The sequence below is a fragment of the Gossypium hirsutum genome, chromosome A03 (genome assembly GCF_007990345.1).
Source record: "Gossypium hirsutum isolate 1008001.06 chromosome A03, Gossypium_hirsutum_v2.1, whole genome shotgun sequence".
In the NCBI taxonomy this organism is placed as follows: domain Eukaryota; kingdom Viridiplantae; phylum Streptophyta; class Magnoliopsida; order Malvales; family Malvaceae; genus Gossypium; species Gossypium hirsutum.
In genome coordinates this window covers 109,844,183-110,090,239 of record NC_053426.1, presented here as the reverse complement: position 1 = coordinate 110,090,239, position 246,057 = coordinate 109,844,183, and the positions used below count along the sequence as shown (strand labels likewise).

Sequence of the window (246,057 nt, the reverse complement as noted above, 5' to 3'; positions counted from 1 at the left end):
TATGCGGCATTAATATATTAGTCAATATGAAATTTACATGTTTTGTACATTAATGCAAATTAAAAACAAGCATTCAGTTATATATATAAATATATAAGTACTTTAGCACATTTAACTAAAGCATTAAGGCTAATCATATCTATGATTTAGTGTACAACCAAAAATAATAGAGAAGCTAACATATTTTACCAAGTTCAAGCATATTTCACCATATTATCTTTAACCATTTTCGGACACAAATAGCAACTCATTACCAAATCATGTGCAATTCATTATAGCCACATTCAAACTTTTAAACACAACTAACATATCGTTGTATACCTAATTTGCATATATAATAACAAGTCTAAACTTCATGATTCAACATATTAACTAATCCTTTAATTCAGTTATCAATTATTGTAACACCCTTCGCCCGTATCCCTCGCCGGAACAGGGTTCAAGGTGTTACCAGATTTAAACTCATCCATTTATATAAAACCAGACCGTAAAAATTTTTGATCAATTTTAAACTTTTCATACACACGTATATTATCCTTTAATCGGGCTTACAAGGCCCAAAATATTCATGAGGCATTATTAAATATTTACCAATATCTTAGTCTTGTATCACTTACTTACTCAACTTTACAACCCTATACATGCCATAGACTCGAAACACTAAGATTTACTTACGCCAATAGCGTAGACTTGACAATGTGATAATATCTCTGACGGCCTCCAACCCGAGCTAACCTGGCAACCCTAGGGAATATGGGAAAGAAAAGGGGAGTAAGCTTTACGCTTAGTAAGTTCATAAGAAAACGATAAGCAACTCATTAACAAGTTTTATCAATGTTTACAACATAATCACAAATTCACTACAAGTTGTCTTCCTGAGCAATAGTCACTAAATTATTTATAACTGGAGATACAAAACTCCAAATCAATTGCCGTTAATTTTCCCTGAAAATAGACTCATATGTATTCCATCCATAAAATTTTCAGAATTTTAGGTTTGGCCAATCAATACCAGATTTTTCTTAAAGTTTCCCCTGTTTGACTAATCTGACCACTCTTCACTACGAATCAAATTTCTCATTGTATAGAATTCAAAATATGTTCTATTTGATTTCATTTGAAAATATACTCATTAAGGAGTCTAAGCATATAAATTTTATCTTATAACAATTTTTTTACAAATTATAATGATTTTCTAAAACAGAATAGGGGACCCCGAAGTCATTTGACTCTATCCCACGCCACTTCAAATATCTCATTATCAGCAATTCTTTTTCTTAAACGGTTTCTTTTATAAGAAACTAGACTCATTAAGCTTTAATTACATGATTTATTCAGCTTCTAACTCAACTCCAACAATTTATGGTGATTTTCTAAAATCACGTTACTGCTTCTGTCCCAAGCAGATTTATTACAAATTTACTCTTTCACACATTCTTTGCATTCACATTATTTAAACATGTATATCACCAATCAATTTCATCACATATCTATAATTTCACTCAAGCATAATCTTAATACAATACATCATGCTCAATGATTCGCACACAACCGTTCAAATTAGCAATTATAAGATGATTCCGCACATAGTCCACCATTATCGATAATTTACGATGGTTTTGCCCTTACTCACATGTATGACATAGGCATTTTCACCTATGCTTCTCATTTCACACTCATGATTCAATTCCAATCGATCTAACATGCATAAGAATATATCACATACTTGGCCAACTTAATGCATTGAACAAATTCAATTGCCGATTTAACACAAGGTCTCATAGTCTTAGACTTTTATCAAATCACCGGCATTTAGCATGCTAGGTTTTAAACCCGATAATATTATTCACCAGCTTAAAGCTTGCTAGGCTCAAAGCCCAAATATCACCATTATAAAGTCGTCTCATAAACAATTCATATAATATAGCATGTATACCTGTTCACTTTGCTCTATTTAATCATTCAATTACAATTTATAATTTCCCTTTGAATCATTCGATATTTTGCACACTAAGTGTCATTCTCAATATCTCGCACACTAAGTGACATTCTCAATATTTCGTACACCAAGTGTCATTCTCAATATTTCGTACACTAAGTATCATATTTGATTGCCCCGCACACTAAGTGCCACATTTTGCCGATATGTCGTCAGACATTAAAATATTCACGTATATACAATTTATACGATATTAAAGCTTTAGAAACATAAATTTAACAATGCTTATTGCATACGAACTTACCTCGTTCGCGGTAACGATAAATTAGATCGACGAATCCGATACTTTGTTTTTCCCTCGATATAGACTCGTACGAGGCTTAACTTGATCTAATCAATCAAATTCAACTATTACAATTCATGTTCTATTCATTTTAACTCAATTTCATTTTTGGTAAAATTACTATTTTACCCCTAAAGTTTTACTTTTATTCAATTTAGTCACTGAGCTAAAAAAATGCAAATTAACTATTTTTAACCATATTTAAGCTTAACCGAATATTCATGGTATTAAAACAGCCCATAAATTGCTTTATGGAAAAATTACATTTTTACCCCTGATATTTCAACTTCTTTACAATTTAGTCCCTAAGCTCGAAAAATTAAATTCATTCAATTTTGGCCAAACCCATGCCTAGACGAATTTACTACTACTTCATAACAGCCCATATTTTCATTTATTCACACTTTCAACCACATAATTTCAATAATTCACAATTTAATCCAAAATTGATATTTTTACCAAAATTCACTTTACAAAACATGTATATCCAACAACAATAATTTATTTTCCATCATCAACTATCAAAATACTCATGCACTCAACAATGGCAACATTCAAATACTTTAACAGTTTTGAAATCAGAGATACGGGCTAGCTAGAATACGAAGCAACGATCTCAAAAACATAAAAATTATCAAAAACCGAACACAAAACATACCTAAATCACTTCATGCAAATGCCGAAACTAAGGAAGCTTCAATGGCTTTCTTTTCTCCTCCATATTCGGCCAAGAGATAAAATTTGCATGGCCATTTTATGTTTTATTTTTATTTAATACATTTTAATATTCCATTTACCTTTTTATCCTTTATAATAATACATAATTTCATATATGCCAAACCACCAATCTCCACTATCATAAAGTAATGGTTTAATTGATAAATAGGGACTTATACTTTAGTAAAACATGGAAAATAAACACTTAAACAATTAGAATGTAACTTTTTTATTTTACGCGATTTAGTCCTTTTTGCTTAATTAACTATCGAAACGATAAAATTTTTCAACGAAACTTTAATACCATCTTTTTGCCACTCCATAAATATTTATAAAAATATTTACGACTTGGTTTATATAAATGAGATCCCGATACCTCATTTCCTAAACCCACTTGACCTTAGGGTCATACCACTTGAACTTAATAAATCACTTATAAAACAAATATCACAATATCAAAACATTTTTAAAATCACAATTAACTCGTAAATATTAAATATAATATTTACAAACCTACTCGTCGGATTTGGTGGCCCCGAAACCACTGTTCCGATTAACCCTAAAAATGGGCTGTTACAACTCTTCCCCCCTTAGGGATTTTCGTCCCCGAAAATCTTACCAAAGAATAAATTAGTGATTTTCTTTCACCAACCTCTACAATTTTTCACCTAGCCTCAGATTTCTCAACTTTTCAATCTCATGAGCTAATATTATGATCTGCTCTTTGCTATACATCATAACAAGCTGAGTTTCTACTTCTGTAAGAGATACTATAGATAAAGGATCTTATTTGTATCATCACATCATATATATAAGAAACACATTACGGTTCTTCTCAAGTTCTGATAATAATCTCATTCAGTCCGATGAATTGCGAACTCAACTTCTTTTTATAGCTAAATCGAGAAATTCTATTCCCACTATAATACTTTCACAAATACTCAATTTTCTAATTGAAAATTCAATGTTTTTACGCATCAAGCCCACATATATTTTCTGCAAATCTGAAACTATTTTTAGACGCTCATGAATTACTTTCATTTCCCTTCAGTCTTTCCAATCACATCGACCCCGAAATTCTTTTTATAAAAATTCAATTCAATACAACGAAGTTCAGTAATTGCAACCATACCACGCTCATACAATGCTATCTTAACATTCATCTCATAACTATTATTATTATATGCAAACTTAACCAACAATAAACGTCTTTCTCGGTTGCTTTCAAGTTCTAGAACACAGTGTTACAAAGTAATTCCATACCTAAAGCTCATAGTAGTTTATTTTAGTAACACGATATAATCCTCGTGTCTCCATTTGAACAATGAAAACTAGCACTCTTTTAGTACTCCCTGTACGGACAGATAATTACCACTATGCTAGATGTCACAATTGTTGTAAAATCTCTGGATTTCTTAATACACGAACTCTATCTCGACATAACGAACAATTGTAGGTTCCAATCTGAAATTCTAAATCAGAAATCAATTTACGTTGTACCCTTTTTAACTTGTAATTCACTGACACACCTCTTAACCTCGCAAATTTGCTAATTAAACATCAATTTAGTTTCTAGCTCAACCAATAACTACTCATCATTTGATAAGATTAATCACATGATTATCGGCCGTAAAACACATAAAGATTCTCGCTCAGAACCCCAAAGACTATAATCATTTGTCCAGATTGATAATCAATCACTGACTCATAATCTTTCAACAGTTCAAACCATCTTTAATTCTTGTGTCGAATAACTCTTCACCTGAGAACTGACGCTTCAATTAACAATTTCTTCAACTGTTTACCACTTTATTGATAATTATCACATCATTCAGACTTCCCAATCGCAATCTATAAGAACATTTCTCAATAAAATCGTTCTGATGGATATAATTCTGTATCATATCTTCTAGAATATGAATCATGCATTCAGAATATTCATCTATTTATCCGTGAACATTCAAACTTTATTTCCACCCTGTGGATAGATTCAGATACAAGTAACTCGATTAATCCTTCAAGCAATTAATCTAATCAAACTAGACAACTGAATCGATCTCGACTGTCAAGTAATAACTTTTCAATTATTAATCAACGAAGCTTTGAACCATATTGAAGCCACAACCATCAGATAATTTAAAATCATAGTGCCATAATAAGGCTGACATCTCAACCGTATAGATATATAATGTCCCAATTATTAATAATGCATTTTGAACATAAGAGAAATTGAAATATAGTTACAGTCATTCAATAGATATTTTTCACAGATAACCATATAGAATCATAAGAAACCAGAGATACTGTAATTCTCGAATATATCACTATACTAATCTTTTTTAAGAAAGTACCCATATCAGATGACAGATATCTCAATGATGTTTCAGAGGAAATCCAGAAGTAAAGCATCACTCATATGCACCGGAATCAACAGTAACAGAAACAATATAATCTTCATGTATACTAAGCAGATCAACAACCAGTAGGAGCAGAATACCAACATCACACAGATTTAATCGTCGATCTTTTCTTTCAATAAAATGAAATAGAATACCAGAGAAAGATATAATAATGCTGATTGTAACTCGAACAGCCCAACAATGCTTTCATATATCAATATATATAGATAACGTTCTCATATGATAAGAATTTCATCTGAAAATATACAGCTTCACATACCTCTGAGGATAATTGAACACATAGAATACCCAGAAGAGTTCTCGTAAACCATTCGACTATAATTGCTGTGCTCAAATATCTTTATAATTCAAATATGATTCTACTGTCTATCTCTGACATCACTAATTTCTCATTATCCCAACACTAACGGAGGCCAATTCGGAAGAACTTCCAGTTAATATATTCTTTAGATATCATACCTGAATATTTGGTTTCATCTAATTCAACTTTTCTTTTAACAGTGACTTTGCATATTACAAATGGCCTTCAACACGATCCAATATCTTTTCTGTTACTGTCTTCACTTGCGGACTCATTCTCTCATCTAATCACAATACTAATCCTTCAATCATGAGACTCTGTCATTCCGCACTTGTAAGCTTATTTAAGCCATATAGTACGGATCTCATTATAATGCTTTACCAATGAGGGGGTGAGGGTTGTAAAGCCAACAATTTTAACTCTTACGTAAGCATGCACATAACACATACTATTATGAACGAACAGTTCATTACTAATTCCGCATTCTCAAACATCTAGCAATCATTTACTTATGATCACTTGGTACTTAACACATATCTCATATGCTAAATCAAATCATAAATTCCAAATCAAAATATTCACACAACAATCATATTGTAATATCCTAATTTTGAGCCTAGTCGGAATAGTGGTTTCGTGACCACAAAATCGGAGATAGAAATAATTATTTTATAATTATTTTAAGGTCTATGATATGATTGCATGATTGTGTGAAAATTTCGTGAAGAAATTTTATGCATAAAGTGCTTAAATTGAAATTAGGGACTAAATTGAATAATTTGCAAAACTTGTATTCTAGAAGTTTCTAGTATGAAATTGTTTTGAAATATTAATTAGGAGGTCTTAAATAGAAATTTTACCAATTTCTAAGTCTATGGACAAAAATTGGACATGGATGGAATTTTTGGAAAGTTTAGTAGTAAGGGCATTTTGGTTATTTAGGGGTAAATGAATTAAAATACAAAATTAAAAGCCAATTTTGCTCATCTTCAACCCCATGGCCGAATATAGCAAGGAGAAACCATGGCTAGGGTTTTTCAAGCTTCCAAGCTCGATTGTAAGTCCGTTCTAGCCTCGTTTTTAATGATTTTTACGTTTTTGGAGCCCCGGTAGCTCGATTTAGCTTATGCTAGCAATAATTTAACCTAGGGTTTATATTTGGAAAAATACCCATAGGTGAAATTTGTGTATTTTGGTGTTTTATGATAGAATATGAGGTTTTAAATTATATTAGACAATTTGTGCTACTCGGTTTTAAGTGAAAACGAGCAAAATGGCTTAATCGGTAAAAATACCTAATAGTCATAAGTACATGTTAGAGTGAGAATTTGATGTTGCCATAGAAGGGAAAAATGATCAGAATGTCATAAAACATAAGAAAATAGGCTGAAGTTTAATTTACGAGCTTTGGGGAAAAAGTGTAAATATGCAAAATTTTAGGGGCAAAATTGTAATTTTTCCAAAATATGATTTTGGGTTAATTTGAATAATGTGAGTCCTAATTAGACTATATTTTAAATGATAGAGCAAGGAAAACTGAAATTCGGGCTAAAATGGGGAAAATACCAAGTTGTGGACGAAATGGTAAAAGTAGCCATTTTCGCATACGAGGTAAGTTCATGTGTAAATGTAGTAACATGATTGTCATTTTAAGCAATTTAATGTTGTTTATATGATATGATGCTGATTATTATCATGAAATATTATGCTTTGTGGTTATTTTCGAATAAAATGCAAATTATGTGTATTAATTGTTAAATATAAAGTACTACCGAGTATTGGTTTCGGTATTTTACGGAAGATGGCAAGGAGATATGTTCGAGGAAAATCCCGTTTGAACCTTAGGAATAGATTAGAATACAAGTGACATGTCACTAGGATGGTTGAGCATCCGAACTCGTTGAGTTGAGTCCGAGTTCACTTATGGATGCGAATGTCCGAACTCGTTGAGTTGAGTCCGAGTTCGAGAGATGTAACTAGGCATCCGAGCTCGTTGAGTTGATTCCGAGTTCACTTATGGATGCGAACGCCCGAGCTTGTTGAGTTGAGTCCGAGTTCGCTTATGGGCGGGTTACATGGTAGCTTGGCTACATATGTGGCACTTATGTGCAAACTTTCCATGTATCCGAATTATATTCCGATGTGTTCAACGGGTAAAGTTCTACTGAAATGGAGGAATACTCAAGATGAAAGGAACGTATTGTTAAGTGTTGTGAAATGGGTACTTTGAACAGGTATGTACTTAACCCTCGGGTTGAAAAATCGATATAACAACAATATGGTAAAATGATAAATGAAAATGTGATATGAATGTCTTGGTGATGATTATGCAAATGATGTTTTATGTTTGCTTATATGGTTATGTTACTTGCTATTTGCATGTGAACTTATTAAGCATTTATGCTTACTCCCTCCTTTTCATTCCTTGTAGTTTTGACAAGCCAGCTCGAAAATTGGGAACGGTCGAAGGCTCGCTCACACTATCCGTATACCATCTTGGCATAATGGCTTGTATATTTTGAGTATGGCATGTATAACATTATAATCATTTTGTATATATGGTCTTATAATATGGTTATTGAGTGGTATGGAAATGCTTGGTATGAGTAGCCATTGGAATGGCTAATCATGATCATATTTGGTGTTATGTATGTCAAATTACTAGCTAATCCATGGAAACCATGAAATAGGTAAAATTTACCATAAAATAGATTCAGACAGCAGTAGTGACGTGAATTTGAAAAATCACTAAAAATATTAGAAATGGAATTAAATAATGAATAAGTTATGGCATCGAAGCTTGATGAGTCTATTTTCATATGGAAGAAGCGAAACAGGTATATGAGCTATATTTTATGAGATGTTTAAATTTTTGTGAAACAGAACCAGAGCGATTTCTGGATCCCCTATTCTGACTTTAGAAATTCACCATAAATTTTACAAAGATAATTAGAAGTCATGCTTTATATGTACAGATTCATTATTGAGTCTAGTTTTATTAGAGACAAACGAAATAGTCATTGAAGCTCTGTAAAGGGAGATATCTGATTCGTAATACACAGAGGTCAGAGTAGTTGAACCCTGAAATAGGGGAGTCTTCAACTAATAAACTGTACTAATTGGCCCGACCAAAAATTCTAGAAAAAAATTAGTAGATAGATATATGAGTCTAGTTTCAATAAAAATTTACGGAATTGTATTTCGAGTTTCAGAACTCGAGATATGATTTTTTAAGCGACTATGATGCAGTTAGCCAGCTTGTCTGGAAATTTTAAAATGAATTGTATGAGCTGTTTAAGTAATGAATTAAGTCCATTAACACCTCGTGTTCGACTCCGGCAACGGTCTCGGGTACATATACCCAACATCACAACTCATATACTCATATAATTATAACATTTATCAATAGCAGAATATCATGCATTCTAATTCATACCTTTTTATGAGTTTCAACTCATCACCAACACATTTTCACTCAAACGTTTGAGTATAACATTCTGTACTATCAGAATTAGCTCGGTTGGAAAGCATATCTGTCTTATGAAAAACACACAGAATAAGCTTTGAAAGCTTAGTAAGCCTTAAGCAAATAAATCATTTCAATGATTATGAAAATTCCATATCACTAATACGAATTGAAAAATAATCTCAATTGCATATACATTCATAGTACTCTTAAGTTCATATAACCTTATTAAATAGCTTCACTTATTTATATTTACTAATAACTTATGACTATGATTTTAAATTCGTGTGATAACTGTCAATTCATTCGTATGAACAAAACTTGCACATATCCAATACATACCAACCAAAACATGTCATATTTTTCCCTGTTTAATTCATGGAACCACAAGGTTACATGTCAAGCACATATAGCATATATTTATCTGTTATTTATCACGTCTCATTTTCACATGGACTACATACATCTGACCAAGTTTATTCAATATCGATACCACTGTCCCGGACAGAGTCTTACACGAATCATAAGTGATGCCAGTGTCCCAGACACGTTCTTATACACTACTTCAAATCAATGCCTTCGTCTCGGACGAGGTCTTACATGATCTCATTTCACACACTTAGTGCCCCAACAACCGATCTTGACACACAGTGCTTGGTTACGGAACTCGCACACACAGTGCCTCAACAACCGATCTCGCACACACAGTGCTCGGTTACGGAACTCGCACACACAGTGCCTCAACAACCGATCTCGCACACACAGTGCTCGGTTACGGAACTCGCACACACAGTGCCTCAACAACAGATCTCGCACACACAGTGCTCGGTAACGGAACTCACACACACAGTGCCTATGTTCACTTGTTGTTGCACATTGAAGTGACTTAACCAAGTCTATAGAACATCACATATGTGCACTTTGAACATATCATTTCATTTAACTTTGGATTCATATATTCATGACCACTTTAACATTTCAGAGCCAACTTTAATTTAATCAAATTAGTATAGAACACAATTCCATTCAAACATCTGAGTACATATTCTATACTATTAAAATTAGCTTGATTGAAAGACTTATCTGTCCTATTCAAATAATTTTCGTCAGAGTCAGGAGATATCACACTATCGCAGGTCAAATATGGCATGTACAGCTAGACTCACATACGCCATGGTAGTCCTAAAACGACTAAACCATGGCTCTGATACCAATAAAATGTAACACCCTTCGCCCGTATCCCTCGCCGGAACAGGGTTCGAGGTGCTACCAGATTTAAACTCATCCATTTATATAAAATCAGACCGTAAAAATTTTTGATCAATTTTAAACTTTTCATACACATGTATATTATCCTTTAATCGGGCTTACAAGGCCCAAAATATTCATGAGGCATTATTAAATATTTACCAATATCTTAGTCTTGTATCATTTACTTACTCAACTTTACAACCCTATACATGCCATAGACTCGAAACACTAAGATTTACTTACGCCGACAGTATAGACTTGACAATGTGATAATATCTCTGACGGCCTCCAACCCGAGCTAACATGGCAACCTTAGGGAATATGGGAAAGAAAAGGGGAGTAAGCTTTACGCTTAGTAAGTTCATAAGAAAACAATAAGCAACTCATTAACAAGTTTTATCAATGTTTACAACATAATCACAAATTCACTACAAGTTGTCTGCCTGAGCAATAGTCACTAAATTATTTATAACTGGAGCTAAAAAACTCCAAATCAATTGCTGTTAATTTTCCCTGAAAATAGACTCATATATCTTCCATCCATAAAATTTTCAGAATTTTAGGTTTGGCCAATCAATACCAGATTTTTCTTAAAGTTTCCCCTGTTTCACTGTTTGACTAATCTAACCACTTTTCACTACGAATCAAATTTCTCATTGTATAGAATTCAAAATATGTTCTATTTGATTTCATTTGAAACTAGATTCATTAAGGAGTCTAAGCATATAAATTTTATCTTATAACCATTTTTGTACAAATTATAATAATTTTCTAAAAACAGAAAAGGGGACACCGAAGTCATTTGACTCTATCCCACGCCACTTCAAATATCTCATTATCAACAATTCTTTTGCTTACACGATTTCTTTTATAAGAAACTAGACTCATTAATATTTAATTACATGATTTATTCAGCTTCTAACTCAACTCCAACAATTTATGGTGATTTTCTAAAATCACGTTACTGCTTCTGTCCCAAGCAGATTTATTACAAATTTACTCTTTCACACATTCTTTGCATTCACATTATTTAAACATGTATATCACCAATCAATTTCATCACATATCTATAATTTCACTCAAGCATAATCTTAATACAATACATCATGCTCAATGATTCGCACACAACCGTTCAAATTAGCAATTATAAGATGATTCCGCACATAGTCCACCCTTATCGATAATTTACGATGGTTTTGCCCTTACTCACATGTATGACATAGGCATTTTCACCTATGCTTCTCATTTCACACTCATGATTCAATTCCAATCGATCTAACATGCATAAGAATATATCACATACCTGGCCAACTTAATGCATTGAACAAATTCAATTGCCGATTTAACACAAGGTCTCATAGTCTTAGACTTTTATCAAATCACCGGCATTTAGCCTGCTAGGTTTTAAACCCGATAATATTATTCACCAGCTTAAAGCTTGCTAGGCTCAAAGCCCAAATATCACCATTATAAAGTTGTCTCATAAACAATTCATATAATATAGCATGTATACCTGTTCACTTTGCTCTATTTAATCATTCAATCACAATTTATAATTTCCCTTTGAATCATTCGATATTTTGCACACTAAGTGCCATTCTCAATATCTCGCACACTAAGTGCCATTCTCAATATTTCGTACACTAAGTGCCATTCTCAATATTTCGTACACTAAGTACCATATTTGATTGCCCCGCACACTAAGTGCCACATTTTGTCGATATGTCGTCAGACATTAAAATATTCACGTATATACAATTTATACGATATTAAAGCATTAGAAACATAAATTTAACAATGCTTATTGCATACGAACTTACCTCGTTCGCGGTAACGATAAATTAGATCGACGAATCCGATACTTTGTTTTTCCCTCGATATAGACTCGTACGAGGCTTAACTTGATCTAATCAATCAAATTTAACTATTACAATTCATATTCTATTCATTTTAACTCAATTTCATATTTTGGTAAAATTACTATTTTACCCTTAAAGTTTTACTTTTATTCAATTTAGTCACTGAGCTAAAAAAATGCAAATTAACTGTTTTTAACCATATTTAAGCTTAACCGAATATTCATGATATTAAAACAGCCCATAAATTACTTTATGGAAAAATTACATTTTTGCCCCTGATATTTCAACTTCTTTACAATTTAGTCCCTAAGCTCGAAAAATTAAATTCATTCAATTTTGGCCAAACCCATGCCTAGATGAATTTACTACTACTTCATAACAGCCCATAGTTTCATTTATTCACACTTTCAACCACATAATTTCAATAATTCACAATTTAATCCAAAATTGACATTTTTACCAAAATTTACTTTACAAAACATGTATATCCAACAACAATAATTTATTTTCCATCATCAACTATCAAAATACTCATGCACTCAACAATGGCAACATTCAAATACTTTAACAGTTTTGAAATCAGAGATACGGGCTAGCTAGAATACGAAGCAACGATCTCAAAAACATAAAAATTATCAAAAACCGAACACAAAACATACCTAAATCACTTCATGCAAATGCCGAAACTAAGGAAGCTTCAATGGCTTTCTTTTCTCCTCCATATTCGGCCAAGAGATAAAATTTGCATGGCCATTTTATGTTTTATTTTTATTTAATACATTTTAATATTCCATTTACCTTTTTGTCCTTTATAATAATACATAATTTCATATATGCCAAACCACCAATCTCCACTATCATAAAGTAATGGTTTAATTGATAAATAGGGACTTATACTTTAGTAAAACATGGAAAATAAACACTTAAACAATTAGAATGTAACTTTTTCATTTTACGCGATTTAGTCCTTTTTGCTTAATTAACTATCGAAACGATAAAATTTTCAACGAAACTTTAATACCATCTTTTTGCCACTCCGTAAATATTTATAAAAATATTTACGACTCGGTTTATATAAATGAGGTCCCGATACCTCATTTCCTAAACCCACTTGACCTTAGGGTCATACCACTTGAACTTAATAAATCACTTATAAAACAAATATCACAATATCAAAAACATTTTTAAAATCACAATTAACTCGTAAATATTAAATATAATATTTACAAACCTACTCGTCGAATTTGGTGGCCCCGAAACCACTATTCCGATTAACCTTAAAAATGGGCTGTTACAATTATAACCTTAATCGGTCACACCATTATCAAGTCACATGCTTATTAAATGAACCACATACCAAGGCCGAATTGCTACCACGTATATATATAGTACATATAATAATCAATCATTTCACTAGCAACTTGACCTTTAAATACCAAACCACAAACAACATGTCATAAGCATATGGATATATTTTACCCATCACTAGCCGATTATAAAGGCACATCTTTTGCTATCTCCAAACCAATTCACAAGAAAAATTACACATCCTAAATAAGTCAATATGATAACCAAATTCACATATACTTCCATCCATGCATAACCTTAGCTGAACCAACCACATGTACATCCAAAATCATCAACCATTATCAAAGCATATAATACCTACCACAATTACTATGCATTCATAGCATATAACATTATAATCAAAATGAACATAAACCATAATCAACATAACCAAATTCAAACAAAAAAGTTAAGCCATTTTCACATGGCTTAGATTACACATAACCAAAATCCAACATTTCAAAACATAATCCAGCCTATACATGCCATAGATTCAAAAGTTCACTTATAAAGATACCGAAGACAGTCGATAGTGTGATAGACTTTGCTGACGATCCCTGAGCTCGTAACTTGACTCCAAAATCTATAAAATAGAGGCACACATAAACATATACAGTAAGCTATCATAGCTTAGTAAGTAATAAGCAAATAAACAATTCAGTTAAACTAAACCAAATTATAATATCATTATCACATTTAATCTCAAACTTACAATTTCATGAATAATATATACTTTTATGCATAAATGTTACCTTGGCCGAATGCTCATATAGTTATATTAACAAAATATCAATCAACTTTTAAAGCCATAATATCATTATATAACCAAGTATACATACATCCGTATACACAAGCTCATGAATCAAAATATAACATCATATTCATACACTTATCATATGGCCGAATCTACATAATCTTTTATACACATATTCAAGAATCATTTCAATAATATTCATATTATTTATTCACAAAGCCAAATACACTTACCATATTCACATACATTCTTCCTTTACTTCATACATGATTTACAACAAATATCAAGTAACTTACCTTATTTCAAGTAGGTAGTAAACTAATTCATACCTGATCACTCTAGCTCATTTTACACATTCGATCACAACTTATCGTTGCCCAATGAACAATTCGGAATTGGATAGGACACTTGGATAATCACATATATCGCACAATGCCAACGTCCCAGACGTGGTCTTACATGTGATCACATATCGATGCTACTGTCCCAAACAGGGTCTTACTCGCACACATATATCGAAGTCACATATCGATGCCAACGTATAAAATGTGGTCTTACTCGCACACATATATCGATGCCATGGTCTTACTCGCACATTACATATCGGAATCCTATGTCATGAAATATGTATCCTAGATATTCCTAAGGTTCATTCGGGACTTTCGGACATAGTAACTCGGTCGAATCAGATTCATAAACATAGGTGCCAAACTTGTGCACATTCGGCTATTGTGTATATATATTCACATATTTCATTTCAGCATATATAGTTTTCATTTAATTAAAATTAAAAACGCCTATTTACTTATAAACTTATCACGAACGATATAAAACGGAACGGGACAACTAGTCGACAACTTTAATTATCCCCCGATCAAAATCCAATTTCTTTGGTTCTTGATCTAAACATACTCAAATTAAACTTATTCAAACATATTTTCACTCAATTAGTCCAAAAACACATAAATGGACAAATTATCATTTTACCCCTAACATTTTACACTTTTTACAATTTAGTCCAAATTGCACAAAACACAAAACATGCAAAATTTGCACACACCATGCTTAGGCCGAATATTCCTAGTGTTCATACAAGTATATACATTTCATTTATTTCATATTTTAGTCCCTCAATTTATTATTTTTGCGATTTAGTCATAATTACTCAAAATCATAAAAAATTTCAATACAAAACATGTTAATCTATCACATGTCTTTTATTTTCTACCATCAAACAACAAAAATCACAAGATTTCAACAATGACATAACTCAAAACATTTACCAAAATAAAAAATTCAAGCATGGGTCTTGTAGATAACTTAGCAACGATCTCAAAAACGTAAAAATCATCAAAAACCAAGTTAGTTACATACCTTAATCAAACCCAACAATGGCCGAATGCCCTAGCTTTCTTTTCTTTTCTTTCTTTACGTTATTCGGTCATGAGAAATAAGAATAAAACTTTGGCTTTCTAATTATGTTATAATATAACATATATTAACATTATTATTTATTTTACTTAATTAACCTTTATCATAAAATATAAAACCATTATATGTTAAGGTCATGACCGTCCATACATAAAATCAATCGTATAATTGCAACATAAATGCTTCATATTACAAAGACAACAAAAATTAGGCCTTTTCATATTTAACCATCAAATTTTCATTTTACGCGATTAAGTCATTTTATTTAATCGGACACTCAAACGAAAAAATTAAATCACGAAAATTTCACACATACAAATTTGCACATAATAAGCACAAAAAATAATTTTTAAATATTTTTTGACTCGGATTCGTGGTCCCGAAACCACAGTTCCAACTAGGGTCTAAATCAAGCTGTTACAACTATGGCAATTTTTTCTATTATTATCTTGAATATAGTTTTCTCAACATTAGGGGGAAAGATAATAAATTAGATAAATGAATTGATTAAAATGAATTATCATTATCTAGATTCTCATACAAAGCAATATGAACCGGAAGTTCAGAAAATGTTTATTTTATTATAAATCAACTGCCATATACATTTGTTGATCTAATGAGAGTATCTGAGTCTCATGTCTCATTTGAAAATGCTCTAAATTTGAATCAAAGTTTCAATAAGGAAATTTATTCTTTGTTTGGTCCAGATAAAAACTATTATAAATGGAAAAAAGTAAATAATCAAGATGATCATGTTCTTGAATAGACCCAAGATCACGATCGAAGTTAGAAATCTTTTTGGGGGTCTAAATCAAATTATAAAATTTAAGAGATCAAAATATAATTTTATCATATATTAATATATAATTCCATTATTTTTTAAAGGACTAAACAGAACTTTTTTCCTACTTGGGGAGATTAGAGTGCAATTTTACCACAGAAATTTTATCACAGATTAACTTGTAATTTTAATATTTCTAAATAGACTAAATTAATTTTCTTTTGAATTTTTAGGGTAGATAAAAGTCACTGTCAGTTTACCCAATTAATTTTCTTTTTAATTTTTAGGGTAGATAAAAGTCACTGTCAGTTTACCCAATACATAACTAATCATAAAGAAGATGACAAAGTAATTGGTAGAAAGAGGGGACCGATGTCTCATTTCTAAAACTAACATACGATTGAATTAAGAAAAAGAAAAAAGGAAATATTAATATTAAATGTTGATCCATAAAAGGCTTAATAACTCAAAGCTAACAATTTCATATTCGGTATTGACATAAAATTAAAACGTTCAAGAATTTTACTTTGGAGCAGTTATACATATAAAATTTTGATTGTAATTCGAATATATATATGAAATTTTATTTTTGATTAAATTATACACATTTAAAGAAATAAATTTATCAATTTATTTTTATATTAGATAAATATAATTATTTCTGTATGTAATATATAAACATAAAATGATGCTACATTAATAATTGTGTTTAATAATTTGTGAGAACTGAATCAAATTATAAAAAATAAAATTCATATATACAATTACATATTAAACTAAAATTTATGTATAAATTTAAGATTTATTACTCATACAAATCTGTTGACTTTATTAGTGAATCATCCATCAACAATTTTAATAACTATGTTAATATTTTACTTTTATTTAGATGCCATTGCATTTAAAAATATTTTGCATTAGTACTTTTAATTTTCCATTGGTAAAAACTAATTTTTAAAAAAGATAAATGATTTGAATCAAAAGTAATTAATTTTAATAATAAAATATAAATATTTTTATTACATTTTTATCACTTGTAAGGTATATATAAATATAATTTCTTATTAATTTTAGTAAATATTAATTTACTATCTCAATTCATTTCCAGTAAATATATAATCACAATACTAATTAAATTTAAAATAATCTTATTTATAAAAATATCAATAACACATGTATTAAAATCTCTATTCCGTTCATGAAGTAAAAAGTTTTCATTGACTATATATCAAATAATTACTCTTTTATTAAATAAAATTAATTTTTTTATCTCATGCATAGTGGTGGAGCATAGTGGAGACCTAGGGGCCATGGCCCCCTAAATTGGTAAAATTTTAATTTAGGCTCTTTGTAATTTATAAAATTTTAAATTTGATTTAATCATTTAAATTATATAAATTCAATTTAATCATTTAAAAATTATAAAAAAATAGGCTATTAAAATGAAAAAATTGTATTTTTATTATCGTAAAAATATACAATTTAATTCTGACCCCTCAAAAATTTTAGGCTCCATACTGCCCATGCATCATTTTTAAGAAATTATTATTCTTAATTTTAAGGAATATAACTGTGAAAATCTGCAATTAGTTGGTAGAAGTTAAAAAATATTAAGTTTAAAACTGAACACGTTTTAAAGCAGTGATGATTAATATTTTTTTGAAATTATAACTTTGAAATAAGAAATGAAATTAAAAATTGAAAAAAAAATGATAGGGGATAAATCTACCTTGAAAGCTGGTGAGTTAATGTGCGAGTCATAAACGAACTTGATTTTTTTTAAAGAAATCCTCAAATTTTCTTTTCCAAATATTTTGACTAGATTTTAGGGTTTAATAGAATTTATTGTTAAGTTAGTAGAGTTGGGTTTTAAGATAACTTTCTATTTTGATTTTGTTATGGACTATTTTTTTTACTGTTAATTACGTTGTTTGCATGGTTGTTATGTTAGTTGTTCCTTTTAATTCTATTTTATTTGTAATAACAAAACGCTGTGTTTAAGGGGGGCTGGGATCTTTTAATGAAACGATGTGTTTGGCTTGGATTGTTAGCACAAAACACTTCATTTTAGTTAACCGTTGCCAGGCTATTAAGGATTGTTTTTCCCTCTTTTATCACGAGTGAAGGACACATGAGGTAGTTATGAAAAATAGAGGAATCAGTTGCTCTCTTCTTCTTCATTCTCTCCTGCAATTTCTTTGTTCTTACTCTCTCAATTTCTTCCAAAAGTTTTGACACGTTACAAGGGTACCAGAGCTTCAGCATGATCTATGGCTAATAACAGAATCACTACCCAACTACAGAAAAAGATGAGTCAGCTTCGGCAGGAATTGTCCCAACTCAGGGTTGACATTGATGCTAAAATGGATTCACAATTCAAGGAGTTTCAAAAAGGATTTAAGGAGGACAAAAGGGATTGAGCTATATTCATTGCTCGAGTAGTTCTTAGGTCAACCTCAAACCTTGGAGTGGGAAGCTTAGGTTACGGCAAAGGGAAAGGACTTTTAAGAGAACCACCTTCTAGATTTCCTCCTCGAAAGTCTTTAATTCTGTCCCTAAAATCATAGATGGGACCCACAGATTTGCTTCATCGATTCCATACTGTCAAGCCAAGGATCAAGCAGATCAAATAGGATTGTCCTTATTTTGACGGTGAGGATTTTTGAGGTTGGTGGTCAAAATTAGAGCAGCTCTTTGGAGCGGAGGGGGTTAAAGATCATGCTAAGGTCTGGATGGTCATGTTGCATTTAGAGGGCAAAGGGTTGGACTAGCATCATTTTTTTTCTTTGAGCAGAGGCTAGGGGGTTGCACTAGTTGTATTAGGAAGGTTATGCTTGAGGCCTGCAAGCTCGTTTTGGTTCTGACATCTATCAGGATCCTATGGAAGACTTAGTCTTTTTGAAACAACAAGGGTCTGTGGATTAATTTCATGACCACTTTGTAAGTCTCCTAGGTCAGATTCAACTTTCTGAAATGCACGTTTTATGAGTTTTTATCAGTAATTTGCAACTGGAGGTTAGTTAGTACCTTAAGCTATTTAAGCTACAGATTTTGGTTGATGGCTATTTAGTAGCACGAAAAGTAGAGACCATTTTGAAAGGCAATCCTCGAAAGAGCATAGTGATCGAGTAAAGGGGTAGGGTATACAAAATCTAAGTTTCCTAACTTTTATGGTGCAAGCATAGGCTATTCTAAACCAAGTTTCTAGGGTCCTAAACCTCTTAGTTCCAATGTTGGGCTACAAACGATAGGGGGTTAGTTGTTAGCTCTAAACTACCATTTAAGTCTTTCTTTTAGGAAAAAATAGATGATATAAGGAAAAAATAGCTCTGTTTATGGTGTTCAGCTAAGTACACTTCAGGCCACAGGTGTAATAAAGCACAGCTCTATAAACTAGTAATTGATCTCTTAAAAGACACTACGGAAGTGAGGAATTCTTGGGTTGCCTTGAACAGTTGCATGTGGACAATTTTGAGGCACCTCATTCTTCTCCAATTCTTTCCCTGCATGCACTGCAAGGCATTCAAGGCCATCACACCATGGGATTAGCAGCTCAAATTGATCAAGTTGAAGTGATTCTTTTGGTGGATACAGGAAGTACACACAAGTTCATTGATTTTAAACTGGCTAAATGATTGAAATCGTCATTGGAACCCACAGATAAATTGAGGGTGTTTGCTGCTAGTGGAGGAAACTTGTTCACTCAAAGTTTATGTAGATCAATCACATGAAAGGCCCAAAAGTACCAATTCACTAAAAACTTTCTGGCCCTACCTATCAAAACTTAGTGCTTGGTGTTCAATGGTTATCATTATTAGGCTCCATTAGGTGGAATTTTGGCTTTTTGACCATGTCGTTTCAACACTTAGACAACAATGTATGCTCAAGAGTATTCTACTAGGGGTCTTTAGTTGATATCTGGTGATCAGTTATCCAAGAGCCTTAGTCTGATGATCATTGGTCCTTGTGCAATGGTATTATCTACTTGTGCTCAAGTGGCATTATCTATACCACAGACCACCTCAAGTCCAAACATACACAATTTTCTGCTGGAATTAGATGTCATTTTTCAGTCTCTTGATGGCCTTCCCTCACATAGGTTACATGATCATCGAATACCTTTGCAAGATGATAGCAAATTAGTAAGGGTGAAACCTTATATATATCTTGCTATACAAAAAACTGAAATTGAGAATCTGATTCAGGAAATGTTGTATACAGGTGCGATTAGGGACATCAATAGCGCATCTCCTATTACCATGGTCAAGAAGAAATATGGAAGCTGGAGAATGTGTGTTGACTATAAGTAACACAACCAACTCACCATCAAAGATAAGTTCCCTATCCCAATGATTAGAAAGCTTTTGGATGAGTTAAGATGAGCAAATTTCTTCTCTAAATTGGGCCTAAGGTTCGGTTATCACTAAATTCGGATATGAGAGTAGGAAATTTATAAAACTACTTTTCGAACCCATGAAGGACACTATGAATTATTGGTCATGCCCTTTAACTTGACCAATACCCCTTCTATTTTTCAAGCTTTGATGAATCAAATCTTTAAGCAGTTCTTCAGGAAATTTGTACCATTTGATTCATTTAAGGGAAGTTCTTCAACTGTTGCGAGTTAATCAGTTATTTGCCAAGTAGTTAAAGTGTAGTTTTGTTACTACACAGGTAGAGTACTTAAGTCATGTTATTGTTACTAGTACTATTAGTATGGACAAGTCCAAGGTTGAAGGGGTACTCACATGTCCTGTTCCTCACTCACTAAGAGATTTGCGAGGTTTTATCGGGTTATCTGGCTATTATAGGCATTTTATCAAAGGCTATAGAGCTATAGCTGCTCCTATTACTAGACTCATTAGGAATAGAGTTCCTTAGAAGTGGATAGATGCTGCTCATTCAACTTTCTAGAAACTTAAGGAGGTCATTTTTCAAGCACCTGTATTGGTTCTTCCTAATTTTACAAAGGAAATTTGTGTGGAAACTGATACCTGGGAACAAGGGGTGGAAGCTATTCTACAACAAGAAAGTAGATCTATAGCCTTCTTTAGTAAGGCCCTTGGTGTCAACCATAAAGTTTTGTCCATATATGACAAGGAAATAATGGTTGTAATTATGGTAGTTAAGAAATGGCATCCCTACCTTGTTGCTCACCATTTTTTGTTATTAAAACTGACTATCAAAGCCTTAAGTTCTTTACTGATCAACAAGCCATTACTCCTTATCAACAAAAGTGGGTTACTAAAATAATGGGTTATGATTTCTCCATTGCCTATAGGAAGGGGGTCCATAATACAGTTGCTGATGCTTTGTTTCGCAAACTCCATATACAATAAGGCCAACTATTCCAGTGCACCGATCAGTCTCAACTACTTAGTCAGATATATAGACTTAAATTTTGGAGTCTTATGCTTAAGACTCTAAAGTTCAACAGATTTGTTAGGATATTGCAAAACAATCTCATTCACACTTTAAATACACATGAGATGGTACATTTCTTCAAAGAAAAGGGAAAGTCGTAGTTGGTAGCAATATCACTTTTCGTATAACCTTATTTGATCTATTCCATGGGGTTACCATTGGTGGCCATTGGGGAGTGTAGGCTACTCGACACAGGCTATCTAGCATTATTTATTGGAAGGGTTTTTCCAAGGATGTACGCAGATGGACAAGTGAATGTGTGGTTTTTCATACATACAATAGAGACAATTCAGCCTATCTGGGTTGTTACTGTAACACCCCTAATCCGTATCCGACGTAGGAACAGTGTTATGAAGCATTACTAAACTTATAATCAAACAAATAGACATTTCATGTTCACCTTACATTCAAATAAAAAACCATTCATAATCAATCATAAAGTCCCTTATATGGGTCATCGAGACCCAAAATAAAGATTAGAATCAAGTCGGGATTAAACCAAAAGCTTGGAGAATTATTTGCAAAATTACAAAATTGCTCCTAAGTGCAGAAGACACATTCCCGTGTGGCTCGACCATGTGGCTCACACATGTGGCTCACACAGCCAAGTGGCACGTCCATGTCTTAAGCCGTGTGACATTTGATGTGAGGCATACGGCCGTGTCCCAGCCCGTGCCCATACTCGTGTAACTCTCTAACATGGGTCACACTGCTAAGCCACACGCCCGTGTACTAGACCGTGTGAACAATTGAATTTGCATTAATTAGTTGCAGGGGTCAAAAAGTCAAGACACACGCCCATGTGCTAGGCCGTGTGTCATACACGGCTGAGACACACACCTGTGCTTCTGCCCGTGTGGACGAAAATATGTCATTTTCTAAGTCATATTTCTCACCCAACTTGGTACCAACCTAAACTCTTCAATGTGCATATAAACATGACGTATTTAGACATTCAACACCAATCAATAACAAGATTATAACATCTTATAAGATCGCACACAACCATGATACTAATAGGCACCGTAATTGGCTACTTTAAACATTCCAATTTAAACTTCCAAAATCTATCTAACTGGTCAAACACATAAATGAGTGTAACGGCCTAATTTTCAGTGGTGTCAGAAATGGTGATTTTGAGATCACTAATTCCGACAAGTAAGATTGAACAATATAGTAATTAAATATTTATGAGTCAAGTAAGAATTTGTGAATTGGTGAATTTGGTGAATTAAAAGAATTTATTAGGTTAAATGGGTCAAAACAAGGTATCGAGACCTCGAATTTGAAAATAGAGCTATAAATATTTTTATAAATATTTATGAAGTGTCATTTATCTAGTATTAAAGTTTGGTTGAGAAATGTTAACGCTTGGGTAGTCAATTAAATAAAAAGGACTAAATTGTAACAAATGTAAAATTTGCTAAAAGGATTAAATAGCTCAAGTGTTAAAATAAAGAGGATTTAAAGGGAAATTAAGCCTAAAAGTGAATAGGCTGGACGGCAAGAAAATCAGCAGAAAAATAAGGGAAATAAGGGCAAAATTGAAAATTTTATAATTTTAACATATAAAATAAGGACAAAATTGAAAATTCTAGAGATCTCTTCATATTTTCTCAGCCAAAACGCCATAGAAGGTCTGGAGAAATCTGGTTTTTCATATTTTTACATCATGTGAGTTTAATTCTTGCTTTTTCTTGATAATTTTTATGTTTTAATGACTTTTACAATTAGGTCCACTTATAGAATTCATTAGTTTTTGATTTTATGGGTAAAATTGGAAGTTACCCTAGATGGGTAAGGGAATTTTATGATGAATTATTATGAAATTTAAGTTCTAATTTCATATTAAGGTGGTTTTATTAAGTGATTTTGATAGAAAATGGTATTTAGGACCTAATTGTGAAAAAGTTATGAATTGAAGGTTGGTTTTGAAATTCAGAATTTCAAAGGTTTTGAAATAGTTTATAATGATAAAATAAAGTGTTAATTTAGAAAAATTGGTTCAATTGATGGGTGAATTGAGCAGAGACTAAATTGTAAAAACTAAAAATTTTGGGGTAAAAGTGAAATTTTGAAAGTTGAAGAAGATAAATTGTGAAGTGAAATAGAAATCAAGTAAATGTTAATGAGTGGAAATATTTTATATTATAGATCAAGAATCCAAAGGAGAACGAGGAAAAGAAAAAGTTACGGAATAGTCCCTAAATTTCAATGTTTTCTACAAATTAGCCGGGTAAGTTCATATGGTTGAATCTAGATGTTTATTTGCGAATGATTGAATGATATAATGTGTGATTATATATGAATTTGTTGTAGGATTATGAAAATTTTGTTAATGAAAGAATAAATGTGGAAATGCAAATTAGGAAAAACGCAGGATTGGGTACGTTCGTATCGTGACATGTGATGAATTAATGGATAAGACCATGGTTGTTCCATGGTAAATTGTGAAATGTAGGTATGGTATCATCCATACTGAGTTGTGAAATGTAGGTATGGTATTATCAAATCCATACTGAGTTAAGAAATGTAGGTATGGCATTTCCCATACCGAGTTGTAAAATGTAGGTATAGTATTTTAATTAGAAAAACCATACTGAGTTATGAATCGTGGCACTGAACAACGACGTACTCAATTTCGTAAGCCATTTCCTAACTTGATAATAAGAAATACAAGAGAAGTGAACCAAATGAAAGAGATTGAGTAGTTGTTAATGTTGAGCTCAACTATGTGAAGTATTATAACAGTGGTTGTGAATGGCAGGAAACTTTAGTAAATGTTTTGATATTGTTTGGAAATATTATGTTTGATAAGCATTACTTTTAAACCTATGAACTTACTAAGCTTCAATAAGCTTACTTGTGAGTGTTTGATATTTTTATGTAGATTGAATTGAAGTGAAGTTGTTAGATCGGATTAACACAACAAAGCACACTATCCAGATCAATTCCGGTAGCTTTTGTTTTATGTTTAAAGATTTTTATGGCATGTATAGAGTTTAAATGAATTGAAGTAAAGATGTTATAAACTAATTAACAATATTTTGTACTAAAACAGATTTTGGTTAGTAGCAGTAGTTTGACTTTGAAAATTCACCATAAATTATGAAAACCTAATTAGAGGTTAAATAAAATATGAAATTAAAGCTTATTGAATCTAGTTTCACATAGAAGAAACGATGTAAGAAAAAGACTTTCATATCAGGAGATATATGAATTTTTGTGAGATAAGGTCAGAGTGATTTTGAGCTCCTATGTTTTGATTTGTAAAAATCATTAAAAATTGTACAAAAATAATTAGGAGTCATACTATATATGTATGGATTTCTTATTGAGTATATTTTTAATAGAAACAAATAGCATAGTTATTTGAATTCTGTACAGGGAGAAATTTGATTTGTAGTGCACAGGGGTCAGAGTAGCCGAACCATGAAGTAGGTGAGACTTTAACTAATAAACTGTACTAATTGGCCTGACCAAAAATTCTAGAAAAAAATTAGTAAATAGATATATGAGTCTAGGTTAGTGGAAAATTTATGGATTTGGATTTTTATTTTTTAACTCGAGATATGATTTTTTTTAGCGACTATGACGCAGTTGGACAACTTGTTTAGAAAGTATGATATAAATTGTCTGAATTTGTTTAAGTGCTCAAATAAGTTTAGTAATGCCTCGCGCTCGACTCCGGAGACGGTTTCGGGTAATGGGGCATTACAAGGAGACTTTGTGCCTAAAAATAACATGCATCCCATATCTCAATTTCAACCATTTGGTACACAAAATACCAATTCATAAACAAAACATTCACTTGACAACCATACACTACATATCATAAAGCCATTTACGCATGTTTAGATGACAAAACATATACCATTTTCAAGCCAAATCGAATGGCTAAAATGCAACAAGACATATAGACTACCATTAGCCAAAATGACCTCTACATGCCATTATAATCAGAATTATAAAACCATAATACCAAAATGGCCGATAGATAGTGTGATGAAATCTCCGCCAACTTCCAACCCGAACGAGCTTTCGATATCTAAATACACAAGAAATTAACACGAAGTAAGCGTGTATTGCTTAGTAAGTTCATAATTCAAAAATAAAGCTTACCACTTCAATTTATAATCATAAGCCACTTTAGTGAATCCAACATATCTTGGCCTTAGCCTAAACAATATTGGCCTCTCAATTTTAATTATCACATAAACTAACAAACCATCTCAAAACATCATAGCATAAATACACACTACTTAAATGCATTCACATTTTTAAGCATGTGATCATCTAATAATTCATACCTTTCCGTGCTTTCATAGCAATTCTAATTGAAGCATTTGACGATCTTTCCTTCTTTTCATACCCGTTTAACCACAATTTAAGTAAGTAAAATAAGGCATATCGTAACTCAGTTTGGCCCAAAAGCCTAGCACATAATCATCAATCAAGTTAGCCATGCCATGAATTCATATGTCATAAGTGTATATCATTTCCACGTATTTCGTGTACATATTTGTACTAATTCATATTGAACTTATATAACCTTGTAACACTATGTGCCAACATGTAAATCAATTTACCATTAATAGGTTCCATTTATTAGCTAAACACAAAAACAATCAATATTAGTATGAAATTTTAACTTAACCAATTAAGATTTCAGTTCTTTCGATAATTCAAGTAACCATACCACAAGATCTATTAGCTACATGGCACCCGGTGCCTAGCGGTAACCCGCAGAGGAGTTTGTGCCCAACGTTATTCGGATTAACCGACGATATTGAATGTGAGCCCAACTCTAGTTGGATAAACCAGCAATATTTGCACCCAGTACTAGTCGGATATACCGATGATAATAATTGTGAGCCCAGCCTAGTTGGATAAACCAACGATATTTGCACCTAGTGCTAGTTGAATATATCGACGATAATAATTGTAGGCCCAGCTCTAGTTGGATAAACTAACGATAATTGCGCTTAGCGCTAGTTGGATAAACCAACGATAATTGCGCCCAGTGCTAGTCGGATAAACCAACAATTGTGTACCCAGCACTAGTCAGATAAGCTGACAAAGATTGCGCTCAACGCTAGTTGAATATATCAACGATTGTACAATTAATTACTTCGATAAATTCCTCATTCATTTTTCCTTAGCATTAATTCCATAATATGCATACATTTTATAACAAGAGCTAATTTAGTATTAAATAATTTAAATCGTAATTGAAATAAAATTAAGTTCGAGTCCAGAACTTACCTCAAATTCGCACAGAGATAACGGTCGCTTAATTCAATACTTTATCTTTTCCCCGGTTTAAATTCGTACGTTACTTCTCTTGATCTATATAATCAAATTTAACTAATTCAAACCTCATTTTATTCAACTGAATCCACAAATTATGTTTTGGAAAAATTACCCTTTTGCACCATACTTTTGACTTATTTACAATTTAGTCCATATGTTTGTAAAAATGAAATTTATGGAATTTCATCACACTCAAGCCTAGCCGAACATCTTATAAGCCTAAAATAGCCTATAAATTTCATAATTTCACATATTTAACATATAATTTTCATATTTCTCAATTAAATCCCTATTTGACAATTTCATTAAAAATCGTTTAACAAAAGTTGTTTAATCAACAACAAAGATTTATTTTCTTCCATTAAACTTCAAAAACAACCAAAATGCTCTCATGGAAAAATCCTAGACTTTCCATCATATTGCAAATTAACCACCTAATTAGCTAGCTTAAGCTATAAGGGTTTCAAAAACATAAAAATCAACAAAAGCGGGTCAAAGAATTACATGCAAGGGAACTAAGTGGCTGAAAATTTCAGCTTCAAAAACCCTTATTTTGCTGCAATTTTCAGTGGAGAAGAAGATGAACACTATTCTCCTTTTTTTGTTTTATTTTTTTATCAAACAAATCATTTAATACCCACCAACTTTGACAATTTCATGATTTTTTTACTCTATGTACATCCACTAACTCTTTTAGTGGTCTAATACTCAATAAGGACCTCTACTTTTAAGTTCTATAGTTATTTGACACTTTTAGCTAATAGAGCATAACTTTCGCACTTTATTCGATTTAGTCCTATTTCACAAATTGAGCATACAAACGGTAAAATTTCTTAACGAAATTTTTATACCATAATTCTAACATGCTATAGACCATAAAATAATATTAAAATAAATTTTATCACCTTGGATTTGTGGTCCTGAAACCACTGTTTCTATTTTATAGAAAACGATTCGTTGCAGTTGCAACATTTACCACTTTCTGAGAAGGCTTGGTCTGATATTAGTGTGGAATTTGTGGAGGGGTTACCACTCTCCAAGGGAAAAACTACTATATTGGTAGTGGTGGATCGATTGACCAAATATGGTCATTTTATTGCCTCAAGTCATCCATTCATCGCTGCTTTTATGGCCTTGAGTATTTGTAGTAAATATATAAGCTTCATGGTCCTCCTGAGTCGATTGTTTCCGATCAGGACAAGGTATTCTTAAGTCACTTTTGGCAAGAACTGTTCCAACACATTGGCACTTAGTTGTGCCTTTCTATAAACTATCACCTTCAAACGGATGGATAGACTGAGGCCTTGAATAAATGCTTGAAGGGCTATTTACAATGTATGTTTGTGGAGAAACCCTCTAAGTGGGCCATTTGGTTTTCCTTAACTGTGCATAACACCACCTATCAGACAACCATTCATATGACTCCATATGAAGCCTTATATGGGCAGCAACTACCCATCCTTTTACCCTATCTAGTTGGGGCATCTTAAGTAGTTGCAGTGGATATGTATCTTCTAAATAGAAAAGGAGTTTGTGAGTTCTAGCGATTTCATTTAAAGCGAACACATGACCGAATGAAGTAGATTGTTAAATGAAGCGATCTGATAGAATTTGCCATTGGTGACTTGGTGTATATGAAGTTGTAGCCTTAAAGTCAACACTCATTGAAACGGTTTAGGAACTAGAAATTGGAACCTCGATATTTTAGACCTTTTTCCTATGAAAACTCGAGTGGGCACAGTTTCTTACAAGTTGACCTTACCTATCACTGCTCGAATACACTCTACTTTCTACGTCTCCTAGCTCAAGAAACACATTGGCACTGCTGTTGTCTTGTCTCTACTTCCAATTACTCATGCAAATGGTTCCCACCTCAAGGAACTAGTTAGGGTTTTGGATAAACGGGTAGTCAAAAAAGGGAATGTTGCAGTTACTGAAGTTCTCGTAAAATGGGCAGACACTTTTCCGGAGGATTCGACCTGGGAGAATTAGAGTGATCTTCTCCATCGTTACCCGCAGTTTGATCCTTGAAGACAATGATATTTTTCGAGAGGGGATACTTGTTATGGATTGTTTTCTTACTGTTAATTGTGTTGTTTGCATGGTTGTTATGTTAGTTGTTCCTTTTAATTCTATTTTATTTGTAACACCCCTAATCCATATCCGTTACCGGAACAGTGTTTCAGGGCATTAATAGGATTTACATATCATTTAACAAAAACTTCAATTAAATACTTACCGATTCAATGCATCATATAAATAAACATATTACCGTTCAATCAATAGCTTGGCACTTGTCTAAGTATCAAACAACAATATTGTTAATATACTTGTACATATTTCATATAATTTCAACATTGATATACCTATTTTCTTGACATATCACACTTGAGTTTAATAATAGTCTCAACTTACATAATTTCCTTGTATCAACATATCAAAGATAATCATATATGTACATGTCACGAAACATATTATTCTCTTACCATTTCTTTATAAGCATATATCATTCATTTCGTTATATCAATTTTTCATGCACCATCATTTCCTTATTTCTTATGTATATTTATTTCAGTAATAGTTCATATTAAACTTAACATAAATTAAATTTAAATTCCATGTACCCATACTTATTTCATTTATCTATCTTCTTAATTATTTCATACAACTATTTTGTACATAGATTTCCATATGACCAATTCCTGTAAACATTTCACACAACCATTTTGTATAACCAATTCATATAACCATTTGCCATCTGGTACATATTACTTGAATATTAGTTGTTCAACAGATATCTTGGCATCTCTCATCCACGATCTTATTTATCTTCGACATGATGCCATAGTGTCTTTCAACTATGGTCTTACTCATTTTCTATCATGTTTCCATGATATCTTTCAACCATGGTCTTATTCATTTCCCCGTCATGTTGCCATGGTATCTTTCAACCATGGTCTTATTCATTTCATGTCACGTTTCCATGGTATCTTTCAACCATGGTCTCACACATTTCATATCATGTTGCCATGGTATCTTTCAACCATGGTCTTACATATTTCATATCATGTTGCCATGGTATCTTTCAACCATGGTCTTACACATTTCATATCATGTTGTAATGGTATCTTTTAACGATGGTCTTACACATTTCATTTCAAAAAGCACATTCTCGCGAACCTCATCCTTACAGCGGGATTACCAGTCCAGGCTAAATCCCCTGTAATATAAACTCGTAGAGTATTTTCGGGATTACCAGTCTAAGCTAAATCCCCTGCAACGACAATTACTCTAATGAGCTTGAATCTAAATTGCCAGTCCAGGCTAAATTCAGACCCTAATTCAAATTACCCGTCTGGGCTAAATCCATTTTTCACATATTCTTCGAGAGGGATGTATCAGAATAGGATCACCCGTCCAGGCTAGATCCTTTTTACTGTCAATTCCTTTTCAGAGATCCATCGAATTTTCCTTTCATTCAACCGAGATTTCTTCCCCTTTTTATCAAATATATCAATGTTTCATCAATTTTCATACAATGAGCATTCAAATCATATTCACATCAATAACATACATTTCAAGCATTTAAGAATATAATTCAAGTTACACGAACTTACCTGGCGAAATTTCAGAAATATCAAGATTCAGGGGCATTTTGGTAAATTTTTCATTTTCCCCGATTTTCACCCAATCTTGATCCAAATTAATAATTTCATTCAATATATTAATTTAATCAATAAAACAACTTATTTCTTTCATTTTGGTTATTTTGGAATTTTTACTAAATTGCTCATATAGTTCTTCTTTTATTCAATTTAGTCCCTGAGTCTAAAATATACAAATTATACATTTTAAATGTAAACCTATTAAGGGTGGCAACAAACAGCAGTATGTATGTTACCCGGATGAAATACTTCTCTCAATTTTTCATCCCTTTTGCTTCTGTTTGATTGGTTGCAACTCCCAAGTCCTTGAATCTCAAACTTACTTCATACTTCATCCGAAATTATTACTTTGTTGCTCTAGCTTCAACAAGAGCTTTATATTTCATCTGGATAACTTGGTTCTGTTTTTCTTCCTATGTGAAAAACCCAACAAAACCCTTGCTAGTTGAAAATTCATATATTTATTTCCCTCTCCCTCCTCTCCATTCCACATCCTTAATTTATATAACATGCTACAAGTAACATTATCAATAATTTCACTATTTACTTATATGTATATTCAAAACTGTCCATTTGTGTCATAGTCACTAAATTATTTATATCTTGAGCTACAGAACTCGAAATTAAGATCTGCTATTTTTTCATGAAACTAGACTTATATATCTTCTTACCATAAAATTTTCAGAATTTTTTATTTAGCCAATAAGTACAGTTTATTCTTTAAAGTCACCCATGTTCTGCTGTCTGATAGTTCCGACCCTTCTTCACTAAAAGTTAATTATCTCCTCAAACATGATCAAATGATGTTACCGTTTATTTCTCTTGAAGATTGACTCATTCAGAATTCTAATCATATAAATTTAAGCCCTAATTATTTTTCTCCAATTTTTGATGATTTACCAAATTCAGAGCAGGGGAACCTGAAATCATTCTGACCTTATCTAACTAAATTTGTTATATCTCACCATTTACAATTTCATTGCTTATACCGTTTATTCTATCAAAAACTAGACTCAATAAAATTTAATTTCATATTTTATTCAACTTATAATTCAATTTCCAAAATTTTTGGTGATTTTTCAAAGTTAGACCACTGCTGCTGTCCAAAACTATTTTAGTGCAGGATATTAATTACCATGTTTATAACACCCTTATTTTCTTTCTCTACACTATTTCTCATCACTTTCTCTTGTTTTCTCTTCACTAACATATCAAGAACATAGGACTATATGTAAGGAAACTCTACATTAACATTAATCCCATGCTTTTTAAATAATATCAAACTTAAAAATATATTGAAATCATGATATTCTTACCTTGTTCTATTGATTTCAATCTTCATCTTGATTTTCTCTCTCCTTCAGCTTCTATTTCTTAAATCCAACTTGATATTCTAACTTCCTATAGTCTTCTTAACATTTTTCTCTATTGGTAGCTATGAAAATTCTTTTGATTTTTGGATGACAATGGTGAATTTTTGGTAGAAGGACCTAATTGTAAAGAAAGCAAAACTTTCTTTCTTTCTCTCTTTCTCTCACATTAGTGCATGGGAAAGATGATGATAATTCTTCATCTTTCCTTCCTTTTATACTAAATAAATAATAATAAAATAATAAAATATCTCATTAAAATAATATTTATCTAATTAAATAATTATAAAACATCATCAACATCATCATTATTTTCTAGATTTCTCTCTCTTCCAATTGACCATTTTGCCTTTATTATCTTTTAAAATTCCATCGTTGAGCCATTATTTAATTTGGTAAAATTGCAATTTAGTCCCTCATAGTTCTTCACCTATTCAATTTGGTCCTAATTCATCCATTTTCCTTAGTTTCTAGACCATTCCACCCTTAAAATATTTACACTATTGATCCTTCAAAAATTTTATATTTACACTTTTACAATTTAGTCCTTTCTTGAATTAATATATCATAATATACTTCCCAATATTGACATAACTCAAAATTTCCCTTTTTGTCACTTTATTTCCTTATTTTACTATATCAAGGATAGTATATTATTGTAAAAATTTTCGGGGTATTACAAATGTAATAACAAAACGTTGCATTTAAGGGGGCCTAGGATCGTTTAATAAAACGATGCATTTGGCTTAGATTATTAGCACAAAATGCTCCATTTTAGTTAACTGTTGTCTGACTGTTAAGGGTTATTTCACCCCTCTTTAATCACGAGTGAATGACACCTAAGGTAGTTATGAAAATAGAGGAATCAGTTGCTCTCTTCTTCCCCATTCTCTCCTGCAATTTCTCTTTTCTTACTCTCTGAATTTCTTCCCAAAAATTCAACATGTTACAGATTTTGACATTAGATTTTAGGATTTTAAATATTAGGTTAAATTAGATTTATATTTAGATTTCTTAGATTTTATATTTTAGGATTTTTCAATATCAAATTGAAAATTAAATTCTAGCTTAAGAGCTATTTTAGTTTATTTTAGAGTTTAAATTTTAAATTTTAAATTCTAAAGTTTAATTTTATTTTATTTTATTTTATTTTTAGATCTTTGATGCTAGATTTTTAGTGTATCGTTAGGTTTAAACCAAATTTTAAAATGCTAGATTTTTTGAATTTATTTTTAAGTTTTATAAATTAGATTTCAGGTGTTAATATGTTAGAATTTAAATTTATTAGATTTCAAGTTTTTAATTTTAATTTAGATTTTAGGTTTTAAATCTAATTATTATTCGTTTTTGTCTTTCATATTAAACTTTAGGCTTAATTGACTTTTAGATTCCTTCTTTATTTGATTTTGGATTGTACATTTCACTTTTGGGTTAGTTCTGGATTCTTTCAAAATTTCAATATAAAACCCCGTAATCATGGAAACATGTAGGATTGTTTTCAGACAAATGTTGAAAAGGTGCTATGACCTTTCATGTAATTGTACTCACGAATCCAAAATATGGTAACAAAATAGAATATAGCTTTTAAGATTTTTACACGGGGACAGTTTTAAAACCTTAGACAATAGATGGTTAACTGATTTAGCTCTAATTGGTTAGTGGTGTCTAGCGTTATACCCTAGGTGATAGTTACGACAATAAGAATAGAAGCACCTTATAAGAAAAAAAAAAGAGACAAAAGTTCAAGTTTTGTTGGATTAGACATTAAGGGTATAAAAGTCTTAGGGACAATAAAGAGCTCAAAGTCAACCCGAAAATAATCCAAACAATTAAAACCATATAAATGCAAATTATGATTTTCTAAAATCAATTTTTTTATTTAGGCTTAAATACTTATTTAGCGTTTGAATTTGACACATTATCCCAACTTAGTACTTATGTGTTTTTTTTGTCCTAACTTGGTATTTGAATTTTTTTTCTGTCCAACATACCCAACCTGATCGTCAAGTTCAAACTATAGGATACCACATTCTTTTTCGAGGCTACTACAATCAATTACATTCAATTTATACCATTAAACATTTAATCACGAGTGATATAAGATATGATACTATAACAATAATTTTTGGGTCTTAAACAAACTTATGAAAACTTTATTGCTAACTCAACGTCGCAACATGGCCGTTTGTTTGCAAATGGTCCAAATTGGTACATATTCCAGTCACTCATTTATACAAGGCAACCTTTCTATAGTTTTGATCAAGCCAAAATATCACAATTTAATATCCTTTCCTAAGCATCTAACACAACTTATACATATATATTATTGCCATTTCACCATTTCTTTCAAATACATAAGTAAATATTATGTTGTAATCCATTTAACCCTTTTCGACATACTTTCATGCACATATGATCACGATTTTTGCATCATTCATGTATTTCAACTATACCAAACTCATCTATTCAAACATTCCTTTTGCCATTACCAAATTACCAATTCTAGCTTCTAAAGTTAACAAGTTCATACAATATGTAAAAACTGACCTAACCTAGGTACATGTCATATAATGAACAAAAAAAGACTATACAAACATTGTTGAGTAGGGGACCACAAGCTAGATGCTGGATCACTCCACAAAACTTTTGGATTTATTTAAATCTACGCTCAGAGAAAACAAATCATACCCTGAACGATAAAGCTTAGCGGTATTTCCATGATTGAAATCACAAAATGAACATATTCAATATAAGCATATAATCCAAATATGCCACAATTCAATCATGTCAATTTGCATAATCAATAATCAAATTCCATAATTATACACCATTTCAGCTAATAATCAAACTAAACATACTATACCATACATTCTATTAACTAAGATATAGTAATTTCCATTTCAAATTCATATACTCATGAATGCATCATTATGATATTCAATCTTATCTCATCCGATGTTATTTAATCATTCATTTTATAATTAAATTTTCTTTCTCGAGTCTACTAACTCGTTCGAGTTCGATTTGGCCTCTGGGCTTGTAAAAATCGATTCGCATGGTATTTCACGGGTTTTCGTATATCATATTTCATATTTAATCAAATATACCAAATCCAATCACATTTCATATCAATTACCACATAGCCAATCCAATTTTATTTTATAATATCAGTTTGTATTATCAATTAAATTCCAATATCATTCATCCGAATCATATTTTATATTCCCTATTAATAGAACTTGGACTCAAGATGGATACATGGATTAACCAACCAACACATCAATCTGGCACCGCAGTGCATAATCAGATAAATCGAAGGAAATATATTAGCATACATCATGCATCATTGGACAAGTAGAATCAATTATACTAGCACATGAGGTGCATTATCGGACAAACCGAAGCAAATATACTGGCACATAAGTGCATTATAGGCTAAACCAAATTATAAAACCATTCACAATCTAATCCTATGGTATGCCAACTATAGTCGATTCTGCCCGAATAGTTAATAGGGTAACAAATTTTCCAATTTCATCATATAGTTCAATTCATATTCTATCATTCTTAATTCATCATCATTTCACCATTTCGACATATCATGTAACATGTTTCAACTCAATTTCATACTAAATATCATATATAAATTAAATTATACTACTTTCTATTGTATTCAACTTTGTCCTTTATCTCGATATATCATATCAATCACCATAATTTAATTCATACAACCATCATATATAATTTAGTTCTCATTTCTAAATCATGCAATTTAACATGAATATGCAATAATTAGATTGATCTCGAATTATAGAATACAAACAGAAAGCTCGCGTCACTCATCGTCAGCTCTCATCCTTTCTTTCCCTCTAAACGACCCAAAGTCGTCTTTAGCTACGAATAATGATTCAAAAATTACCCAATATCAAATCCCATCTAATTCATATTCAAATACAAAACCAAACCTATTTGCAATTTATTCAATTTAATTCCTAAACCCAAGGCAAGTATAACTTTTGGTATAAAGCTTCAAATTAAAATCTGATTTCACATTTACTCATTAAGGGCCATCTACTTTCTCTTCTTACCACAAATCCATAATAGGTTTGCATTTTATTCATTTGGTCCCTAATATAACAAAGCTAACAATCAAGCTTGTTAAGCTTTACTATTTAGTCATTTTTACAATCTAAGCTTAATTTTTATCAATTTTACACCTAGCTCATCCAATTCTCAAGAATGGAAACTTTCTAAAACTTTAACAGTTTATCAAATTGGTACATAGGCTAGTTAAACCAAACTTCCATGACGTCAAATCTATAAAAATTACGAGAAAATGATTAAATCTCCATACCTAATTGATAGCAGAAAGTTTTAAGGGTTTAAAAGCTTTCTTTCCCTATTTTTCTTCTTCTTTGGACGAAAATGGTGGAATGAAGAAAATAACATCTTTTCTCAACTAGCTTTATATATATATGCTAATTTGGGACTAATTAATCTAACTGAATTTGGTTTAATTATATTAATTTAACTATTACTTTAACTTAATGAACATCATCAACCACTAACCTATGACATAAAATGATTTATTTACCATTTTGGAACTTTGGCTAATTGCTATTTAGGTTCCCAAGTCTTTTGTTAATTAAAACTCTTTAGTGATTAGGCATTACAATTTAGTCCTTTAGCCTTAATTAACTATTGATTCAACAAAACTACTTGATCAATCTTTAATTATTTTGTATATTAACTCTGTAAATATATATATTTAATATTTATTAACTCATTTTACAAAAATGAGATCCCAAAATTGCAATTTTCGATAGTATTAGAGATTGAGTCATTATACGTGTTAATGACGTCATTATAAAAAATATTTAAAAAATCTAAAAATATAAAATAATATAAATTAAACATAGATAACATAAGTTTTAAAAGAACTCTCAAAATTCAAAAAGGTATTTGAAAATCAAGCCAATGGAACCGTAAAACATAAAAATTTGTGAATAGCATTAGCTTTGAAAATGCCTTGATTTTGCTTCGATTTTGTTTTGGTTCTTTAAAAAACCCCCGGTTTTGCTTTGTTTTTACAACAAGAGCCAATGGCCTTAGCTTTGAAAGCAATTTCTGCTACAATAATAGATAAGAAATAACTTTTTTCTTCATATAAGAAGAAGCTAAGCCCACCCATATGAATATCGACATCCACTCTCTTCTCGGAGCCATCGGTGCCTTGGATGATCCTAATCGATGTCTTGATTTTGTTGGCGATGTAGGGTTATGGGTTTTTAATTAGGGTTCTAGGTTTGACCCTTTTTCTTTAAAATTGTCCTTCTTGGGTTAAAATGTTTATGGGTATTGATTAGTTTATCTTTATTATAGTTTTTTATTTCCAAGTGGGGTGAGAAAGAAATTAAAATAATGGATCAAAAGGGTGTCAAAAAGTCTTCACAATTCTTCATAAACCTAAAACAACATTACAAACACCAAAAAAAATTGATGGTTTTCTCAGGTAAAAATAGTAATTTTTTAAGTTTTGATTTTGGGGTTTAAGGCTTTGAAAATTATTGGATTAGTCCTTTAAAAATTAGTTTAAATGGGAGATTGGGAAAGGGATCTTAAAATCACTAAAGGTTCAAAAATAATATTTTACTTCTACTTTAAAATGTCTTTACTAAAAAAATTGTTTTAGGAATTGATTTTTTGAAAATAAGTAAGGAAAAAAATTGTGAAAAAAAATTGTAAAAATTAAATGAAAAACCAATCAATGAAACCCAAATGGAATCATAAAAAAATTGATTTAGAATAATTGTAGAAATTTGATCTTAGAAATCATGTTTTCAATTTAATTTTTTATTTTATTAATTTATTAATTTAATGGATTTTTTAACGATTTATTAAATGATGATGTCATTAGTGACATGTGTTGCAATTGTAGAGTGACATATGTTCAAACTTAACGGTGTTACAAAAAAAAGTACCAAATGGTAGACAAAAACATTCAAGTACCAAGTTGGGACAAAAAAAAGCATAAGTAACAAATTGGGAAAATGTGTCAAATTCAAGGGCTAAATGACTATTTAAGCCTTTTATTTTTTATGTTTAATGCATTTTTTTAAAAATTTAAAAAATAAAATAATACACGGTTCAAAAAAATAAAAAAATACTTTGCTTTCATTTATATGTATCATGTTAGCTTGTTCTATATTAATATTTTCCTTATTATGTGTTTTTTTTTTGTATGTCAAGGAAAATGGTTTTTTTTTTTGGCTAGATTGAGAGTTATTTCTAGCACTTGACATATTGCTTACAATTAAGAGTCCCTGCAAAACGTGTGAGTCTTCTAACAAATGTTGCAGGCTTGGCTTTGATCACATCTTTCTCGCTAAAGCTCAAATTAGGAGGTGAGGGTGGCCCAGAAGTTCTGAAGAAGGCTCCATTCATGTACAAGTCTCCTTCTGATCTCCATACCCAATTCTTCCATTCTGATTCTGGTGCATAGTTCCTATTGGTTATCTACAGAATTGCAATGAACAAAAATAAATTAATGGTACAACTACAAATACATTTTTGATTACATCATGTGTATTGAGGTAAGAAAATTAAATAAAGCTATTTCTATTTACCTCTTTGGTATTGGGGTCATTTGGGGCAATATACCTGTTGCCTTCGCTAATAATAGTAGGATGCGTGCTTCCACCAATGGCATACATTTTCCAATGAGTGTAGTCATTGTTAACAACATGAAAGAATCCCCATCGGCATCTAGGCATTCTTTGTATCAATTCTTTTCCAAAATGGTTGAACGCAATTGTGACTTGCATGTATTGATCATTAGAATAAGTGTCACTTCCACCTAACAAGATCACCTGAAAAATATAATTTGAGAGTGTGTTACTAAAACTAGATGACAAAATGTGTAGCTCGTTGAGCATTTTAAGGTAAAGCTTACATGATCATGATGTGTGAAATGGCAATTTGAGATGGTGATGGCAGTGGAACCTTGTATTACATCAATAAGTCCATCTTGGCACTCAGACATGGAAATATGATCAAGCCAAATATTTGATGATCCAAAGATAGAAATCCCATCTCCATCACCGACTGTTCGATAACCATAGTGATCTTCAGAGTCCCTAATTAAGCCACCTCGACTTTCAATAATGTGATGAATATGAACATTATGAATGATGACATTGTGCACAAATTGAAGTGTAATTCCACATCCATGTGCTATATGAACGTTTGCTCCACGGCCATCAATGGTCTTATTGCTTTGAACAATTAGCTCCTTTGATAATTTGATGTGCATATCCTTAGCAAAAATAATCCATAATGGCTTATTCTGGATCACAGCATAACGTAAAGTTCCTGGTTTAGGGTTTAAAACATCATCATCAGAATTATCTGTCACTAAATAGTAATTTCCTTCATCTCCACCAGTAGCTTTACGACCAAAACCAAGCCCACATAGCGCCAATCTTTTGCGATTCTCAGCCCAGTTCTCCCTGCATCGCCAACACCTATCAATCGGATTAGTCACCATGCATGGACCAGTGTACTTCTTGTGTTTACCCCTCAAGTATCTTCTTGTGTCATTAGTAATAACACCCTTAAATTCTATGATTTTGTTGGAACTTCTTTTATTAAGAGCCCTACAACAAATCGTCCAAGATGATATACTTAATGTCTACTTTAACATAAAAGTGAAGAAAAATGTAGGATCATGTAAATGGTTAAGGGAATTTAATTTGGAACATTTCTCCCTCATCCACGTGAGTTATGAGAACTTGATCATTAAATTAATTATCTATGGTTATTGTAACTTATAAATATTACAGGTGATAATGTAATAGAATACAAATATAAGAAAAAAAGAAAAGAAAAAGAGAGATAAAGGAGAAAATTATAATAAGATTTACTTGTTAACTTTGTAGTTCAGGTGATTAGTAACATTTTCTGGGTTCGGTTCATAAGATGCTAGGGCAAGCTTCCAAGCTTCTTCTTCACGTTGCTTCCAAAAGTCATCAAATTCAACAATATTTGCCCATAGCCTTGGAATTGCGGTAAAAAAAGCAAAGAGAAAAACAAGCCTTAGCTTAGTTATCTCCATTGTTATTTCTCACTATGTAAAGCTTTTTTAAAGGGATATTTTTTGTAATCCAATTAGCTTGGTACGCTCTAGGTTTTTAAAACTTAAACAACACAAAATATGGTAAAACCCAAAAATAGCTAGTGCTTGAAGTTGCCAACTTTGGTTGGCTAAAGCTTTGGGTTATTTTGATGAACCATGAGTTTTTCAATTGCCTTTAAATAAACCTTTCATGAATGGTATAAATTTCCAAATAAAGCATATTGAGTTGTCTTTACAAAATTAAAAACCAAACAATTTTCCTTAAAATATCATAAATGATGTGACCCACATATCCATGCGTGAAAATCTGATGTTTGCACACTTAATTTAAATTCTCATTTGAACTAATGTTTCCAGCCAAACAACATAGCACATATGATTTTAACTATTTTTCAAATATAAAATCTAATTGTTCTCTAAACTAAACATTTTTATCTTGTTTTTATGGTAAGGGTTGCCAACAATTGAGCATAAAATTAAACCTCCTATCAATAAATTACTCCATTGTTAGTTATATTGTTTTCATTATTCCTCTCCAAACCACTTTTTATTTAAGCCTTAAATAAAAGCTTTGTGGAAGAAAAAGAACCAAAGGATTTAGTTAGTGATTGTAACTTAATTTTATGATTAAAATTCTTTAATTTGCTCTAGTTTTTCAGGACTTATGTCAACTCGAAATTTGTGTTTACATTCTAATTCAAAAATCAAAATTGTTATTGTTCTAGTCATTTCTTTTAATACAACAAATCTAAAATTTAATTTCCTAAAGGTTTGGACATATAATTTAAATTGAATAAGTAAAGCTTTAATCTAAAAAAATCCTTTATGTAAAACTTAATTGGTGAACTCATTCTATTTGGTTTTCTTATTTATATAAAATTTCATAAAATCCAATTCAAAATGAAGGAAAGGATAAAAATATATATTAATTTGATATATTGTTATGTATTTGATCACTTTTAAAATGTAATCAACTTAGTAAATGTTTTTGTTATAAGTATTCAAAATAATATTTTATTTTTTTATATATCATTTTCAAATATTTTATACAAATAATATTAACTTTACTTCGTCAAAAGTTGACAAATTATTAAAAAAGTATTATATTTGATTATTTGAACCTTTGTGACAAAAATTAAACCAAATTGAAAAAACTGAAGAGGTTAATAATAAAAGGGCCATGAGTGATAACCCTAAGGTAATGATGATTCCTGCACCTCCAATATTGGTATTGGAAGGGTGACCAAAAAAGTTAAGAGGGACAATAACGGTAAAAGTGTTGTTGGGCTGAGGGTTGAAGATGTTATGATGTTGGAAATTGAGTTCTAAGGTAAGATATCGTTTATAGATAAACTATTGGGTAAAGGGAATGCATGTGGACGAGTAATGGTAATGGGTTGAGGTTGACTCAGTCAATGGTGGAAGAGGAAGATATTAATCCCTTAAATGGAGATGTGCTCACTGAAGTAGTTGATGGCTTACCCTTGATCCAATTTTTAGAAACAGTGCATGCGTTGATACATAAGAGAATGGCCAAGACTATAGTGATCAAGCTCTTAGGTAGTCAAATAGGATTCAGTGTCCCGCTGAACAAGATTAATGCGTTATGGTTGTAAGAGGCCTATTTTGCCCGGTCCATTAGAAACCCAAAAAACAAAACAAAAAATAAAAGTCCAATATTAAACTTAACCAAAATTACAACCCAATAGACCCAAACAAAAATTTAACCCAAATACAAGCCCAAGATTACAAGGCCTAATTGGCTCAAAACCTAAAAACTATCAACTAGCAAGAAACCCTAGCTTCTCCATGTGCGCCGCAGCCTTTCATACGCCCTCCTTGGTCACCCCGCCAGCACCTCGTCCCGAGGCCTTGCACCTTTTGTAACGCCCCCTACCCGTATCCGTCGCCGGAACAGAGTACGAGGCATTACCTAGGAGTACAAAACACTTACAGATAATTTAAATATATTTTCATAACAACTTGTCTCGATTTCATACTATTTCATATTTAAGCTTTACTCACCAAAGTATTTAAAATATCATCTTTATGCAAATAGCACACATGAGGTACATAATTCCATAGTTAAGAATGAAGACATTTATCAAACATATTCCACATTCATATATCAATGTCTTACATTTCCATATATCAATAACCGTCATTTTTCTTGTTTTTCAGATAATTATGTGTAACCATTGATAAGCATGTAATTCACTGTTTCATCCTGTCAATCACAATTTCAAATGACAAATTCGTGTGAATCAGCTCAACCTCATTAGGTGTTTAAATTCTGTCACTTTGATTCACATACTCATAATTTACTAACATATCCTGTCAAACACAACCTCTGAATGATAAAATCACATAATTGAGCTCAATAATAATAATGATAACATTACTTACATTTCTTTTTCCACATGTTACATTTACGACTTACCAACTTGTCCATCCAAGGAACGGCTTACGGATTTGAGTACATCGTGATCTGAAGCCCGAAATCTAGCTGAAGCACATAAGTGCTAGACGGAAGCTCGAAGGCTAACTGAAGCACATAAGTGCTAAACGGAGCCCAGAGGCTAACTGAAGCATATAAGTGCTAAACGGAAGCCCGAAGGCTAACTGAAGCTCATCAAAGCTGAACTGAAACCCCAAAAGGGTTAACTAAAACTCATATGAGTTAACGGAAGCTCGTAAGAGCCAAACGAAAAGCAAACACGAGAATTTGCAACAAATGCTGAATCTCGGTTTACTTGGGTAATTTACCGTCAATTCATCTTTTTCACTGAAAGATTGTACTCATTTCTTGCGTTCCGTTCCTCCGAAATTCTCAGTTTAATTTCATAACTTTGGTATATAATTTACTTATTTTCAACAATTAACATGCATTAAATATTAATCACCATTCATAAAATAATATTTAAATTTAATAATATTAACAAATGGTCACTAAATTTAGTTATATAAACTCACAAGTTCGATTTTTGTATTATAGCGATAATCATAATTTCATAATAAATATTCCAAATAAAACATTATATCGTTTCTAATTCAACACTTATCGATTATAATCGGGCATGTGATCAGTTTATACACGAGTCATTCATATATTTTTGTATATTTTCCTCCTCCTCCTCTCCATCCACATCCTTAGTATAAACAACACACTTGTAGGTAACATTATCTATAATTTTCACTATCTACTTATGTGAATATTCAAGCTTTCCATCTGTGTCATAGTCACTAAATTATTTTTATCTTGAGCTACAGAACTCAAAATTAAGATCCATAAATTTTCCTAGAAACTAGATTCACATATCTTCTTACCATAAAATCTTCATAATTTTTGGTTGGGCCAATTAATACAGTTTATTCATTGAAGTCTCCCTTGTTCTGCTGTCTAACAGCTCCGACCCTTCTTCACTAAAAATTAATTAACTCCTCGTACAGGATTCGAATAATGTTTCCGTTTGTTTCTCTTGCAAATAGACTCATTCAGGATTCTAAAAATATAAATTTAAGACCCTAATTATTTTTATCCAGTTTTTTATGATTTTACAAAGTCAGAACAGGGGAACCCGAAATCATTCTGATCTTGTCTCACAAAATTTATGATATCTCATGACTTACAATTCCATTGCTTACATTATTTCTTCTATAAGAAACTAGACTCAATAATATTTAATTTCATATTTTATTCATCCTCTAATTCCATTTCTACAATTTTTGGTGATTTTTCAAAGTTAGACTACTGCTGCTGTCCAAAACAGTTTTAGTGCAAAATGTTGATTTCCATTTTGCCCCAAATTTCACAATTCATACAATTCAGTCCTTGCTCAATTAACCCCTCAATTAAGATAATTTTTTCAATTAATACTTTTCCTAAACATTATAAGTTATTTCATAACTATTGAATTTCAGAATTTCTACATAAAACTCTAACTTCAAACTCTTTTACAATTAGGTCCCAAACATTCACTTTCTATTCAATTCTTACAATAAAATCAACATATAAACAATTTAAAGCTCTAACTCCATGCCAAATCATCATATACTTCCAGCACATATGTATAGAAACTTTCAATTTCTTTCATAGAATCAAAAACTAATGACTTCAACAATAGGACCTAGTTGTAAAAGTCACAAAAACACAAAAATTTCAAGAAATAATCAAGAATTGAACTTACTTGAAGTAAAAATATGAAAAACCAGCTTAATAGAACTCTTCCATGGCGTTTTTCTGATGAGAATGCAGAAAAATAAAGAGAACTCTAGATAATTCCACTTTAGTCCTAGCTTTATTAAGTAAATTTTCTAATTTTCCAATTTTGCCCTTAATTCTCCTTATTTTCTTGCTGATTTCATGCCCTTGCCTTCCAGCCCAAATAGACTTTGGGTCTATTTTCCTTTTAAACCCTATTTCTTTTATCAATTAAGCTATTTAATTATTTCCCACAATTTTGCATTTGATACAATTTAGTCTTTTTTGTTCAATTAACTATCAGAACTTTAAAATTTCTTGATGAAACTTTAATACTAACATATTAACACTCCATAAATATTTATAAAAATATTTATGGCTCGATTTAAAATTATCGAGGTCTCGATACCTCGTTTTCGATTCTAATTATTTTAATATTTATTTTTAGTACACTGTTCACTATTTCAAATTTTTTCCTAACTTCACATTTAATTTATACTCACTAAATTAATAATATTTCCTACTCATTTGTCGGATTTAGTGATCTTGAATCACTGTTCCGACACCACTGAAAATTAAGCTGTTACACCTTTTGTCGTTTTGTACCAAAAATGGCCAAAACCCGCCTTCGTTGCCCTCGCAAACCTGCAAAATAAAGCAAAAAGAAGAACAAATGCAAAAACAGCAGCAGACGACGCAGAGCAGAAAAACAGAGACAAATGCAAACATATTTTTTCTAATATTTGTAATCGGCTATAAAGCCGAAAAGAAACATCAACGTAATTGGGGGATTTTGGAAATAAAAAAACAATAGTTTTTCAAGACCAAAACAGAGAGAAAATTTCACTAAAGTCGTCCATCATTTGAAAAAGAGTAAGTTCGCACCATTCTTTTAAAAAAAACCATACATTTAATAAAGTAAAAATCGATTCTTTTTTACCTTTGTGTGTTTCTGGCCCTTTGTTTGGAAAGATCGAAGAACTCTTGGAGTTCTGTTGAAAGATCGAAATGGATACAAGTGGAAACGAAGGGTTTCTTTGAGTATATTTCGATTTTTGAGTTTTCTTTTGGTAGATTTTGGCCCTAAATCCAGGTTTAGTTTGAAAAACAAGCAAAACGAGGCTTAAAACCTAGTTTTCATGTAGCTCTGGCCATCGCCCAAGGCGAAGCCATGGTGGAGTCTTGGCGAAACCACGGCGGAGGCTTGCCGGAGACCCGATCAGAGCTAGGTTCGGCTTGAAGGGTGAGAGAGAGAATTGAGAGGGTTTTTTTTTGCAGTTTTTTTTTAAAAGGAATGGACTGAAATGAAATTTAAAAAAAAAGGGAGGCTTATATAAGGCATCAAAACAGCGGCGTTTTGAGATGGCTTAAAATGCCCCAAAACGACGCTGTATAGGCTCTCTCAACCCGAACCCGACCTGCTTCGCAATAGGATCCGCGTGTTTCTTTATTTTTGGGATATTTACGCAACAAGTCCCTCCGTTTTCTCAGCGCATATCGATTAGGTCCTATGCTGATTTTCTTTTCTTTTAATTTGGCCTCAAACTTTGGTTTTTAATGCATTTTGGTCCTCTGACCAGCTTCGAAGCAGGGGTGCGTGAAACAACGCAGTTTGAAACTTGGGATTGTTTTCCATTTGGCTCTCGTGATTTTGCAAAAGTTTCATTTAGGCCATGATCTTCTCTTTTAAAATTTGACCCTCTAATTCTTTCTTGATTTCAATCTAATCCATGATTCTTTTACCTAAAACTGTTTTATTTTTATTTATTTCAATTTTTTATTTTTCTTTTTTCCTGTTTTACATATTAATTTTTTTAAATATATACATATATATTATCTATTTTAGTTTCTCGTTTTATAAACTATTTGTTTTTTTATTTCTTTTTTTTTGCATATTTATTTCAAGCTTTTCACATGATATTTTAAATTGTTTTTTAAAGTTATTTATTTTGAGTACTTTATATATTATTTTATTTTATGTTAAAAATATTATATATGTTCATTATTATAACTATTATTATTATTATTACTATTATTATCTCTATTTTGTTATTATTAGTGTACAACCCACTTTTGCCCGGCCCATTGTACAAAACACCAAACCCACTTAAACCCATTACATTAGCCCAATCCCTGAAAAAGGCCCTAGCCCAAATAGCCCCAAATAGACCCAACTAACCAGTTTAGGGTTTCAAAAAAGCTGAAACCCTAAATCACCTAATCCCACTGCCTCAATCACATCGCCAGTGCAAGTGGCACCTGCCTCCACCGCCGTTTGCCTGCAATATTAAAAGAAGAAAGGACAGTGTGCAAAAAAAGGGGGGATATCTTTGTAAAAAAGGGGCTATATAAGCCACAAGAGAATCGTGTGTACTTCTTCTTGATTTTTTCTTTCTTTTTTTCAGAAGATAAAAGGTGAATAACATCAAAAGGCTTCAACAAAAACTCAAACTTGCAGCAAGGAATATCAAAGACCGATTTAAAGGTCTATTTACCGTTCTTATTTTATCTTTCTTTTTTTTGCTTTTTTTCGGATTTATTGACACATATCATTTCTATTTTATTAAAACAACACACATATATTAAATAAATATATAAAATAAAAAAAGAGGAAAAAATCACCTCTAGGCGATTTTCGGCCACCGTGTACGTTGGCCGACGTGGCGAACTACATGGCGAACGGCGACTGGTCCGGTCACGAAGGTTTCCTGTAGAGAAAGGAAAGAGAGAGAGGCTCCAGCCTTTTTTTCTGAAAAGAATAAGAAAAAATGAAATTTCAAAAAAAAACTTGACTTTTAAAGGCCATTGGTACGGCAGCGTTTTGGGGTGCCCTCCCCAGACCCAAAACGATGTCGTTTTGGGGAGGGAACCCGTGACCCAACCCGCCTGGGAAGAGATCCGCGTGTTTTTTTTGCGGAAGAGCTATTTGCGCATTTAACCCTTCCGCTTTTTCATGTATCTACAATCAAGTTTTTTTACTTTAAATTCAGCCCTGGAATTTGTCCCGCTTTTCCATTTGACCCTCGGCCATGCGCTGCATTGTAAGATGGGGGGAATATTGCATTTTTAGTACTTCTAAGTTGCGCGCATGTTGCAATTTGGTTGTTTTCTTTTTAATTCTTTTGAAATTCGCCCCAAAATTCATTTTTGTTTCAATTTTCGTCCCTCTTTTACTTTTTCTCATTATTTTATCTTAATTTTAATATTATTCATACTATTATATTTTATTACTGTTGTTATTTTTATGTTTTTTTTATTTATTAGCATTTCATTATTATTATTTTTTACTTAATACTTATATATATATATATGACATGGTATTAATAGTTTTTAATATTATTGTTTTGTTAATGTGTTTGTATGTCACATATGTATTCTTTAATATATACATATACATTATACTCCATATTACGCATATATATACTAACATTATATTATATATTTTTTAATATTATATATATTATGTATATATTTTCAATATATTATGTATATATTATGTACATACTTTTAATATCTGTCATGTATTCATTTTTAATATATATGTATATATCTGTGTAATATTATTAATAGTTGTTTTTTTAACATTATCATTATTTCTAACATGTATATATTATGTAAATGTTTTAATATTATATTATGTATACCTTTTTAATATATTACGTATATATCTTTCAATATTGTATCTTTATTATTATGTATATACCCTTTTTTATATACTACGTATACATTTTTATTACGTATATATTTTAATACATATATGTATATATTTATGTATCGTTATTATTAGTTACTTTTTATATATTATTACTATTTTCAATAAATATCGTATATATTTTTTTTAATCTAGTATTACATATTCTGCATATATATGTTCCCTGTTATTTCATATTTACATTATTGCTATTATTACCATGTTTAATACCATATGTATTATTATCGTTTTATTCTATTATTTTATATTATTATTATTATTATTATTGTTAGTTATCATTGTCAGTTCTATTTTGCCATGCTTTATTTATTTTTATTTATTTACTTATGTATTCGACCATTGCATTTTCCTCATGTATTTGTTTATATTACTAAGCCTTGCTATTATTTCATCTTTTACAATTGCTCATATTATTGTTTTTGACACTGTCGCACCTATTATGTTATTATACGTATTAATACCTTAATTCGCTTTTATGTTTTACCATAAATCACGTTATATTTTTACTCAACACATTAAAATAATTCTTCCATAAAAGTAATATTTCGTATTTCGTAATTCGAAAAAATCGTGCCCTAACTTACTAGGTTTCGATTCTTCTCATTTTACCTAAATAACGGAATATTCTTTTAAATTACAATACGAGTTTAAAAAAATGCTTCTTTTCGGAGATACGAAGTGTGGTGCCCTAACTTACCGGGTATGACATTTTGTTACCCCGAAATAAGATTTTTTGCAAATAAAGGCAATGTTCGGTGTTCGGAAATTCGAGGAAACGTGCCCTAACTTACTGAGTTTCGATTTTCCTCATTCACCCTAAGTAACTGAATATCCTTTTTAAAAGAAGTTAAAATACCTTAATTTTAAATAAAAGGCAAGCTCAGTCTCAAAGTTTGAGATGTCGTGCCCTAACTTACTGGGCATGATATTTTATTACTTCGAGATGAGAGAATCCTTAACATCCGTTTTAATTTATTCAATCACTTCTTAAATTAGCATTAATACAAAGAGGGATCGTATTTTAAATCCTTTCAAGTTTTCAAATTTTCGACACTAAGACACTAATTAATCAACTAGGTACCAATTTTGGGCGTATCGATGGTGCTAACCCTTCCTCGTGCGTAACCGACTCCCGAACTCATTTTCTAATTTTCGTAGGCCAAAAATTATCGTTTTAGTAAATCTTAACCTTTATTAAAATGATTAATTTAAGGTGGTCCGATCACACCTCATCAAAAAAGGATTGGTGGCGACTCCAGTTTATCGTTTTCGTTTTTCAAAATCCAAGTATATTCCTGTTTCTCGTTTTTCAAAAAAAATGGTTACGACAATTAGTATATTACTATTGTATTACCACTATTATTATTATTATATTGTTTTCCCTTTTTTGTATTTACACATAAGTTATTATTATTATCATATTATTAAATCAATTAAATTTGCATTATTATTACTATTACTATTATATTTCTTTTATATTTATTTATCTATTCCTTTTTTACATACATTTATTTTACTTTATTTTACCATTTATTTATATCCTTTTTTATAATTTTAGAACTTTAGATCTTATTATTATATTATTATTTTTCCCTATCTTTACATTATTATTATTATTATTATTATTATTATTGTTATTATTTTTATTATTGTTGTTGTTCGTTGATGATTATCGTTATTGTTTCTATTATTATTATTATTATTATTATTATTATTATTATGTTAGTTTATTGATATCAATGTTATATATTGTATTGTATTATGTATTGTAAACACTAAATTTTTGTCCGACTAGAGTTTGTTGTTTAATTTTCAAAATTTTAAAAAAATAAAAATAAAAAGTTTTCAAAAAAATATTTACATTTTGACCCCTAAACTTTTCCTAAATTTCATTTTGATTCTTAAACTTTCTTTAAATTTCACTTAAACCCCTAAACTTTCCTTAAATTGTATTTTAACCCTAAATTTTCTAAAAATTACATTTAGCCCCAGAAGTTTTGCTGCATTTGTGATTTGGTCCTTCAGACAGATTACGTGTTTTGGGGTACCCACTTCCCAGATTTTCAGGCCACAAACATGGGTGGCTGCTCCTTCTTCACCCACTACCTACAAATAGCATAAAAACAAGCAAAATGGGAGAAATAAAAAAAACCACACAAAAAAGAAGAGGATTCTCCCATTTGAGAAAAAAGAGCAAAAAAAAATTTAGCAAAAAAAATTCCAGCAAAAAAAAAACAAAAAAGGAACATTCAGCAATCTAAGCAAGAAAAAACTCCAATATCCGGCAAGCAACCAAGGACTAACCACCATTAACACCACAACCAAGCTCCCAAACTGAAACCCACTCTAAATACCCGAGCCAATCGAATCAGCCACCCCAAAACCCAAACCTCAACTACCCGTAGCCTGATTTCATGTGGTGCATACGGTGGCTGCTGGTGACGTGCACGGTGGAAGGAGAGGGAGAATAGACAGCTTGAAGTTTGGATTTTCTTTGTTTGCTGCTGGAACTTGTTTGTTTTGGGGGGGTTTAGTATTAAAAAAAAAGAAATATTTTAGTTAATGGGTTGGTTTATGTAAGGTTTGATGGATTAAATTTAGTTTGGGTTAATTAGTGGGTTGGGTGATATGTTAAGTTAGTGGGTTGAGTTGATTGTGTTGTATCTTTTATGTAGATTTTATTTGTAATTGGGCTAAACAAAAATTGGTCTAAAAAAACTATAATAATAAAAAATATTAAATTTTAAAATGGTCGGGTCAACCTGACTTTATTTGCGGCAATCTGATCCGGTGAAGATTACCAACAAAGGCCCATTTCAACAGCCCGAGAAGAAAAGAGATTAATTTCAGTAATCCATAGCATTGGGGCTTCGGTATATTCTTACCCTTTTATTATTATTTACCTATTCCGAATTTAATATATATTTTTATAACTATATTATGTACATATATATATATTTTGTACATATCATTATTTTATATTATTGTTGTAAAAAAAATTTATGTATATATTTTTATGTACGTTTCCTAATATTTTCTTTTATTGTAGATATTATTATTATTACATATATTTATTATATGCATATATATATATATGTATTTTTATGTACATATTATTATTTTATATTATTATTACCAAATATATCATTTTTTCCTATTTTATTATTAGTACATGATTTGTTTTAATTTTTTTTTGTAAATATCGTTATTATTGTTATTCTAATATTCTAGTATTCCATGTTAATATTTTTCATTAATGATATCTTTTTTTTGTATCGTTTATCTATTTTTAATTTCTCACTTTAAGAATAGTTTTTTCTCATGTTTTAATTAATTTCAAAAATAAGGCAATGTACCGGTTTAACATTAAGCCATCGATTTCATCGCTATGTTGGGTGAAATTCATCGGCTCGTGTTAAAAATGGGAAACCCTTTCTAAAGAATCGAAAACTAAAAATTCTCATTTTTCAATTGGATCACGAGTAAATGTCAGATTGAATTTGTACTTTTGAAAATCAAGACAACACAAGTTTAATAAGATACCAATTTTGGACGTCGCGAGGGTGCTAATACCTTCCTCGTGCATAACCGACTCCCGAACCCTATTTTTTTCTCTGGCTTTAAATGTAGACCTAAACTCAGCCTTCTTTTTGTTTAAAAAATAAATTTTCTTTTGAAAAAGAGGATTTATTAGGTGTCCGATCACACCTAGGAAAAAGGATCGGTGGCGACTCCCTTTTTTAATAAAATCAAAAGTCGATTTTTAAATTTCCAATAAATCGCCTCAATTAGTGACCAAAAGAAGAAATTTTTACGTTGCTACAGCTGGCAACTCTACTGGGGATGTCAGTTTTTGAGAGTCGAGTCACTTAAACGCGTGTTATCAAAATTTTCAAAATTCCTTGTTCGAATTAATAGTTAGTCGTGATCCCAAAATTGGTTTTTTGAAGTGTTGTATATATTTTCCCAACTTGTTTTATCCGATTGTTATTCAGCTTTAAATTTTTATGGTTTTAGTTTTGGTCTAGTTTTTTAAATAAAACGTAAAGGTTTGTGAGTTTCTCCCACACACCGTGCACTTGCATTTTCCATAACATGAGCTCTCTACCCGGGCCTCGTCCGTTGAAGTGAAAGTAAACGCTATGCCTTCGTGAGTTAACTCGTCCTTCCATACAGGCTAGTGAATACTTTCGAGTTACATATGACTTATGCTTTCGTGAGTTAACTTGTCCCTCCGCATAGGCATAAGTAAATGTAACCCCTCGAATTAAACTCGTGAGCCTGTGATGGGCTATGACCGAAGCGTCGTACTAATCTTAGCAGATGACAGTACGGACAATTCGAGCACCTATCTAGAACCAAAACAGCATATAGTGAACCGTACGAGCCATTTAACTAGAGCAATGCCAAACCTTCGTCCGTTTAGTAGTCACCAAAATAAGTGCACGGGAGGAACGCCTCTTATCTTTTGTATCTTCACTTTCTATACAAGGGGACTGGGTCTGTTTAATAAATTAGATTTGGGTAGTTCGATTTGTTAAATTTTCCATGTTTTTCTGCCTATACTTAATTACTAATCAAGGTTGTTTGTCTTTGCCTTATTTTTTTTCCATCATGCATTATAGGCATTATATTAGGAAGGTGTTGACTAGAGATCGGTTGCCAAAAAACGGGTTTCTAATGGAAGAGTCAATTATACAAACAACCGAGAGGAATGCCGCGGTTTGAGACTGGTCTCTAAAGACTCAAAAAGAAAGAGGGGATAATCTAGTGGAGGGATGTATTGCCAATTTGCCTGAGCACGTAACTGTGAATGTTCGCCAGAATAACCTTGAAAATTTGGTTCGGGTTTGGAATCAGTGGGACTTGGACACTAGGGGTATCTTCACTGAAAGATATGGGGACATAGCCAACTTGATTACTGTCAATATAGACGAACGATTGATCCAAGCCATGGTCAAATTTTGGGATTCGGCCTACCAATGTTTTACTTTCAATCAGGAAGACATGACCCCGACTATAGAAGAGTATAATGCTTTGCTTCGTGTCGAAAACGTACAACCTTATAAGATATATGTGAAAGAATCTAAGCCAATGACCTTCAAGAAAAAGTTAGTGAGATTGACAGACATGACTGACGCGTGGGCCGAAAAACATATAAAGAAGAAGAATGAAACCATTTGCATTCCATGGTCTTCCCTTCAAGACTTGGTTCTGAACCATCCTGACATGTTGAAAAGGGTAAATCTATTCGCTCTGGCCATTTACGGTTTGATCATCTTCCCGAAGGTCCTTGGACACATAGAAGTTGCGGTGGTAGATTTCTTCGAAAGGTTAAAACAAAGAATTAACCCCGTCCCAACTATCCTGGCTGAAACCTTCAGATCAATAAGTAGTTGTAGGAAGAAAAGGGAAGGTCGTTTTATCGGATGCGCGCAGTTACTCAATGTTTGGATTCTGAGCCACTTTTGGAAAGTAGAGCACACACCGTTCCATATGTTTCCTAAAACATTCGCCCCGTTAAAAGCTTATCTTAAGAAAGAATGGCCGAAAAAGGTCACTGAACAACACTGGGTCTCAGTCTTTCAGAATCTTCGCGCCGATGACGTAACTTGGAGAGCCCCGTGGATACGCCCGTCAATTCTGCTATACAAGGTCGGAGATCAAGATTGGGTGCCACTACTCAGGTTCTGAGGAGGAGTTGGATATGCTCCGTTAATGGTCCAAAGGCAATTTTCTTCGCGATAATTCATACCTGCCACTGGAGGATTAGCACAGTCTGAGTTTGCTTTTGCGGGCGAGGGATATAGGAAGAGGGTTTGAGCTATCGCAAAGTCTTGGAAAAGAATTCATCTCATGGAATTAACTTTATACGCTGACACTCTCACCCAAGATTACGACATATGGAGAAAGCAACGGGTGAACAGTCAGCAAATCTCGTCAATGAACTACACCGTCCAGAATCCTTTCTCGGAGGAAATGCCATCTGAGCTAGAAATGGCAAGACAAGAATTTGAACGAGAAAAGGCCAAGATGTCTCAGGACCTTAGTGCTCTTCAAGAGGAAAACTACCAATTGAAGATCGACGTTCAGATTGAAAGATCCAGAACCGAGAAAGTGCAAAAAAAAGTTGAAGTCGCGAGAAATGACTTAAGGGACCTCCATCTGGAAAATAAAAAGTTAAGAGGCACAATAAAAAATAGTGGGCTGGGCAAGTCATCTGCAGAATGGAAAGAAGAGATAAGCAACATTAAAGGCGGGATGGAATTTTGGAAAGGAAAAAAGAGGAAGAAAAGGCTGCGCGGGCTATGATAGAATTGAGGAAGAAGAACGCCGAATATGAAGCTGTGTCTGCCGAGGTAATGACTAGTCGATCTAAACGTCAAGAACTAAAAGAAAGGATAAGAGAGTTAGAAGGTATGCTGCAAGATCGTCAACAACAGCTAGATACTCTCTTGAAGGCTTTGGAAGAAAAAGATAGTCAGTATGATAGAGACGTTCGTGCTTACGAAGAGGGCCTCCAAGAAAAAGAAATGCAACTTAGCTATTTAATCAATGAAGTTCGTGGGGTAGCCATGCACGTGGTGCAATTATCGGAAGAAGCTGAAATTCTCATTTGCCAATTCCCTCCAAGTCAAAGATCAAATATATCAGAGTTCTTAGCACGAGTAAAGAAATATGGCGATATAGCTAGGAAGTTTGTGTAATAGCTGAATCGAAAACAGCAAAATATTTTGTAATGAACTCTTTTGATGAATGGAATGCCTAAAATAGGGGCTATCTTGAAATCAACACCAACTTATTGCATTTCTTTCATGATTAACATTTATTTGACATTTATGCATTCATTCATTCATTCATTCATTCATTCATTGCATATCCCATAATCGTTCGCTAAGGTTAAAACATACAATTCGCAGTTGTAATACCACGATACTGAAACCACGTCATTCGTATAGAACGCGTCGACAAGCTAGGGCAATGGAGGCTGAATTCAATGAAAGAATTGAAAGGATGGAAAGACTTCAGAGGGAATTACAAGAGCAGTTGGCCAAGTCGCAGCAAGAGACAAGAGATTTAATGGTGAGATCTCGAGAAGAATCACTCGAAAAAGGGGACCAAATGGCCAAAATGATGGAAATGATGTCAGCTTTAGTTAAAGGAAAGGGACCCATGCAGAGCCCTGACGTCGAGGAACCTCGGTCAAGAGTTAATCACAGTCAAGATCTGCTCTATCCCCCAGGATTCACTCCGCCGCATGCCCACGCAACACAAAGAGGGTACACCCAAGGGGAACCCACAAACCTGGAGCAACGAGCGGTGCCACCTGCTCACATAGGGCAAGGAGTATTCGTATCAAACCCAGGAGCTAGTCCTGCTGATCCACTCGTTCCAGATTTGGACGATCCAGCAGAGATAGTTAGGTTGAAAATGAATGATCATGATGTTCAGGACAAATATAGGAGCTTGGAAGAAAGGCTCAAGACGATAGAAGGTACTGAAGCCTTCTCTGCATTGAGCGCCAAAGAACTCAGCTTGGTGCCCGATCTGGTTCTGCCTCCGAAGTTCAAGGTGCATGATTTTGAAAAGTACGATTGGACAAGATGTCCAAAAGCGCATCTTGTAATGTTTTGCCGAAAAATGACGGGTTACGTGAATGAAGATAAACTACTCATACATTGCTTTCAAGATAGTCTAGTAGGATCGGCTCTTCGGTGGTATAACCAGCTTAGTAGGGAAAAAATCTGATCCTAGAAGGACTTGGCATCAGCATTCTGTGAGCAATACAAGCATATATCGAATATGGTGCCAGACCGGATGACTTTGCAAATGATGGAGAAAAAACCGTTAGAAACTTTTAGACAGTATGCACAGAGATGGAGGGACGTCTCAGCCCAAGTGGAAACCCCACTAACAAAAACGGAGATAACCGTTCTCTTCATCAATACTTTGAAAGCACCATTTTATGACAAATTAGTGGGAAGTGCCACGAAGGACTTTGCGGATATTGTAATATCCGGTGAGCTTATAGAGAATGCCGTCAAGAGTGGTAGAATGGAAGGTCAAGAAAGTTCAAGAAGGGTAGCGCCCATGAAGAAGAAAGAACCAGAAGCCCATATGGTGGGAATGAGAAGCCGTTATACCCCTAATCCATATCCAAACCAACCCCGACCTCGAAATTATCCTCCTCCAAATTTCTATTATCCCCCTCAAACCCATTACTACCAAGCACCACCTCCTTCCTACCCCGTATACGCCACGAACAACCAAAAACCCGTCACCACATTCCTACAAAATACGGTACCCGCTCAAAGCCAGCCCAGAAATGAACCAAGACCAGCAAGGCTTAATTCCGAGAGACCGCAATTTACTCTCATCCCTGTCTCGTATGAGGAATTATACCCAAAACTTTTGGAGAAACAGCTAATTTCTCCCCATTACATGGCACCCCTTAAACCTCCATACCCAAAGTGGTACGATCCAAACACTAGTTGTGCATACCACGCGGGGAACCAGTGGCATTCCACGGAGAACTGCCTAGCCTTTAAGAGGAGAGTTCAAGGACTCATTGACGCGGGTATCCTACGATTCGATAATGCCAGTAAATTTTTGTCCGACTAGAGTTTGTTGTTTAATTTTTAAAATTTTAAAAAAATAAAATAAAAAATTTTCAAAAAATAAAAATTACATTTTGACCCCTAAACTTTTCCTAACTTTTATTTTGACTCTTAAACTTTCTTTAAATTTCACTTAGACCCTTAAACTTTCCTTAAATTGTATTTTAACCCTAAATTTTCTAAAAATTACATTTAGCCCCAGAAGTTTTACTGCATTTGTGATTTGGTCCTTTAGACAGATTACGTGATTTGGGGTACCCACTTTCCAGATTTTCTGGCCACAAACATGGGTGGCTGCTCCTTCTTCACCCACTACCTGCAAATAGCATAAAAACAAGTAAAATGGGAGAAATAAAAAAAACCACACAAAAAAGAGGAGGATTCTCCCATTTGAGAAAAAAGAGCAAAAAAAATTCAGCAAAAAAATTTTCCAGCAAAAAAAAAACAACAAAAAAAGAACATTCAGCAATCTAAGCAAGAAAAAACTCCAATATCCGGCAAGCAACCAAGGACTAACCACCATTAACACCACAACCAAGCTCCCAAACCGAAACCCACTCTAAATACCCGAGCCAATCGAATCAGCCACCCCAAAACCCAAACCTCAACTACCCGTAGCCTGATTTCATGTGGTGCATACGGTGGCTGCTGGTGACGCGCACGGTGGAAGGAGAGGGAGAATAGGCAGCTTGAAGTTTGGATTTTCTTTGTTTGCTGCTGGAACTTGTTTGTTTTGGGGGGGTTTAGTATTAAAAAAAAGAAATATTTTAGTTAATGGGTTGGTTTATGTAAGGTTTGATGGGTTAAATTTAGTTTGGGTTAATTAGTGGGTTGAGTGATATGTTAAGTTAGTGGGTTGGGTTGGTTGTGTTGGATTATTAAGTTAGTGGGCTGAGGTTGGTTTGTGTTGGGTTGAAGTAATTTGAATTTTGTATCTTTTATGTAGATTTTATTTGTAATTGGGCTAAACAAAAATTGGTCTAAAAAACTAGATTTTATTTGTAATTGGGCTAAACAAAAATTGGTCTAAAAAAACTACAATAATAAAAAATATTAAATTTTAAAATGGTTGGGTCAACCTGACTCTATTTGCGGCAATCTGATCCGGTGAAGATCACCAACAAAGGCTCATTTCAACAGCTCGAGAAGAAAAGAGATTAATTTCAGTAATCCATAACATTGGGGCTTCGGTATATTCTTACCCTTTTTATTATTATTTACCTATTCCGAATTTAATATATATATTTTTATAACTATATTATGTACATATATATTGTACATATCATTATTTTATATTATTGTTGTAAAAAAAAATTTATGTATATATTTTTATGTACGTTTCCTAATATTTTCTTTTATTGTAGATATTATTATTACATATATTTATTATATGCATATATATGTATTTTTATGTAAATATTATTATTTTATATTATTATTACCAAATATATCATTTTTCCTATTTTATTATTAGTACATGATTTGTTCTTTTTTTTGTAAATATCGTTATTATTGTTATTCTAATATTCTAGTATTCCATGTTAATAATTTTCATTAATGATATCTTTTTTTGTATCGTTTATCTATTTTTAATTTCTCACTTTAGGAATATTTTTTCTCATGTTTTAATTAATTTCAAAAATAAGGCAATGTACCGATTTAACATTAAGCCATCGATTTCATCGCTATGTTGGGTGAAATTCATCGGCTCGTGTTAAAAACGGGACACCCTTTCTAAAAAATCGAAAACTAAAAATTCTCATTTTTCAATTGGATCACGAGTAAATGTCAGATTGAATTTGTACTTTTGAAAATCAAGACAACACAAGTTTAATAAGATACCAATTTTGGACGTCAAGAGGGTGCTAATACCTTCCTCGTGCGTAACCGACTCCCGAACTCTATTTTTTTCTCTGGCTTTAAACGTAGACCTAAACTCGGTCTTCTTTTTGTTTAAAAAATAAATTTTCTTTTGAAAAAAAAGATTTATTAGGTGTCCGATCACACCTAGGAAAAAGGATCGGTGACGACTCCCTTTTTTAATAAAATCGAAAGTCAGTTTTTAAATTTTCAATAAATCGCCTCAATTAGTGACCAAAAGAAGAAATTTTTACGTCGCTACATGTATGTTACGTTATTATTACGTCAAATTTGTCACATTACCATTATTCGTCAAGTATAACCCCATTCATGTTTCAAATGATTTTTCTTTAAAACATAATCAATTAAATGCATATCATTTTTAAATATTTCATTTTATCTAAATTCGTACGAAATTTTTTTTGAAAATTTCCCAAAACAAGGTTGATGTTTGATGTTTGGAAATTTGAGAAATCGTACCCTAACATGTTGGGTTTCGATTTTCTATTTGTCCAAATAATCAAACATCCCTTTAAAGATTTCACTCATGTATTTAAAAATGTCAAGAAATCGTTTTTTTTTAATTTCGAGAAATCATGCCCTACGTGCTGGGTTTCGATTTACCGTTTGACCAAACAACCGAATATCCTTTTTAAAATTAAGGTGCATGAGTTTTGAAAATCCAAAGACCGGCTTACTCTCGTGGGCTTAAAGTGTTGTGTCCTAACATGTTGGATGTGACATTTTATTACTTTGGGACGGGAAGGTCTTTAACATCTGCTTCGATTTATCTAAACATCTTTGCAAAATTAACATTAATAAAAAGAGGGATCGTATTCTAAATTCTTTTCGAGTTTTTAAATTTCGACATTAAGACATTAGTTAATCAATTAGGTACCAATCTTGGGCGTTATGAGGGTGCTAATCCTTCATCGTACGTAATCGACTCCCGAACCCGTTTTCTCGAATTTCGTAGACCAAAATCGTTGTTTTAATAAAATAAAATATTTTATTAAAACAATCAAAATATTGGGTGATCCATTCACACCTAAACAAAAAGGATTGGTGGTGACTCTCTTTTTTTGTTTTCATTTTCAAAACCAAAGTCGATCCATGTTTTTTTAAAAAAAATGATTTCGACAATGGTAGCTATAAAGTTTGATTCAATTGATGGAGTTGGAAAATGACTACTATTTATTGAACTTCCAAGATGATAATGACTATTCGAAATTGATGGTCAAGGGACTTAGGATGGTTTTTACCAGTTTCTAACGGTGCAACCATGGACACCATCCTTTTCTACACTTCATGATCATCTATGTAATGTGGTTGTTTGGATTAGACTACCAGGTTTATTGAGTGCAATGTACAAGAAGAGTTTGCTCAATGCAATTGGTAGTACTATTTGTTAAGTTATTAAGACTAATTATAACATAGATAATGGAACAAGAGACAAGTTTGCAAGGATGATTGTTGTCTATGTTTATTTACGGTTACCATTAGTCTCGAAGATTAAAATTGGGAATGATGTTCATGTTAGGATCTAGTGCCCTAAGGTTAGTTTATTCGTTATTTTAATTTTAATTTTTTGAACAAATTTGTTTAATAAAATTGCATTATTCACATTAATATTGTTTGTATTTATCCTCACCGGTCTTTGCACACAAAGAAAAATGTAAGTAAATATTGGCTCATTGATTTCCTAATGTATATATAACCTCCTTAATTCAGCCTAGACATTATAATGGCTAAGCTAACCTACTAATACTTTTAACAATCCTAAACTGACTTATTTTAGGAAAATCGTTTTGTTACTTTGAGTTAAGTTAAACATTCATTTATTAGATCGTGTGTATTTTAAGCTTTATTTTATTGTTATTAGTGAAGTTTTTAGAAAATCATTTGGTTTGTCGCTTTACTTTGCAATAACTCAATGTAATCTAATGCATCAGAAAATCATTGATTGAGTCAGATTTTACTTAGGTCGAATAACATACAATTACTGGTTATTAAATCCGAACCATTCGAATGAATAATGCATGATAGAAGTCCCAAAACAAAAAAATCAAACCACAAATTAGAAACTTAAAATTACAATCCAAAACCAATAAAAATTTTATTAAAAATACTTATTTAAAAATAATCTAGTGTTCGAGGTGATACTCCGTATGTCGGGTCCAGTCCTAGTTTCGAGGTTTCCCTGAAAATTTAAACAGTGTAAGGGGTGAGCTTATGAAAGCTCAGTGTGAGTCTAAGAGCTATTTAAATAAACATATAACAATACAGTAAGACACGTAAGGAAATCAACACAACGACTATAATAAATAGAGCAATTTATCAATCAATGCATATATACATTAACCAAAAGACCATAAAGCCATCTTATGGAGTTCATATCAATAAGAGTTCATATTAAACCATAACATTTAACATGTATGATGCAAATGATGCAATGCAAAAGGTTCCTACCCAACCATCCGCTATACACCACAAGTTCCCTAGAACCCGTCTACCAAACTCCAAATAGTAAGAACTTAAGTCCGTTGTGGTTAAAACCACCAATAACAGTATGCAAATAAAGCTGCTGATAAAAATGTAGACAAGCTTCCAGTAAATATGCAATAAATCGTCCAATATCCTCAAGTCTCTAGTGCAGTGCACTGACAACAGTATTGTGGACTTTAAATGTTGTCGGATTTCCACGGAACTCCTCCGTCAACCACAAATATCCACCTCGTGTGAATGAAAAATGGCATTCAATCAATGAGCAATTCATGCTACCAAAATCAATCTCGGTACAATGACATGCTTAACATGCGTATCAATAATTAGTGTCGATGTATGCCTTGCATACTTGCATATATCCAGTCAATCAAACCAATAGTTTCACTGGTATGTAACATACGATACAATCTAGCCATACTTAGTATGCAATTTGAACAGTGGCATAGCATGTCGAACATTATACATGCACCCAATAATCAATAAACACAGTATAACATAATTTCAAAGCTTGTCACAACCAGCATACAACAATCCATAGCATTGGCAATTAATTAGACAATCAAATATAATAATTTCACGTACAAACAATCCCAGCAAGGGCTCAATCACCTAGTTAATAATTTTAAAGTCATGTACCTTGCTCAGAAACTTTTAATTTGTTTATTAGGCCATTCAATCATGCCCAATCAACAAGTATTTTATATCAAACTATAATTTTTATTAAGAATTTACAACCAATTACGCAAAGTTAGGATCTACACCTTAATTTGCAATTTGCAGTCATAACCAGTAAAAATTTGCACTTCCGCACTTAAGCCTTAAACAAACCTAAATCCAAAAAAATAGCACCTAATACGTTAAATTATCGATAAAATCCAACCTTGAAACACCCCAAGGGTTCGGCCAAGGCAGTGCCACATCACCAAATTTTCAGATCCGAAACCATAAGTGAACTTAGATTATTTTAACCCAAAACGATAGTGCGGCTAAGATCTGACTTCACTGCTGAACCGGGGTGTTAAAATCAATAACTAATACCAAAATATTATTAAAAATCAGTACGTAAAAATCAATCTAAGGCCCTAGAACAATCAACCCAAAACAACAAATTTTAAACGGAATAATTCGCATTTACAGATATCATTTCCTAGATTTGAATCAACAACCTAAAAGAGATCGAATGCACACTCAATTGAAAATTTTGGGGCTGTTATAAACAAGGAATAAATGATGGAATAAGATATCAGATAGTGCAGTAAAAGAAGGAAAAATGGCAACCCCAAAAGTGGTGATCAAAGGGCAGAACACCACTACAGGTGATGACAAAAGAGATCTGATTAGGGCAGAACAAAAGAGGAACTTTTGGCAACAAAAGGAATGATTTTGGAGGCCAGAAATAACAATGAATTTACTGCAAAAACAGCAACAAAAGGAGAGGAGAAAGGGAAGCAAAACGGCACCACACAAAGAAGAGGAGAGGGTGACAGACATGGGAAAAAACCTAGGAGTTTAGGCGACACAAGGAGGAGAAAAAAGGAAAAATAAGAGAGAAAGAAGAGAGGAAGTGGAACGGTTAGGGAAGAAAATAAAAGAAGATGGAGAAAAAAATTAAAGGAAATTCGATTTTGTTTGTTTGATTATATTTTAAAAAACTGAAAACCTTTTTTCTGATAATTTAGATACCAATTATACTGTTTTCTTATTTTCTCTTAAGTCAATAACCTAATATTGTCATAATTTTACAAACTTTAATTAAAATTCATTAATTCAAATTCAATTAGGATAAAGTCAACCTTAAATAAAGAAAATCATTTCGTAGTTAAAATGGAAGGGAATATCAATCCTAACAAAGGGGATTTAAGTAGCAAGGCTAGGAAGGGAAAATGGTTTTACCTAATCATTGTGACTCAATGGGAAATAGAATGAGGCTTCGGTTCTTACCTAATAGCAAATGAACAGGTCAAAAAGGCCAATGTAGATTGGGAGTAGTGGGTTGCAATGACGGATTCCATAGAGGTTGTATACTAAATGGGCCTATTGAGTCTGTCTCTGGTATTGAATACAATTATATATGTTATCTAGATATTTAATTAATTTGTATAATTTATCTAACACAATAATTGTTTTTATGTTGTCTATTAAGTCTAATTAGAGAGACACATTGTCTTAGAATATAGAAATATAAATGTGATTGTCTAAATTAACAATGCATCAAATAGTGCTCAAGTTGAATTAATCTTAGATCCATTTATAGATTAATTCACTTGTGACGTTCATAGTATAATTTATTTTAATCTTGAGTAAGTGATTAACTATATATGTGTAACTTATATACTTGATGTATTAAAAGTCTGAGTTCAAATAATTAAAGAACAGAAAGTTTGTACATTGGGTATGCGACTTTTACTTGACATAATGTTGTTTACAACAGTAGAATTCATAGCTCAATAAAGGGTTAATGTCACTTTTTCATTGGCATTACATGATAGATAGAAAAGTAACGTAACCATGAGTCATCATATTGGGTGAACAGATTTAATCCAAATTGATAAAAAATATCCTGTGAGGGTAACACACTTATGACAAGGTTATTGGACAAAATCTATAAAGTTACTTTCGTAATGTTATATCATAAATAAGAGTTCAATTATTGTAGTCTAGTGGAATGACTTCATGATTAACTAATATTATTAGAGTGATGACTAATATTATTGATTTTAAATGACAACTAATATTATTTATTTTAATTGAGGAAAGACTAATATATTATTTATTTCAAAAGCTTATATGTCAAAATAAACCCTTAAGGAAATGCAAAAAGAATCAATTAAGTATTTGTATTAAATTCGCACCTAATTAAGTTCCTGTTGTTAACTAAAATAATTTTAATAATTTCCATCATTGACCATGTTGACTATCAAAATAAATTGATAGACCAATCAGATGGTGACAAGTGGCAATTTTGAGTTTAATATAATATTTTTCACATAAAAATGATTAAAAATTCAAAAAAATATTATAAAAATAAAAATATTAAAATTGATATAAACTTATTAAAATTATAAAATAGTATAAAAACTTATAAATATTATAAAAAATATAAAAATTATAATAAATAATAAAAGCTATAAAATTAATAAAAATTATTTAAAATATTAAATATTAAAAAAATTATTAGAATTGTTTAAAAGTAATAAAAACTGTAAAAAAATTATAAAAGTATTAAAATATTAAAATTGATATAAATTTATAAAAATACAAAAAAAAATCATAAAAAAATTGAACTGGATTGGTTAGCCCAAAATCAAAAAGGGCATTGATCCGAAGAATGCCATTAGACCTATTGACCTGGGAACTGGGCGGTTGAACTGATTTTTTTTTATTTTTTAAATATTTTTATCAAACCAAAATTTTATTATCTAACTATTAGCATATGTTCGAATGAAATATTCTAACCAAGATTTTCAGAACTGAATTGGTGGTCGAACCGATTAGGCCACTAGTTTTCCAGTTCGACCGATTCGTCCAGTTTAATTAAATAAAACATTAAAAATAAAAAAATAAAAAAAATTGATTCAATCATTTGGTTCCTAGACAACCAGTCTTACAGCTTACTTTGGATCGATACTCTTGTCGATTTCGACCTAATCGATTCAACCGACTGATCCGGTTTGGTTCAAGTTTTATGATTTTTTTAAAATAATTTTTATAAGTTTATATCCATTTTAATACTGTTTTATGATTTTTATAGAATTTTAATAAGTTTTTATAAAATTTTAAATATGTTTTTATTATTCTTATATTTTTATAATTTATTAGAAGTTATAAATTTTCATAATTTTTTATAAATTTTTTTATAGTTTTTATAAGTTTACATCAAATTTCATTTTTTAATAAATAATAATTTTTATATTTTTTGATAATTTTTTTTATTTTTAAAAAAATTATGGGAAAAATATTAGATTAAACTAAAAGCTGTCACGAGTCACGAGTCACTATCCAATTGGTCTATTAATTTATTTTAAAATTAACATGATCAATGACGAAAACCGTTAAAAGAGTGACTTAATTAGGTGTGAATTTAATACAATAGTTTAATTGAGTTTTTTGCATTTTCTTAAGGTTTTTCTTTTTACATATAAGCTCATTTTAAATGATAACTAATATTATTAGAATAATGCTTTTTCATTTTCATATTTTTATATGATTTATAAATTAAAAAACTAAAAATCACATATTTAAAGATCAAACAAGTATAGGTAAATTTAAATCTATACATAAGTTGTTTACAATCCACCTATAATCATTTTTTTAACATTGTACATAAATTGTTTACAATCCACTTACAATTATTTTTTTAACATTATATATATTTATTTTACGATTTATGTTCAGAACTCATAACTACCACTCTTAACAATATTATTTTCAAGTGTCAAACTTAAGCTCTCTTATTGAGAATACGCACTTACCACCTGACCACTTGTTGGTCCACCTATAATCATTTTTAAATTTAAATATTTTTATGTTATTTACTCTCTCTTTTTTCTTGGTATGTTACAAAATTAAATTTGTAGAGGGCGGAAAAGAAAGAAAAATCACTTTCACCGAGAGCAGACTCGCAGAGGCAAACAAGCTACAAGGTCTTGTTTGTTTGAAAATCATTTTCACGCATTTAAACAGCGCCACCAACCCAACGCCATTACGACTAAGCCAAACACGTACCTCGTTTTCTTGTTTCGGACCCATCAAGAAAGACCGTCGACTCTCTCTACACAAGATTTCCAGTGCGAGAAAGAGAATATTAAACCCCTTCCACTCAAAAGGTAAAAGTTATTCAATAAACTGGACGCCCAGCGCCGCCGATTCGAGCCCGATCGTAACTTTCCGGTAAGTATCCTGAACTTTTCTCCAACTTTTGTTCATCATACGACCAAAATTGAAATTTCCGTTTGGTTCCTGAGAGAATGAGAAGTGATTGACAGGCCGAGTCTAATTTAGTGGAGAATTCGTTGCGAAAGGATAATCTTGAGAATTTGGTTAGGTTTTTCTTCTTTTATATTTATAAACAGAGGCAATTCAGAATTCTGCTGCATTAGTTCAAGCGTATTGCTATCTTGGCATTTTGATAGTGACATTCCAATTTCTGTGTTCATTTGAATGAATCATATATGAAAGTTTAATTTCTGAGAAACTAGAAAAATTGATTGTGAGCTATTTTAATAATTTCATCAATTTATAACATTTTGGATGGAACATATAGTTTTGTAAACGTCTATGTCTATGTTTCATGCATCGACGTTAGTGTATTGCTATGTAATTATGAAGTTTCTTGCTCTTAATGTAGTTCCATTTTTCCTGCAGGGGGAATGTAGGTGATGTAAATCTGTAATCCATTTTGTTTCAATGGAGAGTGAAGTCCTAGAGGAGGAGGATCATGATATTGGTGTTGACTGTTAGAAGGACTTTTAAAGTGTGATGCATATTATGCTTTACTCTAGATAATACGTTTCATCTATTAATGATGGATATAGAATGTAGCTCAGAGTTGAATGAACAGCCTCAGATGCTTCCTCCTCCACCTGGGACCTTTATAGATCGTGAAGAACTTATCCAGCATGTTGGTGAATTTGCTGTATCGCAAGGGTATGTGGTTACTATTAAGCAATCTAAGAGGGACAAAGTGGTAGTCCTTGGCTGTGACAGAGGAGGTGTCTATCGTAACAGGAGGAAACCTATTGATGAGTCTGCTGAATGTATTCGCAGAAGGAGAACTGGTTCTCGACTTACAAACTGTCCCTTTGAAGTTGTTGGTAAAAAGGATGATGGGTTGTGGGTACTTACTGTTAAAAATGGTACACACAACCATGAACCCTTGAAGGACATTGCAGAACATCCATCCGCCCGTCGTTTTTCTGAGAAAGAAGTCTTGTTGATAAAAGAAATGACAGAAGCTGGATTAAAACCTCGGCAAATTCTAAAGAGACTGAGACAAAGCAACCCTGATCTTTTATCAACACCAAAGCATGTTTATAATGTCAAGGCCAAGCTTCGGCAAGGAAATATGTCAGGTATTTTTTTCACATCATGAAAAGCACTCTCTGGTCTTTTTTCATGTTTTCACTTTTTCCAGTTTCGTTGGAGTATTTTGTTATTTTCAGTGATGACATGTTTGCATTGCAGTGAGAAACTACAAGTCATTGAAACCTCAGAAATCTGCTGTAAGAAACAATTATCTATCAGTTATGGAGCCATCTTGGAGGCAACATAACCCTCCGGTAAGCTTTAGTTTTTGTTCAACAACACTTAGGTCACAAAGTTGTAGCCCACCCACTTGGAATGAGGGAGAGCTTTAGTGCTTAAATGAATTATTCTCTTCTGTCTTCACTCTATATTTATCTCCCTCCCTCCTTATTGGATTTTTCTCTGAAATTTCATTGGAATTGAACTATCTTGGTGCTGCATGTCAGAGGGTTCCCAATCTCATCGGGGGCAGATTTGTTGATTCACAGTCATTTGCTTCAATTGATGTTATAAACCCTGTAAGTACCCATAAAAGTTTCCATTTTAGTTACTCATGACTATCAAGTTATAAATAGATGATTGGGTTTCCTTTTCATAATCATTTCATTTATAATTCTTCATAGGCAACACAGGAAGTGGTTTCTCAAGTTCCTCTGACTACAAATGAGGAGTTCAGAGCAGCAGTTTTTGCAGCAAAACGGGCTTTCCCATCATGGCGTAACACTCCAAGTACCATCCGACAGCGTATAATGTTCAAGTTTCAAGAGCTCATTAGGAGAGACATTGTAAATGCTTAGAATTCCAAATGTTCTGTTCTTGATTGGCATTTATCTTTTATTGATGGGAAATATCATTATGGCCACAGGATAAGCTTGCTATGAACATTACCAATGAACACGGGAAGGCATTGAAGGATGCGTACGATGATGTCTTGTGTGGGTTAGGTCAGTATCTCTTTTCTATTTTAATGTCTTATAATTTTCTTTCTCATTTAGTATTTTTTTTTTTGAATAAACCTTCTAGTAATGGTTTGCTTTATAGTCTTTCATTTTCCTTGGTAGAGGTGGTTGAACATGCTTGTGGATTGGCGAATTTGCAAATTGGTGAATTTGTTTCCAATATATCTAATGGAGTTGATTCTTATAGCATTAGAGAGCCTCTTGGTGTTTGTGCTGGTATTTGTCCTTTCGACTTTCCAGCTATGATCCCTTTATGGGTAAGCTTAGTTTGCTTTTAGTCCAAGTTCATAGCATGGTTGTCTAATATCAATCTGTTTCCTTAGCTTGATGAGTAATAGGATTACTTAGTTGTTATGAGCAATAGGATTACTTGGTAGTTATGAGCAATAGGATTACTTGGTAGTTATAAATTTATAATCCTCTACTAAAAGAACAAAACTGATTTCAGAGTTTGATGTAACTTCATAATGCAAGAGGTTCTTTTGTTTTGAAGTTTACTTTTGTTAATCGGTTACAAGAACAGTAGCAGACTAGCCTCCTGGGTTTCACATTCCGATCAATGATAACTATTAGAAACATTTTAATTTAGTTGTTTTAGTTTACCCTCATTCACTTTCCTGTTGATTTTTTAACCTGCAGATGTTTTCTACTGCGGTTACTTGTGGTAATACTTTTATACTAAAGCCGTCAGAGAAGGATCCAGGTGATAGCTATTTTGTACCATTTGCCTACATGAAATTGTAGTAACTTTATCTTCATTCTTAATGATGTTAAAAATTCTGTCCCAGATATGTGAAACTTGCTTTCCAGGTAAGGCATTGAACATGTACTATTATGTGCAGACCTGTCATGTATATAGCAAGAGCCATTTCTTTTAAGCACTGGTGAAATCCTTGAGTCTCACGTGGTAGTATTGTATTGAGATAATTTCTTTTTACATTTGGATGCATTCTTTAATGGAGATTTGGCTCATTACTGTATAGGGAAAAAAACGTCAGTTGTTGCTAAGAACTTGAAAAGTGTTGAAGCCACTTCATACTTAGAAGGTTAAAATGATAAGAGCTTTGAAATGCATATGGAGCATGGTTGCAAATTTGAGTGAGCTTTGGCATGGCTTATTATTGTTTCTCAATCTGAACTCAAACATTTGAAGCATTCTACAGCTTTAGCTAAATATTTACAAATGAGAAGATAGCTCCTATTTTAAGCAAATCTTATTTGATGATTCATTGTGCTTACATAAGGCTATTATTCTCAAGTGTATAACTGATATGTTCTCATGTTCTTTCAGGGGCTGCTGTGATGCTTGCTGAGCTAGCAGCGGAGGCTGGCCTGCCTAATGGTGTCTTAAATATTGTTCATGGCTCCAATGTAAGTTTTTGAGTTTGGACTTACAGTTGTTTATTGGTTTATATCCTTTATTAATAGCATCCCTTGAAATGCTTCAGAGGATAAGCATGCAACCTTCTTTTATTATCAACAATGTTTTTTTCCAACAATATATTGAGTGAAGCTGTTCTGTTGGGTTTATGACATTGATTTGTCCATCACATTAGTCGTTTCCATGATCCAGTCTGTATTTTGATTAGGTTAAAATATGCTCCAAGTCTCTATATTCTTCAAACATTTGGAATTTAGTCCCTCTACCTTTTCGATGTAAAAATGCAAGTCCAATTGTTAACATTGTTAAAATTCTTCCATTAAATTCATGTTTATTACGTCACTTTTTCGGTTACATGGTTATCAAGTGGGTATTTTTTTAATTTCAAAATGTCGCACCAGCGAATTTAATAGAATAATTTTAATAGTGTTAACAATTGGACCTAAAATTTTAAATCCAGAAAGTAGAGGGGCTAAAATTCCTAGAAATAAAAGTAGAGGGACTAATTCCAAATATGCAGAGTACAGGAACTTGGAGTATATTTTTAACCTTTTGATTATTTGGCGTTGTACTATATGCAATATCTCTATTTTCACTTACTTCTTAGTGGGTTCTATTGTGCTTTCCTTTGATTTTGTATAGGAAATCATTAGTACCATATGTGATGATGATGACATCAAAGCTGTATCTTTTGTTGGTCCAAGTACTGTAAGTTATTCAGTCATTACTTACTATTACCTTCACATTATGCTTCTTTTTTTTCCTGTTTACTTTTATGATCATTGTGGCAAGTTAAGCATGGACACGGGAAATCCCCTCTTTCTGGTCTTGTACCAGTGTCTGTGATGAAATTCGGAAACACAGCAAAACACGTTGGCAAGAATTCCACACATTGAAAAGAATTGAAGTGCACATGGTCCAACACAGTCAACAGATGTGTGGACAAAGGATGAAAAATTGAGATGAGGGAAATAAAAATTTTGGGGGTTAAAAGAGCTCAAACACTGAGGTTGACATTAGTGTTATGGGTGACAATGATGAGCTAGTTTCTGATACCTGGAGCAGAGAGGCAGAATTGAGTCTGGTGTTCTTGAAAGAATAAGAGCTTAGATAGGGAATGAGAAGGAATAGATAGAGAAGAAGAGGAAGGGAAAAATGATGCCTTTAATTATGAATAGTTGCCAAAATCTGTAGAACAGAGGCAGAGAGAATACGATAGGATATAGACAGAAGAATAAGGGAGAATGAGGGGGAGTTCTAATTTTTGTCTAGACATGAAACACACTTTTTGGGAGAAGGAAACAAGATAATCCAATCTTGACTCATTTCAGCAAAACAGCACAATTCAATTTGTTTTGATCCTATAATCTGGTTTAATTCCAACTTTTAGGTTGTAAAATAATTAATTATATATTAAAAATTTAGATCAAGTCCAATTAAGAATTTTTAAGTTCATAAACGATTTGATTATATATTAATGAAAAGTGCCAATATTTATGTTCACATTGAATACTTCTATATAAAAAAAAAAGTAAAAAATCTCTATTGCCATGTCCTGCGACCTATATTCTCATTTGCTAGGAACTGGCATGTTGCCTTGTCTGTGTATGTTTTATCCATATAAAAATTGTCTTTCTTAAGGTAGGTTTAACATGGTTGATTATGGATTTATGTGTTAAGCGTTCTGAAGGGTTGACAACTACTAAAAGTACAGTCATGATATCTAATCCTTAAGACAGGTCTGTATTTTGATTAGTTTTTTTTCTTCTTCTAGGAAATGTGAACAGTAGCAACCTAAAGTTTTCTTGAGAATGTGAGAATACTTAATGATAGAAAGTGGAGGTTCTTCTGTTTAGAACAATGGATAATATTAGAATGAATTTATAGATTTGGCAAACATAGCAAAATCCATATAGTTTTCTTGCCCTGCTCTGTTGAACTCCTTGAAACTGCAAATAGATGCAACTTATGCATCAATATTTGGTGATCAAAGGTTTGTGGTTCAATTTGTGTCCAAAATCATGGAAGTATTCTTGTTGTTCTCTCACATAGCTCATTTGAATTTTGAAATCTTTGCTGGTTATTGATCTCTCATAGAGCTTTTGACCATGTATTAGTATGTAGTTCTTACTAATTACTGTTTTACATGTTTTTAACTTTTACTAGGCTGGTTCTTATGTGTATTCTAGAGCTTCTGCTAAAGGAAAGCGTGTTCAGGTACTTTTTGGGAAACTAATCTGTTATTTTTCTACAAACATTATAGTAGCTGTCTTGCCCTGGCAAATTATCTGAGTTTGATGTTAATTTTTCTGTTTTATCTTTTTCTGAAAGGTTGTTAATTTTGCTTGTCGATTGTTGGTTTTAGTGCAATATTGGAGCAAAAAATCATGCAGTTGTAATGCCTGACGCAAGCATGGATACTACCCTAAATGCTCTAGTTACAGCTGGCTTTGGTGGGGCAGGGCAGAAGCGCATGTCACTAAGTACAGTTGTCTTTGTTGGAGGCTTGACCCCATGGTAACTTTTTTCTTGCTTATATTTTTGTGAGCTATATTTTCTAAGGTCTTAAGCTTCATTTTCTAACCATTGATTTATGATCATTCTTTCTCTTAACTATTCTTAATACATCTCTCTCTATATGTTATCTGATTGCTGTAAGTCACCTTATCAGTGGCCTTATTTTCTTTTACATTTTAATTTTACTTATTAATATATCAAGGAGAGGTTTTCAATCTTCCATTCTTCTGTTTATTTCATTTATTTTTCATTTGGATTGATGAGGAAATATGTGCTCACATATGTGAGGATTTTCCCTTGTTCCCTCATATATAGTTAAGGCTTTGGGCTGAAAAGAGTGAGTCCCAGCTTTGGTCTACACCGAATAATGGTGTGGACATATTTATTTTAATTTAAATTATTTTCAATGATAAAACTCATCGTAAAACTGAGTTTGGCTGTTTTCTAAAAAAGGGGAAAATAGCCTACACCATCACAAAGTTATTTTTCTGGTATCTGCAGTCAAGACTCCTAAATAGCAAGAACATTTTAATGGGAAAAACTAAGTATAGACTTACCAAGAATAGAGGCATCTAGGTTTTCTGTCGATGTTATTTTTATTTTTATTTCATATTTAGAATCGCCAACCTTTCTCCCTTCTCTTGTTGTTCTCTCTTCTTCCTTTTCTGCTTTTCTAATTGGTGTTAGGTTGAAGTTATGTGATTGATTTGAGATGCGTTGGTATAAAAGATGTTTGCATGAACTTTTGCTAGGGAAGATAAACTGGTGGAGCGTGCGCAAGCACTTAGAGTACAACCCGGAACAGAACCCGATACAGACATTGGTCCGGTGATTAGCAAGCAGGTACAATATAATTCATGGTTGACTAAATTTTCATTAATTATATCAAACCGATATGGTGATTTGGAAGTGAATTCCTTTGAGATATTTTGTGCTTCTTGAGGTGAAACAATTTATAAAATTTTGGTTTGGAGCATGTGTGAGTTGCTTGTTGAACACCATGTATTTTTGCATGTCCTGCTCAATTATGAAACCACATTCTTAAATGTTCGTGGTGGTTGACAGGCAAAGGAACTCATATGCAGATTGATCCAATCAAGTGTTGGCAGTGGTGCAAAACTAGTAGTTGATGGGAGAAATATTCTGGTATTTCATTTTGTTTTGAGTTCTATCAGTTTGATCTATGATCTGCTTGAATTATGTATTATGGGTTTTTTTTTCTTGGCCTCAGTAGCTTTTATTGAAAAGAGAAATGATACTTTTTCCTTGAATATCTATGATCTCATAGGTTTTAAGATTTTCTGGTGCTTTCTTGTATTTATGAGCTGATATTGACGCAAATTTCAAGCAAAGGCAGATGCTCTGCTTGTTTGGAGTTTGGACTCTGGTTATAAAGGGATTATTGTGATAGATGTCATTGGGGTTATCAGAATATAGTTGCAGAAGTTTGATCTCTTCTTTTTTGTACCTCAGCCCACTCAAGCGGAGGCAGCATTTTCCTCTGCCACGAACCCCTCTCCTTGCCCCACTTCTTACATGAAGGCAAATATAATTATTCACCACATTCATTCACGACTTAAGACTCTGGCAATGCCATTCGGGAAAAAATTGTTTAGGACCTTGCATGCTTCTATCTCAAATTAGTTGTGAATACTAGTTCTTGACCTCCCCATGCTGAAGCTCAAGTCTTTGCAATCTGCAATCTATAATCCACCGAAATTACAGTGAAACTAAAAAAATACTGAACATCAGAAGGTGAAATGTTAACTCATAAAAATGGTCATCTTCTAGTCCAGTTTATTTCTTAGAATGTTTTACCTTTCAAGCTTCTGAAGTTATGCTACAAAAGAATGTCCAAGATTCTCCATGTAACTTGGAATCCAGTGATAAATATGGACCATGGTGACATGCTTAAGTTGGTAGTGGTTATGGTGATCTTTGGTATTACACTGTAGAAAATTTTAGGATGCATGCCTAGAAATGCAGTTTTACTTCGAAATTTGAGAAAAGTCAAATGGGCCTTGTTCAAATTGTTACCTTATGAATAATGTAGGTTCCGGGGTATGAACATGGTAACTTCATTGGCCCAACAATCTTATCCAATGTCAAGGTCAGCATGGAATGTTACAAGGTATAAACATTCCTTGCAAAGATACGATTTCTCATATAAGTAGAGACTTGAAGTCTATATTCAATCAAAATACTTAATGAGAATTTCTTAGCTGATACAGGAGGAAACTTGTGGCCCGGTTCTCCTGTGCATGGAGGTTTGCTACTTATTGCTGTTTCAGTTTGTATGACGCTCCAATTGGGAAAGTTTGTTGTGTATGTAAGACATGCTGATATATGTATTATTTTTCTTATCGTTGCACAGGCAGACAACATAGAAGAGGCTATAGACATTGTTAACAGGAATAAGTAATGTTCCAATTCCAACATCCCTAGATTCCCTCATCATACAAAACTTTTGCAGCTTTTTATTTACCTTATACGTTCCTCTTACAGATATGGCAATGGAGCTTCAATATTTACTACATCAGGTGTAACAGCAAGGAAATTTCAAACCGAGATTGAGGTTGGGCAGGTAATGCAGCAGCCGTTGTCCCCATGTGTTGGCTATATGTTATAAAAAATGGTTGATCTTCTTTTAATGGGAGTATTTGACACAGGTTGGCATCAATATTCCAATTTCAGCCCCATTCCCTTTTTCATGTTTTACAAGCTTAAAGCCATTGTTCGCCGGTGATTTCAATTTCGATGGTATATTTTACATCCTTAGGAAGCTTGTTATATTTCATTTCTCCCTTGATCAAGATGAGATAATGAAATATTATTGTTCTTTTTTTTAATAAACTAATTGTGTATTCATGCGGGACTGGCTCACTCACACAGGCAAGGCAGGAATTCAATTCTACACCCAGATTAAAACAGTTTCTCAACAATGGAAGGATGTAGCAGCAGGCACTAGCAGTGATGTATAAATAACAATAATAGCAATAGCAAAATTTGCATGTGTCTGATTCGTAGTTGAGTTCATAATTTTGATATATAAGACTAACCAGCATATCTCATTTTTAACCCTTTTCCTCCCTATTTTCCTTTTTTTCGATTAATAATAAAGAAATAAGATCGCAATTTCTATATATATATCTATTAAACTTGTAGTCTTTTCTCCTTTTTTTTTGGATGTCCTTTTGCGTAACGTAACGGGATACCTTGAATTATCAGTATAGATTAACTGGCTGTATGCAATGGAAAATTTCCAAATCAAGGCTAAAAAAAAAGAAGAAAATAAATGTTTGGTTTAATCTTCATTATGCTTGTATTCTTCTTGTGTTTATGTATTTTATTTTCTAATGGTAGGTGGGCTTTTTATCCGATTTTATAGGTTATCTAAGACCCCTTTGGTTGATCACTATGCCTAGAATTGAGGTTTGACCAATGAAATTTATTTATTTTTTTCGGGTATACTTTTTAAATTATTCGCAGCCCTCAAGCCTAAAACTAATTAAATTTGTTAATGTAATAATAACAATGTCGTTCGAATTTAGTCGATTTGACTAATGAAATGTAGAATTGGATTTAATATATATTTATATGAAATTTAAGGTATAATCACAATTGTAATTATTTATTAATATAATTTAGATAATTATAATCAAAATTAATCATTATAAATTATAAAGTATTAGTAATACTTAAATCGATTGAAAATTAAGATTTCAAACTTTCATTAAATCAAAGCCTTACTAACTTAATTTGTTTAATATATTATTTAACTAAAAGTAAAATATATTTATTTAAATTTAATTGTAATATTATACAATGTTAGTATATCTTATACACACAATGATTTTTTTATTTTTTTATTTGGTGAAAACACACAATGAAATTTTCGATTTTCCAGTTTGCATCGAAGCAAATGCTCATTATTCGATTTTTATCTGACTTGACCATAATAAGCTTTGGTCTTTAGTAATCTTATAATTTAATTATTTTTTTTAAATAGCAGATAAGAATAAGGGGTGGATGTATGTGTAAGCGCACTCGCATGATTTGGTAATGGCAAATAAGCCAACGCGGGCAACTGTCTGGATTGGCACTGCCAAATAAGATTCCTTCAGATTACGCTTCTCACTAATAATTAATTATAATTAATAATATTTACCATCAAAGAAGATCACAATTATTTATTTATTTATTTTGGTATTGTCTTGTACTGATAAAAATACTGGAACAAGCAGTTCACATATCAAGGAAATATTGCTTTCACTCTCTTGATGATCTTAACATACAGCGAGCTTAGTCACAGAGGAAAATGATGATGCGATTTTCACTTCAAAAAGGTAAACAAAAACTTAAAAAACAAAATCAATTAAAAGAAAAAAAGGGACGAATTTCATTTATTTGTTTAATTTTTGATTATTTTGCTGTTCCCTTGTGTTGCAGTGAAGAATTTACCGGCTTTAAGGCCTCAGGTTTTGGCTTCTGCGAGTCCTCGTTTCTCTACTGCTGCCGAATCTTCTTTTAATCACCGTAATCCTTCGGTATAACGCTTTTGCTTCTATTTATCGTTCTTCGAATGATATGTGTATTTTTCGTTCTATCGAGATCCATTTTTTTTAATGCAAAATGGTATTTATTCAATTCTTTTTTATGTATTGATCGGATTGGGCTTTATACTACAGAGGGTTCCTAATCTTATAGGAGGTGCTTTTGTTGATTCGAAATCAACATCAACCATTGATGTTATAAACCCTGTGAGTGTCTCATCCTAATCTTTTTTATAGATAAGAATATTCAGCTCTTGGAGTTAATTGTAATATATGTTAGTTTGGAAAATTAAATAGGCGACACAAGAAGTTGTTTCACAAATTCCTTTAACTACAAATGAAGAGTTCAAAGCTGCAGTGGCTGCAGCAAAGCAAGCTTTCCCGTCATGGCGAAATACCCCAATTACAACTCGTCAGCGTATTATGTTCAAACTCCAAGAGCTTATTCGTAGGGATATGGTAAAGCATGAGCTTAGTTCAGGTTTTTCTTTGTGTAGTAAGTTTTTTGTATAGATGCTTTTTAAGCTAATGAATCTATTCAATCTTTATTTTGTTTTTAGGATAAACTGGCCAAGAATATTACAACTGAACAGGGCAAGACATTGAAGGATGCTCATGGAGATGTCTTTCGGGGACTTGGTTGGTATCTATATCCTTCAATGTACTGTTTGAGTTGGTAGCAGAAATTGTCAACCTTAACAGTGTTAAAGATTAATATTTTTTTCCTTTTCTTTTTTTATTTTATTTTCTGGACTTTTTTCATATAGAGGTGGTGGAACATAGTTGTGGAATGGCAACCCTGAAAATGGGAGAGTATGTCCCCAATGTAGCTAGTGGAATCGATACATATAGTATTAGAGAACCACTAGGTGTTTGTGCTGGGATTTGTCCCTTCAACTTTCCAGCAATGATTCCCTTATGGGTAAGTCTTCATTTTATACATAGTAGTTTCAATTTTCAAAGCATAGCAACTGTTGGCCTTCTATTCCTAATTTATACTTGTTTGTCCCCCTATTAAATTTCAGGCTTATGAACTTTAATGGATTCTCATTTCCCATTAATCAGCATTTTAGTGCAATTATTTTTCTTCATAAACTTAGGAACTCATACCAAGCAGTTTGGTTCTTCACTAATATTGATTGTATAGATGATAAAGTATAAACTTTATTGCTTCTTCTGAGTCTTGGTAGTAAGTTGTTGCCAACTTCCAGAAAGGCCGTTTTTATCAAATCCATGCAAGAGAAAAATTAACATATGGTTTTTTTTTTTTTTTAAATGCAGATGTTCCCTGTCGCAGTTACATGTGGTAATACCTTTGTTTTAAAGCCATCAGAAAAGGATCCTGGTGAGTTCAACATAATAATTGTATGATGTAGTATCCTGGTGAGTTCACATATATGGAGGACAAAAGGTTGCTATAACTTGTTTTATTGTGGCTGGTCGTTAAAGATCTTATTTGGATGTTGATGTGCCATACATGGGTGGGACATTATAATTACTATTGTTACTACCTTAATTTTTTCAGTTACATAAGAAAAGGACAACTTGGTTGTCGTTCCTTTGTTCTTACATGACTTCACTTTACTCTCCAACTCTTTTCTTAAAATACCATTTTTTTACTTTCCAGGGGCATCCATAATGCTGGCTGAGTTAGCAATGGAAGCTGGTCTGCCCCCGGGTGTCTTAAATATAGTTCATGGCACCAATGTAGGTTCCTCATTAACATGATTTTATGAAGTCCACGGTTTTATATATCTTTATTTCTAATTTATACATCTATTTGCATAGTTGCTATTCGTTAAATGTCACTTTGAATATCGAAGTAATATTTTTTCTGTAAATGTACAGTTTGATTACCATCTGCAGGCCAAAAAAACACATATTTTTCTTCAATGTTGTATAAGTGGCATAAATGTATAATGTTTCATTTAATTGATTCTACCATAAATATCCTAATATCTTTTTCTGTGGCAGGACATTGTTAATGCTATTTGTGATGATGACGATATCAGAGCTATATCATTTGTTGGTTCTAATACTGTAAGTATGCCTTTTGTGTCCAAAGCACACAGATGACTACCATTGCGACCTTTCAGAAATTTGAGTTCTAAATAGTTCTCTTCTTTATTGTTTTGGTTGTTGCTCTTAAAATTGCTTGTGATAACCTGGTGTAACAACTTTTTGAAGTACCAAAGATTCTTTGGCCAATGCAGGACCAAATATGAGAAATTCATTCTTCGCTTCTTTCATAACATTTTTTAATGTCTTCAATGAAGTAGGTCTTGCCGTTTGTTTCTCCTAGGATTAACTCTTCACATGTCTAACACTATGAACTCTTAAATTTTGACTTCCCCTCACTTTGATGTCCCTAGTTGTTTTCAAGATGTAAACTATTTTATCATGTGCATCGTCTCCTTCATGTTTAATTTTCTCCGGCACCGTAGACATCTTCCTTTGCCTATATAGGATCTTTTGGTACTTCATGGGTAAATTGCCATGGCTATTTCTGTTGTGATATGACTGTTATTGTCCTAAACTTCTTTTTGCAATTCATGAAAAGTCATTGATGTTTCACAAAGCAGTTCAGTATTTTGGTTATATTCTTCTTGATGTTTTCTTTTTAATTTTTTGAAGGCTGGCATGCACATATATGGAAGAGCTTCTGCTAAAGGAAAACGTGTGCAGGTATCATTTAACTTACATTATAAGCAATACATGATTTATCTCCTAGTGATATGGTCACTTCTGTTAAGCCACCATATCCACATCAGTTAAGTTTACAATTTGCTATTTCCTTATATTCAGGTTTGGCCTTTCCAACTTGCTGATTAGTAATAGTTTGGATGCTTAACAACTTATATGACTTTATAAAGTTGAACTAAGTTTCCTTCTCAATAAAATATTTTTCTCAGTCCAATATGGGGGCCAAAAATCATGGCATTGTCATGCCTGATGCAAACAAGGATGCTACACTAAATGCTCTACTTGCTGCTGGTTTTGGTGCTGCTGGACAAAGGTGCATGGCACTTAGCACAATAGTCTTTGTTGGTGACTCTGAATCATGGTATTGTGTTTTTCCTCCATCTTGTTGTAATTTTGGAAAGCTATGATTAAGGGGGTTCCTGAACTTTCCAGGTTGAATGACCTGGTTGAGTGTGCCAAAGGTCTTAAAGTTAATGCTGGAATTGAACCCAATGCAGACCTTGGTCCAGTGATTAGCAAACAGGTATTGTGTGTTCAAGATATTTCCCACCTTTTCTGGACAACTGCTAACATGCTACTAATTCTCACTAAATATAGTAGAAATCATGCCTAAGCGTTTCTTTTTTTTCTGACAATTCGAAATGCCCTAATTCTCTGGGCGGACGACGTAAAATCTATTATTTATCCTAGGCCAAGGCCTGGGCCTACCTGTATCAAGGTATCAGGTCCATCACAGGGTTGTATAATTGCGTAGAGCAGATCTTTCTTCCCTTTTTTCTGCTGTCATTCCCATACTCTTCTTTTATTTAAAAAAAAAAAAGAAGAAAGAACAATCCAGAAATATCTGATAAACTACACGAGGTGATGCAAGGATGAGCCCAACCACTCATCATGATCAGGTTATTTGAGTGAATGGGTTTATACTTATAAGGTACTTTCCAGAAGGCGACTGGTATAACATATTATTCGGATAATCAAAAACATTGGACTTGAAGCTGGGAATTCCAGCAAAAAGGTTGTAGCTTGAGCCAACTTGACTCCATCTAGGGGGATGGGGAATAATGACCTCAATCTACCATTTCTGATGCCCCTTTTAATGCTTTCTTTTCATTCTTCTCATTTGTTTGGATCCTTGGAATTCTTTGGAATTCTTTTGTTCATTGGAATTCTTTTGCTTTACAGGCTAAAGAACGAATATGCAGATTAGTTCAATCTGGAGTTGAGAGTGGTGCAAAACTACTGCTTGATGGGAGAAATATCGTGGTATTTAATATTTCTTCCCTATTCAATTAACTTTTTACTTGTGGCATCATATAGATAGTATATTCCATCTTCAAGATTGAAAAATCCTGATAAAGCGCATAAAATCGTTGAGTATTTTGGAACCACTTAAAAGTGGATTTGTCTTGGGCCATTATTGGCAGCAGAGATTGAAGAATATTTATAGAATATAATAAGATCCAGAGAGAATGAGTTACTACAAAATCCAAATGATTTGGTGTACCTAAGCTAAGATCTTTCCTCCACCTCCTCCATCTCTGCTTCCCTGATTGGTTTATTGAGATCTTTCTGAAGGGGGTTGGTATGGTCCTTGTTAGGTCTTTGTTTCCTTGCTGCTAACTAGATTTTTGAACTTCTCAAAAAAAACCTGTTACTAACTATCTATGAGTGACAAAATAGGTTCCAGGATATGAGCAAGGAAATTTTATTGGTCCGACAATTTTAACTGGTGTCACAGCTGACATGGAATGCTATAAGGTATTCATTTCTGTTTATGACTTGTAACGCATTGTTTAAATTGTGGTCATGAAAATACCAGGAGTGGGTAAAAATGACTCTTGAACATTCATAGAAAATACCTTGACTACTCTATTTTGGCCTGTGCAGGAGGAAATCTTCGGCCCAGTTCTTGTTTGCATGAAGGTGAGTTACTTCCCTCTCTGTTTCTTAGCTAATCAAACTTTTCATTGATTAGTATTGCTGACTGTTTCTTCTTTTCATGCCACATGTTCAGGCTGACAGCTTGGAAGACGCTTTAAACATTGTTAACAGAAACAAGTACATCCCGAATCTGACTCTCTTTTGGTCCTCCTAAGTTATGTATCAATGTTTGTCTCACTTGTGAGTTGCGCTCTGTTTCAGATATGGTAATGGTGCTTCTATATTTACTACATCCGGTGCTGTAGCGAGGAAATTCCAGACAGAGGTTGAGGCTGGGCAGGTAAAACTGTGGATCAAATATAGTAGGGTATATTGAAAATTGCTCAGAGCTGCAATTACATAACCCATACAAGTACCACTTACGAAACATGATGGCATTAACTGAAAGGTCATTTGTTTGTTGCTTTGAAAGTTCAATCATTAATATGTTTTGATTGATTTAGGTTGGCATCAATGTCCCCATACCAGTTCCCTTGCCGTTTTTCTCATTTACTGGCAATAAATCATCTTTCGCAGGCGACCTTAACTTTTATGGTAATATATACATTATAACTAATATAGTTCTTCAACTTGCCATCTGCTGGTAACCCCCACTTTTCAACCAACCGTTTGACTCAGAAGCTCTTTCTTATTTGCAGGCAAGGCTGGAGTTAACTTTTTCACCCAGATTAAAACAGTTACTCAACAATGGAAGGATTTACCTAGCGGCAGCGGTGTTTCCCTAGCGATGCCAACATCGCAGAAGTTATAACCATGATCGGATTGTTCTTTCAGGAGTTGTAGGTCTGCCCTGTACCAATGTCAAGATCTTCACTTAACCACCTTTCAACTGATTCCCTATATTGCTAGTTTATAAGACGGGAAAACAGGGGAAATAAGATTGTCCTTAATGTCATTTAACCATGGTTGTGGACACAATTTTGTTCGCGGTCACATTTATAGTGGTTGCGGATGTAATGCATGCTATTACAGGCAATTGTGGTAAATATCGGTTGTTAAATCCATCTCTTTTGGAAAAATTCAATACCGGTGGTAGACTAGATTCTCCAAGAGCATATCGCCCTGCGAATAAATTCTTTATAGGGGCTTTATGCTTCCATACCCGGATTCTCTGTTTTGGATTTATTTTATGTATGTTTAATTGCAGTGCCTGCCAGCCCCTAAAATGTAAAATTTTTATTTAGGCTTTTGAGATTTTTAAATATTTTAAATTAGTAAAAGTAAAATTATATTTTAGCCCTCTTAAAATTATAAAAATTTAATTTAATTTTTAAAAAATTATAAAGATATAGGGTATAAAAAATTAAAATTTTATTCAATCTATTGTTTTGACTTCACCCCTGTTTAATTGGTTCGCCATTGATGCTCCACCAAAAGCCTCTACTGCTCATCGGTTTATGCTTCACTCTCTTCCATTTCCAATGTCCAATGTACCAAAGACATATCGTGTTTTATCATTTAGTATGAAACGTAATCCAAAGAGGTTCGAACTGGATTGGTTACTAAGATTGATTAGTTTGGAAACTGATTAAGGCAACTTTCTAGTATTGAATTGATTTGATAAAAAAAATGGTACGGATCAATTGAACATATTAAATCAAGTTTTTTTTTATTTTTTAATTTATATTTTAAATTTTTTTTATGATTTTTAATTGAGCCAGACCGAACCAATTAAATTGGTAAACTAATGGTTTGATTGATTCAATCATTGGTTTGGTTCTAAAAATTTTGATATATCCTATCAAACACGACGAGTCTTTCAAGTGATGATAATTTAGATTGCATATTCGAATAAAATTTAAATTTGAATCTTAAATTTATTATTTGTTGCAGGTTTGGAACAAATGCAACTAGATACTTTGGATGTCCATTATCCAAATTCATACTACTTATTCAAATTTAGATATTCATATCTAATGGTTACATAATGTTTATAATTTTTATTTTTTATATTTAAAATTGGTAGATTTGAATTTGGATTTTTGCAAAAATGTTTGTAAATTTTGAAACTAATTTTTTCTTACAGATTCAAATATTTAATGGATAATAGTATTAATTCAAATTCGAACTTGAATAGTAATACTCAAATAATGATCCCAAAATCATTTTACAGTTTTAATGTTCTAAGAATTTGTATTCATCATTCTCAAACTCTGATGGATGGAACAATGATATTGGATAACAAGAAACCTCACAAACCATGTACTATATAGCCCGCTATATTATCACAAGCTAACCACATATTAGATGTAATGTGATCTTGATATACGATGAATTCCCGCATTACATGCTGCTGTAAACTAAGAGACAAACAATCTTCGAAACCATCTCTTTTCTTAAACTTTACAGCAGTAAAATATTTCAAGATCGATTAGACACACTAACTCAAGCAAGCTGACCCTCTCCAAGATTATTCAGTTTTTGAATATTAGCTAAGTGCTTCCTTCCCCATAGATGAGAATTCAGATCCTCTGATCGACCGCAGGTTATGTTACATATAGTACACCTAAATTGAGGAATTTTAGTCTTATCATGTTTCTTCCCAACCTGTTGCTGCTGCCCTTGTACGTTTTCACTTGATTTTACATGATTTCCCACCATATTAGTTGTTGGTATCGCCTTCTTCGATTCTTCTTGTGGCAGATTAGATTTGCTCATCTCGGTTTTAGGATTAACTGCATTGCTGCATGCTGCTGACGAAGCAGATATTTGGCCTTTGGGAGGTTCTTGTTTCTTTGAACCTTTTTTCTGGGGTTCCTTGCGGGAAACCTCAGATTGTTTTACCTTTGAAGCCAAACCAGCTTTGCCTTTACAAGGCTGGTTATTTGCTTGCATTAAGTTGTCTTTGTGTTTTCTTCCTCGCAAATGACTATTCAAGGTTTTCTCACTCGTGGTTGTCACTTGACACATAGCACAAGTCCATTCCTTCTGAACTTGCTTATCTGAAGGTATCTCAGGTAAATCGGGACCCACCTCTCCCACAGTTTCTGGAAGTGTAGCAGTAGTATTGTTCACTGTCTGAATGACATTGGGATCGGTTTTCGGAATCTGCAAAAGTGATTCAAGTCAACAATCAGTAGCTATGAGAAATGAGGCAACACATAAAAGCTTAATTCTCATTGCATATTCGAGAGGAAAATGAGTATGGAACTTTACCGGAGCAACTTCCCATTTCTCTGTTATTTGCACAGGTTTTATGCCTTTCTGCAATATGCTAGTCTCCGTCCCCTTTGGCTACATTGTTAAAAACAACCATATTAGTATCATATAGAGGGTAAAAGTACTATAGAAGCCTCTCTACTAGGAATCTAATTGCATTTTACCCTATTCACTCGAAAAATAGACAAATTAGTTCCTGTAGGTTAGATCAAAGAGCAAATTAATCATTTCTATTAAAAAGTTCATCCATTTCAATTGCTAAAAACTAGTGTGGTTAACAGAATAACCAAACAATACCTCATGTTGACATATAGGACCAGTTTTTCACAGTAGAAACGGATGAAGTTTTCAACAGAATGACCAGTTTGCTCTTTGATCTAACATACAGAGACTAATATACCCATTTTTTCTAGTAAAAAGAGCAAATACAATCTGACTCCAAGTACAAAGGCCTCCATGATATTTTTCCTCTATATATGTGCTCAATACATATTGCTACATATAATCCTATATATATGTAGTAAATATGACCTCATTAGCAATAAGTTTCTCTTGAACTTCTGTTGGTCCATGTGCCTTCACACAGTCATCAGCTACTTCAACAAGAAAATTGTCCTTCAAAAACAAGTCTTGCTGCTTCTTGAACCAGTTAATGATAGTTGGCAAATCCATATACAAACATGGATGAACAAATCGATTATAAACATAAAAGGCACCATCGAAATGGGGTATCATCATCCAACAGACAATGGTTAGCTTCATATATGGCCAAAATGGAAGCCATTGAAGGATCCCCATGAAAGCATGTTCGAACAAGGAAATCAGTGAGAAGATAATCCAATAAGTAACTAATTTCTTGGTGTCAGTGTTGGAATTAGCCTCAATTGCCTGAATGGAAGCACGTCTGTTAATAGGCAAACACAACATCATCACCACATTTTTCATATATATAAAGCACTAAGTAAATTTACCATCGAGTCCCTGGTACTATGATTCAAATTAAATTTTACCCCCTCTACTCGAAAAATAAATAAATTAATTTCTCTACATTAGATCAAAGAGCAAAGTGAACATTCACTTAGAAATTTTATCCATTTATGTTGTTAAAAATTGGACATCGCATGTTGCTGTCTAATTATTCCCTTGATCACCTCAGTTTTTAATAGTACAAGTAAATGAAAATTTTAACAGAAATGACCAATTTGTTCTTTAATCTAAATGTACAAAAATTAATTTTCTCATTTTTTGAGTAAAGGAAGCAAAATACAATCAACTCTTGGTACAAAAATCTGCATGTTATTTTTACCAAAATACTCAAATGCTTAACTAAGTATATACTTATCAATGCCACATCTTCACTGGACTATTCATAATAATAATAATAAAAGAACCCAGGTTTTAAATGATCTTTCAATTTATTCATTATACCATCAAAATGAAATGTCAAAAAGAGTAAAGCATAAAGCATTGAAAGTATTATATATATATATATGTAAAGGATACTTACAGAGGATAACCTAAAGCAAAGAGAGGCCTGCAAACCAAGAGAAAATTTTTATTAAGAAATCCATGAACTCGTAACATAAAATAGAAATTTTTTTCAACAAAAAAAAATATCTTGTAGGTTTAAAAAATTGAGAAAAAAATACCAAGCAAGAGAATGAAAGCATATCAATGCAAGCTTAACAAGAGCTTGAAAACCCATGTTGGATTCAACTTTCTTTTAGTTAAATTTATTGAGCTGAAGACTAGGGGCTTGGAGGGGGGACATGAACAGGCTGAACCTGAGAAAACCTCTTGCAGTAAGCAAAGACTGCGAAAAAAAACAAATGCTTACAAAAGAGTTCCACTGAAAAGTCAATATGGTATACTTTGCTTTAATTTAACGCTAAATGCTTAATTTGGCCACTAATCTTCGTATATTTTAACAAAATGGTCCTAATCGTATTTTTGAATGTTTTTGGCCATTATCTTTTGATTTTTTTCAAACTGTTCTTTCTAACATATTTAATGAATAAATTTAAGGTTTCAATCTTTCTTTTTCTTTTAAAAGGTTTTAATTTTTTATATGTTTGTTTACGAAGAGGCTTTTCTATTGAGTTAATTTTTTTAGATAATTATGTTTATTTTCTTTAAATTAAGACTTATTTTTTTAATTTCAAGTATTTTTTATTTATTTTATTATTTTTCACATGTTATTATCTTATAGGGTTATTTAAGTAATAAATTACATTTTATTAAAAATATTTCACATATAAAATTCCACATTATCTCTATTAATTTTTTTAACGGTACTTTTATTAAATCGGTTAGAAAAAATAGTTTGAAAAAAGAACAAAATTTGATGGTAAAAAAAGGTTCGAAATATAATTAAAATTATTTTGACAAAACATACAAATATTAGTGACCAAAATTATCTCAAAAATACAATTAGGATACTTTTGACAAAATATACAAATATTGGTGACCAAAATTGTCATTAATTCTAAATTTAACAACTTTATTTTATATGATACTGGAGCTGGAAATATTCGGTTACAACTTCCGTAGTCGCTTAATGTGGTAGGTAAACGTCACGCGTGGTAGCTGACAGAGATCGAGGCTTTGGATACGCGCTAAGCTACTTTAATAGATTCCTCGTACGGATAAAAACGTGGCGGTGGTTGGGCATGTTGAAAAGTTTCCTTGGCTGGGAAAGGGCAGATTGCCCGATAGAGGATGCTATTTACTAAGTTTTCCATTACATTTCCAAAAATCATACTGCCAGTGCCCTGAAAAGTTGCGTAATTTCGGCTTTGGCACAAGTTATTAGAAAATATTTTAATTTAAATTTATTTTTTTGTAATTTTTACTTTTATTAGGTTTAATATATTGTTTGGTATTTAAGTTTTTTATTTTTTGTACTTGTATTATTATTTTATTTAATAGGATATTTGTATTTGATAAAAGTTATATATTTTGATATCTAAAAGTAATAATGTTAATTTTCTCATTTTTAATTTAAATTTTAGGATCAATTTATAAAATTAATTGCTAATATTATTAAGTTTACAAGTAAAAAAAATACGAAAGGCTGAGAGAAAGTTTCAATAAAATCATGATAGTGGGCATCATCTCGTGCCATCTATGTATTTGTGAAATTTTTGAATCTGTTTTTTTTTAATAATCTCGTTATAGATCTTAATTATATTTGTTCTTTTTTATATAATGTCTAGAACTACTCATAGCCCCTCCCAACCCATAAATAAAAGGATAATGCGCTTCAATGCACTCGAACCCACGTTCTCTTGTATTGACAATAATATTCATGCTATATTAAGTTAAGACTTAATCGATAAATTTGGACTTGTTAATTGTATTGGACTTGCAGCTTGAATTATTAACTGCTATAACAACTATGATGTATAAGTATTATGGAAGTTACTGTATTAGGATTTAGATTGTATTTTATCCATTTTACTTGAAAATAGGTAAATTAATCTTTATAAGTTAGATTAAAGAGCAAACTAGACATTTTTGTTAAATTTTTATTCATTTCTACAATAAAAAATTAGTGTGACTAACAAAATAACCAAACAGTTGCACATGGTGTGTTATATGTATCTCATTTGACTACGATGATCAATTTTTAACAATAAAAATGAATAAAATTTTAACAAAAGACAAATTTATTTTTTGATTTGATATATAAAAATTGATTCGTCTATTTTTTTAATAGAAGAAGTAAAATCCAATTCCACTCACCTCTATAAAATCTTTACTCAATTATGATAATAAAAAGCGTAACAAAATCTAATCACTCGTACTCGTAAAATGGTCTTATTTCCACTTGAGAATTGGGTTGGAGATGCTTGGAGCTGTTGGGCTTCTTTCAAGATTGATGTAAATTATGGCCTATAGAGATGTTAGAGTTTGTGTTCTGAAATACTCTCCAATATTTGATTTAGTAAAAGAGTGGTATAATGATAAAAAGTAAGAGAATATTTATGTAGAGTAATAGTAAAAATGGTGATCTTAATGAAGATGAAGGTGTACTTAAAATTCATATCTGGTCTTGGAGGCTGCCTTTAGGGTTGTACTTTACCTACAAATGAGAAGGGATTGGCTGATCTCTTTATATATATATATGAAAACTAGCAAGGCTGTACAAGGGCAAGGGCGAAGCCAGGGGGTTAGCATCGGCCCCGGCCTCTCTTAAAATATAAAATTATATTTTAAGCCCTTAAATTTTTTTAAAAATTTTAAATTAATAAAGGTAAAATTATATTTTGGCCCCCTAAAATTATAAAAATTCTATTTAATCATTTATAAATTATAAAGATATAAAATATAAAAAATTAAAATTTCATCCAGCCTCCCTAAAAAAATTTTCTAGCTTCGCCCTGTACAAGGGCCATTTCACTAGCCTTGTACCCTCTATAACTTAGATATTGTTTCGGCCAAATTGATGAAAGCTACTTTATTTTCCAAGTGTTACACTATCTTATTGATATCTATCCCTTGCAATTATGTAGGCCTAGTGTGCCATATGATTTTTTTTTTAAGGTTTAAGTTAGAACTGATCATGGATTAAATTATTCATATAAGTCTAAAGGTTCGTTTGAAAAGTGAGAAAATTAAAGGCAAAAATATAGATTTGAAAAATGGACTTGAATAAAAAAACAAAGCTCATTTTCTAAACGAGTCGAGCCTTGGGTAAGATTTTTTAACTTGGGCCTGGTCCAACTTGAATCAACCTAAACTTTTTTTCTATTGTCATTTTGTTGTTGTTTTTATTTAGATATTGTATAACTCTTGTTTTATTGTTAATTTTGTTATTATTTTAGAAGCATATGCTTGCTATGTTGCAATTATCTTAGTGTTATTTAAGTATAAAAACATTTTTAATACATTTTCAATTGTTGAAAAATATTTATTTTAATATTTCTAGTGTATTTAATGATTATATTTTTAATTTTTTATATAAAAAACAATATACAAAATTAATACAGGCCGAGTCAGACTCGGTTTAGCATTTTTAACTTGGGTTGGACTTGGGTAGAATTTTAAGCCTTTTTAAGCCGAGCCCAACAAGCCTAAAATTTTGCATCGACCCTACTCGGCCCATAATAAGATCTAGTTTAAGTCTTATGTTAGAGTTGTGTGACCCAATTATTGTTAAAGAAATAATATAGTGGTAAAACTAAGGGGTCTGTAATGGGCTTAAGGCTAAGGGCCGAGGTACGGTATAGGTTGTGCAAGTGGAATCTGTATAGAACTATATTTCTTCTATTTAATATTGATTAGAACAAGGTGTTTCAACCTTACTAAACTGCTTCTATTTGACGCTCATTATAATAAGATTTTTCAACTTTTAAATAGATGTAGTTGAAACTCATCTTATATCATTTGAATTTGACATTAGTGAATTTTCTTCTCCTCCACCCGTAATTTTTTCTTGAAAGAATTTTCATGTAAAATTTGTATATGTTTTTCTTATTATTTTGTGATCATTCTATTATTATTATTGATATTAGTATTAACACCTTATATATTTTAACTGATATAACATGTTTATTGGCCCACCAATAACAAATGGAAGGCTTAATTTTATTATACTTAAATTGTATTTAGATGAGAAATCTATAAGAGGATGATTTTCAAAATCATAAAAATGAGATTATTTGTTTTAGTAAAAAATTTGAAGGATTTCAAAATTTGAATTAATGATTTGAGTAATTCAATTTTTTTTAAAAATTCTATGAAGAGATGATTCGAGTTATTTATAATTTTATTTTATTTTATATACGTAATCTCATCATAAAATAAAAAATTTTAATTTCAAAAAATATTTTTATTTAATTCTAATATTTATTTTTATTAAAAATATTTATAAATTTTTACAAATGCAATAATATTTATATTGAATATTTTTTATATAATTTATTTTTAATATCTTTATTCTTATTTTATAATTAGTTTTTAAAATTATAATATTTCAATAACTTGATTTTTTAAATAATTATTTATTCAAATAAAACAATTAATAAATTTTAAACGTTAGCATTTAAAAAATCTCCAAACACGCTCTTATTGTTCCAGTTCAGGTGTCACTCAATTTAAATTGTGATTGTGATGAATAATTATTTGATTTTTGGTCACTAGCCATTAAATGGTCAATGGGAAGATGATGTGACAATTTTTAAAATTAGCATAGTAGTAACTTTAACTTTCAATATTTATATATTGTATCAATTTAATATTGATTCTAAAAAATTTAATCCTTAACATTTACACATTATGTAATTTGGTCTTTTTTGGTAGTTTTTAGGATAAATACTAAATTGATATAATGTATAAATGTCAAGGTTTAAAATTACTATTATGCTAATTTTAAAAGCCATCAAGTTATCTTTTCGTTAGTAATTTAACATCTAGCAACCAAAAAATAAAAAGTCCAATAATTGAGTAATCATTTTGTAACTTTTAACAGTTGAATAACTAAAAAAGAAATTTATTAATACTTAAGTGGCTACCTGTATAGTTTACCCAATAATTAGATTGTTTTTAAAATTGTTATAACCTCGTTATAATTATTCTAAGTCTAGATATATTTTGATTACAATTGGCAAGCATCAAAATCGGTTGAATTGGTAGTTGCCTTCAACTTTCTCTAAAATAAAGGCAATACCATGTACATGGAACAACAATGGGAAGGCGTGATCTTAGTAAACTAATTAATGCTTGAGGAGTCTCTCACGTACTAAATTAGACAATTCGGTATATTAATTTTTTCCATACCTAATTTATATCATTTGGATTTTTGAATGTAAGATTTATCTTATAGAATGTATATTCTAATTTTTTAATAAAATAATAAATGGTATAATGTTAAATTTAGCTTTTGAAGTTTTTTTTTTCGTTTTGGCTCAGAATTTTAAGTTAAATTTGACAATCAATTTTTTAAAAAGAGTCGAATTTGATGATTAACCTTTTAAAAAGATGTTTTTAAATAGAAATAACGACCAAATATTAAATTTTAACTATGGCAGCTAGCATGACAATTCACATGTATTTCTTGCTTCTTCTTTTTAAATTTTTTAAAATTATTTCTTGATACAAGACATATAAGACAAATAGCGCCATGTCAACATGAAATACATGTGCACTATCACATCGGTTACCACACTAATATGGCTGAAAAAATTGATGTTTTAGTCAGTATTTCTGTTTAAAAGAGTGATTTGATTCTTTTTTAAAAAGTTAAGAATTAAAATTAGTAAAAATAATAATAACAAAATTAATAAAATATATAAATATTGAAGGTTAAATTTAATATTAACTAAATCACTAGTATAGTGACAAATAAATAAATAAAAATAAAATCAAAACACATGGCATACAATCAATACTGAAAAAACAAAAACTCTTACTCAATTTCAGAAAAAAATATGAGTTATATATGTAAGGTTTAAACTTTGTTTAGAAATTTGCTTGTTTGGTTTAAAAGAATGCAAGTAAACTGGAAGGAGCCGGCCAAACCATGTGAATATGGAATTTGAAGGTTACAACTGGATCACCAATGAATCCAACCAATTCATAAATAATTTACCTAATTAAAAACCATAGTTTAATCATTTATCCTGTTTAAACAAAATCACAGATAATAAAATTGACATGCAGAAATACTATGTTCTTATAAAGTCAGATTGCTTAGATGTTATAAATGCTTTGAATTTGCACTCTCATAGTCTCACTATCTTTCCCAGTTTGGGTTGATTTTACGAGATTGTTCCATGTTGAAAGCTCAGTTTTAATTCCAATGTACTCGACGGTCAGTAAATAAAGTGATATATAGTTGTGGAGTATATCTCGCATTTCAGTATAAATAGTGTGTGATATAGTAACGAATAGGAGTTTTTCGTCTCGATGAGCAGCCAAAAAGTCAAGCAACTATATGTTCTTCAATTTTCTCGATTTTACTTCTTTTAGTTAAACACTATTTTAGTTTTCAAACTTTGATTAGTATAAATTATTTTAAGATTATTTGACCTACGAATTTAGTCTATAAATAAGTCATTTTTTACCCTAGAAAGATTAACCCATAACACACTCAAGTATTAGTTTTTATAAGCTTTCAGGGAATTTTGTATTTACGTTTTGAGATATTTTATTTTTGGGTTTCAGGATTTAGTTTTTATCTCTATCTTTGTACTTTTCGTTTTTTTCAATTTAGTGAAATTATCTTTACCCGTGAATTTTTATCCTCTTCGAAAGAGTGTTTCCACATAAAATATTTGTATTCGGTCTTCTTAATTTCTTCGTTAATTTACTTATTCGTTGCTTACATGAATTTATCTCCAACCATAGTCTTGCTAAGGTGGCTTTATCATTTGAAGCCCGTTTTTCTTTTAATTAGATTCCAGATAGTATTTCGAGTATTTTATCTTCTGATGCTTTTGTCATACCCACTGAAGATGAGGACCCTAAAACTGACGACTTGAATTTAGTTTGCCTTTATTTTGTTATGAATTTACCCTTTATTTTGCTGTTTAATGAATTTTGAGATAAAAGGAATTTTTAAAAAATTATTTTTAGAAAAATCATATTTGAGGTCTAGTATTCAAATATGAAGAGATATGTAAGAGTGGAATAGGGTGAAAATTATCTCATTCATCCCACATTTGCATGGATGTTGAAATCATTCTGTTTGTAGGTGTTAATTATATGCATAACCATTTCACGTTATTCCACATCATTCTTCCCTTCTTTTAGGGATCACTCTTTCTTCTTTTATTAATGATTTTTTAATTTAATATTATAATATATATAATTTATTTATGAACATAATTAAATAGAAACACCTATTAAAATAAAATAAAAACACTTCACTCGAAACAGATTGATGTTGAATCTGTGAAGTAGCTCGAATTTATCATCTTTAAAGACACTCTTCCAAGTAATAGAGTTTTAAGAGATAGGACAATATTCAAAGAGAATAGAGTAAACTACATAAATAGATACTCGAGTATTAGATTAGATTATCCAATTTCAAAAAGTTATAAAATAATTACCCAATTTATTCTTTTATTTTTTTAAGTCCAAAATTATTAAATACTTAACAGTTGACTGATATGACTATTAAATTAATAATTTGTTTTTTAATATATATCATTTTCATTTCATATAATAATTAAACAAATTTTAACCCAAATCACCCCACCCCACCTCCCTGAGTGACTTGGGTTAATAAATTTTTTAATTATTATATGACATAGAAATTATGTATATTAAAAATAAAAGTTAAAAAAATAAGTTATTAACTTAACAACCACCTCAGCCAACTATTAAGTTTTTAACGATTTTGGACTCAAAAAGAATAAAAAGATAAATTGAGCAATTATTTTATAACTTTTTAAAACTGAATAATTTTAAAAAAATTTAATACTCAGAATGACCATTTATATAATTTATCTAAGAGAATAATACTAAATTTTGTTCACCATACCAAGATGATAGAGTTAGAAGAAATTACAACACCTTTTTGGTTGATAAGCCGTCTATCGAAAATAATATTAAATTATGTTCACAATACCAGCATGATAGAACCTGAAGAAATTATAATACTTTAAACAAATTGTTTATAAATTCTAGATAATTTTGATTACTAAAATTTAAGAAAAATAAATTAAATTAAATGCTGAATTTATATTAGATAGTATAATTATTTAAGTTTATTTTTACCTAATTAATATTTAGATATCTTTTATATTTAGATATTGTAATTATTAATTTTTTTTACTAAATTAATATTCAGATACTATTTTATAATAGTTTACCAAATTAAACTAGAAATGTTACTAAATTTATCATAAAAATTACAAAATCGGTAAAAAAAATCAAATTAACAAAAGAAACCTTTGAAAAAATTTGGGGTGCTAAACATAAATTTTCCTTTTAAAACACTAATTATGATATCAAATTAACAATTTTTAAAACCTAAAGGAACTTAAAAGGAAATTTCACAAAATTTCAGGGTGGCGGCCGCCTGTCCACCCCCAAAATTCGCCTCTGCTTATAGGTAGATTTATTAAAGATACCCACAGTTGGTTGAATAATAGAAAGTTGTTAGTAATAGTTAAATTAGTTATTAGTTAGCATTTAACTGTAAAATCATTTTGTTATTTTAATTTAATGGGACTGCAATACATTTTTCACTCAAATTAATTTTGTAGTTCATCAATTGTTGTTCATCTTCGACACTTTCAACTGGATTAATCGTGAATAACAACAGTACTGCAAGGAAAAATAATGGACTGAAAAAAATTGATGATTAAGGAGTGCTCTTGGAGTCTTTGAAAGATCACTACTTAGCCAAAAGGCCCTCTCTTCTCACCCCTAAGGCCCTATAACACCCTACAAAAGAATTGAATAAAGAAATTAAAACCCACACTTTTTTTGGCCAAGATAAAAAACTCCATATAATCAACTTATTCAATTAACAACTTAATTAATTCATTAAACTGTCAATATCGATCGACCTGGTGATAAAGAAATCATAAATTCCATTGACTTGCAGCTGGCAAATCTAACATTATACAAGTTTCTAGTAATTTCACACCACTGAAACAACTAGATGATTAGCTTATAATATTATAATTGATGTTTTGTTTTAGGTTATCAGCTTGTTTATTTTATAAGACAGAGCAAAAAGTCTTCCTATTGGCCGAGCCATCATGACGATTGCCTGCCTGCATGCATGCATGTAATTAAAGTCAAACAAAAAAAATCCAACTATAAAAAGGCTAACCAATTAGGCAATTAGCAATTAGGCTTACCCGAGGGCGATTCCAAAAGGCAGGCAAGGGTTTTGGACTTTACCTCTTTCTATTTCTTGTGTGTTAAGAACTTCAAATACTAGAGTATAGTATATATTAATAGAAAAAAACAAAGAGTAGATATATATTATTTTTTATTTCAAATATATATAATTCAATCTCAATTTTTATTACAAAAATTATACTTCAAGACTCAAGAGTCGAGATTATTAATAAATTAGACATATATAAATTATTAATTAATTTAAAATGTCATATTAACATATATGGAGAGAAAATTTTAAAAAATCAATTAAAATATGAAAATAAAAATATACATTAATTTTATAAGGAATACTACTAGTGGTGTTTTTAGATTACATAAACAAAGTTAAGGGGTTAACAAGTGTTAGGGTAAAATAAATATTAAAAGAAAAGAGAGAGATATGAGACAATTTTCTAAAATTGTTTATAGAATAATAAAAATTACACCACCAGTGCATCAAATACTAACCCTAAATTTATTATATAAATTTAAAATACTAAAATTTTATTATTTAGAAAGGTTAGAAATAAAATTTTACCATTACATTAATTTATAGTTTCAAAATTATTAAAATGATATTTTTCATTGACAATTATCAAATAATTTCCTAAATATAATATATTAAATTAAAATATTATTATTTTGTGTATGGAGTTTTTTACTATGTTGCCTTGTGTCATTGTATAATATTAAAATTTAAAAAGTTAAATCAAAATTGACGCAAATTACTCATTTATTTTTCAAACTAAAAAAACTCCACAATGTATCAAATAAATTTTTTGATAATGACCAAAGTGATAATATAAATATAAAGCATATGGGTAATGAATCACAATTTTTAATTAGTTAAAATATGTTATTAATGTGCTTCCATCTATACTTAACAAATTTAAAAAATATTTCCTTATAGCTTTTCAATTTAAAACTTTTAATCTCACATTTTCTTTAAGTGCAGTTTTTCAAGAAAGATGTGACAGCCAATTTTGCGCCTTCGCTCCATTCATAGGAACGTGGAAACTTGAAGACAAGAGTTAATTTTAGCGATATTGAAACTTAAAAAGAAAGTTCTTGCTTGTTGCTATACTCAAGATTGTTTGGACTGCATATTTGTATGTGATATGGAGATAAAGGAACAAAAGGTATTTTGGTGCATCTTTCTTAACTGAAGATGCCGTTTTGGTGCAGATTAAAGAGTTTGTCTGGGCTCGTTTAAGAGGAAGACCAATTAATAGAACTGATCCTATTAATGCTTCACTTCGTGCTTCTTAGGATATTATTGGTTAATTTGTTTATATAACTTAAAGTTACTGTACAATGTTTTTTATTCATTGTAACAGTTTAACTGTTTTTTTGGATTAATGAATTTTATCATTCATCCAAAAAAATTAAAACTCTTAATCCAATAATTAAAACAGTTAATATTTTTATCAAACTTTCTAATTTTATCAGATTATTTTTCTTATAACATTACATATTATTGATAAAAAATAAATATATCAAATTAATTTTTTTAGTAAAAATATTTAATAATGTTAATAATTAAATTATCGTATTTAAATTAAAAGGTAAGATTATTTATTTTTTTAACTTTATAAGATTAAATTTTAAATTATAAATAAAGCACCACCGCAAAAGATTGATAGCACTTTCAACTTTTTTTTTTTGGTTGAATAAAAATCACAATCAAATTATATTAATCTATCATAATGACAAATTTTGTTGCTTTGTCAATCTCAATAACAACTTTTATCTGGTTTGGGATGTCTTGAAACACTTGCATAATTGAACTCCTTCTCGAAGTTATCTTCGCAAATCGATTAGCAACTTAATTTTTTTTTCTTTGGATGTGCTTGAATTTTTATTGTAATCATATGGATCATTCTAATCAAAGCTGAAGTTAAATAAGATAAATGAATATATTGAAGAGCTTTGACAACTTCTAAATTATTTGTATGGATCAAAAGATTATTATGTCTCTTTTTTTGGAGTAAAATCCCAAATATCAATTATATCCAATAATTCGTTCCCCCATAGCGACCCACTCTACATTCAACTTAAGAGCTCCATCAATATATAAGTAGATCCAGTTACCTATTAAGAAAGGACTATTATCAGGTTCAAACTGTCCAGGCAAATCCTATTTAAATGCTAACGCATATTATTTTTTATAACTCACTGAAGACTTAATAATTTCAAACCCTGTTTAAATGCTAACGTATGTTATTTTTTCTACTCATTGAAGACTTAATAATTTCAAGGTTGAACCTCTTTAATTCAATAAATAAGTACCAAAATCAATACTTCAAGCTGAAGGTACAATAAATAAATCAATCAATTAAAGCAGAAAAAAGGTTACTAAAAGCGCGATCCTTTAAAATGTAGCGTTATTATATTTAACTGAAACAAATGTTTAACACCAACAGTCCGGTAATTAAAATCAATCCCTTCAATGAAAATATATTATATATAATAGAAATTTTATCATATGCATATACGTGTAAAAATTATAAATTTTGTAATATATATATTTAAAAATAACGTACAACAAATAATGAAACGTATGTTAACTATAATTAAACATAAAATATGTACAATATCAAAATAAAAAAAATTAGATATACAAGAGGTTGAAATAATAAATTATGCATATATTAAAAAATGTGTTAAAAACATCATATTAAACTTTAAGTTAAGTGGTAAATTTAAGGTTTTATTAATTAAATTGGCACTGGATTAAATCTTATTAATTATATGCATATTTTTCTTGGTTTTTATTAAAATGAAAAGATTAAAATACCCTCGAATTATATGACTCATTTTAATTACGGAAGGATATATCCGTAATTTCTTAACTAAGTTTGTACCCGATTTCTTGGTTTTTATTAAAATGAAAATATTAAAATACCTTCAAATAATATGACTCATTCTAATTATGGAAGAACATATCCGTAATTTCTTAATCGAGTTGATACCCAATTAATCTGTGACACTAATTTAATCACAAATTTTATTAATATAGTATAGATAATATTAATTAGTTGCGATTAAACTTTATTTGCTTAATCATCTATTGATATTTTTAATTGAATTTTTATTTGAGAATCTAGTATTTTAATTATCTTAATCTCACTTTATAAGGTTTACTATATATAATTAAACATATCTTTTTTTTCTGACAGAAATGTAGAAACATATCTTTATCCAATAATATAATAAAAGATGAATATAGTTTAGCCTCATATGATGGTACGATGGTATGATGGTTAAGGATGTTTATTATTTTAAATATGTTATTGGTTCAAGTTTTACTAGTCGCATTTGTTGTTCAGACTTTACCTATTATTATAATTCACCAAAAAAATGAATTGATATATTTTTAAAATTTGAATCGTGTTAATTTGTGATATTCACATAAAATCACACACACACACACACAAAAAACTACATTATTTTAGTTGATAGATTTAACAAGTAACAATTGAGATAAAAATTGAATTTTCAAAATTTTAAAAAATATAAAAATTAAGAATAATTAAATTAAGAATCAATGACTAAATCCAGAAGTTATGCTTCATATGAGAGTAATAGCAAATTTTAACCCAATGAATATATATAAAATAAATATTAATATATTAATATATAAAAGGCTTAATATATTATTTGGTACTTGAGTTTGACATTTTTTTCTAATGTGGTATATGTATTTGACAAAAGTTATTTTATTTTGGTATTTGAAGGTAAAAGGTCAACTTTTTTATGTTTAATTCTAGTTTTAAGGTTAATTTGATGAAAATTAATTGCTAATATTATTATGTTTAAAATTTTCATGATTTTTAATAGCATAAAAGTAATGTTAATTATAAAATTATTTAATTTTAAGTTTAATTTGTCAAATACATTTTGATGGTTGTGATTTAATTTGGTTTTAAAATAAATTTGATAAAAGTTCGTTATTAATATTATTAGTTAATTAAAAATTTTTATGATAATTTTAAATCTTAAAATTAAACACTAAAAAATTAACATCGTTAACTCCAAATATTAAAAATATATATTTTTATCAAATATAAATATCACATTGAACTAAAAAAAATTACAAATATTACATAAAAAAAAAGCAGATTCATATTTCAAGTTATGTATTAAGTCTATATAAAATATGAATTTTAATATATCAAAATTATATATATAAAACAATAACTGTCAATGACTATAAAACCATCTAATTCGGTAAGCCAGCCGAGAAGGAGAAGGGCAAATTGGGCAAATCATATCTGCTAAGGCCATAGTTTTAATTGAGGTTACCTAACCCTCACCATAATAAATGCTCAAAAATCTTCCTAAAACAACACACCAAGAGGAACAGCAAAATCTCTCTCACTGCAAATCATAGAGAGAGAACTTTTTTTTTTTTTTTTTCACTCTTTTTCTCTCTCTAAACATTCAAGCTTTAGCCTTCAACACATATATATTTATATAGAGAAAGAGAGGGGGAGATAGTTCTTGTTTTAAGGATTTGAAATTATTATTATGGGGGATGGGAAGAGATTTGCTGTACTTCTGTGTGCGGAGGATTCCGATTATGTTAAGAGGTACGGAGGATATTACGGGGTGTTCGTCGAAATGCTGGCAGAGGAAGGCGAGGCGTGGGAAGTTTTCAAGGTGGCCAATGGCGAGTTCCCTGACGATGATGAGATCGCGAACTTTGACGGTTTCGTTATAACCGGGAGTTGCAATGATGCGCATGGGAACGATGTTTGGATCTGCAAATTGATTGCTCTTTTGAAAAAATTGGATTCACTGAACAAAAAAGTTCTCGGGATTTGCTTCGGTCATCAGGTATTTTTTTTTCATTTCCTTTGAATTCGTGAATTTTCTTTTACAGCATTTTTGTTTCTTAAAATTTTCTGTTGAACATTTCAAACTGGAACCTTCGCTTTTGGGATTTTTATGAGAATATCTTAGCCGGAAAATGAACTCAAATCCTCATTAATATTAGGGGTAAAAAAATAAAAACAAACCAGTTTCCTTTTTCTTTTGTCAGTTCCGATTACTGAAATTAATATACATGGAAAGCCCTGAGCTATCCAAGTGTTTGATAAAACGTGTTTCAACTCAGTTCTTAGGACTGTGATCCCTCGGGCTTCGAGTCGACTCGTCAAAACAGGGTGGTTCATTAACTGTCGCTCTCTGAACTGAGTCACAAAACAGTTGCAGATTGCTCCGTTTTAAGAAATACTTTGAATTAATCTATTTAGAGTATAATTTTAATAAATAACTAAAATATTAAATTATATTTTCATATTTTTAAAAATTTTATAATTCTAAAAAAAAGTAAATATATTTTACTAAAATAATTTTTAAATGAAAATAAAATTATATTATCTTAAACTTCAACTTAATAAATTTTAAAAACCGTATTAAGTTGTCATGATTAAAATACAATCTTAGTTTAAAAAAATGAAATGAAAAAATAGTTATAAAATTTTTTAAGACTTGAATTAGTAATTTTGATATAAAATATCTAAAATACTAATGAAAATAATTAAGAATGGAAAAATAATTAGTTAAATCAATTAAAAAAATAATGTCTTGATTAAATTACAAATAATGAAAGTAATGGAAATTGGAAAAAAAATATAAATGAATTGTTACACTTTTCCTAAAATAAACTGTTGATAATAAAATAAAATTATATGTTGATCAATTACAAAAACTTGATTTTTTTAGTATTTTATTTCAAATGCGTACTTTGAAAATTTTAAATATTAGATAACAAATTTGGATAATAAGTTAGTAACCCTTCAACAAATTAATAATGGTTTTTTACAATATATTCAATTTTTTGTATAATATTGAAAATAATGTAAATAGATAATAGACTAATTATTTTAATTAGATTTAGAAAAAAAATCATTTTTTTGTAAAAAATAACTTTAAAATTTAAATGAGTAGATGAATGATTTACTTTAAAAGATTAAATCAAAAATTAAAAGTAAATATAATAAAAATTTATAATTTTTATTTACAATTTGTTTGAATTTTGTATTCCACAATAATTTTTTTTAAATTTCTTTTAAAAATACTCGCTTCCATTCAATTAAAGAAAATATTAATGTAAGCGTCAACGTTTAGGGTGGTGCCAACCTCTTGGCAGGGGCTCAATTTTTATTTATCCCAAAATAATAAAATTTTAATTTAATCTTTAAAAAAATTTATAAACTATTAAAATAATAAAATTACATTTTAACTCTTATAAAAATATACAAAAATATACAACTAAAGTGTCGCCATTCTGACTTTTTCCTTATCCACCTTATCAATTTTTATCCAGCATGTTATAATTTAGTTTATTATCTATATATAATTAGATTTCTAAATTTTGAAAAAATGTGAAATAATAAATCTTCAGCATTGTTTTTTTTTTTAATTTTTCTTTTTCACAATCTCATAAGTTTTGATCATATCTATTCTTTTTGACCCAATACTTAAAATTTCCTATAACCCCTCCTTAACCCGTAAATGGGAGGATAAAACGTTATAACGTAATTAAACTCACGTCCTCTTATATTGACAATAATACACATATCAATTAATCGAATTAAGATTCTATCATCTTTCTTTTAATAATTTTGAAATGGAAATGGTTAGGTGTGCAAAAATTATTAGAATTATTTCACGTGTACAAAATGTTATTGTCAATATGGTTGGATTCTAATATTCACAAAGGGCCCAAGTTTAGGTGGAGGGAAAGTGTTTTGAGCATGCACTTCATTCTGGTATGATATGAGACATCATTTACACGTAGTGCGTGTTTCTTTTTCCTTTTGGTTAGCGTGTAATTTGCTCTTTAATATATTACATAGAAATTCTTACCATTCAAGTCGATAAATTTGTGTTTTATTGTAATATATTAATTGATAATAAATTGTCACTTTATGGAGGGGAAGATGACTGACAACCTTCCTTTTTCTTTCAAATTTATCTTTAACTTTATAAATAAAATAGCTTTCAATTTATCTTTAGAAAATCTAAAACTTTAGGGGGGAAAAGGAAACTGTTCTTTTAAATAATTCTTATTTTCTAAATTATTTCTATAGTATCAAAACATTTGATAAATTAAAACCGAAATAAAAATATTGGTGTTTGCCTAACACATGGCTGAGATGAAGGTGTGGGATTTTTCGATTTTTTAATTGGGAATTGGATATGCTTGCCACTAGATGCATAATAGCTTAATGTTACGTTTCTGTATAATTTCTAGAATGTACGTACTCTCAACCAAAACCATTATAATTTTTTTATATGTTTTAAAACTTCACTATAATATGTTGGGATAAATACGTTCCCTATTGAAATATGCACAGCTCAAGAAAATTGTCGACGATAAGTTTTAGTTTATGCATAAAACGTGTTTGCCACTTCATTGTGTTATTTTTTTTGTCCGGACATGGAATTTGGTATCCTTTTGCTCCATTCTAAATTCATTAACAAAAAAAAAAATGTAGGCTTATGGTTGTTAGTTTAGCATTTGTTATTATTGTAATGATTTTGTTTGTCCAAATTGGGAAATATTTGAGCATGGGTGCTTATGCCATAAAATAGTAATTTGTTGTTTTTTTAATCAGATTCTCAGTCGAGCACTGGGAGGAAAAACAGGGCGAGCCATCTCAGGGTGGGATATTGGAGTGACAGCCATTCATTTGTCATCGTCTACATCAACACTCTTCTCGTCTCTGAATATTCCGACCACTCTTTCGGTGATTGAGTGCCACCAAGATGAGGTTTTGATTGGTTAACTCGGTAAATGATCAAACCATTTTCACATTTCGTGTTATTAAACAATCTTTCTTTAATATGCTTATAGGTTCGAGAACTTCCACCTGAAGCAGAGGTGATAGCATGGTCCGAAAAAACTGGTGTCGAGATGTTTAGGTATGGGGATCATATGATGGGCATACAAGGCCACCCTGAATACACCAAAGACATTCTTATTCACCTGATTGACCGTCTGATGCAGCTCAGCTTTATCGAAGTATTATATCTACCATTCGATCTGTTTCAAGTCCCTTGATGATTTAGTTATAACATGATGATTTGGTTATAACATATTGACATTATAATGAAATGCAGGATTCATATGCTGATGAGCTGAAAGCAAATCTGGGGAAAGTTGAGCCTGATAAGAATGCATGGAAGAAATTGTGCACCAGTTTCCTCAAGGGTAGATTATGATCGAACTTATGAAAATTTTCAAAAAAATGGATCGTAAATAGGAACCCATTTTTGAGAAGTAAGGTTTTTAAGAGTTTAGATGGAAGTTTAGGGAGGTTGTGATAGCACAGATTTATTATATGCTAAGACAACAAAACAATGAAATAGCTGTGCGTAGTTTGGAACTTGTGTTCTCCAGGTTTAATAAAATTTCCAGGTTTTTTTTTTTAACAATTTCATTCACATTTTCAACTGTAAAGTTTAACAATATCAAGGTTCAGCCAGTAAAGATCAAGGTTCAGCCAGTAAAGATAAATATTATTGAATCATTGAAGGGAGTTCAGCTTCATCATCATCATCAATAAAAGAGAAACAGAAGTGAAGGGCAAAGACATTGCATTGTAGAAGCAACAAATGAGGCATAAATTTAGGCACCCAACATTGATCCAGAGTTCTTCCTGCACTCTGACAACATATCCATGTAGAACTGACACTTGCTGATTTCGTTCCCATAGCTATTCAGGCACTACAAGAAACGCAAACAATAAAATATCAGTGCATTAGTGTCGCTAGGCATACCGAGAGAATTTTGTATCATATATACTAACAAAGTGAATAGGTACCAAAACCCTGATTTAACAAGTAAAGGTAGTAAGCTAACTGTAAAGAGAACACAACAAAACTGCTAAAATTTTGATAATCATGTTTCCAGTTCAAAGTTCCGGTCAGCCATCGCATGTGAAATTTATCAACATTTTAACAAACAACTAAACCATCGAGTAACCAAGTAACAGAGAGTGAAGTTCCCACTTACGTCTTGGAATGCCTTAGAGTGTATGCGGCATGCATCAGAGCCAGTAAAACTATTGGCAGGGGCAGCTGCAGCCTCGGAAACAACAGTTTCATGTTGAATAGTACGAGGACCCATAACAGCATCGACAGCCCTGTGGGCTACAGCACTTCCAGTTCCAAAAGCCATGCCTACAATGTAAAAGAATTACTAAAATCAGAACAATGAATCATGACAAAGCAATCAGGATTCAGATAGAGCAATTTGTCAACCATCTGAGAAGATCTATTCACATACCCTGAGCTATTGTTGAGCCTATGCCTCCAAGAAGGGATCCCCCACTTCCACTCTGAGCAGGAGCCGGAGGAGGAGCATGTTGAGCTGTGGAGCAGATTATTAAGTAGAATTAATCATGTTGCTCGATCGGATGATCTCTTACCAAAACAACAGATGCTAAAATTAACCAAATCAATGAAACCCATATCATGTTCGCTACGTAAATCATACTCAAGAAGTTAGTTACCAGGTTGAGGTGGTGGGCCGCGTGCCGGAGCAGGACGAGGGGCTGGGCGAGAAGCAGATCTTCCTGCAAAACAGTACCAACCAACAAAATGGAAGGAAAAAGAAAAAGTCAAGGGAAAAGAAAAGAAATTCCACAAAGAACAATAAAAGGAAATGACAGGTATAGTTATAACATATACAACATTAACATACAAATCAATAATCTGCAATCACCTCCAAGTTCAAGATACTTCACACGTATATATAACAATGAAAACGTTCCAATAACAAGCTCAAACATGAAATAATAGCAGATAAGGATAAGAAACTACTCTATATCAAGCTAAAAAAAATCCAAATAACTAAATAAGCCTAAATCAATGAATGAAGAATAACCCTAGAAATCAGGTGGAAGAGGATACGGGTAACTAACTACAAATAAATTAGAGATAAAATATGCAAATAAAATGTTCTGATTAAGCATAGATCTGAAAGAAGATACGAGAAGCTAACCAGAACTTCGGCGAGGCATGTTGGATGTGGTCAAATGAGGGCAGCGACGACCTCAAATTTTATCTACAACGAGGGTTTAGCCGTTTGGGCTTAAATAACAACACGATAACTGTTTATTCCTTCGCTTTCCACTAAACATCCCTAAACTTTTACCTTCATTTTAAATTAGTCTCCAAACTTCAATTTATTCTAATTACATTTTCAAACTATCGAGGCTATATCAATTATGTTATTTCATTACTAAAATCTTAATTTAACTGTTAACGACATATCAGATCTTATGTGACAAAATTCAGAATGGAAATTTTATATAAATATTCTAAAAATAGATGTTTTAAAAATCTTAAATTTTAGATTTTTCAAGTTTTTATTGAAGCTTTATTATTTAGTAAATTTTCATTTTCATTTTTACTTTTAAAATATATGCCTATTTTATAAAATTTGACATGTCGATTTTAATAACAAAATGACATGATTGATATAACAATAATAATTCCTAGATGTAATTAGAATATTTTAAAGTTTTAGGATTAATTTAAAATGAGGACCATAATTTGGAGATGTCTATTATAATTAACTCTTTATGTAATTAATTCTTTTTTGATATATGAATTTGTTGCAATATCTAAACTAATATTCAATTGACACTAATATTTTTTATACAATCTTTTTTTATAATAGCTCCTTACTCTGTTGTAAAAACAATTTACATATCAATTGATTATAACTTAAATTTTTAATAAATATATTACTATATAAAATTTTCATCATATTATAATTGTGTTGTAAATATAATATTAATTAATTTTACTTACATAATAATTATATATATGATTAGTAAAATTATAATTAATCAAACATATCACAAAACCTCAGTTATGGAACTGAAAATAATATATAATATATATGTATATATGAAAAATAATAATTTACCTTTTTTTTAATGAGATTTAAATTAAAAATCTATACTATATATAATATACATCTAAATTATTCTCACTGCTTAACCAAACATTAACATAGTTGAAAAATCATTAAAAATATTTCTTATTATGAATATTATTTTGTTTTACACATTTTAATTTAAAATATCATAATCTTCTAATCTTCAAAACTTCAAATTTACGGACCCAATTAAATTTTAATTATTTTCTATCTGATTTTTTTGTAAATATATTTTTAAACAAAAATCCCATCACATTATGAATATGCCTTAATACAATATAATATAAATTAAAAACTTATGCATAAAATTTTTATTAAACAAAACTAATCTTGAAATTTCAAAACCTCATCCTTAAAAGATTAAAACAAAATGTTCTAATAGGCGGATGAGAGTGACATTTTGTGTCGAAGTAAAACATTGACAATTTATTCTGTTAATAATAGTTGACTTTCATCATTAATGCCACGTTGACTCTTTTCTTTTAGTGGGAGATGTAAACAATTATGCTGATATTGGATAGAAAATATATTTTTTAATTTACAAAAAAATAGAAATATATTAAAAGTGTAAAAACAAACTGTTGCAGTTGAAACTGATTAATACTATAAATAAATTAAAAATTAAAATAATTTAGATTAGAATTGACTGCCTACCTTACAATATTTCTTTTCAACAGAGAAGCCTCGTTATTTGGGAGAAGCCTCGTTATTTGGATAGAAAAATGTCGGTAAAAGTATTATGTAGATTTTTGTATTAATAATTAGATAATGTTTTATTCTTTTTATTAATAGAATAGTGAATTAATTTTTATAAGTTAAATTAAAAAGTAAACTAATTATTTTGTTAAAAGTTTTATCTATCTATACAATTTAAAATTGGTCCCTATATGTTATAATAAGGTATACATAGCATGAACAGAAATAATGAATTTATTTATTAATTGTAATTTTTGAAGTAAATATGACAAAATACAATTTAATCTATAACAAAGATGCTTTAATGATCTTTTTTTTTATTGCCCAAAGTATTCCACATACAAGCCCAATGATTAATCCTACAAGTTCGACAAGCCTATTAAAGCGGTAAACGTTAGTCACGAGTTTTAAAACAACACCATACATAAGACAATAATTGAATCAACCACTGATTAACATAAAAGAGATCATTACTATCTCACCTAAATCTGATGGTTATGATCATAGCAAATATACTTTAGGGTGTTTTGAATAAGCGGTACATTTAGTATGAAAATAAGATTAGATATTATAATAATACTATAATATAAGACAAAAAATAAACTATACGCTCACACTGTACTCAACCGTACGTCTAAACTCACCTTTAATGGTCATACTGGTAGAAGAGTAATATTACACCTAAAGAAACATACTACAGAAATTATATTAAACTTTTTGAGACGGTAATTACCTTTTTTTGTCAATCAGACTGTAATTATTAAGAAAGTAATATTAATTTATATATGTATTTAAAATAAAAGGCAAATTTTATTGTAATTTAAAAAGGAGAAAAAAGAAAAAGATAGAAAAACTGTGCCTTGATCAGATATTCAATCCCTCTCTCTCATTTGTTTCAATCAACATCTCTATCTAAAACAAATCCCAAACCCTAAGATTCATAAAAAATTCATCTCTAAATCTCTGGTATTTTCCTTCAATCCGTTAATCATTTAAATCAATGGCTGAAGAAGCAGCAGTAGCATCGACACCGCCTCAATCATCTGCGGCGCCGTTGGGATCTTCCGTTATACCGCTAGTGAACAAGCTACAAGACATATTCGCTAAACTTGGTAGCCAGTCCACTATAGAGTTGCCGCAGGTGGCGGTGGTTGGAAGCCAGAGCAGTGGCAAGTCCAGTGTGCTAGAGTCGCTAGTTGGCCGTGATTTCTTGCCTCGTGGTTCCGATATATGCACGCGTCGCCCTCTTGTCCTTCAGCTTCTCCAGACCAAGCGTAACCCTGATGGTTCTGAGGAAGAATATGGCGAGTTTCTTCACTTGCCTGGCAAGCGCTTCTATGACTTCTCTGAGATTCGCAGGGAGATTCAGGTTCTGTATTGCTTGTTATGATTGAGAAGAGCAGAAGTTAGCAATTTTATTATCATTTCCCCTTTTTCAAACTGCTTGTAAGGTTTATTAGAATTGTAAGATAAAAAATTGAAGCGAGAAACATTTTAATTGGGTGACATTTGAAATTTCTGGTTTCTAGAGGTGCCTCTGCTATTTTTTGCATTCACATAAACTCCTTTGGGTTATAGAAGAAAGATACCCAATTTCCATAGGCTTTAGGTGAATAGTCACAGTGAGCGGAAAATACAACCTCTTAATTTACATGTTCTTGGTTTCTCTCCCCTTGGTTCTCTGCAATATCCCTTTTTTGCTTGTAAGTTATATTAGGTTTTAAGTTTAAGAGATCAAGAAAGAAGGCATTTATGTGTGTGTGTACGCGCTAGTGTGTTTAAATATTAAAAAATGAAAAATGTCTGAAGTCACAATTGATTGCAGGCTGAGACGGATAGGGAGGCTGGAGGAAACAAAGGTGTTTCTGACAAGCAGATTCGACTTAAGATTTTCTCACCAAATGTTCTTGATATCACTCTCGTGGATTTGCCTGGAATCACGAAGGTTCCCGTGGGTGACCAGCCCTCTGACATTGAAGCTCGAATAAGAACAATGATCATGTCATACATTAAACAGCCAAGCTGTCTGATTATAGCTGTTACTCCTGCAAATTCTGACTTAGCAAATTCTGATGCGCTTCAAATTGCTGGAAATGCTGATCCTGATGGTAAATCATATGATCAAAATCCGAACTTCTGCATTCGAGTTGCTGTTTAATATATTTTTTAATTGAATTCTTTAGCAAATTTTCTTTTGGGCAGGTTATAGAACCATTGGTGTAATCACAAAGGTGCACATTTGAATATGAAATCTCTTTTAAAATTAATGACGTGACCTATATTAGCTGTTCTAGGTTTCTAATTACTTTTGGACTATGAATCAGTTGGATATAATGGACAGAGGTACTGATGCTCGTAATCTGCTGCTTGGGAAAGTGATTCCCCTTCGACTTGGTTACATAGGTGTTGTGAATCGTAGTCAAGAGGTAACTATATAACCTTACATAATTGAAGATGCTGTTGCTCCTTTTAAACAAAATATTCTGAGTACATTGTTAATGTGTATGATTTATCATTCCTAGAGTTTTCTAAAGTTTATGCCATATTCTTAACTTCAAGATGCTCTAAAGGCTTTTTGGTCTTTCATCATATTGTTTCCTCGAATTAGAACATATATTAGTTTTTCCTGCCATTTTAGATGGTAGGATCTTCTTGATTATCTACATGTCCTGTCATTTTCTTTTGTTGTCATATGCCATACTTCCCTATTTGTTTCAAATGGTGTGTGATATCCTAGACTTATGTTCTAGGCAACCTGAAGTATGTTTAGCATAGACCAAGGCAAAGCTTGAATTTGGTAAACCTAGATGACTAGTCAAAGGCATCAAATTCAAAGCAGAATCATTATAATGTTTTTAAGGGGAAAAAGCCAAGTATACAGCTGATTTAGAGAATAAGATATCAACAAAGACTAAAGACATTTAAAATTTGAAAATGGCTGGTCAATAGATCAGGAATCGATTGAAAAAATGTACACAAGCATTTTTATGGGCAACTCTCTATCTCAGAAAACCCTTTTATATCTTTCCCTCCACAAAATTATCATAGTTTTGCTTCTTGATGATCTCTACTTTGATCTTATATTCATTTACTGCTTCTCAGGTATCTTATTTACTAGTGTGCCAATAATTTGATTGCACTCTTAATTTATTCTCTAAACAGGATATTTTACTCAACCGGAGTATCAAGGATGCCCTTGTGGCAGAGGAAAAGTTCTTCCGTAGTCGTCCAGTATGGCTAAACCAACCTTTAACTATTGGTCATGGTTTGATACAGTTTCCAGTCAATTTGCTTATTATTATTTTTATTTGTACGTAGGTATATAATGGGTTAGCTGATCGTTGTGGTGTACCTCAGTTGGCGAAGAAGCTGAACCAGGTAAAATATTTGCAAGATGAAGTCTTCATAAGCTTTATGGAATATAACTCAATTTCACATGTCAATGCTTTGTTCTAGCTATAAATATTCAGCTGCCTATGAACCTGCGGCTACTTTGCCCTCACTTCATATAAATATTTACATATCCTGTCCGTGTATTTATTCCCCTTGTTTATGCTACACATTTGGTGGGGAAAAAAATCTCGATTAACTTCCAACTAGATTAGAACATGAACCTATTATGAACTTTGGATCGTTACAGTCTACCTAGATCAATACTATGCAGGCTTATTTATAGTATCTCAAACATTCCTGCTTTCAGTGTACCTTTTACCTGAATCAAGTCGCCTCCATGCTCATAAGATTTGTTGAAGGGTTTATGCTAGTTGAGGACTTACTTGCAACCTCTTTGTTGAGCATTAAAAAGAGACATGCATGCATGGCATTAGGGGGATTTTTTTATTTCTTTTATTGCTTTGCTGAGTCTTTTTGTGCTGTTTCTTGTGTAGATTTTAGTACAACATATCAAGGCAATACTTCCTGGGCTGAAATCACGCATTAGTTCTGCATTGGTTTCTGTGGCAAAGGAGCATGCAAGCTATGGAGAAATCACTGAATCAAAGGCATGTATATTTGTTCGTTTAGCATGAACTTGGTTGCGTAAAAATCATCTGAAATAATTTTCTTAAGGCAAGACTGTGGTTTTGTACCTATAGGCTGGCCAGGGAGCTCTTCTACTGAATATTCTTTCGAAGTACTGTGAGGGTAAATGTTTTGTTTGGTTTTCTGTAAATTTCTTATTAATATTCTGAAACACCTATTATTACATTCCACTATGTTGGTATGATACCATGAATCAATGCTATGTTGGAAACAGCGTTCTCATCAATGGTTGAGGGGAAAAATGAAGAAATGTCTACGTCTGAGCTGTCTGGTGGAGCAAGGATTCATTACATTTTCCAATCAATCTTTGTTAAGAGCTTAGAGGTGTGTAGTCTGATATTTATGCCTTCGATATTTGAATGCCCTTTTACTCTGAGGATCTTTTGCTGAGCTGCATTTCTTTTCCATTCCGTGTTAGAGGTCCATTTATTATACATCTCTTTTATCTTCAGGGTGGTTCGTCACATCATTGTACAAAGTTGGTCATCAGTTAATTATTAATATTGACATCATTGTACAAACTGTTGGTCATTAGTTACTATCTTTTATCATTAATATTTCTGTTGTTTCTAGTGATGAGTGCATTTTACTCGCCAATGTGATTGTGCTCAAGGTGTCTACAAGGACAGGATGCTTAAAATGAATATGACAAAACCTGATCAATATAAGTGGTTATCTGGTTTCATGATGTTACTTTCTCACCTTCCCTTTTTTCTGGCAATAAAATAGAACTTTCTAATTTTTGCGATGGCACTGTTTCATGTAAAACACAGGCATTAGTTTTACATTGCGACTCTAGAACTGCTTGGACGTGCCTCTGAACAAGAGCCTTTATGTAAATACTTTTGCCTGATGCTGGTTTTGAGTTTGCGATTAACTGATTTTTGTACAGGAGGTTGATCCATGTGAAGGCTTGACTGACGATGACATTCGAACTGCTATTCAGAATGCAACTGGTCCTAGATCTGCACTATTTGTACCTGAAGTATGTTCTACTGGCTCTACGTTAAATTGTTTTATCTAAGAATATTCTTTTTCTCTTATAGGAATCTGAATTGCTGTTTTCCAAACTGTTGCCTGGAATTCTTTTATGTTAAACTTGGTGCATATTGTTGTACTTCAACTTTGATGTATAGGTCCCGTTTGAAGTGCTTGTTAGAAGGCAAATAGCACGTTTGCTAGATCCAAGTCTTCAATGTGCCAGGTTCATATATGATGAGTTAATAAAGGTGATTTATGTACCAGATTATCAATGTCGTCTCACAGCTCTATTTTTTTTTATATATATATTCTCATTTTAAAAAATAATTTCAACTCATTTTTTAAAATTGAAAAACACGTTTATTAAATGAAGATTAAAATCTATTTCCAAAAATGAAAATATGATGGTATCTATTTTCTTAAATTAGAAACATGAGAAAAAGAATTAAAAAATTCCTTTGTTTATATAGACTTGAACTAGAGCAAGGGATCTGATATTTATAAGTTAATGAAAGAAAATATATTTTGTGTTTATATGGATTTGAATTAGGATTAATTCATTACTTAAATTTAAAGTTCAAACACCCTTGTTTCAACTTTTCCAAAATTGCAGAACTTTAGTGCAAACAACTCTCTTTTTTTACCTCTAAATTTCCCACGTATATATATTTCTTTCATTTTCCAAAGATCAATTTTTAATTTTTCAATCAAACACGTTTTCTTTACTGTTTTTTTTCAATCAAACACGTTTTCTTTAGTGTTTTCCATTTTCGAAGAGAATAAAATTGAAAACGACCTCTATTTTCTAAAACCAAACACACTCTTAAGTTTTCTAGTGGAATTGTTTTGTATTCAGATTAGCCATCGCTGTATGATGAATGAACTGCAGCGATTTCCTGTTCTAAGGAAGCATATGGACCAAGTTGTTGGAAATTTTCTCCAAGAAGGTCTTGAACCATCTGAGACAATGATAGGACATATGATTGAAATGGAGGTAGAGTTTTGCTAATTTAGTTTGAGTTAGTATTTGTTACACTGGCAGTGTACTTTTTTTATTCCACAAGCAACCTTAAAAAATTGCCATGTGTCTTTTTCTTAATATTTTTTTATATTTTACTATACCCCTATAAGACATTTGTCAATCCCTTGACCCTACTTGTGGAATCTAAAAACTCCACTGCCAGTGTACCAAATATTTTCCCATTTAGTTTTTTATTATTTTATGTTTCTGTTCCTAATTGTGTGTATAAATCATGAACTCGGTAAAGTTGATGTGCAATACTTGTTATACTCATAAGGTCTTTTCAGAGAACCTTAGTCACTTGTTGTCACCCTTCTATTTTACAGATGGATTACATAAATACTTCCCACCCAAATTTTATTGGTGGGAGCAAGGCTGTAGAGGTTGCCAATCAGCAGATAAGGAATTCCAGGGTTCATTTGCCTGTATCTAAAGCAAAGGTAGTCCTCTACTAGTGGTCATTTCTCTGGTATAATTGCTTTTATTTATTCCTATTTCCTCTCGATTTTCATTCTTTCCATATTTTTTTGTTGACTTAATCAGGATGGTTTGGAGCCTGATAAGGCACCTCCTTCTGAAAAAAGCAGTAAATCTCGGACTATTATTGCAAGACAAGTTAATGGAATTGCGGCTGAGCAGGCATGAATCTTTGGTTTCTGCTGCCCAATATATGCTCTCTTTCCTGCCTTTTCCATTTCACTTTTCCAATCTTTTTTCTCTCTCATCATTAGTCATATATTAAGTACCTTCAACTTTTTACTCTGTGCAGGTAGTCCGTCCTGCTGCAGATGTTGAGAAAGTTCCATCCACAGGTAATACTTTTAGGCTGTCTTTATGAATTAGTTAAATATGCTGTGTGCTAATGTCTAATGTTTTTTCTGTGATTGTTGTGTGATATGATGGCGAAATATTAAGGGTTTTCTCCCTCGCTCTAGCTTAAATAAGGGGTCTGGGGGATTGTATTTTGTGAATTTGTGTTTATAATTCTGACCCTACTGTCATATAATTATCAAGCAACATAAAAGTAAAATGATGTTCTATATGTTGGTTTTATCAGGAAGCACAAGTGGGTTAACTTGGGGTATCTCCTCAATATTTGGTAGCAGTGATAACCGCTCATCTGTGAAAGAGAGCTTGACAAACAAACCGTATACCGAACCTGCACAAAACATGGAACATGCCTTCTCCATGATCCATTTGAAAGAGGTGAATACAGATCAATCCATTAAGGATCTTGTGTTAAATTTAAAAAATGTGTTGATTTGATCTTGACAAGATTCTTTTTATTATTTTCAGCCCCCATCTCTCTTGAGGCCTTCAGAATGTTCAGAAACTGAAGCTATTGAAATTGCTATCACCAAATTGCTCTTAAGATCATACTATGATATTGTCAGGAAGAATATAGAGGACTCTGTGCCTAAAGCAATTATGCACTTCTTGGTAAGTTCTAGACTGAGTAGGTTTGCCAATCACATTTCCTTTTGTCTTTTTTTTTCTTATTTTATCCTTGCTCACATTTAAATTCCTGATAACTAGAATTCCAAAAAGCTTTATGGTGTTCTAATTAGGAGATTATATATCTTTCAATTCTGGCCAAATTAATTTCTATTTTCTCCTTTATATCAGGTTAGCAACTATTTGGCTTGACCTAAACAATATTTGGTGCTAATTTTGTTGATTTCCTTCCTCCACTAGTTTATTCAGGAGAGAAGTATATATCAAGCATACTGAACAGTCTTGTTTATATTGGTTAATGTGTTTTAATGATAGCATACTAGATGCGAGTTACATGGTTGTATGCATGTTGTATGCTTGTCCAAATAAAGAATGGATCTAGCCAGTTTGTTCAAAAGTTTGCTTGAGTTTTAAGAGGTTATAGTTGCTATATGTTTCTTATGTTGGAGCCTTAAAATGTTGTAGTTTATTGCTAACAATAGTTTGTGATGCATTGTTAGGTTAAAGGATTTCATGAGTATTAATATCTGTCGATAATATCTATATCCAGGTCAACCATTCGAAACGTGAACTTCACAATGTCTTTATCAGAAAGCTCTACAGGTGACATAGAGCTTTGTGTAATTTGACTTGATTTTAATTATTTATCCTTTTGACACTATTTGTTGACTGATGAGTATCCTGTATGTTTTATGATCCCAAAACAGAGAAAACCTGTTTGAAGAAATGTTACAGGAACCTGATGAGATCGCTGCTAAGAGAAAACGTACTCGAGAAACACTCCGAGTTCTCCAACAGGCATTCAGGGTGGGTTTTCTTGACTGCATATCGACATTTCAACATATTATAGTCTCTAGAATGGTCACGAGAGTTTTTCTTCTGTTTGTTAAGTGACATGCCAAAACTATATTTTTTATTGTTTGCATGCAGGGGGGGGTCTGGCAGGGGTCCAGCCCCCCTAAAATATAAATTCCACTTTTTTAAGTTTTATAAAATTTTAATTTATTAAAAGGTAAAATTACACCCCCTTCTTCCAAAAGTGATAAAATTTTGATTCAGTCTTTTAAAAATTATAAAGATATAAGTTATTAAAATTGTGAAATTGCATTTTAGCTAATAAAAATATACAATTTAATTCCGTTGCTCCAAAAAGCTTTTCTGGTTTCACCCCTGTTTACATGCGTGTCAAACTTATCATCACATTACCTGGTTACTTCATGGCTGATGCTCTACTAAATTTTGGTTTCCTCAACATGAGTTTCATATGGAAGTTGCAGCCACATTAACTGTTTTTTTTAACCCTTTTGAATAGACATTGGACGAATTGCCATTGGAAGCTGAAACAGTTGAGAGGGGATACAGTTTGGGTTCTGATCTAACAGGCCTGCCAAAGATCCACGGGCTGCCGACATCGTCAATGTATTCTACAAGTAGTGGTTCAAATGACTCCTATGCAGCTTCTCCTAAACACACAAAATCTCGCAAATCATCCCACTCAGGGGAACTACAGTCACACTTGTATGCTAGTTCAGATTCAAATGGAAATGGACGCAGTTACATGCCGGGCCTCTATCCTGCAGTTGATCTGTAAGCTGTTTGAATGTCGATCCCGTTTCTTTTATCACATATAAATGCATTATATTCATTTTCTCCCCTATATCTTTGGAATTCTTCCAACAAAAGCCGGTGTATTGGAAATTGATGTTAAATTTTCAAAGCTAGATGCCTGTAAGTCGGGCAATTATGCGTTTGCTTTTTGCTCAACATGTTTTCCTATTGTTCTACTACCATAATATAGGGTTCTAACTGAATTTGTTTATTGCTTCCGAAAGAATAATGGACCTGAGAAACTCGCTTTTTTTTCTTTCTCAGGAACTATAGTTTCTACGTTATATATAACTATTCTTTTTGCAGTCTCTCATTACCCCAATATTTGTTGACACAGCCCTACATTTTGGGTATGAATTTATTCAGATCAAGAATGATAGCATTGATGTTTGTATCCAATTTTATTTCATTTAATTAGTACTAATGTAAAATTTTACTGCCCAACTTTGGACTATGGTGATTTGGGGAAAAAAAACAAAAAAAAGCAATCATCGTGCAATCTTAAATTAATTTGAATACATATGTAGCTCCCTTTACTACTTGTTTTAGCTCACTCGAGAAAGGCTATATACCATTATTAATTGGGCACAATTACATCGACTTAATGGAGGGGGCAGAAAGAAGGAAACACCAAATATTATATTTATTCACATTATAATTATAACAAGATATCAAAGAGGAAAAAAGGAGACGACTGTATTGAGTTTAGCAATTCGATTACAAGGGAATGATCCCGATCCTGTGTCTATGAACAACAGATCTCCGGCAAAACCTATAGTTAGTCGATATCAGTGCTGGCTGATCAAAACATGTCAAAACCAAATCAAACCTCCATCTTTCTAAGTCCCAGGCCACGCGGTCACGATGTTGGTATCGTCAATGTCAACCTGTGCGAGTTTTATTTTCATGAATTTGACTATAAAGTTAAAAAGTTCACTTAAGGTATATGTTGTTGATGCTAGGTTGCTAAAAGACCACTACCTGTTCGTCAAAATGTGAAGGTATCTCAAAATCCGACCCTGAAGCATCAGCAAGCTCTTCTAGTGTTTCCTGTATGTCCTGATGCCATGTAAACAATCTTAAGAGAGTTCCTCACGAATTTTCCCTTATGAAATTCATTTACCAGGTAAAAGTACTATAAAGACCTTTGGTCTTTATATACTAAAAGTCAGATTGTATTTTGCCCACTTTACTAAAAAAAATTGGACAAATTAGCCACTGTACGTTAAATAAAGAGAAGGATAATTTCTATTAAAAATGTCATCTATTTCTACGGTTAAAAATTAGCACATTGACTTAATAACCAAACAGTTACATGTAACATGCCACGTATATGTCATTTTGACGTACAATGATCAATTTTTAACAGTAGAAACGGATGAACTTTTTAACAGAATGACCAATTTACAATTTGATCTAACATGTTGGGAGTAATTTGCGCATTTTTTAATACAGGGGAAAAAATACAATTTGACTCCTAGTACAAAGGCCTCCATGGTATTTTTACCACTTAAACAGTATTTGTGACCAAAAGAATACCTCGTTATCAAGGTTGACTGAGGAATTCTCCACGCGGATAAGAAAAGGATGTGAATTTCGTGCGAATTCCTGCATATCAGTGGACAATATTTGGTGAATCAAAAAAATCAGATCATTGGCAACCTGATAGAGCAAAAATGCAATCCCTTGCAACTCGATATCGCAAGTTTGAAATATAATGTCCTAGAATCTGCCAGAAAATTTAAAATCACAAGATAAATCCCTCTTACCACCATTAATAGAATTCTTACCTGCTCATTTGATGTTATTAAATGATTTTCAGAATCCATAGGTACAGGCTTCTTCTCTTGTGGGCTTCCCTGATGACAGAAAATGGAAAGCAAAGAATTATGCCACCTTGAAGAAGCATCACTGATCTGTGTTTCGTAGTTAACATTGTTTCTATTTATGAAAGTGCATTAGACAGGACAACCAACCAAAAACAAAGCATAGCTAAAAATAAAAGCATTGTCCTTAATGCATCGAAAGAATTTGCACTTGCAAATTATCATGTTACAGCTATGTTCATCTTAAGTGACCCAGGAAATCAATACCTGCTCATCATTATTGGCAAAAGAATTTTCTGGTTCCAAAGTTGAAGGCTTAATATCAGTTGGAGTTTCCTGAGAGATAAAAGGACTTAATGCTGAACTAAATAAAATGTCCATCAGGTTCAAAAACTGAACATGAAATTGCTCAAATTAGATGAAGAAACGTGACCCTATGGATAGTGGACAAGAACACATTAGATCTCCATAACATACCAGCTCCTTTGAATCGAAGTGAGTACTCCTGCCTCCTTTTCTAAGATCTCTCAGTGTTCCCTTGAGATTAAAAAATAAAATAAACAATAAGAAAAAAAACTAGTATTGTGCCTACAGCCTACTAGTAAATTCAACACCGGGGAAAAATCAGGTTGGTTACAGAAATAAGTTATCATGCCAAAGAGATTCAATAAGAAATGGTAAGAGCAGGGGAAGGGCTACTGCATTATAGAAGGCAATAAGTTAAACTCCTTCCAACAGAAAGGGAAATCAATGCCCAAAATATCTCAAGTAAGAATATAATCCATAAACTGACAAAATCTAGTAGAACATAATAAACTTCATCATTAAACTAAATTCAAATTTGAATGTCTTCAACCTTGCATAATAAGTGAACAAAATTAATTATAAGTAAATGAGAAAAGAAGCTGCATAGGTACGCATCTGACTATTCTACACCAACCTTGTTTGCCCACATAAGGCCACAAGCATTGCAAAGTGTTCTGGGACCAGCTGGCCCCCTACGCATAGCCGGGGTTAACTTCTCATTGATCCCACAGTGTTGACAACTACGCAAGCTTATAAGAAAAGGAACAAAACAAGAAAAAACACCTTCAACACAATTAACATCAACAAGAAATAAACAAAGTAAGCTCCTTCAAACTTACACAGAGTCAGGGGTGTCATCACTTTGATCACAGCTTCCTTCACCTGAGTTAGAGTCCTTGACTGATGCAAACTGACCATTCTTACGATGCATCCTTGTGGAAGATACAAGTTATAATAGTAGATATTAGTCAAAAAGTATTAATTGTAGAGATTTTAGGACCGTGACTTTAGGCCAGATTTTAAGCTTCATTTTAGGACAAACTTTAGGAAGAGGAGTTTCCTGCTACTTTCCTAGTGTATATTGGCTGTACTTGTGTATAAATACATAAGCTTGTAACATTGTTTTAAGATAGGCTATTCAATAAAATAATATGTTTTTTCAGAATCCTAGCAAACAAGAAAATTAGGAGTGCACTTAGAAAACTGGTGAACAAACAATAAAAGTGCTTTTGGATGAGATAGAGCCTAATTTACCAGCTTAAGGAAAATTGGCGCATTTGTAGATCACTAGCATGCAATTCTTATTTCTTTTTTTCTTTAGCAGCTCATCTCTAGAGAATGTGATAAACTTTTAAGGTCCAAAGTGAAAGCTTATCCTTACAGAACCCACCTATCTAGTAGAACTACCAAAGGAAAAGGTAACAAAGCCTAGACTATGCACCAATGATATCTTAAGAGGAACACATCAAGCATACAGGAGACCTAAAAGTTGAGATGTCAAAAACAGTTTGGTTAAGGACCATAAAGCTATTTTCTAATAGCTTACAAACTTCAGTAAATAACGGAATAGTGATGCTCCAAAAAGAAATATGCAAGCATAACCAAGATTTGAAAGAATAGACCTCATAAAATATCATGATTCAAGAGCAAAGGCAGTAAGCTTTATCACATGAACAAGCTAATTAGCTTATTGAACTTGTTATGAGTAAAAATCCCAGTTCAGCTACAAGTCCTAGAGCCTAAGAATTACTTATCACAAAAACAAGGCAACTTACCTCTGAGCAACCTCTTTTCGGCAGGTATAGCGTATTTTCTTTTCAAAGCATCTCTCTTTCCGCTTCTCACGAAATCTGACTAGCGAGGCAATTCTTCGGGAAATCTTTGAACCTCGTGAAGAGTCACCTACAACCTTGAACAAATTTTAAGGAAATATTAGCAATCAAACCCATATATGCAAGTAAATTTTGCAGAGCAATGTCATATGCATATAAAATACCTTGACCTTTTCTTGTAGTAGGAACTCGGAGCTGGGCACATTAATTGATGTATCACATCCTCCCAGTAGTAGTAAAACTGCCTGGACCTATGAAATCAATGCAAGCAAAGGCACATACAAAACACAGTTACTCAAAAGAGTTCAAGTATATTTCCTCGTGCTTTATTTACACTTGAATCAATGACAAAAAGAATTGGTTTTCACTACCTAGCTAAAACCCCTTTCCCAGCTAACAGGGAAAAGTAAGCATATAATGGGTAACAGAGGTCAGCTAATACGTGTAACATAAAATTTGAAAAAGAAAATCCCATTTTATATGTTCAAAATAAGGATAACTTTTTCAAGCATACCGATATGACCTTCAGTAACACCTTAAGGGTGTGTTTACCATTGAGGTCGAAAACCACTTTTCAACCCAAACCATGATTTCAAACCAAAAAATTTGGTAAACAAGCAGCTTTTCAAACCAAACCTTGATTTTAAATTGGGATTTTAAGCCAAGCCAAAATTTTTATCTTTTGGCTTTTGGAAAAGTGCTTTTCAATAAAATTACTTTTTCATCCTGTCGTTAAATATTCTACTTCTCAACATAAAGTCTTAAATAGACATTTTATCTTCCCTAAAGCACTTATAGACAGCAATGGTAAACACTATTAAATTTTTCTAAAGCACTTTTTCACAGCACTTCTCAACCTCAATGTTAAACTGGCCCTAAAACTTTTATTACAGCTTGTCCACAATGGCCATCCCCATGCCAGTAAAAATCGATGATGTCAATCTCATTTACCCACCCTATGCCACAAGTGGAATAGCAAATTTAAATGCCATAAATCCACCAATGGTACGAAAGTTTTTCCCTCAAAACAGCAAGCAGAAATAGCTATCCTAACAGTATCATTCTAACAATTTGTCTGAATCCTAAAGCTCAAAGCGATTTTAGCAAAGGTAATGGATCAAACAAATTCAAAATTCTCAAGAGCTATCCTCCTCTGTTTATAGTTAAGTAAGACTAACAAAATAAAGCTACTTATCCACATAACCTTTGAACTCCCCCGCATTTCCAAATAAACAGTTTAATCCATCAACAAAACATATAAAAAATCAACATGCAACCAAAGAATTAAGAAAACCTAAAAGAAAACCAAACCTTTTCAGAAGTAACTGCGGGGAAGACGTAGACCTCACCCTCAAAAGCAATGGTGAGTTCACTGGTTCGAGTAGGTTGAACTGAACTCATGACTCCATTCATGACCGCCTTGTGAGCTCCTTTAATGTCTTTCCTCTCAAATCCTCCGTCATCATGCAGATATCCGTACGGTCTCCCTAGTAGTCCCCGTTGGTTCACTGTATCCATTGCTACACCATCAACCATTAAAAGAGAACGCCTCTATATCTTCTAGAACTTACTAAAAGAAACCTAAAACCCTAACCCTAACAATTGGAAGCTGGAAAATGAGGGGGAAAGGGACAAATAAAGCAGTTGAAAAGGGTTGATTAAATTAAACCCTAATAATGATATAGAAAAAGAGTTTGTTTTAGTAGGTAAATGATATTTAAGATATTGAAAAGGGTGAAGCCAAAACTAGATGATATATTTTCTTTAAATCTCATTATAAATATTTATTTTTTTGTGTTTTCGAATTAATATTTTTTTATATTGATAATAATATTTATGTCAATAAAATTAAGATTTAATCAATATTTAATTAATACTAATAATGATAACGAACAAAGTAATTAAATTTGTGAATAATCTGATTTATTTGTGCAATTTATCAAATGTTGAGCGAAAATTAAATTGAATCTCTAAAGGTTTAATTTTTCATTTGTTGTTTGATTGATGACAAAGTTCGGAAAATAAATAATGAAAAAAGAGTTGAATTTATACATTGATATAAAAATAAAATTTTAAATGCTGAAATTTAAATATATGAAAAGTGAATTCCGCGTTTATCTATTTTTTTCTTAATTTATAATTTTAAAAACCATTAAATTTACATGATTGTGCTATTGTAATTTTATTCATTGTCATGATTAGATAGGTGAATCATGGACGATAATGCTTTGAATTATAATTATAATTTGAAGTTACGATTGTTTTAATTCCATGTTATAATCATAACTGAATTCATGAAATATTATTTTCTAATTAATTTATTTTGGTGTTTTCATAAGCATTCATAGAGAAACTCTAGAGGCATTGCACTTTGAACCTCTTGCATCTCTCTTCTCAGTACTTACAATTGATCTTCAAAAGGGTTTGCTTGCCTCTACGGGTATTGGTCATGTTTGATTTGAAGGGTTCGTTGTTGGGTTCACACTAGACTATATTGGCTATGCTGTCTATTGGGAAAAGATTGGGTTGTCTTTATGTAGGACATCAGTAGAAGGATTTTGTTCTTGAGGGTCTCTACCTGCCCTAAGGTCTTCAATGATTTTTTCGTTCCGATGAATAAGCTCCTAGTGGTGCTCCTGCTGCTATAAAAAATATATTACATAAAAATTAAAAGATAAAAATACTTCTATTTTATTAAAATTTGACTTGCAATTCATAAATTTTATTTTTTGTAATTTTTTTATTGCGTTTACGTCATAAAGGATAATATTTTATAATTATTGACTAGAAAAAATATTAAAACACTATCTTCTTTTTAAATATAATTGTAACTTTTTAAACCATTTAATTACTAGAGTGACCAAAAAGCGTATACGAACCAATAATGCTATACTTATATTAGCTTCTTTTAAACATCACTACGCCGAAAATAATCAACATTTATGGGCGCATTGGAGGGTTGAACCTTGAAAAATGTAATTAATTTAAAAGACAAAGCAAAGCTCAAATGAAAAAAAAAAGGGGCTGTCCAGTCTTCCATTTTTGGTGCTATTTTCAGTAGTATTTATTATTGTTACAATCATTTAATGTACATAAAACAAACAAGTAACAATGAAGTAATTTCGAGTACAGATCTAAGATATTAAGAAATGGCTTTCTTTGTATCTCTGTATGTGTGGGAATGAATTCAAGAAATGGCTCTCATTTAATTCTCCACTGCAACTCAATCTGGATCCGCCCATTCTTTGAGTCTATCAGATGGTATCTCTCATTGATTCTTTTGTTGTTAACAACATCTGAAAGATTGATATCAATATAACCCAGTGTTTCCTGTTTCATACAAACAATAATCCCGTTAATAATGAAATCACAGAACCGATACAAACAAAACAAAAAATGCCCCAAATCAAAGCAGTTCATGCGCATGTGCATGTTTGTGCATGTATAAGTAGGGCTTAGGGTTTTCATCAAACAACCATATCACAGAATTCAACCATCTGAGAGACGTTATCCGACACTATCGACAACCTTTCAAAGTTCAAACATGAAAACAATGAGGATCTTTATGAATCTAGAACCTATATAGATTTCAATTCTTCACGCATCATATATCACCCTAGCACTAGATGTTAATATTCTGGGTCTCAAGATGAGGAAAACAACTACGACACCAAACCAAATTCCGGGCAACATCTGTTATGTAAGTGTTACCTTGGGATGGAGCAGGCCAATCCTTGATGAACTGCTTTGAACTTCCACATGCAATTTATCATTAACAGGAGGTTCATCCAACATGAATGTGAACTCCTCTTCCCATCTTGGATCTCTGTTTTTCTTTACGTGCTGGATAAATAGAATTAGAAGAACATGTCATTTATAGGAAATACAAGCAACAGGAAAAAAATCTCAGTAACTTTTTTTGAAACTTTCAGTAATGCGATCATTCAACCTTCGAAGAAAACATGAATATCTAAAAGGACTCCTTTCCACAAATGTCATCTATTTTCATCCAGTTGAATAGATTATCTTTCAATAAAAAAGAGCTATTACCCACCATCTTTGATTCTTCTTCAAATAAAAATAATTATAAAAGAAAAGATGTGATTAGGAAGGAATCAGTGAGCACCCTAGCATAAACTGCGTACACCAAAAGACTAAGGAATAAAATGATGGATATTTAAAATTAGGCCAAAGGTTAAAACAATTTCTTGAATGTAGGTTACTTTAGTCTTTAAATGCTACTGTCATAATATACCTCTTTTTTTGAACCCAAAAAAAGATACCTTTGTCTTTCTCTTCTCGCCTCTAAAGAGAATTGTCACATACGGATTGGTGTGGTGCTTTCCTTCAACATCTTGTGCCTCGTGGACAATGACTACAAGCACACCTCCACCATCAGGTGTATCTTCAGGAGCCTTCTGCAGTGTTCTTGACTCCTCAAAAGTTTTTGGCATTTCATCTTCTTTGAAAGGCTTATATGTGAGTTCCACCTCAAGCTCCCCACGTGACTTCTCATTTTGGGCATCATTTAAGTCCATATTTTTAAGAAGTTCAAGGGTAAAACCTTTGGGCTTGTCAGCAGTAAGTTCTTTCAAAGGAACCACATTCATTCCCATCTTGTCATGCTTCCCGACCTGAGAACGAGTAGTTAGGGAAACAATAGGAAAAAAATTATAGAACTTCAATTAAGTTGAAAAGCAAATTTCTTAAATGTTACCTGCTCCCAATCAATAACATGAAGCTCTAAGGCCTGGGTCTGAGGATCTTTGACGATCATATCAAATTCCTCATTCCATTCAGGGTTCAAGTTCTTATGCTTCACAGTGGTTTTCTTAGAAGTAAGCTTATCCTCAGTTAGCTTCAGTTTAACATAGGGGTCTGATGCACCCAAAAAATCTTTTTTCTTTAGCTTCGATGCCCTTAGAACTTTTACATGAAGAACTCCTACGGGCCTTTTAAAAGCTCTGCAAGTTGAAATGGGTTTATAAGCCAAGAAACAAAGAAGTGCAAGAAAAAAAATGATGACATGAATAGTAAAAAAGTATTAGAACATCCTTGAAACATACTTTGATGGATCCAGAACTGGTACTTGAAGGGTTTTAGGCCAAAGATACATGTTTGCAACCTGATCTTTAATGAGCTCCTGCATTACATACAGCCCTTAATAAAATTCAAAGCTCTAAACCATACATTGTTAAGATAATGCCAGCGGAGGCATTAATGAGAAGTTTTTCTTATCTTTGAGAAATATGATGGCATTCTTCAAGAAGTTAGCACAGATAAAACCATCACTACCGAAAGGTCAAACAACTTCTATGATAGAATTTTTGCATTTAAAGGGAAAAAAAAGAAAAAGATACCTCAAACAGATTGCATTTTTAGTAAAAGAAATGCACGTTCAACATTTAATAAAGCCTCATTAATCAAGTACTCTGGTGAAACTAGAAAATGAGAATAAGAGAAAACATTATAAGGCATTTTACCTGGACAAACCTGTAAAGACCAGGTATGGACATGAGATCAGCCCCAATAAGCTTCAATCCAAAGTCAACATAGGGCTGCAGATTAGAAGCAAATCATTAATAGAGAAGAGAACTAATCACTATTCATCAAAAAAATTAAAAAATACTTCATCACACTAATTTACTTATACTGACTAATTACATGTCTAATAAAGGGCAAATCTACATCTACTTTACGTGGATAACCACAGAATTTGTAGTAAAAAATTGTTTGCCAAATGAAAATATCAGATGCATGAAATATCTAAATAAGAAAAATAGAATTTAATTTCATCCATTTTCTCAAACCTTCTCCATCAAGGACACGAAGATATTTGCAAAACAAGGAAAGCTTGGAACCAAAGGCTTTAAGGTAATACGTGGTAGAGCAAATACTTGCAAATCCACAACCTGAAATTATCCAAGCAACACACAATTAACAAACAACCTACTCTCTCCTACCTAACACAAGTAGTTAACTACATAAGATTATTCCCTTTTAGGATAGGGAAAAAATAACAACCTGGACAGTTGCCTTCAGCCCAAATGCTTTTACAGCAATAGTAACATCAGGATTTCCAGCCCATTTTATTAATGGTTCCATGATTAACTCCTTTTCATCTGTAACATAAACCTTCATACCTGTCAAGGAGAAGAAGAGCAACTAGGTCAGTGCAAAATCTGTATAGGAAGAAAGAAAGACAATTACATAAACTACACAGATATAGTTTTTTATCTTAAAATCTATGCTCACTGGGCCAAGGAATTCAGCACCAAGGATGTTGAGGGAATAAGTTGTTCTCACATCTAAACATCCAGGACCTATAGTGTTTTTTTTTTTTTTTTTTTGTGTGTGTGTGTGTGTGTGTGGGAGGAGGAGTACCTTTTATTGTGAGGCTGGAAATTTATCTTTGAATGCACAGAAAATTATTTTTGTTAAAATAGATAATAACCACTTTTTTGTTTTTGTAAAAAACTGACATCTACAACAATTTAGCAAAAATCATAGCAATTAATCCTAGAAAGCAGCATTTTTAATGATTATCCATGCTTCTTATAATATATTTCTTGCTATCTCCAATGCAAATTCAAGATCACCAAGCAGAGTTCTAAAGATCTATCCAGCTTCTCTTTTCAATGCCTTTTCTAAGTAATACCTTTTCATGTAATCAAAGAATTTAGCAAAAAAGACAAGCAACATAACATTTGAGAGATAAAGAAATAAATTAAAAAAAATTGATTGACTCACCTTGAAAAGTTGGCGGCAAAGATCCTAATGTAAGTTTCTCGAATTTGACGGCATCAATTTTGTACTTAGGAATTTGCTCCTCTATTATGGGTTTGGCAATGTTCTCGGCAGTCATGCAAATGGCCTACAAGGAGCAAGAAAATGGGAAATGATCTGAGAACAAACATATAAAGGAGAAAGCAGATACCAATAAAAGTAAAGTTTTCGGGAACCAGAAGTCAAACCTTGTCAAGATAAGGCCACATATATTCCAAAAACTTGTTTATCCAGTCAACCTTCACAAACCCCGCAATGGAAAGAAAAATGTAGCTATCAGAATAGAAGAGAGTAAAACATATGTAGAAGGACATGGAAGAATGTGACAGACACTAGTGACATTGACGTACACGATCATAATCTGGGTTTTTTACCCAAAGTGGTATCTCTGGAACCATCCCTTGTAAAGTCTCTGAGTCTTGCTCAACCAATGGACGGATTTCAGGATCCTGATAAAGTAAACATGTGCTTAAATAAACTCCCAAAAAAAAAAAAAAAGGAGACAGGTATCAAATATTGACAGCACATATAACATTATTTCCTGTATCTTTCCTCATTTACCATGAATAAATGAAAAAATGATTAATTTCTTGTCAACAAGAAAAGTGGCATTGAACTTGGGATTCAGTGTCAGACATGGATATCTGTCTAACACGAGTACTTTCAGTTTTTTTCCTAGATTTTCATGTAGTTAGGTCTTAGGAGGAACATATCCCCTTAGGTATATTTAGATATGGGTCAGACTTGGGTGCTAGCCGCGGGTACTTAGAAAAATAAATAGTCATAGCAACATAGAAGGGGAGGACCAGGTCGCCTGATTTGAAGCACCCCAATTGTTACTTATTTTTGTTAAACTCAGCTCTAGGGGCCCTGATACTAGAATCAAAACTAAAGCAATATTTCAAATAATATAAGAGCATGTTTGATTAGTCCCATATGTTTTTACTTGCATTTGATTGCTACGGCTTCCACCAGTTACGATAGTGAAGCATTTATCAGTCAATTCATTCATATTTCATTCATTCAAGGGATGCAAAATGACTAAAGAAACGATTTCTATCACTGTCAACTAACAACAAAATATTTATGCATCAAATATCCACCACAACAAGTCAAATTGATGCAGAATAATGGAAATATGTAGAAATATAAAAGACTTGAATCGAATAAACATAGGTTCTATAATAAATTTTAACCCCAAAAAATAGAAAATAGAAAGATCAAAGAGTACCTTGACATCGCTAGGCTGGAAGAAGATGAAGAGATAATAACCGATCACAAGACCCGCTGAAATCCCAACTCCAAATCCAAATAAACCCAAAATAGTACTGAAAAACCCCATCAATACCAAAAAAAAACAAGCACTTTCTTTTTAAGTCTCCCCTGTATACTAAGCAACCCCTAAATCACAAAGTTTTCTCTAACTTCCACTGGATCAATCAACGTCTTCAATGGAAACAACCCGAGAGTTCATTGACGGTGATGAGATCGGTGACTTTGATGGGTTTTTTTCTTTTAAAAAAAAAACGGGAAGTTGCAAATGATGCGAAACGGCAATGAATGTTTGGATCTGACGGTTGAGTGCTCTTTTGAAGATGTTGGATTCCTCGAAGAAAATAGTTTCTCGGGATTTGCTTCGGAACCGGGTAATTAAACTAAAAGAAGATTAATTAATTAATTAATTAGAAATTATTTTTTAAAAGGAAATTCAATTTTGATGACCTTTTTGCTACTATGGTTGACTAGTATGTATTATTTCTTTGTAATTTTCCATTTTAATATTTAAGGGCTGAAAATGTCCAATGCCTTTTCTAAGTAAGAATCGAGGGGAATATGATTCAAAAGAACAAAATAAACGAGAGGAATATGTTTTAAAAATTAATTATTTTATTCATTTTAAAAATATTAATTATTTATGTATTTTTATACTGTAATTTTTATTTAGATATTTTTATAATATTATAATATTGTTAATACATCGATATTTTTATAATATTCCTCAAAGATCATCTTTATTGAGGTGGTTTGTTTTTTCTTATAACATTTTAATAAATTTTAATTAGATTTTTATATTTATAATTTTTTATAACATGTATTTTATATAATATAATCTTATAAAAATTAATCTAATAAAAAATATATAATATTTTAACTTGGGCTCCGCTAAAATCTATACACATTAAGGGGTATTAACTAAGTTGATATTACTAATTAACTCATAAAATAAAAAATATCATTTTGAAGTTACTTGTATTTTTATATTTTAATAAATCTAAAAAAATACATATATTAAGAATCATGAGATTTGAATCTAATACATCAAAAATTCTATCATTTCAACTAAAATCATATTTAATTTTATTTTTTATAAATTTATTATATAAATATTTCCGTCCATATGAATATGCTATAATCTAATTTTAAATTAATAGAATTTGAGAATGAGTTTAAAATGGAACAATAAAAGTTGAATTTGGATTAGCATCAAGTTAGTAAGTACCACATCCATAGATACACTGTTTTTTTGCTAAAATTGGTGCCTATTGATCTGTATGAGTGTATCATTTCAAATTTTTCAATATTTTTAAAAAAATTAATATATATATAAATATTTATAAATACCAAATGAATTACACTAAATAAATTTCAAATTAAAGTATTTATGCACTAGATAAACACTACTCCAAAAAAAAAAGTAATTATGAGTATATAATATTTTACTTGGTGCGATCGGAATTGGACAAAATAAAACGATGCAATCAAAATAAAATGAAATAAAATGATACGATTAATATGAATCAATATTTTAACAAATGTAAAAAAAAATAAAATAATTATACCATTTTATTACTAAAACGATGCACCGATATAAGCGGGAATTGATATGGAATCGATGAGGATAGACAAAAGGTTGTGTTGCCATCCCTGTCGGCAATCGTGGCAAGAAAAAATTGTCATTGCTTGCCAATTATTTCAAGAAATCCATTCAGTTTCGATGAATATTTCCAAGCCCAAAATTAGTGTGAAATTGAAGTTTGTCGGGTTACCATCCGTTACATCACCTCTTATTTTTCTTCTATATTTATTTTATACATAGATAGCTGACGTTTATGATTTTTTCAATTTATGAATTTATTAAAATTTTTAAAATTTTTGTATGAAATTAATTTTACGAATTAATTAAATATTAATTCAATTTATATAAATATTTTTTAATTTTATTTATAAATAATAAAATTTTTTCCATATTTTAGTTTTTTAATTAAAACAAAATCTAAATTCAATTATTGTATTTTAGTTTTTTTATTTGTAGTAGGCCAATTTTGGCCCACTAATACCAAACCCCATACCCCCACTACAACAGCCCCATACCTCCACTACAACAGTCCCATACCGTCTGACACCCCCACCACCAACACCGGCCATACCCTGCAAACACAAACAACAAAAAAGGCAGCCACAACAGAGGAATAAGAGCATTTTTTATTGTTATTGTAATCGATTATAAAACCGAAGGGAGAAATTTTGAAAAAGAGGACGGATTGTATTTTGGAAAAGGGGGGTTTTTATTTTTTTTACAAAAAGAAAGATTGTAACACAGGTATTAGAAATCAAAACGCACACAAGCAAATCTAAGAAAGATTGGAAACTAAAAGGTGTTCTTGGTTCTTTTTTATTTTTATTTAGTTTTTTTCTTTTGTATTTTCTTTTATTTTTTTCTTTCTCTTCGCGAATCTGTTTAAGCAAAAACTAAAAGGAAGGAAATTGGCTCACCTGAATCCCTTTGAGCTCGCGTCGGAGTGATTTCTCCGTCGTTGTAATCGAGTTCGGCAAAGGGACAAAGAACTCTTTTTTTTCTCGTTCTTTGTTTGCTGAAAGTTTAGCCTTCAAAAGAGCCTTTGAAGACAGAGCGTAAAAGCTCATTCTCCGCAACATCGGTCACCGGCCATGGCAGCGTGCAGGCGAGCAGGGAATGGCCTTGTCGGCTGAAAAGAAGGAGAAGAGATAGAGGAGTCTGAAAGTGCTAGGTTTAGAAAAAAAATAAAAAAAAGGAAATAAAGGCATGGATGGTTTCAAAATAAAATTATGATTTAAATAATAAAACTAAAACAATACCGTTTGGGTAAAGGAAAAGAGCCTATGCGCCTAAAATGGGTTATTTATGTGGCCAATCCTTCTCTTTTGCGCTGCTATTGGATTAGGCCCCTGTTCTTCTTTTTATTGTTTTTAATTTGGCCGCATAATTTTTTCCTATTTACATTTGAGTCCCTGTTGAAATAATGCGCATAAAGGTTGGGATTATTTCCCTTTTAGTCCCTCCATGTTATTCACGTGTTCTAGTAGGTCCTCCCCTTTCCTTTTTTTTGTTTCGAATCTATCCCCTAACTCTTGTTTTAAATTCAATTTGGCCCCATTTCTTTTTTTTTATTTTATTATTTTCGCCTCAAATTTCTGTCTAGAGTTCAAATTAGCCCCTTTTCGTCCTTTTCTTTTGTATTTTCTTTTATTATTTAACATTATGGTATTATAATTGTATTTTATTTTCTTGCATATTATTTACTATTATTATTATCACTTTCATTCCATTATTATTATCGCTATTGCTATTTTTTTTGTTGTTTATATTTTTATTTATATTATTGTTAGTATCATTATTATTATTATTATCTCCATTACTATTATTATTATTATTATTATTATTATTCTCTTGTTATATTACTATTCTTGTTATATTATCACTATTTTTCTTACTATTATTATTACTACAACTATTATTACTATGATTATATTTTCTTTTTATACCCATTTGCTTATTACCTCATTGATTTTATATCATTACTATTATAATAATTATTATCATTACTTTTCATCGTTATATATTTTTTTTCTTTTCTCTGTTTTATTACTATTATTAATATCATTATTAATATTATTTTTATTTCTATTTTTATTTTTATTAACACATTTTTTACTATATTATTATTTCCTTTTTTATACATATCATTATTGATATTAACATATACTATTATTATTAATGTACTATTATTTTCTATTTATTACTATTATATTTATTACTATTATTAATATATATTTTTTTCTTTAGTGCTATCACTATTATTATATTATTTGTCTTATTAATGTACTGTTACTATTTCACACTTAGCTATTATTACTATTATTATTTTTACTATTATAATTATTATTAATCTTTTATTATTCTCTTACATTGCTTGTTTGTCTTACTCCTCTATTTCTGATCTCATCATTCTTATTATGCATTTATTTTTATTCTGTTATGTTCATTGATATCGAAATTCATATTTGTTTGCTCATTTTTCGCTATTCCACTTTACCACGAATTTATATTAATTACCCAACGAAAATAATTCTTTCGTAAAAGCAATATTTCACGTTTGGAAAGTTCGAGAAAACGTGCCCTAACGTGCTGGGTTTCGATTCCTCGTTCGACCAAATGGCCAAATACCCTTTTAAACTTTCAATAATAAAGGTAATATTTCGTATTTAGAAAAATCGAGAAAACGTGCCCTAACGTGCTGGGTTTCGATTTCTCGTTCGACTAAATAGCCAAATATCCTCTTAAATCTTCAAAGTATGGTTTCATTAAACTATAAGATGATCTTGGTTTCGATGGTTTAGAGTATCGTGTCCTAACGTGCTGGATGTGATATTCCTTCGGAACAAGAGAATCTTATATTTCAATTCACGTTATCAGAGTTTCTTTTAAGGATCGTATTTTTTTTAAACTCTTCAAATTTTCAATTTTCGACACTAAGACACTAATTAATCAACTAGGTACCAATTTTGGGCGCATCGAGGGTGCTAATCCTTCCTCGTGCGTAACCGACTCCCGAACCCATTTTTCTGAATTTCGTAGACAAAAATCGTTGTTTTAATAAAATCTAAATCGTTTATTAAAAACAACCGTTTTACGAGGTGACCCGATCACACCTCATCAAAAAAGATTGGTGGCGACTCCCATTTTTCGTTTTATTTTCAAAATCTAAGTCGACCCCGTTTTCATTTTCATCAAAAAATGGTGTCAACAGCTTGGCGACTCCGCTGGGGACTTTAAATAAGAGAGTCAAGCCACGTGTTGATTATTTCTTGTCTTTTTGTTGAAAGTGGAAAATTCGATTTAAATTTACGATTCTCTCATTGCATCTCTTTTGTTTTGAGTTATATTTTTTTTATCGTGTTCTGTATTTTATTTTATACCTCTGCACATTGCATTGCATGACCGCTGGTCATACCCTTTTAAGTGGGAGTGAGAAACTACGCCTTCGTGAGGTTTTCACCTCCGCATGGGATAGTGAATCGCTTTCGGGATACATCCGTACCTATGTCTTCGTGAGATTTTCATCTCCGCATGGCCATAGGGAAATGTATTCCCCTGAACTGAACTCGGTCCATATGAGCCTATAATGGGTGAGGATCGAGGAATCTGCTGGTTCAGGTACCCTTACTTTAGAACCAAACCCCATGTAGTGAACCTTAGGAGCCCACCCTAGGTAGAACCACTTCGAACCCCTAGTATTCACCCAAATAGGTGTTCTATTTATTCTTGCTTGCTTTTGCTTTGTACTAACATGTTTTCTTTTTGTTATGATTGCATTGCATTTTCATCATAAAAAGAGGTGTTGATTCACGTTCAATTGCTAAATATAGAGCTTGTCATAAGAAAATGGGTTTCTTGATAAAGTGGATGACGATACGGTTGTCCTAATACGGTCCGAGAAGATATAACAAAAGAAGGATGATAGTTCAGTAGAGGACTATACGACTTTGCCTCGTTCAGTAGAGGACTATACGACTTTGCCTCGTTGCCTGAAGACTCAAGATGATAAAGATTATTCGAGAACCGCTAAACTTTTTAAAGAGAAGCCAACGAGCATCACAAGGATGAATGAGTAACGAGTCGCGGCCCAGATGAAGAAAAAAGATAGAAGGGATGTCCCTTTTGAAGAGTTCGGGAGATTTATCTTAACGCTCGAATGAAGAAGAGGATCGAATGTCCCCGCCTATGACGGAAAAGCCGTATATATATCTGCTTTATGTAAATAGATTTGTTTTCTATTCCAGTTGTTCTAATAGAATTGAACCAAGAATCAACGTTTCTTTTGGCATTCATTTCATGCATTTGCATTACATTGCATCATATGCATTAGACTTTCACGAAGTGACCCTAACTAGGTAAAATTATTTCAGTTACCCTGGAAACCAACAAAAATCTAATCAAATATCACTACGGTACTCGTCGCCAAACGAAAGCAATGGATCAAAGGTTGGAAAGATTGGAACAGTTGCAACGAGAGATGCAAGATCAGATGCACGAACGACTGGAAAAAATCCAGCAAGACATGTTAGAATCCCAGAACACTGTGATGAACCAAGTAAAGCAATTATTGACTGGAAGGAATGACAAAGGAAAAGGCCCTTTAGTTGATGCTGGGGATGATCACGATGACCCTGCCTATCCTCCAGGTTTCACCCCAACTAACATCCAAGCGCAACCAGAGGTGTACCCGCAGAGGGCACCTGTTACCATTAGATCCCAATACCAGGTCGGTGCCCCAGCATCGATGAACTTTCCAACAGGCTCGGGTTCTAATCCCGGTGATAATCCTACCAACCCCGTGTTTCCTGATCTCGATAACATGGCAGAGATAGAGAAAGTGAAAATGGACTTGTCAAAATAACTTGAGGACCGATGTAGATGGCTAGAGGAGAAATTTAGAGCCATGGAGAACACCGACTACCATTGTGGAGTCGACGCCAAGGACTTGAGTTTGGTACCTGATCTAGTACTCCCTCCCAAATTCAAAATGCCGGAGTTTAAAAAGTACAACGGGACTAGTTGTCCTGAAGCTCATATAACTATGTTCTGTCGAAGAATGACAGGATACATCAACAATGATCAACTATTGATCCACTGCTTCCAGGACAGTCTGATCGGGTCTGCAGCTAAGTGGTACAACCAGTTAAGCCGCGTCAACATCCATTCATGGAAGGACTTAGCACAGGCTTTCATAAAGCAGTACAACCATGTGACAGATATGACACCCGATAGAATCACATTGCAGAACATGGAAAAGAAGCAAAGTGAGAGCTTTAGGCAATATGCCCAAAGATGGAAGAGGTCGCGACACAGGTCCAGCCACCTCTTTTAGAGAAAGAAACCACGATGCTTTTCATCAACACTCTGAAAGCACCGTTTATTAACCACATGTTAGGAAGTGCTACCATGAGCTTCTCAGATGTAGTGATGTCTGGTGAAATGATTGAAAATGCTGTAAGAAGTAGGAAGATAGATGCGGAAGAATGCATCAAGAGATCAACCCCAAAAAACAAAGACAATGAGGTGAACAACACGAGTACATATAGCAAGGGTTATTCAAAACCAATTACGGTGAATCAGCCAAGAAAAATGGTCGCTAACCAACAAGGCTCATTGAGACAAGAACCTAGAGTGAAACCAGGTACTGAGAAGCTCCAGTTCACGCCAATTCCGATGTCATATGAAGAGCTATATCAAAATTTATTCAATGCGCATGTTGTTTCCCCTTCCTATTCAAAACCCCCACAACCTCCATATCCAAAGTGGTATGATGCGAACACACAATGTGACTACCATGCAGGAATTACAGGGCACTCAATAGAGAATTGCATCACCTTCAAAAAACTAGTTGAAAAACTCATCAACATGGGTATTGTCAAGTTGGGTGACTCATCTACTGCAGAAAATCTGCTACCCAATCATGATTGACAATAAGGTGAATACGATGTATGAAGAGATATTGGGAAGTGTTCACATCAATGACATGCATGAAGACACAACTGAAGAGGGAACTTTGTTAGATGTCTGCCCTCATAAACTTGGAAGTGTTCTAAATAAATCAGACTGTAAAAGAAGTCTCTGTAGTATTTAGAGCCTACTTAGAGTAATATTCAGAACAAACTTGTTGCTTTTAGCTTGAAGCAATATGAATTTTTTTTGTGAAATAGGCTCATGTCTGAACGTCATTATTTTAATGAAATGCATCTTTGCGATCATTTTTGAGCTAATATTCTTTCATTCTTTATGAATAATTATTCATTCTTTCTCCAAAATCATTCATTCATTCATAATTATACTGTCAAGATAATTATTCTTAAATTCATACATTCTTTGTATATTCTTTTGCACCAACAATAGGTCCCTGAATATAAACGACATGAATGACACTGCTACAGACTCAGAATCTCCTTTTGAGCGAGACATGTGTTTAGAGGAATCTCATGACTTCGAAGATGACATAGATTGTGGCCTATCTCCGTACTTATTGAGGAGGGTAGAACAAGGTGAAAACAAATTCCACCTTACGAAAAATCAATGGAGTCCATGTGAGGCATGAAGGTTATTAGGTCGATCTCGCCAAAAAAAGGTCTGGCGGTCATCAGTTTATCTTCACGGAAAGAAGCTGCTTCATATGCCAATATCACGAAGTCGACAGTAAATTTTTTGAAAAATCACGAAAAGTCGAAAAGAATCATATTTGACAATGCACTAAATTTGAACAAGAGCAAAATATAAGAAGTTTACAGTCTGTTCAAGATTAACACCATAGCGGCAAAAAAACTCTCTCAGGGCAACACCCTCTTTTTGGGCTTATCGCGGTTTCACCTATTGAGGTCAAGATTTCCTTCTCTTTGAGTTTTTGGATCCAATCCTAGTTGAAGAGGAATGTTCAAAATTTCTATCATGGTCAAATGTACCAAAAGAAAATGGTATGAGTTCACCAAAACAAGGTTTGCTCCAGAGAATTCCATAAAGGGGACCCGATATCAAACAAGATCCTTCCCATACAAAGGGGACTTCAGAAGAAAGTGGATGCCAAGCCAGAAGGACCTTATGTGGAAGGCTTTATCTGGGAGAGTGTAGGTATTGACCAAGATAGATGGCAAGAACTTGCCTAATCTTGAGAATTTTGATTCAAGGAACAAATACTTCACTTAAAAAAAAGAGAATTAATGAAAAAGAAGAAAAGAAAAATGAGTGAAAAAAGGAGAGGCCAAGGTGAAAACCCGCAAAGGGCGCCTTGAGACCAAAGGGGCTTGAGTTGAAAACCCTAAAAAAAAGGGTGACTCAAATTTTGGATCAAATTGGGGCATGAGGCGATCAGAGCAGCTCAAATTTTGATCAAATCGGGGCATCTAATGGTCTTGCTATACCTGATTCAACAGGAAAGGGTAGGTAGCATCTTGGGGCATCGACAAAGTCTTGTAGATCTCCTAAACACATGTCAAACACAGAATGGTCTTTCAAAGAGTTGGTACAGAGAAGTTCAAGCTACGATATCTGGGGCATCTTGTCCTCATACTATTTTTTTTCTTGGAATACTTCATTCTTTTTCAAGATACGTGTTCCCAATTAACTCCCCTTTTATTCTTGCTATCCTTGATAGTTTATTCATTTTGAGCTATGCTCTCAAATCAATTCTATTTTATCTATCGTTATGATCTTTTGCAAGCATGTTGCATTGGAATAATGATTAATGGACTAATAAAACTTTCACGAATGAAGTTTTGCATATTACTCTGAAAAGTTTCTAAATAATATAGGAGCCTGAAGCAGGACAATTGTTTAGAACACTCCAAATTTAAAGGTTGGAAATTTGGGAAGGAATAGTCTAAGTTTAGACTTTCTCTTTGGATTTTTGTTATCAAACGCGTTGATTGACAAGACGCCATGTTGGTGACAAAGCTTGAATAAACAAGAAAGTGATGATCTTCAGGCAATAGGAAGAGGTTACCTCGGGAAGGAGAGCCCTCGTTTGCGCATGAGTCTTTGGTATGACACATTGGGAATGATGTAAGGGACCAGAAGGATTTAAATCTTATACCCTTGAATTGCGATAGGAGAAGATTGACAAAAGCCATATCTTTCTACCCTGGGGTTACAGTGGGAGATTGATGGTACAAATTTTATGTCCCAGTGGGTTGAACTTCGATGTTCACAGTGGGGGGCAATCAGATTACGTGTTTCTTTGGAAATGCCGGCTGGTCAAGAAGGCGTTGCGACACGTTAGTGATAAAGCCTTAATAAGCTTTTGAGCGATGATAACCTAAGCATTAAGGAATTATTTTCATGACATTCTGCATTCATTCAAATACCATTCACGCATGTCTAGTTAGGAGCATTTGATTCATTTTGATCATGCCATCCTAATCATTAGGCATAATTAGGTTCATTATACAGGTCATGTTCCCTAGGGGACAGATCAGTAAAAATTGAAGATAAACCTTGCCTCTCTCGGTCGTAGCAGAGCTGGTTGAAGTTATCAGATCTTGCCTTCCTGCATTGACAGCGAAGCAGATCGAAGACAAACCTTACCACTCTCGTTTGTAGTAGAGCTGGTTGAAGATAGCAGATATTGCCTTCCTGCACTGACAGCGAAGCAGATCGAAGACAAACCTTGCCTCTCTCGTTTGTAGCAGAGCTGGTTGAAGATATCAGATCTTGCTTTCCTGTATTTGGCAGCGAAGCAGATCGAAGATGGCAGATTTTACCTCCCTGACTACAGTGGAGTACATTGAAGCCGATAATTCTATCTCCCTGTATTTGGCAGTGGAATAGATTGAAGATTGCAGATCTTGCCTTCCTGTATTTGGCAGCGAAGCAGATCAAAGATGGCAGATTTTACCTCCCTGACTACAGTGGAGTACATTGAAGCCGATAACTCTATCTCCCTGTATTTGGCAGTGGAATAGATTGAAGATTGCAGATCTTGCCTTCCTGTATTTGGCAGCGAAGCAGATCAAAGATGGCAGATTTTACCTCCCTGACCACAGTGGAGTATATTGAAGCCGATAACTCTATCTCCCTGTATTTGGCAGTGGAATAGATTGAAGATTGCAGATCTTGCCTTCCTGTATTTGGCAGCGAAGCAGATCAAAGATGGCAGATTTTACCTCCCTGACCACAGTGGAGTACATTGAAGCCGATAACTCTATCTCCCTGTATTTGGCAGTGGAATAGATTGAAGATTGCAGATCTTGCCTTCCTGTATTAGGCAGCGAAGCAGATCGAAGATGGCAGATTTTACCTCCCTGTGACTACAGTGGAGTACATTGAAGCCGATAACTCTATCTCCCTGTATCTGGCAGTGGAATAGATTGAAGATTGCAGATCTTGCCTTCTTGTATTAGGTAGAAAGTAGACTGAAGAAGGCAGATCTTGTCTTCATGTATTGGCGTGAAGTAGATCAAATATAACAGGTCCGGTCTTCCTATATTGGTAGGAAGTGGATCGACGACGCAGATCTTGTCTTCCCATACTGGTGGCGAATTAGATCGAAGAAAGCAGATCTTATTTTCATATATTGATGTGAAATAGATCGAAGATAGCAGATCCTGCCTTCCTATATTGGTAGGAAGTGGATTGAAAAACAGACTCTATCTCCCTGTATTTAGCAGTGGAATAGATTGCAGGTCGAAGACGGCAGACTTTACCTCCCTGACTACAGTGGAGTACGTTGAAGCCGATAACTCTATCTCCCTGTATTGGGCAGTGGAATAGATTGAAGATTGCAGATATTGCCTTCCTGTATTCGGCAACGAAATAGATCGAAGATAGCAGATCCTGCCTCCCTATATTGGTAGGAAGTGGATTGAAAAACAGACTCTATCTCCCTGTATTTGGCAGTGGAACAGATTGAAGATCAAAGATGGCAGATTTTACCTCCCTGACTACAATAGAGTACATTGAAGCCGATGACTCTATCTCCCTGCATTTGGCAGTGGAATAGATTGAAGATTTCAGGTCTTATCTCCCTAAGTAGTAGTGGAGCAGATCACACCCAGTCTTATCTCCCTAAATAGTAGTGGAGCAGACTGAAAACACAAATCTCACCCCCATGGAGTCGTAGCAGAGTAGATTGAAGCTACAAGGCGTATCTGAAGTTGCAGTAGAGGGGATCGAAGCAACAAGACGCGGTAGGTTGGAATAAGGCTACTTGAAGAAGATGAGCACCAAAAAGTCAAGACTCGGCAAGACCGGGCAAAATTGGCCCTTTTGATGTCTTTGCTCTATTCTCGTTACACGAAAATGAGCAAAGAGGGGCAGCTGTAGTAGGCCAATTTTGGCCCACTAATACCAAACCCCATACCCCCACTACAACAGCCCCATACCTCCACTACAACAGTCCCATACCGTCTGACACCCCCACCACCAACACCGGCCATACCCTGCAAACACAAACAACAAAAAAGGCAGCCACAACAGAGGAATAAGAGCATTTTTTATTGTTATTGTAATCGATTATAAAACCGAAGGGAGAAATTTTGAAAAAGAGGACGGATTGTATTTTGGAAAAGGGGGGTTTTTATTTTTTTTACAAAAAGAAAGATTGTAACACAGGTATTAGAAATCAAAACGCACACAAGCAAATCTAAGAAAGATTGGAAACTAAAAGGTGTTCTTGGTTCTTTTTTATTTTTATTTAGTTTTTTTCTTTTGTATTTTCTTTTATTTTTTTCTTTCTCTTCGCGAATCTGTTTAAGCAAAAACTAAAAGGAAGGAAATTGGCTCACCTGAATCCCTTTGAGCTCGCGTCGGAGTGATTTCTCCGTCGTTGTAATCGAGTTCGGCAAAGGGACAAAGAACTCTTTTTTTTCTCGTTCTTTGTTTGCTGAAAGTTTAGCCTTCAAAAGAGCCTTTGAAGACAGAGCGTAAAAGCTCATTCTCCGCAACATCGGTCACCGGCCATGGCAGCGTGCAGGCGAGCAGGGAATGGCCTTGTCGGCTGAAAAGAAGGAGAAGAGATAGAGGAGTCTGAAAGTGCTAGGTTTAGAAAAAAAATAAAAAAAGGAAATAAAGGCATGGATGGTTTCAAAATAAAATTATGATTTAAATAATAAAACTAAAACAATACCGTTTGGGTAAAGGAAAAGAGCCTATGCGCCTAAAATGGGTTATTTATGTGGCCAATCCTTCTCTTTTGCGCTGCTATTGGATTAGGCCCCTGTTCTTCTTTTTATTGTTTTTAATTTGGCCGCATAATTTTTTCCTATTTACATTTGAGTCCCTGTTGAAATAATGCGCATAAAGGTTGGGATTATTTCCCTTTTAGTCCCTCCATGTTATTCACGTGTTCTAGTAGGTCCTCCCCTTTCCTTTTTTTTGTTTCGAATCTATCCCCTAACTCTTGTTTTAAATTCAATTTGGCCCCATTTCTTTTTTTTATTTTATTATTTTCGCCTCAAATTTCTGTCTAGAGTTCAAATTAGCCCCTTTTCGTCCTTTTCTTTTGTATTTTCTTTTATTATTTAACATTATGGTATTATAATTGTATTTTATTTTCTTGCATATTATTTACTATTATTATTATCACTTTCATTCCATTATTATTATCGCTATTGCTATTTTTTTGTTGTTTATATTTTTATTTATATTATTGTTAGTATCATTATTATTATTATTATCTCCATTACTATTATTATTATTATTATTATTATTCTCTTGTTATATTACTATTCTTGTTATATTATCACTATTTTTCTTACTATTATTATTACTACAACTATTATTACTATGATTATATTTTCTTTTTATACCCATTTGCTTATTACCTCATTGATTTTATATCATTACTATTATAATAATTATTATCATTACTTTTCATCGTTATATATTTTTTTTCTTTTCTCTGTTTTATTACTATTATTAATATCATTATTAATATTATTTTTATTTCTATTTTTATTTTTATTAACACATTTTTTACTATATTATTATTTCCTTTTTTATACATATCATTATTGATATTAACATATACTATTATTATTAATGTACTATTATTTTCTATTTATTACTATTATATTTATTACTATTATTAATATATATTTTTTCTTTAGTGCTATCACTATTATTATATTATTTGTCTTATTAATGTACTGTTACTATTTCACACTTAGCTATTATTACTATTATTATTTTTACTATTATAATTATTATTAATCTTTTATTATTCTCTTACATTGCTTGTTTGTCTTACTCCTCTATTTCTGATCTCATCATTCTTATTATGCATTTATTTTTATTCTGTTATGTTCATTGATATCGAAATTCATATTTGTTTGCTCATTTTTCGCTATTCCACTTTACCACGAATTTATATTAATTACCCAACGAAAATAATTCTTTCGTAAAAGCAATATTTCACGTTTGGAAAGTTCGAGAAAACGTGCCCTAACGTGCTGGGTTTCGATTCCTCGTTCGACCAAATGGCCAAATACCCTTTTAAACTTTCAATAATAAAGGTAATATTTCGTATTTAGAAAAATCGAGAAAACGTGCCCTAACGTGCTGGGTTTCGATTTCTCGTTCGACTAAATAGCCAAATATCCTCTTAAATCTTCAAAGTATGGTTTCATTAAACTATAAGATGATCTTGGTTTCGATGGTTTAGAGTATCGTGTCCTAACGTGCTGGATGTGATATTCCTTCGGAACAAGAGAATCTTATATTTCAATTCACGTTATCAGAGTTTCTTTTAAGGATCGTATTTTTTTAAACTCTTCAAATTTTCAATTTTCGACACTAAGACACTAATTAATCAACTAGGTACCAATTTTGGGCGCATCGAGGGTGCTAATCCTTCCTCGTGCGTAACCGACTCCCGAACCCATTTTTCTGAATTTCGTAGACAAAAATCGTTGTTTTAATAAAATCTAAATCGTTTATTAAAAACAACCGTTTTACGAGGTGACCCGATCACACCTCATCAAAAAAGATTGGTGGCGACTCCCATTTTTCGTTTTATTTTCAAAATCTAAGTCGACCCCGTTTTCATCCAAAAAAAATGGTGTCAACATTATTAGATAGTTAAAAATGGTAAATTATTTTAATAAAGTTAATTCAGATATTTGTAAGGTGATTTTTTTTAAGTTCCCTCATTTTTCATGCAATATTAATTTCATCTATGTTTTATTTTAGTTTTTACAAGAATTGTAATTATAGTTTTACAAAAATTAGTGGAATAGTTTAAATATATTAAAATTAGTGGTAATTTTAAAATAATAATACCAAAAAAAAAACTTTCATATAGTTGTAAAAGATGGTTTAATCATGTATAGTGGATTAAAAAAAAGTAGACATGTAAAATTGTTTAGAAAAAATTTAACCATTATGATATTATTCGAAAAAATATAAATAAATATTCTAATGGTAGATTGTCTAAAATTATATTTTTATGCATGTTTTGTAAGTTAATTTTAATTATTAATTAGTGAAGGTAGTTTTTTAAATAAATCTAAAAAATACTTGTAAATATGATGAAATTAATTGAAATTTATATATTTTTTCTTTTGATTAAAATAAGTATATAAATATATAAAAAATACATTGCTAATATTCATTTTCTTTTTTAATAGTTCAAAAAACTTTAAATAGAAGTGAAAATAACAAATAAGACATTAGAAATAATGTATAAATATTGAAAGTTAACAACCAAACAAAAATGTAACAATTATATATAATATATTATTTATTTCGGTTAATTGATTAATTCGATTAATTATCCGATTTTAAACCGAGTTAATCGATAACCAAAATTTCAAAATATCATTAATCGACATTCAATCGAACTAAATTCGATCATTTAATTATTGACCGATTAATCGAATTAAATTAACTCGATCGATTAATTCAATTTTAATCGAATTATGAATATCTCTAAATAATAATTCATAAGTAACACGTGTACTAAAGATCTTCTAGGCTAATGACTCCTTGAGATATGTGGTTACAACAATTACAAGGATCAATCATATTGATATTTACGGTTGAAAGGATTGAGAAAAGCCCATTAAAATATTTGATATTTACAGTTTGCACTACTGATAGACACGTGGATTGCCCATTCAATAGGCCGGAAATTGACGTGAAAAAGAGAAAAAAAGTTGAAGTACTTAACATATTACTGGATTAAATTAATTCTTATATTATTAAAAAAAATTAATTAACTAAAAGTTATAATAAAATTAATATTTAAAATATAAAAAATATATTGAAAATAATTTTTTTCTGTTGCATTTTAATTCCAAACAAAAAATTTTATTTATAAAATTATAAAAACTTTAAAAATATTAATTTTGTTGAATAATAAATAATATTTTTTAAACAATAAATATTAGCTTTATTCTAATTTGATCTTATAATTCCTTTTAATAATACATTAATTATATTAATTCAATTAATAATAGAGATACTAATTTCATCATAGAAGAAACTCTTGAAAAGTGTAAAATAGTTGATTTAAATTGTTGATTATAAAGCTATAACGATCCAAATACTGCTTGTAATGTTCTTATTGTCGTCATTGAAAATAACATTGAATTGAAAGAAATCTCTATGCCAGAATGAATTCTTTGAAAATGATCTCTCTTGTGCATTAAGCTGTCAAAAATGATTGTAAAATTTAAGAAAAATAATAATTTTCATGACATGCCACGTAAAAAAAAATGGTTACAATTTAATTCTCATGATAAGAAACAAACACATTAACCTTACTATAAACCTCGGGCATGCAGATGAGGAAAAAATGTTAGATTAAGTTACAAGACTATATAAATCTCCCATGAATATGACCAGGTGCTTCAAAAAATGCTTCAAACGACAAATTACATATAATTTTACATTCAACTTATTATTAATCATACATTTCTTTCTTAGTAGATGATGCCACTTCGTAAAACTTAAATCTTAATATTCTTACCTTCTATGTTACTCTATTCCATACAAATATATATGTATAGACGTGTTTACAAATATAGTATTTAATGTACGTAGTCACAATTTAATTTTTAACTAGTTAATGTTGATTATTTTCCTTCTTAATACTATAGGATTTATGCGAGTATATGTTATTATTATTATTTTTTAACAGGCAAAAAGACTAAATTAAAACTTCATAAGTTATCCAAAACTTAGAGCAATGAAAGTACATCAATATGAGAAATAAAAAAAAGCAGATAATGAAAACTGTTCATAAACCTATATGTTTATGCTTAATACAAATAAAAATAGTCGAAGAGACTGAATCCCATATCGTCATTGGACTCTTCGTCAGGTTCGGGTTTCTTCTCCTCCTCGGCAGGGGCAGCAGCTACAGCCAACACGTACCCATTGGTGAGCATGTGTGGTGCTGCAGCAAGTGCTAGGTACGAGATGGCGAGAGACAATGCAGTAACCATGGAGACACCAGTAGCGAATTTCTCAATTAGATCATTCTCGGTAAGGTTAAGCACCACGGGGCTAAAGACTGACCCATTGTCATAAACAGACAAGACAACCGACCGTACGAGAAGGGCCTAATTCCGAGCTTGGCAAGGAGTGCAGCCTCAGAAGAACCAACTTTGTCACCCTTCTTCATAAGCTCAACGGGGGTGACAATTTCGACAGTACCCTTGTTAATCTTGGGGGGAATATTGAGCACCTGGGAGAAAGACGTCTGTGAAGGGTCAACTCCGGTGTTGCCAATTGGGACGACCACATCAATGGGCGCAACCAGACCAACACGAGCAGGAGCTCCAACCTTATATTTAGCAACTTCCTCATTGACTTGCTTCAAGTCACCCTTTGTAAAGATTAAACCGACATCTTCCTGAAGCAAAGGGATAAGGTTAAGGAAAGCTTGGTTCGCGGTCTTTTCAGCATGCATCCTAATAGACCTTTTCGTCATAGTGTTCTTACCCATTAAAACAACCGAGTCACCTCGGAGACCTTTCCGAATGTTCTGGAGCTGGTTCAAACCAACATTGTCAGCTGCGGCGATCAAGATCTGGGTGTACTCATCTAAGAGTTGACATAGTTTCGCGTCCTACGTGATCGGCCTCGGAGTTGGAGGGTTTCACTGCCATTTCGGGGAATTGGTAAAACGAGGTTTGCAAAAGGGCAAAATCGAGGGCCAAGACGATGCCGGACGGTCAGTCCAGGAGGACAGCTAATCGGCGCCGTCTGCTTAACCTCTGATTTCGTTGTTAATATTGTATGTTATTTTTCCAGGTACGCACAAATTGTTTTCAATACTTAGTCCACACACATTATTATATCTTATTTTCATATGCTTATGTAGGACTGAATCGTTCTCCCAAAGAATTAGGCCACCTTAAAATTTTTGTAAAATTTTCTTAAACCCCTTAAAATTTGTAAAAATTTTAATTAGATCCTCAAATTTCTTTTTAAAAAAATTATCATTAAACCTTCCAAAAGTTAAGAAAATTTTAATTAAATCCCCGCATTACTTAGTATCAAGATTCACTACTTCGTGTGTGATCCAATTATTAGTTTGAATAAAATCTTTGAATCTCATATATTTGAACTTCTAAAATATTTTTTTATCGATACCTTTCAAAATTATTTGAGTTGATCCAATTATTTGATATGCTTGCAATAAAAAATTTTAATTCCATAAACGGAATTAAGAGATTGACAAATGTCATTTATTAATATTTAAAAAAATAAAAATACATAAATGAAGCATATAATAATCATTTAACCCTGCATTAAGAATTAACAACTTTTCAAACATGTGTATCAAACAATAACCTTAATCTTTACTTTTTCTATATTCTATACTTGTTACTAATCTTTAACATAAAATTAAATAAACACTTAAAATAAAATGTATTTTATATTTTTATGGAATTTAATCATAAAATAATTATTTATTTTAATTAAAAATTTAAAATTGTCTTTTGGTATTATTAAATCAAGCTTGAATTAAAATTCAAAATCAAATTAAATCTAGTATTTTAAGACTTAATTCGAGTAGCTACTAATTATGATTCATCTTATTTATTTTCGAATACTATTAATAATTTTCTCAAATCAAATTTAAATTCAAGCTTAAAATTTACCACGCAATTATAATAGAGATAAAATAATTTTCAATGCCCAAAGGAACATATATGTTGTACTTAGTAATTTCCTCTTCCTTTTTTAGCTTTATAATTCTTCCTTTTATTTTACTTCAATCTACATCATAAAACTATGGTGTATTAATAAACAACATTCACAACGCTGTCGCAAGTCCAACCTTTGTCAAAGCCTTACATGCCTTCGGTACTTTTACAGCTGTGTTTCATCGCTCAGCCAACAAGTACACGCTTATGAAGTTTCTGTGGCTCGATGTTCATCGCCTTCGGACACATGATCTCCATCACTTGTTGGCATGGCATTCTCTTTAAGATCTACTTTCGCAGTTATATCTGCTTGTTGGTGGGATAGAGCAGAAATGTCCCTCTGAAAGGATGTAGGTGAACAAGTACTTTGAAACTCAATGTCATCATGAATACCATTCGACTCTTGAGAATCTTCAACAACGGAATCAGAGGAACCTTCATTTGAGGTCGAGGAATGTTCGGGTTGCGCACATACCTCAAACTCCGAAACAACTTCGTAATCTTCTAGTCCTATTTTTGATGAATCAAGAGAATCAATTAGCTTGTAAAAAGCTGAATTCTCGAAATGCAACGGGAATTTTTGGTTCCATGATGTTCTCAATCTAAAATCTTTGCTAGCATATCGCATGTTTAAGTGAGATTTAGTTACTGGTCCAGCAACTTTCTGACCATCTAGACCCGAAAGCAAATCGGCAGCTATTTCTTCTCTGGTCTCTTCGATTTCCTGGTTCAAGCAGGGAAAACAAAAAAGGCAACTATTTTCAGACCAAAATTCGCAATAAACCAAGAATTATAGGACTTCACCGGTCACATACAGCAAACGGAGCAGTTGTATTTGATCTAACTCAATATATCCAAAAATATGAAAAGAAACCTCACACATTCGTAATCTTCATTTCAGTAACACAGCTAAAAGATTCTCTATCACAAAGACAACATATTGTCATTTATTTGGTCGAAAAGATAATTCGAGCAACATTGCGTTTCATTTGGTCGAACACTGCATGGTTTCATGACAATGACAAACAACAGCTAGAGAATAGCTCATATTTTCTATGGAAAATTTTCTATTGACGCAACGCGTACACATGCGCACAAGGGTGATTCAATGTTTAGCTAGCAAATTGCTTTATCTCATGCTTTAAGCTTGTTGGTAACAAAGAAATGAAAGTTGCCTCTATAGGTGGCATGGCAATTCTTTTACCAAGTGTATTAATCTGCTGATAATTTCCATGGGAAAGGGATCCTCCATGCACGTCCACCCCGTAAAATTTAAAACCTTCCAATCCCAACTCTTTATGACTTCGTAGAACTATAGGAGGGGATGCTGCAGAGAGTGCAAAGTTGTTAGGCCCCTGGTTAACAGTGGAATTTGAGTAATAACCATAACATGTTTTTGTGGAACTGCAAATCTGCACTCCAGTGTCTTGCTCACTTCGGACCGGTAAGAGAGATGTGGAATAACAAGATTGTTCGTCAAAGATTTCACAGATTAACTTCTTGATATGAAAGCGTTTCAAAGAAGCCTCGGCAGGTGGAAACCAATGCATATTAAGCTGAAAGAAAAGGTCAAAGATAATATTAGTAGAGGTGAAAAATACAGTGAAACCTTTCCTACAACTTTCGTACTATATGATAACCAGGTGAGTACAAGTAACAATGTTGCGTCAGAGATTTAACGATGATATACTTCTTGCAACAAGGCTAACGTTCTGCAAGTTCAAGCATTGTAGAAAGCAATGCAAGCACTAATAAAGTTGGAAGATCTTGTTACCTTAAAAGGGCAGAAGTCGGGTGATGCTTGAAGAAGGAAGAGTTCCATATAGTGCAGCAAGAAGAGGCCACAGTCAAATGAATTCTCCTGTTGTGGTACCTGAACCATACAGAATGAAAATTAAAAAAAATAACAGTCAACCAATTTAGCAAATGTGAAAGGAAAGTATGATTTCTGATAAAACCAAGTGACATAACATGCTAATTGTAAATAAGAAAAAACAAGGCTATGTAAAGTACAGTTCTTTATGTGCTTTTCCTCAGCTTGAATTCCCTAATAAACTAAGGACTTAATTTTTATATTGAAAATCCTTTTGTTTATGAGTGAGCATTTTTAAACATAAGGATTTTTTTATGGGGTGCAGGAACTTAATGATAGGTATATAAAGAAGGGGAATACCTCTAGTTGGACAAATTGTAAATGTAAAAAATTTGAAGGAACATCATCTGCTGCCTCTCCATGACTCTCTTTCCACTCTTCAGATAAGTAGCTGTCAACTCGTGACAAAGAAAGTAGGAAACAATAATCAACAAGAAGATCTTTTGGAGTCTGAGAAATGCCTATTTCAAACAGAGGAGATAATTTTAAGACAGAGTTCTTTAAAATAACATATTCCAAAGCATTTCTCGAACAAGTTTGTGTTTCCTCATTCTATTACTTTCATAGTTAAACAACATTTATTGAGCGAGATGAGAAATCAAGGACATCACCATTAGCCCTTCATCTGCAGAAGGTCAGAATTCCAGACTATATGGTTCATGTCATTTTAAGTTCAAATCAAGCACAATCCCTTGCACAGTTGCAATGCAATTAAAATGTCAATGGGGCACTCCTGGTTTTGGTCAATGGTTTTCATGCATCAACGGTATGTTTTGGACCTTTAAAAGCTGTCATAATTACAGACTCGCAGGTGTGCCACTCTTTTTCCTTTAAAAGAGAGAAAAAAAGGGAGTAAATGGCAGAATGCCAGCTCAAAGAAATCCAAGGAGTTGAGAAGGTCTGGACATAGGTGTGCAAAGTTCATAATTATCCAATATTGCAGCTCAAGATGTTCCACATAAGATTGTTTTACTTGAGAATGAAGAAATATAGGAAAGTAAGCATAAAAAATGAGATCAAACATATTGAAACCAACTATTTTGTAATATTTTGGGTAACAATGCTGATGAAAACACATAAACACACAAAAGACAAGAACATTCCCCAAAGGTTCTGTTTTAAATTGCAAAATAAAGCAATATAAAAATTAACTAATGAAAATAATCATGAAGTAATTACCTTTGGAATAGATTTTTAAGGCCTCTGTGGCTTCCTCTAATTGAATTCATGTGCAAGATGCAAGGGACGTTAAGTAAATTTTCAGTTCCTTCATCTGCAAGACAACTGAAAGAAAGGTAAAGATGGACATAGTCCTAGCTACTACAATAAGCTGAAACATTTCATTAAGGTCTTGCCTCTGAAATTAGCCACTTCACCAGGATGACACATGACAATCAAACTCCAATGGAGACTGTCATGAAGATGTGTTTATAACATTAGACAGCTACATAAAGAATTGTTCTCATGCCTTGGAAAAAAAAATAGACAAGTTTATCACCTGTAATTTACAGGAATGAAAATGTAATCCTTTGCAAATATATCCACCTTCCTAGTCCATTTACGAACACGTTCAAATGCTGCTTTCAGTTGACAAGCACTAGATAAACCTTTATCCAGATCAGCAAGCTTGCGAAAGAAAAAACTATTAAAAAAATGGAACCTATGTTGTTCCTCAGGTTGAATTTTGTTCTTCAAATATCTGTCATGGATCAGAACCAAATGTCAATCCTAGTAAATCAGGAAATAGAACCAGACAGAAATATTGCAATAGCTTCGGGTCATAAACTGAACCAATTTTTTTTTTTTGGTGGATGATTAAAGGGGAGGTTTCTCACGAGCTCTCACAAGGCTCTTAGTCAATTATCATGGTTACGATGTTTAATCAAGGAGTTAAATTTCGAACCATCAGATGATAATTTCAATTTATGTCTATTGTATAAGCCCATATCACTATTTTGGAAACTATAAAGAAGTGGAACTTCTTTTGAATAAAGACAAAGGAACACTGCTACAAAAGTATGAACTACATATGCTGCGTCAAGAACACATAATGATAATGACAACAAGAGAATCAACGACATAAACTAGATATAAAAATGCAACTTTGAGAATAGCTATGGAAAAAGTTTCTAGTCCAATACATTTCACATGCGCATTTCATTTACCAATCCTCAAGGATGAACTAAAACTAGCATATACAAAATCTAAGAAACAGACTAACATCCAGAGCATGAATAAGAAAACGAAGGACATGGACTTTATATTTCAAGCTTACTTAATATAGAAGTCAATGATGGTATCATTGATAAATGTCTCTGGCTGTAGAAGTGCAACATCTCGCTTGCTAATTGAAATAGCATCAGGATCACCTTTCGGATAGATAACTTCTTCAAAATGTTCATGGAAACTGTGCAGAAAATTAGTTAGATTTATCGATTGTAGATAAAAAAGAACTGTTAAGTGACTAATAAAAAAAAACAGCTTAAAATGTATAAAGCAATAAATCTATGTTATACACAAACGTGCATACACACAGAATCATGCATATAAGAAGGAAAAGGAATTGTATAAAAAGAATGACTAGCATAACATGCACGGAAAATACTAATAATTGAAGGATACCTCTCAAATTCATTCTATGGTAAAATTTTGAAATAGCACTATCAAATGGGAGTATAGTTTGAAGCTTCTTGAAACTTCTATGTAAATTTTGGGATATATCTCAAAACTACACATGAACTTTGATCCAATGTCAGTGTTATACATGAACTTTAAATTTGTGCAATTTTAGACATGAAATTTTGATTTGATTCAATTTTCACAAACTACTAACACAATTATCGATATAGCATCATTTTATACTTACACATTACATACACAGATGATTATATTTATCCAATATAAAACTAAATTGATGTATTTATTTCTTTAAATGTGTAAAATTAAATAAAAATAAAAATTTCATGTTCATAATTGCACCAAATTAAAGTTAATGTATCAATTTAGACATCCGATCATAGTTCATATACAGTTTTGAGATTTATCCTAATTTTTTTAAGTAGTACTTTGAAATGAGAGCATATCTTTGGAATTGCTTCAAAGTAAAGAGAAGAGCTGAAACATACAATAGTTATTGTCTACCTCAAAGAAAAAGAATGGTAAAGGTATTTACAGAGATATTATGCTTCTGATAGAAAGCTTAAATTATCCCCTCTCTCTCTCTTATTTGTTTTAAATGGGAAGGGAGGGAGGGAGACATGCAAATCTACAAAACCTAAAATCAGAAAGAGCTTGTATCCCCAAAAAGGAAAATGATATAGAGCATTATTAAAGTTTCTTTGGCTTACTCAGAAAAAAATGGCTTTGACAAAAACCTTCTACTCTGTCCCATGAAGGCATTTTCTTCATTTTCTCTGCAGGTGGTAACATGAATAGTTAAATCTATGCAATTAAACAATAAAAAATGATCTACTTGATTCACAAATAAATAGGAAGTTACACTAGGCGTATGGGACTAAAGCACGAAGTGAAAAACAAAAAAAGAGCAAAAATCCGAGCTATACAGCAACAAAAGCAGTCAAACCAAACGATAGATACACAACCAGAGTTTCTCTGTTAAGGGTAGCAACTAGCAAGAGAGAGAGAGAAGCTACAAGTGTGACTGAACAAAACTAAATACCTATATATTCTAATACAAAATAACCAACCATCACTTTGTACATTTACGTTGATAGATTGTGAATAATCTGATAGAAAACTAAATCAGTAGAAACCTTACTCAGAGATAGCGTTCCATATATCCTTGTATCTCACACTCACTGATTTGATTGCTTTCTCCCTTTCAGACCAGCAAGGATCACAAAGTGAAAACTTCAACAACTCAATGGCTGCAGCAATTAAGAATATCCTAGTTCAAAATTTATTGATAAAGAAAGAATGATCAGCAATGGAGACCAGAGCTTCCCCTCAATCAATTCCTATTGGAAACAGGGAAGTCAAAGACAACTTTATAGAGATGGCACAATAGAAAAGCAATGCAGATACATGGTTATGAGGCAAGCAGACAGATATACAGGATGGTATTTTGAAAGAGGTCAAAGTATAGGACACTAATTTTTATTAGAATTCGTATACTCTCTCTCAGAACATGAACTATCATGCATTCATGCTACACCAAAAGAAATAGTTCAATGCAAATGATTTCTGAAAATTCACAAACCTGAAGGTTCATTTTCATTTCCAGCTCTCTTAGACTTCTTTGACAGTAGAACAAGATTTATAATGGCTGTTTCAACCTATGTTCAGCAGCATAAGAGGGCCAAGACTATCTTCTCAGAGAGTATCTTCAAAATTTTAAAGACAAAAAAGGAGAAAGAACAGCTCTTGTAACTCACCCCTTCAAGCCATTGTGAATCAATACTGATGATATCACCAACAGTCCATACAAAACTAATTTTTTTCTTGGTCCCATTTACAGTTGAGCCCTTAAACTTGAGACAGGTTTTTGAAAAGGTTAACTGACCCTCTGTACAATACATACCTCTATAAAACATAAAATCAGGGGAAATGACAACTTTCACATTTTCTCTTTCCTGCAAGTTGAAAAATAAATAAAAAGGCCCATCAAGAAATGTAATATTAACATAAAGAATTAGCAGAATGTGGAAATTAGAGAATTTAAAACAACTGACTCTGTAGTTATGGTAAACAATATGGGAAAAATCATAAAAAGGAAACAAATAAAAACTAAGCAAATGTAAATTAATCTAATCATAATCCACAACATAACAAGAAGAAAGTAGTAGTTCCGCTAATGAAGTTAATTCCATTGCTAGTATTTTCAGAAACATCCCTCTAAACAGCAATCAAAAGAAAATTTTCTTAGTTAATCTTACAAAAGGGAGTACTGTAGTTACAATTTCATGTCCATCAGAAGCATGAACCAAAAGTTGCTCCTCCAGAAAATCTGAGAGATGCAGGATGTCATATAAGATCACAGTCAGATACAATAAGCTTGCCAAAATAAGGTGTCAGAATTTATGAAGCAAACTCAAAAGGATAAGAAAGTACCTCTACACTCGTCAGGAGAAGTAAAAACTGACGAAGAAATAATTTCAATCCTGTCATCGTCATCTGAAATCACATTAACTGGCTCATTCTGCAGCCAATTTAAATAGAAGAATAACTAGGAGGTTCACGATCCATTTGTTTTTGTTTATTGTTCATGCATTTAATATATCACGCAGAGAATAAGCCTGAGTTGCATTTAAGATATTTGCTGCAGTCTAAAGCATGTTACCCATTTGATTTAATTGTTCACGATATATTAAGGCAAGGCACCTATACCTTATAGCTCGAAGAAAAATATTGCAAAGGGGTATCCAGTTCAGAAATCTTCTCTTGTCCCATATTCACAGGACAGCATGCAGGAAATGTGCATTGCTGACTAGTAACACAAGCATTGACGCCTCCAAGGTTATATATGCTGAGCTTTTCTGCAGGCTTGATCGCCTGCACTTCTACAAAGTTACACGAAGAACATTAGAAGCTTTATGACACTTAAGATGTACACTGATGCCATGTACCTTTAGCATCAATGTCAATTGGTTCGTCAATCTTGCTCTTTTTCCTAGTCTTGAGACTTTGTAAAGCTACAAACAAAGATAGTATAGGCTTTACAAACAAAGATAAATAATAACAGGGAAAATAGATGCCCAACAAAAACAAGAAAGAAAAACATCAAAAGTGATGAAAGTATCCATTAACAAATTATAAATGCAAAGCAGGGAAATTACAAACACAGATATTTGTCAGAGACTCAAAGGTCAAATCACATTGGAGGAGACGATGATTCAACATTTACATCTCATATAATGAACCATGATAGAAGACTAAAGACAAAATTCCAGGCCATAAACAAGGATTTTAGAAGGAAAGAAATACTGGAAAAGAAATGTCACAAATAATTGTAGGATACAATGCAAATGCATGAGCCTAGAAACCAACTCAAGGTCAAGAACATACTAAAAAAGTTACGCAAACCATAAACCAAAAAAAGGAAATGAAAAATAACAATGACAACTCACACTGAAGTTCTGTACATTCCGAATCAAGTACAATCAGTCCAGTTCTAACGTCCTTTTGCTTAGTCCTACTGCAATCTCCCTCTAGAGTACAGGAACACTGAAAATGATTGAACAGCTATACATTTCACACGAAGCATGGATAAACGAGTGAAAAGGATACTAAGCCTCGACCTATTCCTTACCTTCGAGATCAAGATCAATCAGTATTTTCCTAATTTCATTTTTTCCGGAGTACTACATAGGAAAGAAAAAGGTTATTACATAAATAGACATATAAATATTACATGTATACACAAGTTGAAGGAAACACTGAAAAAAAATGTCACGGTGTTGTGTCAAACAAGGAAATTCATGTAACCAAAAACAATTAAGACAAAAAATTCAGCTAAACGATAATGCAACTCACAGAACAAATTTTTAAAAAAAATAGCAATAACAACCCACATTGAGGTTCTGTAACCTCTGAGTCAAGTTCAACCGGCAGATTGCTAACTTCCATTCGCTTAGTACTGCTGCAATATGCAACTAGAGAACAAGAAGACAGAATTTGATTGAGCAGCTATATGGTACACATGAAAACATAGATAAAAGAGTGAAAATGACACTAAGCCTAAAGCTATTTCACACCTTCGTCATCAAGATCAATTGGTATGTTGCTATTTTCATTTTGCCGGACAACTAGGAAAGGAAAGAGAAATGTCAATTATTAAATAAATTTAACATACATATAAATTATAATAATTTATCGATATTAAATAGATACACAAGTAAAAAGCAGTTAACAAAGAAGTAAACAGGATAGAACCAAATGGAATGCATTAGGTTATACACTTATACTGTGTTCGTTAACGAGGAAAAAAATAAAATAAAAATGAATAAATGATGCGTCAAATGCTTTTTTTCTTCTTTTTCAAAATGCCAAACATAGAGGCAAAATAACAGAAAGAAAAAGAGATCGAAGAGAGTAAACTAAAGGGCGACATGTTGTTTACTTTCTCTAAAAGTTTGAAAGCACATTAGAAATCTCAAATTTCATTATTATTATCACATTTTTTTCCCGCACTTTCTCGGTCACCAACCATAGTAATCAGCAAGAGATTCAAGTCGATGGATTAAAGAATGAGAGGGAAAGAGAGGAAGATACAGCATTGAAGAAAGTTGTATTTGTTGAGACAAGGAGATGCCGTGCTGCCTCTTTTAGGGTTCTTAAACCTTGCGAGAAACTCCGCGGACTCCTCCTCAATTCTTTCGTCCTCATCGGCGAAGTCGAAGACATCGAAACGCTTCCTCCTTTGACTCGCCCTTCGACTCATTATCAAATCGCCCTTGAACTGGCAAAATTTGAATAAATTCGAAAATGATTTTTATTTTATAAAACTAGCAAGGGCCAAGGAGCAAGCATTTCCATTTATGAGTCAGTGCACTGCGCTGCACACACAATTAGTAGTTTCTTCCACAAGAAGAAACAAATAAACAAATAAACAAACAAACGAACCAGTAGAAATTGGAAAGTCCAAGTGGTAAAGTCAACGTTGGACGTTTGCTTAACCTACTACTCCCTTATTTTATCTTGGATATCTTTATGTCCACTCACCTTTAAAATATGGTTTCTTTATACGTGATTAGTGTAAAAATAATATTCAAGACCCTTAAATAAATCTAGTAAAAAGGATATCTTTTTTATTTATTTTAATTTTATCCCATTGATGTTTAAGAACAATTTAAAAAATAAATGTCAAATTACTATTATTTTCGATGTTAAAAAATAAAATTAAATAAATGTAAAAATTCATATAAATCAATTGAGCTCATTGTTCAGTGATAAAAATTTCCGTTGAAATAAAATTTTAATTAATTCTTTATTTTTGAAAAATCCCTAAACTTTTTCAAAAATTGCTCAAATCTTATTTACAATAAATTTGATGATATGTTTCAACATTAAAAATAAAATAAATTTATGTTCATATGCGACGGCTTGATAGGATTTTACTAATCTACATTTATTTTATTTAGATAGGGTTATAATTTTAAATATATACTATGTGATTTAAAAAATACAAAAAATTTATTTATAAAAAAATTATCTAAAAAAATAAATGAGATTTTAGTTACCATGATAAATTTGAAACTTTAAAGAGATGGTATCTTACAAATTACTTTACGTGTGGATTTAAATTAATTTTTTTACAAATTTTAAATAAAAACATAAAAGACAAAATGTTACTTTGAAAAAAAAAATTTTAAAATTAATTTAATTAAGGAATTAAATATATTACACGATAAAAGAAAAATCATGAATACAACACAGATATATGAATGTACGTAATTTATATAAATATGTAAAATCAAAATATACATACACACTTGATGAGATCTTGACTTAATAGCACAAAGAAAGCCTTGAAAACTTTTAGACTAAATATTCAAATTCCACCATCTGTTAAATTTATTTTAGTGAGTTTGGTTAGCTGTTTTTAATTTTAACTGATAAAATTATAAAATTCCAAAGAATCAGAATCGTGTCAAAAACACATGTTACTCCAATCATTATTTCGGAGTACATTACATATAACACCTACAATGAATGTAATATAGAAATGTAGTTTGAGTTTAAGATTTTTATCTAAAAGATTTGCTGAAAAACATGAAGAAACAATCGAACTCTCCTCTACTAATGGTTGTTCTTTTGCATGAAAGCAACAGGTTTCAAGAACTTCATTCTTCAGATGCAGCATTGGCAGCACTCAGGTCCACTGATAAATCAAGAACCTAAACAACATTGAAAGGTCATAATACGTGAATCAGCCATGTATATATATTTATGTAACATTTGAACATCAACCGTATTACCTTTCCAGTAATCTTAGTGTACATCTCGATCACATCATTCACTGTGGTTTCAAAGTGCGTTGTTGGATCATAACTCTGCAATAATTTTTTCAAACTTGAATCAATAAGATTGGGGAAGTCAGTTTGCATGTCATATAAGGTAACTATTGGGAAAAGTTGGTTTGGGTACTTTTTATTTAGTTGTTTCTCCACAGAATATGCAATGTAATATATATATATATAGAAGGCTTCTTACAGCAGATATGAAGCAGCTGTCGGCTGCATGGTCATTGGTGGGAACATATCTGTCGTAAGTGTCGTAGAATATCTCTTCTACAGGTCCCAGAAGATCAACACCAGGTTTCAGCTCTACCTCAGGGTTGTCTGTCTCTGCTTCTGCTGAAACAAAAGCAATGTACTTTCCCTTGGGAGCTACATTATGAGCATATGAGCAACAAAAGAGGTACCTACAGAACCAAAAATGAAACCTTGGAGTTATTGGAGATCGTGGACTTATAACACTTCTATTTGTTTGTTGGCCAGGCTATGGTACGAGTGTCAATTAAGGATAAGTTTAATATTTTTTTCCAAATTTTTTCAAATGTTAAAGAGGGTTATATTCTCATATCCATGCTCAAATATGCCTTGATTTGATCTAGAGTAACATAGTGTTGAACTTAATGGAATTAAGACACAATTAATACAGGGTTTTCCTGTCCTGAGTGATCCTATTACCAGGAGAGTATTACCTTCAACTGAAACACATAAAACAACTCACCAACATTTCAAATTATGTTTTGCCTTCTCCATTAGTCATCAGGAATCCAATAAGACTTCAATAAACTAGCAAACATATTTATTCATTGCATAAGCCTTCTAAAATCAACAAAATGACTCAGTGGTGAAGCTAAAACCGCAACTACATGAACACTATTCAAACTAAACCATCACATTTGCATCACTGTTTCCATTTTAGCCACTCAAAATCATCGCATTTGCATCATGTTTCCATTTTAGCCACTCAAAGGAAGAGATTAAGAAATTAAAGTTGAGAAAGTTAACTGCATACATGTCAGATTTACGGCCAAGTTGCTTCTGAGGCAGAATAACCTGAGCCGAGTGAGAATCATTGGTATCAGGAATAGGGTGACTCATTATGCATATAGCACGGGCAACTTTTCCAACCTTCTTAACCTGTTGCATCAAAAAACAAATGACAGAACAAGTAGATATAATTAATCTTAGAGGAAAAAATGAGCGAGAGGCAAGGTTTCTTTGAAAGGTGACCTTATCAGGCAAGTAAGATGGATCACAAACAACTTTCTTGCACTTAGCAGTTTCTCCTTCTGAAGTCACACCGGTAGCTTTCCCATCAGCATCAAATTCTACCTGCAATCCAATGATACATTCTTTTGGGACAACTATGCTAATCACCATATAGGCTTACTCATATGGGTGCCCAATGAGAACCCAAACTTTAGTTCAGTTTGTCTATGTGGTCACTAACAATTTTGGAATTCGAATCTCAAAATCTGCAACCTCTTTTCCCTACTCCCAGACTGAGGCACTTTTTGCATCAAAAGAAGGATGAACCATAGAGACATGGTATTGCTTGACAAAATATGAGCATCTAAACAACTAAAGGACTCAATTCTCAAGCACTGACCAAGCAGACCACTAATGACTAATTGTTTGCTTGTACTATAACATTTTGGTTTTCAAAATATTTTACCTTACATTCTGGCTTGTGGAGCATGTAAGTACCACCATAAACTGCACTTAAACGTGCAAATGCCTGCCAAAGAGAGCAATAACAAGTCAAAAAGTAAAAAATATTTTTTTTTAAACTTGGAGCTAAACTACAGATAAAGACACACCTGAGGCAATTCTCCTAGTCCATATAGTGGATAGATGTAAGGAGAACCTCCTTGAAACCGTGCCAAAGACTCTGCATAAAGCTTCACGAAACAAATGCAGAAAATACACTGAGTATGATGCTAAAAGGGACATGTATGGCCGTACACTGAAGTATCAACCATTGGCTGTAGAACAAAGGTGAAAATACGATACAAAGGAAACTTTTACCTTCATTCTCTTAATAAAACCCAAAGCTGGTTGATCCAAGTAGCTATCATTACTGTGGAGTGCCAAGGCATGACCAATGAAGTCAATTGTATCATCTTCAAGTCCATACTTTCTACATTGCAAAAGTTTGCACGCATCAAGACCAGTAAACTGCAACTAATACTAGCTAATGATCATGAGCTGTGATGATCCTTCAAATATGTCACATCTTCACCCTAGAGTTTTGCTACACCGACTTGTCATTTTCCTTGAAGTAATTATGTCCCACATTTACTCAGACATGCAAATGAAGAAATGATCCTCCAAGGACTCTCTAGATGCATAGAAAAACTAAGAATATTCAACATACTCATGTAGCTACTACATATACATGTATCCAACACACACTTGAGTATGAGTAACTAACATTGGAGAGCAAATACCCCTTCTCAAAAGGGAAAATGAAACTCCTAACCACAGATTCTCTAAAAACAAATGATAAAAAACCAAGGGTCATGAAAAAAAAAATCATAAGTACTTTTTCTTTCTGTGTAAAAGAAAACTTGGTAAATCCAGTAACATTTCAGAACTTAGAAGAAAATTTAATCTAAAAATCTATAACCATTGCATATATATATATTGTTATTAATTTCCTAGTCAATGGTAAGTGTTAGTGCAGTACTAATGCAAACTTTTATAGAGGGCAACAAGGATGAGATACACACGAGATAAGTTCTCTCGCTGTTACTTTATTCAGGTCGAGTCCTTCATGAGATTTTGGATCATTGTCATCATAGTCTTGGACATAAATGAAGAACTTTCTGGCTCGGCGCTTCTCAAACAACCCCATCAATGGCGATTTAAATGCTTCAACATCAGTCGCTGGAACTTTGTGGACCTACAAGTTATGATAATTGCTTCAAGTTGTTGTTGACAATAGAACAATGTTTACACTAATCTTCAGAAACAAATCATACCCTCCCCTTCCCCCCCCCAAAAAAAAAAAGAACCTACAATGCTCTTACTTTTTTCTTATTGTACACATAACTCCCATCCACAGCCTTGAAATTAAGATACTTGGTAACATCCGTGTGGATCAATATACGAACCAGACTGCCATTGGCCATCATGAACTGTTAAAGCAATCAATTAAGCATATTATTCATTACAAAACATATAAGAAGAGTAACATAAACCATGCATCCAAGTACTGAAAGAACTACAAAAAAAAAATAGCTGAAATAGACATGCCTTAGGCATCATATCAACATTATATTCTCTGCTTGCCCCCAGCTTTTCTGGAGGCTTTTCATCTCCCCTGAAATGTTTCCAAAGCTATGCAATAGCAGAAAAAGAAAGACAATATTCAGAAAATAGCCAAGGAATAAATGAAAAAAAAAAAAGGTTCCACTAATCGAAGAACAATGACCTGCACAAGATTAAGAGAAGTCGATTCTCCACCATAATAGTCATTCCTATCCATGTGCAAAACCTGTTTTGATATATAGAGATATATTCAGATAATATCTTAACGAACACATTTTCTTTATAATCTTTACCAATACCCAGAAACAAAATCCCATATTCAATATGAATCGAATGCCTATATAGAAACTGAAGAACTGAGCCAAGAAAAAGAAAACCCAGATTGTAGATTTTCTTTTGAATCAATAGAAAATAAATAGAAATGAAACGAAGAAAGAAGAGTGTGACGAAATTAAATGTACTTTGAGTCCATCAACGGAGAGAAGACCACTGAGAATGCATTCCTTAAGGCCTGTCCCTAGGACTATCACATCGTACTCTTCATCCATGGCTGAATATCTTGATCACAAATCTTTCTTCTTTTCAATTATGTTTTCTTTTTTGCTTTTGCTGTGAGTATGAGTGAGAGGGAAAATTAGGGTTTTTCTTCGTTTGTTTGCTTGCGTAGAGTTTGGAACAGGTCTTTAGCGGGAGAAATAACGAGAGAGTAGCGCTTTCCGAGAGTATCTAAATTAACGTTATTTCATGCGCGTGGGATGCAACTCGTATACCTTCACTAAAAATGTAATAATGGTTAAATTTCGCTTTTGGTCCTACAATACTCACGGATTTAATTTTTAAATTTTAAATTGACATAATTTGATTATGTATATTTTACCATACGAATAATTAGTCCAAATAATTCACATTTTTAGCTATTCTAATTAAAATAATAATGTAAATTTTCTTTTAAAATACATTTTTAACATAAAAAATCTATTTGGACAAGATAAGTTGAATAAATATTTTCCTTCAAACTCCATTCTTTTCTTTTTTTTTTCTTTTAGCCATTAAATGATAATGGTAAAATTAGTTTTGATCCTTTTAAATTTTGGATTTAGTTTTTATTTTTTAATTTGACATTATTTGATTCTTTATTTTTACAATAATATTAGTTTGTTCAAATGATTAACATCCTTAACTATTTTGATTAGAATGATGATGTAAATTAAAAAAAAATGAATTTCAAGCACAAAAAACTATTTTGACGTGATAAGTTAAAATGAAATTTAACCTCAATAATCAAAAGTACAATAACAAATTTATGAAAATTTAAAGTATAAATTCTAAAGTTAAACATAGTTCAAAACGATATGTATTTAAGGTTTTTTTCTTTAAGTTATAAGATAATAGTTAAATTTCAATTATGATACATCTACTTTTCTATATAAAAATGGTCAGATTTTAGTATTGGTCCCTATACTATGCTCATTTGAGATTTAATCTCTATTTTAATTTTTGAAATAATTCAACACCTCAACTTTTTTAATGATAGTCTTAATAAGTTAATCTAATTAAATGTTGGCTTGAATTTTAAAAATTGCTAACATCACTAAAATTCTTTGTTAATTTTTTATCTATTATAATGTTATTTTTGTCGCATAACTATCAAGTGAATATTTTTCTTTTAATTTTAAAATGTCAAACTAGCGAATTTAACAGAATATTTTTAACAATGTTAACAACTAAAATTTTTAAATTTAAAAAGTAGAGGCATTAAATTCTTAAAAATAAAAATATAATGACTAAATTCCAAACATATAACATGTAAAAATACTTGAAGCATATTGTAATATTTAAACTTCCACTTCATAATTTAACCCAAAAAGTTTAACCCTTTACAAAGCAGGGCGGAAACAAAACTAATATTTTTATGCTCATCAAACAACAACTTTTTTTTAAGCAATGATAATTTTAGGGAAGAAGTTACATTTAATCTTTAAATTTAATAATTTTATTCATTTTAGCTCCTAATTTTTTTATCCATATTAATCTCAAAAAATTATTTACTAAAATCTCAATTCATGGATCAAATCGAAAAATATAGAGGAAATAAATTTAAAGGCTAAATTAAGAAAAAAATACAAAAATCAAAAGCTAAATGTTACTTTATCCCAAAATTTTATTAAAATAACAAGAAAGAACAAAATGAAACCTACTAAAGTGAGCCAATAACCAACAAATGTTATGTGCAATTATAAAAAAACGCATATTCAAACCATATTTTCTTATAAAACAGTTATAAAAGAATACAAATTAACATCCCCTCACTCAAATGATAAAAAAAAAAAATCTCTCTACAGCAAATGCAAATTTCAAAACAGATGAGCCAATAAAATTGTTGACCACCAAACCATGAAAGTATAATAACCATCCATACCAACTTTAATCATAAAAATTAACAAAATCCTTAGAAAAATCAGAGCAACCCAATTTCTATTCCAGCGTACTTTTTTTTTAAACAATCTCATTATACGTTCGGATCATATTTGTTCATTTTGACACAATGCTTAGAACTACTCATAACCCCTCTCCAACCCATAAATAAGAAGATAATTCACTTCAACGCACTCGAACCCACGTCCTCCTGCACTGGTAGCAATACCCATACCAATCGAATTAAGACTTAATCAACTATTTCAGCACACTCTTTAGACAAGCACAAAACAAATAACGAATAAAGATGGCACTAAACCCTCCAAAGTAAACAAGTTAATTTATTCACCATGCTCGAGTGCATGTGCATAATTGCTTTAACCTTCACATTCTTTTTTTGTACGGGTAATTTTGATATTAGACTCTATATATAATTATCAAAGGTACCATAAAACTGGTTTACTTGACAATCTACACATCATCATTATTATTATTACTACTATGAACATTATCCAATATAGGAGCCAGCTCAGATTTAAGCAAGATGACGATGACTTCTTCGCAACATCACCCCCTTTTAACCTTTCAACCGTGAGTTAGGGAAGGCTAACCTGCGAAACCCATTCATTCCAACATACAAACACTAGCAATTAAGGGTGTGCTTGAAAAATAAACTTTCAGAAAGTTTTCTGTTTAAAAAGAATCCAAATATGCATGCAATCTATCCAAATAAACATTTCATATTCTTTATTTTAAAAAATAAATATTTTATCAATTCAATGATTAAAAGATTTAAACATGAGTGTTCGATAGTGTTAAACACATAGCTTATGTCAGGAGTTGCGTTGTATGCATGGTAGTAATTTACTATTAAAATAAAAATTTTGAAATACAATAATGATACATGCCAGTATAATAACATGACATTTGAGTCGTGATGTATGATTTGCTCGTACTAAAATTTTTATTTTGACATATAATAAAGATACATGTAAATATAATTTAATTGATATTTATAATATACAACACTCATTCATAATTTATTAATCAATAAAAATAATATATAATAGCTATTAAAAAAATGAACAATTTTTAGTAAAAACCCCATCTACTATAAATATAAATATGATGAGTAATAATTATTACACTTAAATATATCTAATAATATTTTTATACAAAGAAAACCTTGGGGTAGGGGGAGGAGTCTTAAATTTTGAGAGTCCTTAATTGAGTTGGTGTCACTCTCAATCGAGTCACTAATTCAATATTCTTCTGTAATTAAAAAAGTTATATTATTCAATGGTTTTTAGTCTTTTTTTATTTTAACAAAAACTAATTAAAATAAGCATATGGTGATATTTGAACTCATACATATCTATTCTTTTTTATACAATGCCTAGAACTATTCATAACACTTCTCCAACAATAGGAGGATAATATGCTTCAATACATTCGAACTCAAGTCCTCCTTCACTAGCAACAATGTTAATGTCAATCGAGCTAATACTCAATTGGTATTCTCTAAACATGTTTGACTTAAAAAGAGTAATTACAATATAATTTCCTATATCATGTTTGGTAATATAAATTGTTATTACAAAATTGCACAATTTTTTTGATGCAATTGGTAATTGGTTGGAATCTTTTGTTAAAATTTTTGCAGAGATTTTGGGGTTTTATCAAAATCTTCTTGGCACAATTGATTTCAATGTTGTTGAGTGTTCAAATTCTTTGCTTTAGGAGTTACTGCCTAAACTGTCTAACAATGCTCATTGTGTGTTGACTAGTCCTATTACCAATGAAGAGATAAAGGCAACTATTTTTGGGCAGGGGAATGAAAAAGCCCATGGTCCTAACGGTTTCACAACTTTCTTCTTTAAATTTACATGGGGTATAGTGGGGCCTGATTGTTCAGTATTTTTTTGCATCCTCCACTCTTTTCGCTGCCTTTAATGCTACTTCAATTTCCTTGGTTCCTAAGTGTGATAACTCTGACTATGTAAAGGATTTTCGGCCTATTTCTTGTTACAGTGCAATTTATAAGTGCATAACCAAGGTTTTGGTTAATAGAGTGACTCTTTTTCTACCTACTTTGATTTTTAAAAGTCAAAATACCTTTGTTAGAGGGCGTAGTATCACTAATAATACCATGTTGGCTCATGAGCTAATGCGAGGGTATGGTAGAAGACATATTTCTCCTAGATGTACCTTGAAGGTTGATCTTCAAAAGGTGTTTGATTCTTTGCATTGGAGTTTTTTGCTTTCATTGCTTAGAGCTTAAGGGTTCCATAAAAAGTTCTTGAAGTGAATTGAAATTTGCTTAACTACTCATCGGTTCTCTGTCTCCCTTAATGGACGCCTTGTGGGGTTCTTTCATGGGAGGAGAGGTATTAGGCAATGAGACCCTCTCTCTCCTTACCTTTTTGTGCTTGCAATGGACGTGTTATTCAAGTTATTGGATTTTGTTGCCATAAATGCTTTTTTCAAGTATTATCCTATGTGCCTTCGAGTGCAATTGACTCATCTCATGTTTTCCGATGATCTTCTTATTTTTTCTAGAGGTACTGTTGATTCGATGGTTGATGTTTATTGTGTTCTTCAACAAATTTACTTACTTTCTTGGTTGCAACTCAACGCCTCCAAAAGTGAAATTTTTTGTTGCTGGGGTGGCTCAAGAGGAGTTGGCTCTTATGACTTCTTGCACAAGGTTTAAAGTTGGTAGGCTGCCAGTAAGCAAAGGCGAAGCTAGAACAATCTTTTACAGGGGACCAAATGAAATTTTAATTTTTTTATAGTCTATATCTTTATAATTTTTAAAGGATTAAATCAAATTTTTATAATTTTAAGGAGGGCTAAAGTACAATTTTAATTTTACTAATTTAAATTTTTTTTAAAAATTTTAAGGTTTTAAATAGCAATTTTACATTTTAGGGGGGTTGGGGCCCATGCCAGCCCCCCTCTAGATTCGCCACTGCCATTGAGGTACCTTGGTGTTCCTCTTGTTTCTTGAAAGTTGTCTCAATCTAACTATGCTGCTTTAACCAATAGGATTCTGGACAAGATTCAAGGGTGGTCTACAAGATCATTAAGGTTGTGATCTTTAGTGTGCAAGCCTATTGGAGTCGTTAATTTCTAATGCCTAAGAATGTCCTTAAGAAGGTTTGTCAATTCTGTCTTAGCTTCTTATGGAAAGGGAAGGTTGGCTCGGGTCGAGAGGCTCGTATTTGTTGGAAGGCAATTTGTTTACCTAAATCTGAAAGAGGGCTTGAGGCTAAAAAATGTGGTAGAATGGAATCAAGCTTATATTTTGTAGCTTATCCGTGCCTTGCTTGCAAAAGAGGGGTCTCTTTTGATCACTTGGGTCAGTGAATACGTGTTAAAGGGTAGGAGTTTTTTGGATATAACTCCTACTTCACATTCTCTTATTGCTTGGACAATCATTCTTAATAGGCTTCCAACCCGGGATTGCTTGCTTGCTTTTGGGATTCAGTTAATACTTGTTGCTTTTTCTGTATAGATGCTATAGAGAAACGTGATCACATTTTCTTTTAATGCAGTTTTTCAAGGAAGGTATGGTAGTCAATTTTGTGCATTTACTCCATTCATAGGGCTATGGGAACTTGGAGGCAAGAGTTAACTTGAGCAATATTGAAATTTAAAAGGAAAATCTTTATTTGTTACCATACTCAAGCTTGTTTGGGGTACATATTTGTTTGTGATATGAAGACAGAGGAACAAGAGATATTTTGGTACATCTTTCTTGACTGAAGATACTATCTTGATGCATGTTAAAGAGATTGTGTGAGCTCGTTTAAAAGAAAAACCAATCAATAGAACTGGTTCCGTTAATGCTTCACTTTATGCTTCTTGAGGTATCATTGATTAATTTGTTTGTATAAATTAAAGTTATTGTGTAGTACTTTTTTGTTCTTTTGTAGCAGTTTAATTGCTTTATTGAATTAATAAATTTCATCATACAGCCAAAAATAAATATTGCTATAGGTATAAAGCAACTACTCTATAAAATTCAAAAATTTAATAGACAAATAAAATTATAGAAAAAGTTCCCATACTAAGAATTTTTAATTGTCTCATGAATACTATTCAAAATCTATGGCCTTTTTATTACAATTTATTTAGATTATATCAAATGTTATCTATTCATGGTTCTCTAAGTAAGCTTTTTATGTTATGATTATAAGAATGGCATTTTTTCTTATTTTAATTTTGAATATATATTTAGAATAGTAAATATATCTAAATAAAATATGAGTTTTTTAATTTGAGTTTTCTTTTGACATACATATGTAATCTTTTCCAATATCTAATATATTTTAATTTTAAATTATAATCCTTTATTAAAATATAAAGCTTAAAAAAGATATTTTGAGTAATTTTAATATTATTATATTTCTCTAAAATATTATTTTAACCAAATCCAAGCCTGTGAAATGTAATCCTTTTATCATGGTAACATGTGTTTCCAACTTTATATGAAATAATATACCATGGTGGCAAAATGCAAGGAACTCCAAAGTAATAGTTGCATGAGTAGGGATTAATGTATAAGAGTTGCATGACTTACCCCAATGTGAGAGAAATGTCTTGGCTATTATCATAGGGTTGAATTGGATTTTCAGAGCTCCCAGCATGAGCAATCGACTCTGATGGTTGGACGTGGACCATATGAGGTAAATTCTCCATCTACCAAAATTAAATTTTATATGTCAAATGAAAGCTGGAAACAAGAAAGTTGTCTAAATTATCACTAACACAACTCACTTGCTGTTTCAATTGCTGATTTTCTTCCACCAGTTCTGCTCCCTTCACATTTAACAAGAATCAAGTATCAGAGATCATTTAAGCCCAGGCAGATTATATATATATATATAAGCATAAATAAACTGGATATATATGAAAGCATCGATATAATCTTATATAATTTTATGTTATTCACATTATTCGTTTTTATTATTTTTGGACGTGACACAGAACATTAATATAATATGAATATCTAAATTTATAAAATTTATGGTAACCTATAAAAATAAGATTAATAAAAGAAATCTTTAATTAGGAAGCTATAAGCAGCAAAAAAACTATAGTAAAATATTCCATATTTCTTATAATTCAATACTAAATTATTCCTTTTTAAACTATGAAACTTGAACAAAATCCAATCAACTACTGTTGCAATATATATCACCTTCATCTTGAGGGTGCTGATTTCTTTGAAAAATCTCTCATCCTGTAACACAAAAGCTTTTTATCATTAGTTAAAAGGGAAAATGAAGGGTGAGTTGAGGTGGAGATGGAGATGGAGATGGAAATGGAAATGGGGCTTTCAGGAAACCTTTGTTTCAGTAACTCGTCTCAAGCCTCCTTCAACTAGTTTTTCCAGGTGATTTAATCCTTCATAACCTAACCCTTGGAGCTCCTCTCCCTTCAGCTGTCTATTGATGCATGAAAGGATCATTGCTCACATACATAATACACATACATATACAGGAAACTGTAAGATTTACCTCAGTTGGTGGGTCTTTTCAGCCATTTCCTTGCTCAACATGACACACGTGCGACTCCCAACCTAAAACAAGAGGTCAGCTTCATCAGCATGAGAGGGTGCAAACTACAAGACAACAAGAATAGAAGTTCCATCGTAACCTGCAGTCCATGATATGGACTGGTGACCGCTCTGTCGATGCCTTTTCCTGACTGTTGATTGCGTCTTTCAATCACCTTCTCCATACTGGGGATAACAATTCAATGGCACTGAATCAATACCCTCCACTTAAAAAAACTAAGAATAAAAATAAAAATAAGCAGATGGTATATGTTTGGCTTACAATAAAAGAGCAATTTTCTCAATATTTTTCTAATCATATATACATACATATAAAATAATACACATATATTAAGAGGAAGAACTAGTTTTGCAAATATAGTATTCATCTTGCTCTATTTCGGGGTTTGAGGGTTTCTTGCCAGTAACAAATATAACTACATATAGTAGTCATCTTGTAAAAGTGAGGACTTTTGAAAAAGAGATGGTGAATAATATATGAAGTATACAGAGAGAGGCTAGGGTTCCACTACTACAAACTTGTTGATGCTATGTCTAGAATATAATTTTAATATTAGAAATAATAAATTAAAATTTCACTATTAATATATCAAATATAATAACTGAAAATGACATTTATCTGCTTAGATGACATTCATGCAAATCTAGAATATAAACTTGTTGAAGCCTTACCCTTATTTGTAACTATTATGTGAAAAAAAAAAGAAATTAATATGATTAATTTAATTGGTGAAGAAAGCATCTTATAATGTATTTTTTTTGGACTTGGATAATGTTAGTAACCTTTTAGGGTTTTAAGTATAAAAAGCATATATATATTGGTAAGTCTAATGCTAAACATATAAATATACATAAAAATTTAAAGGGTAAATAGGAGATTGAAGCAATAGAATTAACAAATGGACAATGATATAAACAAACAAGATGCATAGACATGTATATATAATTAATTTGTAATGATACAATTTTTAAATATAAAAGATGAGAAATAAAATGACTTTTTATTAGAGAGAAAAGCATCTCTTTATTAACAAGAAAAAAAAAACTCTTCTCTTTCAATTTCTAATTTTCAGTCTTAGAGACTTTTGGCCATTAATAAATTGCGGCTAGTAATATATATAATATAAATATACAATTTCTTATAATTCATTGCCAATTCAGCTAAAAAGGAGATTTTAACTTCGAAATTTTTCCTTGTTCAAGAAAAGATCTTGTTTGATTTACATCCCCTACAAAATCTTTTACATATTAGTAAATTATATTGCACTTTATATATATACAGTGAAATAAAAGAAACCAAATTAATAGAAAAGGGAGGTACAAAAGGGATAGCATCCATCAATCAATCAATGGATCTTGATTACCAAATGACATGTATCTACTTAGATGACAATATCCATGCAAATCTAGAATATGAACTTGTTGGAGCCTTACCCTTATTTGTAACTATTATGTGACAAAAAAAAAAGAAATTAATATGATTAATTTAATTGGTGAAGAAAGCATCTTATAATGTATTTTTTTTTGGACTTGGATAATGTTAGTAACCTTTTAGGGTTTTAAGTATAAAAAGCATATATATATATATTGGTAAGTCTAATGCTAAACATATTAATATACATAAAAATTTAAAGGGTAAATAGGAGATTGAAGCAATAGAATTAACAAATGGACAATGATATAAACAAAAAAGATGCATAGACATGTATATATAATTAATTTGTAACGATACAATTTTTAAATATAAAAGATGAGAAATGACTTTTTATTAGAGAGAAAAGCATCTCTTTATTAACAAAGAAAGAAAAAAAAAACCCTTCTCTTTCAATTTCTAATTTTCAGTCTAAGAGACTTTTGGCCATTAATAAATTGCGGCTAGTAATATATATATATATACATCTAAATATGCAATTTCTTATAATTCATTGCCAATTCAGCTAAAAAGGAGATTTGAACTTCGAAATTTTTCCTTGTTCAAGAAAAGATCTTGTTTGATTTACATCCCCTACAAAATCTTTGTTAAGAAATGGCTTAAAATTGGTAGTGGATTGTTGTTGTTGGTAGTGGGTTGTTGGTGGTAGTGGATTAGTGGATGGTTGTTGGTGTCCATTTTCAACCACAAATCTTTGCCAAAGTTTTGGACAATTATGTCCTTGAACTCTCTTATAAATAGAGAGGTTCATTAGCCATATTCATCATCCCAAACCAAGAGAGAGCAAAGCTTGTTCTTTGAAAGCTAGGATTTTAGCTTTCGGGTTTTCTATAGGGGTTGAGAGTTGTGAGGTTCTCGGGTTGTGTCTTGAGTGTAAAACACTTGTAATCTTCATCTTGTTATAGTGAAATTTCTTTTCGCCTCTGCCCGTGGACGTAGGCATTAAAGCCGAACCACGTAAATCCTTGTGTTCACTTTATTTTTCGTTCCGGTCAATTTACTTGTAGTCATATCGGAGTTCTCGAATCGATCCTTTCCGCAACAAATTGGTATCAGAGCGTAGTTGAAGGAGTGATAATATTTTCTGAATTGCCCTGTGACTGCAGCTTTGTCTGATCTTTCACATCAGGAAGAAAATATTATCATTCATTCAAAGGTTCCAAATTATGGCTACAAGTGTTTCATCGACTAAGTATGATGTCGAGAAATTTACCGGGAAAAATAGTTTCATTTTATGGCGCATCAAGATGCGGGCAGTGCTGGTTCAACAAGGATTGCTAAAAGCATTGTCTGGTAAAGATAAATTACCAAGCACGCTTTCGGAAGAGCAAAAGGATGACATGCTAGAAAGAGCACATAGTGCTATTCTGCTATGTCTAGGAGATGAAGTGCTACGAGAAGTAGCGGATGAGAAAACCGCGTCCGGTTTGTGGCTCCGGTTAGAGAGCAAGTACATGACGAAGTCATTGACGAACCGGCTCTACCTCAAGCAAAGACTCTATGCCCTGAAGATGGAGGAAGGTACACCTGTTTCCCAGCACCTGGATAAATTCAATTCCATTATCATGGATTTGAATAATATCGATAACAAAATCGATGATGAGGACCAAGCAATAATTGTTTTGTGTTCTTTGCCTCCCTCGTATGAGAATTTTGTTGATACAATGATGTACGGTCGTGATGACCTGACTCTAGAGGAGGTGAAAAATGCCTTAAGTTCCAGTGAGTTGAGGAAGAAAATCACTGGTAAGGTGGTCGAAAACAATGAAGGCGAAGGCTTGGTTGCTCGAGGAAGATCCAAGGCAAAGGGTGGAAGTTCAAGTAAAAGCCATCCTAGATCGCAGTCCAAGAAGAGAATACAGTGCTACTACTGTAAGAAGTACGGGCACATGAAGGTAGATTGTCCGAAAAGGAAGGAGAAATCAGAATCACAGGAGCAACAAAATGATCGTGCGAATGTAGCTGATGCAGATTCTTCAAGTGATGCCGAGATCGTTCTTGCAGTATCCGACTCTTACGCTGGTGGGAGATGGATTCTTGATACGGGAGCTACATTTCATATAAGTACTTCGAAAGATGCATTCTCAACATACGAGAAGCATTCTGGTTCAGTACTAATGGGAAATGACCACGCATGTCAAGTCATGGGGATTGGCACAGTTCGTATAAAGATGTTTGACGGTATTGTTAGAACTCTAACTGATGTTCGGCACATTCCAGAAATGAAGAAAAATTTGATCTCTTTGAGTACGTTGGACAAGAAAGGCTTTCGGTACTCTGCTGAAGGTGGAGTTCTCAAGGTATTCTCGGGTGCTTTGACTGTGATACGTGGTAATTTGGAGCGGGGCCTTTACTTCCTCGATGGTTCCTCGGTTACAGGTGTTGCGGGAGTGTCATCATCAGATGATCTAGATTCTGACACCACGAAGTTATGGCATATGCGGCTCGGGCATATGAGCGAGAGAGGCTTATCGGTGCTAAGCAAACGAGGATTATTGTCTGGGCAGTGTACAGGAAAGTTGAATTTCTGTGAGCACTGCGTCTTCGGTAAGCAGACTCGGGTAAAGTTCAGCACTGGGATTCACAAGACAAAAGGCACAGTGGATTACTTCCATTCTGACCTTTGGGGGCCTTCTCCGACAATTTCTAAAGGTGGTTACAGATATCTGCTTACCTTTATCGATGATTACTCGAGAAAGGTTTGGGTGTATTTTCTGAAGAGCAAGTATGAGGTTCTCATCAACTTCAAGCAATTTAAAGCTTGATCGAAAATCAAACAGGAAAGAAGATCAAGCGATTCCGGACGGATAATGGCTTGGAGTTTTGCTCAGGTGAATTCAATGAGTTCTGCAAAAATGAAGGAATAGTGAGACACCGCACTGTTCGTCGAACACCACAACAAAATGGAGTTGCAGAACGCATGAATAGAACTCTCTTGGAGCGAGCTCGTTGCATGCGATCAAATGCTGGGCTCGGTGAAGAATTTTGGGCTGAAGCTGTTAATACTGCTTGTTATTTGGTTAACAGATCTCCGTCAACAGCTATTGAGCTGAAGACTCCTGAGGAAGTATGGTCTGGTTCTCCTGCTGATTACTCTGGTTTAAGAGTGTTTGGCTGCCCTGCGTATGCTCATGTAAATGAGGGAAAACTCAAACCGAGGGCGAAGAAATGCATATTTCTTGGATACGGCCAAGGGGTGAAAGGATACAGGTTGTGGTGTCCTGATCCGGTTTCGTCCAAGTTCATCATCAGCAGATATGTGACTTTTGATGAGTCATCCATGCTTCGATCCACCACAAATTCCCGGGAAAAGGAGGAGTCAGATAGAATGGGAGATCACGGTGTTGAGAAGCAGGTGGAGTGTCAGGTGGACGCTCCAATTCCTACGGAAGGTACTTCAGTCCAGGATGATCAAGTTGAGGTGCAAGATTCCGATGAAGATGAGTCACCTCAAGAAAAACCATATAGCATTGCCACTGGAAGAACGAAGAGACAAATCAAACCAAATCCGCGTTACGCTAATCTGGTGTCTTTCGCGCTCAGTGTGGCGGAGTCCATTGGTATAGAACTTCCAGTTATAATGAGGCTGTCACGTGTGATGAGTCGGCACAGTGGGCAATTGCTATGAGTGAGGAGATAGAATCTCTTCACAAGAACCATACTTGGGAGTTGGTTAAGCCGCCAAGTAACCAGAAGATAGTTGGTTGCAAATGGGTCTTCAAGAAAAAGGAAGGCATCCTAGGGGTTGAAACAACTAGATTCAAGGCACGATTGGTTGCTAAAGGCTTCACTCAGAAAGAGGGGATTGACTACAATGAAGTTTCTCCCCAGTCGTAAAGCATTCTTCCATTCGTGTATACTTGCCATGGTGGCCAAGTCTGATCTAGAACTTGAGCAGCTTGACGTAAAAACGGCGTTCTTGCATGGTGAGCTCGAGGAAACAATCTACATGCGTCAACCAGAGGGTTTACAGTTCCTGGTAAAGAAGACCATGTCTGTCTATTAAAGAAGTCTTTATATGGATTGAAACAATCCCCAAGGCAGTGGTACAAGCGGTTTGATAGCTTCATGATTCAGCATGGTTACACAAGATGTGACTATGATGCTTGTGTCTATCATCGGAAGCTCTCAGATGGTTCGCACATTTATTTGTTGCTGTATGTTGATGACATGTTAATTGCTTCCAAAAACATGTCGGAAATCAACAAGTTAAAGTCGCAGTTGAGTGGTGAGTTCGAGATGAAGGATCTGGGTGCTGCCAAGAAAATTTTGGGCATGGATATTCACAGAGATCGCAAGGCGGGCAAGCTTCGTGTGTCGCAGAAGAACTACATTGAAAAGGTTCTTCAACGCTTCGGCATGGATAAAGCGAAAACTGTGAGTACTCCGTTGGCACCACATTTCAAACTCTCTGCAGAGTTGTCACCACAATCTGATGAAGAAAAGCAGCAAATGTCTCACATTCCATACTCGAGTGCAGTTGGAAGCGTGATGTATGCAATGGTTTGCACTCGTCCAGACATTTCACATGCAGTTAGTGTGGTCAGCAGATACATGAGTTGTCCTGGCAAGGAACACTGGCAGGCCGTGAAATGGATTCTCAGGTACTTGAGAGGTTCTGCAGATTTATGCTTGGTATATGATCAGAGTGACTGCACTAGCAGTGTCACGGGCTATGTGGACTCTGATTATGCTGGAGATCTGGACAAAAGAAGATCTCTGACGGGTTATGTTTCACTTATTCTGGAGGAGCCATTAGTTGGAAAGCTGTGTTACAATCTACCGTAGCCTTATCTACGACTGAGGCGGAATATATGGCGTTAGCAGAAGCAGTGAAAGAAGCATTGTGGATGAAAGGTCTAGTAAGCAGTTTGGGTTTACAACAGGATTTCACTGTTGTATTTTGCGATAGCCAGAGTGCCATACATCTGACTAAAAATCAGATGTTTCATGAACGGACCAAACACATTGATGTCAGATATCATTTTGTTCGGGAACATGTTACGCAAGGTGACATTGTTATCAGCAAGGTTGCTACCGAGAAGAATCCTGCAGATATGTTAACTAAGGTGATCCCTGCATATAAGTTCAAGCATTGCTTGAACTTGATAGGTATTCGGGATTGATTAGCGCCAGAGAGGCGTTTGGAAGAGGTGATCCAGTTCGAGGAATTCACTATGATGTTCAGCTTGGTAAATTTCAAGCCAAGGTGGAGATTTGTTAAGAAATGGCTTAAAATTGGTAGTGGATTGTTGTTGTTGGTAGTGGGTTGTTGGTGGTAGTGGATTAGTGGATGGTTGTTGGTGTCCATTTTCAACCACAAATCTTTGCCAAAGTTTTGGACAATTATGTCTTGAACTCCTTATATGTTAAGAAATGGCTTAAAATTGGTAGTGGATTGTTGTTGTTGGTAGTGGGTTGTTGGTGGTAGTGGATTAGTGGATGGTTGTTGGTGTCCATTTTCAACCACAAATCTTTGCCAAAGTTTTGGACAATTATGTCCTTGAACTCTCTTATAAATAGAGAGGTTCATTAGCCATATTCATCATCCCAAACCAAGAGAGAGCAAAGCTTGTTCTTTGAAAGCTAGGATTTTAGCTTTCGGGTTTTCTATAGGGGTTGAGAGTTGTGAGGTTCTCGGGTTGTGTCTTGAGTGTAAAACACTTGTAATCTTCATCTTGTTATAGTGAAATTTCTTTTCGCCTCTGCCCGTGGACGTAGGCATTAAAGCCGAACCACGTAAATCCTTGTGTTCACTTTATTTTTCGTTCCGGTCAATTTACTTGTAGTCATATCGGAGTTCTCGAATCGATCCTTTCCGCAACAAATTGGTATCAGAGCGTAGTTGAAGGAGTGATAATATTTTCTGAATTGCCCTGTGACTGCAGCTTTGTCTGATCTTTCACATCAGGAAGAAAATATTATCATTCATTCAAAGGTTCCAAATTATGGCTACAAGTGTTTCATCGACTAAGTATGATGTCGAGAAATTTACCGGGAAAAATAGTTTCAGTTTATGGCGCATCAAGATGCGGGCAGTGCTGGTTCAACAAGGATTGCTAAAAGCATTGTCTGGTAAAGATAAATTACCAAGCACGCTTTCGGAAGAGCAAAAGGATGACATGCTAGAAAGAGCACATAGTGCTATTCTGCTATGTCTAGGAGATGAAGTGCTACGAGAAGTAGCGGATGAGAAAACCGCGTCCGGTTTGTGGCTCCGGTTAGAGAGCAAGTACATGACGAAGTCATTGACGAACCGGCTCTACCTCAAGCAAAGACTCTATGCCCTGAAGATGGAGGAAGGTACACCTGTTTCCCAGCACCTGGATAAATTCAATTCCATTATCATGGATTTGAATAATATCGATAACAAAATCGATGATGAGGACCAAGCAATAATTGTTTTGTGTTCTTTGCCTCCCTCGTATGAGAATTTTGTTGATACAATGATGTACGGTCGTGATGACCTGACTCTAGAGGAGGTGAAAAATGCCTTAAGTTCCAGTGAGTTGAGGAAGAAAATCACTGGTAAGGTGGTCGAAAACAATGAAGGCGAAGGCTTGGTTGCTCGAGGAAGATCCAAGGCAAAGGGTGGAAGTTCAAGTAAAAGCCATCCTAGATCGCAGTCCAAGAAGAGAATACAGTGCTACTACTGTAAGAAGTACGGGCACATGAAGGTAGATTGTCCGAAAAGGAAGGAGAAATCAGAATCACAGGAGCAACAAAATGATCGTGCGAATGTAGCTGATGCAGATTCTTCAAGTGATGCCGAGATCGTTCTTGCAGTATCCGACTCTTACGCTGGTGGGAGATGGATTCTTGATACGGGAGCTACATTTCATATAAGTACTTCGAAAGATGCATTCTCAACATACGAGAAGCATTCTGGTTCAGTACTAATGGGAAATGACCACGCATGTCAAGTCATGGGGATTGGCACAGTTCGTATAAAGATGTTTGACGGTATTGTTAGAACTCTAACTGATGTTCGGCACATTCCAGAAATGAAGAAAAATTTGATCTCTTTGAGTACGTTGGACAAGAAAGGCTTTCGGTACTCTGCTGAAGGTGGAGTTCTCAAGGTATTCTCGGGTGCTTTGACTGTGATACGTGGTAATTTGGAGCGGGGCCTTTACTTCCTCGATGGTTCCTCGGTTACAGGTGTTGCGGGAGTGTCATCATCAGATGATCTAGATTCTGACACCACGAAGTTATGGCATATGCGGCTCGGGCATATGAGCGAGAGAGGCTTATCGGTGCTAAGCAAACGAGGATTATTGTCTGGGCAGTGTACAGGAAAGTTGAATTTCTGTGAGCACTGCGTCTTCGGTAAGCAGACTCGGGTAAAGTTCAGCACTGGGATTCACAAGACAAAAGGCACAGTGGATTACTTCCATTCTGACCTTTGGGGGCCTTCTCCGACAATTTCTAAAGGTGGTTACAGATATCTGCTTACCTTTATCGATGATTACTCGAGAAAGGTTTGGGTGTATTTTCTGAAGAGCAAGTATGAGGTTCTCATCAACTTCAAGCAATTTAAAGCTTTGATCGAAAATCAAACAGGAAAGAAGATCAAGCGATTCCGGACGGATAATGGCTTGGAGTTTTGCTCAGGTGAATTCAATGAGTTCTGCAAAAATGAAGGAATAGTGAGACACCGCACTGTTCGTCGAACACCACAACAAAATGGAGTTGCAGAACGCATGAATAGAACTCTCTTGGAGCGAGCTCGTTGCATGCGATCAAATGCTGGGCTCGGTGAAGAATTTTGGGCTGAAGCTGTTAATACTGCTTGTTATTTGGTTAACAGATCTCCGTCAACAGCTATTGAGCTGAAGACTCCTGAGGAAGTATGGTCTGGTTCTCCTGCTGATTACTCTGGTTTAAGAGTGTTTGGCTGCCCTGCGTATGCTCATGTAAATGAGGGAAAACTCAAACCGAGGGCGAAGAAATGCATATTTCTTGGATACGGCCAAGGGTGAAAGGATACAGGTTGTGGTGTCCTGATCCGGTTTCGTCCAAGTTCATCATCAGCAGAGATGTGACTTTTGATGAGTCATCCATGCTTCGATCCACCACAAATTCCCGGGAAAAGGAGGAGTCAGATAGAATGGGAGATCACGGTGTTGAGAAGCAGGTGGAGTGTCAGGTGGACGCTCCAATTCCTACGGAAGGTACTTCAGTCCAGGATGATCAAGTTGAGGTGCAAGATTCCGATGAAGATGAGTCACCTCAAGAAAAACCATATAGCATTGCCACTGGAAGAACGAAGAGACAAATCAAACCAAATCCGCGTTACGCTAATCTGGTGTCTTTCGCGCTCAGTGTGGCGGAGTCCATTGGTATAGAACCTTCCAGTTATAATGAGGCTGTCACGTGTGATGAGTCGGCACAGTGGGCAATTGCTATGAGTGAGGAGATAGAATCTCTTCACAAGAACCATACTTGGGAGTTGGTTAAGCCGCCAAGTAACCAGAAGATAGTTGGTTGCAAATGGGTCTTCAAGAAAAAGGAAGGCATCCTAGGGGTTGAAGCAACTAGATTCAAGGCACGATTGGTTGCTAAAGGCTTCACTCAGAAAGAGGGGATTGACTACAATGAAGTTTTCTCCCCAGTCGTAAAGCATTCTTCCATTCGTGTATTACTTGCCATGGTGGCCAAGTCTGATCTAGAACTTGAGCAGCTTGACGTAAAAACGGCGTTCTTGCATGGTGAGCTCGAGGAAACAATCTACATGCGTCAACCAGAGGGTTTTACAGTTCCTGGTAAAGAAGACCATGTCTGTCTATTAAAGAAGTCTTTATATGGATTGAAACAATCCCCAAGGCAGTGGTACAAGCGGTTTGATAGCTTCATGATTCAGCATGGTTACACAAGATGTGACTATGATGCTTGTGTCTATCATCGGAAGCTCTCAGATGGTTCGCACATTTATTTGTTGCTGTATGTTGATGACATGTTAATTGCTTCCAAAAACATGTCGGAAATCAACAAGTTAAAGTCGCAGTTGAGTGGTGAGTTCGAGATGAAGGATCTGGGTGCTGCCAAGAAAATTTTGGGCATGGATATTCACAGAGATCGCAAGGCGGGCAAGCTTCGTGTGTCGCAGAAGAACTACATTGAAAAGGTTCTTCAACGCTTCGGCATGGATAAAGCGAAAACTGTGAGTACTCCGTTGGCACCACATTTCAAACTCTCTGCAGAGTTGTCACCACAATCTGATGAAGAAAAGCAGCAAATGTCTCACATTCCATACTCGAGTGCAGTTGGAAGCGTGATGTATGCAATGGTTTGCACTCGTCCAGACATTTCACATGCAGTTAGTGTGGTCAGCAGATACATGAGTTGTCCTGGCAAGGAACACTGGCAGGCCGTGAAATGGATTCTCAGGTACTTGAGAGGTTCTGCAGATTTATGCTTGGTATATGATCAGAGTGACTGCACTAGCAGTGTCACGGGCTATGTGGACTCTGATTATGCTGGAGATCTGGACAAAAGAAGATCTCTGACGGGTTATGTTTTCACTTATTCTGGAGGAGCCATTAGTTGGAAAGCTGTGTTACAGTCTACCGTAGCCTTATCTACGACTGAGGCGGAATATATGGCGTTAGCAGAAGCAGTGAAAGAAGCATTGTGGATGAAAGGTCTAGTAAGCAGTTTGGGTTTACAACAGGATTTCACTGTTGTATTTTGCGATAGCCAGAGTGCCATACATCTGACTAAAAATCAGATGTTTCATGAACGGACCAAACACATTGATGTCAGATATCATTTTGTTCGGGAACATGTTACGCAAGGTGACATTGTTATCAGCAAGGTTGCTACCGAGAAGAATCCTGCAGATATGTTAACTAAGGTGATCCCTGCATATAAGTTCAAGCATTGCTTGGACTTGATAGGTATTCGGGATTGATTAGCGCCAGAGAGGCGTTTGGAAGAGGTGATCCAGTTCGAGGAATTCACTATGATGTTCAGCTTGGTAAATTTCAAGCCAAGGTGGAGATTTGTTAAGAAATGGCTTAAAATTGGTAGTGGATTGTTGTTGTTGGTAGTGGGTTGTTGGTGGTAGTGGATTAGTGGATGGTTGTTGGTGTCCATTTTCAACCACAAATCTTTGCCAAAGTTTTGGACAATTATGTCCTTGAACTCTCTTATAAATAGAGAGGTTCATTAGCCATATTCATCATCCCAAACCAAGAGAGAGCAAAGCTTGTTCTTTGAAAGCTAGGATTTTAGCTTTCGGGTTTTCTATAGGGGTTGAGAGTTGTGAGGTTCTCGGGTTGTGTCTTGAGTGTAAAACACTTGTAATCTTCATCTTGTTATAGTGAAATTTCTTTTCGCCTCTGCCCGTGGACGTAGGCATTAAAGCCGAACCACGTAAATCCTTGTGTTCACTTTATTTTTCGTTCCGGTCAATTTACTTGTAGTCATATCGGAGTTCTCGAATCGATCCTTTCCGCAACAATCTTTTACATATTAGTAAATTATATTGTACTTTATATATATATACAGTCAAATAAAAGAAACCAAATTAATAGAAAAGGGAGGTACAAAAGGGATAGCATCCATCAATCAATCAATGGATCTTAATTACCAAATGCCATATGAAGTCCCTGTAAAGCTTATATGCTATTAATGTTATGATGATTCTATTAATAACATCTCTTGTTTATTTGGGATTGTAGTTTTATCTCAAAACCTAATTAGTTTAACTGGATGGTTATTTACGAAGGGAATTTCTTTTGCTGAAAAACAACACAAGATATTTAAGTGCTAAAATCAAAACCAGTAAGATCAAATTAACTAGTTAATTACCTGGGAGGATACTTATATTTTATGATCATGTGGCGAGAAACTAAGGTGTCAAAAAAATATTGCTGAAAAGATTTCAATGATGGGAATTTGATAGTGAAGTAATTTTTCAGTTTAAAAACAAAACCGAAGGGTAAAAATTATCAAATTATTAATGTTATATTAGCCATAAAATAAGGATTCAACAAGATTCAAGAAAATTAGTATTGAAGAAATTATTTTGAATATAAATATAAGATTTCAAGTACATTGAATCATTATGAATTTATACTTTTATACAGTTTAATTTCTTAATTCTAAAGATCTTTTCTCAGTCACGCAAGCAAAATCTATACACTAATCTATGAACTGCAGCAGAGATATTGAGAAAGATGAAAATTGAAGGCCAAACATAAACATTGATTATAGTGTGAGAATGATCAAATTAAACCTTGCGCTGGAATAGTCGAAGAGTTTTCCAGTTGTTGAAAAGACTATAAGAGCAATCTCAGCATCACAAAGAACGGAGAGTTCATGAGCTTTCTTGAAAAGCCCTCTTCTCCTCTTTGAGAAAGTCACTTGCCTCGCCGCAACGTTGTCGATTTTCTTGATCTGAATTCTCTTTCTCGTCATTCTAAAATACTAAAATCAAAGGAAATAAAAAGTAAGTTTGCTCGGGAAATTGAAGGAAAAAGAAAAACTGAAGGAGAGGGTTTTTGAAAAAAAGGAAAAATATATTAAAAAGAGAAAAATGCCGAGTTTCTGGGTAAATTATAGCAAGCTGCAGACAATGATATCAGCATATAAAAGAAAACGAGGAAGAGACCAAAGGAACACGTGCTGAGAAATCAAACGTTGTTGATATGCAAAGATCCTAAAATTTCAAGCAAGAGCTATAAATATAGCTGAGAACCACATAAAAAAAACACAAAAAAAACAAAAGTCCTCACCTCAAAACAAAATCAAACCCAAAAAAGAATAAAGTTCTTAGCTCAAATCGAGGAAAATACAAGTCATAAGCAAGTTTAAGAACAAAGAAGTAACCAAAAATGGGATTGAAGATAAGAGAAAGAAATGATAAAGAGCTAAGCACCACTGTTTTATTTTTTTGCCATATTAAGCTAACATAACGAAAAACTTTATACAAAAACAACAAAAGAAGAAAAGAATATCAAGTAGGAGCCATTGAATTTAACCTATATATATATTGCAAAAAGTGTGATAATAAGGAAGATGAATGAAGAAGAAACCCACCAATCCAAAGCTCATTTAATAATGGGAACCGGAAGAAAGTGTGAAGAAGTGGGGGCCGGGGGGGGGATTGGCCAGAATTTATGCTTTTCAGTTTTCACCTATATTCATTTCCCAATCGCTTTCCCTTTTTTTGCCCTATGGAGGGAAGGGTTTGTCGTTTTGGCATTGGGTGTAGCTGACACTCCATAAAGAACCACATACAAAACAGACAAAAGCCACCATTTGAATAAATATATATATATGTTGCATCTGTATTTGTAAATTGCAATATATATTTAAGTCAGGAGATGTTATAAATCAATTTAATTTAAACTTATTTGAAAAAAATAAAAATTAATATATTTTTAAAAAATAATTTATAAGGGTATTTATGTTTTTATTAATTTTATATTTTTTTAAATTAAATAGATTAAACTATCATTTTGAAAAAAAACTCAAAATAAATAATTAAATAATAAACTTGAAACAAAAAAAGTGAATATAAGGGTATGTTTGTTTACTTGTAAAAGGTTTTACTGAAAATATTTATTGTATTTTCTTGTGTTTGTTTCATTGAAAATAGTTTGGTCAACGGGAAATGACTTACAGGTCAAGGTAAAATAAGTCATTTTTCCTGTTAAATGACTTACCCTTTTGAAAAGTATAAGTCATTTTTCGGAAAAGATTTCATCTATAAATAATTTTATTTTTTATAAAAATTAACTTAAATCAAACTTAATATTATTATATTGATAATAAATTTTACTTTTATTTTTAAAAATATTTAAAATATTATATTTTTAATATTATTAAACATACATATTTAATTATTTATATTTGGTCATATAATAAATTATTAATATAATAAATATAATTTATTATTTTAATAAATTATTTAATATTTTATTTTTATTTTAATAATAAATTTTAAAAATAATAATTTTAAATAATATTATTCACATATTATTAAAAATATTCAATATTAATATTTTAATAATAAATATTTATTACAATTATAAATATATTAATAATAAATGGTTTGTAGTATAAAGGTTTAAATATGTCATAAGTCTATGTACACTTCACAGATTTGTAATTTAGTCTTTGTACTTTTATTTTCAAGAATTTAGTCCCTTTACTTTTCAAATTTGAAAATCAAGTCCAATTGTTGACATCGTTAAATTTTTGTCAATTTTGTTGATGTCACATTTTTAAATAAAAAAATACTCACTTAATAGTCATGTAATTAAAAAATGACATTGTAATGAATCTGAATTTAACATAATATTTTTAATATATGCAAAAACAATGTAAAATATAAAATTATAGATAAAAATAAATTTAATTAAACAATAAAAAATAAAAAAATCTCAAATGTATGTTTGTTTAATTGAAAACAACTTTTATGAAATATTTTTAAAAAATCTACCAAATAACAAAAATTATTTTACACAGATTCATCCAAATATCAGGAAATATTAGCTTTTCTAGAAAAGTAAATCATTTTCTGAAAGTCATTTTCAGTGAAACAAACGGAGCCTAAGTGAAAATTTTTTTTTACTAAATAAATAATAAAAGTGGCTAAATTTTATCAAATGAATTAATTTATTGCTAACTTATATACTAAAATATAAGTATGTAGATTTAATTTTGGGTGTTGATGGGTGTTGATGTTGATTTCATATTTTTAATTAATTCTTTCATTCACTCCCGAATTGGGTATCAATGATTTATATTTGATTGAATAATAACAAACTCGAGAGATAATATTTTTGAGAAAATAATCATAAATTCGGAAATAATTAATTAATGTTTATAAACTATACAATGTACATAAAGGATAATTTGGTCATACTAAAAATATATATTTATTAAAAATTTGTATAAAACTAAAAGTTTAAAGATTATGATACCAACTAATAAAATATTTAGATTCCGGTTGTTCAAATGGAATCAAATACTAACTTTATATTTTTTTATTAATCAAATAACTAATATTTAATATTTACTTTTTATTCAAATAAGTTGTTTTAAATTTCTTTTAAGAAGTTTTAAATAAAATATTGATTTATGCTAAAAGTTTGTTTTTGCATAAATTTATTTAAGTAGAATAAAAATATTTCCTTACGGAATTTTTTATCATTTTCATAAAAAAAAAAGATTATAGGAAAGGTTCCATTTATGTCCCAAACAAAAGCAAGATGGCTAAGCCTTTGGAAACATTTATGATTTATTGGGTAAAAAATGGAAAAGAAAATTATTTTCAGTATTATTGGAAATGGAATGTGGATGTTTAATTCTTTTAAATTAAATTTTATATTTAATAAATGAGTTTGGCGTTTCCGTACATATGGACCATGCTGGTCAGTAATTATGACACATTTGTACACTCGTACGACCTTTGTCTTTGTGGCTTCTAGTCTCCTTCCCACGAATTAATTTTAGCCATTACTTTCTCTTTTTCTTAGCCAATACGATAATATGTTTCTACGTGTGCATACCACAGGTGATCATGGGGAACGTGGACCTAAAATTTTAATTCTGTTTCTTAGGTTTAGGTTTAACCCGTATTAATTTTTTATATTAACTTTTATATAAAATTTTTAAAAATTTATAATACATCAAAAACATTAAAAATATTAAAATAAATATTTTTTAATAAATAAAAAATATATATGTATACTTAAATAATATTAAAATGAATACAACTTAACAAATAAATGTCTCTAAAATTGTAATAAAATTAACAATAAAACAACAGTTATACAATAACAATAAAATAATAGCAACATAATAGTAAAATAGTAGCAAAATAGTGAAAAATAACAATAAAATAGTACAAAAAAATTTAAAAAACAATAAAAACATCACTTCTTTTTTTTTTTACATATTTAGGCCAAGCAGGGTCGAGCCCTGGCCAAAAAGTCTTACCCGAGGTAAGGCCTACACGGGTCTTATTTTGTTGCCCAATCCCTCTCACTTTTTGAGCAAGCCTTCGAGTCAAATGGTCTAGCCCATGGACATGTCTAGGTTAACATTAAAAAGTTAATATTGTTATTTTTAAATATCAAAATATATAACTTTTGTCAAATTTAAGTATTACATTAGAACAAAAAATAATACAAATATTACATTAAAAAATATATCAAACCCAAGTATCAAATAATGCATTAACTTAATTATATTAGGACCACTTTTTAAGATCATTCTAACCTAAGTTAAAGTTTATGAATAAAGGTAAAAGTATTGTACAAATTTATGAATGATAGTAAGGAGTAGCTTTCGGTTTTATACTTTTAAAGTATAATGATTTTTTTGGCCCTTCAACTTTATAAAAAAAAATATTTTAGCCCTTTATTTAAGTTTTCATCTTTTTTAGCTTTTAAACTTGTATTTTATGTTAAATCACCTCAAAATGAATGAAAAAGTTAACGTTTTTTCACTTTACTGAAGTTGCATACATATGGATTGTCATTTAGATGACACATCAACATTTAATTAATTTTTTAACATTTAAAAAATTCAAAAAACTTATAAAAAACTCATTAAAAATAAAAAAAAATATTTTTTATATTTTAAAAAATTAATTACTGAAGTGTCATCTACATGGCAATCCACGTGTATGCCATGTCAGCAAAGTTTACAAATGTTAACTTTTCCGTCTATTTTGGGATGATTTGACAAAAAAAATACAAGTTCAATGGCTTAAAGAGATCAAAAATTAAATGGAGGCCTAATATGATTTTATTATAGAGTTGGAGGGCAAAAAAAGGCATTATGCCTACTTTTAAAACGAGTAAAAATATTTTTTGACCTTGGGAAAAAAGAATATGATTATTTTTAAGCAACAATATTTAGTACATTGCCAATGGAGTTTTTAGACTGTCTACGCGGCCGTACACGGTTCAACAGCCTACCTCTACCACGTCTGCTTCGAGTGCTCATAACAAATTCTCGGAAGTCTAGATTTTAGGGTATATCTATAGTTCAGAAGTATGATAACTAATTATAAGTCTTACGTCTAAAGTTAATCCACAGTTTTCAAATAAGAGTTCGAACATTAATTATTTTTCCTAAGTGTTTGCGGTATAAAGTTTACAATTTTCACTCTAAAATTTGACTATTACTTTCAAGAGTAACAGTAGCTGAGTCAGGATTAGCATCGGAGTTTTGGATTCAATTTTTTTGAATAAAATTATTTTTCAAATGTCCGTTGTAACAGCCTAATTTTCAGTGGTGTTGGAACCAGTGATTCGAAATCACTAAATCCAACAAGTGAGTTCAAAGATTTAAATAAATTAACAATTATGAGTCAAGTATGGCATTAGAAGTATTTTTGAATTAGTGAATTTTGTTATTTAAAAGAATTTATTAGATAAATTGGGTCGAAAGCAAGGTATCGAGACCTCAAATACATAAATCGAGTCATAAATATTTTTAAAAATATTTATGGAGTGTCATTGAATTAGTATTAAAGTTTCGTTAGAAAATTTTAACGTTTTGATAGTTAATTAATTAGAAAGAACTAAATTGAAAAATGTACAAAATTTGTTAAAATGATTAAATAGCTTAAGTAGTAAATAAATGAGGACAAAAAAAGGCAATTATATATTTTATATAGGGCTAGACGGGCATGTATGTCCAAGAAATAACAAAAATTAGTGTGAACAAGGGACAAAATTGGAAATTTTGTAAAATCTAATTAAATAAAACAATAAAAGTAAAAGAAATCTAGATATTTCTTCACATTTCTTCAGCTAAAAACGCCATTGAAGGTCCTCTAAGCTGGTTTTTCATATTTTTGCACCATGTAAGTTCAATTATTGCTTATTCTTTGTAATTTTTATGTTCTTGTGACTTTTACAATTAGGTCCAACTATTGATTTCATTAGTTTTTGATTCTATGGATCATTTTTAAAGTCGCCATGAATGAGTGCTGGAAATTTATGATGAATTAACATGGATTTGAAGCTTTAATTTTGTTATGAGATGATTTTATTAAGCAATTTCACTAGAAATTGATTTTAGGACCTAATTGTGAAAAAGTTAGGAATTAGGGTTTGGTGCTGAAATTCTGAATATCAAAGGTTGTATATGTAACGCCCCAAAATTTTAATTTTTGATTTCATGTATGTGTGACACACAATTGAGTATCTGCTTCAGCGGTTAAGTGTTTTAAGTGTGTGTGTGAGAACCCAAGTTCAAGCCTTACTTGGGCAAATTTTGGTATTTTTATAAATAAAGCCTTAAGCTTGTGCAAAGGGCTTAAGTTTAATTGTTGGTAAGTTTACATTAGAATGGGCCTGCTGGTCTGGTGGTTAAGTGGAGTGTTGGAAATCCTGTGTTTAATTCTTTGTGATGGAGTGGAAACAATATTTTTGCTCCAATTTCGGCTAAGAGTTATGTTGGGGCAAAATTCTGAGTAGTTGTGTTTTAGTGGGTTAATAGGGAGTGGTTTTAGGAGATAATTGGGGAGAGATTATCAGAAAATAATCTGATTATCTTTTTGTTGCAAAAAAAATAATAATAATAGAATTTTGGTTTTCTTTCCAATTCCCCAAACTTTTTCTAATGTTTTATTCTTCTTCCTCTTCTTTTTTTCTCTCCTCTACCGATTCTTTCCCCTAGTTGCTACCGAAATTTCCATTATTTTTTCCCCTTCCGTTTCTTTTTTTTTTCTATTATTGTTTATACAGATGAGTTACGGTTTATAAATGTTATTAATGTTATATATGACATATGAATTTGGAATGATGCAAAATATTGTATTAATGGATGGTTTCATGTATTTTTACAATGACTAACATGTGATAAATACTTATGATTAGGTGTTTGTTAATTGAATTGGTTGTACTTTAAGTATTGCTTTGATTATGTATAATGGTAAGTTTCATTCTGATTTATACAGGCTTACTAAGCTATAAGCTTACTCTGTTTCTTTTTCTATGTTTTATAGAGGTTCGTTAGCTCGCTCATTTCAGACAAGTCGGAGTTGCACACCACACTATCCAAGTTCCGATTAGTACTTTTGAACTTGTGAAAATATGTAAATATGGCATGTATAGGCTAGTTTAAATGGTGTTAGTTATGGTCACTTAAAAATTATGCTTTTGGTATATTTTGTGTATGAGCTAAGCCATGTGATTTGACTTATTTTGATATCATCTTGGGTTGTGTATAAGTGTTCAATTATGGTATGCTTTGGCAAAGAATAGATGGAATGAAAATGTGCAAATGATGTCTTCATATGTAATTGGTATATGAATGGATTATGCATGATGTTGATTAGGTAATTGGGTATGTAAATGTTAGGTTTAATATGGAAAATAATGTGCATTGAAATGGTTATTATGATTGCCAATTGAGTTATGAAATGTGATCATTTATGCTTGTGTAAGCTTGTGGAATTGGGTGGCAAAATGGCTTTGTAAATAGCCTATTTTTGTCCATACGGACAGGGACACAGGCGTGTGTCTCAGCCATACGTGACACATGGTCATGTTACACGGCCGTGTGTCCCCTAGTGTTGAAATGGAATTGAAGTCAGTATGCTCCACACGGCCTCACACACAGGCGTGTGACTGGCCATGTGGTATAAGTCAGTATACCCCCTATATGGCACACCGCCTAGCACACGGACGTTTGACTGGCCGTGTTGATAAATCGGTATACCCTACAGTTTTGACACGGCCTGACATACGGGCGTGTGTGGCCATTTCGAAGGGCACACGGGCTAGACACACGGGTGTGTGGTTGGTCGTATGACCCAAGTCAGTATCCTCTCCAGTTTTCACATGGCCTGACACACGGGCATGTCCTCGACCATGTGACACAAGTCAGTATGTATGCCCTGTTTCCACACGGTCTAAGACACGGGCGTGTTTATTAGTCGTGTGAGGCACACGGCTTGCTCACATGGGCGTGTGACACTTGAAGTGTTAAAATTTTTCTAAGTTTCCAAAACTTTAATATGTTACTGATTTAGTCCCGAATGTATGATCTAAGCTTTATATGTTTGATTTAAGTACATATTGAATATGAATGAATGATATTTACTGAAATGAGATGAAATTTGATAAATGATTGTTCTGAACTGAGTTACAAGTTTGGTAATGCCTCTTAACTTATTCCGATGATGGTTATAGGTTAGGGGTGTTACAGTAAGACCATGGTTAGGCCATGGCAGTAAGTGTATATGTATAAGACCATAACCGGGTTATGGCATCATGAGTGAAAGATCATGGCATGGCCATGACAATATTCGTGTAAAACTATAGTTGGACTATGGCATCAAATTAACGATGTACTCAAATCCGTAAGATGTTCTCTAATTTGACAAAGTCTGGTAAGTGTTACATGAATTAATATGATAGAACTTTAGTAATCATTGGAATTGAGCTCAATAAAGTGAATTAATCATTTGGAATTGTGAATGATAGGAAATGTTAGCGAAATGTTAGTTAAATGATTTATTAAAATATGGCCGGTAAGATTTACGTTATGATTTATTAAAGTATGATCGGTAAGATTTACGTTTTATGCCTATGAACTTACTAAGCTTTCATAAGCTTACTCCTGTGTGTTTAAATGTTCTGTGTAGATTAACAAGAGTTCAGAGGATCGGTCAACATATCGGGCCACATTATCTAGATTTTCTCCGGTAGATTTTGCAAAATTCTTTATGGTTTATATGGCATGTATAGGATTGAAAAAGAAATATATTTAAGATATGGTTGTGAAAGACTTATAAATATGAATATGTATGTGCATATATTTAGTAGTAGTTTTTAGTATTTGATGAATAGAATTAATATAAAATGTTCAAACAATTTGAGTAATGTGGTTATAAATTATGCTTAAAATTTGTTTAACATATGAATTATTGACTTGAATTGGTTGATTGGTGGGATATATTGGTGTGTATAAATGTTATTTGCAGGCAAATTTTGAAAATGGTGAGAAAAGTGGCCTTAAAATGGCCTATTTTTGTGCATACGGGTAGACACACGGGCGTGTGTCTTAACCGTGTGTGACACATGGCCTAGCACATGGGCATGTGGTCTGGCCGTGCGTCCCCTGCATCTTAAAGTTAAGAAACAGAATGCTTAGAATTGAGCACACGGGCAGAGACACGGCCATGTGGCAATACAGACGTGTGTCTTGGCCATGTGAAAACTGCACCTTAATGTTTTACAAGTCAGAGAGTTACACGGATTGGGGACACAGTCGTGTGATCTGTGTCACTTGGCTGTGTGAGCTACACGGCCTACCCACACGGGCGTGTGACCCCTGTATATGAGAAAAAATTTAGAATTTTGCAAAAAATTCTTTGAGTTCTCGATTCAATCCCGACTCGATTCTATTGTGTATTTTGGGCTTCGAGGGTCCATCCTGGGGACGTTAAGGATAATATCGAAAAATGAATAGTAATTGATATGAATTATCTGTAAATGTTTTGAAAACTCTAGTAATACTCAATAACCCTGTTTCGATGACGGATATGGGTTAAGGGTGTTTCATTTATGGCATGATTTTCCCCAAAATACACCTATTTAAGACATGCATGTAGACTCATTAAAAATCTAGAGTTTGAGTTTTGAACTCGGACTCTGATAACACCAAATGTAACCAACCTAACCCAACCTAAATGTTACGACCGAATTTTAAAGGCTACATAAGCCATCGAGATGGCCTAGTAAAATTACTGAAGTTTTTAGAATAACTTTTTTTTAAACATTTACTTACCTTTGAAGAAAAATTTAGCACCGTATCTCTTTTTCACAAAAAACTTTCGAGTTTCGAAAACCAATTGATTTTAACATTTTCCTAATAACAGTGACTATTTTTGAAAAAAGAGTTGATTTCCAATTTATTTACTTTTCAAAATCTCATTTACAAAATATCGTAGCAAAAAATTGTAATTCGACATAGTTTTAATGAAAACCAGATTTTGCATGCATAAATAACACAAATTTCATATCTCAACAACCTAAAATAAATTTAAATGTCATGCATGCCTAATAACACCAAATTAAAATCCCATGCCACAGTTTATAAAAAACATTACAGTTCCAAAGATAAGTAATTATAACAGTAAAGTCTAAATTACTTTTAACGAAAATAATTTGTCCCAAGAACTTCCAAATGCCAAGTTCGTGTCCTAATCTTAAGGTTGTTTGTGAAGATTGAAATAAGAGGGGTGAGCTTAAAGAGCTCGGTGTGAGTCTAAACATAAGATAATCAATGCAAAATAATATACATGTTATACAAAATAACAGTTCTTAGAACAATCACAATCGTATAGCAAAACATAAATTAATAGTTTGTTTGAGCATGCTTAAGAATGTCAATGCAATTCATGTTTAACAGAAAAGTTCTTACCCAACTCCGCTACACATATCAGTAAGAGTTCCCCAGAACTCATCCATCCCTACGCACTGCATTGTGGATAAACCACCAGTAATTGCAGTAAAACTGTCAGTAAAATTATGGGTAAACCATTAGTAAATTTTAGATAAAAAGGTTATAGACACGTTGTCAGTAAGTTGTGGATGAACCACCAATGTTTGTAGATTCTTAAACTGCCAGTACTTCCTCAATTTGTATCGACCCATCCCATGCAATGCAATATGACATGCTGATAACATATCGGTACATAAACAATAAACATGATTTACATGTATTTAGCTCAACAGTAGCAATAGACATGCTTAACATACAATTAGTAAGACAGAAGCAGTAATAACAGTAACAATTTATCAAAAAAATAGTGATAGTTGATATGAATAGTTTCACAAGCCATACACGTAATATAGTCTCAAATCGGTCAATAAGATCATAATTTGCAGAATAGTCATAATATCAGGGCCTCAATTGAATTTACAAAAATTTGGGAAACATGTTGGGGTTTGTATAGGGACTAAATGTAATAGCTTATTTTTTAATGGCATCGAAAACAGTGGTTTCGAGACCACAATTCCGATGAGCAAGTTCATAAATATTATTATTTAACATTTACGAGTCAAGTATAATAATATAGTGAATTTTGATTTGGTAAATTTTGCTAATTAGACGGTTAATTTAAGTACAAGTAGTTTGACTTGAAAATTAGTGGTTTTGAGAAGTGAGGTATCGGGATTTTGATTCCATAAACCGAGCCCATAAATATTTAATATAAATATTTACGGAGTTGTTTTGTAGATGTATTAAAATTTGGCTTGAAAACTTTAGTGATTAAATTCCTAATTTAGGTCCAATGACTAAATCGTAAAAACTGCAAAAGTCAATCGATATTGAATTTTATTAGTTAAATGACTTAAATAATGTTTGTGAAAGAATCTAAGTGGCAATTTGAACACTTTTAAATGGGATAGGGCGGTTAGCGGAGGATTTTTAATTGAAATATATATTAGTTATAATATTAAATTAATAATAAAAAGTAAATAAACATAAAATAAAACACATCGTCATCTTTTCATTTTTCTTTTACCCACCAAAACTACACCATTGTTAAGGAGAAAGAAAAGCTTCAAGCTATCAAACCATTCGACCTTTGCATGGTAAGGTTTTGGGGTCCTGTTTCTTGTAATTTTTATGTATTTGTGATCGTTGCAACTAGGTCCAATTAACCTGTATCTCTATTTTCAAAATTGTTAAATATTTCTAAAATTTCCATTGATGTTAATTGGAGTTTTTTAATATTTATGATAGAGTTTGAAGCTTGGATGGAAAATAGAACAATTTTATAAATTGATTTTTGTTAGTTTTGAACATAAGGACTAAATTGTTAATATTGGAATGTAATTTATACAATTTTTTATAATAGGAAACTTTAATTGGATATATTTGAAGTAGGTTTAAAATTTGGAGTCCAAATTTGGAAGTTATGATAAGTTTGATTTTAAGGGCTAAATTGAATAAAATGTAAAACATGAAGAAATAATTGAAAGATAAAATTGAGCTTACATATATTTGTAACAGTCTGTTTTGTGATATTTGAGTGATTAAACTAAACTAAATTTATTTTATAGATCAAATTTTGAACAAGATGGTTGATAATCGATGAAAAAAAGAAAATTTACGGATAATCGATGAAAAAAAGAAAATTTATGGACGAGTGCCTGACACTCCTACTTTTGATGTTAGCCCTTGGTAAGTTCATACAGTATAACTAAATTGTAGGTTCTAAGCTCCAACATGTGTTGTAGACTCGAGAAAACAAGTTTATTAAGCCCTATCTAGGCTATATGTTGTGTAGGTTCAACCCTAACGAGTAACCAAACACTATTATCTGATTTATGTAGGTCCAACCTTAACAGGTGACCAGACATTATTATTCGATTCATATAAGTCCAACCCTAATGGGTGACCAAACATTATTATTCAATTCGGGTAAGTTCAACGCTAACAGGTGACCATGCACTATTATCTGATTCGTGTAAGTTCAACTCGAAAAGGTAACTAGACATCATATTTTCACTTGTATATGAGTTCTTTTACGATGTTTCATCGAGTAGAATTATAAAATGAAAATGTCATGATATGAAGTTGATGTTGGCATAAAAAATAGTTCATGATATGAATATTTGAATCAAGTTGGACTATGATAAAAATATGAAAATTGAGGTTATATGTATGGTTTGAGCTCAAAGCCTTATGTATTTGATGTTGTTGCATTGTGTCTTAATAGGGATACTTATTTTGCATAATGAATTGAATGTGTGATAAGTAATTGAGGTAAGAAATAAGTTATATTGTAGGAGCTTACCAAGTATTTTAAATACTTACCCATGTTACTACTTTCCTATAGATTTAGGACGCCTGAAATGTGTCAATTGGATCAGCGAGAAGCACACACCTTTCATCTTCCTATTCGATAGACTTTTGATGTTTCGAGCTTAGTTATTTGTAACATGTACATAGGATAGTTGAACTTGTGCAAGATAGTGAATATGTTTTGGCATACTAGTTTTGTATATATAAGCTTATTGTGTTATATGGTTGGTGCCAAATTGATAACTAGAAGGTTAAAGATAATGACAGTTTAAATGGTATTGAACATATGAAATAGGTTGTGATGTAAAATGACTAAATGCTTTGGTATGAATTGCATTTAAATTGAGTTTAATGAATTGTTGGTGCCAATGAGGGCGTATTGGCTGTATGTTTAAATGATTATGTGACTTAGTGTTTTAGTTTTGAAATAGGTATGTTTCAGTGTAGAATTGAATGGCATTAATTATCATTATAGGTCACTTTTCTTGATTGGTATGAAACTTGCATAAATAGGTCACTTGTGTTGCACACGGGCTACCACATGGCCCTGTGTGCTACATGTTCAAGTTGGTTTTTAGTTTACAAGGTCACAATTCATGGCATTAGTTTGTTACACGTTTGGGGAAACGATTGTGTGATAGCACCACATGGCCTAGCATATGGCATGTGGCTCCTGTTTTGCCTTTTTACTTATCTTTTTGTAAAAGTTTCAAAATGATACTAAATTGGTTTCGAGCTGGACTGAGAGCTTTTATAAGCTCATTTGAGACTCAAATTTGTTTGAAAGGCATGTTAAACATTGAAATGTCTTGTATTTATTGATTTATTGACTTGTTATTTATTTTTGAATATTTATATTTAAATCAAAATTAAAATTTTATAAGTACAACTAAATCAAAATCATGTATATACCAAATTAAAATGCATGTCATATTAGACATTTTATTAAAAATTATGCATAAATTTTAAATTTAAAAAAAATATTTTTTCAATGATTTATCTTAATTTTGTTATGATTGAACCCCCTTATTTTGAGGAACTTGGTCCATTTGGTCATGTTTGTGCCTATATATAAGCTTTGTTTAGCATCGATTCTTAAATTATAAATTTATATTATTCATAAATTACAATTTTTATTTATAAATAAATTAAATTTTATAAATAATTTATATTAATCGCTTAAAAATTATCTAAATTTATATTTTTATATTATAATGTTAATAATGGATTACCGAGTTTTTATAAGTTTATTATAATCTTAGTCGAATATTTAATAATACTAAAATAACATTGACATCGCATTGTGAAAATAATAATAAGACGAAAAAAATGAATACTTTACTTTTAATATATATATATATATATTAATTTTCAACCTTCCAAACTTCCATTTTGAGATATTTTAAATACTAATTTATCCTTTCTTGATATTGTCGAGTTCATAATATTTAAATTTATTTTATTTGGTCACACCATGAAGGTGTTGTCTTATTATTTTTAAAGGTGGAAAAGATTGTGATCAAATTTAGGGTAAATTGCATTTAAGGTTAAGTTTATTTTTTGGTCATTTAATTTTAAAAAATTATAAAATAGTCATTAAATAATTTAAAAGTTTTCATTCAAGTCATTAAACTATTAAAAAGTTTTAAGTTACTAGGTTGTTAAGTTTTTCTTTTTTAAGTTAAAATATTGAGCTCCAAGTAACAATTCGACATCAGTATGGTGGATCATTACTCATTTACAAGTAGAAAAACATTCTTTAAATCCAAGTCGATTTAACAGTCAGTGTTAAAGATTGGAGAAGAAAGCTAATTTGATTTTAGTTTGTAGATTCATGATGTTCAAAATTGTTTATAAAAAAATTGAATTGTAGAAGAAAACGAGAAGGGTAACTTTTGGTTGGTGCAAGTGGTCTAAACGAAAAAAACCATATACCAACGATTTTAACGGCCGCAATCAGTGATTTAAATAAATTTTTTTGAATAATTTAATAACCATTTTATAATTTTTTAAGATTAAATAACCAATGCATAAATTTACTAATAATTTAATAAAGTTGGATATAACTTAACCTTTATTTTAAAATGAAAAAGGAAAGGCATGTATCTAGTAAGTATCGCCCACATCTTTTCTTTAAAAATCCAAAATTGTGGATTTCGATTAAATACAAAAGCTTGTTTGGCTTCCAAGAAAGTTCATAAATTTGAAGAGAAAGTTGTATTTTTTAGTTAAATTTTATTTAATGTTATTTCCACATAGAAATTATAGAATGACATAGATTTTTATTTTTTTTAAATATTGACACATGGCAGTTAATGTTTTGGGCAAATTGGTTAAAGGCGTAATTGTTTAAGTATCAAATAGAGAACAAAAATTTTGTAAGTATAACATTGATTAACGAGGTATAGTTCATATACTAAATTGTATATTAATGTTAAAATATATAAATAAATATATTAATTAATCTCTCATTTGACCTCTTTAAAAATTGTTAAATTACAAATTAATATAATGGTAAAATTTTATTTTATTTTTAATTCATTTTTGCTCCTTAAGTAATTTTTAGGCTTTGTCCCTAGTGTCATGAGCCTAGACTTTAGCCTAACAAAACACATGGCCTTACGAGTAAATTTATTTCAAATTTACCTAAATTAGCTTAAAACCTTAAAAAAATGAGAATCTCGATAAGAATTTTCTAAAGCATCGATACTATATAAAAATAAGTATGCGAACCAAGTGACAAAAAAAGAAGAAGAAGAGAAAGCTTAAAAAAGAAAGTACAACAAGTGTTTGGATGAATACTCTTAAAGTGTTAACATAATATGGCGTGCACAGTTAAATATCATTAAAGATTTAATGTCATGACTAAAATGAAAGTGTTTTAAAAGTTGGATTATCAACCGGTGAATTTACCTATTCATTTATTTCGACATTGTTTTCTCCGTCTTTCTTGGAGGTTAGGACAGCAGTGATCCAACCAACACAACTACCTTTTTTAAAAAGCCAAGGCTTTACCTCTTTGTTTTTATACTTTGAACGACTCCCCCAATTCTTCACCATCCCCCCTCTTAATTTCTTCCACTGCTTTTCATCGCTGCCCCTCTTTACTCCTTAAAGGCACTGTCATCTTTTAACTCTTTAGATCCAACCCGATTTCAATGGCAGCTCTTCAGCCAACTTCTCTTTCAAAGCATCCTTTATCAAGTGGAACTCCAACGGTATGTCTAGAATACTCCCTTTCACCCTTCTTCTCTTTATTATTCGTTTAATGCTTACTTTGCATGGACTTGAATCTGGGTTTTGCTTCTTTTGTTAGCAGATCTTTGGTTCCAAGGTCCAAAGTGGGGATTTTCTACCGACCCAGTTCAGATTTTGGACTTCTTTCAGGTTAGGGACTGTTTTATTCTGTTTCCCAGTTTTTAAAATCTCAGATTTTCTTGTGGTCTGTTGAAGAGGTATATCTCCAAATGCTTAATCTTTTTCTTTTTTCTATGTTTCTTGATTTCCTACTGTTGCAGGTAAGGTGTTGAACTATTGATCTAGCAAAATGAAATTATAAAAAAGGAAATAAAATAGTTTGTAACTCTTTTTTGGATTGAAAATATACGCTTGGAATGTGGACGTCTATAAAAGGAAACAAAGGGGATTATTGTTTATCTTTTATGTAAAAAGAATTTGATTGTAATTTTACTGCAGAGACTATTTTTGCAAGTTTAGTCTAGCTCTATGGCGTCAATAAGGCTTGAAATGATATAAAAATTGGGAATTAAGGTTGTGGTTATTGAGTTAAGCTAGTGGGGATTCACTAAGATCTTGTTTGAGTTTGCTTTTAAGCTCTGATTCTTCTTGTTTGATGATTTGTTATAGGAGAAGTTATACAATTTAAGATTACGAGTACAATGCAAGTGTTTCTGGGTTGACCCTTAAGAGATAAGCTGATTTCCAATTTGGTTTTAACTCACCTGAACATATTGTTTATTGGATTCAGTTTGACTGATAAATCCATTTTATGCTGCCACAAATGTCTTTTCTTTGACATTTGTTAGGAGCAACACAGGTGTGAAACTGAAGGCTTCAGCAGAGCCTCCAGCGCTAACATGGGAGCTTAAAGGTGATGAACAAAACGGCATAATGGAAATGGAAAGTGGTTGTGATTTGTTTGGCAAGTTGAAGAATGGGTTTCTCAGTTTCAAAAGCCATAAATATATGTAAGCTGCAAAATCTGGACTGAGTTGTTTTAGCTTTGAATTAGAAGTGTTATTGTCATTTGATCCATTTTTATGTTTGAGCAGGGAAAACTTGGAACGCTATCAAGCACTCGCCAAGGGTCAAGCTCCTAAAGTAATGATGTTCCTTCCAATGTTTCATTGTAGTTGTTTTTTTGCTATGACCTATGTTATCATGCAGTGATTGCTTGTGAGATACAGTGATATTTATGCTAACCATTTCTAGAACAGTTTATGGTGATTGCCTGTGCAGATTCAAGGGTATGCCCTTCAACCATCTTGGGATTTGAACCAGGAGAAGCCTTCATGGTTCGCAATGTTGCGAATATGGTGCCAACATATGAGGTTTATACTGCTGTGCTTTTATTTCACTTAGGTTTAGTTTTGATCTTAGGAATTGATATTGTAAATTCTATTCACTTTCCTTTCCTTTCTGTTTGTGCAGAGTGGCCCATCGGAAACTAATGCTGCACTGGAATTTGCTGTAAATTCACTTGAAGTAAGTCTTTCATCTTTATAATATCCGTGTTATGCCACCTCTCGAAGTACAACTTTTAATGATATGTTACTTTCGCAGGTTGAAAATGTTTTCATCATTGGTCATAGCTGCTGTGGTGGCATTCGTGCCCTCATGAGTATGCAAGATAAAGCGGAATCAAGGTTTAGTTAGAAAATCAACTTGTTTTTAGCAATCTAATCTAATCTACCATTAGCATCTTCTGACAAGAGCTATTAATTCTGTATGCACTGTTTCTTAGATAAACTCTCTTGTTTCAGTAGCTTTATCCGGAGTTGGGTTACTGTCGGAAAGAATGCAAAACTAAGTACAAAGGCTGCTGCTTCAAACCTCAGTTTTGACCAGCAATGCACGCACTGCGAGAAGGTACTCTCATTCCCTTTTAGTTTGATTGTGTTTGGTCCAACACAAATATTCTTCTTCGGGATTTTATCTGTATTATATGCATTTCATGTTTGCCAGAAAGGGTGAAGTAGCTTAAAAAGTAAAATCGAATGATGAATTTTATTATATTTTTTTTTCAGGAATCAATCAACACTTCACTGTTGAACCTGCTTACTTATCCATGGATAGAAGAAAAGGTGAACAAAGGGATGCTTTCTCTGCACGGTGGCTACTATGACTTTGTCAACTGTACTTTCGAGAAATGGACATTGGATTACAAGGGAAGCATCATGAATGGAAAAACCAGAGTTGTAGTGAAGGACCGATTATTTTGGTGCTAACCTTCTCGGTCCATCTTATCTTTTTTATCTGTTGCTTCCGCATTCGCTGTTCCGTTCACAGTTTACTTGATTCGTAAGTGTTAAGTGTCAATGCAGTCTAATAATGTTTATTCCTTGTGATATCAAGGAATAACTACTTAGTTGTAATAATATGTTTGCTTCTGTATCTGTGGTTGAAAAGGATGTAGAAAAGAATATAGGGGACCTGGTGTTGGAAAATTGATTTTGTATGTTGTAATTCTAATTCATTTGATAACAATTTTCAACTTAATATCAATTTGTTTGATTGCTACATGGAAAGATACATGATTCGATGTTCCATTATGTCCCGAGTTTTCTCGGTTCATCCAGTAGGTCTAAGGTTTCAACCTCAAACATTTGTAACCCTTTCTTCAATCCTAAATTTTTATGGATGTTATGGGTTAAATTGTAGCATCAGATAACTTTTCCATGGCATATCGGAATGAGAATATCTGATACGGTGCTTCCCAAAGCAATTTTTTTGAGTATATTTTATATCTGTTTTACAGTTCATGTTTAAAGTTTATGGCTGTCCCTCCTATTAATGTCGTATTTTTCAAATATATTTTTCTTTGAAAATGAAATATGTCATAATAATTAATGGTCTTAAAGCAACTTCTATATACTATCTGGGATTCAATATAGTGGCTTGTTGACATAGTTCATCTATGAGAATTTGGACCGACTTTGGTATGCTTCATCCAAGTCTTCTGATTTGACTGTGACTGGGCCTAAAACTGAGCCTAACACAAAGTTCAAAATCCATGAACATTTTTAAAGAAGCTTTTCTTTTATGTAGTAGAAGAACAAAACTTTCGTGAATGTGACAGTGAGGAGATACGTAAAGTATATAACATTATACTTTTTGCAAGCAGTTGGCTGGTCTACCCAAGAGTGATCCAGGAGATACGTAAAGTATATAACATTATAATTTTTGCAAGCAGTTGGCTGGTCTACCCAAGAGTGATCAAAGTTTGAGCTGCCTTCAATGAGCCAAATTTTGCTTATAATGGAAAAAGGCACTTTGTTTAGTTCAACTGCTCACAGAATAATGTTAAAATGAAATTAAAACAAGGTGGGCTGGTCACACCCAAAAAAAAAAATTGATTGGTGGAATTTTATATTACGGAATGTAATATTATATTTTAAAATAAAATTATGTTATTTAGATTCTTAATATTTTGAACATCCCATACTATAATCTCGTACAAATAATATTAAAATATAGTAATATAAAGTGTAATTAACTTTAAATTAAAAGCATAATATTAAATTTTGAATAAATTTATTTTTATTTTTATTATTTAAATTAATTTAGTCTATTTTTTTCCAAATAAAATTTAAATCTAATTAAAAATATTTTTTTTCTTAATATTGAAACAATTCATGTTATACTTTAAAATTATAATTATTATATTTATTTATTAGTATATTAATTATGATTATAATTATGATTGGTGATACAATCACTTTCCACTAATTATTCTAACTATGATTTATAAATTTATTTCAACATTTGTATATGTACTTATGAATACATAAATTATAATAAATTATCATAATTTTATAGAAATTGAGACTAAGAAACATTAAGAGAACAAATTCTATAACAAAGACAATTTAGTAAAAATGTAAATTTAGGTAATCTCAATTTCTATTAACCAAACACAAAAATTCAAATCAAATGAATGAAATAAGATAATATAACATACAGAACATCCCGCTTGTAATATTATATTCTTGTAATCCTATTATGAAAAATAATCTTACATTGGACCAAATGCTCTCGCAAACTATTATCTAAATAAAAAAAAATTATTTTATATATATATACTTCATTTCTATAATATTTTTTCGGGAGTTATATTTTTTATATTTACGTAAAAGTATTTGATACAGATTGAGCACCTTCTTAGCATGATCCCACCATAAAGTCAAGTATGTAGATGAGAAATTGGTACAAACAACGTGGAGCCAAATCCCACCAAACCATCTCTCATCCTCTCCTATAAAAGGCTTGCTACACATAGACAACAATCCACACACAAATACACTAAAAATTCTTTGCTTTCTATTTTGTAAACCATGGCTCATAACATTCGTCACCCTTTCTTCCTTTTCCAACTTTTTCTCATTTGTGTCTCACCAATGATCGGTAGCCACACTGTCTCGGCAACGGCTCGACGTTTATTCGAGACACAAACAACCTTATCGGAGCTGCCACAATTGGCTTCAAAATACGAAAAGCACGAAGAGTTTGAATATGAAAAGTCAGAATACAAACAGCCAAAGTATCACGAAGAGTACCCCAAACATGAGAAGCCTGAAATGCACAAGGAGGAAAAAAAAAAACCCTGCAAACAACATGAAGAGTACGAGAAAGAAAAACCTGAGTTCCCCAAACAGGAAAAGCCTAAAGAGCACGAGAAACACGAAGTCGAATATCCGAAAATACCCGAGTACAAGGAAAAACAAGATGAGGATAAGAAACATAAACATGAAGAGTACCACGAGTCATACGAATCGAAGGAGCACGAAGAGTACGAGAAAGAAAAACCCGAGTTCCCTAAATGGGAAAAATCTAAAGAGCACGAGAAACACGAAGTTGAATATCCGAAAATACACGAGTACAAAGAAAAACAAGATGAGGGTAAGGAACATAAACATGAGTTCCCAAAGCATGAAAAAGAAGTGGAGAAAAAACCCGAGAAAAAGGCCGAGTACCCTGAGTGGGCTAAAATGCCTGAATGGCCGAAGTCCATGTTTATTCAATCTGGCTCGGTCACTAAGCCTTGAACCATATGACACTGGTGCATGTGCCATCATCATGCAGTAATTTCATGATATATAGTAATTATATAGTTAATAAAAAAGATGGTGAGCGGGAACTGTGTGTGCGCATTCCTCCATGCACCAATGGTGAATCTCTTTGCATAGAGATTCTGAATGGATATAGTTTATGTTATATTGTATGTTCTAGTGAAATTAATTTTGAATGTTGTATCTAATGTTAACATCACTTGGCTTGATTTATGTTTTAATGAAGTTTATGTTATGTATTTTACTTTAATGATATTGCATGTATTGTTAGTTTAACATAGCTTGATCATTATACTCTTCTACTATTAATTATAAATTGCACCGTCTTGTTTAAACTTTTTACAAGTTAAGACATGTATAAATATATGATGATATAATTACAAGTTTTAATTCAATGTTAGCTATTTTAGTATGTTATTGATAATCATGTATGATTCAATCTTAATTACATTTAAAAAAATTCCACTTAAAATTTTAATAAATAATAACAAATAATTATTGTAATATAATACACAACCAAAAATGAAATAAATAAAATAAAATATCAAATACTTGTTATAATATTGTAATATAATATGTACCATATTCTTAACTGAATTAGGGTCTAACCTATAATCCCTAAAATTTCAGTTTAAATATTTTTATACTTACCATTTTATTAGAACTCTTTTTAAATAAATTAAAATTTTAATTATACTAATTTAATTTAAACTCTAAATTATCTTAACTAAAATCTAAAATTTTATTTAACCTATTAATTAAATTCCTAATTATCTTATCTAAGTTAAAACTCTAAATATCCTTGTAACATGCCAATTCTGCCCCGCCCAACAAACAAAAAATATAATAAACAAAATTAAAATAAATAAAAGTTCAATAACAGTCAGGTCCTTTTACAAATATTAGACGAAAATTACATCAAGCCCAAGTGGCCCAAATAAAAAAACCCTAAAGCCCATAATACCTAAACTATTTTAAAACTAAACAAAAACCCTAATCTAGCCCTAGCATCGGACCCTAGTGCTGCCGCTACTCCTAGCCTCTGTCATCATCAACCGCTCCTCAACCACTACTTGCAAGGAAAAAGGAAGAAAAGGACAGGAGTAGATACACAAACAGTCACGAAACAGTAGAAAATAATATGCAATGTAATGGCTATAAAAGCCATAAAAAACAGATTGTAATGGGAGTTTTTTTTGGAAGAAATAGAAATCGAACAAAAAAAAACACAAAAAAAGAAATCAAAAAATAGAATACAAAAAAACTGGAGGTGATTTTCTTTCTTGTATTTATTTTTTTCGAGTCTTTTTAAATAAAAAGAAAAAGAAAACACTTACTTGGCGATTTGTGTCCCACCAGCGAGAGAGGCCGAGGTCGCCACTTATGATGAAAGGTGGCTTTATTGAGAAGTTTTTTTTTAAAACTAAAAAATCGAAGGATTTCATCGAGATTTCTGCTATTCGGTGGGTTTTTTGGAAAAATGATCTCCGATCTAGGCTTAGGGAAACGAAATGACCAAAAATGTTTTTTTAATATTTTTCTGGCCACCATGGATGGCGGAGCTGTCGCCGGCGATCGGTGGAGCTCGGCGGCTCCCTTACCTAGATTTTGGGCTGTGCCCAGAGAGAAAACAGAGAAAAAAGGGTTTTTTTTTAAAACATTGGTGAAATGATTCTTTTTCATTTTTTTAAAACTTAAATAGGGGATTAAAATAGTGTCGTTTTGGCCTGGGTTCATAAACCCCAAAACAACATTGTTTTATTGCGTGACCTGATTACCGACTCGACCTGCCTTAGGATTCGCATGTTTTCGACAATGGAGGGTCTAATTTCTATTTTGATCCTTTCGCATTTTCACTATTATTCAATTATGTCCTACTGCTTGATTTTTAATTTTCAATCCTATTGCTTGATTTTTATTTTTCAATCTTCCCCATTTATTTTATTTTTTGTTCAATTTAGTCCCTGGATCACTATAGACCCGCTTAGGGGATGACACATGTCCCAGGGTTTGGGATAATTTTCCGTTTGGTCCCTGGTTATTTTCTCACATTTTATTTTGGTCCTTTATTATGTTTTGTTATTTTTTTTACAATTTAGTCCCCTAAATATCTTTTAAATTTCAATTTAGTCCTTTTTATAGTTATTCATTTATTTTATTATAATTTAGACTCTAAATTTCATTTTAATTTTGATTTTACCCTTTATTCATTTAGTTTCAATCTTTTATAGATTTTTATAGGTATATTGTTATGTTATGTTTTATTTATTTATTTATATATTCATTCATTTATTCATTTCTTTACTTTTTGTGTATTTAAAATTTGTATTTTTATTTATTCCTTTATTTTCATATATTATTATTGTTTATTTTTCTTTTATTATTTAATTAATAATAGAATAGTGATTAATGGGATTATTGCCATTGCTATTATTGGTGTTTTATTATTATAATTATATTATTATTGTATCATTCCTTTATTTATTCTTTATTATTTTAGAATACTACACACATAGTCACTTCACATTATTTCATTATCATTGTATCATACACTATGTTTAAACATATTTGTCCTTTTTTCATACGATGTTCGAATAAACTAAATATATATACCATTTTAAGTATTACATAAATTTTTTTACTCGATGCATAAAAAGGAAATTTTTAAAATTAAGGCAAATGTTCCGAATTTGGAGATTCGAAAAGTCGTGCCCTAACTTATGGGGTTTGACTTTATCTTTGAACCTAGATAACCTAACATTCCTTTTAAAATTAAAACATATGAGGTTTAAATAGTAATTAAAATAAAGAGCAAGCTTATTTTCGAGGATTCAAGATGCCGTGTCCTAACTTTCGGGATATGACCTTTTGTTACCTCGAGATAATATGGCCTTTTACATACGTTTTGATTTATTCAAGTGATTTTTAATTAAAAATAACATTATGCAAAGTGGGATCGTGTTTTAAATTCTATTCAAATTTTTTAATTTTCAATACTAGGACTTCTAGTAATAAATTAGGTACCAATTTTGGGCGTAACGAGGGTGCTAATCCTTCCTCGTGCGTAACCGACTCCCGAACCAATTTTTTGGATTTTGTAGACCAAAAATCATTGTTTTAGTAAATCAAGCCTTTTATTAGAATAATCAAATTACGAGGTGATCTGATCACATCTCATAAAAAAGATTGGTGGCAACTCTATCTTCGTTTTCAAAATATGTCGATTTAAAAAAAAGGGTTTCGACAATCCTAATTTAATTTAAATTCTTAATTATCTTAATTGGTAACCTTCTCCACCCGGCTAGACACTAGACCCGAATCCGGGATATTACATCGGCCACCGAGATGGCCTAGTAGCAATCGGGGTTTAAAACCAGTCGATTTTTAAACATTTATTTATTTTTAAAGAAAATTTAGTCTATTTTTGGAAAAACACATGAGTTAGCAAAAATGATTTATTTTAACATTTTTCTTATAACATAATCTAATTTTGAAAACTTAGTTAATTTAATTAAACTTTCAAAAACTTATTTTCAACTTAGTAGCAGAAAAGTGGTATTAATGTAATTTTAATAAAAACCATGCTTCATTCATAATTTAAATAAAAATTCATATTCTAATAGCCTAAATTATTTAAATATCATGCATGCCTAAGTAAAAACCGTAAACTATGTCCCATGCCACAATTCAAAATAAAATAATACAGTCACAAAATAATAAAGGGAAATATCAAATAATAATTTTAAAATATTTTAATAACTAACCCGATCCGAGGCTCTCTGAATGCCGAGTCCGCATCCTAACCTTGTGAGTTTTTTGCAAAGGAAGAAATTAAAAAGGGCAGCTATGAAAGCTCACTGTAGGTTCCATCACAAGGAAATCAAATCAAAATAAAATACAAGACATTTTAACAATTCCAAGAATAAACACAATCACAATGCACTTCAAATTAACGGTTTTTCTCATAAAATACTTCACTATAAATTTCTCAGAATTCAAAATAATCATACTCAAATAATAATTCAAAATATCACTATTTCAGATTAACTCAACACAAGAATAATCGGTGTAACGAAAAATCATATACAGAAACAGTGTTCATCGAACAATTCTCCATGGTAATTTCACATATATCAATAATTCAAATCACACAACAATGTACAAATGTATCATCTCTAAAATTACAATTATATATATAGGTAATAATTCAGATTAAGAACAAGGCAATGTTCTTGTATGTAGGTAATATGAGAGGTTGTGCTCCTAACTTACGGGATATGGCTTTCTTCTTGAACTGAATTAATTGAATATCCTATTTAAAATTGAAAACGTATAGGGTTTAGGTAATAATTAGACGATGGATATTCTTTATTTTTGGGGATTCAAGATGTTATGCCCCTAACTTACGAGACATGACTCATCTTCTTGATTGACTCGAAAAAAAAGAGCCTCCTCCATAAAATGTAATTTAGATAGTGATGTTTTTCAACAATGTCATCTAATAATATCATGTATGCAAGGGTCGCATTTTAGATTCTCTTCAAATTTTCAATTTCTAATATGAGGATGTTAATCCTTCCTCATACGTAACCGACTCCCGAACCCACTTCTTGAATTTTGTAAAAGAAATCGTCACTTCATAATTTTGACATTTTATTAAAATGATTAAATTTTGAGGTGATCCAATCACATCTAATAAAAAAGATTGGTGGCGATTCCGTCTTCCTTTTTAAAAAGAAAATAGTTCAAGACAAAAAAAGGTTTCGACAATAGACATATCATCAGCCAAAACTCAATGAATATTATGCTATTCCAATCATGGTCCATTACATTGAACTCATTGCTTCACTCTCTATTCAAACATTAAAACATATACCAACCAAATCAACTTGACAATATCCAGACTTATTCCATTCTCCTATTGCAAATTAAATTGTCATATAACTATAATAATCTATTACTACTCATCCTTCAAAGTAACTCACCTACTAAACCTATTTATTCATCATCATGCAAGTGCCACCATAAATTTCACACAAGGTATCAAAATCATCCAATACTCTTTATCAACCTATTATGTTATCTCTTACTCGTTAACCACTCAAAACATCACAACATATTATAAACACATAATTCATACCATTGTCAAAATATCATATATCACCATTTCAAATAAACTAATGCATTATTTTCCACATTTTGGCATCAAAACATATCAAATTAACTTAAATAAACTCATTTTTATCAACCAAGCCTTTTAACCATTTCATGACATTATATTACCTATTTAATTGCATGCTCGAATGCCATTTCAAATGCCAAATGCACAATTTAATCCATTTACTAATGCATATGTTTTCCACTAAGCATTATCTCTGCTATAATTCTATCAACATTGATTTCAAGCCTTATCATTATACAAGTACACCAAAACAAACTCCTAAGTACATGCCACACATAACCAAGCCATTATATGGTCTAAAGACTACCGAACCAATACTGGGATAGTGTGAGCTTCGGACGATCTGCTTGACATGTTCTACAAATTGGCAATCTACAGGGAAAGTGAAAACAAACGAGGTCAGCATATACAATGCTTAGTACGTTCATAGGCATTAAACCAATAACTTACCTCAGTTTACAATATAATACTACTTAGCTTGGTAAAGTTTTCCTAACATGAAAAATCAGATATAAAAAAGGTGAGTAAACATTTAACCACATTATATAGCAAATCAAATATAAAACAAACCCAATTACTTAGAATCACATTCAATCTCATTCTCACCCCAATTAACATTAAACTATATGACCTTTATTCCCATATCATATCAATTAATATTTATATAAAAAATACATCAAATTTCAATTTAATTTCAATCACTACTTTGTTTCATAATACAAATTCTGAATCACAGTCATCGACTTGTCACATTTCCATATTGCCCTCCAGGCTTGTATAACCGATTCACAATATTTATGTATCATCAAATCAATATATCAACTTCATTTGAATATCATTTATCCCATTTACATATCCCTATTAACCTAAATCAGACTTGGACAGATACACAGATCCAACCAATCACACAAGTTTGGCACCTAGTGCCTCATCAGACAATGCTAAAGTAAATAGTTTTCTCTTAGCGCTCATCAATGTGTTTGGAACCCATTGCCTCATTGATATAATAGAAGTGGTTTGGCACCCAGTGCCTCATCGACACGTAGTCGAAGTAACTTGAACTATTCCTAGCCTATGGTATGCTAACTATATTTGACTTTGCCCAAACAATTAATAAGGTAACAGTTTCTCAATTTCATTACATAATTTCGTCAACCAACCATCAATCCTCAAATACGATAGTATATTACATAACAATACTGATTCAATTTCGCATTTATAACATTATATCATATTTTTACATATATTCAATTCAGTCTTTATCACTATCAACCGATCTAAATCGAATCAATTTAGCTTGGTTTATCAAATCATCAATTTATGACATAATATATCGTATTTCATTCCAATTCAAGGTTAATTCCTTAATTGAAAACATTTTATGTATCAATACTTTCCTTTAGTATCGACATCATTTTAGTGTTCTGTTTTACAAAGATTCAGTTGAAAAACATAATGTACCAATACCTCATCTAAGGTATGGATACCTTAAAGCCAAATAGGTTAAAAAAAATCTTCCATTCTTAAAGCCAAATAAGTAAAAAAATCATCCATTTTGGTCCCTTTTCATTCCTAACTCAAAATAATACAATTGGTGCTTAGATGCACTTTTGGCACCTTATGCTTTCATGACATCCTTTGGCACCTTATGCTTTCATGTACAAATCAACAATACAACCAATAGGTTAGTTTAATTGCATAACAAACCATGTTACTCAAACTATATCAAATATAATCATTCAAACCATGCTAAGTTTTCAAAATTAACAACTTAACTATGTGATACAATCATTCATACCATGCCCAATTTGCAAAATTAACAACTCAATTCATGTTCACATAATTCAATCGTTCCATTTCCATTTTAATTATCGTTTTAGTTTTTATTTAACATCCATAGAACCTCGGTTTATTGAAATTGGATACACATTACTAATTTACTTCATGTGCTAACATATTTGGGCTGCTAACATTAGCTTCAGATAAGGGTTGCTAACATTAGCTTTGTACGATGCTACTAACACTAGCTTCAGAGAATCTACAACAACTATTGGATCTCAAGCCACCGAATTAATCCTTGATCAAACACCCATTTTTCTTTTTTGTATAATTTCAAACCTTGTAGTCGTATACACATATTTCACATAACATTCCATATACATTTTAAATCATGTTACATCATCACATACATACTGTCCAATCATATAAAAATTCCACATCAATTCAATATCATATATCTATTCATAGTTTTCGTATATTTCATACTTTACAGTTTAGTCTTTTAGATGCCAAATTTACCAAAATTATACATGCATATAAATTAATGAGTACATTCACACAATTCAAGTATAATATAAGAGAACGTAGTTGCCACATCCTAAAAATTGGGTTAGTGAATCGAGAAGGGTATGATCTACCATGAATTACACTATTATTTACATCATTTTTACATATAACTTTAGTTTGTTTAATAGTTAAATCAAAGCACCTTAGTATATATTTAGGTTTTCATGCTTATAGTAGTAATTTATGCTTTTTAGTAGTTTTTATTACATTTTATATATCTAAATAGGATTACATGGTCTTGTAGGATAAATTGGGAGCTAAAGATGTATATTCAGGCCAAAACTAATGTTTATATCACGACACCAAGGCACTTATGTCTCAACATCAAAGACAGAAGCCAAAAATGAATCCTGGAGCGAAACTGCCTTCGATGTCACAACATGCTCCCTGTTGTGTCGCGACATACCCCTTATGTTGTAACATAGCAGTCTTGTGTTGCAACATAGCCCTTGCGCAGCCCAAAAAAGTCCTGTACATGATAATTACGTTTTGGAGGGAAATTAGGTGTATTTGTCATAGTTGAACTCTAAGGAATTCATGGACAATTTGGGCACTTTAATATTTCGAGTTTAGCATATATAAAGACCTTTGTAATCAGTTTAAAGACACAATTTTAGGGAGACAGAAAATATACTTAGAGTTTTGATTCCATTCTTAGTTTTTTACTTGGGGTATTTTATGTTCTTGTAATTGAAAGATCCTATTTTGAAGTGAGACTCTCACGAGTGTATATTATTTCGGAGCCACACTTTTATTGATAAATCCATGAGCATATCTTTCCTTTATTATATTGTTTATATCTCTTTATACTTTATCTATATTTCTCATGTTTCAATTGTATTAATCTTATTAATTGATTGAAAGGTAGAGTTTTCTTAGTGGATCAACTGTTTGGGAAAGGAAGAACTTAAACCCTAGGCTTGACAATCCTAGGAAGTCATTTAGGTAGGAATTAACCCAAAATTGGTATGGTCTATCCATGAACACCTTAGCCTTGAACCGGTTTGAACTGTGAGGTCGAGAGATAAGTAATTATTGCCGACACATTAATCTAGTTTAAAGCTAAGAGGCACAACTAGGTTGATGACTAGCTGGTTGAATAGAGCCCTACATCAATAATTAATTAGGTTAAGCAATTGGATCTAGGCTAATGGAACTCACGTAGTCAAAACAAGGGATAGGAGAAGCCGATACATGAACTTAGGAGTGGATTTATGCTTAATTCAATTTATTTAGTTTATTAATATTATCATCATCTTACTTCTATATTAACACTACTATCTTGTGAATCAAGTAGATTAGTAATTATTTCTAAAAATTGGCTTGATAGCAATTTTCGGCAAACTGCAATCCCTTGGGTACGATCCTCGGAGTACTTATCTACTTCGCTGTAACTATATTACAACCTAATCTGTATACTTGTGGAAAATCGCCTCAAATCTATATCTTTAGTTGCAGTATTCACACTCTGGATGTCAGTACGTCCAGAGGCGGTCAGTGTCATGCCTTGTTTTTAATGAAAAGTTGTAGGAGTTGTGTAAGGAAAGTTAATTTGGTTCAGTGGTTAAGTGTTCTGGATGTGTACTTGAGGTGCTGTGTTTGATTCTTTTTCCTTGAATTTTGGTTATTTTTATCCATATATTTGGCTAGTCACACCTAGCTTATCTATAACTTTTGTTTAATTGTGGACAATAATGAGCTTGCTAGTTTAGTGGTAAGGCTTTAGCTTACCCTTAAGTCTCAAGTTCAAATCTTGTGTGTAAAAAAATAGAATTATTTTTGCTCTTGTTCTATTGTGCCGCCTATGTTGTAGGAATTTGGATTGAATTCAAACTTTGGTCAATCTGATAAGTTAGTAGAAAATCTAGTTAATTTGGATATTATAATTACTAAATTTTATTTTTCCACGTGGATTTCTTTTGCTGCAACTCCTTCTGTCAAATTTCTTTAGCTTTTTACTTTTATCTTTTCTTTTTCTTTCTTATTGTTTATTTCCATTAAATTACAAAATATCACTCTATTGTTCACTCCAGTCCCGCCTATTTTTTGTTTCACCACCATTTAGATTGTAATTCTTCCTATTATAATCTTCAAGGAAGTGTACTTTGTTGGTTTGTGTTCTAATAAGGTTGATTTTGGTTTCTTTTGGGATTTGTTAGATTCTTGGTTGAATGGGGTTTCGATTAATTATATTTTTGTTAGGTGAAATTTGTGACGCGCTTACTCTCCCGGCGAGTTGAGGATTTAAGCAATCTCCTCTTCTAGGGTAAGTGTTTTTATGCTAAATTAGGGGCTGTCCGGTGTTAGGTGGTAATGGTCGAGTGCCTATTGTTCTTTTGGGTTGAATATTTTGTTTGAGTAAGTGTCGAATAAGTGTGTCAGTTGAGAGAAAATTTGTGCTAACTAGTTAATTGTGGATGTCATTTGTGCATATTTTGGAGTGGTGTTGTTCTATAGACATCCCAGAAGTAATCAGGTGTGTGGCGCTAAGTTGAAACTTCGTAAAACAGTGAAAAATTGAGACCAATTGGCCAGAAAAGGCCCATTTCCAAAAAAAATTATGAAAATGGGCCACTTTTTTTTTTTAAAAAAGGAGAATGGTCCGATTTTACTAAAATGCGCTAAGTTGGCGTCACTTTCAAGGGAATGTCAGAAAAGTGTGTCTAGCTCAGTGCTTTTTTCCCCTCTAACCTGTAAAATGCGTCCAGGTCAGCGCGTTTTATTAAAGCACTTACAAGTCAACACTTTTTCCCATGTTCTAACGACTAAATTTCCAAAAAAAGGCCATTTTTAAAAATAAAATTACAAAAAATAGGCCAATTTTTTGAAAATTTACAAGAATGGGCCTTTATATAGACCCAAAATGGCAACACTATTTTTTATTTATTTATAGAGTTTAAATTTTTTACAAAAAGTTAACATCTATTACATTATAAATAAAATTTTTAAACTTTATAAGTGAAAAGATTATAAAATATAAAATGATGTAGGATTTTATCTCTTCTTGTTTGAAGATGACCAAAATGAGCTTAAAATAAAGGTGTTTGGGGGATGTGTGGAAGATTTTATAGCATTTGCCATTAATGGAGTCTTGTTTTGTTGCATTTGTTTATTTAAAGCAATTTCATTTTGTATACTTGAATACTAATATTATTAGATATTCATTAAAAATTTTATATAAATTTATTTATTGAACATTAAAATTTGATGCAAACAATTAATATAATGTATAGGTATGAAACTATTAATGAATTGATCCATATACATTTGTTTTCTTTTCAAAATCATAGTTAAGTGACTGCTAATTTAATTTAATCTAGATATAAAAATATGAAAAATAATTATTATATTTTATGTATATTACATATTTCTATATAAAAAAACCTATTTAACATCTTTATATACTATTTTTAAATAGATAATCTATCTAGTCAAAATATATTTGAAATAAATTTATCAACATTCATTAGGTGATGGAAATTAAATTAAAATTAAGACTAAAAAATTAATGAGTATAGTAAAATATTAAAAATATAAATATTAAAAAAAAATCAATTTTTTAAAATTACAAAAAAAGTATACTATCTTAGTACCAAATACTCACTATTTATTTATTAATCAAACATTCATAACAGAAAATAAATAATAATAAAATATTAAAAGTATAACTTCTAAATTGAAATAATGGAAATTTATTTTAAAAAAAATAGAATTGCATGGATATTAACTTCAAATATTTAAAATTGAATAGAAATTATTGCATATACAAATTTCATATGTGCAACTTGTTGTTCGTTTTCTTTTTTTTTATTATGATCATTTTGTATATGCTAACAATTCTAAAATGCAACAAGATTAAAGATCTCAAAAGGTAATTTTATAATATGAGAAAAATTTAACAAAATATAAAAAAATAGAAATTGTTTTGTAAAAAAATTATAAAATATAGTGTAGCCTTTAATCGTTAGTTAAAAGAGGAAGGAATCCCACATTGTCTAAAAACAAGTCGCAAACCTATTCATGAGTCTATATATGCACATATCTCACATCCCATATTGCTTAAGAAAATAAGAGAACTGAGACTTTGGGTATATATAAAGGCCTGTTCTGTAAGTTTTGTAAGTTTTAAACGCACTGGCCTGGATGCATTTTAGAGGTCTAAGAGGAAAAAAGCGCTGAGCTAGACGCACTTTTCTGACTTTCCTTTGAAAATGACGCTAGCTCAGCGCGTTTTAGTAAAATCGGGCCGTTCTCGTTATTTTTGAAAAAAGCGACCCATTTTCGTAAATTTTTTTTAGAAATGGGCGTTTTCTAATCAATTGGTCAAAAATTGAAATTGTCAATGCCACACGACCGTGTGAGCCACACAGCTATGCCAAATAGGGGGTGTCACAACTCAAAAATCGGGTTAGTATAAATTTGGTTAGTAAACTAAGAGTGGTCACGCCCTGCATTTGAGTTAAGGTTGTAGGAATTGTGTAAAGTGAATTAATATGTTTCAGTGATTAAGCGTTCTAGTTATGTGCCTAAGGTCCTATGTTCAAATTCTTTTCGTTGAATTTTTATTTATTTTTTGTTTCAACCTCTATCTTTGAACATCAAGCTTATCTATTATTTTTGCTTAATTGTTGACAAGAATGATGTAACACCCCTTACCCGAGACCATTTCCGGAGTCGAGCGCAAGGCACTACTAAACTTATTTGAGCACTTAACCAAATTCAGATAATTTATATCATACTTTTCAGACAAGCTGTCCAACTGCATCATAGTTGCTAAATAATTCATATCTCGAGTTATAAAACTCAAAATCCAAATCCGTAAAATTTCCCCGAATTTATACTCATATATCTACTTACCAATTTTTTTATATAATTTTTGGTTGGTCCAATTAGTACAGTTTATTAGTTAAATCCTCCCCTGTTTCAGGGTTTGGCTACTTTGACCCCTGTGCACTACGAACCAAATTTCTCTCTGTAAAAAATTTAAATAATCATGCCGTTTGTTTTTCTTAAAAATAGACCCAACGAGGAATCCATACATATATAGTATGACTCATAATTATTTTTGTGCAATTTTTAATGATTTTCTAAAATCAGAACAGGGGAACTCGAAGTTATTTAGACTCTATCTCACCACAATTTAAATATCTCATAACATAAAATCCAATTGCATGCACCGTTTCCTCTATATGAAACTAGACTCATTAGGCTTTAATCTCATTTTTTTTCCAGCCCTTAACTCAATTTCCAAAATTTATGGTGAATTTTCAAAGTCAAACTACTGCTACTTACCAAAAACTATTTTAGTACAAATATTGTTAACTAGTTCATAACATCTTTACTTCAATTCATTCAAACTCTATACATGCCATATAAATCTTTAAACATAAAACAAAAACTACCAGAATTGATCTGAATAGTGTGCCCTGTTGTGTTGATCCGATCTACCCACTTCACTTCAAGTCAATCTACATAAAAATATTAAACACACACAAGTAAGCTTATTGAAGCTTAGTAAGCTCATAGGCATAAAAACACAAATCATATCAAATATCGTACACAATCATATATCTATTAGTTTAACTATTTCATCCTCCAAATCACAATTTCATTAATAACTCATTGGAATAATTTCCATATGGCTACTCACAATTTAACTCCCTTAGGCCCATTTCTCATTTACTTCATTGTCAAATTAGGGAACAATAAGGGAATTGAGTGCTTCATTATCACATTGCCATAGTAAACTATGGACTTTCACATTGTTACGCATCACACACCGAAGCCATAGCCTTGCCATGGTCTTACACGGTTCACATATCATACCGAAGCCATATCCCAGACATGGTCTTATACGGAATCACATTATCACATTATACCGATGCCATAGCCCAGCTATGGTCTTATACGGAGTCACATTATCACATTGCACCGATGCCATAGCCCAGCTATGGTCTTAAACGGGCGCACTTATCACATATTTTTCGTCAATTCATCAGGGTCACAGAATAGAAGCACTCAAATCCATTGTTCCTACTAATTTGTACTTTTAGTTACACATTATTTATTAATTAATGCAAATTGATAGTATTCATCAACAATGAAATACTTTAACAATCATAAGATTTTCATATCAAAACATTGAACTTTGCCATATGAACTTACCTGGACTAATTTGCAAAAGTCGTAGAAATTCAGGGACTATTCTTGAATTTTCTCCTTTCCACGGTTCAGTTCGTTTTCTTGATCTATAATTATAAAATCATTCCTTCATTAGCATCCATTTCAATTCTATTTCACTTCACAATTTATGCTGTTTAAATTTCGAAATTGCACTTTTACCCCAAAATTTACAGTTTTCACAATTTAGTCCCTGCTCAATTCACCCATCAATTGAACTAATTTTTCTCAATTAACACTTTATTTTATCATTATAAACTATTTCAAAACCTTTTATATTCTGAATTTCAACAGAAACCTTCAATTCACAACTTTTTCACAATTAGGTCCTAAATATCATTTCCTATCAAAATCACTTAATAAAACCACCTTAATATGAAATTAGAACTTAAATTTCATAATAATTCATCATAAAATTCCCTTATCCATCCAGGGTAACTTCCAATTTCACCCATAAAATCAAAAACTAATGAATTCTACAAGTGGACCTAATTGTAAAAGTCATAAAAACATAAAAATTATCAAGAAAAAGCAAGAATTAAACTTACATGATGTAAAATATGAAAAACCAGCTTTCTCCAGACCTTCTATGGCGTTTTGGTTGATAAAATATGAAGAGATCTCTAGATTCTTCAATTTTATTCTTATTTTATATGTTAAAGTTGTAAAATTTCCAATTTTGCCCTTATTTCCCTTATTTTTCTGCTGATTTTCTTGCCTTTGCCGTCCAGCCTATTCACTTTTAGGCTTAATTTCCCTTTAAATCTTCCTTCTTTTAACAATTGAGCTATTTAATCCTTTTAGCAAAATTTATTTTTATTACAATTTAGTCCTTTTTATTTAATTGACTACCTAATCGTTAAAATTTCTCAACCAAACTTTAATACTAGCTAAATGAAACTTCATAAATATTTATAAAAATATTTATAGCTTGATTTTCAAATTCGAGGTCTCGATACCTCGTTTTTGACCCGTTTGACCTAATAAATTCTTTTAATTCACTAATTTCACCATTTCACAAATTCTTCTAAATTCTTACTTGACTCATAAATATTAAATTACTATCTTGTTCAATCTTATTTGTCGGATTTAGTGATCTCAAATCACCATTTCCAACACCACTGAAAATTAGGCCGTTACAAATGAGCTTGTTGGTTCGATGGTAAAATCTTAGTTTACTTAGAGGTCATGTGTTCAAATCTTGTGTCTATGCAAAGTGAATTTTTTTCTTAGACTCTTCTATTGCCGCCAGGATGTTAGAGTTTCAGTTTAATTCAATTTTTAACTAATTTGGTAGGTTGTGATCTTATTAGATTTATTTTATTTTTATTTGGAAGAATTTAAAAAAAAAACACAAACAAATTACCCTAAAATCTCTCCCCATGTTCTATTGTCCCTTTTTCTCACTTCCCACATTTTTTTCCTTACCACATTTTTTTCCTTAGTTCTACCATCCCACTTTTCCCCTTCTTCAACAAATTTCAATTTTGTTTTTCTTTGAAATTTTCTTCTGAAATTTTTCTTTCATTTCTTCTCCTTGTTCTCTTTTCTCCCTTTTATTCAGCATACTCCTCGAAATTCAAACCATCGTGATTTCTTTTCTATCGAACCTCCCTTTGTGTAATCCTTATTGCCATTGTTTTTTAACAATATCACTGTTGTTCCGTGTTTAAGGACGAAGAGTTGTGTTTTTGTCTCATTGTAGGTTACTGTAACACCCCAAACTCAACCTAGACATTATGGTCGAATCCGGAGGTGTCACTAGGTAGGGTTTTGAAAATAGATTAGTCTCGTCAAATCATTCACATTTCATAATTCATATTCATTTATGTCAATTTTCGAAAGTGTTACTTAATCCATTTATTTGTCAAAACGTAATTTGTAGCGGAATTCTTAAAACCGTTATATTTTTAAAAAAATACAGTTTGTATTTTAAAAAAAAAACCTTTGTTTTAGTAAAAATCATAGTTTTTAGATATCAGTCGCAAATAAAGTACTAAAACGAAAATCCAAATCCAAAAATCAACCAAAAAGTTCGGAGAGTCCAATTATTACAAAACTCTAGAAATAATCCTTAAATTAAAATAAATACCATAAATTTAATCAGTTTATGAACTCGTGGTCACCGAGAGGCTCTGTCGCATGGATCTACCTAAGTCTGTGGATTACCTGAACAGAACAGATAAACAAATGTGAGTTTTCGTAAACTCAATGTATAACCCAACAAAATTAAGCATGCCAGCATACAAATATCTCATTTACAATCAGATACAGATTACGGCCCTTGCCCAATTCAGATACAGTCAACATAATCAGATATACAGATAAGATATACAGAATCCTACCCTCATCCTCTACACAACATCTCCGACCATCCCAACACACCACGTGGGGTTAAAAACACCCACCCATCCCTATACACCATATTGTGTCATTACGACACGTATCAGATAATAAGTAGCCAAGCTGCTAGAATATAGGTGAGGGTCGCCTCTCAGAACACTTCCTGTAACACCCCCTAATCCCAAACCGTCGACGAAATAGGGTTACGAGGCGTTACTGAACATATTGGTTAATTTACAAACAATTCATGAATAAACAACAAATATATTAAAATTAAATCATTAAGTCTCTTTTATGAACCCTCAAGGCCTAAATCACGTATTATAAATGAATAGAGACTTATTTAAGTACTCCAGAAATTTTTCGTAATATAATAATTATTACTATTATTTTTTTTTAAAAATTCAATATAACCCCTTTAGAAACATCTAACCTTCCATGCAATTTAAAATTTGCAACCAATTCAACACAAAAACAACAACTCAACAAATACAATCTTCATCCAAATCACATTCGTTTTATAACAATACCGTTAGTCCTTATTTTATCTAACATTATATCCATTCATACTTTCAAGTAATATTTAAACATCTTAATTAATTTCCATTCATATCATATATCAACTTATATTAACTTAACTAATATATTCATGAGTTGATACAAAACATAGTCATATAAGCTCCTATACATGCCATATAAACCATTTAAAGTATTTATAACAAAATTTACCAGAAAATTGAAATAGTGTGACTTGAGCGTGATGGTCCGATCCTCTGACCCTCCCGTTAATCTACAAAGAGCAATAAACATTACAAGTAAGCTGACTATAGCTTAGTAAGTTCGTCGGCTTAAACCATAAACCTTACCAAATATTAGTTTCCAAAATTCAAATCATATGGACATTTCAAGTAAGTTACTTTCATCCTGTATGTCATAATCTCATTTTAAAAATAATTTACTTAATTGAGCTAAAAAATAATGATAACATTACTTACATTTCTTTTTCCACACGTTACAATTACGACTTACCAACTTGTCCATTTAAGGAACGACTTACGGATTTGAGTACATCGTGATCTAAAGTCCGAAGTCTAACTGCAACACATAAGTGCTAAACAGAAGCCCGAAGGCTAACTGAAGCTCACCAGAGCTGAACTGAAACCCCAAAAGGGTTAACTGAAATTCATATGAGTTAACGAAAGCTCGTAAGAGCTAAACAGAAAGCAAACACGAGAATTCACAACAAATGCTGAATCTCGGTTTACTTGGGTAATTTACCGTCAATTCATCTTTTTCACTGAAAGATCGTACTCATTTCCTACGTTCCGTTCCTCCGAAATACTCAGTTCAATTTCATAAATTTTGTACGCAATTTACTTATTTTCAACAATTAACATACATAAATATTAATCACCATTCATATAATAATATTGAAATTTAATAATTTAACCGTACGAACTTACCCGGAACAATTTGCAGTAGTTGTAGAGATTTCTGGAACTATTCCGGAATTTTCTCTTTTCCTCGTTTATCCTCGATTTCTTGATCTATAATATAAATTTTTTCACTTATCAGTATTGACTTCACATTCATTCTATTTCATATCCTTAATGTTTATAACCCGCTTATAAGTAACATTATCTGCAATTTCACTATTTATCTATGTATATTCAATGCTGTCCGTCCATACAATAGTCACTAAATTATTTTTATCTTGATCTACAGAACTCAAAATTAGGATCCGCTAATTTTTCCTGAAACTAGACTCACATATCTTCTTATCATAAAATTTTCAGAATTTTTGGTTTAGCCAATAAGTACATTTTATTCTTTAAAATCACCTCTATTCTGCTGTCTGACAGTTCAGACCCTTCTTCACTAAAAATTAATTATCTCCTCGTACGGGATTCGGATGATGTTCCCATTTATTTCTATTGAAAATAGACTCATTCAGGATTATATACATATAAATTTAAGCCCCTAATTATTTTATTCAATTTTTTATGATTTTTCAAAGTCAGAACAGGGGAACTCGAATTCATTCTGACATTGTCTCAAAAAATTCATTATATCTCATGATTTACAAATCCATTGCTTACATCATTTCTTTTATGAGAAACTAGACTCAATGAGCTTTAATTTCATATTTTTTTTCATCTTCTAATTCAATTTATACAATTTATGGTGATTTTTCAATGTTAGTCTACTGCTGCTGTCCAAAATTGTTTTAGTGCAAGCTATTTATTACCATTTTTCCCCTAAGCTTTTAATAAATAACAATTTCATCCCTACTCAATTAGCCTCTCAATTGAGCTGATTTTTCTCAATTAATACTTTACCTAGACATTATAAGTTATTTCACAACTATTAAAATTCAGAATTTCCACATAAAACCGTAACTTCAAACTCTTTCACCATTAGGTCCTAAACATTCACTTTCTATTCAATTCTTTCAATAAAATCAGCATATAAACAATTTAAAGCTCTAATTCCATGCTAAATCATCATATACTTCCAGAACATATTCATAGCAACTTCCAATTTCTTTCATAGAATCAAAAACTAGTGATTTCAACAAGTGGACCGAGTTGTAAAAGTCATAAAAACACAAAAATTTCAAGAAATAATCAAGAATTGAACTTAATTGCAGTAAAAATATGAAAAACCAGCTTAAGCAAACCCTTCTATGGTGTTTTTTGCTGATGAGAATTCAAAAAAATAAAGAGAAATCTAGATAATTCCACTTTAGTCCTAGCTTTATTAAGTAAATTTTGCAATATTCCAATTTTACCCTTAATTCATCAATTTTCCTACTGATTTCATGCCCCTTGCCATCTAGCCCAAATAGACCTTGGGTCTATTTTCCTTTTAAACCCTCTTTGTTTTATCATTTAAGCTATTTAATCGTTTCCCATAATTTTATATTTGTTACAATTTAGTCCTTTTTATTCAAGTAACTATCGGAACTTTAAAATTTCTTGACGAAACTTTAATACTAACTTATTAACACTCCATAAATATTTATAAAAATATTTATGGCTGGTTTTAAAATTTTCAAACTCTCGATACCTCGTTTCCGATTCTAATTTTTTTAAATATTTATTTCTAGTACACTATTCGCAATTTCAAAAATTTTCCTAACTTCACATTTAACTTATATTCACTAAATTATTAATATTTTCTACTCATTTTTCAGATTTAGTAATCTCGAATTACTGTTCCGACACTACTGAAATTTTAGGCTATTACAATTCTCCCCCTCTTAAGAAATATCGTCCTCAAAATTTTTTACCTGATTGATTCCTCTGTTTCCCAGGTTGCTTCCTCCACACCATGTCGATGCCACAACACTTTAACTAATGGTACCTTTTTATTCCGCAGTTCTTTAATTTCCCAAGCCAAAATCTTCATTGGTTCTTCTGAATAAGTCATATTTGACAGAAGCTGAATTTCTGTATGCAGAATCATATGTGAAGAGTCTGATCTATAACGTCTCAGCATAGACACATGGAACACATTATGAATCTTCTCAAGCTCTGGAGGTAAAGCTAACCGATATGCTACAGGGTCGACTCTTTCAATAATCTTGTATGGTCCAATAAATCTTGGACTTAGTTTTCCTTTTCTGCCAAATCATAATACTTTTTTCCACGGCGACACCTTTAAGAACACTTGATCACCCACATTAAACTCTATTTCTCTTCTTTTCAAGTCAGCATATGATTTCTGACGATTCGAAGTAGCTTTCAGACAATCTCGGATAATCCGAACCTTTTCTTTAGTTTCCCGAATTAAATCGACCCCCACTAACTTGGATTCACTCAATTCTAACCAATGCAATGGAGTCTTACATTTTCTTCCATATAAAGCTTCAAATGGTGCCATCTTTATGCTAGATTGATAACTGTTGTTGTAAGCAAATTCGGCCAGTGGTAAATACTTTTCCCAACTACCACCAAACTCAAGTATACAACATCTCAACATGTCTTCCAAAATCTGAATTACCCGCTCTGATTGCCCATCAGTTTGAGGATGAAAAGCGGTACTAAAATTTAGTTTTGTGCCTAAAGCTTCCTGCAGTTTGCTCCAAAACCTCGATGTAAACCTTGGATCTCGATCCGTAATAATAGATGTTGGAACCCCATGTAACCTCACAATCTCAGAGATATACAGTTCTGCTAACTCCTCCAGTGGAAAATCCGTTCTGACTGGAATAAAATGTGCTGATTTTGTCAATCTATCGACAATTACCCAGATTGAATCTTTCTTCTTCGGGGTCACAGGTAACCCAGATACAAAATCTATCGTAACATGTTCTCACTTCCACTCTGGAATCATAATAGGTTGTAATAAACCCGTTGGTACCTGATGTTCTACTTTCACCTGTTGACATATTAGACACTTTGCTACAAACTCACAAATTTCCCTTTTCATACCAGGCCACCAATACAACTGTTTCAAATCACAATACATTTTTGTACTTCCAGGGTGAATAGAATACCTGCTACTGTGAGCTTCAGAAAGAATATCATTTTTCAAGTCTGAATTATTTGGAACGCAAATTCTTTTACGATAGTATAACATACCATTCCCATCAATGTTATACTCTGAATCCTGCTAGTCTCGAGCTATTTATTTCTTTAATACCAACTTTGAATCTTCATATTGCAACTCCCAAATTCGTTGGAGAAACATAGGTTTGGCTTTCAATTCTGCTATTAGAGATCCATCTTCACTAACAGACAAATGGGCATTCATTGACCGGAGTGCAAACAAAGATGATTTCCGACTGAGTGCGTCAGCAACTATATTAGCCTTCCCCGGATGGTAATCGATAACAAGGTCATAATATTTTAATAACTCAAGCCATCTTCTCTGTCTCAAATTCAACTCTTTCTGCGTCATCAAATACTTCAAACTTTTATAATCTGTATACACATAACATTTTTCACCATATAAATAATGTCTCCAAATTTTCAATGCAAAAACAATTGCAGCCAACTCCAAATCATGCGTAGGATAATTCTTCTCGTGTGATTTTAACTGCTGAGAAGCATAGGCCACCACTTTTCCCGACTGCATCAGCACACAACCTAAACCATCCAAAGATGCATCACTGTATACAACATATGGCACACTTGATTCTGGTTAAGTCAACACCGGAGCTGTTGTCAACATCTTCTTCAACTGATCAAAACTTTGCTGGCATTTGTCAGACCACACAAACTCAACATTCTTCTGTAGCAATCGTGTCATAGGTGAAGCAATCATTGAAATTTTTTTAATAAAACGGCGATAATATTCAGCTAAACCCAGAAAACTTCGTACTTCCGTTACATTCCTTGGAGTTTTCCAATTTACCACTGCAGATACTTTACTCGGATCTACTCGAAGCCCTTCATCTGAAACAATGTGACCCAGAAATCCAACCTCATGAAGCCAAAATTGACATTTGCTGAATTTTACATATAATTGCTTTTCTCGCAAAGTTTGTAGCACTATCCTTAAATGTTGAGCATGCTCGAGTTCTGTCTTTGAATGGATCAGTATATCATCAATAAACACAACTACAAATCTATCCAAATAAGGCTGAAAAATCCAATTCACTAAGTCCATAAATGCAGCAGGGGCATTAGTTAAACCAAAAGGCATTACCAAAAACTCGTAATGACCATACCGAGTTCTGAAGGTAGTTTTCGGCACATCATATTCTTTAACTTTCAGTTGATAATATCCGGATCGAAGATCTATCTTTGAAAACACGGCAACACCTTTCAACTGATCAAACAAATCATCAATGTGAGGCAAAGGATATTTATTTTTAATTGTAACCCTGTTTAGCTGCCTGTAGTCTATGCACAGTCTGAGAGATCCGTCTTTCTTTTTCACGAACAAAACTGGTGCACCCCAAGGTGACATACTCGGTCTAATAAACCCTTTGTCTAGTAATTCCTGCAACTGTATGTTCAGCTCTTTTAACTCAGCTTGTGTCATACGATATGGTGTCACTGATATAGGAGCTGTTCCCAGTACCACATCAATCACAAATTCAACTTCTCGATCTGGTGGTAAACCCGGTAATTCTTTAGGAAATACGTCAAGAAATTTATTAACAACCGGAAACTGTTCTAGTTTTGGTTCAGATCCTTGAGTATCAAGGATGTAAGCTAAAAATACCTCATTACCCTTCTGCATTAACCTCTGAGCTGAAAAATCTGAAATAATTTTAACAACATCATTTGAATTCTCAGGCTCAACAGAAAGTATATCACCTGTCTGACATTTCAAATTGATCCGCTTCTCACGAAAATTTACCACAGCATCATATTTTTTCAACCAATCCATTCCCAATTTAACATCAAATTCCTGAAAGGGTAACAACATTAAATCAGCAGGGAACTCACAGTCTTTTATTTTCAGTGGACAATTTCGACACACTAAATTTACTATCACCCTTTGTCCTAACGGATTAGTAACTTAAACATCATATTCAGTTGGTTCAACAGACAATTTCTTTTCTAATGCTAATACCGTGCAAATATAATAATGTTTAGTACCTGGGTCAATTAATGCATATACAATATTATCAAAGAGATAGAAAGTACCAGCAATAACGTCTGGAGCCGTGGCTTCTTCTCTATCTCGGATGACGTATGTACGTACTGGTGCTCTAACCTCTGACCGAGCAACAGAATCTTTTGCACTCGAGCGGGTAGCTCTTGCAACACTTCTTTGACTCGCACGTTTACTTCTCTGAGAAGTAGCCATCTATTTCTTCTTCTGTTCTTCTTCATCTTTTTGTAACAGAGGAAAATTCCGGATAAAATGATCAGTGACTCCATATTTGTAGCAAGCTCCTATTTTACCTCTGCATTCACCCAACTGGTATTTTCCATAGTGTTGACATTTAGACCTGGGAGTATTTTGTACACTGGCTTCACTAGCAACTGATCTGATTGATATTCCATGATCAGGTTGAGTTACTCTAGTCTTCGATCGTTCAGGTATCGATGTAGCTCAAATGGAATCATCCTTAAACTTTTTAATGAGAAATACTGAATATGATTTGAAGGAGCTTCTTTTATAAGATCCTTTATTTCTTCTTTCCCGTTGCATCTTTCTATTGTACACTTCTTCCATCTTTTGAGTTCGATCTGATAAAACCACAAATTCTTAAATTTTCGTACCACCTATCATCATTCTGATTTCATCATTCAGACCTTCTTCAAATCGAACACACATGTCTTCTTCTGTAGGAACAATCTCTCGAGCATATCTGCTAATATATACAAACTTCCTCTCGTACTCAGCTACTATCTGATTTCCCTGTCGAAGATCAAGAAATTCTCTCTTTTTCTTTTCTAAATATCTTTTGCCAACATATTTCTTTTTAAACTCGGCTTGGAAAAATTCCCAAGTAAGTTTCTCGGCTGGTACTACAACTTCTATTGTCTCTCACCAGTGATATGCTTCTTCTTTTAACAAGGAAACAACACACCTTAAATAGTCATCTGGAGAACAAGCCATTTCTTTAAAAACTCTTATCGTGGTCTGCAACCAATACTCAGCTTTTACTGGATCATCATCTGACCTGCCTCGAAATTCTTCAGCCCCAAATTTTTTGAGTTTTTCTACCGGAGTTCTCTTACTTTATTCAGTTACCGGAGGAGGAGGTGGAGGAGCAACCGAGGGCACTACATGTGGTACTGTAGGGGGAGGAGGTTGCTGGGTCTGATTTTGATTCCTTTCTTGCATCCTCTTATTATACCACTGATTCAGTACTCTAATAATCATGTTTCTAAGTTCTTGTTCTCGCATCAAGGAAATTGGAACATCACTACTTGTCCTTTGTTCAGATGTTTGTACTCTACTATTTACTTCTTCTTGTTCAACATGTTCAGGTCTATTCAACATCTTTTCAATCTATTGAAAAAAATAAGGGTTAAACCGGATCATGCACATCACACTATCACAGATTTATATGGCATGTATTTTTAAACATTTTACACATCACGTCCATTCTGAGAATCGGCTAAACCGGGCTCTGATATCAATAAATGTAACACCCCCTAATCCCAAACTGTCGACGGAATAGGGTTACGAGGCGTTACCGAACATATTAGTTAATTTACAAACAATTCATGAATAAACAACAAATATATTAAAATTAAATCATTAAGTCTCTGTTATGAACCCTCGAGGCCTAAATCACGTATTATATGTAGTAGCCCAAATTTGACCGGGCTGAAAACAGAATAAAAGAATTAAATAAATAAGTATTTATTTAAAACGTCCATTTAAAAGTCTAATTACAAAGCCCAAGTGTTTTTGGTTCAATACAGAAGCACTACCCGTATACCTGGTTACACCCAAATACAATCTAAACCCAATACCTACCAGACCCTAATACCCTAACCCAATTACAAGGTGGCCCAGTTGGCCCAAATTTTTTTAAGGCAGGGAACCCTAGGGTTTCTGCCTGTCCACTCACGTCACCCCAGCTGGCCCTAATCAATGAGCTGTCCAGAAACACTAGGGTACTTCGAACGTCACCACCGTCAGTGCACCGTAATACTAGGCCTCACCTCCGACCTTGGTACCTCCTTTGACGCCAAGATCTCCACAAAAGAGTCTGCCTTGTGGTCATCAGTGCACAAATGGGCATCTGCCGAGATTCGAATCCATGACAGCAAGCCCAGCCACCGAGATCTTCGCGAGTTACCTGCAAGAAAGGAAACAAACAGCAGATACGCGAAAAAGCAGAGCAAGAAATGGCAAGAAAATCACAGCATATCAGTCAAAGATACAGAAGACACGAAATGGAAAGAAATCATAGATTTCTTTCCTAGAACATGTGAGGGACTAAGGCTATAAAGCCTTCCATTTCACTTGTAAAAAGGAGGAGGCTTATACGCACACATAGATATACAAAGAGAAAACAAGAAGTATAGATAGACAAATATACACAGAAAACGTCATAAATTTTTTGTATTCGATCAAAAGGCAGAGAAATAAAGCAGATCTTTTTGAAAGGGTAATAGATCGTCTCTTTTATTTTGTTTTTGGTTTTATTGGTTTACTTCTTTTGCATGCATAACATATTTAAGTTTTTTTACAAAGGAAAGAAATAAAGAAAAGGAAACAGTACCTTCTGTTTCACCTTGGAAAGATGAACCTTTTAGGTCCTGACCGTCATACACGGCGGAGTTGGTGACGGCGCGTGAGGGGAAACACGGTGGTCCGATGAACGAAGGACCACCGGCTAAGGGCCGGAGCTCAGGAGAGCCAGGAAGGCTCAGAGAGAATTCTCAGTTTTTTTTTAAAAAAAGGGGGACCGAAATGATTTTTTGGCCTAATATCGGGCTTATATAGCCCTTTCAAAACAGCCCCGTTTTGGTTTAGTCCCATAAGCCAAAAACGATGTCGTTTTAAGGCCCTAGGATCCGCGTGTTGACCCGTGACCCGGGAAGGATCCGCGTGTTTTTAAATAAAGGTCTAATTGCCCTAATGGTCCTTCCAATTTTTTTTCTTTTTTAATTTGTTTTTTAAATTTCATTTTTAATTATTTATAAATTATCCCTACGGTTTTATTTCGGTTTTAATTTAATCCTAATTGTGGCCACTTTAAGGCCTAGGTTAAAACGGTACCGTTCTGGGACAAGGGAAAATTTCCTAATGAGTCCGTAAGATTTTAATGGGCATTTCAATTAAGTCCAAATACGTTTCTTTTATTATCAAATTAACCACTGATTTTTATTTACATTTAATTTTAGTCCCTTTATTCCTTTTAAAATTATTTATAACTTATTTATTTTAAATTGTATATATATTATTTTATGTATTATATATTTTATATTATTATTTATTTATATTTTATTATATTATATTACTTCATATTTTTCTATTATCATATTAATATATATTTTAACATATATAATTACTTATTATTTATTATATTATATTTTTATCACATAATATTTATATATTTTTATATTATTATATTATTTTACATTTTAACAATATATTATTTCATATTATTATTATTATCTATTATATTTTTTTCATGTATATTATTATTCACATTATTATTTTCATGATAAATTGATACTAAATATTGTATTAATTATTTCCTTTATAATTTTTAAAACCTATGTATATTTTTATCCAAAACTATAAAATTAGTATTTTATATATTATTATACTATTTCAAAATTCATTATTAATTACTATGTTTTCATGTATTATTAAATATGTTTATTATCTTATATTTTACATAGTACAATATCATAGTGTTTATATTTTATTATTTAATTATAATCCTAAAACTAAAGTTATTATGTATACTATATCAGCATTACATTGCCAAAAATTTGATTTTAATTTACACATTTTTAAAAAAATTACTCACTTTATTTATATTTTAATATATATACACAACCATTTTTTTATATATTATGTCAATATATTAAATGTTGGTCTCATAATTAAATGTTGAGTGTTTGGCATATTATTATTTTTTATATATATGTCAAATTGTATATCATGCATCATTTTTATTATCAATATGTTTAAATATATGATGAATTACATGTTTATATGTTTTTACCTATTCTTCTTAAATATATATTGTGTTTTATGTATATTTTACTTATTTAAAATTTGCCATGTTTCTTATATGTATATGTTAGTTAATGTATGATATTCATGCTATTGTGCTTTTACTATAACATGTTATCTCGTATGTTATGTTAATATACTCCTTCATGCATCAATCTTAAAAAACGAGACTCTAAAGTTTTCAAAAAAAATAAAGGCAATGCTTGGTGTTTGAAAATTTCGAGAAAAATAGTACCCTAACTTATTGGGTTGCAACTTTTCTCGTTGAGTTCGAATAGTCAAGCACCCTTCTAAGTTTTTAAGGTTTTCTAAGTGCAAGCAACTGTCTCAAAATTTCAAGGCGTTGTGTCCTAACTTACTGGATACGGCTTTTCGTTGTTTTGAGATAGGGATTTCCAACAAGGCTAACTTAGTGTCAGATATCTTAAAAATATTGTGTCCGAACTTATTGGATGTAATATTTTGATTTATTTGATACAAGTGAACCCTAATTTTTAAAGTAAAAAATATTAAAAGAGGATTGCATCTTAAAATTTTTAAATTTCCGACATTAAAGACACTTGATAATCAATTAGGTACCAATTTTTGGGCGTTACGAGGGTGCTAACCCTTCCTCGTACGTAACTGGCTCCCGAACCCTTTTTCTGATTTCGTAGACCAAAACTAATGATTTTTAAACAAAATGTTTTAAAAGGTGATCCAATCACACCTAAAAAGATTGGTGGCGACTCCTGTTTTCATTTTTTCAAAGTCGAACCCCGTTTTATTTCAAACTCGATTTAAGAATGGTCTCGACAGCTTGGTGACTCCACTGGGGAATAATAAGAGAGTCAAACCGTGTAATTGATTATCTCTTATCTTAATGTCAGAAATTAAAAATTTTAAAATTTAATCCTCTTTGCATTACATATGTTTGTATTATTGCATGTGTTGCTATACTCTGATACGTATAGTATTTGCATGACCGCTGTGGTTACACCCTTAAGTGGGAGTGAGAAACTACGCCTTCGTGAGGTTTTCGCCTCCGTGTAGGATAGTGGATCACTTTCGGGATACATCTGTACTTATGGTTTCGTGAGATTTTCATCTCCGTGTAGCTATAGGGAAATGTATTCCCCTGAACTGAACTCGTTTCAAATGAGCCTATAGTGGGTGAGAATCGAGGAATCTGCTGGTTCGGGTACCTCAAAATTTAGAACTAACCTCATATAGAAAAATTGTAAGAGCCCAACTTAGTTAGAGCTATACTTTAGATATTACCCTTATAAATTATTGTTGAGATTTATTGATATCATGTGATACTGACTATTTCTTTTCTTTTGTTTGCATATCATTCTGCATTTACAAAGGTATCGATTCACGGTCAGTTTCTAAGTTAGGAAGTTTTATTATGGAGAACGGACTTCTTGATAGAGTAGAGGGCAACGCCGATTGTCATAGATGGTCAGAGCAAACTCAGCTAGAAAAGGGAGACAGTATAACTATGGGATATGTGTCAGAGCTGTCAAATTATACTCGTATTAGTGTCACATAGAATAATCTCCAAGAGCTTAAGGAAATTTGGGATCAGTGGGGCAATGAAACCAAGCAGTTATTCTACAATAATTACAGAGATTTACCTTACTTGCTCAATATTCAGGTAGATGAGCACTTGTTCCGAGCCCTTACTCAGTTTTGGAACCCGGCGTACAGTTGTTTCACTTTTGGGGAAGTAGATTTGGTACCTACTGTGGAGGAGTACACTGCCTTACTTCGTTGTCCCAGGTTTCAGAATGATAGGATCTATTCTCGAGCTGCTTGTGTCCCTACCTTTTGGAAGAAATTAATGACCATTACGGGAATGAGCGAGCAGTAGATCGCGACCAGAATTAAAGAAAAGGATGAGTGCAAGGGCATTTTGTGGGACGCTTTAAAAGATCTGATTTTGACACACCCAGATGAGACGAAGAAGGTAGACGCTTTTTCTTTAAGTTTGTATGGACTGATGGTTTTCCTTAGGGCTTTGGGATATGTGGATGAGGCAACCACGTATCTTTTTCATCGACTCAGTAGAAGGGTTACTTCCGTCCTTGCGATTTTGACAAAGACATTCAGGTCCTTAGGTGCATGTAGGAGGGCTGGTGCAGGCAGGTTTATAGGGTGTGCTCAGTTACTTTTAGCTTGGTTCTACAGTCACTTCTGATTGATTGATGGGATTGTTTGTCGGGTTTTCTTTGAGAACTACTCCCCGTTGAAAGATATAGTAGCCTCATCTAGGAAAGTGAATGTGCCAGAAGAGAATTAGATGGCATTACTTCGGAATCTACAGTCAGAGGATGTTGAGTGGAGAGCTCCATGGATGGTTCCTGGAGAGATACTTTATCGATGCGGCAGCTTTGATTGGGTTCCCTTGTTAGGAATTTGGGGTGCCATTGGTTATGCCCTTTTGCTCGTGCTAAGGCAGCATGGATTGAGACAGTTTGTACCAGCAACTCATGGGTTGGCTCAAAGTGAGTTTGTATACAGAGGAGCCGATTACAAGAGGAAGGTTAGCGAGGTTTCTAGTGCTTGGAACAAGACTTATCGGTTGAAGGGAGTGGCCATTAATCCTGCTATGACACCGAAATATATCGAGTGGAGGAGTAGAAGGATTAACGATAATGTCCCTATGACAAAAATGGAGGAAGTCCGACCAATGGAGGAATATCTACAAGTGATACCCTCGGAGCTTAATATCATGAAGCAAGAATTTAAGAGAAAGAATTTGGAACTTGAAAAAAGATAGGAAAGCTTGAGGAGGAGAAGATGTACCTGAGTCTAGATGTTGACCTGCAAAGGAAGGAGGTTGAAAAAGTTAGGAAGGAAAAAAGGAAGGTTGAGGAAGACCGAGATGATTTAAAAGAGGAGTATAAGAAGGCACAAGTATCTTTAAAGTGAGTAGGGTTAGGAAGGTCTTCGGAACAGTGGCAGAAAGAAGTTCAAGTGGAGAAAGCTAGAGCCAAGTATTGGGAGAGGAAGTTCCAAGAGATGCGGTTGCAGAATTTGGCATTAGAGGAAGAGAATAAAGGGTTGAAGACCAAGGTAACTGAGCTTGGAAGATCCCTTCGTTGGCATCGAAACCATGATCCTACGGTCGAGTTGAAGGGGCTAAAAAGAAAGGTTGAAGATTTGGAAGTGGCATTGCATGATGGTGAACTTCGGATTGAGCAGCTCGAGGCACAAGAAGATTGTATAAAAGGAGAGCTCCATCAAGTTAAAGGTCAAGTTAGAGACAGGGATTACGTTATTGGGGAGGCTATAGCCCAGATCTGAGAGATTGCTGAATATGTTCGAGACTTAGCAGTACGAGCTGATGCGTTGAGTATGATGTATGAGTCAGTGTCTGATAAAGGTCGAGAGTTAGCCCTTTTATTAGATAAAGTTAGAATTTTGGGCATTAGGGCAAAGGCGTATATGTAATGTATTTGTATGTAAAGATATTCTTTTTCTAAATAAAGTTTTCTAAATGAGATTGAATCGAGATCGATGCCTTTTTGCATTCATGCATTTGCATTTCATCACATCATATGTATTCAAAGTTATAGAAAGACCCTAATTAGTTAAAGTTTAATTCCAGAGAGAGAGGTAGAAAAGAAAATCTGGAAATCACACATCCTTACGGCACTCGCACTAAAACTAAGAGGATGGATCAAAGGTTCGAACAATTGCAAAAGGATATGCAAGACCAATTGCAAGTGCAGTTGGCCAAGATGCAGAATGACACAAGGGAACAAATACTGGAGGCTTAGAGGAATATGATGGCCAAAATGGCTCAACTTCTAAGGGCCACTGATAAAGGGAAGGCCTCCATGGCTATCACTGGTGAGGAGGGTGAGGATCATCCTCCGGGTTTTACTCAGTCTCATGTGCCACTGCAAACCGAGGCACCTCCTAGAAGGCCATTTGTCACTATAAGGCCTCAACATAGGCCGGTTGATGCTGGAATCCCCGTGAATTTCCCATCTGGGTTAGGAAATAATTTGGGCGATAGCCCGATCAACCCTATCACTCCTGATCTGGATATGATGGAGAGGGAAAGAATGGCAACCGAATCCTCAAAACAGTTAGAGGATCATTGCAAGTGGTTGGAGGAGAAGTTTAGGGTTTTGGAAGGCACTGGCAACCATCATGGGATTGATGCCAAAGACTTAAGTTTGGTCCCAGACTTGGTGCTTTCTCACAAATTCAAGATGCCGAAGTTTGAAAAGTACAACGGGACTACTTGCACAGAGGTATAGATAACAATGTTTTGTAGGAGAATGACTGGGTATGTGAACAATGATCAACTATTGATCCATTGTTTTCAAGATAGCTTAGTAGGAGCAGCGGCTAAGTGGTACAATCAGTTGAGCCGTGCAAGAATCGGTTCGTGGAGAGATCTTGCACAAGCCTTCATGCGACAGTACAACCATGTAACTGATATGACGCCGGACAGGATCACGCTTCAAAACATGGAGAAAAAGCCTAATGAAAGGTTTAGGCAATACGCACAACGATGGAGGGAGGTGGCAATGGAAGTACAACCCCACTGTTAGAAAAAGGAGACCACTATGTTGTTTATCAACACTTTGAAAGCGCCGTTCATCACTCACATGATTGGAAGCACCACGAAAAGTTTTGCAGATATAGTTATGGCAGGAGAGATGATTGAGAACGCCATAAGGGGCGGTAAAATTGAGGGAGAAGCGGCTAAAAGATCGGCCCCAAGGAGAAAGGACAACGAGGTGAATAACATGAATAGTCTTAACTCGAGGACAATCATAGTTGGTCACCCCAAAGCAGTCGCGGTCGAGCAACAAAGTACTCAAAGACAGGAATCGGGCACAAGACAGAATTTGGAAAGGATGCAATTCACGCTTATCCCTGTGATGTATCGTGAGCTTTATCAAAGCTCATACGATGCACATGCTGCTCCATTTCACCTGAAACCGCTACAGCCACCGTACCCCAAATGGTATGATGCAAATGCTAAATGCAAATATCATGCGAGAATGCCGGAGTATTCGATTAAAAACTGCACCGAATTCAAGAAGACCATAGAGAGGCTTATCAAGATGGGGGTTGTGAAATTCGACAGTACCCCTAATGTAGAAAATTCGTTACCAGATCATGGCAATCAAGGAGTGAATGCCATTGATGAAACCAGGGAAGGAAGAATTAAAGAAGATGGTACTAAGGTGAAGACACCCATGAAAGTAATATAGGAGGAGATGGTGAAGAGAGGTATGTTGACCTCTGGAAAAGGTAGAGAAAGAATGGGGAACTATTGTGAATTCCATGGAGAGGTGGGTCATATGATCCAAAATTATGAGGAGTTCAAGGCCATGGCGCAAGGCCTTATAGTTAACAAAGAGTTACAGATTTTTGAGGGTAGTTCTTGCAAAAGACAAATATGTGTACTGGAAAATGAACAACAAGGAACAAGACGACCAAGAATTATTATTTCCTTGCAGGGGAATAATGAAGTTGGGGCGTAAACTGGGCCCAAGGTTGTCATCCATAAACCTACTCCTTTCCCTTACAAGGATGACAAGAGGGTACCATGGAGCTATGACTGCAGTGTAACAATACCTGAGGGGGAGAGTATAGCCAGTGCGTCTAGGGGCGTGCAAAATGAAGGTTCCCATACACGAAATGGGAAGCGTTATGATGAGGGGGGCATCAGAGTGGAGCCCACGAAAACAAAGGATGTTGATGTTGAGAAGAAGAAAGAGGTTGAAGTGCCTGTCAAAGAGCCGGTAAAGGAGGAAGAGGCTAAGGAGTGTCTAAAGTTCCTTAAGCATAGCAAGTATAGTGTGGTCGAGTAGTTGCGTAGGCAGCCAGCGCGTATATCAGTATTAGCCTTGCTTCTGAGTTCTGAGGTGCATTGGGATGCATTGTTTAAGGTACTTAACGAAACATATGTCACCCACGACATATCCGTTAACAAGTTGGACCGGTTGGTAAATAACATCAGTGCTGACAATTTCATCTACTTCAATGATGATGAAATTCCGCCTGGGGGCATAGGGTCAACCAAGGCCTTGCATATTACTACTCGGTGCAAGGGATACACGCTTCCAAGTGTACTCGTTGATAACAGGTCGGCTTTGAACGTCCTTCCATTGTCTACATTGAAGAGATTACCCATTGATAGTTCGTATATGAAAACATGTCACAATGTGGTAAGAGCCTTCGATGGAACCGAAAGGAAGATGATGGGACGAATTGACATCCCTTTCAAAATTGGGCCAAATACATATGAAGTTGATTTCTTGGTGATGGATATCAAGCCCTCCTATAATTGTTTATTAGGGAGACCATGGATACACTCAGCAGGAGCGGTGCCCTCCTCGTTGCACCAAAAATTGAAGTTAGTGACAGATGGACGGTTAATAACCATTAATACGGAGGAGGACATTATAGCAACAGTCACTAGCAAGGCCCTTATGTCGAGGCGAATGAAGAGGATATTGAGTGTTCTTTTCGCTCTTTAGAAATCATCAATGCAACCTTCATTTTGGAAGGAAGTGAGGTGACGGTACCCAAAATGTCTAGAGCCACAAGGATGGCCTTGCAAATGATGATGGGGAAGAGAGCATTGCCAGGAAAAGGACTAGGAAGACAGCTGCAAGGAGAGGTTCAAATCCCAAAACTGATTGAGAAGAAGGATCGCTTTGGTTTGGGCTTCAAGCCAGACCATAAGCACCGGAGGCAAGAGATTGAGAAGCGCCAAGCGAGAAGAAAGGCGCATTTGAACGGAGGAGAAGTGGAGTGGGAACTGATGACATTCCCACCTATATCCAAATCCTTTAAGTCATGAGGGTTACTAGTAAAAGAAAGTCATCAGATTAATGCTGTACACAATGAGGGATTGAAGCAAGGAAGCCTCGAGGGCATTCGCCCTTACGAACCGGGGAGCTCTCTGAACAATTGGATTGCGGAGGACCTTCCTGTAGTCTTTAGCAATTTTTCAGAGTAATTCTCGAAACATGTCTGTTACTCTAGGGCCTAGGAGTAGTAAGATTACGTTTGTGAAAAAGGCTTATGATTATCTATTATTATTTTAATAAAAAAATAACTTTATTATCAATTTGGACGAATATGGTTTCTTTTTATCAATCAATATTTCGTCAAACTTTTGCAATTCTCATTCTTTCATAGCACATAAACAATTATTCTTAGATTTATTCATTCTTTGTTTATTTTTTCATACCCCTACAGTTCCATAGATATCAATGATATGAGCACTGATACTACAACTCCTGATTTCTTTTGCGAGCAAGACATGTGTTTAGAGGAACCTCAGGATTTTGAAGATGTTCAAGATTGTGATGTGTCTCCTGATCTGTTAAGAATGGTAAAACAGGAGGAAAAAAGAATTATGCCGCATGAGAAAGAGGCAATAGAAAATGTAGCCCTAGAGGAAGGGAAGGAGTTGAAAATTAGAACACTGATTACCGAGGACGCAAGGCATAGTCTGGTTGAATTGCTTCGGGAGTTCAAAGATATCTTCGCATGGTCATATCAAGATATGCCCAGATTGAGTACCAACATTATAGTACATCATCTTTCGATAAGACAGGATTGCAAACTAGTCCAACAGAACTTGCGGAGAATGCGGCCAGACATTGTTCTAAAAGTAAAAGATGAGGTTAAGAAGCAGTTCGATGCAGGATTCTTACAAGAGGTCAAATACTCCAAATGGGTAGCTAATATTGTGCCGGTCCCTAAGAAGGACGAAAAGGTACGAATTTGTTTTGATTACAGATATCTAAATAAAGCTAGCCCAAAAGACAATTTTCCTTTGCCACACATCGACACTTTGGTAGACAACATGGTGGGACATTCGTTGTTTTCCTTTATGGATGGTTTCTCGGGGTACAATCAGATAAAGATCCATTAGAGGACATGGATAAAACCACCTTCATAACCTTGTGGGGCACTTTTTGCTACAAAGTAATGCCGTTTGGATTGAAGAACGTAGGGGCAACCTACCAGCGGGCCATGGTGAACTTGTTTCACGACATGATGCATAGGGACATTGAAGTATATGTTGATGACATGATTGCTAAGTCCCGAACAGAGAAAGAGCATATTGAATTTTTGAGAAGACTATTCTTGAGGTTGAGAAAGTTTCGGTTGAGGCTCAATCCGGTAAAGTGCACCTTCGGAACTAGATCGGGAAAGCTATTGGGTTTCGTAGTTATTGAAAAGGGAATAGAAGTTGATTCAGATAAAGTCAGAGCAATACGAGAATTGCCTCCACCAAAAACTCAAAAAGAAGTTCGAGGATTCCTAGGAAGGTTGAATTACATCGCTCGGTTCATTTCACAACTAAGTGAGAAATGTGATCCTATCTTTCACCTCCTCAGAAAGCACAATCAAGGTACTTGGGATGAGAAGTGTCAAGATGCTTTTGAAAAGGTCAAGCAGTATTTCTTGAATGCTCCGGTATTATCTCCACCTAGCCCAGATAAATCGTTAATACTGTACTTGTCAGTGTTCAATAATTCTATAGGATGTGTGCTTGGTCAGCATGACGAATCAGGGAAAAAGGATAAGGCAATTTATTATCTCAGTAAGAAATTCATTGACTGTGAAATGAGATATCCACCAATTGAAAAGTTGTGCTGTGCACTGATTTGGACAACTTGGAGATTAAGACAGTACATGCTATACCATACCACTTGGCTCATCTCAAAGCTTGATCCATTGAAATACATGATGAAGTCAACGGCTCTAAATGGGAGAATGGCGAGATGGCAAATTTTGCTTTCAGAGTTTGATATAGTCTACATAACTCAGAAGGCTATAAAAGGAAGTGCGGTAGCAGACTTCTTGGCCAGTAGGGCTCTAAAGGATTATGAGCCATTGAATTTTTTTTCCAAATAAGGAGTTAATGTGTATAGCAACGACCGAAGATTCTCCTTGGAAGCTAAATTTTGATGGGGCTTCTAATGCAGTCAGAAATGGAATTGGGGCAGTCTTGGTACTTCAAGTAGCTATAGAGCGAGGTATAAAAACCCCAGAAGTATATGGAGATTCTGCGTTGGTAATTCATCAGCTTAGAGGTGAATGGGAGACAAAGGACCCTAAATTGATCAATTATCGAAAGATAGTTTTAGGGTTACTTAAGGAGTTTGATGACATCACCTTCAATTATCTCCCACGAGAAGAAAATCAGATGGCAGATGCTTTAGCAACCTTGGCCTCAATAATTAAGGCGAATAGAGAGGAAGAGATAAGACCAATTCAAATGAGTGTCTACGAGGCTCCAGCTCATTGTTGTAACATTGAGAAGGAAAAAAAAGGATGATAACCCTTGGTATCAAGATATATTACGATATGTGAGAGATCATAAATACCCTGAACAGGCCAATGAAAATGACAAATGAACTTTGAGAAGGTTAGCTTGTGACTATGTCTTGGACGGGGATATCCTGTACAAGAGAAGGAAGGACCAAGTACTTTTGAGATGTGTCGATGCTGTGGAAGCTAAGCTAATTTTAGAAGAAGTTCATGAAGGTGTATGTGGGATACATGCAAATGGGTTCACGATGGCAAGGCAAATCATGAGGTTTGGCTATTATTGGGCCACTATGGAAGGGGACTGTATCAACTATACCAAGAAATGCCATAAGTGTCAGATTTATAGGGACAAAAATTCATATACCACCTTCACCTTTGCATGATATGACTTCTCCATGGCCTTTCTCCATGTGGGGCATGGATGTCATTGGACCAATATCACCGAAAGCTTCGAATGGACATCGGTTTATATTTGTGATAATTGACTACTTTACAAAATGGGTAAAGGCCGCTTCTTATGCGAATGTTACTAAGTCAGCTGTGAGTCGATTCTTGAAGAAGGAGATCATTTGTCGGTATGGAATGCCTGAGAAGATCATAGCTGACAATGCATTGAACTTGAACAACAAAACGATAGTAGAGGTTTGCGACCAGTTCAAGATCAAGCATCACAATTCTTTTCCCTATCGTCCAAAAATGAATGGGGCAATTGAGGCAGCCAATAAGAACATTAAGAAAATAGTGGGGAATATGACTGAGACTTATAGAGATTGGCATGAGAAGTTTCCGTTTGCACTCCTGGCCTATCGAAAATCTGTCAGAACCTCTACTGGGCAACCCCATTCTCGTTAGTTTATAGGATGGAAGCAGTGTTACCTATTGAAGTAGAAATACCTTCTCTTTGAATTTTGACAGAGATAAGGTTAGATGAAGCTGAATGGGTTCAATCCCGATTTGACCAGTTGAACTTGATTGAGGAAAAGAGGCTAAGAGCCATTCGACATGGTTAGATGTATCAGAAGCGAATGATGCGAGTTTATGACAAGAAAGTTCGACCAAGAGAGTTTCACGAGGGAGACCTTGTACTGAAAAAGATCCTTCCTATTCAAAAAGACTTTAGGGGGAAATGGATGCCGAATTGGGAGGGGCCGTATGTCGTGAAGAAAGCTTTCTCTGGCGGTGCATTGATCTTAATGAAAATGGATGGGAAAAGTTTACCCAACCCAGTGAACTCAGACTCAGTTAAAAAATACTTTGTCTAAAGGAGAAGAGAATCTAAGGTGAAAACACGCAAAAGGCGCTTTGAGTTTTCGAAAATAAAAAAAAATCAAAAAAAAGAGAAGAGGAAAAAAGAGAAGAATGAAGAGGCCAAGGTGAAAACCCGCAAAGGGTGCCTTGTGACCAAAAGGGTTTTGAGTTGAAAACCCGAAAGGGCGACTCAAATATTGAAGCATTCGGTAATCTTGCTCAATAAAGAACGAAGAACGTTGCATACTAGGGTATCGACAGAGTACTTTGGAATCTTCTAAACACATGCCTTTATGAAGTTGATGTATAAGCGCTCAAGCGGCGATATCTAGCGCATCTAATTTTTGGCCTGTTTGATATCTTTAGATTTTTTTTCTCAAATATAGGCTTTCAGATTAATTTCCTTTGTATCTTTCATTCAAATCCAATTATTCTTAGAGATTTATTTATCTTCCATTATTCTTTAAGTATGTTGCATTGAAATAATAATAGATGAACTAAATATGTTCACAAACGAAGTTTTGCGCATTACTCTGGAATTTCTAGATAATACAAGAAACTAAAACGAGGACAATTGTTCGAGAAATTCACATAAGTAAGGGACGAAGGAACTCGAGGGATTTCTTTGTTCCAGTCTAAAAGGAAAATGGACAAAACCAACGATTCAATTCTAAGGAAAGATTATCTTACAGACATCCTCAGTGGATCGTAGCATTTGAGGAAGGGTACAGGCCTACAGGCTGAGCAAGAATAATACTTTGAGAAAAGAAAAGACAAATGAAGGAATGAGTGGTGACGTCTAGGAAAGGGGTCATGTTCACAACATTTTGCATCATAACATGTTTAATTAGGAACATTCGACTCATTTCGATCGTAGCATCCTAATCATCAGGCATAATCATTCTACAGGTTATCAAAAACGACGCGCCTTAATCCCCTAAACAGTAGGGTAATAGACCGCAGCATAGCAGATCTGGGTGAAGCAAGATCCAAGATGGTTTGGCATCCTTGTGCTTACAAGGAACAAATCAAAGACATAGCTGATTTGGCTTTCACGTGCTTACGATGAAGCAAATCTAAGATGATTTGGCATCTCTGTATTGTCAGAGAACAAATCAAAGTTTGGCGTCTCCATATTCGACGGAGGGCAGACACATAGCAGATCTAACCTTCAGATGATTATACTGAAGCAGATCCAAGATGATTTGGCATCCTTGTGTTTACAAGGAACAAATCGAAATCATAGTTGATTTAGCTTTCACGTGCTTACGCTGAACCAAGTCTAAGATGATTTGGCATCTCTGTATTGTCAGAGAACAAATCGAAGTTTGGCGTCTCCATATTCGACGGAGGGCAGACACATAGCAGATCTAACCTTTAGATGATTAGACTGAAACAGATCCAAGATGGTTTGGTATCCTTGTGCTTACAAGGAGCAAATCGAAGACATAGCTGATTTGGTTTTCGCGTGCTTACGCTGAAGAAAATCTAAGATGATTTGGCATCTCTGTATTGTCAGAGAACAAATTGAAGAAGTAGATTTGGCCTCTCTGTGTTCAGCGAAGAGCAGATCGAAGATATCAACATGAGAGTCATAGGTTTACAAGAAGCAAATTGAAGACCATGATTTGATAAGACCGGTCAAATTTGGTCTTTCTAAATCTTTGCTTGATTCCCGTCACACAGCAATGAGCAAAGAGGGGTAGCTGTAGTAGCCCAAATTTGATAGGGCTGAAAATAGAATAAAAGAATTAAATAAATAAGTATTTATTTAAAACATCTATTTAAAAGTCCAATTACAAAGCCCAAGTGTTTTTGGTTCAATACAAAAGCACTACCCGTATACCCGGTTACACCCAAATACAATCTAAACCCAATACCTATCAGACCTTAATTCCCTAACCCAATTACAAGGTGGCCCAGTTGGCCAAAATTTTTTTAAGGCAGGGAACCCTAGGGTTTCTGCCTTTTCCCTCAGCACCGTAACAAGATCCAGAAGCTGCGCCACGTCATCAGAGCCGTTCCAACTCTCGAAGCAAGAGCCATCAATGGCCCTGTCCCCTCACGTCACCCCAGCTGGCCCTAATCAATGAGCTGTCCAGAAACACTGGGGTACTCCGAACGTGTAACACCCCCTAATCCCAAACCGTCACCGAAATAGGGTTACGAGGCGTTACCGAACTTATTGGTTAATTTACAAACAATTCATGAATAAACAACAAATATATTAAAATTAAATCATTAAGTCTCTTTTATGAACCCTCGAGGCCTAAATTACGTATTATAAATGAATAGGGACTTATTCAAGTACTCCGAAAATTTTTCGTAATATAATAATAATTATATTTTTTTTAAAAAAATTCAATATAACCCCTTTAGAAACATCTAACCTTCCCTGCAGTTTAAAATTTGCAACTAACTCAACACAACAACTCAACAAATACAATCTTCATCCAAATCACATTCGTCTTATAACAATATCACTAATCCTTATTTTATCTAACATTATATCCATTCATACTTTCAAGTAGTACTTAAACATCTTAATTAATTTCCATTCATATCATATATCAACTTATATTAACTTAACTAATATATTCATGAGTTGATACAAAACATAGTCACATAAGCTCCTATACATGCCATATAAACCATTTAAAGTATTTATAACAAAATCTACTGGAAAATCGATATAGTGTGACTTGAGTGTGATGATCCGATCCTCTGACCCTCCCGTTAATCTACAAAGAGCAATAAACATTACAGGTAAGCTAACTATAGCTTAGTAAGTTCGTCGGCTTAAACTAAAAACCTTACCAATATTAGTTTCAAAAATTCAAATCATATGGACATTTCAAGTAAGTTACTTTCATCCTGTAAATCATAATCATAATCTCATTTTAAAAATAATTTACTTAATTGAGCTAAAAAATAATGATAACATTATTTACATTTCTTTTTCCACACGTTACAATTACGACTTACCGACTTGCCAATTTAAGGAATGACTTACGGATTTGAGTACATCGTGATCTGAAACCTGAAATCTAACTGAAGCACATAAGTGCTAAACGGAAGCCCGAAGGCTAACTGAAGCTCATTAGAGCTGAACTAAAACCCCAAAAGGGTTAATTGAAACTAATATGAGTTAATGGAAGCTCGTAAGAGCTAAACAAAAAGCAAACACGAGAGTTCGCAACAAATGCTGAATCTCGGTTTACTTGGGTAATTTATCGTTAATTCATCTTTTTTATCGAACGCTCATACTCATTTCCTGCGTTCCATTCCTCCGAAATACTCAGTTCAATTTCGTAACTTTTGTACATGATTTAATTATTTTCAACAATTAACATACATAAATATTAATCACCATTCATAAAATAACATTGAAATTTAATCATTTAATCGTACGAACTTACCCGGAACAATTTGCAATAGTTGTAGAGATTTCTGGAACTATTCTGGAATTTTCTCTTTTCCTCGTTTATCCTCGATTTCTTGATTTGCAATAAAAATATGAAAAACCAGCTTAAGAAAACCCTTCTATGGTGTTTTTACTGATGAGAATGCAGAAAAATAATGAGAAATCTAGATAATTCCACTTTAGTCCTAGCTTTATTAAGTAAATTTTGCAATATTCCAATTTTGCCCTTAATTTATCAATTTTCCTGCTGATTTCATGCCTCTTGCCGTCCAGCCCAAATAGACCTTGGGTCTATTTGCCTTTTAAACCCTCTTTCTTTTATCATTTAAGCTATTTAATCATTTTCCATAATTTTACATTTGTTACAATTTAATCCTTTTTATTCAATTAACTATCGAAACTTTAAAATTTCTTAACGAAACTTTAATACTAGCTTATTAACACTCCATAAATATTTAATATTTATGGCTCGTTTTAAAATTTTCAAACTCTCGATATCTCATATCTGATTTTAATTTTTAAAATTTTTTATTTCTAGTATACTATTCGCTATTTCAAAAATTTTCCTAACTTCACACTTAACTTATATTCACTAAATTATTAATATTTTCTACTCATTTTTCGGATTTAGTGATCTCGAATCTCTGTTTCGACACCACTGAAAATTTAGGCTATTACAATTCTCCCCCTTTTAAGAAATTTCGTCCTCAAAATATGTTACCTGAAAATAGGTTCGGATATTGTGATTTCATTGATTCCTCTGTTTCCCAGGTTGCTTCCTCCACACCATGTCGATGCCACAACACTTTAACTAATGGTACCTTTTTATTCTGCAGTTCTTTAATTTCCCGAGCTAAAATCTTCACTGGTTCTTCTGAATAAGTTATATCTGACTGAAACTGAATTTCTGTATGCGGAATCACATGTGAAGGGTCTGATCTATAACGTCTCAGCATAGACATATGGAACACATTATGAATCTTCTCAAGCTCTGGAGGTAAAGCTAACTGATATGCTACAGGGCCGACTCTTTCAATAATCTCGTATGGTCCAATAAATCTTGGACTTAGTTTTCCTTTTCTGCCAAATCGTAATACTTTTTTCCACGGCGACACCTTTAAGAATACTTGATCACCCACATTAAACTCTATTTCTCTTCTTTTCAAGTCAGCATATGATTTCTGACGATCCGAAGTAGCTTTCAGACAATCTCGGATAATCTGAACCTTTTCTTCAGTTTTTCAAATTAAATCGACCCCCACTAGCTTGGATTCACTCAATTCTAACCAATGCAATTGAGTCTTACATTTTCTTCCATATAAAGCTTCAAATGGCGCCATCTTTATACTGGATTGATAATTGTTGTTGTAAGCAAATTCGGCCAGTGGTAAATACTTTTCCCAACTATCACCAAACTCAAGTATACAACATCTCAACATGTCTTCCAAAATCTGAATTACCCGCTCTGATTGCCCATCATTCTGAGGATGAAAAGCGGTACTAAAATTTAGCTTTGTGCCTAAAGCTTCCTGTAGTTTGCTCCAAAACCTTGATGTAAACCTTGGATCTTGGTCCGAAATAATGGATGTTGGAACCCCATGTAACCTCACAATCTCAGAAATATACAGTTCTGCTAACTTCTCTAGTGGAAAATCTGTTCTGACTGGAATAAAATGTGCTGATTTTGTCAATCTATCGACAATTACCCAGATTGAATCTTTTTTCTTTGGGGTCACAGGTAACCCGGATACAAAATCCATCGTAACATGTTCCCACTTCCACTCTGGAATTATAATATGTTGTAATAAACCCGTTGGTACCTGATGTTCTGCTTTCACCTGTTGACATATTAAACGCTTTGCTACAAACTTACAAATTTCCCTTTTCATACCAGGCCACCAATACATCTGTTTCAAATCACAATACATTTTTGTACTTCCAGGGTGAATAGAATACCTACTACTGTGAGCTTCAGAAAGAATATCATTTTTCAAGTCTGAATTATTTGGAACGCAAATTCTTTTACGATAGTATAACATACTATTCTCATCAATGTTATACCCTGAATCCTGCTTGTCTCGAGCTATTGGTTTCTTTAATACCAACTTTGAATCTTCATCTTGCAACTCCCGAATTCGTTGGAGAAACACAGGTTTGGCTTTCAATTCCGCTATTACAAATCCATCTTCACTAACAAATGGGCATTTATTGACCGGAGTGCAAACAAAGATGATTTCTGACTGAGTGCATCCGCAACTATATTAGCCTTCCCCGGATGATAATCGATAAAAATGTCACAATCTTTTAATAACTTGAGCCATCTTCTCTGTCTAAAATTCAACTCTTTCTGCGTCGTCAAATACTTCAAACTTTTATGAACTGTATACACATAACATTTTTCACCATATAAATAATGTCTCCAAATTTTCAAAGCAAAAACAATTGCAGCCAACTCTAAATCATGCGTAGGATAATTCTTCTCGTGTGATTTTAGCTGCCGAGAAGCATAGGCCACCACTTTTCCCGACTGCATCAGCACACAACCTAAACCATTCAAAGATGCATCACTGTATACAATATATGGCACACCTGGTTCTGGTTGAGTCAACACTAGAGCTTTTGTGAACATATTCTTCAATTGATCGAAACTTTGCTGGCATTCGTCGGACCACACAAACTCAACATTTTTCTATAGCAATCGTGTCATAGGTGAAGCAATCATTGACAAATTTTTAATAAAACGTCGATAATATCTAGCTAAACCTAGAAAACTTCGTACTTTCG

The 246,057-nt window shown here is 32.6% G+C and overlaps 15 protein-coding genes, 2 long non-coding RNA genes and 1 pseudogene across 36 annotated transcripts in view; 6 read left to right on the top strand and 12 right to left on the bottom strand.

The window, feature by feature from the left end:
* Window positions 1-13,958: 13,958 nt before the first annotated feature.
* LOC107888138 (uncharacterized) lies at window positions 13,959-15,863 on the bottom strand. Its single transcript, XR_001681295.2, has 2 exons — window positions 15,772-15,863; window positions 13,959-14,226 (listed from the first exon to the last, which is right to left on the bottom strand). It is a non-coding gene; the product is annotated as an uncharacterized lncRNA (long non-coding RNA).
* Window positions 15,864-38,436: 22,573 nt separating this feature from the next.
* Window positions 38,437-40,648, bottom strand: LOC107886994 (pectate lyase). Of its 2 annotated transcripts, none has more exons than XM_016811113.2 (4): window positions 40,304-40,648; window positions 39,334-40,036; window positions 39,008-39,250; window positions 38,437-38,897 (listed from the first exon to the last, which is right to left on the bottom strand). In XM_016811113.2, exons 1-4 carry the CDS (start codon window positions 40,492-40,494, stop codon window positions 38,670-38,672), a joined length of 1,365 nt encoding a protein of 454 aa, XP_016666602.2. In that variant the 5' UTR covers window positions 40,495-40,648; the 3' UTR covers window positions 38,437-38,669. The 2 variants fall into 2 exon arrangements, with proteins under 2 accessions (XP_016666602.2, XP_040957818.1); XM_041101884.1 differs by having other exon boundaries at window positions 39,334-39,904.
* Window positions 40,649-60,915: 20,267 nt separating this feature from the next.
* LOC107886995 (uncharacterized) lies at window positions 60,916-63,103 on the bottom strand. Its single transcript, XR_001680962.2, has 2 exons — window positions 62,292-63,103; window positions 60,916-61,106 (listed from the first exon to the last, which is right to left on the bottom strand). It is a non-coding gene; the product is annotated as an uncharacterized lncRNA (long non-coding RNA).
* A 2,861-nt stretch (window positions 63,104-65,964) lies between these two features.
* On the top strand, window positions 65,965-75,435 carry LOC107886996 (methylmalonate-semialdehyde dehydrogenase [acylating], mitochondrial). 5 transcript variants are annotated; one of them, XM_041101882.1, is made up of 20 exons: window positions 65,965-66,301; window positions 66,776-67,482; window positions 67,595-67,689; window positions 67,882-67,953; window positions 68,059-68,220; window positions 68,301-68,379; window positions 68,497-68,651; window positions 69,034-69,097; window positions 69,686-69,765; window positions 70,418-70,483; window positions 71,942-71,992; window positions 72,141-72,292; window positions 73,045-73,135; window positions 73,358-73,438; window positions 74,346-74,423; window positions 74,524-74,559; window positions 74,667-74,704; window positions 74,798-74,876; window positions 74,962-75,052; window positions 75,185-75,435. In XM_041101882.1, the coding sequence occupies exons 2-20, from the start codon at window positions 66,933-66,935 to the stop codon at window positions 75,271-75,273; spliced, it is 2,109 nt and encodes a 702-aa protein (XP_040957816.1). In that variant the 5' UTR covers window positions 65,965-66,301; window positions 66,776-66,932; the 3' UTR covers window positions 75,274-75,435. The 5 variants fall into 5 exon arrangements, with proteins under 5 accessions (XP_040957816.1, XP_040957815.1, XP_040957814.1 ...); XM_041101881.1 differs by having other exon boundaries at window positions 74,667-74,710; XM_041101880.1 differs by having other exon boundaries at window positions 74,515-74,559.
* Window positions 75,436-76,311: 876 nt separating this feature from the next.
* LOC107886997 (methylmalonate-semialdehyde dehydrogenase [acylating], mitochondrial) lies at window positions 76,312-82,475 on the top strand. The gene is made up of 19 exons (XM_016811120.2): window positions 76,312-76,638; window positions 76,742-76,839; window positions 76,981-77,052; window positions 77,143-77,304; window positions 77,406-77,484; window positions 77,613-77,767; window positions 78,127-78,190; window positions 78,473-78,552; window positions 78,820-78,885; window positions 79,480-79,530; window positions 79,758-79,909; window positions 79,981-80,071; window positions 80,731-80,811; window positions 81,229-81,306; window positions 81,436-81,471; window positions 81,563-81,606; window positions 81,691-81,769; window positions 81,933-82,023; window positions 82,128-82,475. The coding sequence occupies exons 1-19, from the start codon at window positions 76,611-76,613 to the stop codon at window positions 82,238-82,240; spliced, it is 1,620 nt and encodes a 539-aa protein (XP_016666609.1). The 5' UTR covers window positions 76,312-76,610; the 3' UTR covers window positions 82,241-82,475.
* Window positions 82,476-83,594: 1,119 nt separating this feature from the next.
* LOC107886998 (uncharacterized) lies at window positions 83,595-86,528 on the bottom strand. Its single transcript, XM_016811121.2, has 5 exons — window positions 86,298-86,528; window positions 86,156-86,182; window positions 85,180-85,552; window positions 84,646-84,723; window positions 83,595-84,537 (listed from the first exon to the last, which is right to left on the bottom strand). Exons 1-5 carry the CDS (start codon window positions 86,351-86,353, stop codon window positions 83,875-83,877), a joined length of 1,197 nt encoding a protein of 398 aa, XP_016666610.1. The 5' UTR covers window positions 86,354-86,528; the 3' UTR covers window positions 83,595-83,874.
* Window positions 86,529-99,836: 13,308 nt separating this feature from the next.
* LOC107886999 (gamma-glutamyl peptidase 5) lies at window positions 99,837-103,933 on the top strand. Its single transcript, XM_016811122.2, has 4 exons — window positions 99,837-100,329; window positions 103,119-103,274; window positions 103,358-103,525; window positions 103,624-103,933. Exons 1-4 carry the CDS (start codon window positions 100,021-100,023, stop codon window positions 103,723-103,725), a joined length of 735 nt encoding a protein of 244 aa, XP_016666611.1. The 5' UTR covers window positions 99,837-100,020; the 3' UTR covers window positions 103,726-103,933.
* Window positions 103,934-104,001: 68 nt separating this feature from the next.
* Window positions 104,002-105,694, bottom strand: LOC107887000 (coiled-coil-helix-coiled-coil-helix domain-containing protein 10, mitochondrial). Its single transcript, XM_016811123.2, has 5 exons — window positions 105,509-105,694; window positions 105,018-105,080; window positions 104,792-104,875; window positions 104,519-104,685; window positions 104,002-104,230 (listed from the first exon to the last, which is right to left on the bottom strand). The coding sequence occupies exons 1-5, from the start codon at window positions 105,525-105,527 to the stop codon at window positions 104,132-104,134; spliced, it is 432 nt and encodes a 143-aa protein (XP_016666612.1). The 5' UTR covers window positions 105,528-105,694; the 3' UTR covers window positions 104,002-104,131.
* Window positions 105,695-107,977: 2,283 nt separating this feature from the next.
* LOC107887001 (dynamin-related protein 3A) lies at window positions 107,978-116,563 on the top strand. Its single transcript, XM_016811124.2, has 20 exons — window positions 107,978-108,518; window positions 108,975-109,257; window positions 109,352-109,380; window positions 109,474-109,575; window positions 110,312-110,380; window positions 110,468-110,527; window positions 111,037-111,150; window positions 111,244-111,292; window positions 111,405-111,514; window positions 112,083-112,175; window positions 112,327-112,419; window positions 113,028-113,165; window positions 113,519-113,632; window positions 113,736-113,831; window positions 113,962-114,004; window positions 114,250-114,398; window positions 114,489-114,632; window positions 115,198-115,250; window positions 115,355-115,454; window positions 115,960-116,563. The coding sequence occupies exons 1-20, from the start codon at window positions 108,150-108,152 to the stop codon at window positions 116,236-116,238; spliced, it is 2,487 nt and encodes an 828-aa protein (XP_016666613.2). The 5' UTR covers window positions 107,978-108,149; the 3' UTR covers window positions 116,239-116,563.
* A 312-nt stretch (window positions 116,564-116,875) lies between these two features.
* On the bottom strand, window positions 116,876-121,941 carry LOC107887003 (GATA transcription factor 19). The gene is made up of 11 exons (XM_016811126.2): window positions 121,531-121,941; window positions 120,384-120,470; window positions 120,163-120,296; window positions 119,227-119,319; window positions 119,022-119,136; window positions 118,559-118,618; window positions 118,349-118,417; window positions 118,046-118,114; window positions 117,795-117,863; window positions 117,237-117,314; window positions 116,876-117,142 (listed from the first exon to the last, which is right to left on the bottom strand). The coding sequence occupies exons 1-11, from the start codon at window positions 121,753-121,755 to the stop codon at window positions 117,095-117,097; spliced, it is 1,047 nt and encodes a 348-aa protein (XP_016666615.2). The 5' UTR covers window positions 121,756-121,941; the 3' UTR covers window positions 116,876-117,094.
* A 1,286-nt stretch (window positions 121,942-123,227) lies between these two features.
* LOC107887004 (synaptotagmin-1) lies at window positions 123,228-128,754 on the bottom strand. The gene is made up of 12 exons (XM_016811127.2): window positions 128,237-128,754; window positions 127,356-127,454; window positions 127,194-127,244; window positions 126,970-127,093; window positions 126,244-126,362; window positions 126,030-126,131; window positions 125,703-125,777; window positions 125,286-125,362; window positions 124,937-125,183; window positions 124,503-124,853; window positions 123,931-124,062; window positions 123,228-123,549 (listed from the first exon to the last, which is right to left on the bottom strand). The coding sequence occupies exons 1-12, from the start codon at window positions 128,345-128,347 to the stop codon at window positions 123,421-123,423; spliced, it is 1,617 nt and encodes a 538-aa protein (XP_016666616.1). The 5' UTR covers window positions 128,348-128,754; the 3' UTR covers window positions 123,228-123,420.
* Window positions 128,755-144,976: 16,222 nt separating this feature from the next.
* On the bottom strand, window positions 144,977-147,595 carry LOC107887006 (60S acidic ribosomal protein P0-like; annotated as a pseudogene).
* Window positions 147,042-156,452, bottom strand: LOC107887005 (probable ubiquitin-like-specific protease 2B). 9 transcript variants are annotated; one of them, XM_041101875.1, is made up of 22 exons: window positions 156,071-156,452; window positions 155,554-155,604; window positions 155,371-155,451; window positions 155,109-155,160; window positions 154,927-155,007; window positions 154,426-154,491; window positions 154,187-154,359; window positions 153,911-153,998; window positions 153,736-153,806; window positions 153,235-153,432; window positions 153,060-153,135; window positions 152,619-152,727; window positions 152,188-152,253; window positions 151,116-151,247; window positions 150,339-150,539; window positions 150,196-150,251; window positions 150,020-150,113; window positions 149,141-149,231; window positions 148,742-148,840; window positions 148,403-148,523; window positions 148,172-148,294; window positions 147,042-147,691 (listed from the first exon to the last, which is right to left on the bottom strand). In XM_041101875.1, exons 1-22 carry the CDS (start codon window positions 156,200-156,202, stop codon window positions 147,609-147,611), a joined length of 2,244 nt encoding a protein of 747 aa, XP_040957809.1. In that variant the 5' UTR covers window positions 156,203-156,452; the 3' UTR covers window positions 147,042-147,608. The 9 variants fall into 9 exon arrangements, with proteins under 9 accessions (XP_040957809.1, XP_040957806.1, XP_040957808.1 ...); XM_041101872.1 differs by having other exon boundaries at window positions 148,172-148,523; window positions 156,071-156,448; XM_041101874.1 differs by lacking the exon at window positions 147,042-147,691 and having other exon boundaries at window positions 147,704-148,294; window positions 156,071-156,450.
* Window positions 156,453-157,446: 994 nt separating this feature from the next.
* LOC107887007 (guanosine nucleotide diphosphate dissociation inhibitor At5g09550) lies at window positions 157,447-161,819 on the bottom strand. Its single transcript, XM_016811134.2, has 13 exons — window positions 161,547-161,819; window positions 161,249-161,311; window positions 161,071-161,154; window positions 160,845-160,952; window positions 160,545-160,717; window positions 159,841-159,952; window positions 159,633-159,713; window positions 159,488-159,550; window positions 159,043-159,144; window positions 158,825-158,949; window positions 158,012-158,222; window positions 157,777-157,851; window positions 157,447-157,695 (listed from the first exon to the last, which is right to left on the bottom strand). Exons 1-13 carry the CDS (start codon window positions 161,631-161,633, stop codon window positions 157,642-157,644), a joined length of 1,338 nt encoding a protein of 445 aa, XP_016666623.2. The 5' UTR covers window positions 161,634-161,819; the 3' UTR covers window positions 157,447-157,641.
* Window positions 161,820-163,486: 1,667 nt separating this feature from the next.
* Window positions 163,487-182,760, bottom strand: LOC107887008 (MADS-box protein SVP). Of its 3 annotated transcripts, none has more exons than XM_041101870.1 (9): window positions 182,562-182,760; window positions 181,759-181,949; window positions 169,165-169,249; window positions 169,026-169,087; window positions 168,854-168,953; window positions 168,707-168,748; window positions 168,283-168,324; window positions 168,086-168,204; window positions 163,487-163,711 (listed from the first exon to the last, which is right to left on the bottom strand). In XM_041101870.1, exons 1-9 carry the CDS (start codon window positions 182,574-182,576, stop codon window positions 163,687-163,689), a joined length of 681 nt encoding a protein of 226 aa, XP_040957804.1. In that variant the 5' UTR covers window positions 182,577-182,760; the 3' UTR covers window positions 163,487-163,686. The 3 variants fall into 3 exon arrangements, with proteins under 3 accessions (XP_040957804.1, XP_016666624.1, XP_016666626.1); XM_016811135.2 differs by having other exon boundaries at window positions 163,535-164,111; XM_016811137.2 differs by having other exon boundaries at window positions 163,535-164,111; window positions 182,504-182,572.
* A 14,471-nt stretch (window positions 182,761-197,231) lies between these two features.
* On the top strand, window positions 197,232-200,075 carry LOC107887010 (beta carbonic anhydrase 5, chloroplastic). Of its 5 annotated transcripts, none has more exons than XM_016811139.2 (9): window positions 197,232-197,533; window positions 197,635-197,702; window positions 198,362-198,523; window positions 198,608-198,656; window positions 198,773-198,886; window positions 198,987-199,040; window positions 199,119-199,201; window positions 199,319-199,424; window positions 199,583-200,075. In XM_016811139.2, exons 1-9 carry the CDS (start codon window positions 197,474-197,476, stop codon window positions 199,781-199,783), a joined length of 897 nt encoding a protein of 298 aa, XP_016666628.1. In that variant the 5' UTR covers window positions 197,232-197,473; the 3' UTR covers window positions 199,784-200,075. The 5 variants fall into 5 exon arrangements, with proteins under 5 accessions (XP_016666628.1, XP_040957803.1, XP_016666630.1 ...); XM_041101869.1 differs by having other exon boundaries at window positions 197,244-197,533; window positions 199,322-199,424; XM_016811140.2 differs by having other exon boundaries at window positions 197,334-197,533; window positions 197,632-197,702; window positions 199,322-199,424.
* A 1,814-nt stretch (window positions 200,076-201,889) lies between these two features.
* On the top strand, window positions 201,890-202,600 carry LOC121218477 (protein PELPK1). The gene has a single exon (XM_041095680.1). It carries the CDS (start codon window positions 201,890-201,892, stop codon window positions 202,598-202,600), a length of 711 nt encoding a protein of 236 aa, XP_040951614.1.
* A 41,380-nt stretch (window positions 202,601-243,980) lies between these two features.
* LOC121218475 (uncharacterized) overlaps window positions 243,981-246,057 on the bottom strand; it is a 3,486-nt gene continuing 1,409 nt past the window's right edge. Inside the window, exons 3-6 of the mRNA XM_041095675.1 lie at window positions 245,772-245,962; window positions 245,315-245,463; window positions 244,734-245,056; window positions 243,981-244,253 (exon numbers count right to left, since the gene is read on the bottom strand). Coding sequence (XP_040951609.1) covers window positions 243,981-244,253; window positions 244,734-245,056; window positions 245,315-245,463; window positions 245,772-245,962 — 936 coding nt within the window. The remainder of the gene's footprint in view (window positions 244,254-244,733; window positions 245,057-245,314; window positions 245,464-245,771; window positions 245,963-246,057) is intronic.

Excerpts from the sequence above, each read along its gene's own strand:
- LOC107886994 (XM_016811113.2), bottom strand. The coding sequence starts at position 40,494 with ATGGAGATAACTAAGCTAAGGCTTGTTTTTCTCTTTGCTTTTTTTACC. Across the intron at positions 40,037-40,303 it reads CTGAACTACAAAGTTAACAA|GGCTCTTAATAAAAGAAGTT; the intron begins GTAAATCTTATT and ends GATTTGTTGTAG. Across the intron at positions 38,898-39,007 it reads ATGACCCCAATACCAAAGAG|ATAACCAATAGGAACTATGC; the intron begins GTAAATAGAAAT and ends GCAATTCTGTAG.
- LOC107886996 (XM_041101879.1), top strand. The coding sequence starts at position 66,933 with ATGATGGATATAGAATGTAGCTCAGAGTTGAATGAACAGCCTCAGATG. Across the intron at positions 69,766-70,417 it reads ATATTGTTCATGGCTCCAAT|GAAATCATTAGTACCATATG; the intron begins GTAAGTTTTTGA and ends GATTTTGTATAG. Across the intron at positions 74,560-74,666 it reads CGGTTCTCCTGTGCATGGAG|GCAGACAACATAGAAGAGGC; the intron begins GTTTGCTACTTA and ends ATCGTTGCACAG.
- LOC107886997 (XM_016811120.2), top strand. The coding sequence starts at position 76,611 with ATGATGATGCGATTTTCACTTCAAAAAG. Across the intron at positions 78,191-78,472 it reads GCCATCAGAAAAGGATCCTG|GGGCATCCATAATGCTGGCT; the intron begins GTGAGTTCAACA and ends TTTACTTTCCAG. Across the intron at positions 80,072-80,730 it reads GTCCAGTGATTAGCAAACAG|GCTAAAGAACGAATATGCAG; the intron begins GTATTGTGTGTT and ends TTTGCTTTACAG.
- LOC107886998 (XM_016811121.2), bottom strand. The coding sequence starts at position 86,353 with ATGGGTTTTCAAGCTCTTGTTAAGCTTGCATTGATATGCTTTCATTCT. Across the intron at positions 85,553-86,155 it reads TTTGCTTTAGGTTATCCTCT|ACGTGCTTCCATTCAGGCAA; the intron begins GTAAGTATCCTT and ends GCCTATTAACAG. Across the intron at positions 84,724-85,179 it reads AGAAACTTATTGCTAATGAG|CCAAAGGGGACGGAGACTAG; the intron begins GTCATATTTACT and ends TTAACAATGTAG.
- LOC107886999 (XM_016811122.2), top strand. The coding sequence starts at position 100,021 with ATGGGGGATGGGAAGAGATTTGCTGTACTTCTGTGTGCGGAGGATTCC. Across the intron at positions 100,330-103,118 it reads GGATTTGCTTCGGTCATCAG|ATTCTCAGTCGAGCACTGGG; the intron begins GTATTTTTTTTT and ends TTTTTTAATCAG. Across the intron at positions 103,275-103,357 it reads TTGAGTGCCACCAAGATGAG|GTTCGAGAACTTCCACCTGA; the intron begins GTTTTGATTGGT and ends ATATGCTTATAG.
- LOC107887000 (XM_016811123.2), bottom strand. Across the intron at positions 104,876-105,017 it reads CGGCCCACCACCTCAACCTG|CTCAACATGCTCCTCCTCCG; the intron begins GTAACTAACTTC and ends TCTGCTCCACAG. Across the intron at positions 104,231-104,518 it reads ACTCTAAGGCATTCCAAGAC|TGCCTGAATAGCTATGGGAA; the intron begins GTAAGTGGGAAC and ends CGTTTCTTGTAG.
- LOC107887001 (XM_016811124.2), top strand. The coding sequence starts at position 108,150 with ATGGCTGAAGAAGCAGCAGTAGCATCGACACCGCCTCAATCATCTGCG. Across the intron at positions 109,381-109,473 it reads CCATTGGTGTAATCACAAAG|TTGGATATAATGGACAGAGG; the intron begins GTGCACATTTGA and ends ACTATGAATCAG. Across the intron at positions 114,005-114,249 it reads TGAGAAAGTTCCATCCACAG|GAAGCACAAGTGGGTTAACT; the intron begins GTAATACTTTTA and ends TGGTTTTATCAG.
- LOC107887003 (XM_016811126.2), bottom strand. The coding sequence starts at position 121,755 with ATGGTTGATGGTGTAGCAATGGATACAGTGAACCAACGGGGACTACTA. Across the intron at positions 118,418-118,558 it reads ACTTCGATTCAAAGGAGCTG|GAAACTCCAACTGATATTAA; the intron begins GTATGTTATGGA and ends TTTATCTCTCAG. Across the intron at positions 118,115-118,348 it reads TTGCCAATAATGATGAGCAG|GGAAGCCCACAAGAGAAGAA; the intron begins GTATTGATTTCC and ends TTCTGTCATCAG.
- LOC107887004 (XM_016811127.2), bottom strand. The coding sequence starts at position 128,347 with ATGGGGTTTTTCAGTACTATTTTGGGTTTATTTGGATTTGGAGTTGGG. Across the intron at positions 125,778-126,029 it reads TCGTGTCCTTGATGGAGAAG|CCCTATGTTGACTTTGGATT; the intron begins GTTTGAGAAAAT and ends TCTAATCTGCAG. Across the intron at positions 124,854-124,936 it reads ATGTTATTGATTGGGAGCAG|GTCGGGAAGCATGACAAGAT; the intron begins GTAACATTTAAG and ends ACTCGTTCTCAG.
- LOC107887005 (XM_041101871.1), bottom strand. The coding sequence starts at position 156,202 with ATGTCTTCGACTTCGCCGATGAGGACGAAAGAATTGAGGAGGAGTCCG. Across the intron at positions 155,008-155,108 it reads GATTGATCTTGATCTCGAAG|AGGGAGATTGCAGTAGGACT; the intron begins GTAAGGAATAGG and ends CCTGTACTCTAG. Across the intron at positions 153,433-153,735 it reads TAACTACAGTACTCCCTTTT|GAAAGAGAAAATGTGAAAGT; the intron begins GTAAGATTAACT and ends TTCAACTTGCAG.
- LOC107887007 (XM_016811134.2), bottom strand. The coding sequence starts at position 161,633 with ATGGATGAAGAGTACGATGTGATAGTCCTAGGGACAGGCCTTAAGGAA. Across the intron at positions 160,718-160,844 it reads ATGTGTACAATAAGAAAAAA|GTCCACAAAGTTCCAGCGAC; the intron begins GTAAGAGCATTG and ends CATAACTTGTAG. Across the intron at positions 158,950-159,042 it reads CATCTTACTTGCCTGATAAG|GTTAAGAAGGTTGGAAAAGT; the intron begins GTCACCTTTCAA and ends TTGATGCAACAG.
- LOC107887008 (XM_016811135.2), bottom strand. Across the intron at positions 169,088-169,164 it reads GTCCATATCATGGACTGCAG|GTTGGGAGTCGCACGTGTGT; the intron begins GTTACGATGGAA and ends CTCTTGTTTTAG. Across the intron at positions 168,749-168,853 it reads GACGAGTTACTGAAACAAAG|GATGAGAGATTTTTCAAAGA; the intron begins GTTTCCTGAAAG and ends TTTGTGTTACAG.
- LOC107887010 (XM_016811138.2), top strand. The coding sequence starts at position 197,474 with ATGGCAGCTCTTCAGCCAACTTCTCTTTCAAAGCATCCTTTATCAAGT. Across the intron at positions 197,703-198,361 it reads AGATTTTGGACTTCTTTCAG|GAGCAACACAGGTGTGAAAC; the intron begins GTTAGGGACTGT and ends GACATTTGTTAG. Across the intron at positions 198,524-198,607 it reads TTCAAAAGCCATAAATATAT|GGAAAACTTGGAACGCTATC; the intron begins GTAAGCTGCAAA and ends ATGTTTGAGCAG.
- LOC121218477 (XM_041095680.1), top strand. The coding sequence starts at position 201,890 with ATGGCTCATAACATTCGTCACCCTTTCTTCCTTTTCCAACTTTTTCTC.